The sequence below is a fragment of the Hylaeus anthracinus genome, unplaced genomic scaffold, assembly GCF_026225885.1.
Source record: "Hylaeus anthracinus isolate JK02 unplaced genomic scaffold, UHH_iyHylAnth1.0_haploid 12001, whole genome shotgun sequence".
Taxonomy (NCBI): domain Eukaryota; kingdom Metazoa; phylum Arthropoda; class Insecta; order Hymenoptera; family Colletidae; genus Hylaeus; species Hylaeus anthracinus.
The window spans coordinates 1,071,680-1,276,968 of NW_026534348.1; the positions used below are offsets into that span (position 1 = coordinate 1,071,680).

Genomic DNA, 205,289 nt, shown 5'->3' on the forward strand with positions numbered 1-205,289 from the left:
AATGGATTTCACGTAGGCCGTTTAGTCCATTATTTTCCCGAAATTGTGTTTCCGATAACGTTCATATTTGATCGTTTCTTTTATTTTTGTTAAGGCACGTCCTCGACTCTCCGATTGACGTATCGAATTCTGGATGAACGAGCCGGATGCACCGGGTTAGAAATAAATCTCGTTCTATGCTGCTTTGACTTTCACCATTTACCATATCCGAATCGGACCTGGTCTCCATACACGTGATATACTATACACAGCACGTTGGATAAACCTGTAGGTATACTCTCTACTCTATTCTGGAAAATTCTACTTTGAAACCTTTCCCCGATGCGACGAAATTAGTTTGCATTCTCTGCACTTTGATTATAGCCACGAGGCTTCTTGAAAACTAATTTCAGAAGGTGTTCTTTGACAATGGTGCATTCTTTGAAAAGTGTTCAAAAGTCACGTTTCCAAAAAGGTTTTGTTCGCGTATTTTTAACGAAATATGAAAAATTACTTTTCACAGAGATTGTCATTAGAATTAGTGCTTCGAAGTAATTATTTGAAAACATTCTATTTAAACATTTTATTCTTCAGTCCAGGAATTTGTTTATTTTCTAAAATGTTCGCTGGCTTTTTTCCTTGTGTTTCAAATGGGAGTGAAAGAATGTAAATGTGTTCAAGTAGGATCTTTTCCAGAAACTTAAATCCAGTCGGTTAAGAAGCAGAAGCGTCTATTTTCCTCTCCTATCCGGAAGAGTTTGAACTTCACGTCGCATAGAGTGGTTCAAAGGAGTACTGGACCCACGAGATATTGATTTTGCGCTTACCGTGTTTTCCGTTCAAACATGGTCTTGTCGGAACGAATGGGGGAATGGATCACGATTTCGTTAAATCGGATCGTGTGAGTCCGCGTTCACATCTATGAGGAGTATCCAGGACTCCTCTCGCAGTTCAATCGAATTCGTTGATTAGATCTATCGATTCTTCGCGTTTCGCGCCACGAGCTTCCAGAAATATTAATCAAGCGATTTATTCGGTCAGTGATTTTCAAATTCTAACATGGTGTGACAGAATTCTGTTAATATGTTCTAAAAGTACATTTAAATATATATTACAAAAATATTTTAAGGACTAAGTCAAGTTTTTTCTAATCTACGATTTTGATTTTCTATAATAAACAACTTAATAGTTTGATCCATCGACCACTAGAATTCTCATTTATTCACAGTCACAGATAGAAGTTCCTCTTGTTCTAATTCGTTATTCGAAGATTTTCGAACAAGAAGAAGAAAATTTGAAATTATAATCCCGATAGTAGTTTTATTTGACTTTCGTTACATTCAATAGAAATGTATGGTGGATGGTGTTGCCATCTGGCGCGCTTTCTTTGGCGCCAACTGCGCGCGCATTTTTTTCGCCCAGTTCTGAAAGTTTTTCTATATTCTCGTTATAATATAACATTTATATACGGGTTTTGAATGATCGTAATCGCAAAACTGTGGGACAGGAAAAGCTTTCCTGTTCCTTTCGGTATTTATATTTACCTGCTTGACATTGTTGAGAGATGAGTCTTCGCGTTACCACGTGCGGCGCACAGGTTGATGATTCGTCGCAAGCTTAGTCGTAACCCACGAGAGTGTTCAGTCGTGTTTCGTTCGTTGTTTCGTCAAGGTCCTTACGTGACAGCTGTCTCATAAAAGTGACCTGTCGCGAACTTGTCTTCTATACTATACTGTAGAATCTTTCCTGTGATGTTTATAACGAATAGCATTCTTGTTTTTACATTTCATACTGACGGTGTTTTACAAGCAACTGTAACTTTCGTTGGAATGCATCGCAGTTATTCTAAAGATTCATTGAATGATAGTCAACGATGCTAATGTCTGCACCGAGTTGTAAGTAATTTTTAATAATAACGATTGAATCTTCATCGAGGCATTTTAAGGTGATTCTTTACCTTAATTTTATTTCCACTCGAAAACGTCTCTTCCGATAATCGGGCGCCGGATACACCTGCTTAATTAACGAACCGCTTCCTCAGAGGGCAAACAAGGAACAGCCAATTTTCTCTGTCTTATTCTTTTTTCCTCGAGCTTGGTTGCTTCATAAGTTACGGTTACTTCTGCGTCGGTTCGAAAATTCGATCTATTTGTCCGCTGGAAAAGGATCCGCGTTCTCTTGGATTGCAGAGGATTGAGGGGATCTAATTAACTGCGACGGGAATCGATCGACCGCCTTTAAAGCCGAACTGTACGGCTTAGTGGCCAAGAGATTTTTTTAAAATTCCCTCACCCATACCGTCGGCTATTTGTTTGTTTGGCTTGATGGAGACGAATAGACGTCTGAAAGAGGAAGCTGATTGTATTTATCTCTTCTCTCGTTTTTAGTTGGCAGCATCTTTCTATGTTTACTTTCGATAAATTGGATTAATAGTTACGCCAGAGAGTCTGGTAGATGAGGGCGAGGGTGTCCACGAACAACGTATTGGAATACCAGAAAAAATGATCGAACAATTCAATTATTCTGTTTTGAGCTTACCAAATATTAATTCGCACAAAACAATAAAATATAATATAAAAACTAACTAAATAATATTGTAATAAATGTTATCTACCTATAACGTTTTAGTGTAACTGAAAAAAAAAAAATTCTACCAGAAATCGCGCGATAAAAATAGCTATTTGGACGCCATTTCGAGTGAAAGAGACGAGAAAAGTCGTCCAACTAGCGCGAACAATTGGAGTAAAAATATTGTCGATAGGGGATAGAGAATTAGGGCCGTTGACGTAATTAGTGGAAAAAAAGGTGATGGGACATGAATACCAATTAACAGTCCGACAATTAAGAGGACCGTGTAAATTATACTCGCGGAAAATGTCGATATTGAATGCGCGCGAGTGGGATTTCGTTTGTCCTATATATAGAAGTTAATTGGAAACTGAACGACAAACGTGAAAAAAAGTCTGGCACTATGATGGAGAAACGGTGGGAAATCGGAACCGAGTTTAATGGGAACGCCGGGAATCGAATGTAAGTAAATCGAAATGTAATTTAAAGGGAACGCCGCGACATCGGTTCCTGGGTATCCGTGAAAGATAATAAATAAATCAACGATATAGCGTGTGGGTTTATTCCGCGATATCGTTGGAAAAATATTGGTCCTCCGCGCTACGATACGTGAAAATATAAATATAAAATGGGTACACGATTGAAAGGAAAATACGAAATGATATGTGGATGATACGAGGGGAAAATAATCGTGGAAATAGCTATGGGTTAGAATGGAAGCGACGTAAAGAAATTTTTTATTGACTGATCACTGGCAAAGCGAAGGTAAAAGTTATCGAGTTTTATCGATAGGGGATGCAAACAGTTCATTTTTGAAAATATTTATTAATTTCCAAATGAATTGGTTGGCCAATGCCTAGCAAATTTGAAATGTTCACACATTTATAACGTCTAATCATCGATCAGTAATTTGTAATCACAGAGGTATAATGGCAGGTGTAATTATTTCCCAGTTAAAGATTATTAAGTTAATCATGTACAATGATTACACTCGCTCAGATTATTTCTATCATAATATCCGTTCCTTTAATTACAATTATTGATTACGGAGGACTCGTAATCATATGGGTTTCGTTACATCATTAATTTCACTACATTTTGCTCGACTCCGATGGTTATTCGAACGAGTAAAAGAGATACATTAGCGACGAATGTGTAGGTACAAAAAGAATTGTGAAATTAAATATTTTACCAGAAAGAGTGAAATTACTTTGATCATGAAGCACATTAAAGTAATTGGAGAGTATTAAATAGTAAAGTAAGTCGGAGAAAAGAGAGCATCAAAAATGCAATAAGAGTAAAAAACTCTATTTATTCGTCCGTATTGAAGGAAGATTCGCATATACCTCGATTATTTCGAGTTGACTCGTTGCAATTGATAAAACAGTGGTCAATTTTGGAGCAGCGCAGGCTTCTAAATTATTAATAAAGTATAATTCGTTAGATATTGATCCTTGCCTTCCGAATCGACCACCGAAGTGGATTCTCGCATGCTAGGATACATTTTGCAGTTTCGATCGGCTAAAAATTCATTCTTCGCGGGAGTTGTGGAGGAGGTTGCTCGTAATCGACTCTTGAACTAGCCAGACAAGAGGAGAAAGCGTAAGCTTTCGGTCGTTAAGCCCATTAAATAACGGCGACGTCGAGGACAACGAGCCAATTTCCGGGCACGCTCCCACGTTCGTGTTTTGGTGGTGTGGCCGGTGACGGCGATTTAAATATTCCATGGATATTTACTGCCCCTTTTGGAATTGGGCACGCGGGAGGGTGTAAAGTTTCGAATCATCAGCGTTGACACTCGTCCTGAATATTCGCATTTCAGCTTGATTGGAGATCAAGCTCCATTTGAGAGGATACGAGCAGATTTAGCCCTGCGTCTGTCATGATATGCGCCAGGAATATACAGTCATGCACGAAAGTATGAGTAGAAAATGTATTACACGGAAAAGTGTATTTTTAATGTGGCTTTAAGAATTTTCAAATTTCGTGGGTGGTTGGATTGTTCGAGCATTTTGTTATGGAATGATTTCGCAGACGACGTTTCTATCGAATGACCGATGTTTTATTGTTAACGGATCCACGGTTATAAATCGAGCGAGTATGTTTCAAAACTTTTTCCATAAACGAAACCGCGAAAATTGGTAGTCTTTACCCGAACCATTTATCCAGCTCGACAGGAGTGGTTCTTTCGCGTGCAATCTTTTCTCCTGTAATAAACACATAATTCTTCAACGAACACCAAAGCGACTGCGTTCGCCGATCCCTTTCCGCGATATACCGCGAGTTTGACTAACTCGATTCCCGTTAAGGATATCTTCTCGTGTTTGAGGTTGGGAAATGGATGTGAAAGGCTCCAGCATTTTCTTTTTAATTCCTCAGCCTGGTCTACAACAACCAACATACTAACCTATATACACTTAGAAGAATACTTAGATCAATAGATATTCATCAAACAAAGTAAAGATGTCTGTTTAATTCCGAGAAAAGGATCTAATGGGAGACGGAAATAAGGGTGCAGCGAGCTCGCGTTTTCTTGCTTACACTCTGCGCTATTCAAAGGTTGGCATCTTCATCAATTCTTTAAATTTTAATACCTTATACATATGTCTTCATGTAAATTATTCACAAACTTTTGTTTTTCTTACATTATATTTCGCAGTTTTCCTTGTATCGTTTATTTCATTTTCAAAGGTGATCTTAAAATGAATAGAAAAACTTAAATATAGAACCTTGATTAAAACTGAAGACGTCCAAAATCAGAAAATCAGAAATGTTTTTATAAAATTACTTTTGAACTTTAACTTACAGTTCCAAAGATGTACTTTTTGAAACTCTGAGCATTAAAAAGGAATCTCAGCATCTCGTACTTCAAATTAAATTCCACAAAATACTTGCTTTTCAGCTGAAAACGAACGTCTATCCTCTTAGCTCGTCTTTACTTATTCGTTACTGCACCCACGACAATTTTTAACAGGTTTGAATCCTTTGGTACCGTTTTCTTTTTTTTACGACGCATTCGGTGAACCACAAGCTTTATTTATTCGGAGCAGTGGGAAACAATCGCTCACCATATGCAGACCTCACGGTGGTCGGGTTTGAAAGTGCAATTGATCGCGAGGCAGCTTCAGACGGACCTAAGGCGTACGTCGCGGACCGTCCCTCCCTTTCCAGCCAGAGGGCTGTCTGTTGCTGCCAACTTCGACAAAGAGAACGTCCCCCGTCTCCGTTTCCATCCCCATTCGTTGCGACCCCCGCGAAAGAGACGAAGGCGCAGCGGCAACAGCGAGACCAGCATCTAGGACAGTGGTTCTTAACCTTTCTCAAGTTCGAAACTCGAGAGGACTCTCAATAAGTAACAATGAACACTGTCGATAATTGTGTCAGTCCAATTATTTAAATTTACCTGCATATCGTACATTTTCAATTTAATTACATTTGGGAATTTGAGGATCCAGGGAAATTAATATTTAAAGAAAAATTAGATTATACTATTATTTCATTCATGTTTTGCTCTAACGGCACTAACATTTTTATCTCTTTATACTATGAAGAGTAAAGGAGAAAACATCATAAAATGAGAGGGTGCATTTGTTTAATGATTAGCAGAACAAGTAGTTCGTGGGACGACCAAATACTCTAAAATACTTGGATTTATTTGTCTCGCAGTAAAGCGACAGACAAATCTGCGATTTTAGGCCACGAACCTTCAAAGTGGTCGCCTTGGGAGTTGATGCAGCGATCCCAGGGATTCCGCCAGTGTTGGGTCGCCCTGTGAAAGTTTTCTTTCTTACTCTTGCTCAGCCAAGTTTTCACCTTTTCTTGCATCACCTTAAATGTGCCAAATTTACACCCTCCAGGCTTTGTCTTCATTCTAGGGAAGATGAAAAAGATACAGATTCCGAAACCAAGAGATTAGTGTCAGAATTTTCCCTAGAGCTAAGACGAAGTTCAAAGGGCGAAGATTAAGCACTGTTGAGGAGAATCAGGAAGAGAATAGGATTGTATTAGACAGAACGAAGAAAGATAGAGGACTCTGGGAAGACGTTTCAAGAATGGTAGTTGCATCAACTCCCAAGGAGAGTACGGAGAGCGATGATGGTCGCTAAAATCTTATGTTAGTTTCTCATTTCTTATAGAATTTGTTCCGGAAACTGTTGATACTTTCAGATAAATGTTACGTATGTAAAACACATGAAAGCTGCGAAACATGCAACATAGCAGCGACACCATTGAATTGCCTTACAGATGAAACAAATTCTATCCACGTCCCATCTTCTTATCAGTCTTCTGTAAAAACAGACATTTACATGAACATCTGTCTGCTAATCATACAGTAGACACGTTACAAATAATCTCGTACTCCGATATCAGCTCACCCGCACCATTCTTCCACAATGGAATCGTCAATAAATCGAAACTCACCGATTATCTTACATCCCCTCTCGATTGATGTTTCTCTGCAACGCAATCCTTCCCCCCGAAACAAACGAAAAATTGGGTTACGCAGGGTTAAGAGTCCCCCGGAGTCGATAGGATGAGGAGCACTGGATGAGAAGGAGCGCGAAACGTCTAGGGCTGGAAAACGTGCAGCCCGACGAAAGAAAGGAAGGTGGATCGTCGGAGGAAAGATGGTGGATGGGCCGAGCTCGCGAGACGAAGAGAACCCCGGCGGAAAAGGAACACAGGGGGATCCGAGGGAGAAAGTCGGGAGCAGAAGAGCGGTGGGAAAGGTGAAAGAGGGAGAAAAGCGTGGAGAGAGAGGCGGAGGAGAGCCGGAACGACCCGGGGGTTGCCGTGGCGTTATCGACCGGACTGGTGGTCGGTACGAAACCAGGCGTCGGCGCCGTGGATGCCCCGGCTTCCTCGAGTGCCGGACCATCCTCCACCTCCATCGGTGCCACCACCACCGACTGGCACCAGCAACCGGCAGCAGCACCAGCACCGCCACCTCCATGGAGGTCGCGCGGCTGGCCGTCAGTAGAGCCCGGGACAGACAGCCGATCGCGCGCACGGAGGGTGCGAGTCGTCCCTGGGATTGCTCGTCGGATCGGGTTTGGTCGGTTTGGTCGGTTTGGTCGGTTGCACGGTTGCGGGCGGTCGCATGCTCGGTTGGGACGGAATAAACCTTCCCTACTCGCGATCGTTTCTCCCCGTTCGTCGATGTTGCTGCCGAGTCACCCGTTGTTTGGAATTGCCGCGTAGTCGCGAGAGGATTCCACGGAACAGCGATCGCGAGATGAAGACACCTCGTGGGTAGTGGTGGTGAGGGTGCAGGTGGTGGAGTGGTGGACGAGTTTCTTCGCGAACCGAGCAGACGGGTACCGAGCTGCACGAGTGTCGTGTGAAACTGGACCCGGTCCGTGGATTTGACAGCGATTGGATTTCATTGGACACCACCGTCTGGACCACCAGCCGTGAGATTTCCTGGCCACGCCGATGGACCGATCTCGCGTTCGCGTCTAGACTGGAGGACCCTCGTGGAGCTGGACGATATCTCGTAAACGGTACACGGAGAAACGCGGATGCTGGTCGACGTGTCGCGCGACTGTTGTTGTTTTCATTCGCGACGTTAACGAACGGATTTGTGCCGCGCACCATCCTCGCACCGATCACGTAAATTGCTAACAACTTGCTGGCAGGGCTTATGGTTTAATAGCAAACTACTTACCCAAGTGTTAACTTTGTTCAACGTCTCGAAGCCGTTTAAGTTGGAAGGTATGCAAATACGTGCCTGGTGGGGGAGCGGGGGGAGGGAAGTTTCGGTTAGGTTACGGTTTGATCGCGGTTGGAAAGGTTCTGCAACTTTGGCGGGTTTTACCTTGTCCCGTCTCGCGTTGGCGAACGCTTCGAAAAGTACCATTTCTTGGAATGTCGCTGCTTTCGAGTCTCGTTTTGTTCCTAGTGTTTTTATAGGTATCTCGAGCGATTTCGTAAGGGAATTCTCGGTGATTGGGAAGTTTTGGTGATGCACTGCGGAGCATAACTATAGCACCTCTCATACTTTTAAATGTGAGAGTCTTTATGAAAAGCTTCAGACGTAGTCTTGAAGAGTATAAATTAAATAGGCTTGAGGTTTTTAAATATCGTTATAAATATACAGTCAGTCCCATAAGTATTCGTACGCTGTATATCTATCGAAGAAATTTGTCTAAATTAAATGATATGCTCGACGATTCCAATTAAATTTTTCCTTATAAATATAATACATAGTCAATATATGACACAGTCAGTCCCGTAAATATTCGTACCCTCTATGTATATCGAAGATCCAAATTAAATGATAGGTTTGACTTTTGCAAATACATGTATGATTTTAAATGTATACACACGTAATGTTTATCCATGTACATATTTATAATGTAACATTTATTTGCAAGCATCAAATCTAATACTTAAATCGAGAAAATTTTTGCAATAGACACAGAGGATAATGAAATGTCTCATTATAAATATGAGCATGAACAAATGTTACGAATGTATATATTTGTAATGAAAAATTGGGAACATCGAACCTGTCACTTAATTCAGACTTCCTCGATAGACATAGAGGGTCGAATACTTACGAGACTAACTGCGGGTCTTCTAATTAATTTCAGTAAATCGACTTTACTAGTGAAAGCATCCAGTGACAGAAATCGAATAAGAAATCCCCGTAAACCTAGCGTTAATCATCACTAGTACACATTTTACCACTTTTACTCCGCATTTTGGTCTGTTATTCGTAGATTTTCTCGGTCTATTATTCCAGCAACAAATGCATTCTCTGATGGGCGTCGTTTATTATCCTCCTGCTATCTAACCAGCGTGATTTACGCCCCCCGCGATTCCGATTCTAATCGAGCTAGTTTCACGGCAGTTAATCGCGCTCGAGGGCTCGTTTTGCATCGAATAATAAAATCGGGTGAATGCTCCTTCCGCGGTACCACCTATGAATCGCAGAAAAAATTCATTTCGACTGCAGTTTCTTGGGTCTTTGACACAGCATTACAATCGGTCGTGAAAATAGCACGGATGCAAAGTGAAAATGAGTTCGAGAGCGTCAAGTGTGGGCATTTTCTGCGACAGGTCGAGGGTAAAGTTGGTTCTATGCGTGGTCAGAGGTTGAGGAGGTCCACCCTAATCCGACTGTCGTATCCGTATCTCGATAATTCCCGGGGGATCGATCGCTGCGGCGTGGAAGTTCCAGCGGACAGCTTGGCTCGGCGAATTATTAATCGTTCTGTTCGTCCCCTGCAATTAGCGCGAGCTAGGAATTTAATTTCGCCGCGAGCGAGACTCTTCTTCCTCCCTTTCTCCCGTTCCGTCTGTCCTGTGGATGGCCTAGTTATCGATATCCGAATCGTCAGTCGGTCGGGGGATGACGGACGAGGGGGAGGTATGTTCGTCGTCGCGAATCTAACACGTAATCCGGCAACACTGTGATCCTCTTCTGAAGTCGCAAAGCCTTCGCCAAGTAGTTAGTCCGTGCTTGCAGTTTGATCCTAACTTGGGAATTGGGATCTTTCGAGGACGCAGTTTCGCCCGTGTGTGGACGCGACACGTCGCGAGGATGAAACGATTGATGGATCTCCGTCGAATAGTGATGCAGGGATGGACGACGACGTTCCGTTCGGATAGTAGTTGTGAAATATTTCATTTGACAGTTCAGACTATAATTTTATACAATTGAGTATGTCCTATATATTATCTAGAGTTTTATCTAAATGGAAATCTTCTGCAAAATTCGAACTAGATCAAATTCACAATGGCGTGGATTGAATCCGGTAAATTTTCGTCTGTACGTAACTCGATCGTTCCTTCAATTTTACTCGGTTAAGAGACATCGTGTCGAATATTAGTCGTATAAATTTTTATCGATAAACGATCGTTGGAGAATTTTATCGGTTCCAACAGTTATTCGCGCAACAATTGCATTTTCTAACGGACGTCGTTTATTATCCCCTTGGACTCCACTAGCATGGCACGAGGGTCGTTGAATGAGGAAATGCGCGAACGTGAAAATGACGCCGTTGTGTAGAGCAATAAAGGAATATTACCGTGTAAACTTTACATTGGCATCGCCGAGTTTCAGGCATCCGTGCTTGGTTTATTGCATCTTCTGCTTAGGCACCAACATTCTCCTATATCTCTACTCGATGAAAGAATAGTACTATAATCTCCTTCGCTTTTTCAGTGCTTTCAATTCAGAGGACATTAATGTATAAATATATTAGTTTGTATTACTTTAGCTCTGAAATATTTTTCAGTTTAATAATTTGTTATAAAAGTAGAGTGTATTTTTTCGACTCTCAGAGCAGCGTGACCGAAGCGTTCATATCACGATCGACGTAAGTTTACTATACAACCCCAGAATGACCTTTCGTTTCCCATCATGATACTTGCGACACCATCTTTCGATCCAAAAAAATTACACGGAACATTCAAAATCCAAAGCTGTATCGTCAACCATCGAACAACACTCGCGCGTCCCGCGAGACCGTTATATTTTGCAATTCAAACGTTGTCAAACACTCGTTACGATTCGATTCTGCACTATTTATACTTAATTAATCGTCGATGTAACTATGCGTGTTTACCAGGACCCGGGGAATGGCGTTTGTGCGACATATGCATTGTTTAACAGACCCCTCTCTATCGTATTCGCAATATTAATTGTTTTCGTATTGGAGCTGGGCAAACGTACGTAGCGTAATTGCCTTCACCGAAGCTGGTGTTTGGTAATTTGCGCCCGCTTCGATTCCCTTTGGAGAAGAGAGTCGTCGAACCAAGCTCCGATTACAGGACGAACTAAAGGATTGCGTTTAAAGCGTCTCTGGTAACTTGGAAATTGGAAATTCTCACATTGCCACGGTATTATTGGGTTTTCGTGTTATTTGCGGGATACGAACGGAGCGTGTTACAAATTGAGTTATCCGGCGCTATTTCCGGTGAACGGAAAAAGCACGCCAAATGTCTGCAGAAACGCGAAACAAAAGGATCATTTAAAATTGGGCGCGTCGAGTGGGTCGTAAATAATAATTATTAGGTTTATTCATAAATAATTTCCGTTTGTTAATCCTCTATGGGCTCGTGTATCTTTCAGTTCACATGCTAATATATCGATGTTTTACCAAATAATTTTTGTTTTTTCCTATCGTTCCAATTCTCTTAAATCAAACGACCCCTACGTCTAACCTTTTTCTTACTTTCTTTTGCAGACGAGACCAAGTAAAGAGAAATCGTACGAAGAAGACTGTTTAGCACAGAAACTAGGAACCGTAGAATCAAAGTCAAGGAATTGATCGATAGCTCTCGTTACTCCTCGAACCGAGCAAGAATCCAATGTTCTCCTCGACTGAAACTCTTTCTCGGCGAACCGTAAGAATAGTCAGCGTTAGTCGTCGCTAGATCTTTGAAACTCCATTCGTGTTCGAGGGGTGGAAAGGCGTAACCTCGTACCCTCTTTGCCGATGCTTTCCCCAACTTTAATCGCTTGCTTCGAGCCGAGCTCGTCGTTGATCGCGCGAACAACGAGGACGGCGAGTGCCAGAGCCACAGGAAACGACGACAATCGGGCAACGTGGACGCTCGTTGCCGGCACAGCACGTCCTCGAGGATGGAACTGAGAGCCTTGCAGCCAATCAGCGCGCTAGCAGCGAGTTTTTGCCAGTTCACGGTGATTCGTTCGACGATCACGGAGAGAGAATCGCAGCGAGGCGAGAAAGTCACTGAGTCGCAGTATCGGGAGCCAAGAACAGTGAAAAATCGTGGAAAGGAGAGAAAGGAGCAAACCATACAGCGGGAATACTGGAGATCGAGAGAGGAAAGGGTTAGCGGAAAGGAAGAGGCGGTGAAGAGTTCCAGGGAAGTAGAGTTTCGCGAGAAGGAAGTGGCGGAAAGTTTCGCGGAAAGAGAAAGAGCGATCGAGTGTCCCGAGAGGGAAGCAAGTTCCAAGCGAGAAGAGGTGATAGAAGAGAGTCCAAAGGTAGATAGAGCTGGGAAGGGAAAGGATATAGAGACGGAAAACCGCGGAAAGGGGGAAGGAACGATAATAGTGCAGCCCAAGTGGGAAGTAAGTTCCGAGAAAGAGGAAGTAGGGGTTAAGAGTTCGAAGAAGGAGGGAAGAGTAGAGGAAGTAATCAAGTGTCCCAAGTGGGAGGCGAATTTGAAGAAAGAAGCGAGTCCTAAGGCAGAGGGAGGAACAGAGGAACCAGGAACGATAATCGAGCGTCCCAAGCGGGAAGCAAGGTCCAAGGAAGAAGAATCGGTCAAGGGCAGTCCGAAGGAAGATAAAACTGTAGAAGGAAAGGTTCTAGAGACAGAGGGCGGAGAAGGGGAAGAAGAGGGTCGTCCCTTAGCAGGAGGGCCCCACAGATGCGGGGCCCGGAGGGGCCAGTCCGCGGCGGCGTGACGCGATGCGGACGTCCTCCTCCTCGTCCCCGAGGAAGAGGAAGAGGAAAGACCTCTCGCCTCTCGACCCTATCGAAAGTCTGCCTTCCTTGGACAATAGTTTCGGCCGATCGTCGTCCGTCTTCCGCAATGCTGGCCAGCGTTTCGACTCTAGGACGGAAGACGTCGACGAGCGTTTCGCGTCGGTCGTGCTCGATGCTCGTTCGTCGTGGAACTGTGACTCAGGGAACGACGAGGGGTTGTGCAACGTCTGTGACGTGGGGATCGCGAGAAAAAGGGACGATGTTTGCTTGGGAAGAAGAGGGTGCTCGGAGAAAGGGGGCGAGGATGAAGCAGAGTGGACGGGAGAGTTTGTTCGGCGACGTCGCGATAACAGAGCAGATGGCTCGAAGAAGCGGCTGGCGGCGATCGTCGTGTTCCTCGGGCTTCTGTGCGGACATTGGCGCCCTGCTGGAGCGGAGGCTCTCGCGGGTAGCCAGAAGTACAGCACCAGGACGGTCAAAACGAGGTACGGGATCCTCCGCGGCGTCGAGGCCAGATCGTCGACGTCCGTCGAGACTTACTACGGGGTGCCGTACGCGACCCCGCCCGTCGGAGCGTTGCGATACATGCCACCCGTCACCCCGACGCCGTGGCGCGGCACAAAATTGGCGGACACCGTGCCACCCGCGTGTCCACAGAAACCACCGGAACCGGATGCGAGTCTGCCGCGGCCAAGGCGCGCCTACCTCGAGAGGCTAGCGCCCATGTTGGCCAACCAGAGCGAAGACTGCCTATACTTGAACCTCTATGTGCCCAAACCTCCTCACGGTGAGTAATGCGCAATTTTTACAGGGTACTTTCTTTTTCATGATTTTTATGGAAGGTCTGAGACGTCTGGGAAGGGTCTACCTTTGCTGTAGCTGCTTTGAAGATTTTACTATTTTTAGATCTGCAGGCCACTCGTGAAGCTGAAGAAGAAATTTTATAACTTAATAAACTAGCGTATATCTATACCAAGTTGTAAATAAGTTCACAAAAATTTCATTAATTCACAATGTACATTTGTTATCATCGATACATACCTCGATTATATCTAACTTTTCAAAAAATGACCTGAAAATTGTTTACACACTCGGTTCCATGCAATGTTTTCCTTCCGCGTGATTCAGTTTGCTGGTTATACCGGAAGTGTTCTTTGTTTAAACAGTTCCTTATCGGCCGTGAACTTGAACGCAACACGCCACAGGTCGAACAATTTTCGCGCGATAAACGAATTGCTCGTTCTCACGCGAGACTCGAGGTGAAAATTTTCTGAATAACAGATTCGTCTTTGCGTGGTTGATTACGGACACGAATAGCCGCGTCGGCGTCGGTCGCCTTTCTTCGGCGATCGTGCGCCGTTTAATAACCGTGGTCATTTTAACTGGGGACGTGGTCACGGTCGCGGCGCAACAAACGACCCGTTTTGTTCGCCAGCGTTTGCATAATTCCTGTGACATAGTTGGCAACTTAGTTTCGCGATTCGAATGGGACGATACCGCGTCGGAAAAAGCGGTGCCGCGGTCGCAAACGGTGCCGGATCCCTAAAATTGGACGAACCGTGGCTCAACGGGACGCAGAGATTAGGCGAAAATGGAAAGCAAATCGAGGGGAAACGAGGTGACGCGAATTGGCTTTGCAAAATGCAGGGCAATCCGATTTCCCGCTTGCACCGTGTGTTTGCAGACTGCTTCATTTTTCGCGATGCTTCGTTACACGGCAACCTAGAGCGATGAATCGACGTTAGAGTTTTGATAAGTAATATCTGCTTATCGATCGATGAAAAATTCTTGATGAGTAATATTTATTCAGAGGCTGAATAACTGAGCAATTTGGAAATTTTCTATTCGACGTATATAAATTTAGTATATAAATTTTTGTATATAGTTCGCTGGAATAATTAATGATTGATTGGTTGAAGGGTTAGGTAGGATCTGCTCTAATTTGCAAAAGAAGTATTTCATTGCGTTTCTACGTGGAAGAAAAATCCATGCGATTGAAATCATTTTAATCGGATCACGTTCTCCGGATGGTGTATCAATGATAGCACGTTGGTAAGCAAATTTTTCAATCAGCCCATGAGCCCGTGTACGGGGCACCGAATTTTGTGCACACTCGGCGGAAATGCACCGGCTGGCGAACGACGATGGAGTGCTTTCGGCAAGGGGCTGCCTCGTCGTCAATTGCAGTGTTGGCAATTCCGTTCTTTCGCTCTATTTTCCTATTCTTGTACAATATTTGAAGCGAAAGAGAAATATTCGTTTCGCTTCGATCGATCGTGGAGTCGTAGAAACTTCGTTTTGCGAAGTGGAGTCGAATTTGACGCTCCTCGCTAAAGAAACGTTTCAAACCAGAATTTAAATCTCTTTTCCAAACCTGACGACTTCTGCTACGAATAGAAATTGTCAACTGCAAGTTCTCTTAAAAAATGAGTATCGTATAATAACGCAAAAATTAGAATTAAATTTAATTCTCATGGCCCTCCGAAAATTGGTTCACCGAAGGTTGGTAGACAAAGATTGAGAAACACTGCTGAAGACAAACGACGAGACAGGTTTGATCAAATGGTAGTGGGCGTAAAACGTTTTGCAGCGCGGACGAAAAATGACTCGGTTGTTGACTAACGGGGGTGCATTTTGTAGCAAGGTCCCGAGGTGGCGATTGCGGAGCCCTTGATTCCTCGCTGTCTCGACGTTGCGTTTCTTTTCTTCCGTCGTACCCTCTCCTTTTCTCATTTTTTTCCTTCCGATTCTGTCGCGTTTGGAAAGGGCGAGGGTTGTGGGACGTGAAAGAAAGAGTATACAGGGAACGGAGAAGGAGCGAGCGAATGAAAGAAAGCAGAAGAAAGGAGAGGAGCGCCTACGACAAAAGAACGCATCGATCGGTTCGTCGCGACGCTTTTCTGATTGCGAGCCAAGTGAAACGAGGAGACGACGCGAAAATCTGGACTACTATATCCGCCGTTAGGTTGGTAGCCGAGTCCTCAAGCGACTCAAGGAAGAGCAGTCCTTGGAAATAGCGATTCTTATACCTGGAAACCCCTTTTGTCTTCGACGTTTCATTGTGTCTTTACGTAACACGCGTGTAGGTCATTACATAACCGCGGATGAAATCGATTGTCGCATCGGAGAAAATTATTTCTACACGTTTATTATGGGCAGTGAGTATTTTTAGCGTTGCTGGATGGGGAAAGGTTGTCGGGCGCGAGCTTTGGTTGAATTTTAGGAATTGGACAAATTAACACGTTCGCGATCAGCAGACACTTTACGTTTCTAATACCAAATACTGACGAAAATAATAAAATTCTGATTGGGGATTGGCGCTAGGAGATATATCATTTTCAACAACGACGTAATTTGAGCTCTATTAATGTTCGTGCTAATTACCTAAATAATTGACAGGTAACTAAATGGAATCTCATTTCTCGTTTGAAGTCTAAGTGCTGGAACTAACCTATTGATTGTACCAATTGGACGCTTAGTTGGTCTGAGTGTAGTGAATGATCGGTGAATGCTAATTGATTTCTTACTCGTGGGAGAGCACCGCGAGAGAAATGTGCTCTTTCGTCTGTTGCTCTAGTAATTGAATATACAGGATGAATTTAGAAGTAAATGTCTCAAATATCTAAACACCTTTTGTGTTTTAGTTAACAGCATGATTTTTCATTAAAAATAGTGAATGCACGTAGCAGGAAGTAGATGTGAGAGAGAAAGTTTAAATTTGTCTCGCGTCTGACTATTTCTGACTTACACTACTTGCAGCAGCCGTGAATGCTAATTGCGCGGGCTGAATTAAATCAGACTCTATGTTTAATGATAATAATATCGTCACTTGGACGGATTTCTATTCTTCCAATATCCTTTTGTTAGACTTCGAATGGATGAAGCAGTCCTTTCGACAAAAACTCTTCAAATTTCCAGTCAATTATCCTTTCAGCGTGGCCAGACAATTCTCTGTTCCTGAAGACAGCAATGAAAAACCGCTCAATTAAAAGTCCAGTTCTATCGAAATTAATTGTTCATAAACCATTAGTATTCAGTCTTCCTGTATTAATTGTGGCGGACGCAGCTTGGCCTTTTTTTTATATTTCTTACATGTAACTATACCGGAGGGAACTTAAATTAATGGTCGAAAGGAATTTTTAAATCAAATTATGCTTGTTTCGGCTATTTGTTATAATATGAGAAACAACTAGATTTAACAAAATTGAATGTTGACGTTCCCATTGAAAATGACGTAGCAGTTTCAGAAAACATCACGTTTATTTGCCTGGCAATAAAGGGATGAATAAATAACGCAGTTCAATTAACCAACCAACCAACCACATTTCATTAAATTGCAATATAGGCTATCGTTCAATATCATCGCATCATGTATCCGGTTTTACAGTTTTTTAGATTGGTTGCGTTACTAATATCTACACGCGTGTTTGCATTTTTACATCGATCCATGAATTTTGCGACCATAATGTTTCCCGATGCATCCGTACAGTGGAACAACAATTTCATGCGTTTTATCGCGTATTCTTTTTTTTTCGACGCACAAAATTTCCCAGTGATATACACTCGAGTCGAAAGTCCTGGGCGAACATAAATCTGTATTTTATTACTATTTGGAAATCGAAATAGCACATTGTTCGCGCGAAATGAAATTGGCCACGATCCAATGTTTGACTCGCCTAGGAAAGTGGAAAATGCGAATGAATGCAACTACGAAAATAATGCATATTTCATAGCTTTTTGAAAATCAAAATAACGTATCACGGAACGCTATCGAAGAAAGAATCGACACGACGCTAGGATTGGTTGGAAAATTTATTCGTAAACGCATGAGTGAATTCGTTTGTCCGAGCTTTGGGCAGTTTGAATGATTCATAATGTCGATGCGACAGTAAACAAATGGAAAAAATATAACCTAGATTACACATCCGTATTAAATCTTGGCGTCCAAGGTTTTAAATTTGCCTGGCAGTAAAGGGATTAAAACATGCATTTTAAAATTAAGCGAATACGTCTATATACAAAATCTAGAAGTAAGAACATTACTGAAAGGATTAAAAATATTGCGAATAAAATGTTTCTTTTTACACTCGAATTTTTTTATATGGAAATATTCTGTTAATATTAGAATTTACGTTACAATTCTGTAATATATTTTACGGTGCTACTGCTCTCGGATGTTTCCATATGCAAATATTCGAAAAATATCGGAATTTACGTTTCAATATTTTACACATTTTTTATGTCTCTCCTGCCTTTAGGGGTTTTCATATCCTAATACATTTGTTTAATTTTAAAATTTGTGTTGCTTTTTGTAATATTTTTTATGTTGCTTTTTGTAATATTTTTTATGTTGCTCCTACCTTTGAAGTTTTTCATATGCAAACATGTGTTCGATTTTATAATTTACTTTTGACGTAAAAATGATTCACGGGCGGAATTGTTCAACGTGGTAACAAATTGTTCAAAGGCCATCATGATTGAATTTTATTTGACGCGCGCATTGCCCAGCTCTATTTTCTCTGTACATTTTAATAAATACAATTTTCGTGGTAATTATAGACGAGCAAATAAAACGTGTTCAAGTGTAATTAATTAACAGGACACCTTTATTAAATTGACGAAATGTCACATTATTTTTATATGTAACATTTTCTAGATTAGACGCGTCAAATATACATAGCAAATCGATAACGCTTCAATAGCGAGGTATTTATATTGTTAAGCTATAAAAAGGTCATTCTTTAAATACAATTTTTCTTTATTAACTGCAACAAAGCTAAAGAGATGTAAAACGTTCAATTTATTTTACGTTGCTTTAATAAGTTTTGTATCGTATTGGTTATTTAAGGTTACTTTAATGTAGTGTAATTTAAAAAAAATTTGCATAAAAGCACGAGGAACGTGCAACTTGACGATTGATTTAATTTCTTCGACAAACAGAAAGCGTGGGATTAAATTATTTAACGTATGACGCAATTTCGTGCTTCGTGTTCTCTGCGGATAGTTTCCTCGCGCGATGTTCTCTGCTTGAATTACCGATGCATCGGAGCATCTTGCAGCAATGCAACTGCCGCAGTGCAGACAGTAGGAACACCATTCGAACGAATGTAACACTAAGAATGGACTCTTTTTCGTTGAATGTAAAACTCGCAATCGAAACCTAGCTGTGCTATCGGCTCTGTGAATCGAACATTGAAGAGGGTTAATTTATAATGCAGCCATGCGTTATTATAACTCACTTTCGGAATACGAACAGATATAATTGAATTGTCATTTGGAATAATCGTTGGAATGTTACTGAAAGTCACAGTTGTAGAAATTAATGACGAGCAAATTCATAATTCAGTTGGCTGCTTCTCATGCATTTGTTATAATTGTGTTATACCAAACGTAATTGGGTGGATTTGGAAATTGATTGATTCATTTAATATGTGTACGATTGAACATATTCATGAACAAATAATGTATAAAGACAATTACAATGTAAATAGATATTTTTGTATATTATCATTATCTACAATTTCGCTTATAGAAAAGGGTGTATTGTTCAGTTTGAAGAAATACGTTACTTTTCCAAGCATTCCGATCTCGCCAATCTAAATTCCTTTCAGCCCGTCGGATCTACGGTACACTTATCTGGGCGATGCAGCTACAACACGCTCTTCCAGCAATTGATATCTTCCTTTTTCGATGATATCGCGGTGAAGTCGTTTAGGTGGAAGTGTGGGAGGCCTCAGGGGGGGAATAACGATCTCAGCCCCGACGTAAACAAAATTCTCGGCTACTTAGTATCTGCTCACGCAAAGTAGATAACCGCGGTACGCTTTATCCTGGGGGATTCTCCTCCCGAGCATGGTACACATTCTTCCACGCGATATTTCCGCTCGGTCTTAGGCGGATCCGCGTCGCAACGAAACGAGTGCTGGCGTGCAAGCTTCGGTTCTGCCCCTTAGGTCGTCTACACGTAAGAGGCTTATCGTCCTTGGGTTCCGTTCTCCGATACAGCCAAGGAAAAACCAGTCAGCCGGAGAGATTCTGCGCTGCACTTCCGCCCGAGATAGTTTCCTTCCCTCCTTTGCTCTGGCATTCAACGGCCGAGACGGGATATTTAAATGAGATTCCCCGAGCGAAACGTATTTGACTTAACGCTCATGGGGGAAGGGGATTTCTTTTTCTCGCACGCCCGAGGCGTGACACTCTTGTAAATGGGTTTAGAAACGCGATTTAACGACGACGATTAACGCAGTTGGCCGGTGACGCGTTCCTAACGACGGACACGGACGGGGATTGCGCGGCCCTAATTCGTCGGGAAAGTAATTTGCTTAGATATTAAATGTCTCGTTGTGTCTGTTCTCGAGGAGGAGATTTTTAAGACGTTACCAACAACAACTCGAATCGAGTTTGCAATTAAATGCCTTCATCGAACGAGAGTTAATAAGAGAAAAGATGTTGTCATGAAAATGAAGCACACATATCAAACGATCAAACAATTGGTAGATAATATTTTATTTAGTATTTTAATTTAGCTTAAATTTTGCAGGAACTTTTTTTTACTATTCGTCTAGTCCGCACATCAATATTTGGTTTGGCCAGATTAACGCCATGATGGCCCGATTTTCCACCCTATTTTTTTGCGGCATTTATTGACTTCTCCCGAGCGAATATTGAACTCGGAAAATGCCCTCGCCACGGTCATCCGAGGGGTGGAAATATTTAGGAAGAAAATATTTAACGAATTCTTTTGTGAAATATCTTTAGAAAAAAATAGTAACAAGTGGGGAAAAATCTGTTTAGAATGTAAAGTATGCTCTTCGTAAATTCTATATTGTATACCACACCAGAAAAAATGATTAACTATGCATGTAAATAAAGTTTGTTGAACCGAGCTTGACAGAAATACTTAGCGGAAGTATCGATTGCTATTACGGTACGTTTTACGTGAATGAGTTTGACATTCGAGGTTGGGGTGAAACATATAATCAGTTGGGACGGGATCGAGTTGAGTATGTACTCACGAGTATAATTAATTCAACACCTACGGTTCATTTTACAGTTCATGTACCTGCGAAGTGGTTAGTATCGTTCAATTGAATTCCAAACCCATACTGGTGTCCATAATGTGTGTTTTACTGTAGCCCATGTTTTGGTTGGTAACCCACTGTTTGTTCGTAATTTACGTCAAAATATCATCATCTCCTATTAGTACAGGATCAACAAAATGGTTTTAGTACTCTTCCTCTATAATTTGTATATCGTACCAGAACTTTTTTATATTTACAGTTTATTCGTAGGACGTTTAGTTTCAAAACTAAGAATTAGAAACTTAGAAATATTTGTCATTTCTACATTTCACTCTTCAAGATTAACTCTGTACTCGATAGAGAACACGGACTATGCCTAAAGCGTCTCCGTAGCGATGAGCAAATAGAATATGAGAAAAACCCCATTGTTCTAAATTTCCAAAGAATTTCCGATTAAAAGGGTTGAAAGAACAGGCTGCACGCAACGCGAAACCGATGTTCTCCATCGCTGCACCCAATACTTCCAAATATTGGCGGAAATCCGGCCAGGTTTTCACTTTTCCATCTATTATGGAACGATTCGTAGAAACCGCTGGTAATCGGGTGGAAAGCACAAATGCACACGGGCATTAATCGGCACGGTCGAACGCATTACCGCTAATGTCGGGGGATTACGTAATTTTCCATGTTCCATGTGGTCATGTGTTAATCGCTTTGGCGGATGAGATATTCAATATTTCACGAAAATCACTGTCACGCATAATGCACCGCATTTCGGTTTCCGGACGCGATTACAAGCGATATTCGAGCGGGGCCGGCAAATTTTGCGGTTTACCCAGATCTTTCACGGTTTATGGCGGGGCAAGGTACGTGGTGGGGTGGGGTGGGGTGGGGGGTGGGGGGAGAATGATTATTCGCGTCCCGCGAGACGGAAAAGCGACGGAAATAAGGAGGTCTGTTCGAGTGGCTCAGCAATTTCGGAGGGGCAGCCACTGATGTGGTTCTAATTGAACGTCCTAATTAAATCATCCTCGTTGGATTGGACTAACTGTCCGTGCCCCCTCTACCTCCCCCCGCCCCCGCCTTCTCCCTTTCTACGGGAATTAACCAAAGAGGATTTCGAAGGGTAAGTCAAAGTGTCGGGCGTTGAAACGTCTCTAATTTATCGCCTTTCCCTCCGCCGCGCCGTGGACGTAATGTATTCATTCCTTTCTCGTTAAAGCGTCGCAGCTTTATTTATTATACGCGAGAAGACCTGGAGCACTGAGCTCGAGCGGCAATTTGAATACGAGGGAATATCGCGGTGAAGGAGCGTTAGCCAGAGTATCTGAAGCTTAACGCTTGAGAACGTTCTTAAATGAAGCCTATGAGGACAGCAATTGCTATTCACATTGGTCCACATGTTATCGTTTCAATCATTTTTAAATCACGCGTAAGGATTGAACGGGCAATTTTCGCCCGAGTCGGAATCACTGTGCACGGGATACATTAGGCCAATAAACCCCCCAGCATGGCAATATACGAAAACGATAAAATCCTTGAACTGAATGCTCATAAATTCGAGAAGTCGGACATCATGAGCTCGCTTTACGCGAAAGCAGCGATAAAAGTTACTGCATCACCGAGCGTCCCACGAATATTTCTATAATCTTATTTTCTGTTGGCCGCGTTTATGTAATGACGATGTAAATTCGCGAATTCCGGCACGGCTTGATACTCGCTCCGGTTGCTCTAAAATGATATCGCAGAAACCATAACCGTCTATCAGGTGTATCTTTATATATGCGCGATACATCACACATGATAGAGCTATCTACGACCGTTTCGTCTCTACCCCTTGGCCCCCCATCTTCGTTTAGGTATAAAGTCTGCTACTTTACTTGGTAAAAGTTGTTGGAAATACGAGCGAAATTATGGCAGAGATAAACTGGCAGCGAGTAATGGCGGCGATGTTAATAAATAGCGGGTTTATTCACATAGAGATGGGCGGTAAGTCCTCTTATTGGGAACTTTTCGATGGGAAAAGTATTATCGAAAGGTTAACGGTCCGAAACTTTATTCGGTTACGATTTTATGGCATTTGTGTTATAAGTACGTTCGTTATGAGTCGGAGTGTCCGAAAGTATCATTATTAAGATCACTCTCTTAACTCTTGCTTTAAATTCGTCGTTTTTCCTGGATTTTACTTACAGACAGTGGTTCTATAGTTCTCAAAAATATGTTATTTTATAAGTTATTAAATATGGTATTATAAAAAATTTGAAATGTTTACAAGTTAATCCAGTTCAACTTAAATTTAAATTTTTAGACCATAGATACTATTTATCTATCAACAATTTTTTCTCCGCGGCTTTGGGGTTGATTTTCGATTCGTTTCGTACATTATCTCGAAAGTTGGATCTTCTGTTGCGCGCCTTATCGCATGAAAATATCGCAGGAACGCTGGGCCAATTACGCGATCCGAGATCACAACGAGAACAAACGTTACAGTGTCTCGTAAGGGATACGTGCACTCTAAACCTACTCTAAGACAGTAGTAACAAGACAACAATCGTGACAATTATTACGAGGGTTGCTCGGCTTAGCTTGCCTAATCCTTAGGGCATCGTTTGGCGCCACGATGTGCGCGGCAGTTGCAGAACCGAACTTGGTTCGTAAGTTCTGGTCATTGGGGGATCAAGTTTTCACCCTGTCGAATTTATTGTCCCATCGTTGAACTGATGCTTTCGTTGAGTATGAATATTTATTGGTAGGAAAATATTATCGACACAATTGCTTTTGAAAATAACTATACAATGACAGAATATTGCAATTGAATGAAATATAATTTGCTTCTAAATTATAAGTAATTGTAAGTAATATTTTCCTTAGTATTTTATTTTAGAGCTTTTTTCAACCATTCAGTTTTTCAGCTATTGAAAAGACTACTACCGAGACGTACGAATTATAAAATTAAAACTCACCTAACCACGTTCAAAATAATTTCCCATTCTTCAGCAAACACCACCGTCAATTTTACGTGTTTATACATGAATCGTCGTCTGCGAATTAATTTCAATCCATTGATCGCGCCGCGTGTTCTTGCGCCATAATTTCGTCGATCGTGTTTCTGCCGAGCGATTCAATTGCTGAACTTCCATTCTACTTGGTCGCCTTCCAATACTCCCTTCGTCTGCAGTGCCGCTGCCGGTAACCGTGAATGGCTGGAATTGAAAGGGTTAATTCACTGTTATGATTCATGAAATCAGTCTGTCATGAACTGACTTTGCATTCGAGACGCTGCGCAAGAGATAATGTTGGATTCTGAAGGTACTCCGTAGTAAGACCGCATAATAGATCGCATTCATAGGCTAGGCCACGATAAGCTCCAGCTACGGCATTAAGGGCTATCGCGGCGCGCTTGTCATTTTATGCTAGAACAAATTCACGTCTAATAGACCTCGAAAGACAGTCTGGTTAAGCTGGAATAGAAAACGTTTTCAATATATCAAATTACCTAAGGTTTCGCGACCTCCGTGTATCTTCCGCTGTTTGTTAATCATCGTGGAAAGTTTGATAAAAACGACCAACTAAAAGTGGTTATGCTTTGTTGATATCACTCCCATCCTCCATTCTCGAAATGATGTTCTTTTTATTACGTGGGATTACCTGTTGAGACGAGAGCGAGTTATGCGTTGATGCGAAACTCGCTTAATCTGACGCTGGAAAAAGCGTGAACGTCTGAAATTTGGTAAATTAAGGGGAGTCACCCCTCGCAGCATTATACCGTTAGCGGTTAAATGAACGCGGAGAACGCGACAAAAATGGTCAGAACTATGCTCGACATTACGCACACACACACACAAAAAAAAAGAGAAACAAAATAGAGAAAAGCGTGAAGGTAATTGCACGAAATTTGCAGTAATTACGCTAACGCAATTTGGTGGGGGTGAAATTGTTTGCAACGCGAGAACGTAATGGACGTTAAAACGCGTGTATTTCAGAAGTGTAGGGAACATTTTTTCCGTTTCTTTCGAGTCGTACCTCCCACTTCGGTTAATTTCATATTGCAACGTAGGATTTTTAATTGAAATTCTTATCTACCCGGTGGAAACGAGTCGTGGCTCGTTGAATAAGTATGCGAAGCCTCTGTCTGAGCAATTTTCTTAATACCTGTGCTTTCCTTGCGTCGTTTTTGCGAAAACGAGAGCGAACGGGGAATACTTTGCGCGCGGTGATTATTATACCGAAGCGAGAGTGCCTTGTTATCACGTGTAAAGAGAGAGTTTTTGCGAATTTTAAGCGAACGAAGCGAGCCGAGCACCGAGGGAGATATTTTATGAAAACATTATCAAAGATTCCAGGTTTCTTCGCTGGTTAGCGCGTCGAGAAATTGTTTAATGTTGCAAACTGCGTCAGTTTATTGCAGTTTTTTCATCGAGTATAATTTATGTATGGGAAGAGCGAGAAATTGATAAGGAAAGTATGCGAGCTTCGTACATAGTTAATTGTTTCATGGCATAATGTTTATAGAGAGGCTTGTAGGTATACGAGTTGGAGCTTGACGATTTTACAGGCGTGAAGAAACTATTATGTACGCATCATCTGCATTCGATCCTCGTTATCATCAAGACAAATTCTGAAACATCGGTACTTGTGCCTTCGCGAAACGCGGCGTTCACTTTCAAAGGGCATCGATTCCGTTTTTTCCAAATGCATCGCCCTCTTGGATTTCTATTCAACTAGACTCCATTGAGAACGGTATAACGTAGTTACTTTACCGAGTCGAACTTGTGCGCACCATTATTTGAGTTTGCTGTTGGCCGAAGCGTAGCGTCGGCTGAATTCGTCTTCGGCAAACACGCGTGTAAAATTCGTCGGAGTAAAAGTCCCCGTCTCGCGAATTTCCTGCTTAACGACTCGCGTGGCTATTTGACTACGAACTTTCTCTCTATCTCTTTCTCTCTTAACGTATCCATATATATATATGTACGTACGTCTATTCCTGCGTGTAATCTCCCCACGACAATGCATGCATATCCCCTTTCGCGGCGGAATATCGTTCAGCGACATCAAAGGGAAAACGAAGAGGATGGAAAAAAAGAATGAAAAGCGGATGAGAGGTCGGGCTTATCTGAAAGCCTGGCGAAAATTGCTGCCCTCTTCTCTCCATTTATAACGTCAGAATTGAACGTCACCGACCAAGAAATGCCGAGGGTCACGGACGTGAAAGGAGACGCTAAACAGAGTGATAAGACGAAGAAAAGCGGGGAAATACGTGAGCAGAGCATGTGTGTGTATATGTGGCCGCGTTGCTTCTTCAATTCCGTAGTGCATTGCAGTCGATTATTCGATTAACTAGAGAGAACCTGCAAGCACCGCGGGAGTGAGGTGGCCTCGCGTCGAATCGACTTTCTCCACGCCTGCGGACCGCCCGATGACGTCCAAGATCCTGAGGAAGACCGAAGAGGACGAGAGGGATACATATGTAATTTAATGTTGAATGTGAAGAGCAAGTTTCCCGTTGCTCGTCGATATCGCCTGATCGGTTGGTGTGTCTGTAGCTCCTTCCTCATTTTCCTTTTGCCATTAGCAGTAGATTCGATTTGGTGTGTAATGTTTCTATTGCTTGGATGTGCTATTTATTTGTTCGGGTGTTTTGATCCTAGGTTCCCCTGGGAAGTTTATTTTTGTACGATCAAATATGTTGATAAAAATTGTAAAGCATGCGTGATCCCTGGTGGAATGTGTGGGTATGTGATTGGAAAATCAACTTAATTTATAATACTACGTGCTGTTGAAAAAATTCAGCCCCTAAAGATAAGAAGAACAATAAGAGAAATGAGCTGTAGAAAGAGTTTGCAAATTGATGTGTATTTGTAATTGTTATACTCGTAACTATTCATTTTAGTACCTACTCTACACGAGAGAAAATGCTTTTTAATTCCAAAAAATAGTTTTAAAAGTATGTTTACGATCTCTTACTGTTTGATATTAAAAAGCATATTCCAAATATTTCCTTCAAAAAAAAAAAAATGTCTGTAAAACCGATAATAATCTTTCTTTCCTATTCCATAGCAGCGGATTAACCGAGAAACTAGAGAACCGTACCTAAAGAGGGCCATAAGTTTCGTCCACGAGGAAAGCTACGTAATGCGTTATTTCCATTCGTAGGGTGTCGTCTTCTCTGGAGATTTCTTTCTCCTGGAAAGCTTGCAGCTCGATAAAATCGAGCAGACGCACGTACATGAGACGAAGTTGGAGGCTGGAAGGATTAATTCTTCCTGAAAAGCTCGCCGTCCTTTCTCTTCCGCTTCTGCTTCTCCATTCTCTCCGCGGGGCACCGTTTTTTTTTGCATAATACCGTGAAAGGTAATTAAGGGAGGCCAAGGTGATATACTCTCTCTACCCGAGCGAACGGGCTCCTTTGGGATATTTTTAAATTCGAGCTGCGCCTTCGCTTCTGCTAACGACTTCAAGATCCCTCGTTAAGATCTCGAGACGACGAGACTTTCCCGAGAGCGCAAGTTTTGTTCACTTGATGGATACTAATCGTTTGTTCGACTTTTTCCCTCTTTGTCCATTGCGGCACGTTTTTGCGCAAATTGAATGTTAATTTCGAAGAATTAAAGTTTCTAATTGATTCTGTCAGGGAAATTCATAATGTATATAAAGATAATAGAACGGAATTCAATGAAAATTCCTGTCACGTTCAGTGAGAAAATTCGATGGAATTTTCTATCGAAAGAGAAAACACGTAACAGTGGCATGGATAGCCGAGCATTTATCTCCTAAGAATATAAAAAGATAAAGTCATCTTTCAATTAATTCTATCAAAGAAATTCTTTGTATACAAAGATAATAGAATACTGTTCAATGGCAATCCTTGTGGCACCGTGAATTTCCTACGGATAGGATCTCCGGTTCGCCAGATGTCCTTGATGGAGAGTCGAGACGCGTGCTACGTAGACGGAAAGCTTGCTCGCCTATCCATCTGTTCATGGACGCGATAGAGTCGGGCGTGTCGTGTCAAAATTCGCAACAGGTGGACGTCTCAGTCTCGTCTGGCGTTGCTTACAGCCGGGCGCCGTTGTGGCTCGCTCGCGGACGATTGTGATTTCATGAATCGCGAACGTACCAATGCATCCCGCGGGAAAATAACTCGGACTCGGGGCAACGCGCTGTAATAATTTAGCGGGAAAACTCCACAGGCAATCCTTTTTGTAACTTTCGCTCGTTCAAACATAAACAAATCGGCGAGAACTGATCGATTATCGATTCTTCCGAAGTTGCGAATTTTTCGGCTTTTGAATTTGACTGGAAGTTGACGTAGGAATGTCACGTTTAACCTCTTTTCTTTAATACGTGTACTTGGGGTGATAGACATGGAGAGCTTTATATATCTGTCTTACTATTTAATAAACAATTATACTTGTACTTTTTACTTAAACTTTTCGTTTTATCTCTTTCCATTTTCCATTCATTGGAAGTGGAATAATTTGATCACCCACCATATATTAATGTTTGAATATCCAAAAATTCCAAAAATATCGAAAGATTACTTTGATCCGCAAGGAAAATCCTCGTTGATAAATGGATATCGGAATTGGGTGTTCCGCATTATTCTTGGTGTTCCAGAACGAGAAAGCTTGGCTGGATTTTATTTCATTCGACGTTTACCTAGCGGTCCAGATGCGACCGTGTTACATGCCTAGCAATTTGTTCACGCAGCGTGTGCGACAATGTTCTCCAATACGTAAATGTATACGTTGTCGAACACTAGCCTTCTTGCGCCATCCATTTATAAATTGGAGTAGTGGGACAATATTTGGTTGCTTGTGATCTGTTGCAGCAACGCGGTGAGCCTGTATACGTTATTTGCAATTGTACCCGAGTGCTTCGCTGGCTTTTAAGTTAATTGCTGGCCTGTATTTTCTACGTTAAAGTTGTTGGTGTACCTTTACACCTACAGTTGTTAAGGACTGTGTCGAGAGACCCCATCACGCGATGTAACATTCCTCTCTTGTTTCGCTAATTTCTGACTTTTATTACGGTTCGCTGTTTGCATTGTCGTATTTTTATTTAACGTTAAGATATGGGTGTAAGTTTCTTATTCGGCGGATTTCACAAGATATACGTGTATATTGTCTTGAGAGAATTGGAGAGTTAAAGAGTTCCTATTCCCGAGTCTTATTCTATAACTGACTAATCGCAATCATATAAAAAGTTATTTAATTCTGGCCACAAATGGCTATTGTCTACCATTTCACTTAATTATTTAACTTATCGAATAGTTCAATGAAGGGCCAAAACCGTTTTCACAATGATATTACTTGGGGTGCGTGTGTATGGTAGAGACACGTCAGAAATCAGTAGGATGACGTGAGTTTAGTCAGACATGGGAAGAATGACAGGGAAAGTTCAGTGTCGACTGGAATTGGCATATTCCTAAATGTTCTTGTCTTCAAATTAATTATATTAATATATAAATTTTGTACTAACGCTACTTTGTTTTATTAAATTAATAACTCTTAAAGATTAAATAATTAGTAACAATTATTTAATGTTTCAGGTAGTACCCCAGACTTGTTACCAGCCCTTCTTCTTATTCACGGTGATTCCTATTCGTGGGGCGCTGGTAATTCCTTCGATGGAACCGCGTTGGCTGCTTATGGACGCCTTATCGTCGTGTCTATCAATTTTCGCCTCGGCGTACTTGGTGAGTTAATAAATTGCGATAAATGTACCATCCCCACTACGGACCACTAATACCAGCTACGGCTCCTTGATGTTGTCCCTGCTAATCTAACGGGACATATTTAGTCTGTTGCTACCCACCAATTTCATCGCCTCACAGCATTTTTCATCATATAACGCGACATGAATTTCGGCTGTTCGAAAATAAAAAGATTTTCAATCTTAAAAGTTTACACAAGCAAAGAAAGGTAACATTTTTCAACCGGGTCCTCCACTTATGCGGGCTTGGCGAGAAAGGTTTTTGTTCTGAATTTGTGTCAGTCGTTTAGGAGAAAACGAGGATTCCTTCTTCAGAACACGATTAAACTTTTAATTATCCACGGTCAGTACATACTAAGTGGTTTCCGCGGGCTAGTTGAAAGTTTTCTGTTCATTCTCAAAAAAACCAGCGGAGGCAAATTACGAAACAGCCTTTTTGCCTGTTAACGAGCAGAATCTGAGGAAGAAGTATTTAGGTAGCTTGCTTTTTATATATTTCTGGATTATATAGTGTTTGTCATCGTATACAATAATTATTTCACACTTTTTGCCTTTGAATTTTTCTTAAAAATTTGCACGAACTTCCTGGACAACACGGTGTTTCATTTCTCTCGCAGAGAACGTTGTATCACGATCGTGACCATTGTAGTTCCCTAATCTCAGATCTGGAGTGAGCCTAAACACGCACACGTCTGCATCATCAACTTGGACAGCGTAAACCGTCGGTTAATGATCGTGTGAATATTTCACCGAGCAATTTTCTCGTTGAACAAGATTCAAAGGAAGGGATCTGTTACCATCTTTTGAATCTTAATCGAAAGCATTCTGAAAGCAAGCCCGTCCAGGATGGTTTTTCAGCGCGATAGGCATCTAAATTTCAAGGTGTACACGAACCCTTTGGTATGCAGCCGCGATACGCTTCGTTCGTGCTGGAACAAAGGACTGTGATTACAAGGAAAAGGGAAAAAGAAAGTGGTTCCTTTTAATAGAAAGACGGTTTGGGATAAACGACGATTTGAATCGCACTTTTAGAAGCGTTCAACGTAGCAAACGAACCTACGAATACGAAATTGGATGGGAAACGGGAGTGGTGGGTTGATGGGATTGTTACAAAGAAAATCTTTGTTGTACTGATTCGTATCTTCGGATGTTTTCTTATGCGTATTATTGTTTTCAACTCCTTATACTATAAAAAAATGTCTGCACTTTAGAAAAGTTGAATGGTATAGTTGGTGATGTGGAGTATAAAACTAGTAATTTCTTGTGATTCTGTTTCTATTCTGTTTCTGTTATTAAACTTGATTATTAACTATCACGAGACTATTTGTGGTGCACTGTTTATGATTTATAGAACATTTCTAGCTTAAACATTCAATTTCTACATTTTTTTTTTTTTTAAGGGAGCTCAAACAAATAAATCCTCGCGGATAAAATCAACGAACATATCGACCCGTTCTCGCCAAACACACGTTTCGCCTTTGGCACCATTAAACAAACTCAAAATCATAAAAAAAATCGCGCGAGAGAAAATTGCACAAATACTCACAACTCCTACAGATTTATTTTTTCACGTGGATGCTACAATATTCAACCGGAATAATAGAACTGGATTGTACGTTTCTTCACACCTGCAGCCAGTAACCGTTTCGTCGGTCCAACATAACGATAATCGTTCTGTTTGTCCAACCCTGTGCATTTTCCACCGCGCTGAAATATTCCCAACTTCCACTCCTTCGTATCTTCCCGCGGAAAGTTGTTTTTCCAATTCGAGTCACGCGAACCGTAAGCAACATTAACCGTCGCCACGCCTTCCCTTTGCGGATTTCGTTTCAACCTTTCGCCCTCTGGAATCAAAGTTCTCTCGTAGGAAAATCGACCCACGGTTTTCCCCGCGGTGACAATAACTTTTCACTCCCCTTCTGGAGGCTGTTTCTTCGTTTTATCCCATTTTTCCCTCGACTTGAATCGCGTGGCCGTAAAAAAATGAGCGCACTTTCGTTCGAGAACCACAATTTCCATCCCCTGGCCCCCTGCTCGACGTCGGTGGTTTTTGTTTTAAATGCGAAGTTGCTGGAATAAAAGAGTAATCAGCGGGCGTGGGTTGAATAGGGGCCGCTATCGGTATCGGGTTGCCAGAGGACGGGAAACAAGGGGTTCGTCACTTGTGTCGTCTGCTCTGTTGAAACATTCCGCGCGCGAAATTACGCTCAGGCTCGATTTCATCTGCGGCTAGGAACCATTTGCGTCTGTGCGAGTCAGCTGATCTGCGGTTTCCATTCTAATTCACCGTCCAACATGAACGACGTCAACGATATTTCCATGGTACGTCGATCCGTCCCGAACTTTGCGAGAAATTATTCTCTCCTGATTTGTTAGCTGCGTTTAATAATACTCGCGTCCAAGATAGAGCGCCTTTGTGTGCTGCGAACGGGACTTGATATTCAGTGGCTTTAGTAGTTCTGTTTTTTAATGAAAGGTCAAAGGTACATATTTATCAAACTAGATTTATTAAAGGTTTTCATTTATCATAGCTTCTTGAAATATATTTCTTCCTTTAGAGTATAATAATGATGAACAAAATTTCTACTATTAGTAGTTAATTTTCGGATCCAGGCATGCGAGTATTAGTATCGAGCCCACCAAAAGTTTGTGGGGTCGCTGATTCTAAAATAATATTACTTTCTATCGCCACTACGTTTGTCTGCACGAGACTTTGGTACAGTGCTTTGTCTGTAGTCCATCGTAATATCCATTATTATTTTTTCAACCAGAACCGGCGTTCGCGGTTTCGAAAAAATAATTTCAGCCACTGTTTCGTAATTTTCGGAGCACAGCGTTCGAATTTTCGCGTCACTGGACAGGGGAAGCGATCGAAATTGATAGGCTGGATGAAAAGCGACGAAGGCAGAGGCAAGGTTCAAAAGGTCGTTCTCGTTGTCACTTCTTTGTCTCTGGTCGAACGTAATTGACCTATCGCAGCGGCGCGATATCGCGGCATTAACGCGATGTAGAGATAGACGCGCTATAAATTCAGAGTAAATCGAGCGGCAACGTTCTCCGTGTCCTCCATTCAGGCCAACCCGTTTTCCGCGGCACAATGCGCGGGTGGTTCGCGTCAGCTCGTGTTTCGTGGTTTTCGGGGGGGGGGCCGTGCATGTGCACAATTCGCTCGAGTATCCATTCGAATACCCTGGGGCGATCGTCGCGGAGAAATTTTAAATATTCCGCTGTCGCATTTTTGCGGAAAAGCAGCCTGGGAATGTAACGCTAAGCAGGAGAATTGGAAAGTACTGGGAACCGTGTCATTCTTTCCTTTGAAATCTCCCCCTTTTTTCGGGTTCTCTTAGGGCAAATGGATGCGGTAATTTTACGAAACGGGAACCTTTTTTTCCACCAAGGATTACGTGCGTGGGATTTTCTGCGCCTGTCTTCGTTGTGCTCGATGGATTAGGTCTGGGGAGCCAAGGTTTCGTAAGAAAATGATACATTTTTTTTTTTTGGTTGAAGCTTTCAAATCTCAAAAGAAGGATTTATCCGCTTAACGTGTTGTTAACAATATATGTGTAGAACTAGGATTTACTGACATGTATGAGATCGCACATTAATACATTTCCGACTGCTGACGTGAATTCACGTTACTTCAAATTCTGTTGCTGGTTATGACAAAATTATGAAAATCTATTTATTTTACACGCTACATATTTACAACATAGGATACGGAATTTTCGGTAATTTTTCTCTATCTCAACCCTAAATTTTAGAAATCCTTACAGTCTGTTCTCACGTCTTTGTAAAAATTCTTCCAGAAAAAGCAGCGCGAAACAGTTCCCTTCATCATTTATTCCACTCGCTGACAATTGAAATGCAGGAAAGACTACGCTCGTTGATAACGGGCGAACACTCTGTATATTATTCCGTTGATTCACTTATCGCGGCAGTAAAAGAGCGTGAAAAGCGTTGTAGAAAAATTGTACGGTGTGAGCAGGAAGTCGGTGAAGGATCGAGGTATCATTTCCGAGCATCCCCGGCACGCACCGCCTACAGTAACACAGTTTTCCAGCGGGGCTTGTTTCGTCGCTCACCCTTTGTTTGAATGGAAGCCGTCTCGTGCGTTTCGTTTGCCGTCGTCGAAGCGAAGCAATGCACCCGCGGCGTATTCCGATATGCCAGCGGTCGCTCGATTCGATTTCTTCCTGGTTCTTTTCCGACCCGTTTTTCATCCCTATTGCCGCCACGTTTCCCGCGAAATTTTCACCCGTGTGTATTTATACGTCCACTATGGTGGCTCCAACGTGCGCACAGGTGCGCGAAAGTATTTTCCTTTGTATCGAATCTTTAATGCTTGACCGTTTGTCTGGCCCTGAGTTCGTTCAAGTTTTTCTTTGAAGTTAAAAGATTGGCAAGATATGTAAAACAGATTGTCCCGACGAAACCATCCAAGTGCTCGAAACACCAGCCGATTGGAATTCGAATTGATTGCACAGTCAAAGCGTAAATCACAGCCGGCAGTAAATCTCGGCGAGAAGTTGTTCTTGCTGAAAGGAAAATTCGAACAATTGACTCGGGTAGAAACTACCCCTGGTGAATTCTCGTTTTCTTGTCACGTTCTGTAGGTACTAGTATTGAAGTTTGAAACACGACTAATAAAATTGGATACATGAGACGTTGGGAAACCGAACGATATAAATCCACGCGAATAAATCGTCACGCAGACGGTTTTGGAATTTTCATTAAACGGAATAAATGTTTGAGGTGTAACTCCTGAGTGCTACTTGTAATAAATATTTGACGGGTAGAAGAATTAATATAGCGAGGTTTAATGATGAGAATAATTCATTTTAGAATGTTAAATTGTGTTAGCTTTCAGAATTTGTTACATTTCGTGTATGAACTGTACAATTTGTATTCGAAATACTAAAAATTAGATACTTGTTTAAAGTTAAAATTGAAATTAAACTAAATGTACAATTAATAATTACAGTTATAAAATTAATTTAAAATCAGAAATCCAAAAGTTCTATCAATATAAAAGTCTCCAATACAGTATCGAAGTCGCAAATGATAATAATCTCTGCAGTACAGTTACAATATTCTACGATTTAGTTATAACGTACCAGAAATGAAACTGAACTTTTGCTAAACACAATGGGCTCTATGTAATCTAGTTATATCCAAACAGGACAAGTGAGGGATTAAGAGGTACATTGGCAAAGAGAAAGATAAAATCGTTCGCTATTTATCGTCATCGAAGAGGAGAATCGTATTACGGGAAACTCGTTTGACCAAATGCAGTCTATTTTCTCGATAAAGGTTTCCTCGCGACGACACCAAAGAACAGGAAGTACGACTAAGAAGAGACGAAGAATTGAGCCTTTAAACCCCTTAGATGGTGGAAATATAGCGTACAGCTTGCTCGTAAAGAATCTGTTCGCTGCAGAACTCTAATTTGTTACCGAGACTAAGCCTTTTCTCTCCTTTAATTACCGACTAACTCAATTACTTAACATTCGAACGCTACTTCGGGTGCAAAAGATTATAATTCAGGGAATAATTAATGCCTTGTTAAAAATTAACAATAAATCACTAGCTGACTGAAAATCAGATAAGAAATTCGTGTGTGGAATTTAATTCGCAATTTTGATTCTTTCACGGTGCAAGTGGCAATGGTCGTTAATGGTCAGACACCAAGTAATGAGGGGTTTCGACTGTACATTTAATTTCTTCTTACACGAGTTTGTTTTTGGTCTGAAAATAAACGCTCGAGTGGAGGAGTGTTTATTTTCAGAAACACTGCATCGTTGGGCAAAAAGTAAAGGCTCGGGACCATCGTTTGACTGCGGCGTCGTAACAATTCCAAGAAGAATCGAACGCGGAAGAGCACGGGTTTATTCCAAGTCCCTCGTAAAAGATTCGCGTGGCCGCGTGAAAAAGTATAAAGGATCGCTTTATGCCCCGCAATAAGGCACTTCGCATTCATGAACTTCAGGATTAATCGTCTTCCCAGGGTCCAGCGATTCGAATTAAAACGACGGCCATCTAGTCTTTGTGGATTGTTGAGAACGTGGCATCGAAACGACTCCCGTTCCGCCTCGATCCGCGGCAAATTTATTTACTTTGGGGCGCTTCTTACCTTTGGGAACAGCAAAGATTTTGCGTTTCATTAGAAATCGGTGTTGCGGTTCTTTAAAATATTTTCTTAAGCCTTTCTTCTCTCAACCTTACGCACTGGATAGATCCGTTACGAATCGCCAGTTTATTGTCGCTCGTCGAACGCGCATGAATGCGAAAAGATATAGGTGTTTCCGATGTGTTTGGTTTTAATTCAGCGATGGAAGCTTTTGAATTATGGCTCGCGAGAGATTGCCCCTGGCTCGTTTTATGGCAAGCGGTAAATCCTGTGTTTTAGGAGAGGCAATCGTTTAATTCAGCGTACGAACAAACGGCGGCAATTTGCCTGGGATTCCAGCGGGACACGTACTAATGCGTATAAATTGCTTGCAGGCTTTCTTAAAACCGGGCCGAAGGGGAACGCGCAAGGAAATTACGGCTTGATGGATCTAGTGGCAGGTCTTCATTGGCTGCACGAGAATCTCGGCGCTTTTGGCGGCGACCCCGATCGACTGACACTTTTTGGCCACGGAACAGGGGCCGCGCTCGCCAATTTTTTAGCCGTCTCACCCATGGCAAAAGGTAACGAGACCTCTCTTTCTTACGCGATTCAACTTGAAATACTTCAACTTACAACGAATATTAACACATTCGCGGTGGATATCGCAAATTTGTATCGTTAGGGCGAATATAAAAATTACAAAATATGTTTTGAAATATCAATGTTGTAAATATATAGTGTATCAAAGAAAAACGGTCGCGAATGTGTTAATTATTCATTGAAAGTGGTCAGTGTCCACATATTTATAGGAGTATACGTCGCATTAATGATCTATCACTGAAATAAAATAAAGTCTCCTATTTCTAGACGACCACCACCGATTTGCAATATTTCGAATTAGTTTTGCCTTCAGCAATCCCACGACACGTTTCGCGTATCGCGTCTGACGGCTATCGCAGCCTGGAGTCAAAGGTGTCAGGAATATATCCCACATGCGTGGGGAGCAGTCGAGGGGATATTCCTCGAGGACGACGGTGTCATCACCGTCTCCGTTGTCGACGGCCACTAGAGACCGTAACAAGCTTCCTCGAGTGTAGCCTTCTCTAACCCCACCGACAGGGAACGAAGGGTGCAACCAGCGGGGCTGGAGGGGTGGATACGGAAGCGCAAGGGGGAAAGACTCGCACCTTGTACCGCGTTTCTAGATTGCACCACCATTCCGCTAACGAACCCACCTCATGTCGTCCTTAATGCCTTTCCACAATACGTTTTAGCCTCTTACGTTTCTGGTAGGATTCGGCACCCCTAATGCCAGCCCCTCTCGACCGAAGAGCGGTCTACTCCCAAGGTGACGAGTCGAAAATTCTTGCACCTCTTGCGAAAACCACCGTGGCAATTCGCTATTCGAAGATTATGCTCGGGAGAGTTACAATTCTGCCTCTGCGAGGGAAGCCGATGTCGTTTCAGGAGAGATACCTGGAAAATAGCGATATTTGGGAATTTATTCTGACGATACTAAACGTTCAATATAAACGTTTCATACGTATATTTAAAGTATATACTTTCAATAAAATTCTAATTTTTATAGAAGATATAAACCTAAGATGTACCCACCCCTATACCGAAATTGGACAGAGTCGCTAGATTTTATTTGAATTATTTTGAAATTATGTTGATTTTAAATTTATGTTTTTTAATACGATTTATTGGACGAAATATTTCTGTTATGTCTCGTGTCAGTAGTTGATTTTGACAAAGCTATGCAGACTAGAACAGCAGACAGAAATACCTGACATGTATTTATTTATAGTTTAACGGGTGAAACGGGTGAACGAAAGTTTAAAGGGTGAAACTGCTTTCCGAAGTTTCACCCCTCCGATGCTATGTTTAAAACTGTCGGAGATACCAAGTGTTCGAAATAAATTCTTTACGACTTTTGACTGGAAATAACACGACATATATGTAGATACACCCTTACACGTGTAAAGCGATCGTTTTCGCCCCTCTTCAAAATAGAAATTGAAAAAGAGGGTCGAAAAAATGATTTTTGAACTTTCTTATTTATCTATGTTTCTTGTAATAATAATACATCTTATTAATTTTGAATTATTTTTTACTCTTTTGTACAGTTTTATCAATGCACATATATTGCATTTTTGTGAGTTAAAATGCATTATAATACAAATCCTCCACATGCTTGAAATAATTTTTTTTGCGTTACAGATTTAGTCGAGAGGGTAGTTTTACTGGGTGGCTCGGCCCTGTCACCCTGGGCTGTTCAACGAGATCCGTTGGCGGTGAAGCGTCGCGTCTCCGATCAGACTGGATGTCCTGGAGACGTCGAGGCAGATGATATCGCGCCGTGCCTTCGTTTGAGGAACCTGGAGGAACTTTTCGCGGTGCAGTTGGATCCACCAAGATTCACTTCTGGGTTTGCACCCTTCATGGATGGAGCGGTCATGCCTCAACCGGTCAATCAGGTACCTGAGATCCTCGCAGCCTCTTCTGATTTATTCTTATCCTCATTGATTCCTAATGATTTTCGAGTGTTAAGAGTAATATAACAGGAAAAAATGTCCTCATTCGGTATGAATTTTTCACCCTTTGCCGTCAAATGTCCATCCTTTCCTAACTTTTGCCAATAAATATCCAAAGATTTCCAATAACCAGGTATCATTCCAACAAACTCCATGCTACCAAAAGTGACCTTTATAAACACCATTTCTACAATTCTCATTTTCCCCTTTTTTTTCAACAAAATGCCACCGAGTGCAAAGGATGAAAAATTGACATTGGTCTGAAACGGTTAGTCTCTGGTAAATTCAGAAGACTCGATATTTTCGAATGGCGCGTCACAGAGACCCGTTAGACGTTACTTCGTCGGAATGGTGTACCAAACCGTTGGTAAACGATGAGTTTGCTAATTGACCCGACAACCGAGTGACAGACGTCGAGCCGGGCTGGATCTCTATGGACGCGGTCTCGCTATCCCGGTATTAAGTCCTGGGCTCTCCCACGGACCGTAGTTGCCGTTAATCATGCTTCCCTCGTCGAACGGATGCGTCTTTTTCTGAAAACCGATCGAGAGTATCGGCGAGCAGAATTGCTTGTCGGGGAACTTTTAATTAAAAGCCATAAAGTATACACTGTAATTGCAATTACTGCAAGTTTCGCAATTGGAGCCTCGCTACGGAATCGATAGTTCCTCAACTTCTTCCCGCGTTTACTTAATTGCGCGACGAACGGTCGCGGGTGGGCGGGAGGGGATTCGATTCATCGACTGGTGAGTTTCGATTGGCGAGCTTTGTTCTCTTCTGCGAAGAATTTCCAGCCGACCGCTGCCTCGTCGGGTCTGATGCCCCTGGTGCCTGGTCCTGGGACAGAGTTCGCTGGCTTCGGCGATCGGGACCTGCTGCTCGGATTAACGTCGGAGGAAGCTTGGGTAAATCTCACCGACGACGACATACAGGTAAGGGAACAGTCGCAAGTAGGTCAGATGAGTCACGGTTAGTTAACGGCGAACAGCGTTCACCTCACTCTCTTCCCTGTCTTTGGATTTCACGTAACTTATTCAGCTCAGGGAGACTTGCGAGCTTTCCAGTTCGTGCTTCGTGATATGATCGATAGGGTTGGGTTGGAATTTTTGGTTTAGAATTGAACCTATTTGATTATCTGAAATCTTGTCGCGCAAAAAGTTAACAATGTCCAAGCATGTATGCAAAGTGTATTGCATTATAAGAACAAACACGTTCTTAAATCATAATCGATATGATCCCCCCACCTTCAAAAACGGTAATCGCTAAACATTCCTTTGTTATCTATCGCACGTTTCCACTCTCGGTTGTTTCCATCGTATCGCGAAAAAATTAATTCCACGCATTTTAATTAAGAATCGGAACATTGATACGTGCGAGCGTAACGATGTTCTTCAAATTGGGCTGAATTATTTTTCATCGAGGTAGCGAATTTAACGAGACGCATCCGGCGCGTTGATAATTGACACGAACCCAATAAATTACTAATTACCAGATTCAGTGCTGCAAAACGTGCCCACCGATCGCGCCGGACATTATCGACAATCCGATGGTCACGGTATGTGGCCACCTTGTAAAGCGTATTTCCGCAGCTCCTTGACAATTTGATAATGATCGGACGTTTCGTGGTACACGAAATTACCTGAATCGTTCCATTTACATGCATCTGCGCAGTTATGGCTCGAAATGGGACCGGTTCCGCTTTGAAATTAATTTCCACTAATTAATAGTAACGATCAAAAGATCTTCAACTAGCAGGATCTAATCAAGGTGTGCTAGCTGAGGTAATACGCGCGAGTGGAGTTCAATTACTATGGTGCTGCTAGAATTCAATTATTAACGAGACTTTATTTTGCAAATTTATTGGAGAAATATTTCTAAAAATGCAACAATGAATCCATCGTGATGCAGGTTAACAGATTTCAATGTAATTATCTGTAAAACATGGATTACGTATTTTTACATTTAACGTCAATTCACTAGATCTAATACTAGATTTAATACCACCGATAATAAAATAAAAATTTCCCTCTAACCTCCATCTTTTCCCAACTTTTCCCACAGCCAATTTCCCCGATCGAATTCAGACTTTTCACCCACTCTACAGAGGGGAGGGAGTAGTATCGAATCGAAAAGGTAGAAAAAGAAAAAGCACACCGTTGCCTATCGAACGATACCGAATTTTCACGGTGGTCGTTCGCTGGTGACAACTCAAGAGGCTAACAGGAAAATCGCCCGCTGGGTGTGATTGCAGAACGGCTTGAACGAGACCAGGAGGGATCGTATTCTACGCACTTACGTGCGAAACACCTATCGTTACCACCTTCACGAGATCTACTCGACCCTCCGTAACGAGTACACGGACTGGGAGAGAGGCGAGCAGAGTCCGTCAGCCATTTGCGAGGGCCTGTTGTCCCTCCTGGGGGACGGTCAAGTCGCAGCGCCGCTTCTGAGGCTCGCATTGCTGCATTCAGCCGCTGGTGGCCGCGGTTACTTCCTCCATTTCCAGCTTGGCGATCGACCGAGCCAGAGGGGCGAGGAGGTCCCCTACCTCCTGGGGATACCTCTTCTCCGCGGAGAGGTCGTCTCCGTTTTGTCCGCTCCCGTCAACTACACTATGGCAGACGAGAACCTGTCCAAACTGTTGGTTCACTACGTGGCGAATTTCGTGAAACGAGGGTGAGTCTCACTTCCATGTACTTCCACGATGGTCTCGCTAGGGGGTGCGAGGGTGACGTCACGATTAGGTGACGCAGTCTCTGCACTGCGTTTAAGCAGAACCATTTGAATAATAAATAATTTAAATGTGCTATTTTAATTTGGCTAGTTGTTTGCATCTTTACTATTGCAATTACAATCAGTGACATACGAGAATTACGATTCACGAGTACCATTAGTCCAAAAAGCATTCTACCTATGACTCTATATGGTACAGAATTTCATTGGGACACAATGAGTTACCGTGGCACTATCCCTAGCGACGCTACTGTTCTTGTCTCCGGTTTTTATCCACGGTTTTCTCCAGTGGATCTCGTTGTTCGCGAGGAGTTGGAAACTTTGACTACCGTTTGGAGATTGGATTTGCCAGCGAAATAGTTCCTCCGGCCATTTCGAACGCGATATCCGACTGGTCGTCGGTTTGGCCACCTCGCCTCTTTGGAAACTCAAAGATACGATTTAAATCTTCGGTTTCCCTGTGCGTCCAGTTCGGGATTATCGCGTCTTGTTGAGCTGGAAATAACGACGGGCCTGTGGTCACGCTTTGGGGATAAATCTATTTTACATTTAGATGTGGAAGCTGCGCAGGAGGATCGTGGTATTTGCAGATAGGGCCTCGCGACGAATGGTCTTCCAACACGTGGAAAGTTCGTTTGTTAATCCCTTGTGTTATGATTTAATTCAAGTTAACTGTGCTCGTTTGCGCTGATTAATATACGATTACATGTTGGACGTAATTACTATACGAGTATACTCTTTAATGTTTAGCTAAAGTATAATCATATTTCAAAGTCATAACGAACATATTATTGACAGTAATAAATTTCACTTTCTTTTCGAAAACTTTCAAACCATTCTGATAAAGAAATATTTGATGACCGTTCTCAGAACATGATGGAATATTTAAAACTCAATTAATTTAACCTCGCCAGAAGGCATCGTTCTCTTGATTTGATTTAATGGAACTTTGTGAAACGAATAAAGTTGGACAGTTTAACGAGTTCGTTCGAGTTTCGAAGACACATATATTTAAATAATTTCATTTCCATGTTACCGATTCATAGAAAAACGAAGTTTGTCAAGCATAAATGCGTGATTAGCGATATCAGCAGCTAATGATTAATTTATCGCGACAAGAATCATTAATATTAAACAACTTACTTTGTCACTGGCACGCGGTATCATATAGGTATCGATCCCGTTTGATATCTGCATAATTAACACGGTCTGATATAAAATGAAACTTTAATCCCTGCTATTGACATTACTGATTCGATAATATTCCCATTAACGACTAAATTCGTCGAAGCTTACAGTGACTGATTTTCAGTAATTCCAAGTTTCGGACTCAGTCGAATTAAGTCACTTTCTTAGTTTTTCTTCTCTTCTATATTAGATCTTTATACAACATAGAACTGTGATCAACGACCAAACACATTTTACGTTAAAGACTTGAAACAGGAAAATCTTTTCTTCTGGCTTCCTGTAATGATTTGATCGACGACCGTAGATTGCGAGTTGCTTTAATCAGAGAATGGGCTTCTATCTTAGAGTATCGCGTCGTCCCAGATTTCCTCCCTTCGAGCCGGTGGAATCGATGTTTCAGTCTTGGTTCTTTCGTCTTCTCGTATATATATATATATATTTTTTTTTTATTCTTACAACCAGTCGTTTCCACGAAAGGAAAATTCTGACTGGGCGAAAACGCAATTTCCGTTCAAGTCCCTCGTTCTTCGTCGACTATACAAATCGAACAATGAACCAGCAACGACGAGCGTGAAATAATTAAACGGTTTGCCTAGTTTGCTGCCCTGACGATTGGGTGACATTTGAGATTTTCTGTGGGGAGAAAGTATTATATTTGTCGTATCTGTTCATACTTGTTGAATTACGTCTGGCTTTTGATCAAAATTCTGATAGTGAAATATTTTTCTACGCTTTGTCAGTCATGCAAGTAACTTTCCGTATTTTATTGATTAACGTAAACGTCGTGGATAATAATTTATATATTATTATTATTAAGTTTCATTGCAGATTAGAGTGTTTGCCTTGAATATTATTTTCGAAAGATTCTATTGTTTCAAATCCGCACAACTTTCTGATAAAAGTTCTACGCTACATCTCCATGTATATTAAAATCCTCAGACGTAACGTTTGTTTGCTTAGGCACTCATCGAGCTGAAACAAAAATTCACAACACTCGACCTACATAGAATATGTACAGTTTAAATGGAACATGGTTGTTGGAAACACATTTGCATAACAAACCACGAGAGAAACGTTTATCTTTTTTAGTTCACGTTTGAAAAATTATACGTCTACGTAGTTAGTAAACATTCTACGTCATATCTAAATGTAGGACATTAAAATTCTCCGATTCGATTCCAACCGTTACTAGGAATAATCTCTTAAATAACACCAACGTTTCACTTAAAAAGAATTATTTAAAATCCATGTCACATTTAACTGTATACACTAAAATCCTCCTCCGCGTCGATTGGATCTCTTGTTAGCAATAACCTCCCAAGTAACGCGAACTTTCCACCCGAAAAGAAACGTCCTCTAACTCCTGCAGCTGCTAGAATAAAAATATCAAATACGCCAGGGCGAATTTACGATCGTCCGTCAAGTTCTATCTCTAAACCGATCGGCTCGAACACAATTTCCACCTCGAAATCCGTATCACCCACACGCGTATAGCGCGGCACGGTTTCGTGCATGGGATGTTTCAGGGACCCTAACGGCGTCAGTCCGCTGACATCAGGATCCGACGGGCTTCCGACCAGCCCTCCGTTCTGGGATTCGTACGATTCAATAAATCAGCTCTACCTGGAGGCCGGTCGTAGCACGGAAATGCGGTCGCATTACAGGGGTCACAAGATGTCTCTGTGGTTGAATCTGTTACCCCAGCTCCATCGACCCGGTTACGAGATCAGTATGCGTCACCATCACCTGGCCGATAGTCCCAGTCTTTACGAAGGCGCGGTGCGTCCTCAGACGATGGCGCTCCCGCTCCCGGCGCCACCGTTGCCAATGCCCTCGCCCACGGAACCGTCGTCGGTATCCACCTCGATATCGACCACCGAATGCACACCGAACGTGACCGTCGCTACCACGGTGGCAACCACCTCTAAAACGTTGCAGCACCCGAATCTGGGCCCAGGACCCAACAACCTTCTGAGGAAACTGGCCTCTAGCCACTACCAGAGTTACACCACCGCCTTGACGGTCACCATAGCGGTGGGCGTGTTTCTGTTGCTGTTGAACATCCTCATCTTCGCTGGGATTTACCATCAGCGAGACAGGAACGTCTCGGGTGGCGCTGGCGGTCTGTCGTCCGCGTTCGGCGACAAGAAGAAGGAGGAATTCTTGGAGGCTGGATGCTCAGGGATCGAGATGTCCTCGGGTAAGCAAAGGCTGTCCTCGTTGAACCTAATGGACTCTCCGTCCTCGAGCCCGCCGCCTCACAAGGCGAAACTGGCGCAGGAGTTAGAGCTGCAGCTGCAAGAATTTCAGTGCTCGCCCCCACCTGGAGGCGGCAAGAGGATACTGGAGCCACCGTTGTATACCATGAGTCCCTGTGTTCAGCGAACACGTACACCGTCGCCATGCGTCGACGCAACCACTGCCAGGATGGACGACGACGACGACGACGACGACGGGGACAGCAGCGACGATGACAACGACGACGAGAATCTCCCGGAACCACCGCCACCCCCCAAGGCTCCAGCGCCCAACGTGGCTCTGTCCTGTCCAGGAATCCTCAGGCAGCCTGGCACACCGGGCAGCGCCAAGAAACGTGTTCAGATTCAAGAGATCTCGGTCTGAAGAAGACTCTAGACTCTAGGTCGCTACTGCTGGCAGTAGTCGGCCCCTGTTGGGAGAGCTCTTGGGGATTAGAAGTCGATAGACGCTGGAACAGCGTCGTCCAGTTGTTAGCATCGTTACGTGCCATGGATTTGAGACATTGTTTAAAAGGGTTTACGACGAAGACGCGCGCTGGCCTACCGGTGCACCCGACGAACACTCGAGCGTAGTCGGATCCACGAAGAGTACAGGTCCTGTACTCGTGGTTTCTTAGAATTTTATCGGGGAGAATCCGTAGTTGGAGATTATATCGTTAGCGGAACGAGGAGCAAGGAGAAATGAGAGGTCCGTAGAATGATTTGGACTGTGTTGACTGCGATTTAGCGGGAGATTGACACGTGTGGCAACAATTGATAACAATTGGTCAAATAGTCCTGCCAGTAGGGGGATGAATCGGTGAGTCTCGAGAGAACTCGATATTCTGTGCGAGACGCTCGATATTCAGTTAGTGTCATTGAAATAGGCCCAATAATAAATGTCTGCTACTTGATCTATCTCAAAAAATCATTACCCGAAATTTCAAGTTTCATACGATTTTTACTACAAAACTTAAATGTCGAACCAAATACGAATACTCCTTTTAAAGTGAAACTGTTAATGCCAATAATACGATATTACAATTGAATTGTAATACGTTTCATTGCAAAATCTATCAAGTACAAACCATCTTCCTATGTGTTCTTCCAGTGTAGAATTTATTTGAAAAACGGGACTATTGAGATGCGCAGTACTGTATGGATTAAAATGGGGTAGCGAAATTCGATTAAAAATTATTTCCAGTATTTCTTACTGCGTGGAAAGGATCGAGCCCCCACTCAGGAGCGTCTCCGTAGAGGAAACGATTCTCGCCAACGATTTTATCGATTGTTAATCGCGCACAAGTGTTTCGTAAGTTCGACGGTTATCGTGGGGATGATACGACCGTTTCGAAGGTCCTTAGCCGCTTGCTCGAGTTCTTCAGGATTAACGACATCGAGGATGTTGACCTTATCGAGCTATTGGGATCCTTCAGGAAACTTCCCCGTGAAAGTACACGAGGATTTGAGAAAACCTCGACGGGAGGACTCTTTACCTTCTTCCTTCGAAGATGGTGGCAGTGGGACGGGGAAGTTTCGTAGAAAATGGGATATCAAGTGCGCAGAGTTTGGTTCGTCGAGTATCCGTATAAGGATGTGATTGTTTAAGGAGGGTCGCTCCTCCTTCTTTGTTGATATATAAAAGAACGATGATCTTGCAATCTCGAAAAAGCGTGTTATTAGGTTACGTTTAAAATTTTTGTTTTGAAGCTATTTTTAGAACCCGAGATGTTACATGAGAAAAATGGTATTGATTATTAAATAAAAATGTTACATGTAATAAATTTAGTTATACATTCGTTTCAGACTGTTCTTTAGAATTTAAAAAATGTTACGAATCGAATTCGTCAAATTAATATATAAAAAGACAAATAACATAAGTATGTATATAAAACAAACGGTTTTTTCGAGGCTCCGAAATGATCGTCCCTTTATCTGTACGCCTAGACGCTTGTCTACTCGAAACAATAAATAATTTCATGGTTTCGCAAATCAGCAGAAAAGGGGGAGTCACGTTCGAGGCAGCAATCGCATATTTATTTATGAAAGAGCAATCATAATCGAGCCAGGTAATCCGTACAAGAAGCTCATTCGTCGGCGGAGGTCGTCGCGACGCTCGACGCCGTGAAACGAGGGGATTGATATAATCTCAGGAACCCAAAAGACAACGCGCGCTGGGGAGCCTGGACTTCCTCGGGCTTCCTTTATCCGGATTTGTCGGAGCACTAAGTGGAATTATTCGAGGAATTGGAGGGTCCGACCTCGATTTTTGGCCTCCCGTGACTGCGGAACGGGGGACGGGGGGTAGGGGGATGTCGATCCCTAGGACTTGGACCTGATCAAGCGAAACCGCAGGTTTGTTAAGGAAGACGGAGCCTGCTAGCTAATGAATTGGTGAATCGTCGAAGTTCTTGTCAGTGTAATCGCGCGTGTCCTTAGATCAGTGAGCGTGTGAGAGAGCGTGTGTGAGAGAGAACAGTGATTTACGCGAGAGAGAATGGGGAAGGATGGCAGCGAGGACGAGAAACGATGGGCAAAATAAATTGTAAATTGTACTCGATGTGGGAGACGCTTGGAACGCGCAGAGTGCCCGGGTCCATCCTAATTCTGTTCTACTTCTCTTCCTGGAGGATGCTTACAAGGACGATTATCGTGAGGGGTGAGTCCCGTGACAATTGTTGTGATATAACACTTCCGTATTTGGTTGATGGAAGTATTTTTTAAACTTCGTTCTACCGGAGTGTTTCTTAAACTTCACAGATGTTTTACGGAATCCCTAAAGTAGGATTGAATTATCCTTCTCATATACATATTTATTCTATTTAAAACTGAATGTATTTAAGATTTGCATATTTTTATTGAATTTGTGTAAGTCTTAGGTATTTATTATCTACTGAGGTAGAATTAAATTGTTACTATGAAATATTGGACAGATTCGAATTGCAATGACAGGATGTTTCATTCTTTATATTTTTACAATTGACAATAGAAAACTTTATGACATATTTTTATTAGTATAAATACTTCGTAAGATTTATTTCGCTGTATTCTAACCCTCACTGGGCCGAATTTTTGTTTTCTGCAAATAACTTGCAAGGCATGTATTTTGATATTACAAGTTGATGGTGCTGCAAACCGTCATTAATATTATTATTGGTTATCAGAGATATTGTGGAGTAAAATGTCGATATATTGGAGAAAAATTTATAGAATGACCAGGAATATCATTATTAAGATTATTGAACGTTAATAATATTACATTATTATTATGGTTATTAATACTGAACGTTTTTATTGTGTACATGGTTAAAGATTGCATATATTGTATAGAGGAATAGTTTGTTGAATGGCCAGAAACATTACTCTTATTATTATTATTATTATTATTATTATTATTATTGAATGTTAATAATAATACACTACTATCATTATTAATATTATTACTGAATGTTTATATTGTGTATATAGTTACAGAGTATGCATGTTGTATACAAGAATAATTTGTCAAATGGCCAGGGGCATTAATCGCTATTATTATTGAACGGTAGTAATAATACGTTATTATTATTATTATTACCGATCGTTTTTACGGTGAACACAGTCGAAGAGCGTACATGCCGTGTACAAAAATAATTTGTTGACTGGCCAGGAAATGTTTTCCAATTTGATCTCAATCCAAACAAATTAATTTTATGGTTATTTCCAATTCGGTCTGTATCGTAAATCGATCATCGTAGTTGTTGTGTAAGTGAAACTCTTTACACTTTCGAATAAACGATTGTTTTCAATTAGTCAAACGCGAAAATGAATCGCTGCAAGTCGAAACGTGCTCCCTCTCATTGTTATTCCGTCGTGCCAGTTTCAAGCCAGATCATCGACGGGCGTGAAACGAAAATTGAATTGTAAAATCAGTTCTTGAACGTAAATGGATTTTCCAATCAGTAAATTTCACGGTGTCTCGTTCTTGTTACCTATACATACGCCACGCATCTGTCGGCAAATTTTCCTGTGCAGGGGAACCGTTCATTGTTCTCCCTGTTTCTCGAACAGTTAGCCTTGATTACGTTTTACCGAACGGGGAAACAGCGTTAGGCTCTTATCGAGCTGAAACAAAAATTCGTAACACCCGACCTACATAGAAGGAACTTTATTGGAGGGAAAAAAGTCTGCGTAATAAAGTTTTGTGTAACAGATTTCTTGTTTTAAATCTGCGTTGGAAAATTCTACGTTTACATAGTTATTTAATTATTTGTAAATTTTGTGAAATTTTAGTTGTAATATAAATAATTTGTTACTTTTGTATAAAATTAGTGTGGAAATGTATTCGACGAAGATAGAAAAGACAAATTCCTTGATTTATACAGGTGGATTGGTCTTTTCTTTGGATAAGTAGAGACAGACAGTGATGGTCAGACACGCAGTATCGAGGTCTGACAATGTTCACGAATGACAAGAACGGTTCGAGGCAGGTTTTTATTTTTTCGACAATGTGCACACTTTTATGCGAAGAGAGAAAAATCTGCTTCGAATGGCATTGCTTTATAAGAACATGCTTCGATCGAATAACCTAACCCAGACAGTTCAAACAGCGGAAAATTCGAATGACAGAGGTTCCACTGAAGTCGATACAGGAGATGGAGAAGATAAAGAGGAGTTTAAAGCGAACAAAGTCGTTGTAAGCATCCGTGCGAGTCTGAGTGTTGCGAGATTGGGAAGAAAAAGAACCCGTGCGAGGGGCCAGCCGTAAGTAACCTAACTAATAAATTTAGTTTAGTCGAGGAACGCTCGCCATCGTAAAAGAATTCGTGCGTCTTAGCGCCTAAGAGAAGATAAAAAGGGTCGATCGTCTTGGGACGTTTGTCGAACCACGGCATGGCTTGAATTTTCCAAAGATAAGAGAGAGAGAGAGAGAGAGAGAGAGAGAGAGAGTGAAAGAAAGAGGAAGCATGTGTGAGAAGCGTGAAATGTTCGAAAGTCCTGTCGTTGAAAATTTGTCGATTCATCGACAGATCCTCGATTCGTTCGATCAACGCGTTTCCTTTCCTTTCCTTTCGTTTTTGAATCGCGAACACAATGATTTCAAGCGACGGGTGTGCTCGTTTCGAACGAATCTCGTTAGTTCTAAGATTCTCGATGAATTAACGCGCGAAACAGCGACGTCTTCAACGTCATTTACATACAGAATTAAATACATACGTACATGTAAACACACGTACACAAACACACACGAACACACACATTCAACTATCAATGTTTGGAATGTTGGGATTTGTTTAAATAAATACTTAAAGCATTTAAAGCGTATGTATTGGTACTTCGATTGCAACTCTTGATCCTTTCTCGAACAGGACAATACAACTTCCAGTCTTTTGGTACAAAGCCTGTGACGAGGCAATTTATGTTGTACTGTGTTTCCATTTTTTTATTTGTTAATTTGAAATGGATGTATAATCTTGTCGATTACGATATATTCATTAATTTCTGTTCGAAGAATTTTATTTGATTTCTGTATTAATTTAATTCTACAGTTCTATCGATTGGTTACTTCCGACTCCTTCGACGTAAAAGACAAGACCTTCGAGTTGCCTGTTCTTCAGCATAACAGGTACGTATTCATTTTATTTCATAAGTAGTTGTCCTATTACTCTATTTAATAAAATAGAAACAAATTGTTATCGAGAGTCGTATGAATTTTGAAATTCTTTATATGTAATTTAATAGAAATATATTAAAGACCTTAAACGACAAAAATACTCCTCAAAAAAATCTACTCTTTAATCACAAAAAACAATAGTACTCCCTTAAACATAGTACGCTTAGAAAACGTAAATAAAACACACACGTGCTTACTTCTGTATTCGCACAAGTCTGACACGATGTGAATTTCTTCCCTGGCACACTCTGTATTCGAATATAGAGCACAAGCGCGCGTTCACACACATACGCACACACAGACACACACACACACACCCATACACACACGGCAGTCCCACGTGCCACTTTGGCAGGCCAAGGAGTTGCGGTATATAGCTCACCCAGAAACGATCCTCGAGATTGCTCGTTTTCGAGGAGCCGCGAGGGGACCGGAATTTCCATTACACTAAAACATCGAGTGTCTCCGTGGTTTTCACGGCATCTGGCATCGCCGACGGTGCCAGATCCTCAACAAGAAATGCTCTGCTTCCCTGTGATCGAAACAGAGCGCGTCTTTCGCGAGCGAAACGAAAGGCACTGCCTCGAGGACGGAATCTTCTCCCAAGCCCGTTTTAGCCTACCTTTTACGCGATATACACAGCATTCCAACTTGTCTCGCTGTCGATTTTTACTTGTTATTATGTTCGCGGCTCAGTCTCGCGTAGCGACGAGCACACGGTGCCGTGCCGCATATCGTTATCTGTCACGGCGAACTGCCGTTTTGGGTTCGGTGGAAATGCAATTTTCATGCAGGGAAACGTAATTTTTCTGGGTCATAGTAGTGTATAACACGTTCACTCACACGTCACCCATTGATAAATGAAAGGTCTTTTCATTTAAGAACTAAATAAATTGATTCGAAGAGTGAAGTGTCGAAGAAAATAAATCTGGCAAAGATTCGTGAACTTTAAACAGGTTTAAAATATAAAAGGAACGTCGTGATCGATAAAAACGTTGACCTATTGCTCCAGAACATCGAAAAAGGTTAAAAAGCGTTGGAATAAAACGGAGGAGATGTGCGGTTTAAAAATAAGAAGATAGAGGCAAGAAGGGTGGAAGGCATCGTAAATCAAAATGGTGGAGTAAGTAGGCGTGTATCTCGCGAAAGAAAAAGAATAACGTACGTTCCACAGCCTCTGTATCCATGTTCCTCTTCTACCGTTTCGTTCCTTCGTTTTTCTTGTCCGGTTCAGTTGTTCTTGACACCAGTCGTGGATAAGTTTCGAGGATCTCGTGGTAATTATTGAAAATAAAATATAGTTTCACGTTCGCAATTAAAATTCTAACACATTAAGGCTATAATATTGTTATATCAGAATAATAACAAAAGGACCAGAAATTCAGAAAAATCAGTAATTGAACTACAAACTTGACTGACATTTCGTCAATATTTTGTGAAGACTCCAAATTTAACGAAAGGTCAAAAAGTCTGTGGATAAGTCGAAGGGATTGTGCAGCGGAAAAATAAGAAAATGGAGGCAGGGAAGGGTGGAGTAGGTCGTACGTGAAGATGGTGGAGAAGGTAGGCAGGTTGCTCGTGGAGGAAAAAGAATAACGTATGTTCGCAGCCTCTATCTAGCCGTTCCTCTTCCGTTGCCTCCTCTCCTTCTGCTCGACGTCCTCGTCCTTCCAGTTGGTGGGCTTCGTATTGGCGTTTCGGTGGTCTTCCTTGCGGAGGGTGGCCGAAGCTCGAGCTTTAATGGGGTGCTTCCCGCCTCTTGAGGGCCAAGCCAACGAGATCTGCCGCGGGCTGAAGTATAATTAGTCATGCCATACAGTCCATGGCATAGACCGAGTGTACCGACAGATATATACCGGGTGTATTGCCGCTATAACACCGGTGACTCGAATGTAAATGAGCGCCGCGTGTGGAGCAGAAACGTAGCCGCGTGGGGCCACGTTGCTTTATATCGAGCTTGTCTTAGCAGTCGGCGTTTATTACCTCTCGCAGGATAATTGAATCGGGTCGCGCTTATTTCGGACGGGATCAAACTCACAATGAGCGCACAATGGAATCGCGGTAACACGACCCATTTCGTAGACGTTTGTTGCCGACTGGCGACTAATTTTGTCCTGCCACGAACTTTGTGGAACTGATTGCACAGAAGAAATAATTAACCGAGACGAGTACGGAATAACGACGCAATGGTTTGATTTACTGGTGTCACGGGATAAAATATTTTTAAATTTTCTATGGAGGTATTTCATTTTCCTAGGATTATGCTTACATCTTGAGATTTGTTTTTATTTATTAAAATCTCAACTAATTATATTCTGAATTTAGATTGATTCTGAAATTTCTCATTTATCACATTTCTTAAAGATGTATGATACATGATTACGCGTTAACGCGCTGCAAAGCAAGGCTAGAGAGTTTTGCAAAGAGTGACTAACGTCCTCGTTTGCGCTGATTAATTACTGGATTTAAGTAGCGTTGCAAGATAAAGTACGAATAAACGGGCCGCGTAATGGTTATGGAACGCTATCGATTAGAAATGTCTACCAGTATCGACACACAAATAACCATTATCGGGGAAAAAACCTGCGAATTGCGCCTTGGAATCTACTAGCGGCCTATCGACCGGTTACCATTGCTTATTAAACGTTCGATTTTTCATCAAATTTAATGTTCCCTGAATTTTTAAACTCAATATTTTTGTTTCTCTTGAGAGCTACGCGTGCCACATCCTTTGTTATTTATTTTTCCACAGTGTTGCGTGTTTCGATTCAATTTTTTTGTTGAAATGAAGCGTATCTCGATGGCGTTATGAAAGTCATCGCGTCCCTGCGTCCCTGTTCAACGTTTCGGTTCCGTTGGTAAAAACAATCGGGAAAGCAGTCATGAAAAATAGAGGCGGCTCAAAACAAAATGTTTCCATGAAAGTATTCATTTCGCATACTACCATAGAATCGTGAGGACTGAAGCGTTTGACAGCCGTTTACGAGCAACATACTGCGCGCGCTGCGATAACGCTCAGCTATGGATATCACCGTTTTATGATCGCGTGAGAGGCATTTTTTAAATAAAATCCTTGCGCTTTATGACCGTTAAAGACTGCCTAGTGATTTTTATACGCACGGTTCGTTTGACAGTCCTTTGAATGGAACCCCGCTGCCATGAAATAAAACAACTGACAAATCAAAGAGTCGAGTTCAAAGTTAATTTGCAGAATTTTTAATGGAACGTTTATCGTTCTATCCAGTTGCATCTTAATTATGATTATTCATATCAGGTGTAGAAACTAATAACTTCTAGATCTTCAATTTAATTTCCACTACAGTGGATCTAAATACAAATTTTTTATTTAATTATACTACAATCCGATATACTACAGTCTCGCTTTGCTCACATTTGTTGCGACGCCTGGTCTTGTTGTTTTCCTCTTAGAGCGATTTATACAAGAGGGGGAAATCCCAAGGTGTCGCAATTCCTTCGTTCAATCCGCGCGATCCGTGCGAACAAAGCAGCTCGCAGGCGAACGTCGACGAGGTTCGTTGATCGTGCTTCAGCAGCTTGAATAAACATTTTCCTGGACGTGTTTCATCCCTTTTTTGTGACCCACAGAGAAAGAGAGAGGCTGAGAAGCCGTAATACTTTGCTAAGACCGTACCTTCCCTTTACGATGATGTAAAAACCACCTTTGACACGAACTTTCTACACCGTACGATTACGAGGCAGTAGAATATTGTACTCGAAAGGTCATTTCATTTAAGGTTTCATGAAAACTTAAATGTGACCCTTTCACGACCAGAAGTTGCATGTATCGAGGAACGAGTCAGGAAAGTTGAACTGATTCACGAAAGAATAGATGAGATTTTGAATTTTTTTCAGAGGTAAATAATCAACCCATCAGGAAAATCTTTTATTTTTCACTAGTGGGGATGGGGAACACATTGGCGAAATCTGTTTGTCAGTTTATTCAGGGCTGTTTGACCGTATATCTGTAAATTATGGTTTCCTGTTGGGTCGATTTTGCGATTCAGGTGAATTACGTTCGGTGCATCGATTGTACAGCCAGCCGTTAGCAGCGTAATTTGAAATAATTAGATAATACGTATACGTATCACATATTATGGGGATATTGGATTTACGTTACGAGGGTTTGTGGCTCAAGTGGAATTATTCTTGCAGGACTTGCACAGTATTTTTCACGGAATATAAAAAACTCGAGAGTCTTTGATTTCGTCAATCTTTCAAATTAACTCCTAAAGACTACTTTACATTTTTATTGAATTAAACGTTGAAATGCTTGGCTGGTAGATCAATATCATATCGATACATTTCATGAATCTTTGAGCTGTGTGTAATTTTTACTCGATGTGAACAAGATGGTTGATATCTTTGGGTTAGGGATGAAGGTAAAGAAAATTGATATTGGCATACACTGTTTTTCTACTTTGATAAAGTGGAGCATGTCTACTCTAGTTGTCGCGAGTATCGATCACGGCGTATGGTTCCATTTGTTTCGAAGCTGGGGCAATTTTCTGGATACCAGGAACAATTCCTTAAATAAAATTAAAGCGAGTACGAAATTTCAAATAATTCTTCTCTTTTTATATACATAGAATGTATTTTCTAGGTTGGTTATTTCTATATACGTTTAATATTTGTTAAATTCCCTTGATTTGCTGTTAATGTAACTATTCGTATCTATTTACCTCGAGTTACCCCTGAAAATGGTCCAACAGTTAAAAAAAAAAAACTGCTTCGTTAAATTGTCCGGCAGTATCAGGTTAAAATATAATCTCTCTTTTCCGAGAACGTTAGTTTAATAACGAAACAGGCTCGCTTCCGGTACGCTCTCACGCCCACCAGTGACAATTTAACGAATGGACTCCGAATCGGGAAAATAACTGGATAATCGCAAAGTGGTCGGTGAACGCGAAGGGGGCTCATTTCCAGTGCTTGGCCGATTCGATAAAAGCTGAGAGTATAAACTGCGCCCCTCGTTAGAGCTAACAAAGTAGGATTAACGCGAATGATGGCGCTCCTGGCGTTCCATCGAGCCTGCCTCGTCCACGACGAGAAGCTACGTCCCTCGACTTCCATTCGCCGCTATCCGTATAACCGGACAAACTTCTCAAAATGCTATTTTCAGTCTCGTGGCGTTTTCGTGCCGCTAACTTCGTCTAACGGAGTTCGAGGAGTTCTTGGCCGAGGTAGCCTTTGAGGGACGCTGTTCGCGGCTTGGAGGAATGCTGCTCACGCAGACGTTTCTTCTCCTGTGACGACTTCTTTAATAACAGAGTAACGCACAGAAAAGATCCTAGAAAGGCTGGAGGAAGTTGGTCTTGGTTCGGTGCAGCTTTTTTTTTTGGGAGAGACACCAGTAGAGATTTTTCTCTATCCAGAACATCCAGGTTCTTTGAGATAACTTTTGGAAGGAGTTCTCTTGAAAGAGAAAATTGTTTTTGGGGCCTCGATCAGTGGTGAGCTTGAGGGAATGAAAATTTATCGACTTCCTTGGTTGTTTGCTTTTCAAATAACTTATGTTCTTGACGTAAAAAGGATTATGTTTAGACTTTAATAAAAGATTATATTTTCATCGAAAAATAAAAGAATATTGTAGAATACATGTAGTATAATTATTAAATAAATATTTCAATCCGAATTTGAGTACAAAGTACAAAGTAAGTTATTAATGAAAATCAACGATACAGTACAACTATTTCTGTGACTTTGTAAATTATTTTGTGAAGCCAGCAAGAAAGCTAGCCACGATTGGTTCAACTATTCAATTAACAACCCACTCTGCGAAGTATAATCGTTTCCGTGGTCGATACCAGTAAAACGGAACCACCGACGAGAGAGGAGCAAAAATGTCAATCCGTTCTGTTTCAGACCTGGAATGACGGAAGTTCGATAGCGTTAGATCGACATCGGTACTTCCCCGCAATTTATATCCCGCGAAAATGAAAATTCCCCTTTTCGGTTACATTCTTCCCCTGAAACGTCGGACTGCATCCAACGTTGGGGCGGTTCGACGAGCGTCGATTTTCCAAGCCGTGCACGGGGTGAAAATGAGTGATTACCAAAAATATATCTGGTGGTGGCCGCGTCCACGGAATGGAACGCTTCATTCGTCAAACGGGAACAATATTGTTCTGAATTCGAAGGACTCGCGCGCTCCCCCTTTTCCGCTCCAGATTACAATCTGAAATACGTCCGAGGAAAATTCGGTTGCTCCCTTTCTTTTTTTTACCACGAATTTTGTAAACGTCGCCGATGATCAACGTCGCTTCAACCGAGCGCCTCCGTCTGCTCAAATATTTACATATATAAGTATCGCGCTCACTACTATAAACAGTGTAGGCTAATAAATACATTCTATTTTTAACATTTTCTAAAAAAAAAAAAGAACATCTTTCTGCAATATTTCTACTGTACTGTTATTTAAAATAATACACATTTCACCCTCTGGTTTAGGTTTTCTTTTATATACAAACTTGTAATCTTTTTCACATTTTTTCCCCTAGTCATGTTGTTGATCTTAGCTGCTTGGAAGGAGATCCAATAAGCGCAAAATAACATGATCCCTCCTTTGGAAGAATATGCTCTCTCCCTCCTCTCTTAACCTCATTCTTAGGGAATGCCTCTAGAAGATAGTCGGTTCTCACAATCGATTTTGGTTTACCGCAGAATTCACGAGTCATCAGTGCCGATAAAACTTCCAACGACTTATCTATTTTACGTGGGATCCTCAGTTTCCTTCTTACTTTCTCCTCTCGCTTTTCTTTCTTTTTCTGTTTGTTCCATGCATCTCAGAATAAAATATCTAGGTTGGCTTTACCACGGTGTTCCAGTTTTGCAAAAGTGGCTCATGATTGGACTGCGGATGTTTATGCAAATTCATATCCTCACGATACGAATAAAAAATGTACGAAATATTCTCAAACCTAATATTTCACGTAGTAATAAAAGTCTCTAATCTACCGTTATAAAAATGTATACGTAAAACGGAGAAACACAAGTTGGATGTTTTTTCGTTCACCATACTACCACGCACAGATATCTCATACCTACATATAATAATGGCTCCATACTTACAATTTGGATCCATTCCAGTAATGGCGCCAAAACCACCAAACTTTAATTCTGTCTCAGCTCATTCTAAAAATATACGAAACGAACAATGGAAACGCGAGCATATTCGAGATACATTTTCGTAATCAGCACAGAAAGTGCTTCCCAACAATGTATTAATGCATACACTTCGTTCCTATAGATAGCCCGCAAATAACCACCTCCAAAACTGTCTAGACTGCGCAGCAGTTTCTGCGAAATCCTGGAAACGGGTCTGGCCAAAATGTGCTTCATCACTTTGATTTTTAATGGGAGATAAATGATATATGGAACACTTCCGAATTTTTAATCTTTCTAATCTAAAAATGTTAAGGCTCTTTTGCTAATTCAATGATCTATTTGAATGTTCATCGTTTTTTTGAATTGCATCAAAATTATGGTCACTATTATTTACTTTTTACGTGTTATTAAGAAACAATAGCCCCTTTCGGAAAACGCTTTATACGTCTAATCCCCAATAATGTTCACTAATGTTTCGTCTCACGTGCATTCACCTCTACGAAGGATTTATTTCCTCGTCTGTTTCCTGTTCCTTCTCTTCCAGGAGACCGAGTATCTCAGCGGTGCATCTTCCCCGACTGACATCACCTTGGACTATCTCGCCGTCGTATCACAGGAGGGTATCGATGGAATTTCACCAACATCGCCGCGAATCTTATCGGTTTTCCTGGCCGTTGCCAGCGGCGCGATTTCCAGAAATTCCCGTAGAATGTAGAATGGCCTGCGTCTTCGGCGTTCCTGCACCTGTTGAATTAGGACATCGATCGGCGGCTCCTTACGACCAGATGAATGCCATTCGAGGGAAGGTGGGTCGTCTTGCTTCGACTCGGAGCTACTGAATAAAGTGATAAATTTAACAGAACACGAACTTCTCGACAGTTTTATCTGGTTCTTGCGTCGCCGAGACAATGGAAGTTAATGGTAACGCGATTGGAACGCGGTGGGTTAATCGCGGAGCGATGGTTGAGGGAATCTTCGCGACCTATTTCGATAATTAGTAAATGGAACAACGAATTTGTGTGAAGATGGAAATGATTGATTGTGCCTGGCTGTCGAGTCGAGGAATTTGTGTTGGTTAGGATATTTTAGACATTTTGGTTTCAATCATTTGTTCGATCGGAGGACACAGGAACATATTACAATTTCAAGATTATAGAGCCCAGATGATTGCAATAACTTATATTAGATTTATGGCATTCTTGGGTAACAGCTATTTTTATCATTTTTGTTATCAATTATATGCTGTCCAACATCAAGGAACAAATGGCTACAAAAGAACGTGAGCGGGGAATGGTGATCAAGATCTATGGCGTATGAAAAATATCAACGAAATCTGTGCCAATTATTTAAACGAACCATGTTAAGAGAAAAGCCGGTTTGAAAATTTCGACCTTGTCCATTGTGCATACGGGATCAAAGGCCTTCTAGGGCGCACATTTTCGCGGTCGGTCGAATTCGCTTGAAAAAATGAACGGAGACGAATACGTGGCAATACTTTCCAACACATTGCTGTAATATTATTTTAATTGAAGGAAAATAATATTTCATATTTAATTACAGACAATTACAGACGATTTATATTTAAACATTTGCGCGATTACAGCTTCGTCCCATTCAGATCAGAAAGGTAAAAAAATATATTCGCGGTTGAAAGTTCACAGGTAAACATGTCATGCGTATCGATTGTGTCTCGTTTGTGCGTCGCTCAAGTCGTATGGTTGTTAACACGAAGAAATATTTCATTGGCCGCGGGAATCGATATAACGTAACGCCATGGCATAAGCGGGAACGGTGTACGCGGGTGCGAGGCGCGCGTCAGTGTAAATCGTGACAGCATGTCGATCGGTGTCGTTTTGTTGCCCGAGCCTCTGGAAATAAGTATTTGATTCCACTTTCGTGTTCCACGCGGTCGAAATAATGCGTCACGGTTTCTGTGTTCAGATCTCGGTACTCAAGTGCAGCAGATTCGTCAGAAAGCGTGGAAATCACGGATCCAGTGCGTGCGTCTCCGCGAGACGAACTGAAAGGAGGTTATGGTCTACCTTTGGATAGCGGAGGAGTGAGTACTCGACGCCTTTCATCGACGATTTTCTTTTCTTTTGCTTGATTCAACCGACTCTTGACGAAATATTCCGTCAAACGTTTATTTTGCATATCATTCGTTCTGTTACTAATGGTATACGTTTTGTTGCGATTGCGAACCTGTTATGAAATAAGGAAAACAAGTGTTTGTTTTGTATTTTCTGTCGTGTTTTATTCGGCACCCGAAATTTCTACGTTTGTGAATTGAATGTTTTAAGTTTTTTTGGGGGGGGGGGAAGGGGGGGAGGGAGGGCGCGATGGTCGCGGCGCTGAATTTCAAATCGTTCGCAGCGACCGCTAGTGAAATTGAACTCTATGAATATTTGACGCGTTCTTTAGCCCTAACTGTGCTTCGATTTTCCCATGTATGTACACGAAGTTTCTATTCTTTTCAATGTCAATCAATCAAAGAACCGTAAGAATAGGCGTATAATTTACATAATACGTGAAACTATACGACAGCTATATTTGGTAGTATAATTTTATGAATGTTATTAGCGTTATTTTATGATGTTGCAAAATAGTTTCTAAAAATATTCTGCGACATTGCGTATTGAAATAGGTTCGTTATTTCTTGAGAAGATTCCAAGTGAAATATTTGTTGGGAAAGTTGTTTGTTGTTTGAAAGCTATACTTTCATTTTCGGTAAGTTCAGGTGATACGAATGTAAAAGAAAATTTCTTCGAAAGCCTTTCGATTGGTTCCGCACGTTCTTAATCCATTACCGGGTGATCCGAGCAGAATTTCCGAATGTAGTTGTCGAATCTGGTCCACGTGCTTGGATCGTGGTATACCTATGCAGCATGAGCTCGCTATTCCAATCGCATCACGTCTCCAGTTCCCGAAACGATACTCCAAGTTCGTGTTATACCGACAAGCCACTTTGCTTTCAATAAATTCGGCTCGCTACGAGCCTTGGTACACATCGATGTAACACGATCTTAGTGCGCGTGGGTCTAATTATACACTTTGTACTATGCTTTATCCGATACTTTCCGTACACGTGTACTTCATTTCTCTATTCGTATGCGTTTGGTGCGAAACTTTATTAAAGTCTAAACTAAAGTTGAAATTTGCAATTAATGCCCATTTCATGTGAAACAGATCCTCGCAAATGATTTTTTATCTCCGCAACTATCAGTTCCCGTGACTTTTTTTTTTTATATATCGTTTTCATCAAGAATGATAGTCAAATTCAATTTTTCTCCGAGCATCTAAATACAGTCCGTCGAGAACCATGCGATATTTGCAAGCAAATTTACGCGGAGTCAGGCACTTGACTAAAGTTCTATTCACCAGCGAACGTACAACAGACATCGTTGTTATACTGAGAGCATAATGGAAGAGAGGCCACGACCTTCGGACTAACTTGGTTATTAGACGGAAAATCAATTAGAAATTAGTTATCAATCAACAGTCAAGTGGGAACACTAGGGGCATTTTGGTCTGCGATCTCTTAAGCAATCAGTCTTCCGGTCAATGTTTTGAGAGCTGAGGATTCCAAGATTGAATCACAAGTAATTGGGTTCCATCACGTTTCTGTGAATTGATACTTAGAATGGGATATATATAAAGGTTTTTTTTAACTTTGTAAGCTTATATGACACCAAGTGCAAGATTAAAACATGTTTAAATTTGTAATTGCAACCTCTTTAATTTCTGTATATTAACAGATCGATACAATATAATTTCGAATACACTTTTCAATGAAATTTAGTTGAATAGAATTTTGTTGGTGGATGGATGTTTATCGAAGGCATTAGAAGGTTTACGTTTCTAATACCCTTTGTACGTGCTCGATAATGACTCCGACTAGCTCTATTGTTTTGTGATTTCCATCGTGTGGTCGTTTCGTGGTTCATGCCTCTGGAAACGCAGCGCCCGGAAATTGTCTCTTTCAGAGTACAGACCCATCCTCGTATTACACTCTAACAGGCTATATACACCACGACGGTCATTTAAATAGTGATTCCGCGCGGGACACTGAAAGCAATCGAATTCCTCCCTAAAGGATGCCAATGACGCGTCCCTGGGTTTCCTCTTTCGAGCGAGCCAGCAATCTCACAGCAGTGGTTTAAATTTTGTTATATAAATTCTAGCTACGCGTACAAATATTCATAAAAATGATTATTTTGATCTAGTAAGTTCACGTACTAGATATAAGCAAACAAAAAGATTAAATACAAAGCGTACAAATTAATTACAATCCACCGTGAGTAAATTATGAATAACTACCCAAATTCGTGTAATAATATTCGATAACGATTTAAGGATCCCGATGCAATTGTCCAGGGATCGAAACGTGAGTGAAACGATATTTAACTGACGTCGACGACAATACTGGTTGAAGATAACTTTGTAACCTTGATTAAATTATCATGGAAACTAGGGGCACAATGGTACCGGTGTCCACCGTGAACAATTGGCCTGCATTAACCGTTCAGATTGCGTTCCGAATTTGCGAGTCAAGAAGTCCGGAATTGGAGTCGATTTGGCGGCGATTCAGTCCACCGGGGCGTCGAAATCGATAATTGTTTGGCAGTCATGTATCGCGCCGTTTTAAAATTCGATTTCCACGAATTTACGGGTTATCGATTGTGTATTGCGCGGATTTTCCGTTTAATCGGGTAAACGAATGCGAATGCAGTGGAACGATACGGAGCATTTTTAGTTTGGACAGGCGAATTCTCTGAAGCAATTACAGGGTGTTCATCGGAAACAATACTATCGTTGCGAATTTGTAAAAGGGGAACGAGCTTTTTTCCAGTTTATCGGTGTCAACGATGAAAGTTGTGCGGGAGACTGGTTGTCAAAAGTGGCAAAGTTCGATACCCATTTCTTTTGCTTCCAATATACACAGTAAAATTGTCACAAAAATGTTTTTAGTAAAATTCGATATCGTAGTTGCTTTCTACATTTTTATTTCACAAATATCCACCAAAGCGAAACGCAGCTGTTCCATTAAAGAATTTGAAAATGAGCAAACAATTAAGAAACTAATTAATGCACTTCACGGCAGTGTTGGCACCGTGCACAAAGACATAACGAGTAACTTAACGTTATGAAGTTAGACGATTCTGTTTACTGTGCGATGTGCAGAGCTTTACGTACAGCTTATGTAATAATACGCAAAATTTTACCGAGTGATATTGCATCTCCAAAGTTACTAGGAGAAACTGCTAACTTCCTTTGGAAGGACGAGAGATTTTCTCAAGCTTCGTAGAGACTACAAATTACTCGCCAAATTACTCCGAAAGATACATACGTCTTCGAGCCATCTTTCGTATTTCTATGTTGTATTTTAGGCACTTGCAAATTCTACATAATTTTTGAACCATCAAAATGTTGGATAATTTTATCTGTACATTCGTCTTACTTATTTGTCAATTTTATTCACCAAGCAAAGACAGGAAAGAAACACAGATTCGAACAGTTTCACTGGTGTTCAATTGTGCTTCGTACAACTAAGAATTCATCAGTGCATTAGCGTAACAAAGTGTGACGCGAAACGATCGCGTAAACCACGGCGTTCCAAGCATGGAATTCCAGAGAATTCGGACCTAGAGCGTCGATATTGGCAGAGACCAAGGGCGCTCAGAGACACAGACGAGGTAGCTAGGAGGGTAGCTAGCCATTTGTCACCCTAATGCCCGACGAGGAGGGGTTGAGTTGGATTCTGTCGCAAGGGCATTTGAATCGGATATATCCGTGTTTCCGATATGGGTCTATGGGTATTCGTGACGTGGTGAGTTCTCACCTCGCGTGTACATTCCTCAGCTATCCTGATAGAACAGGGCCACCAGGGTCTTACGGATGAAGAATATCCGGTGAAATATCATGGAGAATCATCAACTACGACGCAAGCCCTCTCCAGGGTTAAAAATTGAATTTCGTATTAGGATTGGAACCTTTGACTTCGACCCTTCTTTCAGAGGAAGGAAACGCTGGTGAATCGATCAAATTCGCCTTGGGGACGATCAGGCTTTCTTCTGGCCAATAAGTTAACTAGATTTTATAGATTTGCATATTAATAATAATTCGGTAATATTCTCTATTTTGTTGTCGCAACAGTCGTGTTCTCCGGTTTCACTTGTCAGTGATGTTTCTGTTCGAGTGGATGTGAAAATTCCATTGACGTTTGAGTGACGGAAGAATTGATCGTGTTGAATACAAATTCTCTTTTTCTAAACGTTTATGAGTAGCATCGTGTCGATGAACGCGTAGCAATCCATTCAAAGAATGTTCTGGACCGTGAAATGTTCGTTTCGCATTGAGAGATGTCGTTTGATGTAGCAAGTCATTACGGTATTCAAATTCTTTAATAAAACAGCCAGTAATCTAAGTTCCAGTATAACTGGAACTTTTTCCTTCTAATATTGACTTCCTAACTCGATGACCGTAAATTTTCTTTCGGTTTCTCGATGAAAACTCGTTAAATTTCTTTTTCAGACGGACGCAAAATCTGATTACATTCTAACGAACTGTATTCGCGCGTGGAGTCTTCTTAGTTTTTCTCTTTGGAGCATTTAATCTTGAAGACGTGCAATATCTAGTTCTTACTACAAACTCAATTTTTTTACAGAGCATCACAAAGATCAAAATGTTAAAAATTCATCTAAGTAAGTATTTCTTTAACAAAAATGTTCAGGGTAGTTTCACATTATGTATACAAGATTGTATTAAATTAACACTTTTACGATTTAGAAATGTTTAAAATTAAATTTGCTGGAAATATTCTAGAGACAAGTAACAAGAATATCGAGTCTATTTTTTGACCATAAAAAGAAAAAAGTGCACCCCTAAAATTTCAAACTCAGCTTCCCATTTAAGTTAACAGAAGCTCGGCTATCTCTGTCTCATTTCCACGAAACCAGTTTTCCTGGAATTTTTAGGTCCGTATCATTCGCATGTTCTTTCCCCTGGACCTCATAAACAGATCGTTTTAATTATGCCTAGAAATATCTGGTGTTCGCAGTTGGGTCTCGAATTAATTATCTAAATTCTCCATAAAGTAGCCTTGTTAACCCTCGTTTCAAGCCTGCCATACTGTACAATGTGCATGCTTTTCATTCGCGCAACAAAAAGTTACAAAAACAAAACAGAAATATATAAAAGTATAAGGAAACATATTAATAAAAATGAAATATAAAAAATCGAGGAACATTGCTGAAATTATTAAAATTTCCATATACATTGCACTCATTCCTTTCAGTTACATTTACCGAGACTCAAATAACTCGAGCCAAGCGAAGAAATATTTGTTCACCTCGAGAGAAAAATTCATTCGCTTTCCTCGCGAATGTTATTCGTATCCGAGAGAAAGGAGAATCGTCTACGTATCGTTAGCAAGATTCCGTGAAACGGGTCCTCCCCTCTGTCCAGAACAGTTCCCTCACATTTTCTCCGCACGAGTCCAAGTTTCCCTCGTGTGCGTGGGATTCCTCTCCCTTTAACCGTGTTTCCACTTTAAAGTGGACACTTGTGCTCCCTCTGCGACGACACGGATATCGGAAACTTATCCGGGGACTTCGGCTGGCGCATGTTTCGCGGAATAAAATCAAAGGGAAGCATACTTCGCGATACGAACTTGGAAGTTTAATTAACTGACGAGTCCCATCCCATTTCGCACTTTCGTTGAGTTTAACGAACCATGACTCCCAAGTTTTGAGACGGTTTCGCTGTGCCGAGTTTTCAAAGACGTTTGAACCCAAACATATTTGCGTGGGACGTGAAGTTTATGGGGATTCAGAGAAAGGGATTAGGATGAACATTGCGGTTGAAAAATATCGAGTCACCAGCGCAAAATATGTCTACTTTCATTATGTTAAACTCGCGATATCTGCGTCTGAGGTAAAAGTATTTCCACCGACACCGGATGATTGAAACGTTATTCCATTCTTGTATTTCTGCAATAACCGCATTTTGCTCATAACAGGGAAGGGAATGCGTTGGCCCAGTCCCGTGCAAACGGTACACGGAAAATTGCTGGCTGGTTGAATAAACCGGAAAGGATTTCGAAGCCTGTGCTCGGAATATATTTTATATCTTGAAAGAGAACCGTGAAAAATATTTAAATGAGAGCCTTGACTCGCGATAAATCTCGCGCGGTAAGATGGAGCTGCATAGAAGCGCGAACGCTTTTTTCCCTCTGTGCTATTCTTCGCTCGCCTAATATAAATTTCAAACTGATTTCTTTTCGACGGTGCGCCAGTAGGAGACGTTTTAATGTATGCAGTCAATTACGTCGGGACCAGCGAAGATAAGAGATCGTTGGCTAGTTTGCTAAAAGTAATTGGGAATGTTTCACTGTCTCCAGTGGAATTATATTGTGTTTATAAAAATACTATTTCAATCAGCCTGGTTTCGTAACGAAGAGGCTCACAAAAATATTTGTTTCATAATCTTTAATTTGAATAGGACCAAAAGAAATAGTCTACCATCAGCTCGCAATAAATATTTTGCATTCAATATTTTCCAATACGTTATTTCCTCGTAGATCTCGAGCCGCCTAAGAAATATAGTTGTACATTTTTTTAACCCGATACACTCTGCGTTAGTTTTCCCCTCTAGTTTTCAGTTACTTTATACTGTGAAAAATACCCTTCGCGAGAAATTAAGTTAAGCGGAAAGAGCGAAGTTAAGCTGCGCTTAAAAATTTAAATTACAAATTTCACTCGCCCTGTGCTTGGAATTTTACGTAAACTCGATTTGCGTAAGAACGCTTGACGCGCGCAAACATAAAAAACCCACGAAGAAATACCATGTATTTAAGCATCGAGTAATTATGCAGCCTGTTAATGGATGTTTTCAGAGACTCGCGATTGTAGGTGCTCTATCGCCGATTAAGGAGATGTTATGCTAAATTCGGATGGAAAGAGCGATTTTCTTTTTCTTTTTTAGAATTTTCTTAAAATACGTTATCCGAAAGTCTAATATGTATTAAACCGAAAGTTTTATATGTATATTTAATATGTTATTTTTATTCTGTTGTAATTTTTTCTTTGTAAAAAGGGAAAATAGAAAGGCTTCAATTTTTGCTGTAAAATAACAGAATTGATTCACGGCTCGATGGTTTGCAGGCTTGGGGCTGATCGTGCCGTGTTTAAAATTTCTGATGAAATATATCATTCGGTTGGCTTGAAGCAGTGAGATACGCGCTGAACGCTCCGCGGAATTTTATCAACTCCGCGAGCGGAGGACAGCGAGAGTTTGCTTGCTTGTAATGATTTAGTGGATAGTATTCAATAATACTACAACCGTAACTTGATACGTTACGTGAGCGAGAAATCGTTTAGAACATTTTGAATAAATTTCGAGACCGGGCGAAATTGTACTCGGCTCCTGAAATCAATTTATGTTTCGCGTGACGAGCGTTTCAGTTTAATACATTCATTATAAAAGTGAACTCGTTCAAGCTAGAATATAGTACATGCTAAAATGAGTTCGAGTGGAAAGGGCGCAATTTAACAAGGAACATCGCCCACTTGATATTTTTGGATTTTGGCTCGCTGATGAATTGTTCAAAGGGGTTGAAACTGCCCTTGAAGTTGTACGAAATCATATATATTTATTTAAAGAATTTTAATATTAATGGAGACAGCAAAGAATAGTATGACTTTTTATGTGCCCACACAAGATTCGAATAAAATTTTTACTATGTTATGGGTGGTATCATTGTAGTCAACGAGATCGTATTTTTATGAATGTTTGATTGGTTTCAGTGGCACCACCTGTGACGCAGTGAAATTTTTATTCGGACTTGGTCGTTGCTCGTCGCAACCGAGCCTCTTTGTTATTTAGCGTTTTGTTCTATCTCTGCTAGTTTTTTTTTTATATTTGAACTAGATATTTCAGCAATAATATAATATAAAATAACAACAACAAAACGTTACAGTATGTTTTCTTTTAGAAATTCCGTATCTGAATCGGTATAAATATGGATTTGCATAAACAACCGCAGTTTAAATATTGCATTTCATCGAACGAAAGTTTCGTTAACGATAAAACACGGCAAACCAATGAAGCGAAATATCTTTACCTATCCGTATCTTCGCTTTAAAATTGTGCAGTGGTATTTTCATATCATCCGTTGCATGTTTGGAATGAGAAGTGGCAGTTCGATCAGCTTTAAAAAGCAATCATTTTTGTAAATAAATATTCATAACCGGGTGAAATAAAGTGGTCGATTGGTAAGTTTCAATCTATGGCCATGTGATATCGGCTTTTCCCCGAAATCTGATAAAACGTTACCGCTTCGCAGTTGCACCGTTCACAGGCTATTATCGATAATTTCCGCGGGGTAAAAAATTCGGAATTTCTCGTGATTAATTGCTACACGGTAACGAGACTCTGGTTACTACTTAGAAGAACGGATGAAAACAACGTAACGTGGGTTTTTATTTGTATTTTAGAACGATGAATCAACAATCTCGATTGTAGGGACATATATCTCATCATGATATCTTACCAAGAGATTAAAATTAAGAAGGAAATTACGTTGATTGGTTTGTAGAGAAAATTAATATGAACATAGGTGAAATTTAATGTAAATTAAATTTAATATAATTTTACTATAAATTAGAAAGTGCTGTTCAAATACATTACATAATGTATTTTAGTTCTCTGTTAAGGACCTAATACGAGAGGTCGCCTCGTCTAAATGAATTTCACCCGAGCATGTTCCGAAAATACCATTTTTATGTCCGAATGCACTTAAGGATCCACTGAATGGAACTGCATTTTGTGTTTTTCTCCGTCTGTAGACTTCAGTGCTTCTGGCATGAGCCCTTGTTATAAAAATACATGCAATACTAGAATACTTCTCATACTTTCGAATGTTGTCTTTGAATGTCTTCGAGTTATACAAGAATTCGTGAAAATCATTGAGGTCGTGTTTACGTTTCAGACAATAAACCCGAAAGGACCGCATACAGACCGTATTCACGGGACAGAATGCACTCTCGACCTACAACGAACGATCACCAGTTCGAATTGATAATCGCTAGCCGCAATTATTGAGTATCGGCTTTAATTATTAATAGTAACGAAAACAAATTATACGCACGGTTGAGCATCAAATTCGCAATCAGTGCAGTTCCCACAAATTGTGGCGATGAAATCGCTCGATCACAGCCCTGGGATCTCGTTTCGTATAAATTTCCTATTCGTCATCCCCCCCCCCCCCACGCTCGTGCGGCCTCCTCAAAGGAATTGAACGAAAATTCCGCTGATACGCGAGAAACCACAGATTGCAAAATTTTTGTTCCTACTCCTTGTTATCTCGAGAAAGACACGAAAAATTGCACATTAGGGGGAGTAAGCTCGCTATTCATCCTCGTTTCTCGTTCCTCGTTGAGCTCGTGCCGCATCAGAAACGGCGTATCAATGATTTATCTCTAACCTATTTGAAGTTTACAATCATAGCGGCATGTTGCACTTTAATTCGAGTATGTTATCAGATGAAACGTTAGCGACGCATGTGAAACCATACAATTCGATATTTTGTATATTGTATCCGCAGTCCATTCCATAATATTGAAATTGAAGTTCCCCGTGGCCTGGGATCGCGATGGGAACGAAATGAAAAATAGCTTTAACGCGGTTGGATATTTTCCGCATTCCGTGGTTTTTCACGCATCTACAAAAATATATGAATAATTCCCGCTAGAATTTTAATTCATCGTAAGTGGACTGAATTTCAAAAGAGTATCGATGAAAATACAATTTGCCAATGTTCCGTGTCTTTTTAATTTGTATCGAGCAATTTACGTGTAATTTCAACAAAGGAACAGACTCTCGAACAGAGGGCCGAGTAAATATTAGTACAATTAAACAAACAGTGAAATCAATTTTTTTAGTACCGTAATCAAAGTGAAATGGACGAGACACAAATTTCATAAGAAATTCTGTTCGTTCAATATTTACTTACATCCTATTCTTTAAACTGACGTTATATTCGATTCTGTATTTTAAATCCCGATAAAAAATGATGGCAGTTTATAGGAAGTTTCCTCATCGAAACTCAGAAATTATTAGAACATTTCGTTGTGTAATTATTCATTGTGGCCTTAGCTCCGTCCCGGCGTAAATTTCAATGAAAGTGCGTGGAAGATTATCCGAAAATTAAAATTAATGGTCGGTATTTTGCATTTTCATGCCGATGCCGGTGTGAAAATTTACCCGCAGGAGAAGCGAACGCGAAGGTAGCTTTCAAAGGTTTATCAATTTTTTGCGTCGGACGTTCTACACGGTAACACTTTTTGCGGGCGTGAACGTTTTTTGAACATATTGCTACAGCCGTTTAGGGTTACCATCAATTTATAATGTCTGAATAAATTAAGGATGAACGTGCATCACGATCAAGTTCGAATAAAATATTGTAACTGTATTCATTTTTAGAGTAATCGTAACAGTTTTGTTAATTCGAAAAATAAACAATTTTGCATGTTCTTCAGGTTTGTTTTTACGTAAAAAATATCTACAAATGTCTACAGTATAATTTTAACGAAAAAAATATTGATCACACAGATACCTGTAATTTATATTTGACACAGAATGATTTTCTCAAACTGTAAAATTAGTTACGCCACTTAACACAATACAAAATTAGCACAAATTCAAACTCGACAAAATGATCGTAACAATGTTGCCGTTCAATTACGTCATTTGACACGAGCATGAAACGAGTGTGATTTTAGGCTTAGAGATTTTCACGAATCGCACTGATCACATCCGTCGAAGTGGGAAAGGAATTCGTGCTGGAACGATGATTTGTTCGCGTCAGAGATTTCGTACGATCCTTACTGCGTTCGCAAGTAGCCTCCGTCAGTGTCAATTAGCCGTCATTATCGTGGCTTGAGCGTAACTCGCAGGAAGGAGAGAACTCGAGACACGCATCGACGAAGGAAGGAAGGAATGACGTTCGAGCCAAGTGTAACCGAGATTCTCCTCATCGCGAACATCTCTGGCTGCTATCATAAGAAGGTCGTCGCATAAAATCTGAAAATTATTGAACGACCATCATTTGTTTTCGATCCTCCGACGCAAAATATCGATTTGCCAATGGAATTGAAGAATTAAAATTCTTTGTCAAATTTGAAATATGAAAAATAACGAAATAGTACGTAACAGATACAAGTAACTGTTATTTAATAGTAATATCAACGAAATATCGAAGAGGAGTAATGTTCTCCGCCTCTCTGCTTTCGAAAGGCGAAGATAATTATAGGGAATTGGAGAGATCATATTCCGCGTGGAATAGCCGATTTCAAAATATTTCAATTAACGTATCACGGAGTTGAAATTGTTGGCCAAAGGGGTTGTCAGTGATACTAACGCGGCACTGAAACCGCGTGATAATTCACCTGTGGATATTTTGGACTTCATGCGTTGTAATTGAAACATATGCGCCGTGTATACGTGGTTTTCATATACATCGTTCCGTACAATGTCGAGGAAATTATTATCTAGCAGCTGCAACGCTGCAATAAGTCACAAACGAAATTTGAAATTCGACAACCAGATTTGAATAGTTATTGACTACAAAACTGGTTCATACAGTATGTCTGTCATCCTCAAAAATTGGATCGTTGCGATGCTACTTTTGAAATGATTAGAGATACAAGTACATTTTTTTTGTTGAAAGAATTACTTTTGAACTGTTTCGTTTAAAATAACGTATTTGTGATTCTTTCCCTCATTCTAGGACGATAAATAGATTGAACTTTTATAAAACAAGTCTATAGTAGGTAACCTACACGGCTGCAAAGTGTACCTCTCCATTCTTAAAGTGTTTCAAGTAACTACTTATCTGAAGAAAGAAGAAGGAGTAGAAGGAAATGCGCGAGTCGGAGAAAGTATGCGCGAGTTTCTTAGCTCGCCATAACTTTTCGCTTAAGGGGTGTACAAACGAGTTTTCCATTTAATGAATTCTTCGTTAATTGCGCCACGCATTTTGTATGCACGTTTAAGTGGAAGAATATTCTGAAAAAATTTACAGCTATACCGACGCTATACCGAAGTTAAAATTACGTGTCGTAGGACATCCTTGGTCCCATTTCCTGAATAAGTTTAACCATGTTGAAAACAGCTGCGTTGATTAAAAAATTTCTACGTAAACGGAAACGCCTCGAATTCCTTCCGTGATTGAATTCACTGTTAATTCGAGTTACTGTCTCACATTTAGTTACTGCATAGTGACATTAACGTGGAATTACTTTTCTGTACCGCGTTCGCTGGAATTGAATGCTTGAAACATGTTTAAAATGGGTTGTCGTCGCGCGAAACAGGAATTTTTGGAGTTTTCCAATTCTTAGTTATAATACAATTAGTATACTAGAATCTCTTATAAAAAAAATGTCGTACATTTTTGTCAACATCGTATAGATTGCTATTTACAGAAATAGTACAGAATAGATTGCTATTCGCAATTGATGATGCGTGTACAGAATATTATCGCCAAACAACGATGTACGTAATTGTTCTAAAACAATGAACAGAGCGCGTGACTGCTCGTGACTACTTGTGATGATTACTCGTTAGACCACCTGTCAAAATTACAAGTTCAAACGGTAAGGGATTCTAACTCGATCTAAGAGAAGCTGGAGTACCGATTCTATCACGTAGCGATAGTTTTTCTAATTTTCATGGTTCTTCCATTCCGCGTTAATTTTGTTCGCAAATGCGTTTCCACGCACGCAATTGCGTCACGAAATGAGGAAGAAATCCACTTAATCATGTACCCATACAATATTCTATTAAAATTCAAACAAAGTTTGAATATTGAAATAGCGAAAAATTCGACTATTAGTTTTCCAAGCTCTCCCCTTTCTCTCAGCTTTCTAATATTTCGGGCGTCGAGCGCAAACTTCTCGCTCCTTTTTCTTTTTTCTTTTTTCTTTTCTAGTACGCTTCTATTTGCCCGCCACTCGAAGCCCCGCGCTTGGGCAAACAAATCGCTGGCATATTTTTACGTCGCATTATCGCGAGAAAAATATAGGTTATTACCGCAAGAAACGCGTTAGCCGTGGCCGTGTTGTTCGGATTTGCCCGAGTGAAAAACAGTTCCCGACGGGGCAATTTTCGTAGCCGCGATAATGAGAGGTAATAATTGGTAGTAGTCGTTAGCGGAAGTCTGCGACAGAACGATCGCGAGGAGGAATAATTCTCTGTCGTGATTATTGGTGGGCCGCAGCAATGCGGTGTAACAATTTCGCTCGTTAAATTGTTCGTTTCATTGCGAGAACGTCGAACAGAGATTAACGGCAATGATAGACGACGGAGGACTACGTTTCTCGTTTTATTTCATTTTTCCGGTCCATTTTTCATTATTCCGTACTAATGTTTTATTCAACATTTATTAAAATTAAAGAAAATCGAAAACTTTCAAACAGAAGCAATTGAAGCTTCGTAATTTCCTAAAACAAATTTACATTTTTATGGAACGTCGTACAGCGAGTGACGCGACTGAGAACGAGGTGATTCTACATGCAAAAATAAATCGAAAAAGGTAGAAGAGAATTTTGTTGTGCGAGGCTTCTTTTTCGTGAAAATAAATTTTAAATATTCGTGGAATATACGTTCGCCTGGCAGTGTTTCGCCGTCACGGAATGTCTATATTTATGAATATTGACACTGTGTAGAATATAAATTCGAGCAGGGACATTTCTCCACAAAAAGATCCATAGAGGCGAATTCAAGGTAGTTGCACCTGTAGCCAATGAAGCTTCAAAATTGTTTCCTCGTAAAAGCCTTTAACGTTAATTCCATTCTGCTTAACATTTATTCTATGAATTTAACATTCACGTTATTGGTCTAAACTACATTTTCGTACGATAAAGAGCAAAAACGAGAGATCTAACCCTACCCTACCCAATAGTCCAATACTTTTCATATTTTCAATTCGGTTAAATCATCAATTCCCCTCGTTATTTTGCCCGGAAATTCGCCCTCGCGCATTGCATCACACGAGCGACACTGACAGGAACCAGAACTTTTTAAGATGACGGAAATCGATAGGGTCGCGTGCGTCGTAACGTTCACCCCCCTCAGCCATAAATTCCGAGGCACTCTATTTGTTGCACTCGTCTCGCAGTTTCCGCGAAAATTTATCGCGCGCGATCTCCTCGCGGCCGCATTTATGAATAACGCAGTGTAAATTGCGCCCAACGTTTCGCGCGCGTAACACCAACACGCCGGCAAGCGTACATTTCCACGCGGATCCGTGAATTATTGTGCGAGCTGCATTAAAGATTACTTTATCGAGAACTCTTGAGTGAACGTACGGTCCTCGCCGGGCGAAGGCTTGCGGGAAAGTTTTATACTATAAATAATAACTTCTCTAATAACCAGGGAATTTACGAGCTGGAGTGGGGAGGGTGGATCTGACGAACGCAGAGTCCACCAACGACTTTCATTCCCCTTCGGCCACTCTTGGAAAAGTGCTAACAACGGAAAATGCCGTCTGTCGGATTTCGAAAATCGTAAACTACGGTCTAGGTGCCGGCGACGGTGGAGTCGCCGGGTTCTCGGTGAATTTTTGTAAAAATTCCACCACTCGCAGCACGCGAACCGTCAGCTGGAGGTAGAACGCGAGGCATCGTACATTTCCCCGTCGAAAGAAACGACACGGTAACGGCGTAGTCGCGTAAAGGTAAAAATAACTTGGCGTGCTTAAGGCAAGGAAGACGTTAAGGAAGTTTCTAGAGCTTTAAACGTCCTGCCTCGTTCCCCAAAAGGGGTGAAAATATATTCTGGTCTTTATTCGAAACGAAATTGACGAGTGCTTCTTCCGTGCCTTCTATTTCTCAAATAGGCCGTACGTCTTTTTATGTGTAACAGAGATGTTGGGTATATTGTTGGTTCGCACAGGTATACGCATTCATAATTTTTCTCGTCACTTGAAAACTTTCCTTCAGAGTTTCTCCGAACGTTGCAACAGATTCGCGACCATCTCTGCCACTAGATAATTGCTCGCCCAACCAGAACTGAATCGCACGTGTTGTTTTTTATCCCGTGATTAAGCTGAACAAGAGCTTCACCACCTCTCATCCTCTCTGCCTAATCATCTTGTCTGTTGAATAATTACAGAGCGCAACAGCTGCAACGTTAAATATCTAACAGTGCCTTTGGAGCCGCGCGAAGGTACCAACGCTACAATACTCGAAATTATCGCTAGGAATATTGCGAAACTAATTAAACGGTAGCTACGTGGATAACGTAAAATAATTTAAGCGAAAGCTCGCCCTGGCCAGCGGCGATAAATAATCGAAATGCGGATATACTGTTCGCGGATATGTAACTTTTTCGAAGAGTTAACAAAAAAAAATATGGTACGCCGAGAGAAAATTTAATTAACCTGCGGCTGTGCGCGGAAGATGAGCCGCTTAACGTTGAACCTTTTATATCTCTTAAATTTCGGGCAAACGGTTGGTCGTGTCCACGACGAAATGTCGCATACCATTTTCGTTCCCTTCATTGTTCTTGTTTAAACGCTTACATGCCTCGTATATTGATACAGTTTTCCGTTTAATTATAAAAATACATTCCACGCGGTAGAATGTAGTACATTTCATGCGTTACATTTTCTACCACTTTTTCTTGAGATATATTCACATCGGTGAGAAACTTCCGCGATATTCATTAACTCTTCGTAATACTGACCTCTATAGAAAAAGTTCATTTGCGAAGGTGATAGGATGAATAAGAATGAGAATTCTCAAGTACTGCTGGTACTTCCTTGACCTAGTTAGGGTTTCCTGTTGGAAGACTACTGAAAAATTGTGAATTGGTGCCGTGGTATTATTTTTCTTACTTGGAGAGTTCACTGGTTAGGTATTCAATAGATTAAGCTCGCTAAAGATCTAAAATATGATCACGAATAAAGAATAAAGACGAATAAAAACGGTGAAACTTAACAACCCAGTCAGGACGACATGTTCCTCCCACAGTTTGCTATAGCACAGATTCATCCTGGCCACGAATAACGAACAAGTTTTTTACGAGCCTACACTTAAGCGTCGTCTAGAGTGATTCGGAGGTACTTTCGGCTACATGATCGTCATAAAAGGGAAACCAGCTGGGAAACCCGACGATCAAGGAAAATCTCTGAATGATCCTGTAATATTTCCCTGGCTGGTTGTCCGTCTGGCGAGCGAACTGAATGATTATGGTGCGCAGAAGCTGCGCGGTATGCCGCCTATTCGCGGGTCGTCCCCGAAACCACTATACTTTCCGTCGCCGTCTGGCAGCCCTTTATCTACGAGTGATATACGAGAGCGGAGCGCGCTTTTCTCTGCGCGTTACAGCGCTCGTTGCCCCGGGCTTTTAAGCTAATTCGAGGCGCGCCAGCTGCAACTGCACCGAGCCCTTCTCGTCACCTTGCTCACACCTTTTTGCCCAATTCCAGAAACCCTGTCTGTCCCGTGGTTCCTGGTCGTTCCAGTCTGCGACCGCTGTCGTGCTCAGTTGCTCGAGTCTGGAATCACTGTCGTGCTTAGTTGCTTGAATCTGGAACCAGTGTTAGCACGAAACGTTCCTTGTATGTTTTAATAGGATCGCTATCGCCAAGGTATACAAATTAAACGATTTTTTAACGATTTTATGAATGAAAATGGCGTTTGACAGTAGATAAAATCACTGGCGTTTCTTTCATTATTTGTTTTAGTTAAGTCAATCGTACGCATACAAATGTTTCATTTGTAATAACATCAATTTCGCGGCAACAATTTTCACCTTGAAGTACGTTTGGAATATTCAAGCATTGACAGGTAGCAAATTGTAGAAAGTTGCCGATTGCAAGCGCGTGCTAGCAATTAACACTTGGCGAACAGGATTTAGCACTGTACACAAATACCTCAATCTGTCACGTATTCGACTATTCGTTCGCACATGTTTGTTCGCCAAATATGAAATGTAGAGGATATACAAAAACGTCGATATCTGACGTAAAACGTTCAAGGTGGTTCCTAACTTGGTACAGTAGTCGAATTTCAGAAACATTCAGTATGAATCCTAATTTATTATTCGATACAGTGTATTGAGCTACATGTGAAGCAGAAGTGAATTTGAAATATTCACCCTCTCGTTGTATAAAATTCATAGACAATTTTTGCAGAAAGGTAAAAAATTAAAATTCTGTAATATTTGAAGACAGACCTTTGCTGCAACAATCTACACATATTTTCTCTTTAAAACTCGAAATTCTCGGAAAATAATTAAACTAAATACATAGAAAGGGATACTATAAGAGAAAATTATATTTATGCTTCGTTACATTTATCGTGGTATCGGTTAAAATAATATCGAAGAAAAACAACAAAATTAATTCCATAGATATATTTCGAAAACACAATAGTTTCGACCTCTTGAAACTCCCTGCATCAGAAAAGTACTTTTTGAGAGACGTCAAGTTAAAAATGTCTAGCTTCAAGGGAGTTCGAACTATCGATTATTGAGGATCAGTCGACAGCTGCATGCAGTTAAAAAAAATTTTTGATTGACTCCCTTCGTGTGCAGATTCGCTTGAATTTCAATCTCAGAGATGAGTTGTTCAGCGTGAAAGCTTGTTAGTAACAGCTGCGTTGTGAGATGCTCACCTATTAACGACGTTAGCAACCTCGACGTATAGTCTTCAATTTTCGAAACTTACCGTCCAATTTGCCAGCAAAGCAACAATTGCACCATACATATGATGCAGATAAAATTAATAATAGTATAGGTATCGTATTTGAATAAAGAATTTTATATCGAGAAAGTTACAAGCTGAATATGCTTTCTAGGAGGAAATTCAGATATTTCATCGAATAGACGGTTATCAGCGATCCATGCGAATTATTTGGATCTACTTCCACGTTAACTTCTCGGATGCAAACGACTTTCGTGATCCTACTTGAGACGGGGAAATGAGGGATTCAAGATTCGCTAACAAGACTTCTTTTAGTGCACTTGCGCGGCTTCCTTCGGGACAAAGACAATGACCATCTTAAAGACCGACGATGACGCGATAAAGAATTCAAAGTCACGTTTACAATTAAAATACCACGGATGACGATGCCTGAAAATAAACTACGAGTCGTTTACGTCTCGTGCTGAAATGTCCACTCAATATTCGGATGTTTAAGATGCAAATTAATATTTGCGTTTCAAATATATTCATTCTCGGGTAGAGAGCGATAATTTTAATATTTCTATAGAATTGTAATATTTGTTGTTTATATTTTACATTACTGAATGTTGTAAAATAGCATCCAAAGATTTCATCAAAATACTATATGGTAATTGTGCCAGAAAAATAAAAATATATCTTTATCACAGAAGAGTGCAAATTTGGAATATATTTGGAAAAATTTAATGTGGATACGTATTACCCAAATGTTTCAAGGGGTTATCGTACCGCAAGGTTCGCACATTAATCATGCTCGATTTGACAAGAGTATCGTACTTTTTGGAGCACCACGATCCATCAAGATTTATTTCTACATACATGCTGATCCTTCAAGATAATCTCCGCACATAACTTGCGAATACACGACTTGAGGAGCTCGGACAAATTATTTCGGTACGACTGGCTTTTGCTCTAAGTCTTCAAACGTGACGAGACTTTTGTCATCTTAGGGGTGGGACTCGTTCGATCTTGAATGAAAAGAGGATGAAGTACTAGCTGACTGTATCCTAAATGTATCCTTTGCGTGTATCTATGTATATGTAGAGAATCGAAGAAATATCTGTATAGATATTAATTTTAATTGCATCTCGAAGTTTCAGATTGTTATTCCAATGTATTTTGATAAAGTAGTATTCCCGTTAACTTTCTATAGACAAATAATATATACGCCCTTTGCAGCCAAATGGTTAATGATGATAAAATGATACAAATGAGACTGCGCTGTAATAATTAATTTCTCAAATATCAAATTACTTTCCTCTGCGAATCATTAATTCAGCTCAATTATTGTTATTATTATTGTACTCGTTACATTCATTGGATGCCTTTAAATATTACAAATTCAACATAAAATACGGAAAATGTATCGGGTTTTATTCTCACAAAGTTATTGCACTAATTATGTTTTACGTTCGAACTGTTTGAATTTCATTACCTTTTCTTTTACCTTTCACGACTTTTGATTTGTAATTAAACGGGTATTAAGCTTGACGCAGTTTGTAGGTATTGATCTGGTAGACGAATGGCTCGAATAAACTAAAAATTAAATTGTAGGTACGGTGAGAAATAATTAAACTTTTCGTTTGGTTACAGAGCAAACGTTGAACAAAGCTGTCGTGGTAAATGAGTTTTGTGTTGAATTATTTATAGTTGTATATATAATATTAATAATTATAATTCGAAAAAAAATTTCTGAACAAATTAGAAAAAACATATTCTGTTTAATAATTTAAAAAATATAAGACAACGTATATTTAAAAAGAAACGAGATAATTCTTAAATTTAACTATGATACAGGTGAATATTTCCATGTTTTTTCTACTACAATGCTCGTCCTCAATCGACGTTTTTCCTACAGACTCTAACTCATCCCATAAGCACGCAACACGCACACATGTCTCTCAGTCTTTTTCCACATGGTTAAGCAGATAGACCTCTAACGCAATTTAACCCCCAACTGGTAGGTTCGAACACTCGTTATATAACAGGTGGGGTAGGGTCAGCTTGACCCCGATCAAAAATGTAGGCGTAACGTACAGTTTACCTAACCAAGTATGCGACGATAGATAACGTGATTTCTGGACCAATTCAGGATGTAACCATTTCTCAATTTTTCTCCAAGATATTTTAATAAACAGAACATATGCTTGCATGCAACAATCGTAGAAATCTTAAATAACACCGAGTCGTTAAACTGTCTCGGTTAGCATCAGTCGTCAGATTATATGATTCGCGAAATTTTGCTGGGCTTTTACGAAGGTCTAATTAAAATCCGAGTTCAGCGCGTTTAAAATATTTCAGGGTGAATTATTTCTCGGCTCCGCGGCCTTACGTACATAGAATAATTCATTTCGAGCGTATGGTTAAAGTTTGACGTGAATAACGACGTGGATCGCGGAGATATTGAAAATTATGCAAGTTAGTTCAAATAGAGCAACGATCGATCCAACGCTTCACGGTTTTCGCAACGCCGCAGGTGCATGACACAACGTTCGCGTGATTTAACGGGGGTTAATTATAGGCTTAGTTCTAAGATGTTCTCGGAAGAATCAGTGTCACGTCTAGGAAGACATCGGGATCGATTAGGGGACCGAGTTGTCACTTTCTAAGCGGGTTTCCTGAATTTTCCAATGTTCCAGACATCGTGCTTGCACATGACGTCCACTTTACGGGTCAATGACGGCGCGAGTAGCTAAACGTTTGGACAAAACCGGCCCAAAGCGGTTACCATAACTGAATTACGCACTGTGTCAATTCTAACATGGGTTTACGAGGCGTCCGACATTATTGCGTGTGAAAGAAGTCTTTGAAACTGGAGGCTTTGGCGTGCGTTGAAATGCAAACCGTGTGCAGGATGTAAACGAGTGATTTGGGAAACTTTGAGGTTCCAACTAGTTGCTAACAGAATTATAGTTTTTTTTTTTTTTTGCCATCTACCGAGGGTACTAAAATTAGTCACAATAATTCTGCAGAAATATACGAAGTGAAAATAAGTAGAAGCACAAAGTATATACGAATAAAGCATGCAAGAATCAATATTAACTCTAGATCCATCAGTTACCTCGTTATCTGCTCGCGATACTAAAATTAATCGCGGAAACTCCATAAATACCAAGCGCAAATGCACACAACCACAAGGAATGTAGAAACGGATCTGACTCGAGGTTCAGCATACGCATGCTATCAATGATTACACTGGCAAACGTTGAAATACTTACGTGACCCACTGTGAGTGCACGTGTGCGTAAAGGGTCAGCGCTGGGGGCCGGACGAGGGACAGAAAGATAGATCAGAGAGACCAGAGAAACGTGGGAGAGGGATATTTGCAATTCCAATCCCATCTTCGACCTCGTCCGTCTCTTTCTCTCTCGCTTCCCCCCGTGAACCTCCGTATTCATCCGTTCGCGGACGATTCTCGCGTGACTGCGGCCGCTGCGGAATGCTCGATGAAGGACGGAAATTCGCGTGCTCGCGATTCGAAGCGCAACGCGGAAGATCGACGGGGGGCCGACCTCTCGCGAACTCGGGTTTCTTTGCGACCCACCGGGTGAATTTTGGAACTTCACGTTCAACTATTCGGCGAAGGCGTGTGCATTCGGACGAGACGGCCCCCACGTTTCGACCTGGGCGACGTCGCCGGAACAAGAACTACCATCTGCTTCTGGGAAATCCAATTTCTCTCAAGTATTTCTCCACGGCCATTAACCTGCCCTCTTTCCAACCTTTTTAAAATTTCAGTTGTATATTTTGAATGCACGAGGGAGGGGAGACGGTTTCATCCGATTATAAATTTACGCATCTCTGACTGGAGTTCTGTTTCGGGCTAAGACGCAAGAGTGGAAATTTGGGAATTTCGAACGTGGTTGGCAATGTTAGACACCTTTACACCTGCGACGCCTACAAAATCATTTATTACTGTTCGGCTTATAATTCTTCCCAAAGTAAGTCCCTGTATTTCTTCGAGTAGAATTACAAGTTTCTAGCGTTCGTTACTCTTAGGAAATAGAACACATCCGCCCATAGAATTCGAAACACCTACTCGGTGTCACGCCGTGGCGTCGCCGTTTTATACGAGAGCTATAAAAAAAAAAGCTATAAATCCGTAATACATACATCACCAGCGTTCGAAACGCGGAGTTTCCATCGGTTTCTGAATTTAATTATCGTTTTTACCATAAAATACACGTGGATATGCCTGGAAATGTACGCTGAATATAAAATGGAACATGCAATAAAGTGCACTTGCAGTCTCAATTATTTAAAATACTTACAAATTGAACATGTAGTTTCTACGCTATTTAATTTTTTAATTTCTCTCTTTCTTCACGCGAACGTGTAGACGTGCACTGGTTTCTCTATCAACCGAGGAATCATGTTGGACTTAATAGAGAATCAGAAATCATGTCCGACATGATTCACAGCAAGGGAAATGGCCCTGGGCGAGTTATTAATTTTGCTCCGTCTGTAGAACGAGGGACTAATCATTTATAAGCAAAATAAAGCTCCAGCTGACATCCGTTGTATCCATCATCCCCTAAAAGAGATTCAACCCTCAAGAAGAACAGAGAAACGTTGGTTACATAACTGACAGGGTGGCATCAATTTAATCTCGAGTCTGAATGGATGAATGAATCACTCCTTAGTATTACCAGGAAAAATAGTCATTGTTATTTGCCATCTGGATTCGATTCACTTTTCAGTAGAAATGACAATCAACGAATTCAACCCTCTGTAAACATAATTAAAGGATTGCTCATGGGTTACGTTATTGTCGAAATCAATGACACCAATTTTTATTCTCAAAAGATAAGGTGCTATTTACTTCCAATCACTTTTTGATATTCGTTCCGTTACAAACGAATGAAAGGGTGCCTGAGCAGCCATTTTTCATTTCACGGAAGAATCAGTGTCCATGTAGCCAGCGACGCGCGTTTAATTGCCCTGCTGATTTAATTAGAAATCGCCACGGTATTTTCGGTCGAAGCGTGATAGTAAATACGGCTCGACATTCTGGGAGCAGGGGTGCGCGAGAATGCCTCGGCGTTGTTTTCAGCGCGCGAAAAATTCGCGCTACGCGACGATGAATATCCACCCTAGCGATGGAACCGATCCAATGACGTGCTCGTTAAAACCAATATTGTATACCAAACGCTCTGTTTAGGTGTCAAACAGGTGTCGATGTGAAATCTCGTTGGTATTGGTAAGACGTATTGACATTTCTTGCGGCAACAATACTGTTCGAGCATCATCTATCATTGAGGCCTCGACAACACTGATCTGGCTCGCCTTGTACCGTGATTGAACATTGTAGGAATTATTTTTAGTAAGTGCTTTTTAGTCAGATAATCTTGAAAATAATACATATGTAATATATCTTAATTTCACAGATATAATAAAAAAATTCTCGTTTTATTTGAAAATATATGTATATATATATTTTTATATGCATATCAATCAAAAATTCAAGAATCATTAAACTGCGTCTATTCCTGATCTAAACACGTTTCAGTCCCATCGCTAGGTGCATTCGAAAAATCTGAAATATTCGATTGACGGGAAATATGCGTCGGTGATCGCGAACGCGCGCAAGAATTCACGGCTAATGAAGAATGAAAATTCGCGACTTCCGCGAGCTGGAGTCGCGGTGGCATGCGAAATCATGATTAGGAGAGCGACGATTCGCGACGCGCAATGAAAAATGCCCGTTCCGCGTGACAGTGATAGGAATATATGATTCGAAAAAGGGCGCGTACGCTGGACGTGTCTCCGTGGAATCGAATTAACCCACTTGTGCCTAACGCAAAAATTTGAGACCTTGCGCGAACCAAAAATTCCCAATATTCTGAGAAATTCAATGTGAAACCTTTTGTTCTAATTTTTGAATAATATTCGAATTTTTTAATATTACAAAAGTTACTGCACTAATTATGTTTGACGTTCAGACTGATCGAGTATTATCGCTGTTCTTTTATTTTTCATAAATTGTGGTGTGCAGGTATAAGAAATGACCAGAGTATCAATTTTTATCAGCGCCACGGCTATTACATTTCTGACATCTTGGTATGAGTACATTTTCATCTGTTGTTGACTACACGATGCAGAACGAGCTTCATTTGGCGTTTTATTTTTCGCAGTTAAACATGTAACTGCATTTCGCACTCAACGCTAGACGTATTTTCCAGTGTCAGCTTCATTGTTAATAACGAATGCGATTGGGTAACGGCAAACAAAATTTAGCGGTGTCGCGGCATGTAAAATTAGATTCGCCTATTTATTGCAGTGCTGCAGCACAGTCGTTCCTAACGAAAAAAATGGGAAACGTGTATCGTATTATTATATTTTAAAGAACTATTGCGATTCTTAAAAATATAAATCTAAAAGAAAGTGTACGAGATGAAAGAATGGATTCCAAGTGAAACAAACTACAATTTGCGACGTTAAGTTGTAGACCAGTTGCGTCAACATGACACTCGACTGCGTTTGTATAGCGACAACAATCTACACGATTAGTCTACTTGAGATTCGAAGAGTAGCGCTAGATACCTTACAGATTTCTAACCGATAAATAAATGATTACTGTGGTCATATGATTGATATCGGATCATATGACTGCTGGCCAGACCGAGTGTCTGATTGCACCACATTCTAAGAACACATTGAATTGAAAATGTACACGATAGACTATCTCAAGAATAGTCATTGTATTTTTTGAAGTACTAATTTAATACACTGGGTTTTATTTAACTTTACATTATTGATTCTAATATTTTCTTGAGATCTATATACAACAATAAGGAATTTATTACTAATATAAAGAGTTCATCTTAATTTGCTATGAGAGAGAAGTCTAGAAAGTTGAACCTTCCCTGCCATTGTCGGTTTATAGCATTTTATTATCTTCATGTAAAAGTACCATATCTTTGCAGAGTTTTGGTTCCTCGCTGCATGCCTGGATAATTTCTTCTTGCGAAGTAGCATGCTTTGTTCTACTTTAATGTCTAACAGTATCCGAGGATAACGTGTCTTTTACGCTGTAGGAGAATAAGATTGCCCAGAGTAATATGCTCCGGAGTTTCGAGACTTTCAAGAGCCTGAAAATTTCGCAGATATTCGTACTTTTATGTCCGCGACGAGGACTTACGAGTTTTTAAAATGTTCCACGTTCGTTTCGATACTCTTCCGCTCTTACTGGCCGAAACGTCTTAAGGCGGTACACACAGAATAGTCAAAATTCAAGAATTTTTTTACAAGATCTCAATATACATCCGAATAAAAAATAAAGCGTGATTTCCATCCTTCTGATAATTAATAGAAAATTCTCTATTTTATCCTAAGCCGTCCAAATTCGCTGGAATCGCCTCCCAGCGAAAGTCTAGGCATCTTTAAGCTTCCCCTAATTACAAAACACTTAGGCGCGATTCATTTGTCATGGAAGTTTGCGAGAAGCACTCCCGAGATCCCCAATTCCTCTTTCAGCAAACTAAAATGTCACGTATCGTGCGCCGTTAGCGAAAGGGAATATCGCGCGAAACGCTGAAGGGGACGCAAGAGTTCGTAAAGCGATTATGAGAAAGTTCAGCGCAAATTACATTCCGCCGCATCACCTGAGCTTTGCGGTTAATTGCTTGTTTCCGCAGATATTTCAGACGAAATGATGCGGCATAAACGGAATCGCTGGAAGAAACTCGGCAAACTGGAAACATTTGTCACTTCGCATAATTAATCGTTTGTCATTTTTCCAGAGGTGGGAGGATCGGCACGTCTGTAAATTAAATTGGCTGCCTCTTAATTACAACGCAACAAAATGGCATCGAATAAAAAGCTGGAGTAATTCCAATGGTTGTACGAAATTAGTGATGAATGGTAGGTGAGCATGAAGAAGATATGTAGTATTTGTAGGTTTTTCTTCTTTTAACAGAAAATGTAAACAAAAATTCTATTTGAATGTTGTGCGAAATGTTCAACTCCAAATACTGCCCTAAGTTGGTTCAAGTATCCTCTGATTTACGATCTGAATTTAGTAAAAAGTCGATCGAATTCGACGACCCCATTGCGGTGACCTCCCCTTATCTCTTCATAGCATGGCATCGAAGAAAGTGGTATCCCACGGGTGTTTCCTTCTGACAAATTCGAGGAGTTCACTTGGAAAACACACCAGGATAAAATATCGCGCTACACCGGAGGCAATCTCCTCAAGATTGTACCTATTTGTACAAGTATCTAGCGGTTCACAAGTTTATACACTTTCGGCGCGATTGCACAAATCCAAGGTCACGTCTTCAAGTTCACAAATTATCCATTGCACCACGCGTTGGAATATATTAACCAAAAGTACTTGGACATTTTTAAATGTACTTACACTCGAAAAATGAAGAAGAATTTATTGTTTAAAAGTGTCACACCAATTAACGAGTTGTACTGTCGTTGCACGCGGTTGCTCGCCAAGCAACGTCGAACACGTCCACGCGAAAGCGAAGCTCCGTGGCGATAGCCGGGTAACATTGCCAAAATTCCGTGTCTAATTGCTTCTAGTCGATACCACACCTCGAGCTAGGTGACATGAAACGATAGGGGAACTGCTGAAAGTGGTCGTGGGCGGTCGTCGGCTCTAATCCGGTGACGCGATTCATCTTCCTGCCACGCTGGAACGCGATGCATGTTCGCGACTCGATTGCACGGTATTACGGTCAGTGTTGAGAATTAATTACTCGTCTGCCGTTCCACGAGTGTCTGCAACGAGTCGCGAAAGTATTTGCGAACGTTCGCAATTAAAACTTTATGCCCATTTCTGCGTTTAATCGCGCCGCCATATACGAGATCACCTAGCTCAAGATGATCTCTTCATCTCTTGGTTATCGTGAATCTTTAATCTCATAAAAGGCAACAATTTCTTAAAATTCAGGAAACTCTGCATTTAAATTATTTGTTATTCACGCGACAAATAATGCAGAGAGTTTAGGTGAAAATCGAATGCGAACTAATTTCAAAGAAAATTAGAAGCCACTGTTGGCACCTCGGTAAACGTTCCAAGACAAAGCTTGAAAACACACTACCGGTATGTGAGTACATACTGAAATCTGTATGAACATAGGCGAGACAGTTATAGGGCTGAGCTAAGAACTCAAATATTGAAATTCTGCAAATATCGCGGTACGTGGCGAACGAAGTTATTCACCGACACCTAAGGACACCGAAAATCGTTACATTCAGCTACGACTATCACATGTATTCATGAAACTGTCGGAATCTACTTGCTGCGAAGCAGTTGCACTCAGATTTGCATCTGAAAGTTAATACTTGTTTTCGTACCTGTACTTTTTCTTCGCTATTTACACACCGTGTGTCTACACGTTTAGAGTAGCGTTTGGTTATTCAATTAACCGTTCGTTTTCTCGAAAGCACATGACCGGCGAATAGAATGTCATGACTAATTCACACGCTATAGGACCCGTAAGATTCCGCGCCTCAGTAATTATACCCTTGTAATCAGCGCAATTAATCTGCTCGTCATGGTCGATAGATAGCACCCCTCGAAGATAGGTTATCGTCGACCCATCAGAGACACCCATGGAAATCCCATTTACAATTTCCGATGCGATCACTTTCGTTGATCGTTTCCATGAAAAAATGTTGTTTTCTCCTCTGCGTGTAAAAATAAACTATCGAGTGTTGCATCGAAGTGGAACCCAAAATTCATCGAGTTCTCTTATTGGAATCGAAAACAATGATAATGCGAGTCGAAAGAAGACTGGCAACCAGCAGTGGAAGTTTTGCATGAACGACTACTCTTTCTGCATTTCTGTAAAAAGATTTCTTTTATTACATTATTTTGTGCAGAGCTGGAATATACAAAATATAAAAAATTATTTATCTTCTTTATGACGTTCTTTATTTGTGTCTATGAATATTTTATTCATTTTTCGTTGATACGTGAAAGTACAGAATAATTCGTAAAGGTCTCGTTAACACGTGCCAAGTTTTTTCCACTGGAAATAATCAACAGCTTTCTATTTTTTTTTTTTTTAGCGACGTTGAGACTTTATTGTTGCCTCTAATCTAGATTTAATTAGAGATGAGGCACTTATGTATTGGGAACTAAAGGATTTGTTTGCGGATTATCGCCACGCAGTGACAACGAGGTAGCAAGATCCAACAGTGTTGACCCAAATACTAACTAGTATTATATGATAAGGTTTGTTTTGTCGTGGAACATTCTGTTAGAAGGTATACTTGTGTTTTAATCCTTTCGGTCACATGTCCACTTCACTCAACTGTACAGGAGGGAAAGATATGTGTCTTTCATATTAATTTTTTTGTCGGAGAGAATTTTTTTCGAGAGATTGTATGTTAACTGAATCAGTGATAAGATATCGATTCTGTTAATGCTTTTGAATATTATGTAACGGTTATATCTTGGAGGGGCTGTATGAAATGTAATTGCGTCTGTTACAACGTTTACAATATTGGAAAGAACAGATAGCAGAGACGATACGAGAAAGATAACGAGAGTAAAAGTTGTATTTATACGTTGTTCAATTGTTTCGCTAACTGTATCACACGTTTCATGCATCAAGAACTACGAAATTTGTCAACGGGTCAGTGATTACTGATTACACACGGGATAATTGGAGTTCGATGGGCTTGTTTCGCAATGACTAAGCGATCGAATCGAAGATTAGCGTGCTATTGAAATTAGGGAATTCTCACCACGCGCAGCAAGTGACGATAATTCCTAGTTTGGTGTATTGAAATTCCGAAAACGGACGAGAATTACACAAGTGACGCGTCCAAGTTCTGCATATTCTAAAAACATTCGAACCCGGTAAAATGATGACTCGAACCCCTTCTAATTTCACCCGAAATATAGCATCTGTATTTTCATATTACCAACAAATAAGTGCCATAAATCTATACTGTATGGATCAAATAACAGAAGCGTACAAGAAAGAAGATTACAGGCCACGGCGACGCGAAGAAGATATCAAGAAGTGATAATAAGAACACTCAATAAAAGCAACAATAGAAAATCCCCAAGCTCAGGAGTCGCACAATGAGCGTCCAAGTCAGCGAAATCTTCCAAGCTGGATGAGAATAAGTCAACGATACTTGAAAAATTTAATAAATATATCTAGCAATTGCAATCGCAGACGCAATATCTAAAACCAGTAGCATTTGGATTAAAACACAAGTGTACAATTTAATAATAATTAAGAAGGATCAGGCATCAGAGAAGACACCTCGAAGCGAAGATACGCGCATCGAGCGGAACGAACGACAGAAAATCCCCCGAGCTCGGGAAATTGATTAATCGTCGTACTCTTCTCGTATTCCGAGGTCGTTTTCTCGCGTACCTCCGCGTTTCACGCGGATCTTGCTAAATCATCGCGTTGACCTACAGCACCGAGACGATCAGGGGCACGACAGGTCGGTGGGTTAGGCCCCGAACGGACTGTCAATGAGGTGTCCAGCTGTGCCCATCCTGTGCAAACGCGGGAACAATTATTACCGCGGCCTGTAACAGTGTCCCTCCTCGTGTCCATGTTCCAACACTTTTTACCAGCCCCACCATTCGGCATAAACACACCAGAGCGGTGCACAGTTTGCGGCAGTTTAGTCGCTACTTAACCGTGCTCGTTCGACTGTGTTCGTTACCACGTCGAGCAGCCGTCAGCCACGGCGGATGAAGCTTTCGTCGGTGTCCGTCTTCGCGATCCTCCCGAGGACTCCATGGTCCAGCCGAAAATGGGAGTTGGGTCGACGAAATCCCTCGAAACAGGTGCACCCCGGTTCGGTAATTCGAGATGAACGGGATTAGGAACACGAACACGAACACGAACGGGGACCACTTTTGGCCGAGCTTTCATCTATCTGGACGATCCTTTCCGTGACGAGTCGCGCAATCGATTGTCGTCTACCGTTATCGAGTGACGCCTCCGAAAATCGTCGATGAACTGGAGGGAACCGCAAAGGAAAGACGAGCGCACGTCGACAGAGGGAAGTGAGTTAGAACCGGTGGAGTCAACCTTGATCTGCGGCGTTAACGAGGCGAACAAAGCTCTCCAGGCGTCGGCGTCGAGGAAAAAGCGGGTCAAGGTGTCAAAGACGTTAAGGCAGCCGTCAAGATATCGACAGAAGGTGTTAGCGCGACGATTCCCCTAGGAAAACAAAGTGTCACGCGACACTGGTAACGATCGACCGGGCCCCTATCGACCGCGTGATCGCTAATCGACGATCGGGGATCATCGTGTTTGGACTTTCTCGGAGTCATCGTCACGCGACTACGCTGTCAACGATCAACAGGGAGTACGATCGCGAACAGCGTCGATTCCATCGGCAGTCAATCGCGGAAAGTCGCCGATCGCTCCTCGAACTGGCTGCTGGTCGCATCGAGCAATCCAGTCTCTCGAATCCAACATTCGTGGAATTTTTCTATTTTTCGAAGAAATTATATTCGAAGTGTGTCCAAAGCTTCGGAGTCGAGACTTTTTTCAGCCGAAATTGTGGTCGAGACACTCGAGGTCTAGATGGATTTTTTTCAATCAAGCAACTTCTTTTTGAAAAGATTGAACGATTAGAAGTTTGGAATTCTTGATTGGGAGCAGTGAACTGCTTCGCATGGGTGTTCTGTATTCAAGAAGCTTTTTCTTGAAGAGATTTGAAATTTAACAGTTGAAACTATCGCATAGCTGTCAGTGAACTATTGTGGACACTTGAATACTCAATTTTTGTTGGAGGAATTCGGCAGTTGTTTCGACTCTTAGATAAGGAACGGATTTTGTATAATTCGGAAGTTTCTTTTCGAAGAGATTCGAAGTTCAGAAGTGGAACTTTCGAATAAATAACAGTGAATGGTTATAGCTACTTGGACTGCATATGGATTTTGCATCGTCGAGAAACATCTCGAAGAAATCCAAAGCTCAAAACTTGAGACTTTCGACTAACTAACAGTGGCTTGTTATAATCGCCAGGACTGCATCTATTAACGTACTAAAAATCAATCGAAAGCAGCTCAGTGTTCAGAGGTCCGGTCAACCCTTGTGCTTCGATAAATTCCAAAAAAGACTCTTCCTTCTGATTCAACCATCCACATGATTCTATCTGCTAACATACTACTTCTTCAGCGTGAATCTTGCACAACTTAATTCAAGATTCACTCGACTGGATGCAGTTGACGTTTACTGATACTGTGATAATTAACTGGTAAATTAATCGTTCGGTGAGAGTAGACATAGGCGCTTGCATGGAGTATTTCGGTGGTGTGTTCTCGAAGCAAACGTCGTTTCCGAAGGGACACGATATGGAGATCGATATGAGCGGGAGGACAAACAAATCGACGGAGGAATTAACCAAAAGACGAGTCTCCATCAGCGATCAGATACTCGGAACGGATAATCCCACCTTTGATCACCATCGGCGCATAAGCGCCAGCTCGGAGCATAATTCCGATCAGGGCCGTGGAAAATCTATACTGGCCCACGGGGGCAGTAACCACGGCAGCTCGGAGAACATACATCAGCACAAGTTCGATCTCGAGAACGGTAGGATCAACGGGAACAGGAAGAAGTCGGCGCACAGCCTGACGAGCTCCATCAGGGACAAGATCGAATACTCGGAGGAACTCAAACGGTGAGATTTCGCTCGTTTATTTTCTGGCGAATGGAACGGGGACGTGATCCGAACTGGGCTCGAGTTAGAATGGGTTCGAGCTGAGAATTGAAGCTGTTAAAAAATGAAGAGGAATCATTGCAGTCCTTCAGTCAAGTACTCGCTTACGTTTCAAGTCCTTGATAGTTTGATAGTCGGATTGTAAATATCGTGGATCGATTCGAACAAGGACGATTCGAAACTATTCGAAGTAGGCGATCGCGAATAAAATTGATCGTAACGGATCCAGGAAGCGTCGTGATGTAACGGTGGCGGTTACAAAGCTTGTCATTTCGAATCGCCTTGATAAGATCATAAAGTCTAATGAGATTAAATCAACCGCAGCCCCGAGTTTCCTATGCATTTCATTGTGCACCGCATTCCGTAAAGTATGCGTCGCACGACTTTCCGAATCTTCGACCAAAGTTCTTCTTCCGGTTCCTTCGATCCGCGAAGTCTGCCCGCGTGCATGAAAAACTCGGCCAACTGACATAAATCACGCGACTGAAAAAGACGGTGCACGCGATCCGAAACCCTGCAAAATACGACAACCTCGTCAATTTCTTCGTACTTTCCTAGATCCGCTGCCCTCGAACACTTTGGGAATACGGAATATTCCATAATTCGTCGTATTATTTGTAAATAGTACTAGAGTAGCAGTTTTTTTTAACAGACAAGCATATAACAACAATAGCAACAACAACAATAATAATAATAGCTATATAGAGCAATACATTATGAAGTAATACATTTATTTTCTTTAATTTACTGATATAATATAGTGGTATTTTATCGAAGGAACATAGAATTTCTAGTTACTTCAGTTTAACTAATAGCTTTTCCATTGAATAAACGCTTCCGTGCATAATTTGTCGAGCAAGTACTATAGATAAGTACGTGTTGGTGTAACGTTGTCACATGCTAGGAAAAGAATATCACCAATCGTTATTACGTCGGTTTCCAAAGAGTTCGAAACAATGGCAGTAAATTTGAAGAACATTTACGACCCGTAGCTGACAATCTGTGCGGTCTGTTAAATCATAGTCAATAGGCTACAAATAATATCGTCGAGACCGTAACAGTGTAATTTTAAATGAGGGCCGAGTTGAAAATGTTCAATTTGTTTCGCGTACGTTTCAACGTAACGACCTGCGTTTCGTAAGAATACATTTTTCAGATTTTTTAGAAGGCAAGAATTGTTTACTATATAATATGTTAGACTTTAAATATGAAAGACGTAATTATTGGTAATTTGAGTAACGTGGAACACGTTATTTTCCGTTTTAGATATTGACTTCGGTATGGCTATAATTTACTATAGGGTTTCGTTCCGAAACTTCTCGTTTTACTCGTTGCGCTAGGTATATTGACTTAGCTTCTTCGTTTTCTTACTTCTTCTACCGCCCCGTGGCTCCAACTTTTGAATCAGCACTCCACACTTTGCACAATTTATTTGTATTTCTTATTTCCGAGTTCCCTCGTGCGCGCCTCGTAATATCGGGTCTTGTGATTTCGCGATACTTTCGGCTCCGAATATCTGAAATCTGCGAATATCACAGTACTATTCGATTTTATTCATGTCATCCTTGCGTTTCGATCGAGTAATTGGGGTTAGGTTTGTATAACAGAAATTTAGTTACATCTCGACTATACTTGCATTTTTATTCAAACTTTGGCGATAAAGTTACTCCACGTCGACTTTACTAGTAATAATTATTATTTATTAATATATTCGAGTTAACACTATTTACGTGCCTATACACGGAAAATAAGCGTTCTACGAGAACATTTTATATTCAGGCGTTTTACGTCGTTTTAGGGTCACGTCATAACTGTTGAATGCGTATTAATGTCAAGTGTAATGTGCGAAACAAAAAATATGTTCTTACACGTAAAACGAATCGGTGACTTTGAAAACAGGGGAAAAAATGGTGAGAAGAAATTCCTTTTGGGAACGTACTTGAACGAATATTCGAAGTATGCCTTAGAAACAACACTTTAGCCACGTCATGCACTTTTTCTGTAAGAAAGATGCATGTGGAAAATTGAGAAAACGTTTATACGTGCCACAGTACATTGACTCTAATTAAACGATCATTTTGTAGCACATTAAATTGCACATTAAAAATAATTCAAATAGAGAATATTAAAATTCGACAAGTTCGAGTTAAATCGACCATACTGGTACCTCCATAATTTTGAATATATTTCACGTTCTCAAATATGCGCGAAAACACGATAGGAACAAGTGTATCTGTGTCTTTTTATTAAAAAATTCCACTTTACTGTTTGAAAGTGCAAAGAATAGAGTAGAAGCAACAGGTCAAAGGGAGAGAACGTCTCTGACACTACTTTTCTTTAATGTCCTTTTCAGGTCGTGGTTGTACCTATTTTGCACGCGATGCCACGGACGGGATGACACACCATCGTGGGAGCCACCCGGCTGGAAAAGAGCCTGTCCACAGCCATTTTGTCCCAGCTACAGAAAATTCGCCAGGCTTTTGTGCCTCTTCCTGTTAGGGTTGTTACTCTGGGGTATCGTCTATTGCGTGATAGGCAACGACGCAGCCCCTGGTGGCCAGCTCTTCGGTCTAGCTGCTCTCTGCCTCGCGGCGCACTTTGGAGGATGGCTGTTCTCCTTGACCACCCTTCCTGCCCTAATCGGCATGCTGATCACCGGCATTATACTTCAGAACGTTGGTCTGGTCAACATCGAGGGCAACTACACCGTCGTCATCTCCAATCTCCGGTGAGTCCTTTTCTTACTTCGTTTCTATTCTTAGTTAAAATAAGTCAATAAATGAAATGCTATTCAATCTCGTCAATGAACATTACAATAACTATTGAAATTTACATAGATATTGTGATTTCTCCATATAACATATCCATTTAACATAAAATCTCATGTTCAATCAACCTAGTAGGACGTTCCGTGATATTAACTGTTATAAATTTGTTAATTTTGAAATGTCCTCGATAAAATTTAGTACAAATATTCCGAAAACCTTAAACACCAAGAATATTACCAAGAACGACTGGAGACGCCGCGAAAAAAGAAAGAAATTTTTGGATCGACGGTGAATTAGGTTAATGCGATGCTCCCTAATATTATCGATTGATACGACGGGAGAATTTATATGTATCATTCAGAGTTATAATTTACAAGTGTCAGGCATTGCGGTGGAATGTTTCTACTTGGTTGAACGACTTTGTTGACCCAAGCGAGCTAAGGGGTTAATTATTATGCTGTTGCGCGTGACTACAGTTAGACTTAACTGGGCACGTGATTAAAATCATGTGCTCTTACGCACACATTACTTCTCAGACTGAATTTGTAAATGGAACTTCATCATTTCCTAATTGAAATTTATTCCTCGGCGTCATGTGATGATAGTTATTTGTCATCGTCACGTGTGTTTCGCCGGGTGGAGCTGTTAGTATGGTTTCCGTTTCGGAAGTGGTTCGAATCGTGATCGATGCATCCAACGACTTCATCGTGGATTAAAGTGGGAACCGTTGATGGGCTTTTAACATTTTCCGTATAGAGCGACCTTTTTCGAAAGCTATAACGCGTAAAGGGTAGTTTTTATCGTAATACTTGCACCCCTTTCGAGTGATTATTATTATTATCGTTCATAAAATTCGATTTATTTTGTCGGAGCGATCTTCATTTCCATAGATGACAATAAAATGAACAAAAGACACCATAATTAAATTATTAGAAGGAAAGACGGTTTAGAATTTTTTAAATATTTCATCACAGAAACGTAATAATTCTCTTCCACTTCAAAATTAGAAATGTAGAATGTTAGTGTTATTGATTGAAATGAAACTTGTATCGAAAAAATAAATCGAATTTTATGAACGATAATAAGAAACTTCATAGGGTCGGTGAAGGTTGGCCTATTGAAGGAATTGATAGATGGAAAAAGTCCATCGGATGAGAATATGAGGGAAACTGGATGAAACTCGCTGGTACGCAGCATCCCGAGATAAGATATAATAGAGAGATGTTCGTTCGTCAGCTATTTCGTTAGGATATGATAGATCACGCTTGGAGAATATCGGAGTTTTAAATCACAGCGTTATGTGCACTTCATCCCTCTCTCGTGAGAAATAAAAGGTATTGTTTTTGCTCGTTTGGAACTCAGACAACTGTTGAAAGTTCCCCTATAGTCGGGAGAGTATAGATAATTCACTCTGTAATGTAAATACATTATACAATAATTTTTCCTAAAATGTACTATTCTAGGTTAAAGTATTTCGCCCCTTCACGAAATTATACACTTCACCCACCCTTTCGGCGAACGTAAAAAAAATGAAATTCGTCAACCTTAAAATAAATGATTCATGAAATGTTTTGGTCTGGGATTCTTCGTTAAAATGAAATATAGCGCTCGTTTCCCCTTAATTTCCTTTCACATTATTTTATTTGGCTTTTCAGCTTCCCATTTATGTGGTCCCTTTTAGGGTCCCGAGGATCTAGAGGTTTCCTCGGAGTACTCCCACAGGGAATATAAATATTAGAACCGTTTGTTTGCTGCTTCTTCTTGGGTAACGCGGTTTTAGGGATTTGGGGCTTTTTGCTAACGGGAGGGTATCATCAGTTTTATGTCATTCTTAGCGAACTGAAAACGAATTGCCTCGCACACAACTTTTTGCTCGCGTACAACGTTCTCATCCAAGTTAAGAGGTAATACTCTTTAATTAGAAAGAAAAACTGTTGCTTTTTGTAATTACAAAACTGCCATGGACTACTTGTATCCTCGATACTTCTACGTTATTATTTTTCGAGAGTCAAGGATCGGAAGTAGCAACTTAATTTTTTTATATTCTGGTAGAATTCTTATCAATATTTTCTTTCGTTGCTTTAATGTTTGAACGTTCCACATATGAATCTTGTCATTTCCGTTGACCATTGCGTGGCAGACAATTATAATTTCCACTCACGCATCAGCCATGGAAAGTGTCGGTGACAAACAGTGGAAGGTTCCTAGAAAGTCCTCGAAGCAACGATCGGTTCATCGCGATCATAAGGTGACCGTTTTTAATGTCGAGGACAATCACTAACGATTCGTCGTAGTCGCAGACGGTAATGCTCGTTCAGCATAGTAATCGCGGTTTAAGGAGTAGAAAATTCTAGCCGTAACCTCCGTGGGAGTTTCAATTGAGCTGTTTATCAAAATGTTTAACTTTTTCAAAAGTTGTATATCAATCCGATATTATTTCAACCACTTCACCATGACAATTTTTATTTTGCCAGAATTCCTAAAATTACTAAATACGTCTAATCGAAACTTTGCGTTATTAGACAGCTTACATCATATACCAGATCCGTTGTGGTCTTTATTTGTACGTATTAGGCAAGCGTCCGTTGCGCGAGTTTCACAATAATGCGGTTGGAAGTCTTTGAAATCGTTCCAAGTACATATATTACTCATTGCGACGCTTTCCGTGCCAGGCTTCGCTGAAAAAAGACTTTAATAAGTTAATTACGAGACGAACGGAAAGTTAATTAGTCTGGCCGTTCAAGCACCGGCGCGACAAAGCGTTCGTGAACTGTTTCACTGTTCGCAATTTCTGAGCAACGCTGCGCACACAACGCTGACCAAACTGTCGGTTTAATCCGTGGAGCTTGACAATTCGCTCGAACTCGCATGTTAGCCTCGATATAATAACAGCACTATGGTACGCGGCGTCATTAAAGCTGCTCTAATAATGCACGATACCTGCTGTAAACGCGGCCGTGTGTACTCTATTATAAGCGTTTACGCGGAATGAACCTCGAACAATCCGTGCCGCCACCCACACCGAAAGCCCAACGAGGAAACAGCTGGAAATGGTTCTTCTTAACGAAACTACGGCATTCGTATGAATTGTGATTATCTTAATGCGTTGGGAACTTTGTTTTGTAATGCGGAAATAACGAGCAAAACTTTCGCTGGAACGAGTTTTGTATCTTCGATGTAGCGCCATTTTCTGCGAATTCTGCAGTTTTTAATGTCTTCTAGGTCAAACGACGGATGGGTATACCCAGAATAATAATAGTATTACTGGGGATTGGATGGAATTTTAAATAACAGGGAGGATATGGTTGGAATCGGTGATTGCGATGATATGATATAAGTATTAACTGTTCATTAAAATTACATTAATGAAAGAAGAACACACTTGATTTGACAAAGAAACAAAGAAACATGCGTTCCACTTCGTCGTTTCAAATATGTATTGAAAGTTAACAAGATTTATTGCCTGTTACAAGAATATACTTAATAAATGGAACATTATGTATGAAGCACACATTTTTCCCCTCCGAGGTACGTTATCTTAACATTAAATGTAAATTTGGTCGCTTGTCTTCCCTAAAATACGGCACGTCAAGGGGAAGAATTTACATCCTCCTCCTCGTGTGATTTAATGATTATAAATCATCGTTCACGCTCTTGCTGATATTGATCTATACGTTATGTATACGTGTATACAGCTGTGCACGATTCGATATTATATTTGAAACACACAACTCGATTGATATTTCAAAAATATATTTCTAATAAATTGTACGATAGGAAATGCTTGGAAAGATTTTCGAATTAAAGCCGAATGCCAGGTATTTCATCCCTCAAATATGACTAATTTCTATTAAATATATAAAAATCAATTATGGACGAATAAATTTCTCCTGATTAATTTCACTCGATATTCGAAAAACGACGCATAAATCTGGACATATAGTTGACAGTTTCGCCGTGCATCAGTTGTAAATGTAGTAATTTTTCATTTATTACGGAAGGAACGGAACGCGCGGATACCAGGCGGAAGGGAATTGTACAGAAAATATTGTACTCTGCACATTTTAATGTACAAATATGACGATGCTCTCGTTCCGCGATTCATGAAATATTAGCCGTCAAGAACGGAGAATTTATGTCTTTGACGCATGGTATTCGTATATCACTTCCCATTGGTGTATCGGTGCGCGAGTTTCAGCAGAGAAGTGTTGCATTACGCGTTCCTGTACAGGGTGTCCCTGTAATCGAAATCTAACGAAAAAGATGCTGATTCTTCTTGCAAAAATAGACTCAAGATTTTTATAACACTTTTTATATAGACCTGGAAAAAATATACTTATATTATACTTCGTTTATTTTCTAAAGAACACATCACTTAAGTCTAAAAAAAGAAACATTATATAATAGAATCACTGCCTACGAAATCTAAGAAACCCCGATGATAATATGTATACACATTCTCAAAACAGAATTTTTATCGTTCATTCGTGATTTCTTCCTGCACGAAGAATTGTTCATTTCCTGGTTGTACTACTGGAGCACCCTGTATGTATGCTGAAACCGAACTGTGCCCGACTCCCAGCAATGATATTCCCATCGATATTCACGTAACTATTCTCGAACTCGCGAAAGTTACGAGTGGTTGGAAACGTAACAAGAATCCAGAATGCTGACAATGGAAATGGGCGTGGTCAGGGATAAAAAATTGAAGTGGTTCGCATTATCGAGCAAAGTCGATTCGAAAACGTATTGAAAATTCCGGGGGCTACCGAAACCATCGATGAAATAATCATTTTCCTTAGCGTTTCTCCTCGAAGGAGAATAACTGTATAACCATAACTCAACAAGTACATCCAGACACTAGGTATAGTAGGAGTAACGCCATGTATAGAAGGAATACAAGTAACGTGTGGAAGGAAGATATTTCTTGGTGATTCGAACAATTTATTCAAATTGAAAGGTGTTGAAATATGAAACGTTTTCAATCACAGTTCGATACTATTGCTATTTTAAGGAATTTTATAAACTTTATTGCTACAATGGACCTCCTTGTTTTTAAATAATTATTAACAAGTGGAGAATTTCAGAGAATTTTCCGAAAATAAAAGCACTCAATTTTACTTGTTACCATAGTTTCTGTACGACGAGTTTTGTTACATTTCCTGTTCTTCTGTATCAAAGTCGTATTACAAATGTAGTTTACAATACGAATTGGGCAGCAAAATATCGAGATCTAGCGCAGATCGAAATGCAACTGGTCCTCCTGAATTATCAATACATCTCAATACGAATCGTTCCTCCACATATGGGCGCTAACATAACTTTGGATTGGGCAAAAATTGAACTACACGAATCGTCTAAAGAAGAATCTTTATTGGAAGAGTTCTTCTGGTCCATCTGAGGCGCTATTTTTGGAAAGGATCGAGCCAGAGGTTGAAAAGTGGGGATTGTATCAGAAGATTAAACGCAGGAGACAGCAGCTAAATCTAGGGGAATCCGCTCTATCACAGGCAAAACCGTCACGATCCAACGGAAGAAGAACATCCTTCCTCCATTTGGACGACGCACGACCACATGTGGCAAAGTGGATATTGTAAAAACGGGATAAATCTGCCTGCGAAAGTATGATTCATCTACCTATCTCCTATGCATTGCACCAATCTAGCAGGGTCATTTTAAGAGTCAGACGAAAATTATTTAGATGAAAAAACATGAATTTCTCAATAGTTAGATATTAGACACCGTATACGTCTTTCGTGGTCACGCGACATACCTTCCACTGATATCGAAAACTCTACACTATTTACACTGAAACACTAGTTGTTGGTTAAGGTTTCATTCGTGTAAAAGCCGCGACGGTTCGGAGTCGAACGCAAATACGCAACGAAGACCGATGACGAGTGTCCAAACAAACTAATCGATTGCTCGTGTTAGAAAAGATAAGGCATTCTTCGTTATTTTATCAGTATTTGTGACAAGATTCCCCGCCGATACGCGGTCGTAAGTGTTCAATGATTCTAATTAGAAGCTTGGGTGACATACTGATTACATATATACATCTTGATCGATCGCAGAATTTATTCCAGCATTTCTATGTTTACCCGACAGAGGTTTCTTGATGTTCAGCGTGAAACTTGACGTAGGATAGTTCTCTTATTATAACACTCAAAACATCGATCAGGAATATATATTGCATTCAATAATTTATATTTGTCACTAATTTTCTATGGCGTCGAGGGGTTGAATAAGTACCCCGGAGTATAATCTCGGCGAACCGCGTCGCCGCGTCCTTTTTGGCAGGGGACACACGAGCAGAAGATGAAGTATAGAACGTTTACTCGGTCAGTTTTTCCGAACATGATTCAGGGCTGTTAATTTCCGCGTGGCACACGGATATCAGGAAATTTGTGAGTGCATAAGCTCGTTAAACGCGAGCCAAGCGACGCAAGCGGATCGACCTAAAAACTTTGGAGTCCCTGACGTTGGCTTTAACGTCGTCGTAGATAAAAATGTTCTTCCAACACGCAAGGAGCTGGCAGCTTGGCAAGCTGTTTCATATATCCAATCCAGTGGCACTTCTGTTGCTCCAAAATAAAATTTCTCAAATTTCAATCGTCTATTTTTACATTTTCGTTTACGTACCTAAAATATCCATAAGGATTGCCGATATCGCTTTTGGTTTTCTGAAGGACACTTGCAAGGATCTCGCGGAGGAATTACATCCTCGTAGGCGTCGCCTATACGTTTACTAGGTGCATGGAAAAATGTATTACTCCGCGGAACACGTTGTGTCATACCAATGCAATCTGACGACGATATTTTAAATTCACATAGAATCCGGTGTCCTTCCAGGACGTTCTACAAGAAAATTCCCCGAGGGTCTCGTGCGTGGTAAGAGTTTCTTGAGGAGGCACGACTCGGCTTCCTTTTTCGATGTAACATGTACTCCCGCGTATATAAGGAAAAATACGTTGAAATTGCCGGTTGAGAGTTCTCTTCCAAGATTAGTATTGGAAAACGCGTCGCGCTGCTCCCACTTTTACACTCAGAAATTTCTCAAAGCGAGTGTATCGCTATAAAATAATACGAGGAACATTATTTTAACGGGACTATACGCAGTTGTCGTAGCCAAAGTCAAGAATTTCGTTTGAGATTTAAATACACATTCGTTTAAAAATGTTTATTTTTCCTCATTAAAATGGCAGGTTTTCATTTTTAAAAGTTCTTCGTTGATTCTTATTATTTTTGTTAAATATTCAAAGTAATAAGTACGTTAGTGCAAAAGTTATTTGTGGCAGGAAGGAGTGCGATAGGTGGTTCAATTGTAAATACTGATAATTGCTTCTGAACGAGGGCACAAGGGAAATTACAAACTCTATTATCTTCAACTAGATTCGAATCCATTGTGTTCCGTCGAGGAATATTACTGCCTTGTCGTTTATTATAAACATTGGATCAGATACTCCTGGTGTATTTGCATAAGGTTAATTTTATCCGTATAGATCGACAAATATTCAAATTAAGTATGATTCCACAGAAACCTGAGAGTTGCTTTATCGTCGGTTAAAAATTCTAAGCCATCGCCAATATCCATCGGCGTTTTTCCCTCCAGAAGGAATGCGTTCCAAGTGTAGTTTTGCGAAGACACGGTCGCACAAGAGTCGCTGGTAGGTAACAGAGCGTAGAAAATGCGACGTCCGGGAGCAGTCTATAAAATTCCTTCAGAAGCTCACCCGGGAGACGCCCATCCGTGGCGTTCTATCGCGAACTTTACACGGGAACGAGGATCGTGACGACAACACGTCGCAGACGACGAAAACAGAGCCTTCGAACTGGCTTCCCGCGATTTTATTTTTGCGGATTCCTACTTTACGTTATTGAAACATTCACACGTTCGCGTGGAACTCGTAGCTGTAAACCTTTGACAGCCAGTAGCTCTTTCTTTCTTTATCTGTGCAAGCACGGCACTGTTCGAGCGAGTGTTTAATTACTGTTATAAACTAAATATTTCATATCGATAAGGAAATAGCAATAGATGACATGTAATAAATATATTCAAGAACAGTTTCACAGCTTAATATTCTCGTGAATTCTCCTGGTTTTATTACAATGAACCTCTAAATTTTTAACACGGAAAAGTTCCCTTTCGAGCCAGCACAGTTACCGAGTAATTGCGCATAATCTAATATGCATTCATGTAAATTTCACAAACTTCGTACCCTTTGAGCTGCTCACAGTATCAGTTTCTCTATAACATATAAAGGATTCTCTCGGGTTCCGAGCATTTTTTACTGTTCGAGGCATTACCACAGTAATTTTGTACTAACATGTTGTAAATTGATACAAGTACTCCTAATATAAATTCTTTTTAAATTAACCGATATTATTCTTCAGAGATACAATATTTTCCTCGCTAATCCTCCCTGTTTCAGTTGGCTTAAAAGTCAAATAAAGCACTGGAAGATTTCACGACGTAATAACGAAGTACATTGAAAAACATTACACGCATCTATGTATTTTCTGCTGCATCGTTCGCAAGCTGTCCTTGTCAGACTATTCCCATTCGACAAACAACATCGTCAAAGGACAGAGGTACCTTTGGTTTGCAAGATTTTCCGTATTCGGGAAATGATCTCAAACACGTTGCTAGCACCGGGACACGCTGTATCTGTCAGAGACTATCGTTAAGTGTTCGAATCAATAAATGCTCGCGTTTCAATGATCACTTCGTTAGGAGCGAGCGTCAAAGGAACGTACGACAAATTTTTTTCAAGTGTATACTCTGCAACTTGGGAACGGCCGAGTCACTCGAGAGTAACGAAAGCCTGCAAAGGTTGTCAAAATCAATAATTTAAAGTCTGTTAACGAACATTTAATTCCTTGCTTCTCGAACGAATGGTTGAACTCCTATACATATATTCGATTCACAGCTCGTTGGAGATGTTCGATGAAATCTTTCAGTCGATGGTTTCAGTTTGAGGTTGAATTCTACAGTCTGGCGTAGAATTTGAAATTATCTAAGGCTATAGGAAAAATGAAATTCTCAGTCTGGTCAAGCTCATTCCAACAAATATTCTTTTTCCCTTTCAAATGAATAACCTTTGCTGTTACACTATCCCTCGTCGAAACGTCGAGTTACAAATTTCACAAATTGGTGCAAACGCAGTTCCATGTTTGACGTTCGACCGATATTAAACATCGGTGTCAACAAGTGCTCAACCCCGATTCAACAACGTCGTTATACGCGATCCTAATAGACCAGCCAAATTAGATATTTGCGTAGCTGTCCGAGCAAAAAGAAAGTGTCAACTTCGTTAACCCCGTCTCTTTCGTTCCATGACGCTGATGGCTTTCGCCAAGTTTACACTTGTATCGTGTACAAGGAACTTGATTCGTTTTGCAACAAGTAGCGTCCCCTTCGAGATTCTTGATTAGAGACTTTAACTCAATATTGCGGACCAAAGAGAGAAACTGCCCAGAAACATTGCTCATTGACGAGTGATTTGAATACTTTATCAATAGTTAATCAGGCTTTAATCGTTTTTACTTTTTGTATAGTCACAGGGTTGGTCACTTGCTTATCACATGAAGTGATGAATATGTACGTCCCTTGTAGTCCGAGCTTAATTTTCGAGAACGGATATATACGCCGTTCACAGTCAACAGGATAAGTGTTCGGTCACGGTTCGACCACTTTGTTGGATTTGCTAGCTAGTGTTTACGTAGATGTACAGTAGGGCTTGGTCTATCTAAGCTAGAGTGCTGGTAAATCGCTTACGACGCCAGTGTATCGGACCTGTTTGGCCACGTTTGGCTACGTACCTATCCCCTATCCGACGTAAACATCCGGTTAAAGCTCGTAGTATGGTTAAAGAGCCTCGAATGCTTCGCAAGCCAGATCTTTCTGGGACGGCCTACTTTAGCGACATGTACAGAGGGTCGTAAAAATATTCGTACCAGAATAACTCCAGACTAACGATAGTCACTAAATCTTCAAGGATGATTATTACAAGATCATGGTCGATAAAGCTTTAATTAAGCTTTCACTTCGTCTCAACTGCTTTGAAAAATAATAACTTGCTGCAACAAAAATTGGAAATGTGATAATCCCATAGTTGCGAAAGTATTTATGCAATTATTTCTTTTTGTCTTCGAAGGTGTCCACGAGGTAACGTTCGAGAAATTCCGTGCCAGAGAATTGCCGTACCTTTTTTTTTTAGCAAAGCTTTGTCGAACCACTCGACTAGCGACACGTGTACAGGTTCGTGGGATGTGTCGCGAAATACTTGTCCTCATTAACTACTGTGTATTAATCCATTTTAAAATTCAAGCACTTAATACGTACATAGCATGCGATGTGTATATCCACTTGCTCGACGCACGAACGCTCGAGGGGCTCTTTATCTCCGTCGACCTCGTCACGAGTCACTCTTCAAAGTGCATTTTGAAAAGCATCTGGGTACGTTTGAAGCAACAGTGATGCCTGATAGGCTGCTCCAACGTTTAGAATCAATTTTAATCCGAAGATGAGGATATTAACAAACATCTACGAAGATCGCCACAGAATGATTTTATTTGTAGGACTCTTCTTGCATTATCTTTTTCATGGTTTACGAAATTACTTGAATGCTATATGTATATACGATACAAAAATTAATAAAAGAAGAACAGTTCAAATAAGACTATTAAATTCGATATTATTCTACATCTACATCGTAATAGATAGTAATACACTAATAAATCGCAAGATTCCTAGTACCTTTTCATATCAGAATCTTAATGGCACATGTTAGGAGAGTGTTAAACACGTTTTCAGTATGCGCAATTCTATGTTTGCACGCCTCGAGCTTGTTTCGACCAGTTAGCTACTTTCCACGTCGTGGCAGTCCACGTCTAAACACGTGTATACACACCTTGAACTCCTGTATTCTGTAGCCAATAGATTGCAAGATCGATCAAGCCTCGGATCGTGTTGCACGAAAATTTCCGAGCGTTCGCGTTGCGAGCAGAGGGACGAAGACGACTGTTTTCATTGTATTCAAATAGAAGAGATCCTTAGCTCGCGAGTACTTTAGCCAGGTCGTTCCTTTTGAACTGATAGAGTCATTATTTTACGAGCCGAAAACCAATTTATTCTGGATAAATTTTTCAGTTCGAAAGTATCGTTACACGAATGTATCTAGGTTTATAGTGTAGGTGTGGAGGGTGTGACGAAGTGATCGAACTTGTAAGAGTTTATTCAATTTGAATACTGCACGAGTCATTTCGGTCCTATAATGTTATTTTGCTAAATATTGGAGATACGGAAAGTAAGTTAATCCGAATGTTTTATTGTTGTTTACATAAATTAATGCTGTGCGTATACCAGGAAAATAATTCAAGGGGAAAGACAAGCAAACAATCGGGTTTAAATAACAATTCCCTGACGCGAATAACAATACTCAACCGCCGCAGAACAATTTATACATCCTTTCATTGTTATCGAGTATACTACCGTGCATACATATTACGCACGTATGACAGATAAAAGATAAAGCGATTGATACACTAGGGCAATGGTTATTTGTCATTAAATGTCAACTTTATCGAGTATCAGTGCCGACGTAAAGCCTATTTATTGACTTTCGATCATGTTTGATCCATTTTTCCAGATTTGTTTCCAAATTTGGAACATGCCAACGTTCCAGCTGAATCGCATCGAATTATATTGAAAATACCAATGCTGCTAACGATTATTTTAGTGTCGACATTTATAAATTGACTCGAATAGTTTAGAATGTGTTCATGTTTCCCCAATTCTCTGCAAGATTACATCAGAGAGCTGAGACTTTGTATAATAGTTAGACAAATTAATTAGTTATTAAAAATGAATTTTCTTCGTCGTTGTCGCTTTTCACGCTTTTCACGCTTTTCTGCTTCGAAACGCGACCCGAGCGAAAGAAAGACTACGATGAAACGGAAAAGCGAATGATGCAATAAACGAAAGAGGTATCGTCGCATCGAACGAGAGTAATAATCGACGACACGAAAAGGATCGCCGAGTCTGGGAACGATTTCTATCGGAGCAATTAGAGAAATGGAGTCGAAAGAAGCGCGCACTCGATATCATTATCATTCCCGTTTCCACGTGATTTCATTAAAAGGCTACCGAGAGATTGGCTCGGTTCAAGGCTCTCGGAGCAATAAATCGAGTAGGTCGAGCTTCGACCAAGGTGTGTGGTGCTCGATCGATGATTTTCAGTCTGTCGTCGATTACAGACATTCATACATTACTGTTTAGGGTAGTAATTATAAAATCAAATTTATTGTGCGCGTATGCACAGTATAATACTCATCGACGCAGTTTTTGTTCACACTTTTGGATTTCTTCTATGTTATTAATTGAGTATCATCTTGAGTATCGTGTATAACTTGCGATAAAATTCACAATCGCATTTTATGTGAATTTCAAATAAATACAAATTATTTTTAAATCTATTAATATTGCTAATATCTATAACCATTGCAGCAATGGCTTCTAACGGCCAGCACAACGCAAGCATCACTCCGTTCGCTGGAATCGCGGTTGTTAGATTGCCGTGTGGGCAGCTCCGACATTTTGCCTCGCGAATAGATCCACTTTAGCCTTGATTTTGCGGTATCATCGCACTTGTTCGCGCTACGCGGATGTCCTTTGATGCCGGCGTAATTTGCGTTCGCGGCGTGGCACGCGCGAATGAAAAAATCCGTTGCGGATTTGCATGCGTGTGGAACGTTCGCGCATAGGCGACACACGGTGTCTTTGAGTGGCCATCGCGCCAGAGCATCCTTTTGATCCTTCGTGGCGCCGCATACATCGCGTGTGTTTACCCCGCGTCGTTTCCTGTTTTTTTTTTCTTCTTTCCACTTTTTCTCGCGTATTTATGCCTACGAGTAATTAGTTTTAATTGCTGGCAAGACTTTTCAGCCATGGAACACCGAGACACGTGAAACATTCGAGGAACGGTCGCGTACCTGCAGTTGCACTGTTAATTTTCGTCTTTCCTTTGTGTCGCGGCGTTCCTTGTGTTGGTCGACTCCGCTTATCGGATGCGCTTTGCGCTTCCTTTGAAAATGTATCCTCTTACGCGAGTCCTTTAGAGGCAGATGAAAAACTTGGCGAAGTTTAATTTTCGTTAATTTGAAATATTGCGTAGATGGTGTTGCGACTTTGAAAATCTGTGAAATTTAATTGAGGATAAGAATATAAGATGAACAAAATTCTGTGAATTAAAGAACAATTTAACAATATAAAAAGCTATATCAAAGAAAATAATGAAAAAAGAAATATTATGAAACCACTTAGTATAATAAAACAATTATATTCAATAGAAGAGGAAAAAAGTGGACAAAAGATAAAAAAGAAAATAGTCTGCCATTATACAGACAAGTTCCTCTCTGCGATGAGAGAAAAATAAATGCAGGTGAAAACGAAGATGGAGAACAATCGCTTTTCATAGATCGTTCCTCGATCGTTCGGAAGATCGATCCACGGTTGCATCGCGATCCCCGTTAGAGTGTTTCTACGCTGACAAGCTTGCCACCGCGCATTTTTCTGGCAGCCGCATTTAAATGCAAAACCCTTGCGCATCTAGTTCGCCGGCGTCTGAGCGGACGAAGAATTGGTATCACGGACGATTTTCGAGGAATATCTTTGCTACGTTCCGCGGTGAAAAATGACTGTAAGTCGTATGCAGTTTCGCGATCGCGATGAATACATATTTCGTCCTGCCCGAGCCGCTCAGCTCGGAACACGGTGCTGGTAACTTGGACGTTGTGTTTGTCGGCAATCTCGACGGGAAAATTGCTTGAGTAACTCGCAATTATATCGATTTGTTAGTGCGTTTTTTGGTTTCATTAGTCTTCCAGAACTTTTACCCTTGTGGAAGTTTTCGCTAATGAATTTATGCGCATAACTAGAATGGAATGCACGGGGAGTAGGTTTCAAGAACGCGAATTACGAAATCCTAGAAGACGTCCTTCCAAGTTTTCCCTGCTCGAGGAATTCGAGGATTCCTTTGATCCTTCGAGACCGATCGACGCATTGAAGATGCTCGTTAACCGTGCTCCTCCCTTCCTCTTCATGACCGACGTTTACGTCGAGGATCGTAAATCAATTCCTATCGATGCTGCGTCGAAGGCTTATCTTTTCCTTCGATCAGCGCTGAAAAGAGGAAAGTAGATTTTAAATCATCGCGTAAATGTAATGCTTGAATTTAGAGTTTAAAGTCTCCGTCTACCGAAGACGTTTAAAATGCGATTTCGTCGTTGAGCCCTGCTCGATTCTGCTTTAAATCTTGCTGGAAATTTAGTGGAGTACGAAATGTTGAAGAATTAGGAAACTCGCGAATTTCTTCCGGTATCTTCGTGAACAATTTTGAAACATTCGAAACTTACTTCTTTACATTTGTAGACTCAAAAACTCGTTATAAGTTTAGATTGTTACCTTGATAAATCTTTGAAAACTCTTTCTATCTTTGTCCTCCTTCTATTAATGGAAAAAAAATGTAATTGTACGTATAAAAGGTATACGTAGACCTTGGTAGTTATAGTGTTAAAGAGACGAAAACGAAACTGGGGGAAAAAGAATTCAGTATTTGATGGAGACAGTTTTATCGACCACTTGTTTCTGACTTGAATGATATGTTGGAAGATAAAGCCTTCATTGGGAATACGTGCCCGGGCAGACACGCTAGAAAGTACCGAAATCGTTGAAATCACTAAGGGAAGGAATGACTTCAAAACGTCTCGCATATCGTCGTGAATAGAGAAGGCGATACTATCGTTGAAACTTTTATTCCAGCCTCTTGTTTCGCGATACGTCAGTCGTGAGTTTCGAGGGAGTTTAAAAACAAACGCATACAGAACTTCCACGGTAGCCTTATAATTTTGTTTCTGGTAGAATCTCGCTCATTTTCACCTCTTACCTCTTTTTACACTGTGTAACTCGTTTTTGTAATAATTTTTTCCTTCGAACATATAGAATAAGAAAAGTTTGATGACAAATAAATTTTAATCAGTCTTCGAGATTATTTTGTCAATATTTTTGACCAATCTCAATAAGAATAAATAGCACGCAAGATTACCTTATCTAATAACTGTCAAGATTTTATATATTTTGATCCGATAACACGTAATGTATTGCATTCGCGTGCTTATGAGTCATCCATATTTGTTATCAGAAACAAAAGTAGCTACGTAATGATGAAACCATAAGGCAGATGGACTTTAATACGCAAGAGTAGTGTATCCTAATTTATAACTTTTGGGTTTGCAGTTTTAATATTTTAGAGTATACTTTAATATGCCGAAAGAGAAATATTTCCAAAATTTCCAGAACAATTCACCTTCAAATTGACGAATCGCAAAAATTATTTTCCACTTCAGTTGCGCGACAATTTCTCCAGGTCAACTGGATACAGTTGGCAATGATGTCGTTATACAAGTAATAATGCGCTTACGGTGTTACATCATAAATTATCATCGACTTTGCGATGACAAGTGTGCAAAAGTATACAACGGGTAACTCGTATTCGTCGCTCGAAATATCAACATTATCCATTGGGTCTTCTTATATCAAATCTGACAAGCTCTTACTAACGAATATCTAATTTGAAAAAGTATTTTATACTAAACTAAATATATAATACATACAATGTTACGCCCTGAATCTAAACATTTGTTGGTCGAATTATAGAATCCCAAAGTAAACATACAATATCTACAAAAGCCCACTAAACCTAGAAATTTGCCAGGTACGTTACAAAATTAACAATTAATCCATCCAATAATCAAGAAATCTCGAATGTCACCCAACTTTAGGACTCGAAACTAAACCTACCCCTCGAGGAGTTCATTTGATCACCAATAACGCTAACTAACCTCCCTAACTCTGCATAGTGTAGGGTAGGTAAAGATAAGGAAAAACGATGTTCGAGTCCAGGATCGTGCGACTGTCAGGATTAGTCCGAGGGGTAGAGCGTGGTAGCGCGATTCATGGCCACCCTGTACATGCACGTTCGCGATTAAGTACCGTGGCTGGATGATAAGTCTACTGCTCGCGGATAAGCGTCCTCTGGGCAGACGCGTAGAGAAGTTCCCAGCACAAATGCGCCTCTTGCGCGAATCGAGATTATCGAGGGACGCGAAGGCATGCCAGGAATCCTAGCGTTTCTGGGTTAGAGGCGTTAAGGCCGATTCGTACGGATGTATGTAGAAGGAGCGCGTAACCCCTAGTTCGATCGATAATGCTTGTCTCCATGGACTTTATTCAGACTGGATTTATCGTCCATCTCCTCTATTATCAGGACCAATCAAGGGTCACATGCACGATGTCCTCATTAACCCCAGCGTAACCTCTGCTGAACGTTCGGGGTTGTTTTATGGTACTTCATAGAATTTTGGTTGAAAGTTATTTTTTTATATCGTAATGGACGTTAAAGGAGTAAACATTCTGTGGCTTGTATAGAAATATGAAATGTGCTGCTAGAATTTTTAATTTATGAACTGAAAATAAAAACAGATCCATAGAAATCCATATTAATTAGATTCTAAGATGAAAATAAAAATATCTTCGCTACTAATAACGATATTATACTTTCCATGGATATTTAATATACTAGATGTCCAAAATGTGAGGTAAACACGGTCTAAGATGATCTATCATGTCTGTACAGATATCGAGTGCAATTGATATCGAACGGAAATGTTTTCCACGTAACTGGTGGAAGATGTAGCTCGATCGAGTGACGATATGATCGTATCGACGAGCAAAAAGATTAATGTCGAAACAGAGAACAGATTTATAATTCTCGCTGCCTCCAAAAAACGAGGTCGGGGCCAGCTCCAATCGAAGGACGAACGATTAAATTCAGTCGCGTGTAAGCTTCGACGAGGGTGTTGTTGTTTTGCGCGCATTACAGTGAACCATTGATTCAAATTAGAGTACATTTCGCTGGTTTAATCGCGGCACGGCCATAATGTAGGTCAAGTTTCTTTCTTGCGACACGTTTTGGCAGGAGAACAGCAAGCTCGTCAATGAACGCCTGCCAGAAGATAATAATTCCTTCTAAGTGGCTTGTTTCCTCCAAATGCAGCTGCACGCTTCTAAGAACTTAATTCTTCTTGCTTTACTTTTCTGTTTAGAACGATTAGAGTTGCATCATGCACTGGAGTATTTAACCATTACGTAAATTTTAACTGTGGTTTGACATACTTTTTATGTCTGTCCTCGAATCCAAATAAATAATTCTGCCATGGAAAATAATTTTTGAAATTAATCCTATTATTAGTTTCTCTTATTTCTAATTCTGCAGAAAAATTAAATTTATTACAGAATGCGTGAAAATGTGTAAAAATGAAATTCTGTTATATTTTCATTACTTGAAAGTATTATAATTCCACCGTTTCTATTGTTCGTGTTAAGATGGAAATGCAGTTTGTTCGCAATGGGATCGTGTTCTACCCGTTAAAATAAAATTAAATTGCACGTTCGAGAAACGTCTATCAACAGAGTGAAAAAAGAATAGAAAAATAGCGTTGTAAATTTGTAACATTCTTCGTATGTGCGTGTCTAAGTCAGCGTGGCACGTCTCCTGAAAAGGAAAATAGGTCCCAGGGGAATGGAATTTAAAAAATTTAAATAATCGCGTGGCCGGAAGCTAAAACGGACATTTTCCACCAGCAGTACTTTTAAATAAGTTATTTCCACCGGTGGCGGTGGAAACCCGATACGCTTTCTGCATTTACAACTGGGCACTGTTCCACGGGAAAAGACCGATTCTGAAAATAAATCAGCTGAATCTGTTTATTGTATCATCCTCGCCGCCTGTCGAAGTTAATAATTCGACCTCGATTTTTAATGACCGACTCACGTGGCTGAATTTCGAATCAGTTCTGCGACGAATAATAAGCACTTCTGCGTTGACATTTCATCAACGATCGACCTAATTCGTCTAATACATACTTACGCAACGGTGTGAAATTAAATTGATTTTATCATTTTTCATCTGCCCAGCATCCCTAAAAAAACCATAAATACCACTCCCTTCTTTGATAAACATCAAATCCTAACCTTCGTAAATCACTAAACAACTTTGCTCGAATCCAAACAACACGACTCACGTCGTACAAGAAGAAGGCTCTCTCTCAGACCAATTCGCGGTATCCACCGTTCCAGACGTTGTGTAAATGAAAATCGGCGAACTCGAGCTTAGTCCCTCGGTTCTGGAAAACGTGGAAGCTACTCGATGAAAACTCCGGCACTCACGGATCGTTAAAGACGGGCTGGAACTTTGCGAAACCGGTTCGCGGAGGCAGGCCGTCCGAAACTTATCCTATTACGAGTTTCTCGGGGTGAGAGTACGGTCCCGGTCGGGTAACCGAGTGGTTCTGCAAGCAAGGCATCGCCAATCTGGAGAGGGACCACGTCGAATTTACACCAAGAGACGCAAACTCGTGCGATAACCCACGCTACCACTCCTATCCAGGGTGAACACGAAGTACGCGTCTTCAAAGCGAGTCCTCCGCCACAAGTGACCCCTCTTCCCTCAAAGCTGATCTGCTTGTCGAGGCTTCGGTCGAGAGGAATTTCCTTCGCGACGAGTTCGAACATCTTCGGCAAAGTTCGTCCTGGAATTTGAGTGGGAGCATCGGTCTCGATGATCCTCGATATTCGAGAAATACAGGGGATGTTGTTTTGCAGAACTTTCCTGGTCAACAACTTCAACATCTGACGCAACTATGAATGGGGGAAAAGTAAATATGACGCCGCATTGTGTCGGTGGTTTTGTAACTTTTGGAAAGCGGCTTTGAAAAGGGAGGAGAATTTTTTAGGACGAATTGGAGTCGTGAAATGAATTATCTTAATAAGAAAAATTACGAGCTATTTGAAACGTATACCATTTGGGGTGGGCCACCCTAACACCCTGAACTAATCCTGGCTACCTTCTGATTATTAACACTTAATTTTATCTGGCTATTTTCTGTTGCAGAAAAATCGCTCTCGTGATCATCCTCACCAGAGCAGGCCTGGACTTGGACCCGAACGCTCTGAGAAGGTTGAGAGTCACCGTGCCGAAGATCGGTCTAATACCATGGGTCGTCGAGGCGTTTGTGATAGCCATAATGTCAAAATACCTGATTGGCCTGCCCTGGATATGGGGTTTCCTGCTGGGTAGCGTAGTGGCCGCCGTTTCGCCAGCTGTCGTGGTGCCGTGTCTCTTCAGGTTACGTGGCAAGGGCTACGGGGTTGCCAAGGTGAGATTAAACGTTCACTTAAAACATTTCCGACTCGGGCGTGTCTTTTCTTACTCGACTGCTCGGTTGGTAAATACTTGAGCTCTCGCGATGGCGGGCTTCTGCGCTGGAAAATTCATTCGTTGAATTCGGTGGATGCATTTCAGGCTACGACATTTAGTAATTGAAACGGTTGGACTCTGAATTACGGATTTTGCGGTGCGGTGGAGTCTCCATTATTCGAATTAGAGTAAACGAAACGTCGACTCGGTTGAAAAATAAAAGTTCCTTTTTTTTTTTTTTGAATTAAGAAGATACTGACTTTGCTTATTCCAGATAAGATATACTTTCGTCTAAATTTTACATCTTTTTCTATGTCTGTGAACTTACAAACTTGCATAAACATCCGCAGTGTAATGGTAACATTTTGTATAAGAAACTATATAAAAATGGAAAAATGATCACGCAACCGTCCTTGGTAGTATTCAGTGCCAGATCCATTACCACTCGTTGCATTTTATTCCTCAAAATGCAAGATGACGTGAACAAGAACCTCTCGAACAGTTTCAACCCCATCTAATAAGTCGTTCGGGCGGTTGACGCTGCTGTAAACTAATTACAAAGAGAAACAGGTCTTTCGAAGGATCGCGATATCGTTTGACGGAGGCATAAGTTGCCCGACAGAGAATTTCACGTGTCCAATTAGGTCTCATCTAAAACGCGATGCTTCCGCTCTTCGGAGGGGCTGCGTTGGTAAGTAATGCAACGAAGTTGAATCTGTTCGTCGCAGCGTGACACGCGGAACACCGTGCTAAACTTCCCCAAAAGCGACTCCTCGACACTAATTAAGTTTCTTTTGAACGCCGGTTTACTGTAGGTGTAATTTCGCGTCTGCTCGGGGCGCAATTGCCTGCGTGGCGCGGAAAAAATTCGCAACAAAGTTAAAACAAAGCGAATTGCTTCTTTGTGAATCGGCTATGCAAGTTAGCAGCGTGCGCTGCTGACAAAAATTTCCTTGATAACGCGCTTTGAACACGGCGCGCCTCCCTTTTTTATGAGGAAGATAGCAATAATTGACTTTCGGTTTACTTATTTATTTGACTTGCCCGTTTAGTCCCCTTTCTGGACTTGCGTGCGTTTTGGAGATAAATGGGTTGTAGGTAATAAAGAAATTCGGCACAAAAATCTGCAAAATTTATTCAACTCTATGTAAAACAGATTCCAAAGGGCTAATTATTAGATTAAAATGTACATATCTTTCCCATTCTCTGGTAAGAATGGTATAAACCAAAAATAATTTTTCTTTCTGTTTCCTGTTCTAAATATCCCACTCGGTATATTAAAATAACGAAATACTCAAGTAGCCAACTATCCGAAGTTTCTTCGCAGCCTTCGACGGTCGATGAAATATTCCATCGCGAAAGTGTCGAAAAAGTATCAACCGCGGTTCGCAACAACGAAAGAAAGTCCACGAGAGTTCGACAACTTTTGTCTCAGACGTCGTTTAGGTGAAGCGTCGCGGCGTCCAGAGAAATTAGTTTGAATACGGTCCGGGTGGTCTGATCTGTATTCCTTCGACACGGTCCGCCGCCTTTCGATAATCGATGCGGAAAACGGACTCGGCCAAGAACGGCCAGCTTTATTCCGCCTCGGCGGACATAATAAGAGAAACCCAGCTACGGTTTGTCCGCGTGGTCGAGCTGGCTAAAATACGAAAATCGCGCGGGGGTCAGCTCGATGACAATAAATTCGACAAAAGGTACACTACCGAATTAGATAGGATCGTGGTTTAAGCAGCGCTTTGTAATTGCGGCGAGTTACGGTGGTCACAGGATCCAGCGAAATCTCGGGTGAACCGGTGAGTCCACTGTGTTCGGTTTGAGCGAAATTGGGAACGGTGAACTGCGAGGAATCGAGTGTAAGAATGCCGAGACTGTTGCTAAACTCTGGGACAGATCTCGATTCAGCGCATCGATTAAATTGTTTGCCTTTGCAGCTGGAAGTTTTCAATTTTGGTTGATTTAATTTTCATTTGTAGGAACGTTGCTTTCTTTACGAAAGTTTGTCAATAAAATAATAAAAGGTCAATTCTGGGACAGAATTCGTTTTAACAGATTTTTGTAGAATTCGGTTAGTAAATTGCATCGTAATCTTGATCTTTTGACAATTTGCGAGGTATCGGTAAATTTTTATTTGAAATTACTATTGGAAAGTTCAAGTCACGTTATAGGTTGAGTCATTGAGAACATTGGAGAGAAAAAATTGATAAGGAACTCCGGGGAACTTTGGCAAAGATCGTTTCTTAAAATTGCTAAGGTATCGGAAGTTTCGAGCAGCTTCCTACACAAACAGCTATGCAAAGCGAGTAAAGTGCTGTTCTTTAACGACAGCGAAGTTTTCGTAACGAAAGCAAAATCAAGTATGGCGAAAACAAAATGAAACGCGAGAAAATTAATTGACAGACACACACACACACACACACACATTGTTTGAATTTGCGATCACTGTACTCGTAAAATTTCGTAAAAGTACTGTTAGAAATAGAAATTGAGACGAGAATTATTTATTTAGTCAAACTGCATTGGTTTCATTTCATTATTCATTTCACTTAAATTCATTTCGAATTTGAAATTATCTCTGTTTGAACTGTTAGTAAGAATAATTATACACAATACTTAGCGTTGTTAGTGGAACGGTTTAAGACTTGTTTGTCTTGGAGAATTTAATTTAGTAGAGGGAACTTCACTAACTCCGAAGATTAAACATGTTTCTTCGAAAAGTTTAAACTCTTCTTCAGTTTTCCAAACAAAACTCCATCGATTCTTCTGTTAGCACTATTAAAACAAATCTAATATTCATCAATAAAATCTAATACGGTTATAATTATACAATCAGTGTATAAATTATTATTCTAATTTTTAAAAAAAACGTAAAAAGTGAAGAAGAATGGTCCACAGCTCAAGGAAAATTAATGATAATAAATACTACGTAATCGAGGTATCTGACGATGTTAGAGATCTAATAGGGCGTTGTTTAATTTAAAACAGTTAACAATACGATTGTGTTCCCACGCAGTTTCGAGTAGAGTAGTCTCAGTGCCAAAGGATCTGTGTTCATTTTCCTCGAACTAGATGGGATTAAAGTTCGAACAACGTTTCGTAATTGCGGAAGATTGCAGTAGTGGTTGGATTTAACTAGATCTTTATCGATGGAATTTACTATACACCAGCATTGCACCTAGCTGTTATGCGAATGGCTGCTACGACTGCCTTGATAAAGAAAACTGAAATTAAGAAATAGAAATTAATACGATTTTTCTCTGCTATCTAATACAAATAGTAAAATACAATTAAAAAAGTGCACGCCATTTATAATCCCTAAAAGAATAATGTCTGCGACATATCAAAATTCTCTGCATTCCTGTAACGAAGATGTACATTTTCTCTCCGGGAAGGAAATCAAAGACATATGGTCGAATAATCACGAACGTCAATCCTCGACGTCGGTCGTGCAATTTCGAAACGCCTTTATATAAAAGCTGTCGAAGAAGTCTGTCGTCAGTGTGAACTTAGACACCCTTTGTTCACAAGGCGTATTAGATGAGCCTGGCAGCGACAGTTCTTATTGACAAACCAACGTATCGATCAAATTCTCAGACGGAACAAGGAAATGTTCATAAATTGTTGACTCTCTATCGTCGACGTCTGACCACGACGTAGTCAAGGAATTTTCTCAGACTGAGAATTTTTAAATTCGACTTTTTTTGTAATCTTCTATGTCTAAGGAAGAAATAAGTGTAGTTACGTCATATTAAGACGTTGTAATTTTGTTTTCTGTTAATGTTTTATTAATATACGTAGTGTTGATCTTTTCTCGCCGAGAAAGAAAACTTTCCCGCAGGCTGGGCGGAAGGGTAGAGAGCATGCTTTGATTTTCAAACGATTGACCGGACCGGTCCGTTCTTTGCCGGTGCACCAGCTGGCGCGACTCCTTCACGGAATGGGCTTTCCGTGAGGTGAAGTATCTATTTACTCTGTCACGTAAACTCTAGGATCCCCGTAGTCGGTTCGCTTCCCTGTTCAGTCGATAACTTTCCGAGGCAGCTTACGGCGAGTAATAAATTGTAAAGTCCGAAGAGTTGGCGAATGTAAAAACAGGGGCGTTGACAAAGTTTCCGCTCGTTTAAAGCGCTCCGGCGAAAGAATAAATTTATAATAAGGGCGTCGAGTGGTTAGTTACCGCGCCAAACAACTTCGAATACCTTGATTTTCGTTAACGATCTTCAGCGTGGAACGTTCGTCGTTCGAATCGAGGACAATCTTCTTGGGGTAAGTTCGTTATTTCGCAATGTAGCCTGGTAATGAGTATTAGACGTAATGTAGACCACACGTTGACGAGGTGGCCTGGTTTGGGGCGACCTGGACGTTTCGAGTGCGAAGAAGTGTAGGGTTTATAAATTGTTGAAACATATAGAATTGATGCTAGCTCGCGTTTTTACGGCCGTGTCAAGGACTGTTAGACCACTAAGCATTATGTGAGGAAACCAAAGGACAAGGGAACAAGATCATATATGCAAATAAATGTAAAATATAAAAAGTTCCTCTAGCTTTTCAAGTCACAATTTCTAATGTAAAAGAACAATTTTAAAAATCAAAGAAAAATATTTATTAGTGGGGCCAGAAAGTAATGTCGTTTCTTTTACATTAAATTCGAGCAAATAAATTTATAACAAGTTTTTATTTTTAATCTATTATGTAACAGGGACGAATAAATGATAAAATAAAGAAAGGAACTCGCCCTTAACGCACACATGGCGGTGCTTAAATTATAAAATTTAAGCACCGTCAGTTTTGCTATTTTCGTTGATTTCTTCGAATAGGATTGAAAGGTTTCCGCGAGCAGCGAACGATATAAAAATTAATGAGACCCAAGCCTGGATTTAACAAGTGTTCCCGAAGACCTTCGCGGACGTTGCACGCGAAGCGTCTCGAATGTTTGTCATGGCGATGCAGTCCTGCTTAAAATGATAATGACAGATATAGTAGCGAGAACAGGCGACAGGGCGGGGAGGGAGGAGGGGGTGAACTTAAATAATTCAGTTTAGAAAATGGAGTGGAAGCTGTTTGAAGAGTGCAAACGCCATTCCCGTGAATGTGATATTCATGAGATGAAACATCTAGACGGTGGAAGGGGTTGGAAGGCTTTTTGTTTATTTCTCGGTCGTTGGTGGAAGTGTCCTGGGAAGGAATTGAATGCCCTGTCAGAAGTGTGTCGGGTAATTCGCATTATTCGAGGGATCAAAGAAGTTTTTCATATGCCCTTTGTTCGCCAAGTCGAAGCGAATCGAAAAGGTTCGTCCTGCTTGCGAATTCGATGGAGATGCGTCCAACTTCTTTCCTCGTTCTACGCTTTTCTTCTTCGCCGAGGAGAGAGGACGATTCTCGTTGCTTTCGTAAATAAACGTATCCTTTGGACGTATCTCTCGAGTACATTGCTGTTCTTGCGGAGGGACCGAAATATCCCGAGAAAAAGTTCGCCGCAGCAAAATTCATCTTACGGTTCTTCTTCGGGGCTCGCACTAGAACTTTCTCGCGGACAATAACCGTTTCAATAGTATGATGTACACGGGGCATTGCTCTTCTTGTAAAACCGGTGTTTATCGCAACGCGAATAATTTAAATGGTGTATTACTCTTTGTAACTATCGTTGGCCTCTTGGCACGAAAAACGACAGTAAAATGCACGCGCTTGGGTATGAGTTGTCTGTTATGCTTGATGGACTGGAACTTTTAATATTTGTATTGGTATGGTGGAAAACAAGAGTAAGAAATGGTTTTCTTTCTTGAAACTTTTTTGGTATGATCCGAAGTTAAGAAGGGGGCACTGAATAATTGGACAAGAAAGAGTAAACAACATTTATTATTTACTTACTGCGATTTTAAAATATGCTGACGAAAGTCTAAAAATTATGCTATAAATTATAACTCCGTCGCTCTGTGCTGGTCTGAATTTCATTTCCATTGTTCCGGGCTAGTCAACCGGAACATGTCGTGTAACAGGTACCCGAATTTATGATTTTAACGCGTCACGAGAGGAATTCCTTCTCTTGTAACGAACAAACAATGAACCTTGTTCGTGTTTCTATTCATATAGAGTCAATATTTACGTTATTCTGTCAACCATTCTGTTCGTGGACAATTGACGCATTAAATTGAAAGGTCTACGTAGGTTTGTACCGTTACATAGCTAATATTTATATTTTACCATTTCAAATTTATATGTATATATATATAGAATATTTTATTTAGGATGAATTTTTTTTCAAAATTTAAGAGTGAAGTCAATATATTAAAATCACTCCAAGTCAATATATTAAAATAGTATTTTTTTTAATTTGACTTTTACTCCGAGAATTGCACAATTCTATTTTGCATGGCAACTGTTCGCCTCTCTTAATTAAATAGAGCACATTAATAATCTAATTGTAGTTTAAGACATTCTTTACGTAATTTCTGTTGAAACTTTTGTAAAGTATTGTAATTTAACTACCGTCCGCCATGTCTGTACTTGCGAACAGCTGGTTTAAGACAAAACTGGAAACCCCCTTTGATAATTCCGCTTCGTTATTTCTTGCATCTTCTCATTTCCCAGAGAGATATAACGAAAATGAAGAAACTCAAGTTACTTCGACTTCAAAGGATAAGAATTACCTTCCAGGGAGTTGGGTGGTCTGTTATAAAATTGTTTTGAACGCGGCGAATAGAAAGCAGAGATGATTACGATTTCTTTGAATTGAATGAACGTGAAATTTCATTTCAATTGTAAAACGCTCTGTTTGCACTGTCAATAATCTTGCATTAATAATATGAATGATGTATCGAACGTAACGTATATAATATAAAAATATAAAATCTAATACGGAATGTAGTTTTCGGAAGTAGCGTATATTCCCGTCTGGGGAAGCAAGTTAAATCGAAAAATTGGCCGGGGTAGCGAATGGTCGTCGATACAGAAAACGTACGACAAAACATAGCGTCGCGGGAACCGCTGACCAGTTGGAACGTTTACCCAGGGACCTCTTTCTGGAGCCACAGTTTGATTCGACTGGTTCGAGAATCACGATAGTCGGCAGACTTAAATCCCGCACGAGCTATCGCTTGCCCGATAGCTTTTCGTAGCAGCCGTGGAATCGGTTCCCCGTTGTCGTCGACTGGTCTCGTTAGATCCTTCCACTTATAATTCCTTCTCCTTCCTCTTCCCCTCCGTCGAGCGATTTCTCTGACCTCCATCCGCAGATTATTTTCACCGGCCTCGAACGTTCCCCCAGCCGAAGTTCCTTAATGGTTTTGAAGTTGCCTCGAAGAAATCTGATTGCACTCGATAACGAAGTTTCCGCGAATCACGGATGTTGTAGCCGTCCGAGGAAAATAAGAGAAGTCGGAGGTGGAAACGTTGGAAAATCGCGGAAGCCTTCGGTTCGCGTCGGAAAAGCCCTCGTCGCGATCGAATTCGATAGGAAGATTGCTCGCTGCGAAACGCTTAATAACTCTTTCCGATAATTTTCCTCTCCTAACGGGGCCCGTTTCGGATTCAATTTCGATTCACCTACGTGCCCATTGTTACTCCTCAGGGATTCGAAATCCAATTCGAACGGTGTAGTCGAATAGTGACGAAATTTAATCAAAATAATATCGTGTTGCTACTTACTTTTCCCTTATTACAGACCAAACATTTCATTTTTCCAGGGCATCCCGACCTTGATCATCGCCATTTCTGGAATCGATGACGCAGCGTCAGTGGCGATTCACGGAATCGTGAAGAGCATCATGTTTTCCCATGACGCGCTATGGTACCAAATCCTCCAGGGTCCAATTGCCATTATCGGAGGTCTTGGGTTCGGTATCCTGTGGGGTTGGCTGGCCAAATACGTTCCAGAGAAGGGCGACGTAAGTACTCTCCTCTTTTTTTAGTAAGTTCTTTTAAAATAGTGAAGCAACTTTATGGCTACGATTCCTGTAATAGAACTCGTTTTTATTACGTCTGGAGTAATCGTAGATTCCGAGGCTGTAATAAATGAAACCAGGCGAACGTATCATTTTGTCTCGGACTATATAGTAATAGCATAACGAAGAAGCTCGCTGCCAAATCCTCGGAAACGACTCGTCACCCCCGACCAGTCGAATAGGACATTTAATGCTATTGGCATTGTTAAACGCCATGTTAAATACGCTTAACGGAGTATACGAGTCTCATCGTTTCTGATTTACCGACGAAGGAGAAACTACTCTGATAAATTTCTGCGCGACGATAACGAAATAATGGCGTAGACTTCGGTGGACCCATGCGTGATTTTCGCGAATACGATTCAACGTACTCTATTGTTTCCTTACACTCAATGGGAGGAGGACTCTGTTTTGACGCAAGCAGAGAGAATCGTACGTTGATTAGCAGCGTTTGTGTTTGGATATTTCAAAAGGCTGTGTTTAATAATGTCGTCGTCCGGAACGTGCGATTTTTGAAAAACATTTATGGAGAATATCATAGTTTGCTTTCGACGACAATTCTCCAAACATGAGTGAAATGTGATGGCTTAGATTTTTACCAAGGATGTATTAACAGAATTTATTGCTGTGCCTGTTTAAAATAAACTTAGTATTTTTGTTTATAAAGGAAAATAAATAAATAATGAAAATAAAAGACTCAGAATTAATGTCAACTTCAACAAATTAGAATCTGTCAGTCGAGTTCAAGAGCCCATTTATTTCGATTTAAGGATTCAATTAATTCGAGAGTTTAGAAGTGCAACGAGATTAGTCGAAATAGTTCACGAGCTCAACTACTTTACTTTAATAATGCAAATAGTTCAAAGTTCAGTGTTCCGTCACAAGAGTTCAAATACTTTGATGCTTCAAGTTGACCTAATTCAACATCCAAGTTGTAACTTTTCTTTCTAAGAGGATTTTGTACGGTTGCAAGCACAATTAATGCCAATAACTGCTATTTTTCATGGAATCTTCAGAATTATGTAAATGTGTTTTTATTATATGCTGTATATTTCAAGAAGATACACTGAAATTTATATTCATGCTTAAAACAACGTACAAAAAGCAACGAAAAAATCCCCTACGAACCGTCACTCTTCTGCTCTGGAATATACCACCCCTTAATTAAGGCTCGCCCATCGATCTATTAGTGACAGCGAGTGCGCGATCAGACAGCCATAAAGCCACGGATCGCGATATAACGGATAATTAAAAATTAATCCCCTGGCTCGAGTACCTTCCCTGCAATATCGTCCCCCGTCGTAAACCGAACCACTATATCAATAACGACTTAACTTGTTCGGATAACGTCGCCTGTTTTTGCCAACTTTGAACGTCTCCGCGTCGTTCCACCAGCGGAACAGTTTTCTCGAGCGTTCCGTTACACTTCCTCGACGGAAGAATTCCCCGGCAACGCGCGAACGAGCCCGTTATTGCTGCTTCGTCATTTGTCATTCACCGAATGCCGGCCATTCGCATGATACACGGCACCATAACGCTTGACCCGATCACCGGGGCAATAAAAGACAACGCTTTGGCACATGGCCCCGCGATTTTGTTCCTCAACGCCGCCCCTGCACCTTCGGCAATAACCCACGCAAGCGATTTTGATACAATACGACCAGCAATTGTTCGTTATAAGCTGGTTACGTGGGAAACGCGAGCAACCGGCGTCGTTTCGTCCTTTCTTCGTGGCCGAGGCGGAAGGTACAGAATGGTCCTCGAAAATTGCCCCGTTGGTTTATTGTGCTCTTTCAACTCCGCGATACGTTTAGAGAGGGAAGAGACGAAAATGGTAATCGAGGCGACTGAAAGGAGAGTCAGTTTGTAACGAAGTCTTCTTTTATTTAATGAATTTCTTCTCTTAGACAATGCTCGACACTTAATGAACTCCGCAATTAATACTACTTCTTAAGAATGGTCTTTATTGAGCTTTATTGAGCTATCATTTAATTTAGACAAATTTTGTCAATAGAATGTTTATGCAATTGACTGTATATTCCAACAGTTAAATCACGCCCTTTCTGTTCAGAACTTTCCAATACTCGAGCACGGACTCATGGCGAAACACTCAGGTCACCAAAAAAACGCCAAACGCATTCCTCGAGTTCGATCAATCTCGATCGTTGATACATCGCCGCGAAGCTTCGCCATTTAGAAACAATCACTCGAATCTTCCACGCTCATCCGTGCACTTTTCTCTCGCGACCATACGCGAGCCACGTACGCCCCGTGTGACCCATTTTCACCTATGAATGGATTTATCTCCTAAAGTACGTCGAATTAAAAAGAAAAATGATGAAAACGCGAGCCGTAAAGGACTTCCATTGGGTAGCATTAAAATTTCACAATGAGTAGTCGGTCAGAGTGTTTAAAGCGTGTGCTGCCCACTTGGGTCTTTTTAAGTGAAACCTTTATCTCACGGATCATTTTGATGCTGATAGAAGAACCACTGGTTGAAGCTAAGACAGAAAAAACACAACCCCAACTTTTACAAGTAATATTTTACAAAAAATAAAAAAAAACGATGTGGTCAAACAACCAGGATGTTTTATCGCAGTAGTATTCTGCTACATAAATTGCTCGTTATCTACAGAAAATGTAAATGTAACGCAATGAATTGTTTATCATCTGCAGAAAAATTTGTATAGTATTAGAGCAAGGATGAACCAGTTTTTGCACTATTTAGTCGGTGATAAGCATGCGCGTATAAATAAAAATAAGTAGAAATGGTCTGTAGATAAGGTTTTTTTAATATTCTTTTCTCAGCCCCCTTCGAGTTAAAATTGTTTCTCTAGAAACACGGATCCTTCTCGCGAGATATCCAAAACAGTCCACCCCCAATCGAATCCTAGAGCGATAAAAACGTATCACAGTGTCGTTCTCGGTGCAAGAGAGGTGAGAGACCACCTGGATCGCGGTCGTCGAGAGTCGCCGACGTGCATTATCGCGACGGTAGATCGATCGTAGCCGATCGAACGATCCCTGGCCTCGTTCCTCAGCCACGAAAAAAGCCCTTGCAACGGTTTTCCAAGGCGCGGCTCGACGGAATCGTTTTTCATCGGATCCGTGGCGTCCTCATCTTGGCAGTTCCCTGCAGGCCAGCCGCGCAACGCCGCAAGATATCAGACTCGGCCAACCAGGGAAGCAGCTAGTGCTGACAGAATTTATTATTCGCATCGTGTTTCAGCGTGATTTACACCCGTGGCCCGCGCGTCCGCTTTTCTCCGCGAGTTGACGCAAATTGTATGTTATCTGTCTTAAACCCTCCGTGCGCCAGGGCTGAATTATCAATTTGGAGCCGGAGGCCGCCGCGGTAGCTACCTCGTGTTGTTACCTGATAATTATTACTAACAGTTTGTCGTAATCCATTTTTGGCAACGCTGCAAACAGTTATTACAGAAATTCTAAAATTGAACAACCCCTAAAACAAATATCGAACTCCGTGTACCGACTGTCATCGCTCTAATAGTAGCAAATTTCCCTGAGAAAATTCAAAAATAAATGTCTCGAACCACCACCGATTACTGAATTTATGGCGAGCAAGAAAAAGCTCGTCTGAATGATACCAATTACGAAAACCTGACGCGACATCGGCGAGCGAACAAAGTGAACGAACTCTGCTCCGGGTGGACAAACCGTGACAAACTTTTCCACGTTGATAGTCGAAGGGTGAATGGCCGCGAGAGAGACAGGGGAGAAATCGATTTCCCAACAATCGTCGAAATTCGCTTCCGGTGCCGGCGGAGTGGCTCACCACGACTCCGAGAGCCAAGGTGGAGAAAGGTGGAAAACGTGAGGGCTCGAAGGGAAAGGAAACGTAAAAAGCAGGCCAGTGGGTCGATCAACCGAGCCAAAGGGGATGGAGGTTAGTTGATCCTGCCCCTTTCAGCGCGGAACTTTAATATTCGTGCACTTCCCAACGCTCGTTTCGTCGCTTGATACTTTTAAAGGATAATTTTGGTACAATAATTGCGTTAAGTAAGAGAAGAAAAGCGAGTGCTCAGTTGGCGAAGTAAAATATTCTGTAGGTGGGGTAGAGTACTGCGTAGGCAAGGTTGAGTACGGTATTGTTAAAGTAGAGTACTCTGTTGGTAGGTAGTGTGCTATATTGGTAAAGTAGAGCCTCGTATTCTTAAGGTAGAGTCATTTATGTTAGAGTCATTTATGTTAACGATTAAGCACACCCAGATTCACGCTACTTTTATTTGGCATATTTGGCTTTTGAGAAGTGCGATCTGGATACTCAGTAAGTGTAGAGTGAGAGTAGATGGACTATTTGGAACGTTAAAATTTATTAAATAAAACCAGTTATTTAAGCTAATTTATGAGGGTTAAGGGAATCTATTTACTTTTTATTCACCCTCGTTTTGGCTAATTAAAAATCCGGCTCGTGGAGATTGTTTCAATAAAAAATTTCGTTCAACAAAGTTGGTAATTAAGGGGTGATTAATTACTTCACTATAAACACGTTTTGGTTAGGTTAAAAAATAATTTCATCTTTTTTAATGAAGTTTATAGTTTAAATTTTCCCATCCTAATTAATTACCGCTGAAGCATCTCTGAAAATTGTGCAAATTTTGGAGTTATCATTATTATATATCATCACCGTACATAAAAAGAAGAGCCTACTCTGCAGCTTTTACATTATTTTGTCCAGTAACATTTGTTATTATATTATTTATAACTGTATAAATTATTTGTTATCGTAATTGTACATTTAAATAATTGTTTTTCTATTTCTTTATATTTAAATCATACTTTCAAAATGAAACCTAAGCTCGTCAAACGTACATTTTCGTTTTTGTTTTTTCTAACGTGTCAAACATCACGTGCCTCGAGTTTATTACAATTTTGTAACGTTTGCGGTAGACATTTAAAAACATTGGTCGAAGCTGAGTCGTCAGTGTCTGCCTCTGGAATATTCGTGGTTTGTTATTATTTGAATCTCGATGGCTCGTTGCCGATTCGAATTGGAAAAAGTTTCGCTGTGTTCGCAGCTTTTTCAGAATCGATGGTCGCAGTCGAGAAGAGTTTCCGATCGGTTGTAAATCAACAGCGCCCTCTACGCTGGGAACGAAAAAAAAAAAAAAAAGAATCGCGAAATTCGCGAACCATATTCGACCCACGCGAACACCTCCGAGTATCCAGTGCCGCGAAAAACTTGCAATATTTGCAACTTCTATTCAATGCCACCTACATCATCGCGAAAGTTTATTTACGCAGTTAACGACGCTGAAGACGAATGACGAGGCTCGTGGAAAACTCGGGAAAACTTTTCAAGAAAATAATGAATACCGTTCTACGGAATGTTTCTGCATTTATTGTATATCCAATTGCATTCTACATTTCACGAAACAATTATTTAAATGACAGAGCTGAGTCGAGATTGTATTTTTAATTAACGCGCTGATGAGAAAGTTATTCTTTTCTATTAAATGGAAACAGCTCGAATGGCGAGAAGATATGATTTTTGTTGAATAGAGGTGTATACTAATACAGATCAATCTCAGTTAACGAAACTGAGAAAGTGGAAATGGATGGTTGCAAACATGTTAATCAACTCGGCGTCGTCCTGCGGAGACAGTAGAGATTTAGCAAGGTACCAACTAATGTAGATACACAAACGAATCTAGTACTTGGTACAGGTAGCTTGAAATCTGTGCTGATGTTCTAATTGGATATATTCCAAAGTCAGACCCATGGGGACTACGTCGGTAGAGCCAGCACAACAGGAACAGGCTAGTTAAACAGGCAAACTCGATTGAGTTACGAGTACCTGCAAAATAAGAATTGAGGATGAAATAATTCTTTACAATGTAGGCTCATAGAGTATCGTAGTAAAGGAGAGTATTACATTATTTGGAATTGGTCGGACAATTTCCCTCTGGGTCGGATCAAGTACAATCTTATTCCATTCGCTCGTCTGAGTAGTAGAATGAGACCACGCATGGCCAGACAATATTAAACGAATAAATCTTGAATACCTTTTGAGGTCAGTCAACTTATATTTAATCATTATTCAGTATTCTACTAATTGTAAGTAATACAACCAGGTATAGTTTTATTCCTCTCGCTGGCCAGACTAGTAGAATGAGGTTGCACATGATCAGACAACATTTCACCAGTTAATCTTGAATTGCTCTCGACTTCGTTCGTCACTGCGCGCATTAAATTGCGCGTTCGTCGCATTTACGAATGCATCTCTCGGCGGCGGGACCAAATAAATCCACTTTCTCGCGATAAATCCAGCTTTATCGAGGCGCTCGCGGCTAGCCGGAACGAGGAGATCTCGCGAACCGATCGTAAACCGCACGTGGTCAGAGGCTACGTACGTGGACGTGCGAACATCTGAATGTATTTTCGGTCCGACTGGTTCGAAGTTAGGCTCGTAGCCAGATAGAAGGGGGGGATCCAAACTGCGCGTCTTAGCGATTCATCGAAAAGGGGGCTACGTGACGACCATGCTTGGGTAATAACTCCACGACGAACGTGGAATTTGGCGGGCAATAAATTGCACGTGTCGCGAATCACGACGACAATCTGCCTGGAGGAAGTTCATTGGGTGTCGTTGTGGAGAAATTTGTCCACTGGGTGCTCGTTTGCCCACGATTAACGAGGAAAAAAGACAATGAAAGGCATCGGTTTCATAAATTTGATTATGAGAGGAAACGTTCAGAAATAGATGTTACCTTAACCTCTAGTGAACTTGTACTCAAAGACAAAAAATTCGAACAAATCCTGTTCATCGACCTGTCACAGTAACGTGGCCACTTCAGGAGCAATATTATCTACCTAAAAAGTAATATTCACCCAGAACTGTTTCTTGTTTCTAAGCCTCCGATTCATCAACAGAGAAAATATTTTGTACGTGTAACCCCTTTAAACCAGGACTGTCTATATCCGTAGAACTTCCCGAGTCCCATTCCGTACCTGATACATTCCGTACACGTGATTCGCGACAAAACCACTGGGCCGCTGTGGGATTTCGGTTCGGTCGCGTGCTCGTATAAATTTCGTCGGACAGACCGGACGGATTGTCTGGCAAGAAACGCGATTTCCATCCGGGGGTTTCCGAGCCAATGGCAAGAATGTCGAGGGAAACGCCCAAAAACGGGCCAGTAGGTCGATCAACCAGCCGGGTTGCTCGTGCACGATTATCTATCCGAGTGCGTTTTCGCAGCATCGTCGACGACGGTCCTGTGCAATGCGGGATGCATCGAACCGCGAAGCGAGAAGAAGAACGTCTATCCAATTCCACGGAAAGATTCTTCTCTCGTACGTGTTGGATACACGCTATCTGACTTGTATTTACACGTAGAATTGTTACTTTCGCATTTGTACAACCCTTGAAAATTGAATTCAGGCCACATAAAAAGAATTTATTAGCAGTAGTAGTATGGCATAAGTAACACGTTATTATTTAAATTATTATTGTTGAAAGGTTGCGGTGCCAACATTACTAAAATAATTCAGCAAAGTTTGCTTGCACGAGTTGAAACTCTTTCAAAATTTGCGTCAATATTCGGAAAGTCCGCTGCCACTGTCCAGTAAGTCAACGTAACGTTCTAAATCCTTCGTTGTCACTTCAGCTAGCTAGATCTTCGTCAGTGGTAGATTCCATCTCAAGAAGCAACCTTCTTTGCTCATCAGCCGAAAGCAAGTGCTCATCCGTTAAAGCCTGGTGATGAAATGCTAACAACTCAATCACATCCTCGGGCTCCGCTTCCAATTCCAGTTCTCTTGCCATTCCCGCCTCATTTGCAGTCCAGCCGAAGTCTCGATCCCTTCATAGCCATACCTGTGGTTGGTAATCACGCGTTCATAAGAATAGAGTTTTCCAAATCGTCTTCCAGGGCTTTATTTTTTAATAACAAAATACTCCCTGTGAACTATATTTCATATTGCGTTTAGCCCATAATCGTGCGTCCTTTCATTGAAAATAAAAGAATACGCGTACATCCTGTTCGTATACCATTCGTGTTTGTTTAAAAAATAAAATCCTAAAGCCCCTTTTGGAAAACCGTTATCCGGATATGAATTTTATATCTGCGCGACATGTGCACGCGTGCGTCCCGTTGTTTCGTCGAGTTTAAAGCACCGCGTTGTAAATCCTCCGCAGGGGAGAAGGTGTTGGAGTCGATCTCGCGGAAATGACGCCGGAGTGGATCGGACGGTATTGGGAAACAGTAGGTGGTAAATGGCGAAATACGGGTGGATTTTTACGAGACTCTAACACGCGACGGCACGGCGAGTTAAAACTGTGACTCAGGCGTTTCGTCCCTGTTAAAATAGAAATACATCACCGTGGAATAGAATATGTCGCCCTTATGTTTCTTGGTACTTCCTGCGCGATATATGTCCTTTAAAACGATCCAACGACGTGAAACTGATTCGATGCAAAAATGAAATTTGTGGGTATCCTACCTGAGCATGTTTATGTTCCTTTGATTCTTTTATATCCTTGGGTTGATTAATTGCTAGTAATTGTAACATCGGGGAAAAATAAGAGTGGGTACTTGGTGAATTTTATTTTTATGATTTGATGAACGCAATTTTTTAGTACCGTTAGTACAATGCAGAAAGTTACATATCTTTTACATATAAATTAAAAAAAATAATAATACTATTTTTCCCTGAGTAGGTATTAGAAGATGAGTTTAGAGCTTCCTCGAGCAACCCACGGTACTTGTTGTATGCTAAATGGTGTTAACCGTTATTAAATTGTAAGCCACGGCGTTATGTTACGATTTAATAACCATGATTTCACGGTAAAGGCAGCTTCTATGGAATTAACTTTACTGGACTCGGTCCATTATATTATAAACCCTGAATTTTCATTCCACCGTCGAGAGAAGTCAAAGCTGCAGAATTTCGACTACCTCTAGCCCTACGTTACCCAAAATTTAACAGTCTCTGAAAAAACATAATACGTATTAAAGATATTGATCATTTATCTCTGAGAAAAATAGAGTAATTGAAGAAGTGAGTTATTTTTAACGTAAACGAGATAAATGAACCAAGTGTAATTTTTTGATGGCATTTAAATGTTATAAATAATGTGACGAATGATTAGAGAAAAATTATTACGTTCCTATTTCTTCGTATTGATCTCTATAATACATGAAACTATTATAACTCGAAACATGCTCCCCTAACGAAAAGATCATTGTTCAACGATAATTATAGATAACACTATTAGGCTCGAGGAGTCTCCCCTTTCAGTCTTAACGTGACGGCTCGTGGCTCAGTCTTCCTAGGGTCAATTCAATTTTCCTGGCACTTGCTTCAATTTGTCAATTCGGGTCAATAGACTTAACAAACAAACCGATCGCATTACTCCAAGCCTGGGGTGGGAGCAAAGGCAACGTTCGCACGTTATAAGAAAAGTTCGAGACGAAGAAACTGCGAAGATGCACCTGGTGTCTAATGGTTATGGTTCAAGTTACTCGGAACGATCAAAATAACGCGATTAAAAACTCGCACGATTTTAATGAAAACTGACGTAGCGACATGGATATTTATCCACGCGATACCGTGGCTGCATTAAAGTAACATTTGCCGTTAAATCTGGTGTCAATAATGTCGGTGATGAAGTTTACGAAAACCTGCGTCAGCGGCAGCTGTCACCGACGCCGACGGGACACGAGATTGGAATCTGTCGAAGTAAATATATTCCCGGCTGCACCTCGAAAAGGAATTAAAGAGTGATACGACAGGAAGATGAATGAAATTTTAATGCGATCGCGGAGCAAATTATCGACGACAAAAACTCTAGACAGAATCCGTCGTTAACGCTGGCGTCGCGTTACGAAATGCATCGATTGATTTAAGTGTGATCAAAATTGATAAAAACATGAATATGAATGCGACGGAACGTCAAACTTGCAAAGCGGTTCGTCGAATATATCGATTTCGAACTGATGAATGGCCAAGGATGTGAATTATTCATTCATGCTTTTTTTTTTGGGTGGATCATAGATTAAAATGTATGTTAATTGTGGACTAATAATTGTAAGACTTTTCAAGTATCTTTTTTCGGTCTTGTTTAGAAACAATAATGGAGTACATATGCTTCGAGTAACTTTTTAAAATTGTTTTGAAAGTAGTTTATGAAATAATTGCATTCTTAACGTCAACTTTATTCTCGTCTCAATTGGAACACTTCCATCATAATATCGAATGAATGTTTCAACGATCGTGGAAAAAATATTTGCGCCGGTATACCGAACATAACTCGAAATCTTATGCGCCAAGACGTTTATTAAATTTTCCGCATTATTCCGTGGAACAGACGGTGTCGCGTCAGCGATGGTAGAATTACAAAATGTATTTGTAAGGAACGTGACAAAAGCGCAAAAACGTAAATTTCATTCGAGCAAATGCATCTCTTCTTCTCCTTTGAATAAACCGAATTGACGTCTCCGTAGATTTGTTACTTTTTGAGAGCCACTCAGCTGTTTGTTCGGAGCGAAGTGAAACGTTTCATTGCGTTGACACAAAGAACAGTTTTGCCCAATGGAGAAATTTAATATGCAGAAGGTGATTCATCGGCTCTTCTCAGAAATAGAGCTCATCAAGAATGTGTGAATCAGCATAAGCAATTCGCTAGCAAAATTACTGTATTCGATACTATCGAGAGTAGATTATATTTTGTTAAGTAATTCCACTTACAGATAACTTGGAATGTTCTAGTTGGGAACGTGACCTTAGTTACGATGAACACAATGTACAGTCCTGCAATTGATAATCATCGAGCTTGGTCGAAAGAATCCCTCGGTTCGAAGGGAGCACGCAGTTAAATAGAGGCAAACCGATGGCAGCGAAACGCGACTTACGCGCAGACAGTACGCCATGGTTGACATGCCGCTGCAGCGCGATGCAGTCACAAAAAAGAAGCGGCTGGAGACAATGCGCTTTTCCGCGAGGTCTTTCCACAGCCAGGATCCTGAATGCATGGCTGACGGATTCAGCGTCGGTCGCGGATAAGGAGGAATGAAAGCTGAGCGGGAGCATCGACTTGCTCCCGTGAATTGAACGTTGTAAGAGTGAGCCTCGCGTAGACACTGCGAGCCAACCAACAGTCCGTAGGACCAGCTCACCGTGGAACGTGAAAATGGTTCTGCATTTATCGACAGATGCAATTTTTGCGATCAGACTCGCCTCCATTCGACCATGCATCGAACGAATCTTTTGTTATGTAGGTCATTCTCCTAGTTTCATCATAGCACAATTGCCAGATAAGAATTGATTCGATTTCGTTCAGGCACATTTGATTTCTGGTGATTTTTAGTATTCAATGTTGCATTCCTATGGATAGATTACAATTTCGAATTTCATTTACAACTTCTACAGAATACCTGCTGATAGTACAATTTCGAAATTTCAAACCTCGTGATTTGAATTCGTGTAACTGTAGAATAGTTAACAGAAGCGGTCAGTTATGCGATTCATCCCTACTTTATGTACTCGGTGTGTCTATTGTAGATCCTTAAGAGGCTACTCTCTGCAAAGCTATGCGACACGATCCAGTGGGACGTGCTTAAACCTAAGTAAACTTTGATCCTTGATTACATTTGTACGTATTCCTCGGCGGGCATGGCTCTGCGGCTTAAACAAAGATTTGCCAGGATGTGTAATTATATTTGCCACTGTGAAACACGGTGATTAACATTTCACGGGTGAAAGAATCGTTTAATTCTCCATCTAGCGGAATAGAAATTGTAATTATCCGCTCGGCTGCTCTGTCCCAACGATTGTCATTTGATATGATAAAACAAAATTGAAATTTGTACATTGCACGAGTTCGCTGATGTTCTCTTCCAACTAATTATTCTGCTGATAACGTACGAACGGGTATTTAATAGCGGTCAAATTGGCGAAGAATAATTATTTCTTTCAACGTGTCGACTATACTGTAAACTCGAGTAATAATTACTTGGTGAATATTTTACGATCAGTTATATAAAGAAACTTTTGAGACGATTTAAGTTGAATAAGAATTCATTCCAACCATCATAGCACCCGTGTCTAAGCTGAATACGATCGCAAAGGGCCAGCTCACGCACACGAATATCGGCATGTCATCCGATCTCTTTGACGAAGCTGGCTGCAGCCCCGACGAAACGTTCGAATATCTTTCCTAAAGGACTTTCTGATACCCTGAAGCCTCGAGCAGCATCATCCGTCCTCCATCGTTCCGTTTCGCGGCAGTCTGTTCACAGTTTTCCGCAAATTCAGAGGGATTCGCGGAAAGAGGGCTGGTCGTAAGGGCGGCGAATGTTTCAGAGGCAGGAGGTGGAACACGAATGGCAATGCAGGTACCGATGCGGCAACCAAGTGCGGGCCAGCTTTCCAACCGAATCCGTACACAAACATTTAATTCGCGCAAATCGATAGACGCGCTCTAGACCTGGGCCCTCCGGCCGAACTCGCTTTAATTGAATTTCAAATCTTTCGCAATCAATATCCCGCGGACAGCCGCGCGGTACGCATCACGCTTGCAAATTGAATATTGTTCTCCCGTTGGCTCCCTCGGGGGCGTCTCCGTTCCCTATGATCTTCTCCCCCTACGGCGGTTCAACTCTAACCGAGTTGACATTTATTCATTCCTGTGAACAGAAGAGTATCGTAACACGTCAAATGTTGTGACGACTAGAGCTTCGGTTGGTGGATTGGACCCACGGAGGAAATCAGAAAGGCTAACGCAAACGTAGACGCTGAGAGATGTCGTTTCTTAATTACGAGGGAGATTATAGAGATTTGGATTATGATTCACGAAAATATTTATTTTTTAATATTTTAATACCATATTGCCATTGTTTCCTGTTCATTTCTAGAAAAAAAGTATAAATTGAATCTTCCACAATTGTATAAATCGTACATCAGTTACATTACAAATATCTTCGCACTTAGAGATAAATATTCCATGTTCAACAACCATACCTTTGAGAATAACACAAGTGACATAACATTAACTACCCTTCATTAACTCATGTAACTCGTAACTTGAAGAAACCTGCAATTAATTTGTCTAACCAAGTGTTTCCATGGTGTGATGAAGCTATCAATGAAAATTCATAGTTCTAATAGCTCTATAACTGTATAATACCTAAATTAATTGGGTTTATGGAGCTACTGTTGCGACATAACAATCTCGAACAGGCTCTGTATACCCTCCGTCTAGACTCGCTGAAACAGGGCTCTCTCATCGACTCTTGACAGGCTCATCGTATGACTCTCATAACCTCTCCCATTGACAATCCTAAAACACACTAGACACTCGTAAGCACTCTTACCTCCACATATGTTCACCCTGCACACTTATAGTCACCACTCAGCCACCCTACACCTGCACGTATTCCTAAAAATCTTCCTTCTGAATATTTCAGTCACACTCTCTCTCTCTCTCTCTCTCTCTCTCTCGAAGAATTCTTATGATATACAAGCTGGAGCGAAATCATAGTACATCCATAAAGGTGGTGGTTCTTCGTGCACATATGCATCAGAAATTTCGAATAAGATTTTGTCATGCGAGGTTTTAGGTTCTATAAAAGCCTTGGAAAGAAGATTGAGCACGCCTTGGCTGACATGTCTGACCATTACTCGGTATTTCTACTTGCGTTCGCGTTTCTAGATATCGATGGCGACCTTTTATTGTCTGTGTTGCAGATGTGTCGTCACTATTATAGTAATTTAATCAATTGCAGTAAATTACAGTAACATTCAACCTACGAATTGAATAATTTGCGTAACTCCATATAGAATTATAAATAAAAATCTCCTACGACAAATTTCGATTAAAAATCGAGCACAAATCATTCTTCACTCGTTTCGTATTCGTACTGAAAATGTTCTCGCAAGGAGGACGTAGAATTACTGTCCAATGGTGACGGAGAGTGACCCGTTTCAATCGAGATGCGCGTCTCGAACGCAGTAACCAATGGAGAATCGACGAAAGAATTTGATTTCGTCCACCGGAATGATTGCAAATGAAATTCACCCGTATTTTCGAAGACGTTTATTATATTTGTTCGAGACACTCGTCTAGCAAACGATTTCTCTTTCGTCCCTCGTCGGTGCCTTCGGTTTCCCGTCTGCAGGATATCGAAAGGTTTCGATAGGTTCGGGCGAGGAGAAATAAAACGGCGAGGTATCAGCGCGCTTTCTGTCTTTTCCATGGATTTCGAAAGGCAAAAATACGGACCGGAAACGAAATATCGTTTCGTCGACGATTGCAATGCGTTTCTGTCGCCCCCAAAGGAAATGTGTCCTGCTTCGCTTGCGACACTCGCGGAGAAAATTTCGAATAAAAGTTACTCGATCGTTTCGTCCCGACGGACAATAATTAATTCTCAGAAACGTTTCTTTTTGAATTCAGTAACAACTTGGAGCGTAATCCTGGTTGGAACTGGTTACTTTAAAAAAAAAGTTGAATTTTAAAAATGCAATATTTTTATTTATTATAATTTACGTTTGTTTCAAGTATACAGTTGTTCACTGTATCACCAATCCATCCCTTCGTACAACTATAAGCAATCAATATTCCAATTTCATAAATTTAATTTCACATTCGAACAAAAGCAATAAGCATACCCGTCTGTTTCACCCTTCCAACTGCATGCGAGTTGCGTGCACTCTCTTAATCGCGACTGACGATTACCGGCGCATGAGAATTCGATAGGAACTCGGGCCGCTCGAAGCTGCTCTGAATTTATTCCCGATTGAATAGACATTCCAGCGGGTGTATCGATTCCAGGCACGCGTCCCCGCCTCTTCCGTCTACGAATCTGCTTTTCGAAGAGCCCGCAATGCGTGCCACGGGTTTCCCGTGACGACAATAAAAAAGTCGACTCCCTCAACGGCGGGGATCGCAGTCGTGAAACGTCGAAGCGACTTACCGGAGCGAGATATCGCTTTCTTCGAGGCGAATATTCCGCGTAGGTTCGTGGCATCTGTAGCTACGTCCTGGAACGAACCGAGGATTAACGAGAAACGGATATCCGGATGGCGTAAGGGAATGCTCCGTGGTATTTTTCCCCTAGTTTCCGTCGCCTGTTCCACTCGAGTGTCCGATCGTTTTGTGATCCGATAATTAATTACCCCTCGCTTGTTTCCAACATGAGAATCCCTCGAAAACTTTGGTCACTTTGGGACTGAATTCTGACGAGGTTGTCGTTCCAGTCTTCTTTGGGGGAAGTTTCTGAGAAGTTGGAACGGAGAAGCTTTTGACGCCCTGTTCAGTGAAGATGTTGCGGAAGGAGTTAGGGCTGGATTTGGTAGGGTCCATTGTGAAAGCAGCTTTCTTGAGGGTTTTTTAAGGTTATCGTCGTTTTGTAGGGATTCGTTTTGTTTGGAATTTTATTTTTTAGGAAGTAACAAAGTCTTATACAAAGTCTAATATTATAGAGGTATATGATACGAGAGTGTAAAAATAAAACATCTTGAATAACTCAAAAAATTTAGTAATCATGATGGAATCGAGAGAGGATACAGAATTTCTCGAAAATGTCTTTATAATTGCAAATTTCCTATAAGATCTTGAGTCAAGGAGGAAGACTGAAGAAGCTCCGAAACACTTTGTAAGACTGCAGTGTTTGGGAATCCTGAAAATTGTGTAAATTCTCGGAAGTCCTGAAAGGCTTCGAGGTCTCGAATGTCACGAACGCCTTGTTTGTCTTGAATATCTTTAAAATCTTGTATGCCTTGTAAGCCTTCGACCTCTTGAAATAGTTAAACATCTGAATATTTAAAGCTTGTTTGCTTTAAAAATTCGATAATTGACACTCCCACGTATAGAAACCTCGCAGAATTTTAAAGCCATAGAGGCCATCGAAAATTCTCTCGAGTTTCATAAGTTTTCGGAAAGCAGTTTCGGCAGACTCGTATCCCGGGTTGGGCGGGATTCGAATCGCCTCGCTTCCATCACTACCGCGTCGTGTGAGTTTTACGATACGGAGTTGTCTTCGTTTTTCCCCTCTTTCCCATTCGTAATCGATCCCCGGCAAGAAACGCAGTCAGAAGGATTCGATTCCAATATCTATCGCCTTAGTTTTTCTCTCGCAAGTATCCTCTATGCATACGACCCCTCTTGGTTTTTGTTCTGCCGTAGTCGTTTTAGAAGCACGGAGAATTTATTGGCCCATTCGATTGGACCCTACTACACGTTCCTGTTAACAATTCTTCAATGACAATTATGGAAATTTCTTCAAATAGTATATGTAATATTTTTTAACAAGAGAAACGTAATTTTATAACAAAAATTACATATTTGGGTGAAATAATACAATGAAAATTGAATCAATCAATAAAATTACCATTAAACAAATTTTACTGGCTGGAAGACGGATTATTTCTCTCAGATCGCCAACATCAGTGGCAAGCTTTATAACTCAGCGCACTGCACACGTACGCATCGGTCGTGGTCAGGGCGCAATATTCAGCGACTTACGGCAATATCGCGACGCATTTAGGAGAAGCCGCAGGATCACGTGTAACCGTGGCGACTGATCGCTACGAACACGTGCAGGTTACGTACGCGTCTGCGTGATTTGTGTGCGCACGAAAATCTCATAACGGCGTCCAGGCCAAACAACGGGTGAAACCCCGTGAAAACTGGAGACAGTGGCTTTCCACCCACGCTTGAAATACCATCCGGTTACGTCCTCTTTCTCCATATCCGGTTCTACCTTTTGTTCTCGGCGAATTCGTTATCGTCGCGATATTTTTAATTACAACTTCATCGATCAGGAATCTAATCCTCTCGGTATCCCGCCCCCCCTCTCTCTCTCCTCTCTCTCCTATTACTGTGTGGCGGTAGCAAGTGGGAACGGGGGACGATCACGCCAAAGCGTTGTTGAATTAAAGTTCAAACAGAATCTTGCGAAGGGTCTTCGATCCCTTCGAAGAAGAATGAAGGGAAAGAAAAGAGAGGGAAAGAAAACGATAGGAAGGTAGCAGCATCTTATTCCGTGGAGTTTCACAAAGTGCGGCTGACCCTTAACGACTCGCTCGTTAAAAGCGAGCGGATTTACCGTGGTTGCCGACGAAATTGCCTGGAGATGAAGCGAGAAACAAGACCAGAACGAAAAGAATTCAAAAGGGCGAAGAAAAGAGGGCGGGCTGCGAGTAGGACGACCACTTTGGAGGAGGTCAAGGTGAATAATCTAATTGTCGACGCGGATCCTTTCGACCTCTTTTAAACAAGATTAATCGAGCCCAGATTCTGGCCAGAACCGATCCGATTTCCTGTCGTGGTTACTCACGCGATTAAGCACTCCTCTACGTCGAATACCAAATAAGTCGATGTATCGAATGTTGAAATTTCATGAAATTTTAAAAGACTGTGATGGAAAACCATTAGTCGATATTCAAGAGCTATATGGGGATGTTAATTCGTTCATTTATTTGCTCCGTTTCAGCGAAAGTCTGGTAATTATTGAGATAACCACATTACTGACAATTAGTCTACTTCACTGTGTGCTTTTTACACCGGTACGTTATTTTTTTCAACAGTTTTTTAAAAGCTTACAAATTCAAATAGTTTTCAAAGAATAAAATAATACTGGGAAAAATGAATACTGTGTATTTAATTTAATATTGTATTAAAAACATCAAATTAAAATTTAAAATCTGCAAACGAAGAGAAAACTGCTTGAAAGGATTATTCTACGAGTATAAAAAAAGCAGACTAATTTTCAGCTAGAGTACACAGCAGATAAACGTGGAAATCCTTCAGAGAGAGCAGTAATCGAAATAGTCTCGTTTCCCTTTGAAACATTGAATGTTATGAAAATTTGAAATATTGATAAGGAAAGGAAACGAGATGGATACGTATCAGAAAATCCTACTAGCCTCTCTCTTTATTCATATTTCACGGTGGATGAAAGGTGGAACAGTATTTGCTGGTTCCTCCTGTGTACATACGTTGCTTAAAGTTCCCTCTGTCCAAGTTTCCATCGATTCCATCGAACGAGCTGGTACAAGTGTGTGCGCGGCAGCGCAATGTACTTCGCGCAGAGCTTGCAATCCGTTTCCATTTACAGGAAAATGGAAATTCGGCTCGCAGGAACTTATTAAATGCGTTCGTTTCGTGGCGATTTATTTTTGATCTCGTGCAAATCGTTTTTGCAGATATATCGCTTATTTTTACAATTAGGTCACAACTGAAAGCAGCTTTATATTTGAAAACATTCTTGGTATTATTACCTTTTTTCTATCAATTTTGAGCTTCCACGTAATGTTATTTTTGATCGAAAATTATATTTCAAAAACGTTCATTATTAATTCTGTATTTTTCCAATTTTTTCTATTTCTTCTTCTACTCGTTAATTATCTTGAATAAAATTGCAAGTACCTAAAGAGAGTTCTCTGGAACATATTTAATTAATATTTTCCTACAACTTCGATAAACTTGAGCCAATAAATGGCTGCTTCTTTCATGATATTCTATCGGGTCATTAAACGGTGCTTTATCTATCTCCAAGGATCTCTTACGCTTTTTATCAGATTAAGGTAATTTATGTTTGGAGAAGTAGTACCTCAAGTGGAACTGACAATATTAGAATTAATGGAGGGTTTCCCTTTTTCTACATTTCCTGCAGCTGTCAGGAATTTGAGTTAGTAGTACGTGACGATAAATCATTGTGAAACTTTTCTTCCTTGGACACTTTCGATTTGAACATATGCTTTCAGAACCGTAAAAACCTAATCGACGATTATTCAAGGAAAAAATTCTATGTATATTTAATTCAGCTTCGTTCATTTTGTGAAGTAATTTCATTCTTTGCGCCGTGAGAATACCTTTTAGGACTCTAATATGGCGACAAGTGTGTTCCATGCAAATCATACTTGCATAATATTACTACTTCGCATTGGTGGCGCGCAGAGATATTCAGAATTCATTATGTGGCACAAAATAGATTCGAGAACGTTTCAAATTGAAAATTATAAGATCTTGAATGACGACAGATTTAAATTATCAAGGGTTCAAATTTTCCATATTTATCGAGTGTTGATTAAAAAAATAAGTTTCACCTTGATTTGCAGTAAGATTCAGTTTTAATTCATTCTTGTCACGAAACTGATTCACCCCACTTTCAAGATCAACTCAATACAATTTTTTTCTGCAAACAACTTGCAAGGCATTTACTTTGGTATTTCAAGTTTAGATTAAGACGTATACGTCATCTTGTGAAAAAAAACTAAAATTATTTTGTAAAATGTCGATATATTAGCATCGAACCTGAAAGTCACACGGGACTATTAGAGGGTTAATCCACAGGAATCGTTAGTCAGCGTTTCAATAAGGTTGAGCCACGGTTTAGCGATCGTGGTCATAACCCGATCTAATCGATCGTTCAATTCGTAACGTTTCAGCCGTTCATGGTGCCCATGAGAGTACTGATGTTATTAGGAGGTGGACTGCTGGCGGTGTTTGGAAGCGAGGCGATCGAGCTCGGGGGCGCCGGACCCTTGGCAGTGGTTGCGGCCGCCTTTATCAGCTGCTACTTCTGGCAGAAACAGGGCTGGGAAGTCGACGACGTAAGTACATTTCCACCTGTACGATAATAAATTCAACGGAGTGTCTCTTTAATCCTTGAGCGACGACGTGTGCGCGCGGAAAGTGCAAAATTATTTAAATTGACATAGGAACGTTGATTAAGGGAACCTCGGTGTTTCCACGTCGAGTGCTTCATTTGGGATGGCTGGCTGTAACGTAAAATAATCCTAAGGGGTTGGAATTTCCTAAATGAAATTATAAGGAGAATCTTGGTAAAATAAGTACAGAATGAAGCAATATGTTACAAGTGTTATTAATCCTGAAATTAAATTATTTAAGTTAAAAAGTTGATGAAATGGCTTTAAACGAAACCAGCGATGTTCGTGATATGCTTTGTACGTTTTACTTGTACTTTGCAAACATTCGCAGTGTACAATTATAATTACATGTGAATTAGTAATTAACGTCGTGTCGTTGAATTTAATGTCACTAGATTATTGAACGAAGGATCGCGGTAATCTGATTAGTATGCTAGTAAATTATTTAGAACTTATCTACCGCAGCACTCACCTAAAATTTGATTTACATTTTGAGAGAGAAATCAATCAAATCTAATCTAAATGTCCCCTCTAAGGGAATAACGAGCAACAATTGGAGAATTCCGCATGTCTGCCATTATGATCAGAATTCAAGACTCGACTAGAATTTCAAGCTTCGCTCACTAACTTTACTTATACCGCAACAAGCTTCAATCTTATTGTTAGTCCTTCTCTACCGCGACAACCTTTAGTCTCGAAACGACAATACCCACTTCGTAACCACCTGCAGAGGCAAAACGTCTAACGTGGCCTCAGTGTTGCGTTAAATTACGTCTAAGTCAGCATTTTGCAACCGTCTTGTTTCAAGACTTGGATACGAGGAAGGCAAACTGGGTAACTGGAGAGATATATCATTGTCTCCTATTGTCTTTCTTACGAGTTCCATGTCACCCTTGTTGCTTAGAATCGTTCTATTCTCAACGTTTTATGTGTCAATCGAATAATGTTGCAGGTAGGCTTAACATTGTGTTTAGAATGTTCAGAAATGAATTATGAACACATGGTAAACGGTTCAATTGTAAACTAGAAATGATATTGCGGTGTATTAAAGTAACGACTGCATCGACAATATTAATTTTTAATTCGTAATTGAGAGTAAACCGCGTCCCATTGTTATTTTGCGCTCCGTTGTTTCTGTTGCTGACAAATCAGATTCACCGGATGCTTGTTAATGACGTAAAACGTAATAATGTTACGAACGCGCCAGGAATCGCGGAAGTGGGCAAAGGGGATAGTAATCTGCCATTTCTAGCGAATGAACGTTCCCGTGTATGTTTATTCCCGTTGCTAATTAACAGCATTTTATACGCTCGAAATGTCATCCCCCGTGTGGTGTTATAATTCTCCCCCTGGATATCAATGATTATTCGAATGCGCAGCACGACTACTCGCTGATTAGATTACTGTACCTGTGAAAGTGAAATCTCTTGTTTCGTGCTAAATACACGATAAATGATGATATATTAGTCTGGCCAGACTAATTAAATTTGCAGAGTTTGTTTAGCAAAACATAGCAAATAAACGTGGAGGATTGAATGGACGTTGAATGTTTGCTTGCTTAGAAATATTTGTCTATTTCTCATTATTGTTATCGATTAGACTCTTTGTGGATAAATTTACTATCAGTGAGGTTATTGCGCTCTTCGCTATATCTGTACTTCAATTTAAAAACAGAAACGAGTCACATAGATTTAGACAATTTAGAAAGGCTAATTATGAAGACGTTGAATTTCCGTCAACGGTACCCTCCTTTCGTTTATTTACTGCTACTACGAAAAGCGTTCCGGATGACAGGCTGTCGCCATTTTCCCGCAGCGTTTTAGTTCCAATAAACCGGCTGCACTGAGTGAAAAGCACCCTGTCTCTTATCGTTGACCCCCATAACTCGAACGAAAGGTACGTCGCCGGTTACTGGTAGTCTCATAACACCGGACGTGTTAATATTTACCGCTGTTTACTCATAAATCCTTCGACTTCGAGACTTAGCACGTATCCCATGTCGCGATGACGATCGATATCGAAATTCGATTCTAGTTTTATGTATCGTTTATGGATTCGTAGCATCCAGATCAATCTCCGGGCTCCAAAATTGATTTTTCATGTTGCATCGTCTTTTTCGAGACACCTCATATTCCGTGCAAAACAACAAAAGGGATATATTGTTCCCGAATATTAAGATAGAACAAATCGTAATTCGTATCTTCGTACACACTATTTTATATTTGTCGTGAATGCATAAATATCCACGAACATGTAATGAGAGATTTAAATGAAAAAGAATACACCCCATTTGCTTTATTCAGTTATTGCAGTGAAAAATAATCTACTCTACGCCAACTATTACTCTCTTATCGACTGTAACAGGATTTAGTGATCGTTTCGAATACTCGTATTTGTTTATGAAATACTCGCGAAAGGCAGTCGTTACTTCCCATGTCGCATTTATCGTGGCGAGCCTGTCCCCTCTTGCCCCTCCTTCAGTTTTATTGTTCTAGCGCTAGTTTACGACGTACTAGTGTAAATTGAAACCCATCAAAATTTCCAGGCAAAATGATTCTGCTGCTGGTTATCGATAAAAGGAGCATGACACCCGAAGTAGGAATAGGTTCGTTGAATCCTCATCAAATCTTAAACGACAATTTTTAAATTATGACCGAGGAGGCACATTAACATCCCTCAAAGAAATATTAATTTACCCAGTAATAGAGTATAAACGATACTTCGCACTGAACCAATGAAAACTTATCCAAACTACTGCCCAATGGAGAAAACATTGCAAATTAATTCTTATGTATTCGTCATCGACGATTCAAATAGGATTCAGCCAATGTCTAGCGTGGTTGGAGCACAATCGAACCCGAACAGTCGCACTATGTCGCTATTGATGGAGAATCGCTTCGAATGTAACACCACGCAACCTTAACGCGTCTCCAATCCTCCGTCTCGGTATTGGAATATGGAAATATACCGATGGCTCGCGTGCACGTTCGAAATAGCTGAAATTCGCACGTCGCTCACCGCCCTCCGATATTTACTGTCGCTGTTTACCTGCAATCCAGATTACGTAACGTATCTTCCTCCGTGTTGATTTATTTAATTTAATTCCGCACGATCCCCGTATCATGAGCTACGTGATCCTTTATATGTACCACTGCGACGGCAATCCTGCCGATATTGTTCGCCGGGACGCCGAATCGTTAAAGGCGTTCACGTGATCCACGGTATCAATAAGCAATTTGCGTGCGCGGATAATTGGCTGGTGTTTTCTCATGATTCGGATGAGCTGCTCGGAAAACAGCCGACGAAAATTTGTGGTTATATTCGGTGCGTGCCGAAACAATATTTATGGAATAACGGACTTCTACGAGCGCAGTAGATATCTCCTCGGGTTTGCGTGATTTATAATGTCGGGTGTTTCGAATGCGATGAACTGTGGACTCCTGAATTTTATGGTGCTTATATGCGACTTACAATGATAAATTAATCACTTACAAATAATCGAACACAAAGCCACAGAAACAATTTCTATCTCTAGTAAACACTCAAATGCTCCAAGCATATGAATACCATTTGCATACACACTATCCTTACAGATAAAAAGCATTTCAACCGTGAAAAGCCGTGTTCGGTAAGTTAATCAATTCGATCTAACACAGATTCGATCACGCCGCGGAATCAAGCACACAAGCTGTGCCTCCCGTTTGACGTGGAGCGACGCCGTAGCGCTAAAAGCTCGGGATGCTATCGAAATTAGGATAGCACGGAACGTGAATGTTTAATAAGCGTATAGAATAAGCAAATCCCCTGCCTACTAGGATTCCATTTTCCGGTCGATATCGTGGCCAAAGTTTAACGCGTTTCCGTGGGTAGCTGCCGAAATTGCTGCTGATAGAAACTTGATTGAAAAACTTGAGTCCCTCGGGAGTGGCTGAAATTTTCGATTGTTTTTGTTGTACTTTTTTCTTCGGGGAACGCTCGTCCATTTCGGTGGTTTCGTGGTTTAATTGCGGGCTACCAGCGCCGGTACACCATCGGAGAACCGTGACTTTTCGGATTTAATTAGAGTCTACCGTACAGATCAAAGAACGACCCTCGTGTCTCCACTGCTTTTTCTCTATCCTTTTCTCTCTCGCTCCTGTTACGTTGCAGGGGGTGTAAACTCTGATGAAAGGACAAATGGCCTTGGACGTTTTTGAGTTGGACCGAAATGCAAGAACCAGGGCTGCTTGAACGGTGAAATGCGAGAATAGGGATGATCGTGTTACGTTTTAAAAGAGAGTGCACGAAGAGAGTTGGTCTAATCCAGAGCGTAACGTCCATCACCTTGCAGCTGGGAATTCCGTGCTCTTAAAAGAGTAATTGTTATACATCCTCGTGAAACTAGTTTGAAAATTGAAAAACTGGATTAGCAACATTTCCTTTAAAATTCACACTGAAAATGATTGGAATAAGGAATTAGAAACACATCGACCCGCTCCATACTATTTCCAAAGAAACAGTAGTATGCACAAGAAGCACTCGTTTTGATCTTAACAAACAAGAATGTTCCGAATGACAAATCCGATAAATAACAAGTTAATCTCGATCTCGCCAATTTTTCATCAGCTTATCACGCTTCCCCTATCTTCTTTTTTATTTTTACCTAACCGTGGCACGATTCTCAACCCCTCGTTGTAATAACTTCAAAAAGGAAGCTTCCTCGCAGGAAACGTAAACAAAACGATGCAAATATCCGCGCAATATATTTGTCTCCCCGCGGTTCTGCCTCTCTGGGTGGCCCCTCTTCAAACAAGCCCACAGCGTTAAACGCTCGACTCGTCGCGGGCAAACTCCGAAGAAATCCGTAGGAAAAACAGTCCGCGTCGCGTCTTCCTCGATGTACGCAGAAATCCGATCAGATCCGACCGGATAAATTGTCTATTTGCGTGGAAAAAATAGCTGACGAGCCGCGGGGGCCAAGCTGGCGGAATGTCCGACAGGAAATGGCGGAGGAAGGACGTTAGTCGTTGCAGTTACCGTTGCGCTACAAGTTACAACCGGGGACGGGTAGCCCCTTTCCTTCCCTTATCTCAAACTCAACGAGTAACTACCGCAAACTAAGTTTACCTCCATTTACGTGGTCGCTAAAAGCAACGGCGAGGGGGCGAGGGGGGGGGGGGTCATCGGTCCGTGCATCCATCGTCAACGCGAGGAACGCGGATAGACGATTGTATTCAAATTCGCCTCACCCTTTACGCAGCCAAGATCCGTTTTCGGAGTTTGACGAATTCCCTTCAACTTCCGCGCACGGGGAGGAACATCACAAACCCTCCCTCCCCCTCCTCCCTTCCTCCCTTCCTCCCGCTTCCCGGCGCATCGAACTAAATATGTTAATCTTGCGAGCGTTCGACGGCGTTCGCGTTGGGAAATCGCGTTGGGGTATCCAATTTGGACATGTACGGGACAAACACGGACAATTTCACCCGGTGGTTAATTCCGTGATGATCTGAATGAAGCTATTGGAGGGTGTTCAAGAACGAGATTTGGAGCGATCGGACAACAGATATGGAGGTAGAGGGGGAGTAATTTTAATTCGTATTGAATTTCTAAATTTTGTATTCAGATTAAGGATCAGCCGCACCAATATCACCTGTATAGCAAATTCTCAAAATTATTCGAAAGTGGCGTCGATCGCGATCGGTCGACAGTGTGGGTGAAAACTCCCCGTGCAAACGTGCGAGTGCCACGAACAGTAATTGGTTATCCCTCCAAAGTCTGTTAGTCTTCCTAACGAGGGAGTATTGAAACGAAACAGTGTCAACTTGTTCCTCTGGTCTAATTAAAACTTTCGGCCCTACCGGGTTGCTTTATTTTTTTCGGACATTCCCGCGAAAAATGAAATAAATCTCTTTAAAAGGGGGTCACCGAAACGCGTTTCCCGTCCTTTATTTTATACAGCGTTGTTAAATTCTGTTCTGAGCGAGTGCACCTTCCGCTGTGCAAATGTGTTTCCTTGCGGCACAGGTGTTTGGCCTGGATGCGCCGCTAGGTACACCACCGAGTATTCAGGGCACTGAATGCAACCGAGTTTATGATGGAGGCGGGACTGTCTTACTGTTTCAAAGAATATAGATATATATAGTTAGTTAGTTTTGCATGCTCGCAAGCTGTACTTAGTTTATAGTTCGACATGTCGAATATTATTCAGGGTCTACTAAAATTTGGCTTCTTGCGCTCATTACGAATCGATGTTGCATAGTCTCGCGCACCTCGTTTCCAAGGCTAATGGGCGGAAGTGTAAGAACGACCGTGGCAGGATTAGCGGTCTGGTTTCCTTTAATTAGGATCCCATGCAATCTGGAGGATAAAGAAGAGTTTCGGTTTCTTTTAACTTAATCCTAGTGCTGATAAGAGTGAGGCTTTTTGAAGGAAATCTTGGGGAAACGTCTCTGCATTATTCAAAACAATATATTTCAGTTATGGAGTACTCTTTTATTTTAGGTAAATAGATTACGCATTTGTATTGAATCTTGGCGGCCAAGGCAAAACGCTTTAAATTTGCCTGCCAGTAAATGGGTTGATCAAATTTCCAAATTGTCAAAGTTATAACCTTAGTTCATACTATAATCACATTCATAATGAATAGAACGAAATCAGTTTTCATTAACTTCGAAACACATTCAACAAGACAGATGTAAATTTAATGGAATCTTGTATCCATCTTTATAAATAAATGTACCAAATTTAAAAAGTTCGTGTCAAGTACGTCAGCTGCAGAAAATCATAAACGTTGCCTTGAAACTGATTAAAAAGTTTAACTAAAAAAGAATGTACGCTTTTAAAATTTTTTTCAGAACCATGAATAAGTAAGCCTTGAAGGAACACTCTTTATAACAAAACTGGCTCTCAAGTAGAAGAATTTTGATTTGAGTAATTATTTAAACAAGAAGTTATACGTTATTTAAAAGTTTAAATAAAGGGAGAAATAATTTTATACTCGATCATTTCTAGATATTTAAATAGAAATTAACATTCTAAATTTCAGTGGAGCCAGTCTATTCGTTCTGTACTGTCACTCGAGAGTATAAGGTACATTTGATGAACTGTTTTTATGTCTGTTATATTTTTAGTGAGCTACTCTCTCCATTTTACGATTATTAAGTTTAACGGAAAGTGGTGTTACGAGAGAAGCAAATTTTTGGACGTATCCGAATGAAAGAGGTTACCGCGTTAAATTTTAGTGGAGAGAATACATTAGTTTCATGTTGATATTTGAAATTTTAATTCAAATTTTCAGTGTGCTCGATTTCATTTCACTAAAACTAACAAAACGCGCTTCGTTAGAATTACGAAGCAGCTGAATTTTTAGCATACTTAAGGGAAAGTAATTAACATTCCAAATATTTGACCACTTTATACATTAGGTTTGTGCTTTCGTAATTTGACGTTTGAAATTTTTACATTAATCTTCATTCTTTTGATCATAGGAGATCGGAAATTAATTAATATCTCGTGTAGCAAGTTAATTGGTCGATATTATGTTTGTCTGTAGGTATTATTATGAATAATATCCACAGACTAATAATGCGAAAGTAATTAACGCTGCAGATGGTAATTTGTCTCGTACGACTTGGAAATTCCAACTTTGATTGATTTTGCAATACCCATTGTGCGACATTTCCTTTGTTTGGCTTTAGCAAAATTGCCGACTACGATATTTAACCAAATTCAATTAGCGTTACGAATATTAAGTGAACATGTTCCATCAGTTCAATTACTCACATTTATATGGAAATATGTCACATTTTCGTTCAGGTTAATTTTCGTAGAATGAACCTAATTTGAACATTCTCTCAAAATCACATGGATCGAAAAATTTATCTTTGAAAATCAATTCATCGTTAAAAGAATTGCAGATGTCGACGTAATACTGATTCAAAGTGCACCCATGGCCCAGAAAACAGGAAAAAGGTTAAGAGCAAGCCGGTATAAACTTTATAGCTACTAAACTTTCAAACGTCCATATCTCTGGCAATTTTACGAACTCGCTCTTAATATTCTTGCGATACATTTTTAAGAGTCGCAATTTTAGGAAAACGTAATAATTTTGAATCAATTTTCCATTGGTACAAGTCAAATAGAAGGGAATGTAGAAAAATATATTCCAATCTAAATCTAGGAGATAAAATCACAGCTCGCAATCGCATCGTTTCGTGTGTCCACGCTCGCCTCGCGTGTAATTAACAGAGAGGAAACTCGGGATGGGGGAAGATTCCTCTTTTGCTAGAAGATCGGTAAATAAGCAATTTTACACGATAATGCATCTGCGCATAAGCGCAAGAGTTGACGAGGACAGTTAGAAGCCAGCCAGAACGAGAGAGGCAAAGCGGGAACGATCGACAGAGAATGGGAGCGGTTCGTAATTAAGTAGTGGAGGTTATATAATGAAGTTCTCCTTCCTCGAACGACGATCGATTTCATTAATTATGCGAAATACCGAGGGTTGCTCTGGTTACAGGTCGCACTGAAAGCGCTCGCGGAAGTGCTCCCGGTAAGACAGAGGGGTAAAAAAAGAAAAAAGAAAATGGAAAGGAGCGAAAGGGTGGCTGGGCGGCGCATTCGGCTGGGTTTTCATGGTCGAAGGGAAAAAGGAACAGGGGGAGGGAGAAGGAGCAGAAAGAAACTCACGATTCGGCGGAAACGGAAAGAACTGGCAACCCCTAATTAACTTATTCGATCGGGTCGCGTTAATTAATGCATGTCGACCGTAGAAGCGATGTAATTCAATTACGTGAAATCAGCCGGCGCTTGGGATTGTGTCTGAGCTTAATGCGGACACGCGATGTTGTGGGGACCCGCTCTTATCTTGGGGTAGAAAGAATTATATTTCGGTTTCGAAACAGTCGACTCCGTCGATTTCGGGGTTCGAGCTTGATTTCGACTGTCCTCTTGGAATGGCGGTGGGTTACTGAATCTTGGGAGGTTCGGTGAAGTATTCAGGATGGTGTGTTATAGTTAACTTGTATGTTAACTCTAGACATAGATTATGGGACGTAGGTAGACTCATATCTGTTATATGTAGTAATGTGGATAAATGTATGGGATGGTTTAAATTAGGTTTAGAAAAAGATATCTGATATGTAGTAGATGCATTGTTCTTAAAATGAATGAAATAATCTACCCAAGCTCGGCATCGATTGGTCGTTTGTTCAACTCGGAACGCAGTATGAGTGCAAGCAATTAACCGATAATTACCGAGCAATAATTACGATACGTTCAATAATATTTATGATGACATTATTGTCCCCTTTCGTAGCAATTTATGATTGTCGATTATAGTGGCATGTAGGTGATGCCAGCCACACTGTGTTCACAATATACAACGTAATAAACAATATGATGTATCGGTATAGGGTAGATAATATAACTCACCTTTATGTTATCAGTACCAACTAAAAGATTTTTGATGCTATTACGGTATATAGTAAATAAAATTTATATCTATGGATCACATATTAATTCTGGTGATAAATACGACTTTAAAATTTTAACTTACAGCATTAGACAACAACAAGAATTCAAGCACTCCTCTTAACACTCTTCAAACATTCAGACTTGGCGTACCTGTATTATTCGTAAATTATTATGGGTGAACTGCTAGCAAAGATCGTTACTGTTACGGGGTACGGTTAACTTCGATAATCCTCTCGATGGACGATATTCGTTATTGAGGGCTCATTTACTTGTTTTAATGCTTCGAGGCGACACGAGGAAGGCGCCACTGCGTTAGTGGCGATATTAGTGGTGTTGATTTACAACGAGAAAAAGTGAGATCGTTAAGTCGGGGTTATTAAGTAAGGCAATATCTACGGTGAGATATTAATGATATCGACGGCCTCTTATGACTGGTTGGTGAGGTGTCAGCGGCGAGGGGATGAAGAATAATGACACCACCCTGAGTGAGGTAATTGTATCGCGTGGTACAGCCTAGGAGCGTGACTCGTAACAGATTCGAAGCCTAGTGTCTGCAATACGAAACTTTAATTATCAATCAAAGCACTGTTGAGCAATTTTTATTCTGATTAATTTTAAGGAAAGTTAATACAGGCACAAGCATTATTTATATTTATTTTCATTATTGATTTTGTTGTAGAGAAGTAGAACTGTCAACAATTCTCGACAGAAGTTACACGTACGTTGGATGATATTCTGAAAAAAGGTTTTTCCGTATAAGCTATCGTCGTTCTACGTGAACTTTTCTGTTTTTCCCATTTTTCACGATACGATCGTTGCACGCTTAGACCATGTCACCGCTACAACGGCAATAGTGTCGCATAAGAGGATTAGTCCCCAGTGGACTGTCCGTGTAGTGTGTTTGTCTGGTAGCAAATGGCACAGTACCTGTCGATCGAATATCGAAAACTCGAAAACTGGACATCGTAAATTCTCGACAAAATTCGAAGTCAACGATCTGCACCTGTGCACGTGAAATATTTTGTTCGATAATTAAATAGAAATACATTTACGACAGATCTTACCCAAGCATCCATTAAACTATGAAACTGTAGTAATAATATATGCACATTACTAATTTATTTAAAAATCTGTTTAAATATATGGACTTATATTCTATATATTGTCGGTACAATAATTGTACAATAATAATATTGTACAAAGTATATTTTCAATTGCACCTGGCCAGAAGCTTCAACCATCCCTAACCACAGCAATCCTCTGTTGCAGAACCCAGTGGCAACCGCCTTCGAGATATTCTGGATGATCTTCGAGCCGATCCTGTTCGCCGTGACGGGCGCCCAGATCAAAATCGACGAGTTAGACGGAAGAACCGTCTATCTAGCCATTGGCTGTCTGCTAACTGCCATCATCATCCGTATAGGAACGACCATTCTCGTTGGAATTCGTTCGAAGCTGAACCTGAAAGAGAAGATTTTCATCGCTTTCGCCTGCATGGCCAAGGCCACCGTCCAAGCTGCCCTGGCGCCGACCACATTGGACAAGGTCGACCCCAACGACCCCGTCCAGATGATGTACGCGGAAACGGTGGTGACCATGTGCGTGCTATCCATCCTGCTCACTGCCCCCGCAGGTGCCATAATTATCACCCTGTCGGGGCCTAAGCTCCTGACGAAGACAACAACGCCGGTCGCGCCTCCAGAGGCATGGAAGGCGCGCAGACCCTCCATTCGCGACATCTCCATCATCAACGAGGACCCAGACCTCGAGGAGACCGCAAACGAGAGGAAACCCTGAAGCGGACGTGCTCCATGTTTTCAGTCGAACGTGACTGTTTTACCTTATCCGTATCGAGGGCTTGCAACGTGCACTGCGAAAGAATATTCGGCGAGTCTCCATCGAAGATTCTCCCCGGTACTTTATCTGCTTATTTCGAATATTTGTTTCTGTGCACGAGGGTGTCGGTGGAGGCTTGCGAGAGACGATTGGGAATTGGGTAAATGAGAAGAGTCGGTGTGGGGGATTCTCGAGATCTTAGCTAGCATACTGCGGACAGAGTCTCGTTAAAATGTCCCAAACGCGCAATTCTTTCTGAGAAATCGTTCAGTTCTTGGCGTATCGCAATATAATCATGTTCCTTATTTCAATGAAGATCTTGCACCCTGAACCACAGAATTCATTTTGTGCAGCAACAGATATAGTAAAAGAAGTCCCAGTTTATCTGACAGCCTTGGAAGTATACATACTCTATCGAAGTCTGAATTGATTTGATTGGAGACGTTTGAAACAGAGAATCTCCAACGAAGATTTTGCCATTTGTATTTTACCCTCCCCATCCTGAATATTCGTTGCTCCTCCATTCTTACAATAATATAGATGGAGACGGGTTTTTGATGAGGTCTGAAGTTGTTTGAATGTTAATTCTTGGTATACGAATCTGTCCTGTTGTAGTATTATTACAGTTTGTGTCGTCAATGTTTTCAACGGCCAATGTTCCTATTATCGGGTATCGTTCCAGTACAGGGTGAGTAACCAGCTTTGTTCAATCTGAATATCTCTGCTATTATAAATATTAGGCAGAAATTGAAGTAGCAGACAAAGGTATTTCAAAGTCGACTTAATTCAGATATTAGTGAAGTATATATGTGTTTCGTTGCAATACATTCATTTAAAGTATAAGAATTTGTTGTGAGATAAATACTTGCTTTACATGTATAAAGGTGTATTGTAGTATAGTGATGACATATTACAAGGATCTTTATCTTATCTTATAATTCAGTAGAGTAATGAATTCTGAGGGAAAAAGAATTAGAGCACACGTATTGTAAATATAATAAGTTCTGAGATATTCAAGTTTTAAGTTAGTGTTTAGAGTGCTTAACCCTCAGTTGGTGTGGTGTCAGTATCATTACATTACGACCCTATTAGGTAGAAAATGATTTAACATACACGAAATAAACAATGTTATAGTTTATTCATTTTTTGTAGATTTGCATTTCATATTGGATATGAAAAGTTACGTTGGCGTAAATATTTTAAACCACGAAGAATCTTTTAAATACTATTTTACAATAATTTTAGAATGAAATGCTTCTTAGGATTTGCGATAATCGAACAATCCTGAACGAACTTTGTTCCACTGTCTAAAATAGTAGTGATATCTCAGATGTTCGACGTTGGTGACACATCCTGTATACTTACGCTGACGTTGCCGGTCCCAAGGATTAAAAAGCACGTTGATATCAAGCATTCGTTTTCAAGTTTTATCGTTCGTTGCAGATCGCTGACCTATCACTCCGCGAGTGATCCAAATTGGTTTATTTAATTGTCTCTGCCTTATAAAAAAGATCCGTCGAGAAGATCTGCCCATTGATCTGGAACGTAGAGAAACGTATACAGGGTAGAGCACTTGAAATAGGTCACCTGTATACCTCGTTTATTTATAAGGATAAGAAAGAATATTCGAGGCTAAAGTTTCTTGGTTTTAGATGTATAAGGTATCCGTGTCGTTTTTCTTCTGAAAATCGAAAATCGTGGAGACCATTGGATCCGTGTTTTCAATTATTCTGGTCGAAGCCAGAATAAATTGAGGAGAACCGTTTGTAATAATAACGCATAATCTAGGAAAAGAAGATTCATTCTTTATTTTTTCCCATATTAAAGAAAAATTAAGAGGATATATATGATATTAGGGACAAATTAATGACCTTGATACGTCTCCCTTAAACAAAAGAAAATATTATTACCACACAGTGTCCACTATGAAATTAGACAATTCTCCCTCAAACATCCTGTCTATTTTTAGAAATAAGCCTGGCTGCACGGCTGACCTGTTTTAAACGCTCCATCTTGTATATAACGACAAAGTGTAGTTGAACATCGGCGTGTCTTTAGGCACGAAATGCCAGCAAAACGTCTCCATAATGTTCCATAGACAGGCGACCTACGCCTGGAAACCTCGAGCGATAATTGAACAATTTGTCTGCGAGCTTCATTGTCTGGATGGGAAATCTTGCCCCGGTTAGAGATATCGGAACAATGGCTTTGGCATGCGTTTATTTTCGAGGTTATTAGTCGCATGTGTTTCGTTCAAAGGATGCCACAAATGAACAAATAAATGGAAAGAGTGTTGTATCGATTCTCGACCCATTTATGCCTGAAGCAAAAACTTGGGATTATGCGAAGAGAACAAATTTTAACATTTGGATAAATAATCGTTGGGATAGGAGCCTAATTGCATAAATATATTTAATATAATTATAGTCTAACGAATCATGGTAAATTCAGCATTTGGACAAGTGTGATATTAACGTATATGTGAATACATTAATAGTACTGATATCTTTATTCACAAATACTCCATGTGGATATAAAGAAAAATTGTTTATGAATATCTTTTTAGACGTAGATTATAATGTAGAACGCAAGGCATAAATGGGTTGGTTTAGTATGAAATACTAAAAAAGGATAATGCTTGAATCAGTTTTTAAAATTCGGTGATTAGGTGTAGACTAGTTAACATTTAAGAATTAATGCATATGTCGAAATAAGTTTACGATGAACTAACGATTACCTTTGATAGCTGTTTAAGGTTGTACATTCCTACCTAATAATCCTTGTTTGGTGTCAAAGAAAACACATCAAATGTATGCAGAATCATAATAATATTAATATTTTATTTTGCATAAGTGCACTATTTTTTCATAAGTTTAGCATGTAGTTTTCATATTTACGTCCACTATGAATGCATATAATCAGCAATTTACCGCTGTGCCTTTTCGTGAAAGACTTGACAAGTTTAATTAGCTCGGGAAGACTTGTATAAAGAATGATTGGTTTTTAAAAATGGTATCAACGACGTGAAAAGAGTGTTTTTAAATTTAACGAGTGAAACGATGGAGAGTAATTACGGGAATTAATTAACGAGAGATTTTTCAGAGGCCAAGAAGAAAAATTGGAGAACGTCCTTATCTAATATTTAACGACTCGAAATCCTGACGATCTCTATCAACTGACAGTTTTCTTGCCCCTTTGTAAGATTTAATAAAAAGAAGTTTGATTCGATTAAATAACTCTTATTTATATTCGAATATACTGCTTTTAACGAAAAATGTAATCGATACATATCCATACGTTACACAGACATTGTACACTTTTTTGTAAAATCGTTTTGACGCAGCCTATTGTAATTTAGAAACGCGACGAGCGAGTGAGTGTGAATACTTGTACATATTTTGTGGCCGTATAATTAGCCCTGAATGCGAGACTATGAAAGCAATACGCAAGAGCCAGCGAATTGATTAATCGATCGGTCGAAACTTTCAGCAAGGAGCATCTGCGCGTAAATTAATCGATTAATTAATTAGCTCGAGAGTGCTCTTGCAATCACTTTGCCAGAGAGGAGAGGATGACTGTATAAGAACAGAGTCTTACTATTTGAGACTAATACATACTGTATGTGTATTAAACATAATAATTAGTTATTAATCGTGTTGTCTCCTTTCATTTTTCGATAGTTGTAGCGTTACACTTTCTATTTAAAAAGTCATATTAGTTTCTGTTTAAATTTCTGTTTAAATTAACTCCCAGAACTTTTCAGAAGGAAATTAGTTTGGAATTGAGTACTGTAATTTCATTCGGTGGAAAGTTTCTCTATTAAACGAATAAAATAAAAAAAAAAGTGAAAGAAGATGTCCACTGGAGAGACGTTGGAGTTCGTATTCCTTTTTATTTTTTATTTTTTTATAACGTCATTGTTTGGAATGGATGGTTGGAAAATAAAATGCACCGAATGCCGGTGCAAGAAGCAGCCGCAAAGAAACAGGAAAATTAGTGAGGGGGAAAGCCGACTTTTCGAAACTGCGAATCTTCGAACCGGTAACCGGCGCGGAAGTCTTTGGGTATAGGAAGAAAAATGAAGGCAATAAAACAGAAGATGTAATACCGATTCTTCGTATAAAATCGAAGAAGGTGGGACTGGTGGTGCTTCGTTCTAGAAATAAGAAAAATGTATAGTATTAAAAAAAAATTAGGATGGAGTTATAATTCTATGTCTTTTATTAGTTCTATAATTTTTAGTAACGTTACTCTTATATCATTATTTTTAAAGTTATTTTAAGAACGAATTTAATCTTTTCTTTGTTTGCTCAAGGTATTAAATATTGAAATAGACACGATCCCATTTTAATTTCAAATTCTAGAAAAATGATTAAAAATGATTACTACCTTAATGTTTATTTAGGTGAGAATTTTCCACGCCTGTGGCGTCAACACTGCCTTCATATTCAAATCCAAAAAGAGACAGACTCGGGAGCAATTCATCAAATGTACAAAGGTAATTAATTTAATAATTCATTACCTTCTAATCGGAACAACAGAGGGTAACTTTGCTACCTCGACGTACTTTACGGAAAATCTTGCCTCTTCGAGTTGACTTCGTCGAGGAACACGAGGCGTTTCCAACACACGGAGAATCGAGTGAACTTTTCTGACGAGGAACGTCTCTCAGTGCCGATTACAAAAGCTCTCTAGTTCCGAGCACTAACGATGAGCAACGTAATAAGCTTACGGATCCTACCAACGGCATCATCGGCTTACACGCGCGAACGAAAGCCTGCAAGCTCTCGATTTTGTCTTCGCGAAATCCGAAAGGGACGCCGCGCGCCGTTTCCCGGAAACGTCGAGAAGCTCCGTTCGTCTGGCTCGCAAAACAATTATCGCTGGAAGCATATAATTCGATGCGAAATGGACGAAAATTAATTTAGTAACTCCGATTATTGCTTGGTATAAAATTACGTATCGAACCAACGACGTCGTGTCGAAGAGGTAAACAGAAGAATCTTTGCGGATTAGGGAATTGTTGAAATTGATTCAACTGAAAACTTTAAGTGGTACTGTCTGTACTTTAATTAGTTTTTTTATTTATCACGTTCTTCGGTTAATAAGAATGTTCCACTAACTAACGGCTAATTAAAGGCAATTTCCTCGATGCCAGTCGTGACGCCATTTGCCAAGAAGCTATCGGTAACAAATTAAACACCGTCGAAGAATGACGCCCTTTGCGATTGCATTCCGACGTAACTGTCAATATTCGCTTAAAGGAAGATTGATCAATAATGCATTAAACTCGGTGTAATGCATATTAATTCTCAGGGGCAGCTTTGCCGATATCTCAAACGTCAATATTTATTTTCGCTTCTCGCCAATTAAACCGCAGTGACTTAAGCCCCAGGCTGCGTGTGCGAAAATCTCTATTCGTACTCCAAAACGGTCCAGGTCAATTTCGTTCAATGTACAACGATTGAATTAGCTTATGCTTTCGATTATTATTTTCATTTATAAGGAGCTATTCATCAAGTTGTAGACACTGTATATCTGAGAGGTACTAAATCATTAATTTCGAATATTTTTAACAATAATGGTAACCAAGAAAACGTAGTTTTAACAAAGAAAATTACGCGATACGACAGGGTGATGCGGAATTTTCATGAAATCTTGCGATTCTACGTAGGTTTCTCGTGATTCTCGCGATGTATGCGAAACGTCAAGTCTCGTATTTCGAGATTATTTTCCCTTGGAGTACAAATAATCGACACAACGTTTCCTCGGATGCCGCGAGACGGATATAAAGCTTTCGAAAAACCGTTTATCGCGCTTCCGCGTGATTTAAGGCCGATTTTAAAGCAGATTTTCTGGCGCTGCTCTTTGTTCCGATTTAGAGGAACGCATCGCACTCTGAACTTCTAACCTGAATTCTTCAGGTTTTTCCTTGACTGTCAATGCTGCCATTGCTGATGTGAAAAGAACGGAACATAAATTTTATAATGTCGATGGTACTATGTATTTGTATTTGAATTAAAATTCATGGTTTAAGCTTAAATTCATGTCCAAATAAACAACTAACTTTTCATTATATTTTTATTAGACGATTATATTTCATAGAAATTCATAGAATCCTACATATTTTCTCCAAGCTTTGAGGATGATTAAATCAAAGACGTTAATAACCTACTGACAACGAAGACGAAACGGATACCCTTCATTTATTCGCGTTTTTCGTCGAAATCGACGTCCGACAGTTTCACAAATATTCATTAATTTTTAATCGAGTTTTGCGAGCGTTCAACTTGTTAAGCATCTTCCGCGCGAATCGCAGCGGAGGCGTTTAAAATTTGAATGCTCGCTAGGCGAGAATGAAGGAGGCTGTACGCGGCAAAGAGTCCTGTTCTTCTACTTCACTGCTGTTTTCGACCCGCGCCGGTTTTTCTGAAATATTCACGCGAATTTCCGTCGCTGATGGCGAACGAAACACGAAATTCTCGTTGGTTAAACTACCACACTGTGAACATTTCATCAGATTGCCATTAAAAGCGGCCACGACAAAGCGGCTTCAGGAAAATGGTATGACTACCGGCGAATTTTTAATTCGTCCTTTCGAAACGAGCGCGATTACTTTGCGTAAATACTTTTTAAACTTTTGATTGATACAGGAAGGAAATTACACTCTCAGCAATTGAAGAACCCGATGGAAACAAATTTGTATGAATTTCTTAAATCAAAGGGTTAATGACTATTACTATACAGATTACTATAGACTATACAGAAGTTTAATGCGAATAATGTTACAATAATGACAAAAATGTTTAGACATAACTTTTGGAATCCATACAATTAGAAACAATATCATTTCATTATAAGACAATATGTCGTACAATTACTTCGGACAATAATAAAGTAGCATGTAATAACAAGAATTTTTAAATATGATTTTAACAATTATTTAAGTACAAGACATTGAAAAACTTTTACTTGGATAATATTACAATGGTATATAATGACAAGAATGTTGAAGATTATAGGGTCCATCCATACAACTAACAACAATACTATAAAATAGAATATCAGTTATATCAGATAACATTATAGGGGCAAGATTATTCTAAAAATTCATATAATCCACATATTTCATATAATCAAAAATTAGTTCTGGTAACTATATGTCAGATCACGAGTTTCGTTTAGTTAATATTATAAAAGTGAGAATTTCCAGACAAGATTACTCTTAGAATCCATCCACACGATTAAAAGCAGTACTGCTAGCTACATGACAGGTCACGAGTTCGATTTGAATACAATTATAATAGTATACTATGGCAAGTACAATCAGTGATAGTTACTATAATCCATTCACGCAATTAAAAACACTACACTCCACTACAGGATAAACAAAATACACTAACACAACTCACCAGTTTTCCATCTGGCTCATGCATATAGAACATCCATTCATAATTACAGCTATCTTACGATTGATATCACTCCAGGACACTCAAAGCCAAAATATCATTCGTTGTCAAAGAAATTCGTTGTTCCTTAACTATAATCGCAAAAATCTCGGAAAGTGCAAGGTACAAAAAGAAACAACGAACGGTAACGCTAAGAAAAAAAATCTATAAAACAGGAGCAAGGTATTAAAAAGTAAAAAAAAGTAGTTTATCGCTTTCGCGAGACCTCGTTCTTGACCTAGACCCGGGAACTCAAGAAATTGTTTCCGGAAACGGGCGAACCACTTGCTTTTGTCAAGGCGCCACGCTGATCGCGCAACTGGACGTCAGGGTGCTGTTGCTGGCGCTCTTTTTCACTTTGAAGGGATCCTGGAGCGTGGAGGTTCCCTGACTGGAGTTTTTCTTCGTCTGGCCGAACCCCAGCCGTTTCTTCAACGCCTGGTAAACCCGTGGCTTCAACACGAACAAAATGAATATCAGCACACCCTGCAGACAGTTTATCGCGTCGCTCCCATAGAACACTGCTTCCTTCCAGCTTACACTGGTGTACTGGTTCATTATGGAGGACAGTATCTCTGCGATCCACGTAATCCCCATCACGATGAATAATTTCACGTTCATCACCAACCTGAATTAATAACAGAAAATACCATAAAAATAGGAATATGTTTGTTGAATTTTTGTCGAGATTTTTAATGAAGCGATAAACCGTTTAAATTTTCATGAATAAATAACCGATCTAAAAGTACAGTCACCGCTTTCTATAATGACTCTATACTTTCTACACTTTTTCTACACTGAACATTATACGCAGACTGGCATTAGTTGTAATAGCATAAATTCCCAGAAAAGATACGATTATGTGCATAAGCATGAGAAGTGATGGAAACGAGATTCCACAGACTATAAAATGGAATTTCATGGGTTTATTTCGCATCAAAGATATTCTTGTGACCGTGGGGTTTCACTTAGCTTTCATGTTTAAGGGACAGTGGATGGACTCACTTAGTTTTGTCAGCGTGAAATCGTTTGCTCCTGGGATCCGACGGGTCGGCGACCCTTCTTATCTCAGCTTTCACCTTGCTACAGTGCTCTGCCGTGAGAATGAAGAACACCACGTTGGATATCAGTTGAATCGCGACTGGTCCTCTGAAGAAAATCAGTTCACCGTACATCCATGGCTGAGCTGTAACGTGAACGCCTCCGAGTGAATCAACCATAATCGATGACAGGCAATACGGATCTTGCTTTAAAGGGACTGTCAATTCGCGCCAAAGGAAAGTCTTCTTTGGGAATTAATTCTCGGCAAATTATATGCAACCCTTAACTTTTCCTTTTGCGCATATAATTATATATTGATTACATTGATTAGAAGTTTAGCAAAAGCATGGATTTGTCTGTGATTTGGAGTAAAATAGTAAAAAATATATATACTCTATCAAAGAATAGAACGGAAGAATAGAAATAAATATTTTACCCTCGACTTTCATTAAAAGAATATTCCACAAATAAGATAAAGAAAATGGTATTCACTAGAAAAAATGTCTCGCAATTCAGCGGTATTCTTTATCGCAGGAACGAATTTTCTTCGAAGAATGACGGTCGTGACAATCCTGTGGCAAGGGAAATATTGAATTAATATGCGCGCTTTCGCACATTAATTCAATATTTGATCTCGAAAAAGCGCGAAATCTGCGGTAGCAATTTGTGCTTTTACCAGAGGGAAGAATCCTTAGGGAGCCATCAGGTTGTTCTTTTAATGGGATTCTTGTATTATATCGCTTTAATTTCAGAAATTTGAAGACACCCAAGAGGAAAGACGCAGAAAGGAAAATACTCGCGATTCGTAAAGCAAAAGGCAGAAGTTTACGTAAATATCTCGCATTTCAATGCACGACTTTCTTCATTGAGATGCGAAATTTATCTTCACCCAAGGGGAATAAAGAAAATGTTTGCAATTTATTATATGCTCGAGTGGACGTTTGAAACATCAAAGCAATGGTTACTCGAGCACGAGAATCTTTAATCTCCTCTGTCCTTTATTTTATTTTATTTTTTTACGTTTGGCAGTGCCGTGAATTATTTGAGGTTCAACGATTATAATTCAAATACAAATTTTAATTCATTATCAAATGATTTAATTTGTGAAACAATTTCAAACTTTTGGTAAAAATAACCCGCGCAATTAGTCGAGAGCAAATAGTCAGCACTCGAGTCAGGTCAGCAGTGTGTCGGGTCAAGATATCACTATCAAATTTGATAACGTATCCAAGTGGACAATTATACACTCGTAACAATGTTTCGAGCCTCTTCTACTTCGCTAATTAAATCCGGCGAAATCTGGTAATATGATTGGTAATTCGTTTAAGCATCAAGTTTTGAAAGGATCGTTAGGAACCGTCGCATCTCGTTCGATGAATCTTCAAGTATTTAATTGATTGTCACAGAGTTGCAAAGTCGGTCGAGAAAACGTAAAAGTTTAATGAAACTTGAGAATAATCTGCGCGATCCTGTCTTACCTGGATGATTTTTAAATCACTTAGAAAAACTCTTTAATTATCGAGCCATCATGATACCTGACATTGCTAATAATCGAAGTCGAAGTTTCTCGCGTCGATAAGGCATGCTAATGAGACAGTGGTGAACAAAGTTAATCGAAACTGGTAATTATAAAACACACAAGAAGCGGCACGTTTCAATTTTATTGTAGTCTTGTGAAATAGAGTCTGAAACTTCATCAATCATTTAAAATAATAATAAATAATCCGATGACTCTTCGTAACCAACAAACCATAAATTAAATATACTCTCCCCTAATGACCAAAATAAAATAAAATAAAAACTCGTCCCTTCTATCCTTCTATTAAATTAAACGGGATCATTAATATACTTCAACCTATTTCAAACCATCAGCCTAACACAATTAACTAAAAATTCAAATATCAAATCTATAATAAATACAAATCGTCTCCCTGAAATGGAATCCGAACGTTTGAACGCTTTTGTGTAGAAATTTGTGCTCCCTCGTGTAAATCTGGCCGTTAAAAATCTGCCAATGAGTTTCAATAACAAATGCATTAAAATAAATCCCGTGTAACGTTGAATCGAAACATCCAGACCGCGGATATCCGAATAAATTGAGGCACGGTTGGTCGAGCCACGGACGAGCCGATAGCTCGTGGAATTTTTGCTCTTTTTAACCGATTCTTCAAATAAACATAACGGACGACGCGAACGTCCAATGTATGGCGGATCGCGAAAGCTTATCGTTTCCGTTCGATAACTTACTTGTGAACCAGCATTTCGTTGTACCAAAATACGGCGTGAAATTTGTTGGCAGGAGATGCATCTGATCGGTCAGAATGGCGAAACCGGTGATTAACAACGCCAAGCCCCACGCGTACAAACAATACAACAGGAATCGTTTGCCGTGGGATCGTCCTCTGCCGAAATTTCCACGCAGACTCCTGAGAAAAAAAGAGGAATTCTTTTGTAGATTACGTATTATTATGTTTGCCCTATTATTTTAGAAAAAGAAATACAAAGTGAATTTCAATTTATTGCATAGAGATATGGTTTATTTACGACGAGTATAACTCCACTCTATTGGCAAAGTAGTAATTTCTTGTAAACAGGGGTCTGTTCGTGCTGTTTTATTAACGACAGAAATTCCCCATATGCTCATAATCGAATACAAATTACAGATAATTGCACACCAGCCTTAACTGTACAAGGAATCGAGTCGTTGTGACATGCTGTTGGCATGAATTGCAAACAATCTTTCTTTTCCTATCTTATCCAGGAAATGAAAAACACAAGTAGAAATCAATTATCTTGGATCCAATCACAGTGTAAACATTTAATCAAAACGAAAAATTACGTAATAATTAAAAATCAAATGAAATAATATACGATGCGGAAACTAAAGTAACAATTACAACTAGTGGTATTTCCATTCCTACTTTTTATCATTCCTAGATCTACGTAACGTTGATCGTCATGCACAACCTTGAAATTATCACGATCCGTTACGCAATTTCAATTTTGTATGCGTTCCTTTCACGCAGGAGAAGAACAGGCAGAAATTGTTTACCGCAATTCAGTTACAATAAATTGCAACTCTCATTCCTAATACAGTGATCAAAATAATTAATAAATCGCCAACACTAATGAAATAGGAGATGCAAGTATTCATCGCCTCCACTAAATATTCTCAAAGGAAAATTTCTAAAGAAATATTATTTCCTTCTTACTTCTGGTACTATGGAATAAACAATAGTTTCCTGTTTTTGTATAAAATATATCACATAAAAACATGAATTGTAAATTATAAGCATTTGATCTGGACAAACCTAAGCATTTATCCATGATTGAGTCACGTTTATAGAAAGACAATTTCGAGTGAATATCAAGAGAAGAATCTTTTCCATACGCCATTCCATTCACGAATGGTGAAACGCTTAATTAATTATTAATCGTTCGTGTATTCCACGCGACGCTTGTTGCTCGACGCTTCGAACCTGAAGCAATTTGCGTTGATGAGCTCGTCGCGAATATTCGATTAAATTGACTAAATAAATGACACGTCGCAGTTGTTGTTATTTCGCTCTCGATTGGCAATAAAAAGCAATCGATTTCGACTACCGTGAATCTGGATTCCGAATGAACATATCGGGTTTATGTTTACGCCGAAATGGTGGAACTAAACTTCTCGTGAAGCTTGGTACACGATAATCTGGAAGGGATCGGTTGCAATTATGGAGGCTCGAAAATTTTTTTATTTTTAGAAAATTTCAAAGATATGACGATTTTTGAAAGATCATACGCAAGGATCTCAACAGCAGGTTCGCTCATTGAATTCTCCATTTACCTAACCTCCTCTGTTCAGATTACCAAAATTTATCATCCCCTACGCTTTCGTTGCAGAGTTACTTGTAAATAGCCATAAATTAACGAGATAGAAGGAAGAATTATGGATGGTTCATGCAAATGAATCCACCAACGAGTTCAGGTGATTCATGAGATCAATATAGCGATTATCCTGCACGAGGGGTAATATATTCGATGGCCTGTACAAGAAAACAAATAAGTCAAAGTATCAATGAACGATTGTATACAAGACTCCCAGCAGCCATTCACTAATAGCGATGATTACACTATGTGGTATACCGAATCTTCTACTTATCTAATCTTAGCAGTCTCGTAGACTTTCATTCCAGAGTTAATTATAAATACCCATGAAGTAAAACATTGAAAGAAATTATGGGTGCCATATTGGTGTAGAGCATTCCAACGAAATGATTTCTCGAAGGCCAACAAGAAAAGCAAAGAACGTCAGCGCGACGATTCCACGTTTGCGTAGATCTATTTTCTCCGCATATTTACAAAGCCAGCAGTTAGAATAGCGTCTTAGAAACACAAACTCCCACGGCACGTTAGAGATGAGAGGCATAGCGTGCCACAACCATCTATGGATCACGATCGTGCGCTGGACAATCGCATATCGATCAAACCAGAATTGGATGTTAAATCGAGATAACGAATTTTAAATATATAGCAATTGAACAAAGTAGCGTGTAATTGTTTTAAAATATTCCTCTTTAAACGAAACACCCTATAAATGTTAACACAATCATCTACAGATTTCTATTTGAACAAAGAAACCCTGAAAATCTTCAACCTCTCCAAATAAAACCAAATTCAATTATTCCCAAAATGCAGATTTCACGAGTTATCAAAGATTTAGCAATAAACGCGTGGATCGGCGATTAAAGCAGGCAAAGCAGTTCGACAAAATGAATCGCAGCGCATAAAAATGTCAATACAAGGAATTCTTTGTCGGTTCTTAAATTCGCTGAAAATTCGGAATTCATCGCGTGTGCCGTTCTTGTATGCAGAATTTCAATGCAGGCGATTCAAGAGGCTGCGAAACACTGACCCCGCTGTTCGATAATTAAAATTTGTACATCTGTATTTCAAGTGCCTAATGTTGAGGGAATAAAGAAGGTAGGGAAACGAGGTTGCGACCTACATCGACGTGCAAGCAATTTCAATATTTATGATTGATTAACGCGTAATAAACTGAACACTTATAGAATAACGTGTACGATAATCGTTTTGCGGTGTTAAAGTACTTGTAAGGACAAGTAGAATTAGTAGAATTTAACTTTATTTAAATATTCCGTTTTCTTGTATTTTACGAAAAAACGTCTGGTACATCGAACACCCTGTACACCAAATGTTTGTGTTCGTTGTTTCTTGTACAATAATTTTCTGCTCTTGTGCATAACCTGTATTATTCTCAGAACACGTTGACGTAGGTCATAGACTTTATATAACAATACGTAAACGTCTGCCAATCTATTTATATAATTTCACTCGAATTGCCAACAAGGTTTCTTTCAATTGTTATTTCATTAGTATCCTGAATCACAATCTTCAACAATTTGAAGAATAATGCGATGAATATAGAATGATAATAAATAACACGAAACATTTCACCGGTAGACGTTTGCCAAACAGGAAAACACGCAGAAAATACACGGACTGCGGGATACGGGCTCATTTCGAAAACGCACTTTTATCTGCAGTCTATTGGATTGACTGTGAACTCGACGGAATGGGTCACCAATTACATCGGTTACAATTGTAGCGATACCACGTTATTAAATCTTCGATGACAAGGGTTTTTTAGTGCTTCTCTTAAATTAAAAATCTGAAAACGATGGTATTAACATGCCTATATAATTCGTCGTCAATGTATTCACTTACGTCCGGATCGTTTCACGCGAAATCGAACTAATAATCAATTTCTCAAAATTTGTCTTCGTTACAGTACTTTGGATCGCGCCACCGCCCGTCTATGAAGATTGAAAAATAAATAAGTCTCTAATGCAATTTCGCGATTCCCGACTCCAGTCTTACTTTGACCCCGTTGAAACCGTCTCAGAAGATATTTATCACCAAGAGGTAAACACGGTGTGTGTACCAGCGAGCTTCCAGCGAGTTTCAATCTTTGAGCTGGGAACGCAAACGGTGATCCGCTAGAAATCGGAAATCCGTTTACCTCGTTTACAAAGTTTACAAGGGGACCACGCAGTCAAATCGCGCGACCGATCCCCGTTGACACTTTATCATAGTTTTAGCAGCGCTCGGCGCAATTTCGGAATTGAATACTGGTAAACATATCAAGCGTCGCGCTTGGAAAACAGGGCCCGGATTATTGTTGTTAGCATGGAGAACGACGATACGCTGGAATTAGGGGTGAAAGTTCGTATATCTCTCGTAATACGAACGGTACCAGGCCCGCTAATACCCTTGTGGTGAAACTGAATTCGTTAGGAATTCATCGTAAAGCCGCTCTTGAAGTATTACGCGTACGTATTTCAAATTACATTGATTAACTACCCTACTGTTGGCACTGGATTATTAAGTAGGTTCGTTTTATGAACCTGTCGCTCGTATCGTTTTGCATTACACATTTCTGTGCCGAAATACTGTTCGTTTCCAAGCAGAGGACCCATGCAGTTCGTGAAAAATTTGTAAATGTAAATTAAAAAAAATTTAATTGTTGAGAAAGAAATAATTGTTTCGTTTCTATTAAGTACGTATTGTACTATACTATTCGACACGAGGAATTTGCAAGACTCCATGCAATTCGCGAGACTCCACAGGGTAATAAATTAGGTTTGCAAGTATATATACCTGGAAGCTCTATCACTCTGGTAATCTATTACGCCGACGACACTTGAAAAATTGCAACGTGTAAAGCACTCCCCGCATAATTCTTCGAAAACTTTTAGATAAAGATCCCACCCTGATCTTGTCTGCCATTGATGGAATCGATTTCTCTCGCATTAATCACCGCGTACTTGAGCCACTTTATATCCAATTTCCTTTCTATTTCGCTCAATTTCGAATCGACTACCTTCACTTTACGACAAACTTTCTGTCGCAATAATTCCGTAGATTTAAGTTTGAGAGATAGATAGCGAAGATGGGGCAGGGAAAAACGACGCTTGAATGTTTTGCGCGAGGCAAGAAAATTTATGTCATTAAAAATATCTTACCCGAATGTCCGCCATATATCGAAGCACATGATGTTCAGCCAAGAGAAAGCTGACAGGAAAAAGAAGCACATGAGGTATCCTGAAATCAAAGACAGGATTTCGTCTACCAACCGCGTGTAGAATTTAAATTTTTGACGTACAATTAGAGGTGCAATTAAAATTAAATCAATGTTGGTGTTTTAATCTATTTTAGTACAATCTTCTATTTTTATTAAGTTTGTCAAGCAGCGTTAAGAAACTGTTTCTTTGCACACAAGAGTGATATTCGTACCTATATTGTGTAATATAAAAAAAAAACCCATCCATGGAAAAATAGAAAATACGATATTAATATTCGCAAGTCTGGAAATCCCAAAATTTAGCGAAAATAAAATTGAAAGTTTCGCAGAAATTGACGTATATGTACGAATAAAAATAATTGTCCAATTGATATTTCACAGCCGAACGCTATAACGAGAAATTTGTTTCCGATACACCGAATTTGACGTGACTTTCATTTCGACGTCAAGTTAAAATATGACGTATCCTTGAACGTCTGGAAATGATATGTATAAAACGTGAGACGTCTGGAAATAACTCATGGAGATGATTCGTTGGAACGTAATCGAGTGCAGCCTGAAACGATGGACTGTCCACGGTGTATATTTATAGTTATAAAACACGAATAGCCAGTTAGATCGTATTACATTTAACGACTAATTTTAACCACCGATGTTTCATTTTCGTTTCGCTAATAAACAACTCGACGAGTTATTAAATAAGAATTAATGAAGAATTAAATATATAATGTAATTATATATATGATAATAGTAAGTATTAGCTATATTGACGCTAAGAAAATCGTAAGAAATAGTGCAGCAGGAATTTATAATTAATTGCAAAGAGTGTACATTAATGTTGCGATAACGTACCCAGCACAGCACAATATGTGGTTGCGATGCTGTTTTCGGGGCTCCGGAACGGTGTCACCCAAGGCATTATGGCAAGACAAATGTAAGACATTAGGAGACTCGCAGAATGGCACATCAACGTTTTTCCATGAAGATTTTGCAGCGTAGGTAGGCAAATGTACACCAACAATGTCAACAGCAAGAACACGCAACTTACTATCGTCAGGATGCTGGTAACTGTGATCCTGAAATCAGTAAAGAAAACGATCCATTTAATACTGGTACAACATCCATTTAACGTGCAGTGCTCTACATTAACACTACGTATATTAATCTATAATAATTAAACCGTGGATTTTACGCATTTATAGCGTACACTAATAGGGAAGGGAATATAAAAAATATATGTATGTAAAATATACAAAAATTAATTAATAATTTTTGCTTAAGTGCATGAACCTTGTCAAATACTCTTGTTTTATCAGTAAGAAATAACTGATTTTTTTCCCTCGATATGTGATAAAAAAAACAAAAGAATGCCTCGCTGGTATTGAAGAATTTATGTGAATCGTTGAACGAAAATAAAAGAAGGTTATCCATGAATGAAAATAGACATCGCGCGAGTTTATTGATAATAAATAACGTTGTCGACCCCATTATGTGTCCTCTTTCGTAAGCTTATTCTACGAATTCTACAATTTTTGTAACGTTTATCAATTCTTTGAATAAATTTGCACAGTATTTATTTCCGAAGCATTCCCTTCAGAAGCATTCCCTAGGACAAAAAGTATTCTGAAAATATTGTTAACCGAGCGAAGAAAACAGGAAACGCTTCGATTCTCGACGAAACAACTTCATTTAGTTCATCGCTCATTGCGGTCTGCTAATTAAGGGAGACTCCCGCCATTAATTCACGTTTCTCTAATAAATCTCGGCGTCGAGCGTTGAGTGTACGTGGTTTTGAAGAAGAAGCGGCAGCCCTGATAAAACGAATTACTTCGACTTCCTTGGAGAACGTTGGAAACGCGAAATTTCCCCCAGCGAAATGAACTTTATCTCGGTGCTCCTAAGTGGAGGCGAGCGCGAGAAACGTCCTCGCTACAAAGGGAATCGTGTCTGCACGTAAGTATTCTCATTATCACGGACTCCGAATATAAATCGACTCATTCCGGCTATTGCCGTGTCCTCCCGGCATTAACAACCTCATGAACATCGGTTGATCTTTATTTGTGTCGAAGTTAAGGGAGAATTCCGTGGTCGCGAAACGGCTTCGTCCATCCCCGTTGATTCGACCCGACTAATTTCTTTAATAAGGCTTGCGGAAATTGATGTAAGGGAGGAGCAAAATTGTACTGGAGTTACTGTTGGCAAAACTGAAGAAGATATTTGTATTAAACTTTTGGAAGAATGCTAGTTACGTTCGGTCATATTTCAAGTAAAACACAAAATAATATTCATCCACATCCACACGTTGCAAATATTAAATAATTATCTCTGTAGAAAAATGTAGATACTTTTTTTTTTTGAATAATTATTTATCAGCTTTTGCAAGTAAAATTTTCCATTATACGATTACATTAATAATGAATTCCTATTGAAAATGAAGAAATCCATTTTGTAAATGCAAACACTCGAATAATAAATTGTCCTATAAAATCAAGTGCAAGAATCGCTTGATGCGACTCCACTGGTTTCGAATCGTAAAATGGAAATGGCCGTTGCGTGAAAGGTGGATGCACCCAGCTTGAAAAATCGTAGAAAATAATCAAAAAAGATATACACCACTAGAGATGAATACACGAAAGAATGTGCAACCATTTCTTTACGACTTGTCCTGGTCAATGGCCCATTTTACATTCATCAGACAGATGGACTTTCGCCATTGTTGTTTATTCTTCTGCTTGGAAATGCACAAGTGTACACATTGTCCGCACCACTGGCAAACAACTTGGCCATTTGGCATTGATACAGGTACGGTATACAGTACTGTCCATAGTAATTCCGACTCTATACGTATGCCGAGCTAAACAAGCGCCACAGTTTGTAATGCTAATATCTACATTTATTAGTTTTTGGTGTTTATCGTAATACTTATGTTTGTTTCCTGAGCTTTGAATATTAATGTGATCATGAATCATAGATTATGTCGATATTAATAGTTTTTCTTTTACCACGACGTTTCCAACGATTGTGTGTTGACATAAACAAGTATCGTATTTCTAATGCTAACACCGGTGGTCTGTATTAGCTTTAGAGTTTGTCGATACAGTGATTTTTTCAATAGAAATCACTTTCTTCCCCGCTTTATTTACGAATATCTTATTTCTAACCGCGTTATTTGACGATCGATAAATATGGCGTGTTAGAAACGGAATATAGAATTTGTACCAGAATGACTCACGGACGCCGACGCTTCGCGCATGGAGAGGAACAGAGGTCGACGAATACGAAAGTTTCAGGCAGTGCTTCAATTGGATCTCTTGAAGCTCGACTGGCTTTACTTGTTTAAACTTTGCGAAGTCAAACAAACCGGTTCGGGGGCAATAAATGGCGGCCATTCATCGGCTTAAAAGTTTCAAACACGCGGATTGATGCCCGCGGAAGATGCGGCAAAGCCGGACGGCTTCAAATTGGATACGGTTCTTCTTTTTATTCCCTTTTATCGACGTTTCAATGGGAGCCGTGGCTAATAATCGATGAGGATTTTCTATCACGACGATGGCTCGTCGAGCTTGCATATATCCCGCGAGCACTCGAGCACTCATTGCGCTTTTCTCGCGAGGATGCACAAAAGAGTTCGTGTGACGACTTTTGTTGCGTGAAACGATCCCATGTCCGTTGGCAAAAAGGAAAATAATAAGTAATTGGACTGCAGAAACCTCCGTAGGGGTGAAAAGGTACAGGGGCGGGGGGTGGGAGGGTTGTAATCTGTCCCCTCACTTTTGAGAACTAAAGAATTTCATTCCGAAAGTTAAATGTCTAAATAACTCTTTCACAGTGGCTGGTGCACAAGGATCAACAAACATAATTTTTAAGCTTACGTAACGAGTACGACGCTCTCTTTTTAATAGCGGGCAGAAGTTAATGGAACGTGAAACGCTTACAGAGCTGAAAAAGAAGAAATAAATAAGCAAGATAATTATAGCACGACCTGTACGTGTTACGATTTGAGGAAAACGAAATGATTACGTTTCACTTTTTAATGACAAGGACTGCTGGTAAAAGTTCTAAAATTAAAGAAAGAGAACGATGCTGAAACTATCGCTGAAAACTTCGCTATACTTTCTGTGTAGTTTCAGGTTCGCAGCAAAAATTCAATTACGAAACAAGATTCAGCAGGTGAATCCAAAAAATATACTATCGCCTTTGAAAAGTTACACTTGTCCAATTAAGAAAGAATTTAAAAAATGCATTATATTCACAAATTCTGGGAATTATAGAAATCGACTCACTTGACTTTATTGACTTCTTCATCGTATGCTTCGTCCGGGAAGCACATTACAGCTATCACGGTTTCGTTCAGCATCTCCAAGCAGTAGTCGCTGTGTGGGTGTGGTGGAGACTCGACAACTTGCTGCAGGTATCCTGTTTGCGTCAGGTTTTGTATTTCGAACGCTTTCAGCATGTACCTACCCTTTTTGCACACTGAGCCGACCAGCAGTCCATTTCCTTTGAGACAAACACGCAAATACGAAGACACAAATTATTAAAAATTAAAGAAAAATACGTGCAAGGTGAACTCGACAAACTCAGCCAACAGGATTGAAAACAGGTAGTATCCAATATTATGTTCTATAAAGCTGTATTACGTTATATTATTCCGTATTAGGTGTTCAATCCTGAGACTCACCTGTGTCCTCCCACGTCCCACTCGTAAGATTCGAAACCGTTCTGTAAAATCCCGATGAAGCCTTGGCCGGGTCGGTTACGTCGCAACCGTATTTTCTACCATATAACGCATACAACCCATTCTCTGGACAACATTTCCTTACGCAGCTGTTGCTCTGACAGAATTCCAAGTTCCTGCAAACACGAACCGCGAGTTGACGTTTTATTTGAGAATCCTTCGTCAACTCTAGACAGCCGTTCTCCTCCGTGATGGGGAACCACTCGTTCCAGCTGTTTGCCGATGACGGTAACATCACCTGCAAATTTTGTTCACTGATTTGGAGTTACGTTTCCTACGATGAATGTACAATTTTCACATAATTCCTTACGCGAGATGTTTTATCTAAATGAAAATTTTGTTCACATTTATCTACATATAGGTGAATCGACAGTACGGACTTGAAAGATTAGATTCGGACATTTCGCACTGTCGATGGAATCGAATCATCAAAAATTTACGGTCGACGATCTGGGACAAGTCTTGGGGAAGTTTGAATTGTTTTGACGTTCCAAGGAATGTTCCAAGTCCCGCGAAGTCTGCGAATTCTTTCGAAGGTCTGCTCGACCGAGATACCATCAGCTTTCGTAAAATGAAATATCAGGAAGGAATTAATCCTCCGTAGGAATTCGTGAATTAATCCTACCTTAAATATTCCGAGGAGTCTAGATACGGATTATTAAATACTCTGAAAATCGTTGATAGTGAAACAGGTTTGTTCCTTTTCTACAAATCATACGCGATTTTTACATTGATCCAAAGTTAAATACGTTCGCGGGATTAACGTTTGAGAAGAAGATAAGATATGAATTATTAAACACTCTGAAAATCGTTGCTACTGAGTTTTATTTTTTTCATACGGTACCAGTTGGAACAGATGGTACTATTCTGGGTTTTTGCTCTATATTATTTTTTTTTTTTTTTTATATATTCTGTATTCGATACATAATATTACAAATATATGGAGGGGCTAATTTTAAAAAATTCGATGGCGGACTAAACTAGAAGACATCCTAAAGAGAGATACGGTAATCTGTTTGAACTAAAACATCCTCCCCCTAGCTGTTCTTTTGCAAAAAACGTTCATGGTTAAGAACCAACTGCGTCGATTTCACTATCGTCTCGTAGATCGTGTGGAATTTTTTCTAAAGTATGTTCGAGCACTCGTGTTTCACGGATGGGAACGGTTATGTCCATAGAAACGTCCAAGTGACCGTGAAATTTCTTTCACGTTTACTTGATGATGTGTTCAGCTTCGAAACCTATTATCGAGCCGTTCCATCATACCTGTCGACACGTAGCTCGTCGCCCGTGTCATTATTTCACAAGCGTCGCAGGTGAATGATCGAGAAACGTGGTCCGTAGAATGGCGTCCATTGATGCCAAGATAACGAGCGGAACACCATATCCCCCGGAAATAGGATTTGTCTGTTAACGGTACGAAAGATAGAGGGACCGGAGAATGTGGCATAGTGCAAATGTCACCAGGGTCATGAGATTTGTCTAATACTCACAGAATGGCCTCGTAAATCGCGGGTGGATTTTCTTTTAGCACTTTCCTTGAGAATTCCCCGTGGAAAGATTACTGTGCAACATTTACGCTTTCTTTTGTTAGGATACTTGCGGCTGAAAGTTATTTCTTTAAAAATTTTGTGTGGGAAGTCTTGAGAACTAAATGAACTTCAACGTTATCCTCTTAAGTATTGTACAGAAATTCTTATTTTATTCAGACGTTTGGACTGGTTGAAATCATCTTCAGTAATATAGAAATTTTAAATTTTGTCACACTGTGTACACACTGTTCTTTGCAAACTTTTTAATCTAATTATGTTCCCTTCTCGTTTTGTGAGGTTGTAATTTGTGTGAAACGTCTGAAATCTGCATCCACATTTTTCTCTACTTCGTGTGAACGGATTCGAATTTAAATTTGCATATATCTTTTAATATGTATCACGGTATCCGGAATATGCAACAAATTTTTTTCTCGCGTTGATAAATATCTATTACATTAAAATGTGACCGTACTTTGGGTTACCTGGACTGCGGAAGGGTGTTAATGGTAATAACGAGGATGAAGTAAAGTGGATACAAAAGTTCGACGAGGACTTATTTTCAATGACATTCGAGGAAATTAAACCAACACTTTGAATGTCAAGAATCGAACAGAGGATTTCACATTTGAAAAAGAAAATTAATTGGATTGGATAAAACATATTCATTGAATATCTCAATAACATTCGAGCAATATTGGAAAAATCTAATCGTCTGACAAAAATAAATGTATTTACGCGACTTTACGTAAGGCAGCACGTCTTCCTGTGAGATTATACAACACTAAAATTGCTAGATAGGAAATAGTGAAATATGTAAATATGCTGTTAGGCAGAAATACGATGTATGAATATATTGAAATAAAATGCAATGAAATAAAAATAGAATGGTTTATGTCAATATATCGAAATAAAAATGTCTCGACGAGAACGAGAATGGAACGAAATGGAAAATGTCTCCTGCCTTCTCAAAAAACATTCTGAATTATAATTCGGAAATACAGATTCCTCCTATGCGAAACTATTCACATAACATGTAAGATTCAACTCCTGGAAGCAATTAGTAATTGAGACACTGATATCCTGCAACGATTTTAATCCGAAATCCAGAATCTCTCTCGCGAGTACCTTGGCACGTGACTAACGAAGTCATCCACTATAATTTGAGGAAGCTTGCAGTCAAAGGAGGAATCGTAGGGTCTAATTAATCCCTATCACGCACGTCTATCAGGTAGTTGTAATCCTCACGCATCAAATCGATTCCCTAGAGATGAAATGTACAAACTAGAGAGGCAAAAGATTTTCTATCGTACTAACGATATCCGCGTTATAAGCATGATATTTCTCGGTACAATTGGAAACACGAATTTGCATGCATCTATGTGAATTCTTAGTAAGTACCGCTCCAAGCTTACCGTTTACGACACAATAGCTAATTAATTTAGAGAACGCTTGGAATGAGGACAAAATTAAACCCTCTAAGACTGGGTGTATAATATCGATGAAACTAATGAACTTTCAGGTGCATTGTTACTCGTTAGAATAATATGTTTGTCGTTGAAATTTCAAACTTGGGCAAAGATGTATCATCATCTAGCTTGGATAAGGCGCCACTAAGCTAATGAGAGTCTTTAATGGATGAACTACCAACGACACGGAGGAGCAATTAGGGAGTCGTGGGATTTCTAACAAATATTAAATTGGTAAACAACGATCCAGCATTCTGACTCTTGGGGAAAAGAGAGCGGTGAAGGTAGAGGGAATTGTGTATACAGTGAGAAAGAAAAATGGAAAAATTGACACCGCCGAGGAGGCTTCGTTGACGAGGTAGCAAAAGGCGTTATTAGAACGACCACGTTACAGTTATCTGCATCGAGCTGCAAGGGCACGCTCGATTGAAACCAAAGACCGTTCTACCCGACACCCTCCGCAATGCGGTCCTTGATTTCACCAGCGGCGCACCGTTCGTACGCCATCGCACACCGATGTGTGCTACCACCACGCCCCGTAGATTCTCTGGCGATGAATCGGATTTATTTACCATGCTGCATCCTTTTGCCGGCCAGAATAAAGCCCCGCACCACTTTGTACCATCGTCCACCACCCCTGCGACCCGCTCGACTCGCGCGAGAGTCACGCCGAAAAAGGAATCGTCGATATTTATTACAATAGAACCGATAAAAACAATCCCGGTACGGGAGAAACGCGACGAATTCGACCTGTATCGCGCGTATCGTTGCCGCGATATCTCGTAATATCGACAGCCGGGGACACCGCGAATGTTTAATCCCGCGCGTGTCACGCAGCTGGAGGGAAACGTACGAGTTACGGGGTTTCGGAAAAATGTCATTACGGTTAATCCTACGTTTAACGGATCGAGGATTTAATCGGACAGAATTCTGGGATGCTTGTGTTTCGATTGTCACTAATTCGAAATTAAAAGGGATATTTATACGTGCACTTGAGGTGGGGGTGGGTAAAGGAATGCGTTAGGAGAGGAGGAAGTGCAAGATGAGGGAAGATTAATATAAAAATCAGTAATGGATCCTATGGTAACGACAAACAAATTAATGTAGTAAGTGACAGGGCCCACTTGGAACTATGTATATTAATTAACTTCGATATCGAAGCTTTGATTTATATATGTTTATCTTAGGGATATTAGGAAACAGACAAGGGGTAATTTCAACAACTTTGTAACCGGAGCCTAATTGCTCAGTTAATCGAGCCAGCCTGCTCTCGAGACGCTAAAGTGATTGTAAAGGAAACTGAGTGATTGAACTCATTGACTTGGAGTTTAATTGTTTCCAGTGTACCAAGCGGTAGCTGTGTGCTAATTGAAGTTTGACTAAAAACTTTGCAGTGTTGCATCGATTATGTTAACATCAAATGAATCGTATCGATTCACCGAATCCATGAATGTTCCAAATTCCGTGCACGTCGAAGACAAAAAAAAAGGAAACGTCGATATTTATTACAACAGGGCCGATAAAGCACTGCGGTGGAGGAAGGTGCGATGAATACGACCGATATCACGCGCATTGTTGCCGCAATATCTCGTACTATCGATAGAAAAAGGACACCGCGAATGTTTAACCGCGTGTGGATTACACACCGCCAGAGGGGAACACAGTGGGTGGATGATATTATAGTGGGCGGCAGTTTGATTGGTGCGCTACTTTTCACCGCGGCGAACGACCGTGGAGTACCATAGGTACGGGGGTAAATTTGAGTGATTTGAAATCGAAAATTGGAATCTGGATATTGCCGCGACACGAATCGGAAGATTAGGAAATCGATTTCTATCGAAGACGCGGAGCAGTGATCATTAGATTCTGATTGTCATCAGCTTGATTACTCCAGTTCTCTGATTCAGTTTAATGGAATGAGGGCGTTTTACATAATTATGTTAAATTTACTAGACATGTTGTAAAGCTGAGATCTCCTTTGTATTCTTCGTGTCTTTATTATTAGGGTTAGTATTATCAGTTAGTTCGTTTATTAAATTCTGTCGCGTTTCACGTATCGTGAAGTAGCGAATAAGAAGACTCGTCTGAAAAAGTGCAGACACTTCAACACGTTCGACGCCATGGGGTGAGCGGTGATCAGGCACGTAGCCAGAATTTTATTTTCGGAGCGAAAGAAGTCCAAACGAGAGCCTAACTCAAGGGTGAGATCTCCAATCCTGGTACTGCGTTTTGTCGAATAATTTAATATTAGAATATTGCGTAGGTATTCGAAAACTGTGAATAAACAGGAATATTTTTATTTGAATATCGCTATTCGAATTTTAAAATATTTCTGTTCACCCAAAACTCTTTATTTCGCGTTCGAGACGTATTGAATTTTCTCGACAATTTTGAGAAACAAGATGTTTAACGAATCGTTATTACTACAGGAAGGTGTTCTATATTGTTTCGAAACTGTAAACCTTACATTTACTTGCGTCTCTCGTTTGCCCGTAATTTATGAAACAGATTCCAAACATAGTTTTTCAGGTGTTAATAGGAGAGCACGTCGTAAACTAACCGTCGCAACTAATTTACGTAATGGCTTGTTAAGCGAGTATCTATATTAATGAAAACGTGCAGCGAAGTCTAGTCTGCCTTTTGAATGCACATGGAAGACTGAAATTATTCGATCGTTAAATTTCGTGGAAGAGGTTGAGTAATCAAACATTAATGGAATAATTTTAAATACACAAAGTTTCGAATGCTCTCCAAGTTATACGTTATACCGTGTAGCCGGAAGAAGAAGCAATGAGATGTATGAATTAGGTCAATTAGGTATGAAGTAGCAAATAAAGTGAAAAGACATAACCGAAGCTACTCGAACCTTTAAAGTAACTAAAAGCGTATAAAATATGAACGATGACTAAGAGCTACGCCATTAAATCTTCTTTCGCGTTTTCTTTCTTCGCCGAGAAAGAATTAAAGGAGAAGACATTCGTTAAAAGTCTATTAGACGACGTAAGGCTACGTTATCGAAATTATGCGGTCATCGCGATAACCTGAATCTTGAATTGTCCTAGAATTTGGTTTTAATGACCGATAGTGTAATACATACTAAGTCAATGATTCCATGTTCCCATAATTAAAGAAACAAGTAAGAACTAGTTAAGTAAAGTCCACTTGCTGTCGAGAGAAACTAGCAAAAGAAGGAACGGCCACATGCACTACCACTTCCCAAGAATTAAAGTCAGCTAATCCAAATAACCATAGTCGCGGTGCGTGTTTTCGCGTTAGACAACGTGTTGTGTCCCCTGTAATAGCGTGTTGAAGAAAAAATGATAGAAGAAAACAAGTTCGGACTCGTCACGTGTTGCAAGAGATTAACGCGATCGTAGTAGCTTTGTTTATTGCAAACGGGCCCGCGGATCTCTGCTAGCATGACCTCATCGGCCGCTAGAAACGGAAATTCCAAGCATATCGCACAAATCTATCAAAACGTTACGCTGTCTCGTCTATGGGATGCGATTAGGTGAAGCACATATCAAACATGAAATATGATTTTATTAGGTTTCGAGGTTCGCTTGACTCATTTATTTGGTTGATTTTTCTGTCATATTTTGGAAGAATTTTTTAGAATTTTGTATACGTTTGGAAACTTTATCTTTTCTTCCACTTTTAGGTGAATCTAAATCCTGCCTCGTGGAAACATGAACATGCCAATGCAAGGGGGACCAATTACCAAACCTGTTCTTCCTTGCATTTTCTGCCAAGAACACCTCGATTCTGCAGCAGATGCATCTTTTTCTGAACTGCGTTGACTTCTTCATTTCAAATTATAATTTTTCGTTTATCTGCTTTAAGCATACAGAAATATAGCAAGTCGAATAAACCAAGGAGTATTTTATATTTTAAGGTGGGTCACCGATTGAGCTTTCATACAAAGAAGAAATTTTCATTGCAGTAAGTGGATCATTTGTACAGTCTCTGTACTCTAACGAGCAAAAAATCATCGAAGCCTTGGGAAGATATAACCAACTATTAAAACCACATTAGCAGATAACTGTACTGGACTTTCCTAACAGCTTGCATAATTTGTCTTTAACAGCACTCGACTCTTTGAAACTGGAGTTATACTGTTATTAAACCATGATTTTCAAGATTCCTTACTAGGAGCAGTCAAGTTCATCTTAATATAAACGTCGCATGCATTTGCATACTTATCGACGTTTTATACCGGTAAATGGAAATTACGAGATACCGTACAAGCAACATAAGGATTTGAAATATTCAATAAACAGTTTTGTTAATGTAACCAGTGCTGCAAAATAATTGAAGTAATTTAAAAAATGAAAAATGAAGTAGAAGATCAATCAAGGTTAATGATGACGATGATTCCGAATTCAAGTTCGAAAAGTTAGCAGTAAATAGTAAAACAATAATATTATTGAACACACACCCCTATTTGATAACAATACCACCTTTTACGAACGAGGAAGACCGACATAAATTATGCGAGAGTCACGAAAGTTGCACGAAAGGGTGCGTCCGGAAAATAAACGTGCACTCGATAAATTACCCTGGTATCGTCAGAGTTTGTTTGCTTTTTCGCGAAGAAACAATTTTTCTCTTTGTTTACAAGATTTTCCGATGAATTTATTTTCACACTAGTACCAGAAATAGTCGCGCTAAGTTTACTAAATGTATGGTGAAACTTTTTCGAGATAATCAATGCTTTTTCTGCGGCCCGTGCGATAACTTTTATCAGAAACTAGTCCCAGGCGAGGTAGGCGTGGTAAAATATATCATATTCCTGAGAAATTAACACGAGTTTCGATGTAAATTGGCGCACCTCGTTAACTGTACTTTTTTACAAGATAAAATACAGAGCATTATCTCAAAACACGTGTTACAAATCAAATGCAAGCGATTTATCGAGGAAAAATGAATCGAAGGTATAGAGTACAATATTTTCGTGTCCCCCAAATATTTTCAAAATCAATTTGCTCGAAAACGAACGCTCGTAGAAAAATATTTATTTTATATGTTTCATTTATTTTTTCAAGACGAATCGCTATGAAAAACTCAAAATATTGAACAATTTTATAAGGCCATAAAATTCACTATATTGCATGATAACATAATAACATAAAATTGTATTCTTCCAAGAAACTACGAATGAATGCGACGTGTAAACTGACGCTTCATTCGCGCATCAGACATTCATTTTAACCAGTTACGATTAATTTATGACGAATAGTAAAAGATGTGAACGCAATTCTCAAGGATACGGCCTCCGTTTCTCTTCTACTAACGTTTGAGCAATATGAATATTGAAATTATTTCAGGTAACTTGTTATAAATCCCCAAATTTAACCGTTAAATAACGTTTCCTCGAAACTATAGGTCCTACGTCACTTCCACTTCGATTAGTTTAATGCAGCCGCAGGATGTTTGTGTTATTGCAAGATCGTGTAAATTTTAGACAATGTCTAAGCATAGAAATTTTTGAGAATTAGAGCTACTGTAAATGATGAAATTCGTTCCATTGATGCTTCATTTTCTACGAAATACTTCATGAAAAATCCAATTTAAAACAATGAATAATTCCTGAATTCTAAATCTAAAATCTATTATATCTAAAAATGTTAGAAAATCGTACACAGCTTCTATAGAGATTTATATGAGAACCACGCACAGGTTTTAAAACCATAAAAAAAAAAAAATGATAAATCACTCATACAAATAGACTCTTTCACGACATTGATTAGCGGGATGAGTATGCACTCACCTGTAAGGTTCCATCCTTGTATCTAATGTCTTCAGGACCGACTTTGTAGGTGACCATCGCTCCTGGCGTACAATTAGGCAAACCTCTGGAGACTCTAAAAAAATCCACAGTGTTTGTCACGTTTGGCATGAAAGATGTGAACTCGCTGGTGTCGGAATAATTCCCATCGCCGATGACGTCGGACAACGGCACGCAAGTTCTCGTGGCCACGTCGAAAATTGTATATTTTTGACAACACCTCCTGACGTTCAACAGTCGTGGTATTGACTCATTTGATGCTTCATACAATTCGTCCTTATCTTTGTCAGATCGACAATGCACGACTATTGTGGGATCGCTTTCATTTGTGGACTGCATGTGCAGAATTTCGAGACAGACCGGCATCTGTAAATAAAATGCACTTCAAAAAAATGCGAAAATATGCCAAGGTTAACGACATACGAAACACCTGTGACCTAAAGAAAATATACTAAAAGATACCTGCAGTATGGACAACTAATTATTCATAGATAAAGATAAATAATAATGCAGCGATGGTCTTTTCAATTCGAAATGAAATAAATGACACGAATATGTCGCTTGAAAGTGAAATACTATTTAACTTGGTTTCCGTTTTAATAATACTACCAGCATGCTTCCTTATTCGTTCCCGTTAAAACATCGACAAAAATTTCGAAATATTTCAGACTATCGACAAACATTTTTGTGAAATACGATATTTACGGAGTTCCACTCGATAGAGATATTTTGCCCTTAACGTATAGAGAGGAATCACGATGTGCGTAGTTTTCCAATCAAAAACTTCCTTCTCTCCATTTTTGGGACTTCAGCAATTGGGGAAACGTTTGAAATGTTCCAAAGAAAATCATAATCAAAGTACTTTAACCGCACAAACGCACCTATAATAGCTATACGAGTTCTTCTGCAATCTTCTTTGCAGGATAACCCTCTTTGTAACATTTATCTTAATATCCTCGGAATTTCACAATTTAATTTTTATTGCACAATGAAATCAATCAAAATATAGATGCTCAAAATCTTAAAATAAATTTGAATCGATTCACCAGACCATTGCACGCGAAATTCTACACGATTTTACTTATGATAAAAATTCAAGGAATGTACGTATGTATATCTTTCGTAATTTTCTTCGTGACATTTATCCCGACATCCTCGACATTTCACGATAATAACTCAAATTGCACAATAAAAACACATACTTTCCTCTTTCAACCCTGTCCGATTGATTAACTAACCGCGATTTCTCGTAATCATCAACCAAAGATTCGCAACCCTTAAAATAAATTTAAATCGATTCCCCAAGTCATCTTATATCAAATTTTATACGATTTTATTCGCAATTTATTAAATTTTCACTGAAATGAGAAACCAGCTAGAAATACAGCGTATCACGAGGGGACACAGATATAGAAGATTGAGTATAATCAATCGAACATGTCGTGGCTGAGCGATCTGAATCAATTCTACTCTTCGCATTTCGTTCTGGCTCGCTTGAAAATTTACGACTGGCAGCGAGTTAATGGCGGAACGACCAATCCGTTTCCTACCTGCAGGAAGTCGGTGTCGTTCAGCACATAGAGCGGCGTGGTGGCCAGGCCCTTGATTTCCTTGCAGTTCGGAATCCCATTCCGATGGACAGCAACGCCGTCGTAATCGACGCTGTAAAGCTCCATCGCCCCCACCGGCACCGGGACGCAGCTTACGTTCGGAAGATCCGAGAAAATCCGCCCAGGTGGACAGCATTTTCTGACAGTCGTGTTCTCGATCGATGCACCTACCGACCAGAGCCAGACCAGAACCAAGACGATCGGGCTTCTGGTCGTCATCGCGAAACGTCGCTTCCTGACAGCTGACAAATTGCGCTTCGAGGATCTCGAACCGAACGATTTCACTTTCGTCAGTTCCAACGACGGTTGCTTTCCTCGGTGTCCTCGTTCGCGGTCGCAGCTACAAATTAATTGGTCCTCGTTGTTGGATCGCTCGATGAAAAGTACAGTGGCGGGCAAAAGTTCCCGACAATTATGGATCGTTTCGCGTCGAATCGACCGCTTCAGGGTTTCATGTGGGGGATTTCATTCCTAGTGTGAAACTAGGGGCGGGTTGAGTCATCGTTTCGCTGCTTTCTAAATTGATAAAAGAGAAACACAGAATATGGAAATAATTTTGGGTTTTTTTCAAAGCTTGAGCTGATATATAAGGAAATAATTCCAAGTATTTTCTATTTACAACTTTCGAAGGTCTGCGGCACCTGTTAATGTTAAAATTGAGAACTCAAATTTTGCTAGGTATTGTTATGACTAAATGTTATAAAACCTGAAGAAGACCACGAAACACAAATCCAACAACAGCGTGATATTTCGTTATAATATGTTATATCGTCTATGTCCAACAGCAAGAATTTTCTTTCCAACACCGAAGCAAAGCTAACAACTGTAAAACCTGAAAAGGTTAAAAGTATACTCCCAACCAATCCAATCGTTTCAAAAGGAGCGAATAAAATCACCCCTTTCGATCGGCCGTAATTCAAACAAAAAAATGTAACTGTCTGGAAACTTTCACCCGTCGCTGTACTTGAATTCCTGCGGCATATCGTCGCTAATTGATACTTGTGGCTCACCGAACGAAAAATACTCCTCTCTCACGTAAACGAGAACTTGCTCGACGAACACTTCAATTATTCCCAGCACGCAGCGCGGTCCAAAACACCAAATATTTGTACAAACGTCACCGCGCGCCGATTTTTCACCGTTTTCACCGAGCCACTTTCGTCCTCGAAGTCGTTCGCGGATCACGCGCAGGGAAAAACTGACCGAAACGTTGACAGAGCCGCGACCGCCGATAAGAATCACGACTGTCGACGGCTGCAACGTTTTCCAACAACCTCCGCGCGCGACGGCAGCTGGAGGATTCCTCGACGATTTGTTTAAGCTTGACTCATTTGTGCCCGGATCCCCTTCGACGCAAGAACTTTCCGAGAACTGGCAAACTAAAATTGTCTTCTCGACGCGGGAACACTTACCAAAGTGCCCTACTTCTTTTTTCTATTTTTATATCACTTTATCAAATCCCAGTCCAAGTGTACGATTCACGAAACCTTCGATCCCTCTCTCTCGTCGACAGCTGCACCACGGGTTGCACTCGAACTCGAAGCCCAGACGATGATTTACCAGACGCGACGTTAAGTGGAGGAGGTTAAAGGAACCGAGCTCGACGGAGTCAGACGCTCTGTTAACTTTTCAAACTTCAATTTATCGCATTCAAGTTTACTCGAATTGACTGTTCCTCGTTGATGAACGGGTGCACGGTAAAATGCTACTTTCGTGGGGCAGCTGCAGGTGTTTGTTTGATGTCTAGTTGTACCGATCAGATCCTCTTCCTTTTCCTTTTTCTTCCAATTCCCTTGAGAAGTCATTTATAATTTGTCTCGAATATACATCATTGAATATATATTTTAATTCAGAAACGTCCAATGCTTCAGGTTTTTAAATCACGAGCACAATAACTATATTTGCATTTCACACTACCTAATCCCACCCTCGATTTATAGCACCTACCGATTTTCAGTTATAGAAACGAATTAATTAATTTCAGAAGAGCAGCTTTAGGCTTGCCACCTGGAATTATTTCTGTTGGTTGACCAGCGTTTGCTAATCCCAAGTTTATTTGTTTCTTTGTTGGGTTTAACACGGTCCCGGCGGTAATCTTGAAGTGATTCAGCGCGAGCTGTCTCCGGTCGATTAAATCGTCGCTTCCGTTGCATAATGCAACGGCAGACACGCACGCAGCTGCATCCCGATGGTAATCTCCAGAGAGGGTTCGAGGGCAATTATAAAGGAGCTATTACTCGAAATTAGCTGGCACGTTCCATGGAAAGTAATCTTATCCGTGGTAGGATCGCAAGTTCCATGGAAACTTTACGCTCGGTTCGATGTCTTCTCGCTTCGTTGGCCAAATGCTTCCACCGTGGTTCTGCTCTGTCGGTTCCAGATATCCCATCGAACGGTCCACGAAATTATTATCAGTCCCTCACCTTCGCAGTATTCCCCTGATTGATTTCCAAGAACCTATATCTTCATCTTCCTCGCCTTTGTCTATCGATCACGTAGCTGGAATTTTCTTGCTCTCCGTTCCCTCCCCCGCGTCCCAGGATTTCTTATTCTCGTGGCGTGCTTTCCGTTCCAGCGATTATTTCCGAACGTTCCTTCGAGACTTATTAACGAGACGCTGATCGATTTCGCGACGTGTTAAATAGCAATTAAGCCTTTACTCGGCAACCTTTCACCTGGCTGTAAAAGAATATTCGGTCATTACTTCGCCGAGTTCTCGTTTTCATTAACCTACTATTAACCCTCTGCACTCCGTTGGCGCCGTTACGTCGGCACGCGTAACGCGTACCACACCTCAAGTCGGGTTTCATTTATGGCAACGCAAATTGAATTAACCCTCATGTATAGGTGACCCTCGCAGGAGGCGGAAATTTGTTAGCGAGGGACTTGTATCGGTCTGTGTGCAGCTTCTGTGTTGCAAAAGTGGGCAAATACTAGGGTGAACAGGTTTGAGACCGCGGGTAGGGCCCAATCGTAATGGAGCACATAAACTGAAGGACAGAATTCGTTTCCTTTCAGCTTGGTGAAGAAGAGAGGCGGATACCAAATAGTACGTGTAATAGTAAAACGTAGCAGAAATTTATTGACAAAGAGCACGAGAGGGTTAACGCAATAAATGAATGCAATTGATTAGTTCCAACAAACGAATGAGATTTTCTAACTTTATCAAAGGAATAAAATTAATGAATTTATCAATTTCAATCAGTTGATCAAGTATTTATCCTGATAATTTTATCCCGTAGCCTGAAAAGGCCAACTTTCTTCCCACCCTTACATACCTATTTACTCCTTCGTCTCGTTAAGTTCACCAGACTCCTCCAATTGATTGCTCCTCCCACACCTTCGACTCGATTCTGTCCAATTGTTTTCCAATTTTCCCCCCTTCGTTTCTCCAGCTTAATTCCGGAGCATCGTTTGCAGTATCAACACGCCAATTCTTTAATCCAAGATCTAGGTTCTCCACGCGGACACAATGCTCATCCTAGCGATTCCTTCACTGTTTCCTCTCGCTTGGATTTTCCGTCCTCCTCTATCCTGGTATAACTCGCAATCTCTGCTGCCCTCGTCGCGAATTTATTACCCCTTTACGTCCTTCTTTACGTCGCACTTCCTCTTCCTTCTCTTCTGTTATGATTATTCCGCTCGTCTACGTCCTATGCCAAGCGAGACTGCAACGCGAATCTATCGTATCCACCTTAGGGATCGTAATTATCTCAACGACGCCTTCTGCCGCTCTTCTCGCTCTTCTCCTCACGGCTCCGAAGAGATTAAGTGGCGTAAGGCCGCGTTTCCACGAAAGGATTACTCGAACTACCGGATACAAAATCTTCCTTTTCGGTGGTGTGACTTTTTCCAAGGTTACTAATGCTTACAATTACCCTTCGATTATCTTCACTTTATCGATCTTTGGATTCCCATCTCACCGATCGTGTTGTATTTATCTGTTCTCGAATTTTTTCGAAATCACTTTTTGAGGGAAATAGTTGTAATTTAATTCCAATTAACTAAGAAGCAACGATAACATAGCGGAAAAGTGTTTGGGTGTCTCCCATAAATGTTTAAGAGTGTAAAAGAAAGTTTGATGGAGCACAGAGATTCCGAGCTGTCTTTAAAGACTGATGTTCAAACTGGTTCCAGGATAGTGTGACAAGCTCTCCCGACAGGATGCGTACAAGTTCTTGCGAAAGTTGCGTGGTCAATTTTGTACAAATTAACGTTTTCCATTTACTATTACTCCACCTATACGAGTTCCTAGAAAACGACGAAGGTGGTGAATGTTTCTGCGATAACAAAGCAATCCCAAAAGTGTTTATAGTTTGTCGTAAACCTATCTCGTAAACCTATTCTCCCAAGAGTCGTCAGCTGAATGTCACAGATCGCTCTCGCACGCAACTTCGTCCACTGTGTTGTAATTACTAGGTTTAATCTTGACCTGAACTACATTCAAAGGCTTGTTAAAATCCTAATACACACAGACTTTCCTCTTAAATTTATAGACTCTTTTTCGTCGTTTTAATTGCTCTTTGATTCCTGGTTTAGTTTCCATAAACCACTAACTTTCCTAATCGGCAAATTTTCTTCTTTAAAATCCAATTTCAGCACGCAAAGTTACACCACTGAAGATGAACCCCCAGTTCACGCTCGAAGGTCGCTGGCAAACTCCTCGTTTAGTCTTCAAAACCACTTACCTCCGTAACTTTCTCAATCTCTAGATTTTCTTTTCACCTTTCACCGGTGTCTCGGCAGTCGAGCTCCTCCGATCATCAACGATCTATCAAAGAAATCGTCACTCGCGAACGACCCGCGTCATTCTATTCCCGCTTTTCGAGAAAACCAATCCGCGCTTGCTCGAATTCGATTTCAGCATCCAACGTAGCACCAGCCAACAATCGTCAAGAAGAGTTTACGCTCATCCCTTCCGAGTTTCTCTTCGCTTCGAGACGTTTTACGTATACCTCGGCCGAAGAAGCACTCTCTCAACAACTGTAATTCCCGGGGTCGCATCGAAGACGAAGATTCATCGATGCGTGGGATGAGAAGTTACGACGAAAATCGAATTCAACGTTTCGCAGCGAAACTAAAGACAGGAATACACCGTTTCGCGAAGGGATCGCACCTTGTCGTTCGCGAGATCAGGATTCACCGAGAAGACTTCCGTCGACGATCTAGCGAGTGTTCGAATTTAAAGTTCGAGTAGTTTAGACCCCCACCTTTTATCGTTTACCTTTCGCCAAGCTTGGCCAGATTCGCCGATGGTTCGCGCGAACGATAAGACATGTCGAATACACGCAACGACGCGACGAATGCGAACGCAGAAGCGCGACTGCTCGCTCGCACGAGCGGACAGTTGAGATCGGAGCGAAATTCGACTAGGCTCGCCGCGTAAACGACAAGAAAACCATACAGGACGCACCTCTTTCCACTGGCGCCCAGTCTCCCTCTCCTTGCCAGGATTCCCCTCTACGAGTGTATCATCCGCCTTTTTCTTTTTTCTTTCACCAATCCCACAACTACCGCTTAATCGTTCCATTACTAACCTGTTGCGTGGAAACGCGAGACGAAAACTGGAGGCTACGTACGCATCAGTCAGACCAGCTTGACTCTTCGTCCTTTCGAGTTGTGTTCTTCTTTTGGGAGAACGGAACCGGAATTGTCTACTCGTGGAGAGAACAGGTAGCGCGGATCAGGGATGCTCAATGGAATTCGTGGACCATGTGGTATACGTGTGCAGTGTGCAATATTTTATATTTCACTGTTAACATAGCAGCATTCTAAAATTACTGCCATTGATAAGTAGCGATGAAAATTTTCAAATCTATCTAATCCTAGCTCTGACACAGCTCCTCGGTTACTTCCTTCATCCAATCATTGCCCAAACAATCCTATCAACCATAATTGCGCCTCTAATCGCACGATCAAGCAGTTACGGTTCACGATCCCTACTTCCAATTTCATCTCGCCGCTAATTCCATTTTTTTCCTTCACCCAGCCTCATAAAAAGTGACGTCCAATTGAAACGTAATTCTGCTGAAGGAGGATACAAATTAATTTCCGTCTGCCAACGTCGCGTTTACCACTCTGATTAATCGTCTTCGTCGCTGGAACATTGTCGTTTTCCTCCCTTCGCCCGCCGACCCTCCGTTCCAATTCTACCCTCCCTTCCACCCCTCGCCGTATCCCTGAATTTACCGTGTCCGTTTATCTCGCGCGGAACAATTTTTTAAACTCGCAGCCTCATTTGTTAGTCGCGAAAGCAACGGTATGCCTCGAGAAACGGGGATAAAACTTAATTCATAGCCGGTACATAACCTCTTAGTCAAGACGAGCCCGAGACTTCTAATTAATTCTCAAAAGATCTTCATCCGAGACGGGCCCTTTAAAATATTGCGCGAATGTTTCATTTCGGACGCGAGCCTGACTACGAGCGCCTAGACTCTGGCAGCTACGATTCCAGACCTGGAGGGAGTCGTCCCCTTCAGCAACGCATGCGGACACTTAGCAGAAGGGCGCAACTGGAAATTAACAGAGACGAATAAGTCACAATTCTTCTCAAAGCTTCGAGGAATTTTAGCAGGGAAAACAGAGAGAGAAAGGAAGATCGTTTCGCTTCCGGGTGTAAAATTGTACTATTCTGAGAAATTGATGTCCTGGTATTATGTAAAAGGAGATTAGAAGACAGAAAAGTGGAGGAAAAATATTAAAAATACACGAAAACGTCTGTAGAAAATTATATAACATTTCTACGTAATAGTTTATTTACCAGAAGCTTTTCTATAGGCTGTTTGATTTGAAATATGGACATTTCGAATGGTTACTTGAAACCCCCTGGATGCTCCACTGGTCTTTCTTCATTTCCCTTAAAGTTCTTCTTTCGAGCATCCCTTCCGTCTTCTGCGCCCCCAGCTGGCTGGCCTGATGCTCTTATTTCTCCTCTTTTATATCTTCTTTTTTGCCCTTCGCGCCCAGCTTTCATTTCTTCTCTTCCTGTTACTTCACGACGACCCGTTCCTTCCTTCCGTCCTTCAGCTTTCTTTACCGTGACATGTCTACCTTTTTTGCACCCTCGCCGGTGTTTACGCTCCGTACGAAAATTATGAATCTTTTTGGGCCACTTATCTTCTGGCTTTAGTGGAATCGTAACACCGGCAAGCGTTTCTTTCCTTCCTTCTTCATTCGTGGCTCTGTGAATACCGTGTCGTGTGTTTGATCGTTTATATAATCTACTTCAATTTGCACTGCGCAGTATTGATGTTTAGAACGAACAAGAAAATCACCAAGAATACAAAAATACGAATTTGTTCGTAGACGTATTTTCCTGTTTAAATAATTAAACTACGGATTTTATATATTTATGGCGAATCCTATTATAGAGAACATGTGCAAAACGCACGCAGAGTTATTTTATAAATTCATATAATAATATTCATATTTTATCCTGCATAAGTGTACGTGTATATTATCTGTACGCGTGTAATGTACGATTTTCATATTTGCATGCGCCAGAGATACGTATTCTGCAATCCAGAGACAGCATTCAATTTGTTTGAAATCGCAAACTAATTGTGCGCCAACTGAAGCAAAAATAAAAAATAACGAAACAGAAGGGAGCCATTGCCATTTCACATTAAAGAAATTCTGGAAGAAACATAATACGTAACACCATGTGAAAAAAGGTAAATCAAGAAGTAGCAAACTAGTGAAAACTTCGTACTCGTTTAATTCACCGTTGTACGAATATAAATAGCTACTTTTTGCATTTGAATTGAATTTGAATTGCATAAAACTTTGATTATGTAAAAACGATTTACTTCCCCAAACCTTTGATTTAGAATCTGATTATGATGTTCATCCATTCCACAACTGTCAGCTTTGAAGCTTAGTTACTAAATGATGCATAATATGAAAACAATTCCCGAGTTACTCGTTGAAGTAAAATTCACAAAATTCACCGACAAAGTGCCGTGATTACATTCTCAGGGGTTAATGTCTTACAGGGAAAATTTCATTCGACGCGCGTAACTTCGTTTGATGGGTGTCTCGCCAATATCGATGTCACTTACCCGATAATTTTCTCCTGTGGAAACTGTATCGAAATTTATGGCATCCTTATTAAATGTCGTTTCTCTCCTCCGCGAGTAAAGACGTGTTCTCTATGATACAACTGACTGTAGCAAAGCTGCAACCATTCGAAACTCCGAGTCATTTGGAATATAGAAGTTCCCCACGTTTTAATTAATTCCTCGTGTTGCGAAGCACGACATTGCTTTCAAAATGGCCGAGACAAGCATGTGGAAATTTTGCCTCTTCCTAAATTTGTAGGTGCACTATTAACAAGCATGAATTTTACATTTATTAGTGATACCAAATTTTAGATTAAATAGAGACTAAATAAAATACCTTAAAAATGTAAGATTAAGTACAGCTCACACTAATTGAGGATTATGATAGATTGAATGATTTTTTCTAAAATGTTACTTTACCATCGACTTCACTCCTCTCCAAACGGATTCGACCAGAAATCCTAATATCATCCTGAAAACTTTGAAAGGAAGTCTATTTGGAGCGACAAACGGGCCCAAAAGTGTAATCTGCTTTCGCGATTCTCGGAGGACCATCCGTCGTACGTCGTATCGACCTTTTCACGCGTTGTCAACTTACCCCCGTCATGACTACGAAGAGTGAAACGAGTCGTGAAACGAACGAAAGAGTTTAACGGAGTCTCAGGAGCGGTCGGGGCTCGATGCCAGAAATTCGCTCCTCCGCAAAGGTTCCCAGATTTCTCGGCCATAAAATCGTTTCGGGGACTCCTCCTTTGAACTTATCGAGTAACGTTCGAAAAATAAGTCTTAGATCATCCGAGGATAGGAAATGGAACGATCCATATTGCGTTTTCCCTTCATACTGCCGCATTTTTAAAGTTCTGTGTCACTTCGGCGCGAGTATAGCGAGCTAATCGACTGCGAAATTTGTAAGATTCTAAGATTATGAGAAAAAGAAATTGTTATTTGTAAACTTCTCTCGCGGAAAACATTTCACGGACACAAAAGAACATATTACCGAAGGAAGGTACATCGACTGATTAGGTTGCCATGTTCGCCTCACGTAGCCCCGATGAAATTTTTTGGAATAACCATCGCGACGCTTGTTGGCGACTGTCCACGCGCGAGTCGAAGGAGGTAGAACGAAGTTAGTAGAAAGTGTAATGAGATTCCGTGAAATCCACCCTTCTGACACGTTCCCGTCGTCCATTTCACGAGCCGTTTCACGGTCGATGTAGTACGAAAACGGGCAACCCGACGATGCGAGAAGAAACGAGACGGCATGCCAATTTACCGTACGACCGTTGGTTATAATCGAACACGATGGAAATTTTATTCGTAATAAAATTTTATAATGCGAAAGTAGCACGGTCATCGATTCAGTGGGTGGTACAATGAGGACATCCAAAGGGATCGCTCGAGAAATTATTTTAATTCCATGTATAATTCTCAACTTATATTCGAATATTCCTTCCTATTTTATAACTTTTTATGTGATGTATTTGTTTAAAGTTAATTATTACAGTAGGTGTAGATATTAATTCTGTGTCTGTATATTTATATAATTATTTATAGTTCTAGTTTAGAACTACAGAAGACAAACTTAATTTGACAAAACAGGAATGAAATTTTTCGTAGAAAAACGAGCGTTTGGTTCGCGAATTATGAAATTCCTAGTTCTCGATCTACTTTGGCACAAGTTTATTTATTGCAAACGAATATCGGATCCGGTGTCGCGAAACGAATTTTCGATTCGCGTCGGCATTGGTGCGAAACCACGTGGAACGCAGTTACGAAGAAAACGCAACGAGATATCGGAGCGAATTTCGTTGAAAATTTTATCACGAAACGTCTCTATCGTCCGTTTCAGTCATCGTACAGCGACTGGAAGTCGTGGCTGACTACGTTGGTAACAATGAAACACCACGCGAACGAACGAGATCCGAGATAATCCTAGGGTCCTAGAATTAACGTGTCAGGGACTATTCGTACGAGTATCGTCAGTGCTGCGCACGAAAGTTTCTAATTAAACGCCAACAAAATTGACAAGCGCTGAACCCTCGCCTCGGTTGCGTTCATTTTTGCAGCAAGGAGGTACACGAACGTGAGAAAAATTGGATTAGATTCGATTTAAAATTCTCTTTTAACAATAAACTAGATTCAGGAATAGTTGGAACAATGGAATTTAAGAAAATTAAATTCGATGCACCAAAATAAGAATTCGTGAAACGTTAATATTTCGACGAAATAATATTCATAATCGTTATTTGAACAATCTACACTCCCAATTCATTACTTTAGCTATTGTCGATAATTATTTCTTTGTGGCTTCGCTAAAGGAAGATTTCATCGTCACTTTCAGAATGAATAATTTATCGAAAATGAAAAATAAAGGATACGTTTGCATCCCGTTCCCTTTTCACCGACCAGAAGCTATTAATGAGCCACAGAAATATCGTAGAAAGTTGGACAGCCTTACGGAGAACCCTTTACCCTTACTCCAACCCCCTCCGGGTCTCGTTCTTTCAGAGGACGATCCCTAAAGGTTGATTAATAAGTCGCTAGGTCTTCGTCTGTCACTCGTGCTTATTGTTCAGCTGTTCCGCTGGTCGTCTTCCTCGTGCACTGGCCATGAAATGGAACACGAAGCTGATGACAATGTAGACGCGAAACGAGCAATCTTCCCCTGCTCGCCCTTCCCTCATCTGACTTCCTTGCGTCGTATAATAAAACGATGGTCGTTTATTTAATATCACGATTGCCTTTCCGCCCGTCTTCGCCGTGGTTTCTTCGACACAATGCCCGTGACCGAATTTCATGCACCGAAATGGCGCGTCTCCCTCGAGAAAACCGAAAACATCCTTGTTTCAGTGGGTTGATCGCACATTTCTATCGCCAGGTCCTTGTCTTTCTTTATCTTTGGTTACAGAACGCGTGAAATGTTCAGTACGCTCGATATGCTCAGAACGCGTGAAATGTTCAGCTTTCGATCGTTACGAAGGTTTAGTGTAATTTACACGAGAACCTCGTCTGCGCGTTTGGCATCAACGAGTTCTTTGTAAATAACGTTTCGACGTCTCTTTTGTTTAACGAACCGCGAAGCAGCATGTGGGCTGCGAGTAAAATTTAATTAATCTAACCCGTGCTGCACGAACAGTCGAAACTCGGAAACAAAGACGGTCAAAAGAAAGCGCTAAAAGAGATTTTAACGAATAAAAACTCTAAATTGCGATTCACTCGATGCGTTTATTCGATTAAATAGTTATTCGGGTAACTTTATGTTTGTTCAACGTGAAACGTAATACGATTGTATAAAACAAAATAGGAACAAGACGTATATTTGTATATTTCCAACCTTGCAAGCTTCTATTGCGTTCGTTTGAAATTTTATTTCCATTTCAGTTACATAAACAAATTAGAGTAAGGATTCACATTACTGTATATAAATGAATTGAAAGAAGGACCATTAGAATCGAACAAATTATTTTTAGTAATCCCACAGTCAAAGGGTTTATATAGAAAATTGTTGGCGAACATCTATTTCAAACAGTATCATTGAGAAATCATTAAATTTCGTTAGAATCAACAACTTAATTCTGAATTAATTTGCTTAGCGCTTTTCCTGGGAACTTTTTCCGTTGCATTTCTCCTCCAGCTACCAATCAATATCCGAATGCTGATTAAACCATTCATTTAACCGACCATCGCATCGTTGTAACGAGGCTCTCAATGTTCTCGTCGTATTTTCTGTTTCTACGCCTCGATGCTCGGGTAATCGTATCCTGAGGGTTCATTTTTGCGCCACGTTTATCTTCATTTAAGATTCTTCTACGGAGTCGCGTGTCATTTATTTTGATACAATATTAAGTTTTATGATACAAACTCGACCGAAAATGTAACAATGGTTGAAGGTACTGCTTTATCGTTAATGGTATATCCTAATTACTGATTTCCTTCTTACTTTTATCCTTTCATTTAGTGAAAAGTAACGTAGATAAATAATACTTATTTCCGCTTTTCGGGCATAAAGTGGTTACAATTTCTTACTAAAATCCGTTTTCTCTGTATTCCATATTATTCCTTAAGGAGGTCGCTTCTTTATCCCCTCTCTTTTTTCCACCATCGTTTCCTCTTTTAATTTCCCCTTTTCTGACTTCCATCTTCTACGTAACGTTTCTGTGCCTCTACTTCAGAGAAAGCTAACATATTAACGTAAATGGTTTCGTGACGAAAGTGGTGTCAAGAACCCAAAATTTCCAGCCAGATTTATGAATGCAAGCACTTGGGAAATGTAAGTAAATATTATGCAACAAGTCGTCGCAGACGCGTCCCCTGTCGCATTCCTTAAACATTCTTTTGAGGAGTTACGTGTCTATTAATAATTCATTTCTGTCTGTCACTACGAAACGAAATTCCGCGCTTTAGTCGAAGCACGTTCATAATGTATGCGGAGTTACGCAATACATATTAACGAAGACTGTAAACCGTTGACTGACGCGAAATATGGAGTGTCGCGAGATTTTCTGCGCCATCGTTGATCGAAAGAAAGTATCGATTACAAACGGAGAATGAAGGACGGATATCGGGGAGGAAAATAACCTGTCGTTCCAACAATAAGTATCTTTCAAAGAAAAAGGAAATTCGAAGAATTCAAATATAATTCAAAGTAATTTATATAATTTACATAAAAAAAAAATTGTAACTTTTGGTATACGAATGTAAAATGAATTAGATTTAAATTTAACCATGTTTCGGTTACAAAAGTAATAACGACGTCGAGCCTAGAAATTTGTCCACGTTTTATTCCGTATTTCTCTATTTCAATTGTCGTTCGTCTTTTATAACAACTCTAGCAAAAGAATTCGATGCTTCTGTACAGATGCAAAACAATCTCCAGTGAAAGGAATACAGATTCTGGGCTCATTAAGATTCTGGATTTCACGCAGTTAGGAGTTAAATCTGCGCGCTCCAATTGCTGTCGTCTCGTCGCAACCATTTGAATAAGTCTCAAACTAACAATGACAAGACGTTCGTGGTTATAGTTTCGCGTTGCCTCTCGAGAATAGAATATCGATCTTTAATTCATATCATAAACCGTACGAGTCCAAATAAAATTCTTTGTACTTTAATCTTTCAGCATGCATTTTTACAAATAGTGATTCCAGAAACTGGGACACGTCATATCTCTTCTTTAGTTCTAAATAAAAGACCATGGTTGTGGAAAAGATCGAATGTCATAAAAAAAAAGGTCTATCTTTCCGTGACCCAATTTTTTCGCAAGAAGGCCGAATGACAAAAGGACAGAATTTATTTATGAAAAAATGTACGGTTTCTTATAAGAAAAGGTGCAATTGCATCATATGCAGGAAACCGTGAAACTTTGTGTCGCCTTTTTTAGTACCGTATTCCCTTGACACTAAATCTCGATTTTCAACGAAACTTTACGAATAAAACTTCGTGACACCTGGTGGAAGGGTCTCTCGGAAAATTATGCCAATTTCCCATTTCGTGGCGCCCTTTTCGTGGTCATTTTCCCTAATACAAAATCTTGACTTTGGCAAAACTTTGTTATTTCGACTGAGAAACTCCTGTGGAAATTTTGGGTGGAATATGTTTCTGGATCTATTTCGGTTAAAGTGGAAATACAGATGGTTCAAAAAACAAAAGGTGTGTTCACTAAAATGTACTATTTAACAAACACTTATTATTGTCTATTCGTAAAGCAAGGTTCAGCTTATGAAATATAGCAATGAAATTAGTTGCTCTCCTGTTTCAATATCAAAAATTGAATATAATACAAGGCTTGTCTCGTTAAAAGTTTTAAACGTAATATGTTATTGAATATCCTGTGTTATATTTAATTCCACGTGTTAACAATAATGAAAACATCGCTTACAGGTAAACGTAGATACCTGTATTAAAATATTTTTTCATTCCAGAGAATTCCACGTTTATTATCATTTGTGCAAATTTGCGATACGAATACTTTGTTAAGAATTCATTCGCACGTAGTAGCTCATAACCGATTGTCAAATGAGAAAGTGTGTTCCATTAGCCGACATATGTATACAGATACGTATGCGAGACTTTCGAGGTCACGCTATCAGTGGTGATTAATTATAAAGCTCGTCGACGCTCCATAACGCGTCGTCACTGGGGTAATATTGTCACGAAACGGACAAATGTTGGCTGACTTCGACTAATCGCGTGTCTGCAAGCAAGGGTGTGCGATGTATTGACGCGTAACTCGACGTCTGATCGTTTGATTCGTTGGAAATTGAAAGCGATCTTAATTCTGAAGTGATTTGTAGAGCATGCGTACACAATAATAATTTAATTAATTTCATTTTTGTAAATGCAGCTTAAATTCTCAGAATAAATTACATATACATATTATTTTAGTATCATGATTTATAAATACACAATGAAACGAAGTGCTAAATGATTAAAATTATGAGGGGAAGCTCCTGACCCAGCATTTGTACCCAATAGAGTTCATAAACGATTCATACCATCAGACACATTAATTTGTCAGAACAACTCATCCGCGTTTCTAAATCAGCGGGCGTTTTAAAGCACCAACTCCGCCCAACTATCCAACATCGGGATTAACTCTAGCCGGATTAGCCGACGGGTTTACCGCCTTTATAATTAATAATCTGACTCCATTTACGATCCACGAAATTTTCATGCATTGTACAAACTCGACGCGCGAACCGTGTTTACGCGTTGCGTTACGAATCGTCGTGTTGGTTCGAGAATGCAACAAACAGCCACGCATTGCTATTTCCGTAAGGGTGAAAGAGTGGCAGGGTGTCTATAAAACCTAGAAAATAGGTCACGCTTTTGTCTTTCGAGAGACGCCTGGCACGGGTGCTCAAGCACGGGTTGATTTCATCCAATTACACGATACGTTACTGGCATCAGAATTCCGTGGATCAACTTGAAGTAGCCGAACAATGAGGAACACGGAAATCCAACACTCGAGCTTCCCGGGGCCGATTGCGCCTGACAATTCTCGAAATATTTTAACAAATTTCCATCCAGCTTCCTCGAGGAAACGAATTTCGAACGCAAAGGAGCTCGTTTTGACGAGAAAATTGTTTCGGGCAACGAGAATGTTCGAAAACAGAGGAAAATAAATAGTTGCGAGGCTGTGGGAGAAGTAATTTTAAAGATAACAGAGCATAACATAGTTTAATACAGCGCAATATTGCTTACTGCAGTATAATACATCATAACTCATAATCGTGTAAAACAAACAGTTTTTCCCTAAATAAATATATTCCATCTCTTCCACTTCCATCTCTAAATAACAAAATGTTCATCGATCTAACAAACTCTTAATCCTGACAAAATAATCTAAATGCATAATCTACTAATGAGACCCACCTTCTCGTAATAAAATGAAATAACGATGTAAACGTGAGAACCATATTAGTGATTCCCGGGAAGCGAAAATAGAGGAGTTCGGGAATTCACGAATCTCGGAAAAAACAGAAAAGCCTGGAAAATACGGTCACTAATTCAGGCTGAGTCGCAGGGAAGAGCTCGATTGAAATTGATGACCTGCTTCGAATCGGAGATTAGAACGTGAATTCGATATACCACACGTACCAGCAGCAATTTTTCTGAGTGACTCGTTAAACGTGTTTAGATGATCCCATTGTAAATTACTTTGATCAAATCACAGCGTAATACTGAATTTTCGGAGGGTTAATCAATTGCATCTGAATCACACATACAATAACGTATCGAAAATGTATAAAAGAAAGCTTTACAAATTCATGTTTCGAAATAATTTTCATGTTATCAACAATCGTTATTTGTATGGATACCTGCGTATTAATTGAACAACATTTATTAATTTATAACGGATACTACGATCACGACAGGCTTCTTATCACTTACTATTACAATTATTTTTCAATTTGTCTAATATTTAATCCAAGGCGAAATAATCTGAACGAATTTGTCCACTTCACGAATCGACGATGTTGGTTTAGAACTCCAAGAGAGAATTAAGTGACCATAATTATTTAAACAGTCCGCGGAAGGGATTAGCATTAAACAGGACAACGCCGCAAATTTTCTGGCACGAAGTCCGATAATATAGACCATAATCCTTCGCAAGTTTCAACTGACAGAAACAACTGCTCTCCACTGAGTTCCAGCGTCGCGACCGAGTTTGCTAAACGTGTAGATCCACATGTTTCTTCCACTAAATTGTAATGCAAACGTCACGTAGGAAAACTTACCCTCTCGTAAATTCAATTTTCCAAGTGAAATTTTGCGCAAGGGATCGCGAACGTATCGCGACGTTATTCAACGATGAGCTCGATGATGCGACACAAACATAATCTTGTTTATGATTTTCAGAAATTCTTTATAAAGAAACTGTTCAAATTTCGATTACACTTTATCGAACCTTTAAGCGAATTAATTTTTTTTTTTAAGTCAGATATATCACACACATTAATCGAGGAGCAATAAGTAAACAATTAAATATAGCGTAACGTTATAGTCGCATATTAGATTCCAATGCAGTCGCGGTGAATATTAAATTTCAATAGAATTGACACTTCATAAGAGAAAATTAAATTTTAATGGATCCGCGATTCATTAATGAATAAGTAACTGTGTTCTACTTTCGGCGCTAATATGCAACGCACACAAACATCTGGATTGCTGGGGTATAACTAAAATCAAACGAAATTATCCTCTCCATTATTCATTAGCATGGAATTTTAATAACACTGTAAGCCCATAAACGTAATACACCATCCACGAATCCCTATAATTCGTGTAAACTTTCAAAGTGGAATAATCTGTACATACAATTTAATAAATTATCACGTGCGTTCTTCCTCCGCGTATACCTGTTTTACTAATAAGTCTGACGCTGTCCTGCACTGGCTGTGTAAACAGACAGGATTGTTGAATTGCAAATAAAAAGTATCGAACAGCAAATATCCCCAAGATAACAGTTTTTGGCGATAGATCGCGCACGCAGACTTCTAATTAGGACGAGCAAATAAATACACGTACGCCTGGTTGTCGAACATTGTCTAACAATAATTGCGTAATCGATTAAGTATACCCGTCGACCGGTGCGTAAATGTTGGCGACGTCCAACGGCCCGAAATCTCATTGGCCTTTCAGGGAAATTACGTGAACCGCAAAATTACCCAGTAATATCGCAGCGGATGGCGATGGCCTGGGTCCGTCGAGTAATCAGCGAAAAGAGAGCAGACGCAAGGGTATGAGAAAATCAATGAACCGACATAACGTGTCACTCAGCTGCGGCCATCGTATACATTGTGTCACGACGACGAATCCGTACGTTTTTGTCCCGCTATGGCTAATTTATCGGGTTTGTTTGCCGGGTCCTGGTACGTCGGTGTCGCGCGCGCCACGCTCGTACCTCCATCGCGGAAAAAGGGTAACGCACAGAGCAAACAGTTCGTTCTCCGCTTATTTGACTTGTCTGCATAAAAAGATCGTCTCTTCCGTGAGATCGTTAGTTAACAGATTGCTGGCCACTGAAAAAACAAGTGCGAGATTGTAAATTACTTAACGGTGCTTCGAAAGAGAGGTGGAAGGAATGGAACTACTTGACGCTTTGGGAAACGGGGGGCCAAGTTTATTTTCGAATGAGACAACAAGTGGCAACAAGGAGATGGGAAGAATGGAAGAAATTAGACTGATGTAATTTGTTCAATAGTCCTTAGCCAGGTGTATTTAGGACGATAAGTTGAAGCTTCAACTTTGGACTCGTTCAACGGAACGCCCAATGAAATGGAAAAAATAGCGAGGAAAAATGTAAAACAGTGCTCTTCAAATACAACTTTTTAACCAAATGGATAGCAGCGATGGGACTCGTTCCCTAGGCTCGACAGATTTTTATTTTCCCCGTCCCTTTTCTCCAGACGGAAAGTCGAGAGTTCCATTCATGGAACTCGTTTTGGCGTCTAGGGGGCACGACGTCGGGGGACACGCGACCCGTCTAAAAAATGGCTTCAAAAAATGTTCCGAAAGCTTGGGTAGGAGAGAATGAAAAAGTGCGTTAAAGCCAGAGTCAACGGGGACCACTTTACAGGGGTAAAACTGCGAACTGAATAATTTCACGGTGATAAAAGTTTCACCGGCAACCGCGTCGGGTGTTTCATTTCTTTATTTGTCTGTGCGTATTGTCAGAGACGCGGTGATGTGTTTTAATCGAATCTGAAAACCATACGCCCCCCTCCCCGTGCTATTCCGGGATTTTCAACGCTAACGATACTTTTAAAACTATTATAAATTATGTATTAACGTTAATACATGTTTATTGCAAAATGTGAACTGAAGTTGAACACGTTGTCCGAATCTTAACAAACGTTTTAATATGCGATCATAGTTGCGTGCCGTCATCGGAGAAGCGCGTGTAATTTATAGATGGACAGTTCGATGTGATCAGCTCCATTTCTCTCTGCCTCTGTCTCTCCCTGTTCACTCTCTCCCTCTCCCTCTGGGATACGTTTTGGCGACAACAAACAATCCCATCGAACAATAGCATCAGTTATGTTTATTTCGCCTGGTACCGCGACACTTGGTTTGCTCGCGTACGCGAGCACACCATAAGCGAATACAAATCTGTTAGATTTGCGAGTTTAATGCCCGTCCACCGGAGTTAATGATATGTGGACGCCTTGCTGAATATACGAAGCTATTTGTCACTGATAAATGCACGTTTATGGCAACAGAGGGAACGTCATTGAAATTTAACGGAAAATTGATTTTGACCGATATTAATGATAAGTTCGTACTTTCTTCTTCTTCGAAACTATATTTCATTAATTTTCTGTGAAATAAATGAAACAAATCGTTTGTGAAACGCATAATTGCCAGTCACTGACAGAAGAAACGTTACGTATTGTTTCTGAAGACGTATTTCAGTCTGGCAATAGTCAGCGGGAATTTCTGCAATTACGCTTAATTTATTCTACTTTTGCTCGCGTTCCTGCTCGTGCGCAACACAGCTAACAAATGACATCCGCTAAAGTCCAACAATTCAATTCCGTGAAAAGAGAAAATTGGCGTCGCATGCCAAGCGCAGCGTCTCGCCGACGGTATATAATAAATTGCAATCGATACGCCGCGATTCAATAGATATAGTTGCTAAAGTGTGCTCGAAGCCTGGGATTTACATTTTTCAAAGGGCTTCCTATTTTGTGGGCCGTTATGAAATTATGTAGCGGATCGGGGCCGATCCGAAGGAAAGAGGATGCACCGAGGAGCACAGAAATCTACCTTGGAAGAGACTATTGTCTCGCGCACCGTTACAAATCTATTGAACTGATTCGAAACTACTCCGAAATATTGCAAATACTTGGATGATTTTTATTTTAATTTCAGAAAGATGTTTGTTTGGCAAATGGCTGCATGAAATTGTTTAAAAATGGTCAGGATTAAATTGAGAAAATATTAAGTGTATACATTATTTATGTGTACGATGACATTAAGATGCGTTAATTTAATTTATTTATTAAATTCATAAAAATACAGTATTATAAATAAAATAGGACTAAAATTAAGGAAAACATATGTAAATATAGATTAAGAGAGAAATGTGAGAAACTGTAAACTGATATGTAAATTGAATTGAATTTGAATTGCACGTTCTCGCCATCTAGCGGTAAACAGATAGAACTAATTTTTGGAGTTTGGTCAGCGCCCTCGGCGGGAAAACGCCTAAGTTTGTCGACAAAATAGTTCCTATTTCTTCACATTAAATGGCGCCACTGAATTACAGACTTTTTTACCTGCTGCGCTCTATAATGATGGTAATACGCCACCTTCAAAAAAGAATAATATAAACTATTTTAACAAAGCATTGTTACCTCAAATGCATTTGGTAATTGAGCGCAATGATTAACATGAAAGAAAATTACGTATTTATACAAAGAAACGTAAATAATGCGATGCCGATTTGCCGTCGGTAAATTTGATTCAGTGGCGTCATCTAGCGTTAAAAAGTAGAAACTACTTCTCGACAAACTTGAGCGTTTTCCCGCTGAGGGCGCTGACCAAACTCTGTTTATTTCTTCATAAACGCGCGAGTCGTAAAAAATAAAATAATAACAATTTAAGTCTAGTCTAGGGCTCCGTATCTTAGTTAATTAATCTTAATTTACAGTGTATAATTTCATAGTATTTCATAAAATAGAAGCGTGTATAAAATACTACTTTAACGTCTCTTTCATCATCTCGTCTGATTTTGGTGAACAATTTCACAATTATTTCAACCATTACTTCAAATAATTATGAAACAAACTAACGTGTTATTCGAAATAATATTAAAAAAGTTTGAACAATGTTTCGATATATCGAGCGTCGAACGTCCATGTTGGTACACGCGATACAAGATTAATCGATACGTCTGACAGCGAGATAACGTCAATAGCGGCCCACTTCAGCTCGCTCGCTTCTCTCATTCTCGCTCTTTCTCTGTTTGCTTGCGCGAGAAGGTGACGCCAATCTTGTCTGACGATTCTGTTTATCCTTTTTTCGCCTATTATACTTTCGTAGCTATTCCCTTTGTCTCTCCAGCGATATCGGTGGTCATCGTGAAAGAAAGGGACGCACGATCGCGAAGATCGAAAGTAGATTTCGGGGTGCAAACGATGTCGCGGTGACGGTGTATGTATACAGTGAAACTTCGAAGAAAGCGCGAAACGATCGTTTGGCAACATTTTAAAACGTCTCGCAGCGACGACAGCCGTTAAAAGTGATCGATCGTTTCGTCATAGTGAACGAAAATTGACGGCCAAGTGTCAACTGGTGCGTGTTCTGGATCTTCGATTCCTTTGAGAAAGCGGTGCAGTGTCCTGGGCGAGAGAGAGAATGCTCCTCGCGGAGAGAAACGAAAGCTCGCAAGCTTGATTCGTTTCCGCCGCGTGAAACAAATTAACCTAGCAGAAACTGTTCGGCGTCAAAGGTTAGAATGTCGAGTTTCGTTCGTCGCGACGATAACGTCCTCGAAGAGGTACGGATCTTTTTAAGGGATTCCGAGTTATCTTGAATTTATCGAACGGCCTTCGCCAGCGCATGAAAGACTCCGCATACCAACGTCAAACATGTTTGGCTGTCCCAGAGAGGCCGTGCGCGTCAAAGTAAAGGTATGATCGCTTTATCGTCTCAAGTTATGGTTTTTTTTTTTATATTTATCGCGGTTGACATTGTTCGAGCATCGCGAACACACGAGCTTAGAGAAATTATGTAAAACTTGGACGTTGCTAAGGCTTTCATTTCAAGTGCTTTGCTAAAGTTTACATGGAAGAGAATTTTACTTTCTACTGTTTTATTATTTTAAGATTTTTTAATACTATAGAAGAGTATTGCTATGGATTCTAGGTGCCCTATGTCTGTAGAAGCTACAAAAAGTCGCTTGGTATTAATCTCGATTGTATACAGTAAATTTTAAATAGTTCTAGAACGAGTTAATTAATAAAAAATTTAACTTTTTACGTGCACCGATATATGTATAGTTCAATATATTTAATGGTTTTCAAAGTACTTTAATTACTTTAATGTAGTTACTATAATTTGAATTTTCGATGCGCTAATGCTCGAAGCGCACTCTACGCTAAAATCGACATACTCCACGAGACAGAATAAATCTCTTGATAATGAATTTCTTTCCTTTGATTTTGTTATTCAAAATACGTTTCATGCGACTAAACTTTTTAAAACGCATTTTAGATCGTGTTTTCTCGGATCGCAAGGATCGCACAGAAACTCATTGCATTTCGTAATTGGAAAAACCAACGTTCTGTAAAAATAATTAGAACGTTGCCGTCATCGTTTCACCCGTCGTTTTGCAAATATTCCTGCAGCGCAACGATGAAAATGTCTAATTAAAAACAGTCATAACGTATTTCGCGCACGTGGATCTATATTTGACATTCGTCGAAACACTTCAAACAGATATCCGACCATCATATCTGCATGGTAAATCACGTTTGCGTACCTGTGACGAGTTTAAGGGGTATTAACGCTTATTAACATCGTTAAGAGGTCGAATTTCATCCGATCTTGCGTCGAATCACTTTCAGTTCGAGCATCAGACCTTAAGCCTTAACCACCGTTCACATGGTCAAGAATTTCGTAATTTTGAAGCTATACTTATCTCGATCAGATAAACGAATAGAAAATTATTTTCAGTGGATCATTGCTAACTCACATTGTTACGATTCGTTGAAATAATCTATAGAAAATTAAACGTCGAAACGATATTCTACATTAATATCGTTAATTAGTAAATTCGCAGATGTTTCGAATAATTATATAACTGGAGCGATGTTTTTAATTAGAAGTTAAAACGATTATAATTAGAGGCGCGTTTATGCAATCAATGCAGTAGTTCAACCTCGATCCAATGTGTAACGTAGCCCTACATTAAGGTGCGAAAGTTTTTTGAACCTTTGATATACCGTTGATCGTTTCCTTTTCAATTTATAAAATATTTGAAATGCTGATTTTTATAGAATTATTTTCATTCAAGTAAGCGCTAATTTTGTACTAATTTCGTCGAGGCCTCTTTATATGTACATTGAAAGAAATTCATAATCAATATTTTTTTCGCAATCTGTTATGAATGTTCCTTTTTTATTGCTAATGTACTTCCTTTGCTAAATCATGAAGCGTTGGATCGTTTCGCTGGACCCATCGTTAAGCCCCAGCAAACCACCCTGTTCGACCATGTTGTATAACATTCATCGATTCAGTTTGCCGTTTCGGTTTGAATGCAATATTCGTGCACGACGCGGCTCTCGAGTTGTTGCTGGAAATTCCTCGGAATGCGAGAGAGAGAGAGAGAGAGAGAGAGAGAGAGAGAGAGAGAGAGAGAGAGAGAGAGAGAGAGA

At 40.2% G+C, this 205,289-nt stretch overlaps 4 protein-coding genes across 10 annotated transcripts in view; 3 read left to right on the top strand and 1 right to left on the bottom strand.

Moving 5' to 3' along the window:
• Nucleotides 1–1,630: 1,630 nt before the first annotated feature.
• Nucleotides 1,631–47,983, top strand: LOC128891089 (neuroligin-1-like). 2 transcript variants are annotated; one of them, XM_054150284.1, is made up of 8 exons: nucleotides 1,631–1,874; nucleotides 11,745–13,746; nucleotides 29,532–29,678; nucleotides 36,197–36,385; nucleotides 38,028–38,284; nucleotides 39,127–39,273; nucleotides 40,593–41,017; nucleotides 43,789–47,983. In XM_054150284.1, the coding sequence occupies exons 2-8, from the start codon at nucleotides 12,942–12,944 to the stop codon at nucleotides 44,882–44,884; spliced, it is 3,066 nt and encodes a 1,021-aa protein (XP_054006259.1). In that variant the 5' UTR covers nucleotides 1,631–1,874; nucleotides 11,745–12,941; the 3' UTR covers nucleotides 44,885–47,983. The 2 variants fall into 2 exon arrangements, with proteins under 2 accessions (XP_054006259.1, XP_054006258.1); XM_054150283.1 differs by lacking the exon at nucleotides 1,631–1,874 and adding an exon at nucleotides 7,526–8,051.
• A 10,902-nt stretch (nucleotides 47,984–58,885) lies between these two features.
• LOC128891097 (sodium/hydrogen exchanger 9B2) lies at nucleotides 58,886–155,288 on the top strand. Of its 2 annotated transcripts, none has more exons than XM_054150300.1 (6): nucleotides 58,886–59,336; nucleotides 93,040–93,414; nucleotides 112,465–112,729; nucleotides 120,453–120,653; nucleotides 140,127–140,291; nucleotides 151,071–155,288. In XM_054150300.1, the coding sequence occupies exons 1-6, from the start codon at nucleotides 59,311–59,313 to the stop codon at nucleotides 151,596–151,598; spliced, it is 1,560 nt and encodes a 519-aa protein (XP_054006275.1). In that variant the 5' UTR covers nucleotides 58,886–59,310; the 3' UTR covers nucleotides 151,599–155,288. The 2 variants fall into 2 exon arrangements, with proteins under 2 accessions (XP_054006275.1, XP_054006274.1); XM_054150299.1 differs by lacking the exon at nucleotides 58,886–59,336 and adding an exon at nucleotides 86,867–90,647.
• Nucleotides 155,289–158,385: 3,097 nt separating this feature from the next.
• Nucleotides 158,386–187,675, bottom strand: LOC128891431 (G-protein coupled receptor Mth2). 4 transcript variants are annotated; one of them, XM_054150902.1, is made up of 11 exons: nucleotides 185,626–187,675; nucleotides 183,358–185,026; nucleotides 182,288–182,687; nucleotides 180,720–181,103; nucleotides 171,895–172,189; nucleotides 171,497–171,713; nucleotides 168,066–168,289; nucleotides 167,155–167,233; nucleotides 162,374–162,552; nucleotides 160,091–160,271; nucleotides 158,386–159,713 (listed from the first exon to the last, which is right to left on the bottom strand). In XM_054150902.1, the coding sequence occupies exons 3-11, from the start codon at nucleotides 182,564–182,566 to the stop codon at nucleotides 159,380–159,382; spliced, it is 2,172 nt and encodes a 723-aa protein (XP_054006877.1). In that variant the 5' UTR covers nucleotides 182,567–182,687; nucleotides 183,358–185,026; nucleotides 185,626–187,675; the 3' UTR covers nucleotides 158,386–159,379. The 4 variants fall into 4 exon arrangements, with proteins under 4 accessions (XP_054006877.1, XP_054006879.1, XP_054006878.1 ...); XM_054150904.1 differs by lacking the exon at nucleotides 183,358–185,026; XM_054150903.1 differs by lacking the exon at nucleotides 185,626–187,675 and having other exon boundaries at nucleotides 183,358–185,618.
• Nucleotides 187,676–202,859: 15,184 nt separating this feature from the next.
• Nucleotides 202,860–205,289, top strand: part of LOC128890906 (TBC1 domain family member 25) — a 9,344-nt gene continuing 6,914 nt past the window's right edge. Inside the window, exon 1 of one of the 2 annotated variants that reach the window (XM_054149903.1) lies at nucleotides 202,860–203,543. In XM_054149903.1, coding sequence (XP_054005878.1) covers nucleotides 203,502–203,543 — 42 coding nt within the window. In that variant the 5' untranslated portion in view covers nucleotides 202,860–203,501. The remainder of the gene's footprint in view (nucleotides 203,544–205,289) is intronic. The other variant, XM_054149904.1, reaches the window with a different exon arrangement.

Bases quoted from the DNA above. Each gene is read 5' to 3' on its own strand.
- LOC128891089 (XM_054150284.1), top strand. From the start codon at position 12,942: ATGCGGACGTCCTCCTCCTCGTCCCCGAGGAAGAGGAAGAGGAAAGAC. The intron at 38,285-39,126 runs GTACCTGAGATC...TCTTCTGCGAAG, and splicing joins TGCCTCAACCGGTCAATCAG to AATTTCCAGCCGACCGCTGC. The intron at 39,274-40,592 runs GTAAGGGAACAG...GTGTGATTGCAG, and splicing joins TCACCGACGACGACATACAG to AACGGCTTGAACGAGACCAG.
- LOC128891431 (XM_054150904.1), bottom strand. From the start codon at position 182,566: ATGACGACCAGAAGCCCGATCGTCTTGGTTCTGGTCTGGCTCTGGTCG. The intron at 168,290-171,496 runs GTGAGTCGATTT...TACTGATTTCAG, and splicing joins GAAGAAGTCAATAAAGTCAA to GATCACAGTTACCAGCATCC. The intron at 167,234-168,065 runs GTACGTTATCGC...CTTTGATTTCAG, and splicing joins CACATATTGTGCTGTGCTGG to GATACCTCATGTGCTTCTTT.
- LOC128891097 (XM_054150299.1), top strand. From the start codon at position 90,262: ATGGAGTATTTCGGTGGTGTGTTCTCGAAGCAAACGTCGTTTCCGAAG. The intron at 120,654-140,126 runs GTAAGTACTCTC...GTAACGTTTCAG, and splicing joins ACGTTCCAGAGAAGGGCGAC to CCGTTCATGGTGCCCATGAG. The intron at 140,292-151,070 runs GTAAGTACATTT...CCTCTGTTGCAG, and splicing joins AGGGCTGGGAAGTCGACGAC to AACCCAGTGGCAACCGCCTT.